This window comes from Tamandua tetradactyla, chromosome 17 (assembly GCF_023851605.1).
Source record: "Tamandua tetradactyla isolate mTamTet1 chromosome 17, mTamTet1.pri, whole genome shotgun sequence".
Taxonomy (NCBI): Eukaryota; Metazoa; Chordata; class Mammalia; order Pilosa; family Myrmecophagidae; genus Tamandua; species Tamandua tetradactyla.
This window is the reverse complement of record NC_135343.1, coordinates 30494440-30782221: the sequence shown is the minus strand read 5'-3', so window position 1 is coordinate 30782221 and position 287782 is coordinate 30494440. Positions and strand designations below refer to the sequence as shown.

The window sequence follows — 287782 nt, the reverse complement described above, 5'->3', positions numbered from 1 at the left end:
ACATCTGAATTCCAAAAAGACACAGAAACTATAGGGAAAAGAATGGAAAAATTTGAACAGGGGATCAGGGAACTCAAGGACAATATGAACCACACAAATATACGTGTTGTGGGTGTCCCAGAAGAAGAGAAGGGAAAAGGAGGAGAAAAACTAATGGTAGAAATTATCACTGAAAATTCCCCAACTCTTATGAAAGACCTAAAATTACAGATCCAAGAAGTGCAGCGCACCCCAAAGAGAATAGACCCAAATAGGCGTTCTCCAAGACACTTATTAGTTAGAATGTCAGAGGTCAAAGAGAAAGAGAGGATCTTGAAAGCAGCAAGAGAAAAACAATCCATCACATACAAGGGAAACCCAATAAGACTATGTGTAGATTTCTCAGCAGAAACCATGGAAGCTAGAAGACAGTGGGATGATATATTTAAATTACTAAAAGAGAAAAACTGCCAACCAAGACTCCTATATCCATCAAAATTGTCCTTCAAAAATGAGGGAGAAATTAAAACATTCTCAGACAAAAAGTCACTGAGAGAATTTGTGACCAAGAGACCAGCTCTGCAAGAAATACTAAAGGGAGCACTAGAGTCAGAACCGAGAAGACAGAAGAGAGAGGTATGGAGAAGAGTGTAGAAAGAAGGAAAGTCAGATATGATATATATAATACAAAAGGCAAAATGGTAGAGGAAAATATTATCCAAACAGTAATAACACAAAATGTTAATGGACTGAATTCCCCAATCAAAAGACATAGACTGGCAGAATGGATTAAAAAACAGGATCCTTCTATATGCTGTCTACAGGAAACACATCTTAGACCCAAAGATAAACATAGGTTGAAAGTGAAAGGTTGGGAAAAGATATTTCATGCAAATAACAACCAGAAAAGAGCAGGAGTGGCTATACTAATATCCAACAAGTTAGACTTCAAATGTAAAACAGTTAAAAGAGACAAAGAAGGACACTATCTACTAATAAAAGGAAAAATTAAACAAGAAGACATAACAATCACAAATATTTACGCACCGAACCAGAATGCCCCAAAATACGTGAGGAATACACTGCAAACACTGAAAAGGGAAATAGACTCATATACCATAATAGTTGGAGACTTCAATTCACCACTCTCATCAATGGACAGAACATCTAGACAGAGGACCAATAAAGAAATAGAGAATCTGAATATTACTATAAATGAGCTAGACTTAACAGACATTTATAGGACATTACATCCCACAACAGCAGGATACACCTTTTTCTCAAGTGCTCATGGATCATTCTCAAAGATAGACCATATGCTGGGTCACAAAGCAAGTCTTAACAAATTTAAAAAGACTGAAATCATACACAACACTTTTTCGGATCATAAAGGAATGAAGTTGGAAATCAATAATAGGCAGAGGGCCAGAAAATTCACAAATACGTGGAGGCTCAACAACACACTCTTGAACAACGAGTGGGTCGAAGAAATTGCAAGAGAAATTGGTAAATATCTCGAGGCGAATGAAAATGAAAACACAACATATCAAAACTTATGGGACGCAGCAAAGGCAGTGCTAAGAGGGAAATTTATTGCCCTAAATGCCTTTATCAGAAAGGAAGAAAAGGCAAAAATGCAGGAATTAACTGTCCACTTGGAAGAACTGGAGAAAGAACAGCAAACTAACCCCAAAGCAAGCAAAAAGAAAGGAATAACAAAGATTAGAGCAGAAATACATGAAACTGAAAACATGAAAACAATAGAGAAAATCAATAAGGCCAGAAGTTGGTTCTATGAGAAAATCAATAAGATTGATGGGCCCTTAGCAAGACTGACAAAAAGAAGAAGAGAGAGGATGCAAATAAATAAGATCAGAAATGGAAGAGGAGACATAACCACTGACCTCACAGAAATAAAGGAGGTAATAACAGGATATTATGAACAACTTAACGCTAATAAATATAACAATTTAGATGAAATGGACGGGTTCCTAGAAAGACATGAACAACCAACTTTGACTCAAGAAGAAATGGATGACGTCAACAAACCAATCACAAGTAAAGAAATTGAATTAGTCATTCAAAAGCTTCCTAAAAAGAAAAGTCCAGGACCAGACGGCTTCACATGTGAATTTTATCAAACATTCCAGGAAGAATTAGTACCCACTCTCCTCAAACTCTTCAAAAAAATCGAAGTGGAGGGAAAGCTACCTAATTCATTCTATGAAGCCAACATCACCCTCATACTAAAACCAGGCAAAGATATTACAAAAAAAGAAAACTACAGACTAATCTCTCTAATGAATATAGATGCAAAAATCCTCAATAAAATTCTAGCAAATCGAATCCAACAACACATTAAAAGAATTATACATCATGACCAAGTAGGATTCATCCCAGGTATGAAAGGATGGTTCAACATAAGAAAATCAATTAATGTAATACACCATATCAACAATCAAAGCAGAAAAATCACATGATCATCTCAATTGATGCAGAGAAGGCATTTGACAAGATTCAACATCCTTTCCTGTTGAAAACACTTCAAAAGATAGGAATACAAGGGAACTTCCTTAAAATGATAGAGGGAATATATGAAAAACCCACAGCTAATATCATCCTCAATGGGGAAAAATTGAAAACTTTCCCCCTAAGATCAGGAACAAGACAAGGATGTCCACTATCACCACTATTATTCAACATCGTGTTGGAGGTTCTAGGCAGAGCAATTAGACAAGAAAAAGAAATACAAGGCATCAAAATTGGAAAGGAAGAAGTAAAACTATCACTGTTTGCAGATGATATGATACTATACGTCGAAAACCCGGAAAAATCCACAACAAAACTAGAGCTAATAAATGAGTACAGCAAAGTAGCAGGTTACAAGATCAACATTAAAAAATCTGTAGCATTTCTATACACTAGTAATGAACAAGCTGAGGGGGAAATCAAGAAACGAATCCCATTTACAATTGCAACTAAAAGAATAAAATACCTAGGAATAAATTTAACTAAAGAGACAAAAAACCTATATAAAGAAAACTACAAAAAACTGTTAAAAGAAATCACAGAAGACCTAAATAGATGGAAGGGCATACCGTGTTCATGGATTGGAAGACTAAATATAGTTAAGATGTCAATCCTACCTAAATTGATTTACAGATTTAATGCAATACCAATCAAAATCCCAACAACTTATTTTTCAGAAATAGAAAAACCAATAAGCAAATTTATCTGGAAGGGCAGGGTGCCCGAATTGCTAAAAGTATCTTGAGGGAAAAAAACGAAGCTGGAGGTCTCACGCTGCCGGACTTTAAGGCATATTATGAAGCCATAGTGGTCAAAACAGCATGGTATTGGCATAAAGATAGATATATCGACCAATGGAATCGAATAGAGTGCTCAGATATAGACCCTCTCATCTATGGACATTTGATCTTTGATAAGGCAGTCAAGCCAACTCACCTGGGACAGAACAGTCTCTTCAATGAATGGTGCCTAGAGAACTGGATATCTATATACAAAAGAATGAAAGAAGACCCGTATCTCACACCCTATACAAAAGTTAACTCAAAATGGATCAAAGATCTAAACATTAGGTCTAAGGCCATAAAACAGTTAGAGGAAATGTAGGGAGATATCTTATGAAACTTACAATTGGAGGCGGTTTTATGGACCTTAAACCTAAAGCAAGAGCACTGAAGAAAGAAAGAAAGAAATGGGAGCTCCTCAAAATTAAACACTTTTGTGCATCAAAGAACTTCATCAAGAAAGTAGAAAGACAGCCTACACAATGGGAGACAATATTTGGAAACGACATATCAGATAAAGGTCTAGTATCCAGAATTTATAAAGAGATTGTCCAACTCAACAACAAAAAGACAGCCAACCCAATTACAAAATGGGAAAAAGAGTCGAACAGACACCTCTCAGAAGAAGAAATACAAATGGCCAAAAGGTACATGAAGAGATGCTCAATGTTCCTGGCCATTAGAGAAATGCAAATCAAAACCACAATGAGATATCATCTCACACCCACCAGAATGGCCATTATCAACAAAACAGAAAATGACAAGTGCTGGAGAGGATGTGGAGAAAGAGGCACACTTATGCACTGTTGGTGGGAATGTCAAATGGTACAACCACTGTGGAAGGCAGTTTGGCGGTTCCTCAAAAAACTGAATATAGAATTGCCATACGACCCAGCAATACCATTGCTAGGTATCTACTCAAAGGACTTAAGGGCAAAGACACAAACGGACATTTGCACACCAATGTTTATAGCAGCGTTATTTACAATTCAAAGAGATGGAAACAGCCAAAATGTCCATGAACAGACGAGTGGCTAAACAAACTGTGGTATATACATACGATGGAATATTATGCAGCTTTCAGACAGAATAAACTTATGAAGCATGTAATAACATGGATGGACCTAGAGAACATTATGCTGAGTGAGACTAGCCAAAAACTAAAGGACAAATACTGTATGGTCCCACTGATGTGAACGGACATTCGAGAATAAACTTGGAATATGTCATTGGTAACAGAGACCAGCAGGAGTTAGAAACAGGGTAAGATAATGGGTAATTGGAGCTGAAGGGATACAGACTGTGCAACAGGACTAGATACAAAAACTCAAAAATGGACAGCACAATAATACCTAATTGTAAAGTAATCACGTTAAAACACTGAATGAAGGTGCGTCTGAACTATAGGTTTTTTTTGTTTGTTTGTCTGTTTGTTTGTGTCTTTTTTTTTACTATTATTATTTTTATTTTTTTCCTCTATGTTAACATTCTATATCTTTTTCTGTTGTTTTGCTAGTTCTTTTCCTAAATCGATGCAAATGTACTAAGAAATGATGATCATGGATCTATGTGATGATGTTAAGAATTACTGATTGCATATGTAGAATGGAATGATTTCTAAATGTTGTGTTAATTTCTTTTTTTTTGTTTAATTAATTAAAAATAAATAAATAAATAAATAAACTTAAAAAAAAAAGCTTTCACATAAGATTTTGTTTGAAGAAAGGGATTTTCACCAAAAAGAAAAAAAAAAGGTTTGAAAATTTGTCTATACCAAAATCTATTTAGAGGAATGAAATATCTGCTATTGAAAATACAACACCAAAAACCTAGAGGAACACGGAATCCACTGGTAGCAATTATCTGGAATAAATAGAATTTTCAAAATCTAAATGCAGTAGAATAAAAACATAGGAAAGACCGAGAGGTGACTGCATAAAGATCTGAAGCTTTCCTTACATCAAAATAATCCAAAGTAAAAAGATAGTAGGAAGATATTTGTATCATATGTACATTTTCATGTGCTGGTCTTTGAATTTTTTAAAGAATTTATAAATGAATTAAACATACGAAGATCTTAATTTGAGTAAAGGGCAAACTATTTGCACAGTGATGTCTTACATGGAAAATTCTGATAAATAGCATGACAGTAAAGAGGTTGTCAATGAGAGGTTTTAGCCAGTTTTTACAAAATGGAAGGTGGGTGGAGGTTGGTGAGTGGTGAAAGAGAGAAGGGGGGTTACCACCTGACAACCTGCAGAGCAAGCAGAGTCATCTGCATGACAGAGTCCCCGAGAGGAGTCAGTCTTCGGAATGTCAGTGAGTGAGAGACATAGGGCTGGAAAGAAAGGGATTCATAGCGAGAATTCAGCCACTGTTCTCCACCCCCGTCTCATGTCCTCTTTCATACACATGACCATCCCTGGAAGTTAAGTGTTTATTGCCCAAGTTTAAAAAAACAAAACAGAGTTTCTTTTTCCAAAGAAAATGAATCATTTCTCTGGGGAGAATTGAGGAGTAAAATAAAGTTGCCCTATAGCAAAGCTTTCTTTTCGTGTTTTATGGTTTCCCAGGATGATGGCTGGCTTCTACCCTACTCACGCTAAAGCAAAAACATGCCAGTGGATAAGCTCAGCTAGGGTACAGAAAGCACACAGGTTTTTGTTTCGTTTTGCTTTGTTTTTATTGTCACATTCTTAAGTGTAAATAGATAAAAGTGGTTCACTTGGGTTAAGCAAAGCCTGACATATAAAAGAGAATGAACAAGGAATACAAACAGAAAGAAGTGACCATCGAAGGAAGGCAGAAATCAGGCTAAAGAAAATAAATTAAGAAAAAATAAACAAGCTCTAATTAATACCTCATGAATATTTCAGAAAATACTGTAACCATAAAGTATGAACAGGATGCTATTAAAAGTGGGAGCGTAAGCAGAGAAAAAGATCTTGTGGATGTTAAAATATGATGGCTATCAAAGACCTACCACTAGTAAACAAATATATGGGAAAGTGAATAGCTTCACTGTAAGCAAATGATGCAAATTAACACAAAATGCAATGTTTGTTTTACTATTAAATTGAAAAAAACAACAATGTAATTTAATAGAAGGGTGAAATAAAGGAGAATGAAATGAAACTCTGCTTGTGGTTTTATATATCTGTACAACTCTTTGGAGATAATTTGGCAATACGTATATAAAAAGAGGCATGAAAACATGTTTTGGCCTGGTAATCTTGTTTGGGGGAATCTGAATGGAAGATCTAAAGAAATTGTTTTAAATGTACAAACAACTAGGTACAAATATATTACCACAATTGTATTTAAAAGAACAAAATATTGCTCTTACATTACTGTTTTTCAGTGAGCTTTTGATAGACAGCATGCACCTCTGAAATACCCACAAAGAAGGACAGTAGATGCTGAAAATGTCTTCTGGAGACTACCCTTGCAGAGTCTATCACTGGAAGGGACAAGAGGAGAAGCCAAAGAAATTCACATCACATAGTCACTGGTTATATAGGTGATTCCCTAGAAGAAATATTACCTGGAATGAGTTTCGAAGGATGAGTAACAGCTAAATAGAGGAAAAGAAGTTGGAATAGTGTTTCAGTCCACGAAAGCATGAGCAAGTATAAAGAAGCTTATAATAGGGTGGAGTGCATGAAAAGTTATCAGCAATTTGGCATTCCTAATACTTACATCTGAAGCTGGGAGTGGTGGAAAAATGAGGCCTGGGAGATAGACAGTGAGATGGCATGCTAGGCTAAGGAGCTTTGACTTTAGATAATGAAGACTCATGGAAGTGTTTTTTCCTTTTTCTTTTTTTTCCTTTTTTTTGCATGGGCAGGTACCGGGAATCGAACCCTGGTCTCCAGCATGGCAGGTGAGTACTCTGCCTGCTGAGCCACTGTGGCCTGCCCCATGAAAGTGTTTTAAGCAGAGGAATGATGATTTCAAATTGTGTTTTGGATGTATCACCATTGCTCCAGATATGGTAGGAATGAATGGGGAATAGGGTAAGGCGTGAAGAAATGACTTCAGTTTAGGAAATATCGCATATATGCTCATTATAGGATATCTAAAGAGATATGACTGGTGTGTAGTTGGATATATAAATATAAAGGGGAGGGGATAGGTCAGGTCTGAAGGCACTTTTCTTGACATCATTAGCATTATAAATTGGAGTTAAAGTCATGAAAATTATAAGATTGCCACAAGAGCTTGTTGCACACTCACCCAAGAGTGTGTAAAAGAAAAAAGAAAAAAAAGACATGAGTAAAGAATGGAACTTCGCAAGGCACTTCTGGGAAAGAGACAAGCAAGGAGAAGAATCCATAAAGAATTGAAGGAATGGACAGAGGTGTGGGGCGGGGAATGAAATAACAGTAAAATGTCAACCATTGGAGTAGAGTTTCAGGAAAATGTCAACAGTATGAAATGGAGCAGGGCGAAACATTAAGATAGGGGCCAAAGCATGACCACTGGACTTGGTTACCTGAAAGTCATTGGTAATTTTTGCCTCAACACTAGTATCTGTATCACCTAATTGCAGAAAATTTGAGGAGTGTTAGAGACTAATAGGAGAAACAAGAGTTATCCCCACTTTAAAGGTAGCAGATTAAGCATTAACAGTAATAGCAGATTAGTATTTTAGAGAATACTAAAAGCAAGTAGGGGAGAGATGTGTGCGTGTGTTGGGGGGAATGTTATTCTTTGTTTTTTTAAGGCTAAGAGACACTTGAGCATATTTACAGGGTGAGAGAAACAAACCAGGAGAAAATAAAGCATGAAAATAACAAAAGAGAAGATACAATCTTAGAGTAGAGAGCAAGCCTTGATATCTAAAGCACAGAAAGTATGAAGCATGGGTCTTAAACAAGAGAAAGTAGACCTTAACCATTGAGATTTGAGAAAAGCAAGTTAGTATGACTGCAGGTAAGTAAACTAGAGATGGAGGTGTGGGTGGGTAATAAGCTGAGATCTCAAGACTCATAAACTTACTTTTCATGTGAAGTAGGAGGCAAACTCCTATTTGGGTAAGGAATTTGAAGAATATGGTGAAGATGTTGAAGGGTCACATAGTCCAAATGGAAAAGAGAGATGGTAAGGTGCAACTTAAGCATTGTAGTATGGCAGTGAGGTCCCAGGTGAGATTGAAAACCATGTGTATGCAATGGTGCTAATCAAAATGGCGCTGTGATTTTTCCCTGAATGGCCCTGGTCATGGGATGTACTCAGCATTCTAAGTGTAATAGCAGAAAAAGTGGCTTGTCAGATTGGCCCAGGGTGAGGAGTTCCTAAGTGGATATGCAAGAGGAATAGAGGTTGAGGAAGTTGGAGAGAGAATAGTTCAGGTTTTTAGCTGAGTAGTTTAGGCCAGGAAAATAAATTAGGCTACAAAAAGGTAAATAGATTAGGGAGAAATCATTAGAGCAAGGTACTTTTATTCTTTGATTTTTATAAAATTAAAGAACAGGTCTAGTGAGAATGGGCCTTCACTAATAGTTGGTTTAACTATTATTAAAAGGAAAAATAATTTGACTTTTTTTTTAAGTCCATCATCAATTATATGTTTAGAAGAGCCTTATGGTACTAGCACATCTGGAGATTTAAAACTACAATCATTTTCAGACGGTAGTAAGAAAGATAAATTAGTATCAAATAGAAAATAATTTATGGTAGAGAGATCTTTCTGAAGCTCATGAAATGTGTACCACTTTGTTATTTATTCAGGTCATTTTAAAAAGGCTTTCTAACAAATCCATTTTAATATTCATATACATTTCCATCTAGGTGTTAGAATTACTGTTAGTATCAAAGTAAGCATGAATAATTTTTAGCACACCTCAACAAAGACTTTTGGTTTACCCTAGGCCATATGTTAGTTTCAACCAAACGGATAGCTGGGAAAAGAGTGTACATGAGCATGTTAAAAAGTGAACCATTTCATGGCATCGGTCTGATAGGGAACTGTCTAAATTGACTTGGATGAATTTTTCACTTAGAATGATTTCAGGCTTCTTATTACTGACCAAGGAATAACTGAAGACTATGTGTTCATTTATTCATTCAACAAGCATAGCTTGAAATATCTACTGTATGCCTAATATTTTGCTAAAGTCTAGACCAAAGGTCCAGGACTTTCTTGGTTTTAGCACTGAAAGTCCACAGCCCAGGGGGTTGGACTAATATCTCTTAGTCCCAGACAAACCAGGACAATTCATTGCCCTAAAAAGATGAATTAGACGCAATACCTGGCCACAAGGAATTCAAAGTTAACCAATAACTGTAATATGATATAGTAATACAAATCTACAAGCCCTAATCCAACCCCCTTGGGGCCCAGATGTGTTTTGAAATTCAGAATTCTTCAGATTTTAGAAGCATAGTATTGTGCCTATGCCATATATTGGGTCAAACTGCTAGTGTGCTTTGGGGCAGTATTCCCCAAACCAAACCCATAACTATTTCTGCAGAGAACTTCATAGGTCAGGTTTTGCCCCCAAATAAATTTGCAACAGACACAGAAAGCCTTCTGGTTTCCAGATTTTTTTAGATTTTTTAATTGCAGATAATTGATTGTAATTCTGTAAAAACCACCACCACCACCACAACAAAAAAACTGGCCACAACTTGATAGAGGAGCAAAGCAAAACCGAAGGAGGAGCTCTGGAAAAGTTTCAGTAATTTTTGAAGGCGAGTGAGCATTTAGGGAGGCAGGTGAGGAGGCAACAGTGTTAAAACCACAGGAAATTTACCTGTCATCTTCTAAAAGTATTAATACATTTCATGGATTAATCCTGAATTGAGTTTTTCTTGGGTTTCCTTAGAAAACATTTAACAGGGTCTTCTAACAATGGAACAAGTTACACGTAATGATTTGGTATCAATATCCAGTCAAACCAATGCCCTATGGACCTGCTGAAAAAGACTATTAAAATATTAAAAGGATTCCTCCATTTAGGGGTAGAATGCTGAATGATAAATAAAAATCAGTGTCTAGATCATATACAGATATAGATTAATTAAAGCACTCAACACAAATATCAAAGTTTCTTGTGTAAGAAAATCTAAAGGTGCGTGTAGTACAAAAAACTTGTCAACCTTGAAGAAAGAACTTTTTCGGAGGAAAAAGTGCTTATCTGTCATTTTGTGTGCTAGCATTAGCATTTGCTAGTTCAAATCTAATAAAGCCCTCTCCATGAATGCACCATTAATAAAGTCTTCAAAATGGCTTCTCTCAACATTTTCTTTTTGATTTTTCATGATTTAATTAGAAACATCTTTTAAAAGGCTGGTTTTACTATGGTAGTATCACATCTGCATTTTCAGCAGTATGCTGTTTAATCACAATGGGTTATAAAGTGAAACTCTCAGTACTTATTGTAATATCTAGTAGAACCCATGCATTTTGTATTTTTAGTGTCCTGAGTCATCATCTTATATTTGTTCATCAACATTTTAACTGCCCCTATTTAAAAAATATAATTTGATAGTTAATTTTCTAAACCTGCTATTCTTTTATTTCTTTTCAAAGCGATGACATAGAACTTTGATATGCTTCATCCTGCACCTGAACCCTTTCTCCAAGTCAAAAGGCATTTCTCTTTTTTATCTTATATCATTTTTGTTTAGAGATTTTATGCGACAAAATTCTTCTAAAGTTTCATGACTATCAGCGAAAATGAATTAGCTATTTTATGCCACATCCTTGGATAGTTTTAGAATATAAGTAGTAGTATTGAAACTGATAGTGTGAGTTTATGGGTCTAAAAAAATGTAAGTATATACATATACACACAAATGTATATAAAGAAGTATTTATTGGTTTTTTGGGCAGCATAAAATTTTCTTTCAAGTCATTTTCAAAGGAACGATTTTCTTTTCTAACAAAGAATTCTCAATTTTTTTTTAAATACTCAAAGTATGGTTAAAAAAAAACTTTATAGATTAAGTGCTGGTTTGAGCATTTTCATTCACTATTACTTTCCTGGAATAGAATCAAAGAGTTACAAAATAGGTCACATACCTGCTGATGAAGAACTAGGGCTGTTTTCTCTCCCACCCTTTCTCTCTCTCAATTTACAGAGTAAAGGAGGGAGCAAGTTTCCAGATAAACATGTACTGCTAATTGTTGTATGCTCCCTTGATAGAGGTGCGAATTCTGAGCATCCTTGGCATCCCCTAGCACTGTTGCTTTCTCATGGACAACACTGATGCAGTCATAGCTTACAGCAGTGGGTTCTGGAGGACCGAGCCTTGGCTTCGGTCATGGTCCCACCACTTATTTGATGTGTGACTTTGGGCAATGTACTTGACCTTCTTTGATCCCGTACAATAGTTATAGTAACAGGTCACATGAATTAAATCCAATCCTACATTTAAAGCATTTAGAACAATGTCTGACATATAAAAAAGAATTCATTAAATTGTTAGTTACTGAGTTATTATTGTTTCTCAGTTTCATTTTCCTGGCAAGGTAAATTCTTTATTTATGTATTTAATTTAGTTGATTTACCCATCCAGCTCTCCTGTAAGAAGTTTTTTCATTAATTCATTCTTTAATTCAGCAAGAATTATTTGAGCGCTTGTATGTTTCAGGAACTGTGCCAGATTTTAGAGTCTTAAGAGTAAACGAGAGACACAGGACTCTCTTTTATGGCTTGAGAATCAAGCAGGAGCTGCCAACTAAGCAAGTAATTACAATACATTGTTATCAAGTGTTATGATGGGTGTGCCAGTGAGTGCTACAAAGTCAGAAGGGGTGTGGTGGTTTTGAACTATGCACCCAGGAATGACATGCTCTGAAACTTAATTCACTCCTGTGGGTGTGAACCCATTTTAAGTAGGACATTTTGATGAGGTTATTTCAGTTTAGGTGCAGCCAAACTAGATGAGGATGGGTCTTAATCCTGTTACTGGAGTCATATTAGCAGAATGGAATTCAGAAAGTGAGAGAGAAAACCATGGGAAGCAGGAGGCTGAAAGTAAGCAGAACCCAGTAAAGAAGGGAGAGGCCAGGAGAAGCTGCCACATGCATTGCCATATGATGGAGGAGTCCAGGACCAAGGCTGACCAGAAGCCAGCCCCTAATGCCAGCTTTCAGGAAGACACCACTGCCTTGATTGTGGCTTGATTTGAACATCTCCTAGAAATAGGAGGTATACCCTGCCCAGATTGGGGAATGTACCTAATGGGGAGTCCCAGCCAGGGGCAGTCACAGAAGCTTATTGGAGATGATGCTGCCTTACCACTGTCTTCCTAACTCCTAAAATTCACACTAACCCCCCTTCTTTCTAGGTGCTATAGGTTTACAAATTGGGTTTATTTGACCCCAAGGAAGGATGGGGTATCAAAAAGTGATATAATCTGGCAAGCATTCCATTTGATCCTGACTCATGTAGTCTGAGACACTTTGCAAAGACTCTTTAGGCAAAATGGACAAGTCAAGAACAGCAAAAGTGAACTACTGGAATAAAGGTCCAACACTGCTTCAGTATATCCAAATTGAAATAAATTGTTACATCATTCCAATAGCATATTCAAGAGGAAGGGTATTAATCCAGCTCATCACCTTATATTCAGAAGTACACATGAACCAAAGTATCCTATTTTAAATGATTTCCAGATAAAGAGATTCTATAGTATCCTGTGTTAAGGATAGCATTCTTTCTAATTATACCCCCACTCCTGTGCAAAATCAGATAGCTGTTCTGTTTCTCCACTATTTTGTATTCTGCATATTTTCTAACTTCAGTGGCCCCTTTAATTTTTTCTTTCAACTTCTTAGTTCCCTGTCTTATTGCATTCCTTTTCAAACTTCGTATTGGGAAAGTATGTGGAATACATTCTTATTAAACTAAGATAATATAAGGTCAAAGAATTACCCATCTGAAGGAACATCTGTATTTTAAGGTGAGAAGAGCCTTAAAGAAATTAAAATTAAACTTCAATTTAGAGAAGAGACAACTGGATTATGTGAAATTGATCTTTCTTTTTCTTAGAGAAGTTACAGGTTTACCAAAAATTAATGCATAAAATACAGAGTTCCCATATACTACTTTATAATTAACACCTTGCGTTAGTGTGGTGCATTTGTTATAATTGATGAAAGAACGTTTTTATAATTGTACTATTAATTATACTCCATGGGTTACTCTAAGGGTGGTTGTTGTTTATAGTCCTATGGATTAAAAAAAAATTTTATTCTAGTAACACATACACAAACCTAACATTTCCTCTTTTAACCGCATTCCACTATCTAATTCAGTGCTGTTAATTACGTTCACAATGTTGCACTACAATCATGACCATCCGTGCCCAAAACTTTTCCATTATCCCAAATAGAAAGTCTGTACAATTTTAATATTAGCTCCCCATTCCCTATCCCCACCCCAGCCCCTGCTAACCAATGTTCTAGTTTCTGAATCTATTCATTTGCTTATTCTAAGTATTTTAAATCAGTGAGATCATATAGTATTTGTTATTTATGTCTAGCTTATTTTATTCAATTTTATGTCTTCAAGGTTCACCCATGTTATCACATGTATCAGAATCTCATTCCTTTTTACTGCTGAATATTATTCCATTGCATGTATGTAACACATTTTGCTTAACCATTTATCAGTTGTTAGACATGTGAGTTTCTTCCATCTTCTGGTAATTGTGAATAATGGTGCTATAGATATCAGTGCACAAATAGCTCTTCAAATCAGTTTTCAATTCTTTAGGGTATATACCTAGGAGTAGGATTGCAGGGTGCCATAGTTTGAAACGGTTATGTACCCCAGAAAAGGCCATGCTCTTTTTTTTTTTTCTTTTTTGCATGGGCAGGCACCAGGATTCGAACTCAGGTCTCAAGCATGGCAGGCAAGAACTCTGCCATTGAGCCACTGTTTCACTGCCCAAGGACATGTTCTTTTAATCCATTCCTGTGGGTGCAGACCTATTGTGATGGGATCTTTTGATTAGGTTATTTCAGTTGAGATGTGACCCACCCCATTCAAGGTGGGTCTTATCCCCTTGTTGGAGTTCTTTATAAGAGGATAAAGGATACACAGAAAAAGACCAGAGAGCTCAGAGAAGCTGAGAGACAAGGACATACCCATAGAAACTGAGAGAGGAAGCCACTGGAGCCAGAAGCTAGAAGCAATGAAACTTGGGAGAGAAGGACCAGCAGACATTACCATGTGGCTTGCTATGTGACCGAGGAGCTTCAGATGCTGGTAGCCTGTCTTCAGAGACCAGGTATAATCCCGTTGATGCCTTGAATTGGACATTTTCATAGCCTAAGACCTATACATTGCAAAGTAATAAATCCCCATTGTAAAAGCCTGGTATATTGCATTTTGGCAGCTTTACCAAACCAGAACACTGAGTCATATAATAATTTTTTATTTAACTTTTTGAGAAACCACTAAACTCTTTTCCACAATGGTGATACAATTTTATATTCCCACCAACAATGAGTGAATTATTTCTCCACATCCTCTCCAACACTTGTAATTTTCCACGTTATTTAGTAGTAGCTGTTCTAATAGGTGCGTAGTGGTATCTCGTTGTTTGATTTGCATTTCCCTAATGGCCAATGATATTGAGCATTTTTTGTGTGTGCTTTTGAGCATTTGTATATCTTCTTTGAATAAATGTCTATTCAAATCTTTTGCCCATTTTTTTAATTGTCTTGCCCATTTCACCCTTTTTGTCTTTTTGTTGTTGAGTTACAGGATTTCTTTACATATTCTAGACATTAAACTCTTATTGAATATGTGGTTTCCAAAATTTTTCTCCCATTCTGAAGAATTTTCCTTTTTTTTTTTTTATGCTGTATGGCGGGGGGGTCACATTTCATTCTTTTTCCATTTGACTATCCTGTTATTGCAGCACCATTTGTTGAATTATTTTGTGGGGGGATGGGGAGAAAAGTGCATGGGCTGGGAATTGAACCCAACTCTCCCACATGGCAGACAAGAATTCTACAACTGAACTACCCTTGCACGCCATGATTTTACTTTTGTGATGCAGTCCTTTGATGTTCAAAAGTTTCTAATTTTGTTGAGGGCCCATTTATCAATTTTTTTTCTTCTGTTGCTTGTGCTTTTGGTGTAAAAATTAAGAAGCCAGGGGAAAGAATTAAGAAGCCATGCAGGACAGCCGGGCTTTATTCCCAGTCCATGCACTTCCCCAAAATGAACAAACAAGCAAAACAAACAAACAAATAAAAAATCAACAATTGGTGCTGCGGTAATGGGATACTCACATGAATAAAATAATACAATGTGACCCCAACATACAGCATACAAAAAAAAAATTAAAAAGTCATTTCCTAGTACAATGTCCTGAAGATATTTTTCTATGTTTTCTTTTAGGAGTTTTACAGTTCTAATATTTAAGTCTTTGATCCATTTTGAGTTGATTTTTGTATATGGTGTGAGGTAGGGGTCCACTTCCATTCTTTTGAATATGGCCATCCAGTTTTCCCAGCACCATTTGTAAAAGAAACTATTCTTTCTCAACTGAGTGAATTTGGCATCCTTGCCAAAAATCATTTGGCATAAATGCAAGGGTTCATTTTTTGAGCCCTCAATTTTATTCCATTTGTCTATATGTCTGTTCTTGTGCTAATATTACACTGTTTTGAAAACTGTGGCTTTGTATTAAGTTTGAAGATTCGGAAGTGTGAGTCCTCCAACGTCATTCTTCTTTTTCAAGATGACTTTGGCTATGCAGGGCCACTTAGCCTTCCATATAAATTTGATGATTGGCTTTTTCATCTCTGCAAAGAAAGCTATTGGGATTTTGATCGGGAGTGAATTGAATCAATACATTGCTTTTGGTAGAATTGACATCTTAACAATTTTTATTCTTCCAATCCATGATCAAAGAATATCCTTCCACTTATTTAGATCCTCTTTGATTTCTTTTAGCAATGTTCTGTAGTTTTCTGTGTACAATTCCCTTGTCCTTGGTTAGATGTATTCCTAGATACTTGATTCTTTTTGTTGCTATTGTAAGTGGAATTTTTTCTTGATTTCTTCAGATTGTTCATCACTAGTGTATAGAAACACTACTAATATTTGGGTGTTGATCTTTTATCCACCGTTTTTGGAATTTGTTTATTAGCTCTAATAGCTTTGTTGTAGGTTTCGGGGAATTTTCTATACATATTCATGCCATCTGCAGATAAAGTTTAATTTCTCCCTTTCCAATTTGGATGCCTTTTATTTCTTTTTCTTGCCTGATAACCATGGCTAGACCTTCCAGTACAATGTTGAATAACAGTGGGACAATAGGCCTCCTTATTTTAGTCCTGATATTAGAGGGAAAATTTTCAGTCTTTCACGGTTAAGTATGATGTTAGTTTTAGTTTTTCATATATGCCCTTTATTGTGTTGAGGAAGTTTCCTTCAACTCCTAATTTTATTGAGTGTTTTTATCAAGAAGAGGTGTTCGTTTCCTACATCAGTTGAGATGATCATGCAGTTTTTTCCTTTCATTCTGTTAATGTGATGTGTAACATTAATTGGTTTTCCTATGGTGAACCAGCCTTGCATACCTGGAATAAATCCTACTTAATTATAGTGTATATACTTTCAATGTGCTGTTGGATACACTTTGTTAGTTTTTGTTGAGGTATTCATGAAAGATATTTATCTATTATTTTTCATCTTTCTTGTGGTATCTTTATCTGGCTTTGATATTAGGTCAATTTTGGCCTCCTAGAATGAGTTAGGGAATGCTCCCTCCTCTTCAATTTTTTTGGTAGAATTTGAGCAGGACTGGTGTTAATTTTTCTTATAATGTAATGTTTTGTAAAGTTTCCCTCTAAGCCATCTGGTCCTGGGCTTTTTTGGGGGGGGGGGTTAGTTTTTAATTACTGATTAAATCTCTTTACTTTTTATTGGTTTCTTGGTATTCTAGTTTGCTAGCTGCCGGAATGCAATATACCAGAAACGAAATGGTTCTCAAAAAGGGGAATTTAATCATTTGCTAGTTTTCAGCTCCAAGGTTGAGAAAATGTCCCAATTAAAACAAGTCTACAGAAATGTCCAATCTAAGGCATCCAGGGAAAGACACCTTGGCTCAAGGAGGCCAATGAAGTTCAGGGTTTCTCCCTCAAGTGAGAAGGTACATGGCGAGTACATTCAGGGCTTCTCTCTCATCTGGAAGGGCACATGGTGAACACAGTGTCATCTGCTAGCTTCTTCTCCTGGCTTCCTGCTTCATGAACCTCCCCAGGAGACATTTTCCTTCTTCATCTCCAAAGGTTGCTGGCTAGTGGACTCTGCTCCTTGTAACTGTGTCGTTCTGCTCTGCTCTCTCTGAATCTCCTTCATTCTCCAAAATGTTTCCTCTTTTATAGGACTCCAGAAACTTATCAAGACACACCCAAATGGGTGGAGACATGTCATCCCCTAATCCAGTTTAACAACCACTCTTGATTAAATCACATCTCCAGGAAGATGATCTGATTAGAGTTTCAAACATATAGTATTGAATTAGGGATTATTCTGCCTTTATGAAATGGGATTTAGATTAAAACATGGCTTTTTTAGGGGAAATACATCCTTTCAAACCAGCACACTTAGGATCTCTTTTTTCTACTAGAGTCAGTTTAGGTAGTTTGTGTGTTTCTAGGAAGTTGTCCATTTCATGTAGGCTATTTAACTTGTTGGTGAACTGTTGTTCATAAGCATCCTCTTATAGTCCTTTTGTTTCTGTGGGGTTGGAGTAATGTCCCCCTCTTCATTTCTGTTATTTGTGATCTTTCTTTTTTTGTCTGTTGATCAAAAGATTTGTTAATTTTATTGATCTTTTCAAAGAACCAATTTTGGTTTTATTAATTCTCCCTATTGTTTTTAATATTCTATTTCATTTATTTCTGTTCTAGTCTTTATTATGTCCTTCTTTCTGTTCACTTTGGGTTTAGTTTGTTCTTTTTTCTAGATCCCACACTTTTAAAATCAGGACTCTGATTTGAGATCTTTTTTCTTTTTTAATGCAAACTTTTGGAGTTATGAATTTCCTTCAGAGCACTGTTTTACCTGCAACCCAGAAGTCTGGTATGTTATGTTTCACTTTCATTCACCTGAAGATTTTTTGAAATTTCTCTTGTGAATTTTTTCATTGACCATATGTTGTTTCAGAGTATATTGTTTAATTTTCTCATATTTGTGAATTTTCCATTTCTCCATCTATTATTGATTTCTGATTTCATCCTATTGTGGATAGAGAATACACATTGTTTGATTTCAATTTTTTTAACTTATCAAGACTTGTTTTTTTCACATAACCTATGACATATCCTAGAGAATAATTCATGTGCACTAGAGAAATGTGTATTCTGCTGCAATTGTGTGAAACGGTCTATATATATACTAGTCCTAGTTGGTTTAGAGTATTGTTCAAGTACTGTTTCCTTATTGATTTTCTGTCTAGTTGTTCTATCCATTATTCAGAAAGAGGTATTTAAGTCTCCTATTATTAGTATATAACTATTTACTTCTCCCTTTAAGTCTGTTAATATTTATTCTATATGTTTTGGGGCTCTGCTGTATGTAATGATCTCTATCAGTATACAATGACCTTTTTTGTCCCTTATAACAGTTTTTTGACTTAACGTTTATTTTAACTGATATTAGTATAGCAACGCCACCTGCCTTTTAATTAATACTTGCACGGTATATATTTCTTTCCATCCTTTTACCTTAACGTACTTATGTCTTTGAATTTAAGGAGAGTCTCTTATAAACAGCATATAGTTGGGTCTTTCTTTTTTTTTTTTTTTTTTATTCATTCTACCAATCTCTGCCTTTTGACTGGAGAGTTCAATCCACTAACTTTTTTTTTTCTTTTCTTTTTTGTATGCTGTATGGCAGGGGTCACATTTCATTCTTTTTTTCCATATGAGTATCCCTTTACTGTAGCACCATTTGTTGAATTTTTGTTTGGTTGGTTTTTTGTTTGTCTGTTTCCTTGTTTGTTTGTTTGGAAAGTGCAGGGGCCTGGAATCAAACTTAGGTCTCCTGCATGGCAGGTGAGAATTTTACCACTGAACTACCTTTGCACACCCCCCCCCCCCATTTACTTCTAAAGTAACTAATGATAATGCAGGACTTTCTTCTGTCATTTTGCTCTTTAGTCTTTGTAAGTCTTGTATTTTATTTATTTATTTATTTATTTTTTGCATGGGCAAGCACTGAGAATCAAACCTGGATCTCTGGCATGGCAGGGGAGAACTCTGCCACTGAGCCCACTGTACCGTTTTTTAACCATTAATTCTTCCTTTGAGTCCTACTTTCATATTTATTTAATTTATTGTGCATTGTACCATATTGAGTCCTTCCTTATTTCTTTCAGGATATATTTTTCATATATTTTCTTTGTGGTTACCATGGGTTAAATTTTAACATCCTAATATATATAATAATCATTTCTGATTTTATACCAACTTAACTTCAATAACATAGACACACCCTATTCCTATACCCTTCCACCACCACCACCACCACCACCATTTTTTGTACTTATTACAATTTATATCTTGGTACATTGTATGTCTCAAACAATATATTTATCATTAGTTTTTATGTGTTGGCATTTTAGTAACTGTGTGAAGCAAGAAGTGGAGTTACGTAACAAAAAATACAATGCAATAGGACTGACATTTATAAATAGCCATATGGTTAACTTTGTCAGAGGTCTTTATTTCTTTATGCCACTTTAATCCGCCATCTATCATCCTTTCCTTTCAGTCTAAAGAACACCCTTTAGCATTGCTTATAGGGCAACTCTATTGATAATGAGCCCCTTCAGCTTTTGTTTATCTTGGAATGCTTTAATCTTTCCCTCATTTTTGAAAGTCTCTCTGGACATAAAATTCTTCATTGGCAATTATTTTCTTTCAGTATTTTAAGTATTTCATCCTACTAGCTTTTTACCTCCATGGCTTCTGATAAGAGATCAGCACTCAATCTAATTGAGACCTCCTTGTACATAAAATGCTGCTTTTCTCTTGCAGCTTTCAGAACTCTCCCCTTCTCCTTGGCATTCTACAATTTGTGGTAGGATGTATTGGTTTGCTAAAACTACCATAATGCAATATACCAGAAATGGATTGGCTTTTACATTGGAGATTTATTAATTTAGAAATTTACTGTTCTAAGGCCATGAAAATGTCCAAATAAAGATATCAAGAGGAATATATCTTCTCTCCAGAAAGACTGCTGGCATCCAGGATTCCTTTGTAATGGGAAGGCACATGGCCATCATCTGCTGGTCCTTCACTCCTGGATTCTCTTGCTTTTAGCTGCTGATGTCAGTGGCTTTCTCTCTGAGCATCTGTGAATCCTCTCTTAGCATCTCTAAGCTCTCTCCAAATGTCTTTGCCTTTTATACTCTCATAAAGGACTTCAGTAAAGGATGAAGACCCACCATGAGTAGGTTGGGTCACATCTCAATTGAACCAAAGGTCCCACACATAACAGGTCTACAACTACAGGGATAGATTAAAAGAACATGACCTTTTCTGGGGTACATAACTTCAAAACAGCATAGAGGGCATATTTCTATTCAAGTTTATCCTGTTTGGTGTTCTCTGGGCTTCTTGGATTTGCATAATCACACATTTTGCTTGGGAAGTATTCTGTCATTATTTCTTTGAATATTCCTTCTGCCCCTTTTCATTCTGGGACTCCCACTGGAATATTTGATGATTCCCCACAGGACTCTTAGGCTGTTTTTGCTTTTTCTGATTCCTTTTTCTTTCAGCTCCTCAACTAGATTCATTTCAATTTTCTTATCTTTGAATTTGGTGATTCTTTTTTTCTGCCAAATCCAATATACTGTTGAAACCCTTCAGGGAATTTTTCATTTCAGTTACTATGGTCTTCAACTCCAGTTGTTCAGTTTGCTTCTGTTTTAAAATTTCTATCTCTTAATTAAAATTCTTATATGGTTCTTTCATTGTTTTTCTGATATCCTTTAATTCTTTCTCTGCATTTTTTCCCATATCCTTTATCAGAAAGGTCACTTTTTAAAAAGTCTTTTTCTGATATAACCATAGTCTCATCTTTTTCATTGATGTTTTTCTGGATTTTTATCCTCTTCCTTTTGATGGGCTACCATTTCTTGTTTCTTCCTTTTTGTCACATACTCTTGTGTTGCACATCGTATATTCAAAAATATTTAAGTATTTAAAAATATTTAAACATTTAATATACAATAAATATAAATATAATATATATATAAAATATAAAATATATAATATAAAATAAAACATTTAAAAATATTTAAAATTTAACTCTGGGATTTTAGTCCCTGAGCTGTTTCTTGAATTTATATTCTGCTAGTGATATGATGGAGATTTTCTTGAGTGCTGGGAGCTAACAAAACCAAACAAACCAAAGCAAAAAAACAAAAAACAAAAAACCCAACAACAACAACAAAAAACAACTTTCACAGTCTTTGCAAATTGGCTTTTCATTGGCTGGTGCTCTCCTTCAGAGTTCAGCCCTTCTATCAACAAGGTCAGCCCAAGGGCAAGGCAAAGTACACAGTCCTACCTGTGTTTTCAGAACCTCTGTCTTGGCCTGAGCTTGTGCTTGTAGTAGATTTAGGAGTTCCACTGTTAATAGGAATTTGAATGCCTCCTCTACTCCTTAAGGAACAAATCTTTCCCTGGTGATCCACCACAGGTCTTTAATTAGTAATACTTTACTCCAGGCTACCTGACTCAATTGTTCCTTATCTGCATTTTCTGTCCCAAGCTGCTTTGGCCTGGAGGGTAAATCCTGGGAGAGGAGAGCCAGCTAGAGAAGCATTTCAGGGATTCCCAAAGGGTGTACAATGCCCATCCTTGCCAGGATCTTCTCCTATGGCTCTTTGAAACTGCATTTTCTTGATTCAATACTTGTCCCATAAATGTAGTCCTTTAACTGTTTTCTGTAGTTTTGAGGAAGGGTACTGTCTTTTAAGACTCCTCTGTCACTTTTGCCTGATGCTGGTTGGAACAATGACTGCCCTCAGAGCTGGGCCCCCAGTGATGTGATGTAGCCAATCAAAAGCTAATCTGGAGTTTCTGGGCCAAGATGGCGGCTTAGCGATGTGGGCATTTTAGTTCGTATTCCAGAACAACTACTAAATAACCAGAAACAGTACAGGACAGCCCCTGGGGCCACATCAGTGACTGGACACACAGCGTACCCCAGTCTGGACCAGCTGGATCAGCTGCGAGCCCCCCCAGAATCATGAGTTCCCCAAGCCGTGGCGGTTGGTGCCCCTCCCCCCAGGTTGCTTCCCAGAGGAGAAAGGAAAGAGACTTTACCAGCAGCAGGGGCTGAGCCCAACCAAACACCAATTGTGGAATTAATTAACAAATTCTGACTACTAAAAACAGGCCCCCAGCTCAGGTGAACCTGGTCAAAGTGGAGGTCCCTGATTTTTGCCCTGGAGCCAAGGGGGCGGGGCTGACAAAAAAAAAAAAAGGAAGCAGAGGTTTTTGTGGCTGTGTTTCTACAAAGGCTTGACTGCCTTTGGATACAGCGGCAAAACTTCTCAGGCTGCAACTGCCCCAGGCACAGGCAGAAACAAGCTTGCTTGAGGGCTTGTTTGGAGCCTGTGCCTTCCCCAGGGGAGGGGTGAAGCCCAACTCAGGTGGAATCCCTCCCTCAAGGAGTTCAGACACCAGGGCTTGGTAATTTGAAGCCATTAAAACCAGCCTACAACCTCTCCTCTGTCTCCACCATGCCCCCAGCCAAAGTTAAATGTGCCACATCATCTTATGCTGGTGGGACCTGCAGGCACACAAGCACCACATACTGGGCAGGATAAGAAAAACAGAGCCCAGAGACTTCACAGGAAAGTCTGTCAACCTGCTGGTCTCACCCTCAGGGAAAACTGATGTAGGTGACTCTTTCCACCTGACAGGAGGCCAGTTTGGTCTGGGAAGATCTGGTTGAGGTCTATAATACCTATGTAGACCCTCCTAAGGGTGGGGGACAAAGGCACCATACAGGCAGGGAAAGAAACAAGAAAACAAGAACTGAAAAATTCTCCTCTTTTAAACAAAACCTAAGTTAGAGGTCCAGAAAAAGCTGAACTGAATGTCAAAGAACAGAGAGACAACAAATTTATCCAGCAAGAAAACCCTAGGTAAAAGAAGTGAAAGAAATCTCCAGAATAAACTAACTAAGGTAATTAAATGCCTAGATGCCAGCAAAAAATAACAAATCACACTAGGAAAATTAAAGATATGGCTCAGTCAAAGAAACAAACCAACAATTCAAATGAGATACAGGAGCTGAAACAATTAATTCAGGATATACGAAAGACATGGAAAACCTCATCAAAAGTCAAATCAATGAATTGAGAGAGGATATAAAGAAGGCAAGGAATGAACAAAAAGAAGAAATCGAAAGTCTGAAAAACAAATCACAGAACTTATGGGAATGAAAGGCACCATAGAAGAGATGAAAAAACAATGGAAATCTACAGTGGTAGATTTTGAGAGGCAGAACATAGGATTAGTGAACTGGAGGATGGAACTTCTGAAATCTGACAAGAAGAAGAAAATATAGGGAAAAATATGAGCACAGACTCAGGGAATTGAAGGACAATATGAAGTGCATGAATATACATGTTGTGGGTGTCACAGAAGGAGAAGAGAAGGGAAAAGGAGGAGAAAAACTAATGGAGGAAATTATCACTGAAAATTTCCCAACTCTTATGAAAGACTTAAAATTACAGATCCAAGAAGTGCAGCGCACCCCAAAGAGAATAGATCCAAATACATGTACTCCAAGATATTTACTAATCAGAATGTTGGAGGTCAAAGAGAAAGAGAGAATCTTGAAAGCAGCAACAGAAAAGCAATCCATCACATACAAGGGAAGACCAATAAGACTATGTGTAGATTTCTCAGCAGAAACCATGGATGCAAGAAGACAATGGGATGATATATTTAAATTATTAAAAGAGAAAAACTGCCAACCAAGAATTCTATATCCAGCAAAATTGTCCTTCAAAAATGAAGGAGAAATTAAAACATTTTTCAGACAAAAAAATCACTGAATTTGTGACCAAGAGACCAGCTCTGCAAGAAATACTAAAGGGAGCACTAGAGACAGATACGAAGGCAGAAGAGAGAGGTGTGGAGAAGAATGTAGAAAGGAAGACTATGAGTAAAAGTAAAAAGAAGGAAAATTAGAAAGACATATAAAAGCCAAAAGGCAAAATGGTAGAGGAGGTGTCTGCCCATGCAGTAATAACACTGAATGTTGATGGATTAAGCTTCCCAATTGGGGGACATGGACTGGCAGAATGGATTAGGGAACGAGACCCATCTATATGCTGTCTGTACTCAAAGGACATGAGGGCAAGGACACAAATGCACATTTGCACAACAATGTTTATAGCAGCATTATTTACAATTACCAAGAGATGGAAACAGCCAAAATGTCCATCAACAGATGGGTGGCTAAACAAACTGTGGTATATACATACGATGGAATAGTATGCAGCTGTAAGACAGAATAAAGTTATGAAGTATGTGACAACATGGATGGACCTTAAGGACATTATGCTGAGTGAGATTAGCCAGAAACAAAAGGACAAATATTGTATGGTCTCACTGATATGAACTGACATTAGTGAATAAGCTTGGAATATTTCCTTGGTAACAGAGACCATCAGGAGATAGAAATAGGGGAAGATATTGGGTAATTGGAGCTGAAGGGATACAGATTGTGCAACAGGACTGAATGTAAAAACTCAGAAATGGACAGCACAATACTACATAACTGTAATGTAATTATGCTAAAACACTGAATGAAGCTGAATGTGAGGATGATAGAGGGAGGAAGGCTGGGGGCACAAATGAAATCAGAAAGAAAGACAATAAAGATTGAGATGGTATAATCTAGGATTGCCTAGAGTGTATAATGACAGTGACTAAATGTACAAATTAAAAAAATGTTTTTGCATGAGGAAGAACAAAGGAATGTTGTGGAGAGCCGCCTCCCGGGTCTGGCCTAGTGGACACGCTGCGGCCTGCTCTAGAGTTCCCCCCGCCCATCGAGTGAGTCAAGATGGCGCCCGCGTCCTGTTTCCGCGTATGACGCACGCGCCCACCAACCCTATCTTCCAATCACCTCTGTATACGTGGCACTAACCTATTGGGTTTGGGCACAGTATATAAGAGGTTACCCGGACAGGGTGGGTGGAGACGACCCACAGGGAGCCGTACCTGACAGCTGCATAGAGGTTGTCCCCCCGCGGGATATTTCGCCCGCGCGGAATCTGCCTGAGAGTATGCAAGCTTGACTCCAGTAAAAGCCTGTGCTTACGACCGCCGTGTGTCTCGAACCCGTTTTTACCGCCCGAGTCGTTTTGTTTGTGCCCATCTCTCTCCCCCTGTCTCCCTCGCCGGCCGGGGACCTGACACCGAGCGAGACGGCGCCGGACAAGTGGTGGCCCGTACGGGGAACCTCCTTCTGCTGCCTCTCCCCGAGCTGGTGAGGACGTGCTTCTCGGGTTCGCGGCGGACCCTCCGCGCCTGATCAACGTGAGAGGGTAAGTGCTTCCTATTACGTGAGAGTTAAGGGCTGTGGGCGTTCAGGTAGCCCCAGTGAGTCGGGAGAGCTCCCCGATTGGTTAAGGTCCAGTGCCGACTGCAAGCATGGGGCAGTCAGGAAGTTCACCTTTATTACCCCCTTTAAAAACCCTTTTGAAGCAGCGGGGCATCTCGGTTAGGAAGAGTTCCCTCCTGCGGTTCCTTGAAGATGTTGCTACTTTTGCACCTTGGTTCGCCCACTCCGGGAGCCTCAGCCTGCCTTCTTGGCTGAAACTTGGTAATGACATAGAACGGGCGCGCCGGACGGGCCTTTGTATGGACCCGATCCTGGTCCCTATCTGGGAAACCGTCCGTGCTTGCCTTGAGGCAGAGTCTACTTCAGGCCTCAGTCCGTCTCCCGCCCTGCTACAGGCACGGCGCGCGCTCCAAGAAACTCAGTCAGTTTCGTCTGCGGACGGCTCCTGTAAGGGCAAGCCACAGGAGTCAAGTACTAGTTCAGACAGCTCTGACTCAGAGTCAGATGGCGATGAGACCAATAGGGCAGACGCGCCTCCGTTGATCGATTGGGAGGGGCCTCCTATCTCACCCACGCGACCTTCCGCCCTGCCAGCGTCTGCTGCTGCGCCCCCGGGGATGCAACAGTTTCTGGTGGACGGTTTAGGTGATTCCCCCAAAGGCCCTCCCCGAGGGCTCCCCCTGGTGGCCATACCGAGTAGGTGCACTGATCCTTTGCTAGACCCGAAACCCCCAGCGGGCTGGTCAGGGGAGGGGCAGTTACGGCCGTGCCCCCCGCCCGAGTGGAGCAGGCGCTCAGCAGCGCTACTCTGAAAAGAATAAACCCCAGTGAGCCTTTTGAAGCCTGCGTGCTGCCGACAGAGTTACAGCCCACGGCAGTGCTATGGCAGCAAGAACCATTACTCTGGGTTCACCCTGGAGTTTCCCCAAAAAAGGTCCTAGAGCACTATCCTACAGCTGTTGCAGATCTGGCCTTAGAATCAATTAAAAGGGCCATACAACATTTCGGCCAGCAACCTGAAAACCTCAGAGTACCTTACTCTTCCCAGCAACTTGAGATACTCACTGGGTGCATAGATCAATGGGCCATCCTCCGGTGTACATTTCTAGGAAGCATTAACAATCAATTCCCAAAAGCCCCCCTTTTGCAGTTTGTTACTCGACACCCAGTAATTTTTCCTAAAGTAACTTCGCCTAAGCCACTAGTGGGCGCCCCCACCGTATACACGGACGGCTCCAGCTCCGGTTCAGGAGCATACTATATGGAAGGGGACACTCCCAAAACAGTGCTCTTCCAACCACAAAAGCCTCAATGGGTAGAATTACAGGTCATCATTACAGTCCTGGAAAGTTTTTCCGAACCTTTAAATGTTGTCTCTGACTCTGCTTACGTCGTAAATTCTCTACAAATTTTAGAAACTGTGGGCATTATAAAATGTTCCTCCACAGTGAGCACATTCTTTCTCGAGCTTCAAGAGACAATACGTGCTAGACAACATCCCTTTTACACAACTCATATTAGGGCCCATACAGGCCTGCCTGGTCTCATGACACAAGGAAATCACATAGTAGATGTGGCCACTCGACAGCCACACGTCTTCCCCGCGCTGACACCATATCAGCAAGCCCGAGAGTTCCATGCCAAATTTCATATCAATGCAGGTACCCTAGCTAAGCGGTTTAGTATTCCGCGTGCAGCGGCTAGAGATATAGTCCGAGCCTGCAGGGATTGTGCAGAACAAAGAGCAGTCCCTTCGGTTGGAGTTAACCCTAAGGGCCTCATCCCAGGAGACATTTGGCAAATGGATGTCACTCATCATTCAGAGTATGGTAAAATTAAATACCTGCATGTGTCAGTAGACACATGTTCTCAGATATTATTTGCCTCTGCTGAGACAGGAGAAAAAGTCCACCAAGTCATTGCACACTGCCTTGCCGCTTGGGCAGCGTGGGGTAAGCCAAAAATATTAAAGACAGATAATGGACCTGCTTACACCAGTAGAACCTTCCAAAAACTTTGTGATAATATGGAAGTACAATTAAAACATGGCATCCCTTACAACCCTCCAGGACAAGGAGTCATTGAGAGAGCTCACAGGTCTCTCAAAGACTTACTAAAGAAACAGAAAGGGGGAATAGGTCACGGCCTGTCCCCAAAGGCTCAACTGTCTATAGCCTTGTTTACGTACAATTTTTTAAATGAAAATTCACAGGGAATGACACCTGCCCTTCAACACACCACCCCGAGTCCTCCGCATAGAGGTCTAGTCCGATGGAAGGATGTCCTGTCGGGACAATGGCAAGGCCCTGACCCAGTGCTCAGCTGGGCCAGAGGCTCTGTTTGTGTTTTTCCCCAGGAGCCAGGACGTCAACCAGTGTGGGTTCCAGAAAGACTGGTGAGAACCGTGACATCGCCCGAGGAGGCCAAGGAGCTGTTGCCCAAAAAACCAACAAGCCTTCAACCTGAACCATCAGATCAGGCCTCCAACTCTGCTGATGACGGCGGCGACTGACGAGATGGCAACGAAAACGCCGGTCACCCTTCGATTGTTTAGAAGGGGGACCAGTTTTAATAACCCCCGTTGCCTTCGACCTTTCCAAACTGGGCGAGACTGTACAAAGTCTGTGGAACCGAGTCACCTCTTGGTTCTCTTGGCCCAATTTGACTACTTGGATTCTCGTAGCGGTGGGACTATTAGTGGGATTAGTCACTGTTAAATGCTTGTTAGAACGCTTGTTCCAGACACAGCAGCAATTGCGTGTTACTACCATGTTGGCTATGTCACTCGCCCCTGGTGCTCCTGACAACGACCGCCCTGCTGCCCAGTCCCCCATTTCACCGTATGACCCGTCCCGGCCACTCAGGGCGGGACGCTCGAAAACAGGATCTGCTGCAAAGCCCATGGCCGTGTCCCGGGTGTAAAAGGCGGCACCAGAAGTCATAATTTTTGTCTAAAGGATGATCTCTACGGCGGAGTCACGGTCCTGGCCAGACTAGACTCCGGCCATTGCACAGAGACACCTAATGACGCTCTCGGCTCTGGTTGCCGCTCTCCTGCCCCCCTACATAACCCAGTTGCGAGGCGAAGCACTGCAGGGAGAGTCACGTGGTTTCCAGCTCACGGGCTCTCCGGTCTCTATATGAGGTGGCATTCTGGTTGGTGCCTAGCAAGCCTAGTCCAGACTCCCCAAAGCACCAAAACATGTAGTGGGCCACTCAGGCCCACGGGAGCACACTCATCAATGGAGACACTGGATCAAAATAAATAAAAAAAGGGGAGATGTGGAGAGCCGCCTCCCGGGTCTGGCCTAGTGGACACGCTGCGGCCTGCTCTAGAGTTCCCCCCGCCCATCGAGTGAGTCAAGATGGCGCCCGCGTCCTGTTTCCGCGTATGACGCACGCGCCCACCAACCCTATCTTCCAATCACCTCTGTATACGTGGCACTAACCTATTGGGTTTGGGCACAGTATATAAGAGGTTACCCGGACAGGGTGGGTGGAGACGACCCACAGGGAGCCGTACCTGACGGCCGCATAGAGGTTGTCCCCCCGCGGGATATTTCGCCCGCGCGGAATCTGCCTGAGAGTATGCAAGCTTGACTCCAGTAAAAGCCTGTGCTTATGACCGCCGTGTGTCTCGAACCCGTTTTTACCGCCCGAGTCGTTTTGTTTGTGCCCGTCTCTCTCCCCCTGTCTCCCTCGCCGGCCGGGGACCTGACACCGAGCGAGACGGCGCCGGACAGAATGTCATTACTGCAGGGTGCTGAAAATAGATGGTAATTAATATTTAAAAATTTCAACTTGTGTGTGAGACTAAAGCAAAAAATGTTTATTTGGTACAAAATTTATATTTTGACTGGTGCATTTTCTAATATAACTTATGTAGATAGTTTGGTTGAACAACGTAAGTACATGGAACCTTGGGTAGGACATGAGATTCTGTTGGTTTGTCCAGAGTGATGCCCCGATGTATCCCAGAGTGATTTGATCAGTGAGCAGAAAAGTATTTGCAAAGTCCCCTTTGGGGAATGGTGAGAACGGGGGGAAATTCCACCTCCCCAAGTTGAATTCTTGATATTCTCACAAGCAGTGTGGACAACCAAAGCTATAGGCTGAGCCCCCAGTCTTGGGGCTTAACCCCACAAAGGATAGGTCAGGCCTACTTAAAATTAGGCCTAAGAGTCACCCCCAAGAGAACCTCTTTTGTTGCTCAGATGTGGCCTCTCTCTCCAGCCAATACAACAAGCAAACTCACCACCCTCCCCCTGTCCACGTGGGACATGACTCCCAGGAGTGTGGACCTTCCTGGCAACGTGGGACAGAAATCCTAGAATGAGCTGAGACTCAGCATCAAGGGATTGAGAAAAACCCTAGAATGAACTGAGACCCAGCATCAAGGGATTGAGAAAACCCTCTCAACCAAAAGGGGGAAGAGTGAAATAAGACAAAGTGTCAATGGCTAAGAGATTCCAAATAGAGTCGAGAGGTTATCCTGGAGGTTATTCTTATGCATTAAGTAGATATCACCTTGTTATCCAAGAGGAAATGGAGAGGCTGGAGGGAACTGCCTGAAAATGTAGAGCTGTGTTCCAGTAGCCATGTTTCTTGAAGATGATTGAATAATGATACAGCTTTCACAGTGTGACTGTGTGATTGTGAAAACCTTGTGTCTGATGCTCCTCTTATATACCTTGTCAACAGATGAGTAGAACATATGGAATAAAAATAAATAATGGGGGGAACAAATGTTAAAATAAATTTAGTTTGAAATGCTAGTGATCAATGAAAGGGAGGGGTAAGGGGTATGGTATGTATAAATTTTTTTGGTCTGTTTTCATTTTATTTTTCTGTTGTCTTTTTCTTTTTCTGAATTGATGCAAATGTTCCTAGAAGTGATCATGATGATGAATATGCAACTATGTGTTGATATTGTGAATTACTGATTATATATGTAGAATGGAATGATCACATATTAAGAATGTTTGTGTTTTTTTTCTGTAATTTTAAAAAAAAAAATTTTTAATGAATAAAAAAAATTATATATAAAAAAAGAAGCTAATCTGACCACACACCCCTGCATCTTGGGTAACCAGGTCTTTGCATCCTACCCTCGAATCTGCAAGCTATACCAGGAGCCGGGACTAAAGACCTCACTGCTACCTGCTGTGAGTCTAGGGGGTGGATGAGAGCAACCATTACACAGAGAGTGAAATTCACCAGTATTTATCTCAATTTACCATCTCTTCTTCCAGTTCTTCCCTGAATGGTGTTCAGTAGCTATTAGACTCCCGAGTTTGAAAATAGTGGAGTCAGACAACTTCCTGCCTTCGATAGTGTTCTGGTGGTGGGACTGATTCCTGGAGGTTCCTATGCCACCATTTTCCCACATTCTTTCTCTGTAACTCTTTTTTTTTTAACTATCCTTTAAACTATACCACCCTATGTGGTATATAAGTGGCAGGCAAGGCTATTTTGGGGGGTGTTTATTGGGATAATTAATTCGTACTCCCCATTGCTATATGTGTGTTGTCCTAGCTGAATGTATAGCTCATGTACAGGAAATTCTATGCTGATCATTTCTGAGGTATGGGGGAGCAAAGTGGAATTGCCCACATTAGTTTTAAAAGCCAAATGTTACTCTTTATCCATGGCAGAATAATAATAATAATTGGCACCACTTAAATAGGGCCTTTCATCCTCAGACCTCAAGGCACTTCAACATTGTTACTTTGCATTATTTGAGTGAATTTCCTTTGGAAGACAGCACAAAATGAGAGACACATAATACATGGTTAGCTATGCTAATTTTGTTTTCTTTAACAAATGCAAAATAAATAGCTACTAAAAGCCAGATAATATCTTGAAGATAAACCCTTTCTAAAGTAGGCTCTTCTAAACAGATGCTCTTTGTTTTTATATCAGTGTAATTTTAAAAAATTTTATTCACACTCATAAATCCTGGACTTGATTAATTATACTAAATTTTTGGCTTCAGTTTCATCAGAGACACAGAAACAAGCAACTTGCTTGTACACAGAAAAATGACTTTAATGAACAGAAAAACTACAGCTTTCTAAAGCTTTGCTGCCTTCTAAATTTTATGAGTAAATTTTGTGGAAAACTGCAAATAGAGCATAATTATTTTTTAAAAAGGATCCTTTATTATTAGTCATCTAACTGTCATTGGTATACAAAGCACCCTGCTGTATAGACAAAGGACTGAAAAAAGTTACCTGTAGAGAGAGTTTTTGCTATTGAAAGAGTAAAAACTAAAGCAATGGGGTGAATTTTTGGTTCACAGACACAAATACCGAATGCTAAACCTGGCTGGGGGAAAATCACTTTCGCCTGATAACTGGATTACTTAGAACAAAAATAGAGAAAATTAAGAACTGAAGAGCAGAAAATTAAGGTGGAAAGCAATTTAAAGAGTAAGTAGATGATGTAGGCTTTCATTTTCTTCCCCCCCAGTGTCCAGCTAATTAAAATCACAAGCAAAATGAAAGAGTCTAAACTTGTAAATATCTTTAGCTAATGATTTTGTCTTTTTAATCATCTTCACATTCAAAAGTCTTCTTTTACTCATTTAGGGCCTTACAATAAAATGAAATTGTTTTTCCCCTGTAAAAATCCTCCTTTTAATTTCCCTTATCTGCTTCTCTTTGCATTACACATTCTCTAGTTCTTTTTTCTTCCTCTTTTTATGCCATAGTTTTTCAACTTTTTCTTTCACTTTGCATGTACTTTATAGAAGGCAAACAATGGGAAATAGCTTTGGAGTTTGTATTTTATTTTAAAGCTTAACAGCTGATCCAAATACAGCCCTTCTAGGCCTCCTCATATACACAAAGAATAATTATTCATTCTATAACGCATGCCTAATAAAATCACACTTTCAAAAATTAAGTTTATTTTCTTACTACAAATATCTCTTTATTGCCTTTACTACAGAAATATCCTTTATTTCCCAACTAAATTGGAGCTAAGGATGTTGCTGATCCATGAAAATTTTGCTTTATATCTTATTTAGAGATGTATGATGCTTCGAGTGCATGAGTGGTTCAGTAGTAGAATGCTTGCCTTCCTTCAGTAGTAGAAACCCAGAAAATAGACCCCCCCAAAAAATTTGTACATATATATATATATTATGCTTCAACCTGTCCTGGAATGAGTGGTTGGAGACCCAGGAAATTAAAAGGCACCCCGGAGCTCAACATCCATAATGGTGGAGCTCTTTTAAGTAACCAGATCTGAAGCCCATTGAGTGGGCACTGCCATCATGCTCTGTTGGAGAACTTGTTCCTGAACCTAGTGGCCAGGTTGGGCTTTACCCCACATCCCATCTCTTGTCTTGATCATCTTGGCTCTGGCTGATCAGGGGCTTCTTTATTTTTCTACTTGCTAGCCTTCAGATACAGTTTAGATCCTGGCTACTTAAAGTGTTGTCTTTGGGTTTTCACATCTCCTGGGAACTTACTGAAAAATACAAGAATCTCAGGTATTGCATCAGATGTACTGGATCAAAATCAGTACCTTAACAAAGTCCCCAGGTAATTGATGTGCATATACGATGTCAAGAAGAACTATTTGAAACAGTCACCTCTAGGTTCTCTAGATACTTAGCTCCTCGCTTTCTGCACCTCTGCACGTCCTCAACTCTTATCCCGTGAGTGGAGAACACATAATGTCTAACATAGAAAAGAGAGGGGATTAGGTTTCATGCGTTGTCAGCATAAGACCTGGCCTAGGATGTAGTTTCCCATGACCCTGGTCCCTTCCTATTAGTTGCTAGAATACCTAAGGCATCAGCCTGACTCAGTGGTGATGACGATAGGTAAACTAAGAGCCCTGTGTTAGTAGCAATGCTTGCCTCCTGGATAAGAAACGAGGCCTGTTATCCTCGAGACTAAGGATGAGGGCATGTATTTGGTGGGGGTGCTTTCAAAAACCAAAGATGGATGCTACCAGTAGGCAAAAATACCTCTGCATCATCTGTAACATTTAGCTCCACTGTCAGGAAATGGTTCATTCTGCTGGCAAGTGAGAAATCCAGCACTCTCACTCATTCGTCCATTCATATACATGTAGGCTGCCTGTATTAGTTAGGGTTCTCTAGAGAAACAGAATCAACAGGGAACACTTGCAAATATAAAATTTATAAAAGTGTCTCACGTGACCGCAGGAACGCAGAGTCCAAAATCCACAGGGCAGGCTGCGAAGCCGACGACTCAGATGGAGGGATGAACTCCACAGGAGAGGCTCACCCGCCAAAGCAGGAATGGAATCTGTCTCCTCTGAGTCCTCCTTAAAAGGCTTCCCATGATTAGATTTAGCATCACTAATTGCAGAAGACACTCCCCTTTGGCTGATTACAAATGGAATCAGCTGTGGATGCAGCTGATGTGATCATGATCTAATTCTATGAAATGTCCTCATTGCAACAGATAGATAGGCCAGTGCTTGCCCAATCAGATAAACAGATACCACAACTTGGCGTGTCCCTAACCATGACACTGCCACTAACTGGTTTTCATCCTACCACTCTGATAACTTCTTTTCAACATCTTTTGTTGACTTCTGGCCCTTGTTCCCTTACCCATTCTTGAAATATTTGCATTACTCGAGACAACCTCTTCTTTTCTTACTCTATTGTCTAGGCTCCTTTCTATGTTCATTCCAATGGCTTCAGTTATCATCTATATGTAGATTACTCTCACATTTATAACTCTAGCTAGACCCATATATCTACTGCCCATTGTGTATATCACTTAGATCTCAATCTTAACATGAAACAATACTGAACTCAGAATCTTCTATTTCAAACCAATTCTTTCCCTGGTGAGCTTAGTAAATAACTCAACTATGCATCCAATTGTGTCCCTCTTACCTCATGGTCAATTAATCAGCAAGTCCTGTTGATTATATTTTCCCCATGCCTATCTCCTCAATCCAGACATCACCCCGATTACGTCCATAGCCTACTAATTATTCTTTCCCTATCTGCTATGATGTATGAAAAGCATGACTTAAAACATAGCCTGGCATGAGATCTTGTTGGTTTGCACAGGTTAGTGTGATGCCCTGATACATCCCAGGGTAACTTGGGCAGAGAATAAAAAAGTATTTTCAAATTCCTCTTGGGAGACTGGGGAAAAGGAGGAAATATTAAACTTCCTCATCTGGGGAATTTCTGATATTCTCACAAGCAGCAGGGACAACCAATTCAATAGGCTGAGCCCTCGATCTTGGGGTTTGCTCCTATGAAACTTATTTCTGCAAAGGAGGAGCTAAGTCTATTTATGGTTATGCCTAAGGGTCATCCCTAGAGAACTTGTGTTGCTCAGATGTGGCTTCTCACTCTAAGCCAACTCAACAGGTGAACTCACTGCTCTCCCCCCGACATGGGACATGACTCTCAGAGGTGTAAATCTCCCTGACAACATGGGACAGGACTCCCATGGAGAAGCCAGGTGCCAGCATCATGGGATTGAGAAAGCCTTCTTGACCAAAAGGGCAAAGAGACAAATGAGACAAAATGAAGTTTCAGTGACTGAGAGATTTCAAACGGAGTTAAGAGGTTATCCTGGAGTTTATTTCTATGCATTATATAGATATCTCTTTTTAGTTTAGGGTATATTAGAGTTGCTAGAGGGAATTACCTGTAGACGGAAGAAACTGTTGAACTGTATTCCAGTAGCCTTGGTTCTTGAAGATGATTGTATAACTATATAGCTTGTACACTGTGACTATGTGATTATGAAAACCTTGTTTCTGATGCTCCCTTTATCCAGGGTATGAATAGGATAGATGAATAAAAAATAAGGATAAAAATAAATAAATAATAGGGGAAATGTAAGAGTAAAAAACAAGTGGGTAGATTGAAATACTAGTGGTCAATAAGAGGGAGGGGTAAGGGGTCTGTGTACTGGTTTGAAACTGTCATGTACCCCAGAAAAATCATGTTCTTTAACTGCCATTCAGTAGTGCTGTGTGGGATCTTTCTGATTGTTTCCATAGAGATGTGAACCACCTAATTGTGGGTGGTAAGTTTTGGTCAGGTGGTTTCCTTGGAGATGCATCTCCACCCATTCAAGTTGGGGTCGCTTACTGGAACCCTTTAAGAAGGAACCATTTTGGAAAAAGCTTTAGTGCAGACTGAGCCCACACAGCCAGACATCTTTGGAGATGCAGAAGGAAAACTTACCCTGGAAAACCTTATGAAATGAGGAGAAAGCTCGCAGATATTACTATGTGCCCTCCCAGCTGAGAGAGAAACCCTGAACTTCATTGGTTCTTTCTTTGGCGTTAAGGTATTTTTCTCTGAATGCTTTAGTTTGGACATTTCCATGGTCCTAGAACTGTAAACCTGCAACTTAATGAACTCCCTTTTTAAAAGCCATTCCATTTCTGGTATATTGCATTCCAGCAGCCTTAGCAAAGTAAAATAGTATGGGATTTATGAGTTTTTTCTTTTTTCTTTTTATTTCTTTTTCTGAAGTGATAGAGATGTTCTAAAAATGATCATGGTGATGAATGCACAGCTAGGTGATGATATTGTGAGCCATTGATTGCATGCTTTGGATGGACAGCATGTGTGTGACGATATCTCAATAAAAAATATTTTTTAAAAGAAACAAAAAACATAGACTGGGACAGCTCATTTAAAATTATTGCTGAAGATATCCAATGGCCCAGTTAGGAAGTTAGCAAAAGTAATTAGCCAATTAGCATCTTAACTGATCCCTATCCTTGTCCTGGACCCTGTATTGTCTATCTTACAGTCTCTGAACTTTATATACTAAGAAAGTTTATATACAACAGTCTGGGTGATTGCTTTTCTAAAAACCAGGATCTAATCAGGTTAGTTCCCTCCTTAACACCCCTCAGACTCTTCCTATCAGCCCTTGGGATCAAATTTTAAAATCCTTCCATTAATTTCAAGGCCTTCTGTAACCTGTCTCTTGTCTCCCACAGCAGCATCATTTTATTCCTGTCCACACTCCTGTTTTGCATACTCCAGTTCCTTGAAAGTACAGTACATCTTCCAACCTAGGGGCCTTCATATAATCTGGTACCCTGTACATATTTTCCTCTCCTCTTTTGCCTAAGTAACTCCTATCATTCCTTCAGATCTCAGATTATATAGTCATTTTCTGTGAGACTGTATATATTGTATCTCAGATGATATCAGGTCTATGCTTTCTTGTCAATGTCTACTTCTCCTCTATAGCCTGTAACAATTGTAAAATGATAGATCTACCTCTCCAGTTACATGGACCCTCCATCCTGGCAAGGACTGTATTGGTTCTTGCTTACGACTTTAGCTCCACATGGCTAGCACAGTGTCATATACACAGTATATTCTAATTTAATATTTCTGAATGAAGAAATGAATAAGTGGAGTATGTCAGATGTTGAGGATGCAAAATAAGTAGACATGATTCTATGCCAGGGTGATATGGCTTTAACTCATCAGTCGACTGACTGATCAGCAAATGTGATTTGGTTGCCACAATCAAACATCCTTTTCTTACTCCATTGCTCCTGTGAGCCACTCCTAAAGCTTTTGAATGCCGGAAGCTGGTGTAAATAATAGGGTAAGTGGCCAGAACCTGTTGGTGGGTTGTAAATGACAGACTCTGACATGTTGGATAACTTAATGAAGGAGGCCCCAGTATAGAAGGCCCAGATGTCAATACTCACTAAGATGATTTCATGACTAGTTATATCTGACTGATAAATGCCTTTTGTTCCATTCATCACCCTCAAGCTTCAACCTAGAAATGTCAGAATAGGGAATGTCTCAAACCTGAAAGTGAAAAAGCCATCAGCAGTGGTCACCTCCAGATAGCACCCTCCCCAAGAGTAAAAGCCTTGGTTAAATCAGTAACCACTGGACCCAATTGCTCTACCAAACTAACTTAGGTTTTTAAAATTCACATTTGTCTGGCTCTGGAGGCAGTTCATTTCATAGCCAGAACAATTTCTGGTTCAGCTGAAGTTTGGGGCAGGGCAGGATGGACCTGAGAATTTCTCTTATCACTCAGATTGAGTGGTTATGCAATCCATTCTGTTGAATATGCTCCTTAAATATGTTTGAAGTCCTAATATATTATCATTTGTAGGAAAATGTGATGCTCAGTATTATGTCACACATTTATTCATATTTTCCTGGGTAACTTTATCATTCTGACATTAATGAAAACTAAAGAAATTAAGGTAAAATTTGTATATGTAGATGTCCTAGTTTGCTAGCTGCCAGAATGTGATATACCAGAAACGGAATGACTTTTAAATAAGGGAGTTTATTAAGTTGCAAATTTACAGTTCAAAGGTCATGCAATTGTCCAAATTAAAGCAAATCTATAGAAATGTCCAATCTGAGGCATCCAGGGAAAGATCCCTTGGTTCTGATGATGTTCAGGGTTTCTCTCTCAACTGGAAAGGCACATTTGCTAGCTTTCTCTCCAGGCTTTTTGTTTCATGAAGCTCCCCCAGGGGTGTTTTCCTTCTTCATCTCCAAAGGTGTCTGGCTGTGTGGGCTCTCCTGGTTCTCCTGGTTCTCCCATGACTCTCTCGCAGCTCTGTCTCTCTTTCCAAATGCATCTTCTTTTAAAGGATTCCAGTAAACTGATCAAGACCCATCTACAATGGGTGGAGTCACATCTCCCTCTAATGAAAAGTTAATACCCACAATTGGGTGAGTCACATCTCTATGAGGATAATCTAATAGTTTCCAACCTATAGTACTGAATAAGGATTAAAAGAAACAGCTGCCTCCATGAGATGTATCAGAATTAAAACATGTCTTTTCTAGGGCACAAAATCCTTTCAAACCGGCACAGTAGAAATACATTTAACAAATATTTTTTTGCATTTCTATTATGTGCCGGGGATCTGGTATAAAATAATATGGAAAAAAATGTCCTCCTTTATGAATCTATACACTTTTGTGTGGATACAGGTAATAAGCAAAGCACACCAGTAGTGTTAATAGTTGATAAAAGGGAATAAGTCTAAAGGGAAAAAAAAAAACAAAGCAGATAAGGGATATAAAATATGGTAGCGGTGGGTTATAATTTTAGAGTTGTCAGAATGGTCGTATTTGAAAAGATGATGTTTGGGCAAATTGTTGAAGAAAGCGGGGGAGGATGGAGCCACGTGGGAAGGAAACGTTCCAGGCAGAGAACAGAACCATGCTTAGGCCTTGGGACTTCAGCATGCCTGGTGTGTTCAAAGTACAGCAAGGAGAGAAATGTGGTTGGTCCATTGAGGGAGGATAATAGTATAGGGATGGATTCAGGGAGGTGATCCCATAGGCCTTGTAGGTTATTGTAAGGACTTTGATTGAAAGGCGGAGCTTAAGGAGGAATTTGAGCAGCACAGTGATATGATCTGGCTTCTGTTTAAAAAGGATCTTATTAGGGCAGAGCAGTGGTGGCTCAACAGGCAGAATTCTTGCCTGCCATGCTGGAGATCCAGGTTCAATTGATGGAGACTGCAAAAAAAAAAAAAAAGATCTTATTAGCTTCTGTAGCTTCTGTGTTGGTATGTAGTGGGGCAAGGGAGGAAGCAGGGATCAGTGAGGAGGCTAGTTAGAGAACTACTTTTGCTAACTCCCTAACTAGGCCATTGCACAACTTCAGTGATAATCCGAAATGAGCTGTTTTAGGGCTATGAATTTCACGTGAACCTGGTAGAAATGCATTAAACATAAATTATATACATTCAACTTAATGAGTTTTCCATTTCTAGAAGTAGTAGAGTTTTCTTGTGGAACTTGAGAAATGTTAACAAGCAGTTCCTTGGTGGGCATAAATAGAGCACCTCTGGGTAAAAGTGCCTCATCATGTTTTATACATTATGGAGTGGCTCTCATAATCCTATTCATATAGTTTAGAAACCTGTAATATTCATTCATAAAATCATTTCACAGTTAATTCCTTAATTCTTTAATATTGCACAACATGGTTTTAGTTGTTCTAGGGGATAGAAAAAAAGTACATGTTCCCAACCATAACAAACATTTATAATATAGTTACTTTCATGATATATTAATTAATAAAGGATTAAGAATGACTTTTACATGGGAAATCAGACACTACCTACCATATCTTAACATATCACATTTTTATGATCTGATATCATCTACTTCCCTAAAGTTTTTTTTTGATGAATGAAAACTTTATTTTTTTACACTTTTAAAGCTGTTGAGCACCACTATTAATCTTCTTAAAGAAAATCCAATATCTCAGTTAAAAATTACGGTAACCATATTTGCTCATTAAATACTAACTACATTTTCTAAGACACAACTTCAAAAGATCCAGCATGCATGTTTAACTTAGGTACAATGGATTCAAGACCAGGTATGCATGTTACACGTATCAAGGCTAGATGACAAATTATCACAGTCATTATCATCATGTCATTGTCACCATCATCTTCATATTTTCTTTTCAATGTCTTTGATTCATTGGCAGTATTTTGTGTTAACACCATGTTAGTGGCAATTATGTTTTTGGACCCAATTAACAATGGATATAATCAGAACATTCTGAACTGCTAATGTTGCAGGAATGGACAATTTGAGAGCTGGAGACTGTGATGTGAGCATCTGCACTGTAAACCTTCAACCTGTGAGGGACACTGGAGCCCCTACTTTAGTTGAAACAGACTTAGTTTATGGGGTTGGTGAGCCTAGTGTGGGACTACTAGGTGTGCTGGTAACTGAACCCACACTTAACCCAGAGAACTGTTATTCTTCCTGCAGGAGTATATCCCTTTTTTTGTAAAGACTTACGTTTATAGTTAGGAGAAGTTAAGCAGTATCTACCAGGTAGCACTCTAGGACTTGAATATGGCTTGACCAATGGCAAAGGGGGTTGATTTCTTTGCCTTGCAATATCTAATTAAAAAGTCTCTCCGGGAAGGAGAGATAAAAGGTTGGTCAGCACAGCACCGGTCTACCAATCGCACATCATCTGCATCAACAGTAGCTTTGTTAACATGGCTTGAATAAATTTTTGCATCATCCAAAATTGTGGTCACATATTGGAAGGCAAACTCTAACATCTGATTTATAACTCTTGGCTCATGTTCAGCAATTGCCATACCCTTCAGGATGTGTGCCAGCATCTGTGCCTCTTTCGGCATGTTCTTGGAAGAAGTCATCTTGCCAGCCTCCCCTCCATGATATCTGGTGATCAGACTTCTTTAGCTAAATCACCCACATCAATATATTTCAGTTCTGATCTTGATGCAAGTCCATCGCCTAGTGTAGTTTTCCCAACCCCTGTGTACTTGTAAGCTGCATGTTTGGCTGTAACGTGGTCCTTACCACAAAGGCTGGGAGCGCCCAGACTTGAGATCCCCCCAGCATACTTCAAGTTTTATACTTAAAAGTTACTATAGGGTGGTATGACGGCCGCTCAATAGGCAGAGCTCTCACCTGCCATGCAGAACACCCAGGTTCAATTCCCGGTGCCTGCCTATGAAAACAAAACAAACAAAAATATTTACTATAATGAAATTGTGCTTCACCAAATCATCTCATCAGACTTCATGTCTAACAACCACATGTAACAGAAATTAACCTTAAGTATAGATATAGATTGCTCTAGCAAAACCAAAGACACAGCAGTTAAAGAGTATCGATGGCTAGTGAGATCAGAAATGCTCCTTGGTATATATTGTTAAAGGTTACATAAAAACAAACAAGGTCTATACTAATAACATAAAAGAGCAATCTGAAGCAATTAATCAGAATTTCTAGACTTAAAACTTAACACCCTAAAATACCTAAATTTGATTTTAAAAGTCAGTTTTAATAGAAGCCAAATAATGAAAATGTTTCTAAGCTTTGTCAAGGGCCTATATTTATAGGGCTCTGTGAATCTCATTTTAAAATTGGCTATGATAAAAATATCCCACAGTAAGTACCAAACCATGTTGTAAAAATCAACTGATATTCCACATACATATTTCACGTTTACATTTGTATTTCTTTGTAAGAAAGATCATGGCTTAACCTGAGTCTCAAAATTCCCAGCCTGATGCTTTGCCCCACTTATTTATAGACTTAAAGCACAAAGAGGTCAGAAGACTCATTTGTCTTGCCCAATCTTCTTATCAATTCAGTCTTCTCTATGCAACCCAGCACAAATGAGTAATCGTTCCACAGTGTAACTGGCCATGTAAATCATGTTAAATAATCTCTTTTAAAAATTATTACTTAAATGATCTTATTTGGATCTGGTTAGAACGGACCAGTTCCAAGAATGTTATATCATTTGCAGATTTGTATGTGTTACTGTAGAACAAGTCTTTTTAAATGTAGGGCTCAGAATCTTTGACACATCCCATAAGATGCATAAACCTAAAGCACATAGCATGTTTTCTGAGTGTTATTTAAAAAATAGAATTTATCAAGCCCTGCCAAAATCTTTTACAAATGGAGTGAAGTGTTTTTCCAGGGAAAATATTTTCTGTGATATTTCAAAGCAGCATTTGTCAAAATGAAATCTATTTGAACTCAAATGTTCAAAGTTAGTCAGAGGACCTGTGAAAAGTGCTAGTACTATGTTGGTTAATACTGCCAGTATTAAAAGAATATAACAATTTATGATGTAAAAACTATCCCATCAACTCCATAGATTAATTTAATGCTCTTCATTAACAATTTCAGTATTTTTCCAGGCAATTTTCAATTATAGATGAAGTCTCCTCTAAAAAATGATTACTATTACTCCTTCTCTGGTATAATCTTATATATTTTTCATGCTCTCCCACTGAATCTCAAATTAAATTAAAGCATTCTAGAAGCGTATTTTATTGGCTCCAGTACTTCCAGGTTTTAAAATTTACTGTCTTTTTCTCCTGACAAAAATGACATAGCAGTATGATTCAGTTCATGTTTTCAAAAAAAGAAAAACAAAATTAAAATTCAAACTTAATTTTCATCTCATTTTTTAGCATTTAAAAAAATTTTTGTATTGATATATATTATATATTCACACACCATGTAATCATCCAAAGTGTACAGTCAATGGTTCACAATATCATCTTATAGTTATGCGTTTATCATCATAATCGAAACTTTAGCATCACTTTTTTAACAGCAAGCAAATTGGTGACTGCACCTTGTCAGAGTACAAAAGAGACGATAGAGTATTTGTTACCAATTTTTAGTTTGGGTATGGAAACAGAATAAAAGCTCATGAAACAAGTGAAAAAAAAAACAGCTTTAGAGAAACATCAGCAATGCAAATTTCTGTAATTCAGTAATCTTACATACTACAAAGTTAAAGTGTAGATTAAGGGCGGATTAAGACCAAGATGTATTCATGGTAGATCTAAAAGAGAAACACTTTTTGGTGAAGATTTCTGGTCAAGGTTTTGAAAAAGTTGTGGTGTAATGGACAGATAGGGGCAGAGAGTACCAATCAGAAGAGAAGGGCAAAGACACTGAAAGGAGCAATTACAAAATGGGTTGAAAAAATACTAATGGCTAGTGCAGAGGTGGGTTGCAAGAGAATGCCACTTTTTGACTCATCCACCCCTCTAACCTTTAAATTCCTTTTCTTTTAGCCCATCACCTATCACTTCTTTGCCTTTTCAGCCTAGACTATGGAATGTAACCACTCTGTGGCCGGAGCGTTCAATGCTTTAGATGCATCCATCTTGCTTCACTGTCTCCAAGCCTAGCCAATTCCAGACATCTGAGGAACAAGCTTTATAACCAAGGCATATTTTGTTCACTAGTGAAGTGAACTCATTAAAAAGTGAACAAACTTGATTGTCTTTCTAATGTGACTCGCAGTCTTACTCTCACACAGCTTGTTCTCATGTCTTTTCATCAAAATCTTAACAACTTTCATGTGAAACTATTTTTTCTGTTCAAGTGTTTTGTGTTTTTTTAAAGTCACCAATTTTGGAAAATGGAAAATTTCTTCAGGGACAATAATGATTTCCCCCATTCCCTATACAACTTGCCCCTCAAACTCTGCTTCTTGTTACCACTTCTTTCAAACCCTCAAATTTGCATCTATTCAGCTTTTCTGTTCTTAAATTCAGAATGTTGAAGAAAAACTCATAAATATACACGTGGAACTACAACTCTATCATCTCTGGCTTCATCTGGCTTTTGTTATTTAGCAAAGGTTCTACATATCTCCTGTCTTTTGCAATTTTGTCTCTCTCTCTTTCCATTTTCTCCCTTATATTTGTCTTCTCAGATATCCTACCCCAAACCATTCTGTTGATGAGGTCATTTTTCAAATACTGAGCTGGAGGTTGACTCAGTTTACTTGATTATTTAGAGCCTCTTCTGTTATAGGGGTCTTCTGGTAAGTTTTTGATTGAGGCACAAACATTTCCAGGCTCTGGAAGTACTTAAAAGATACATACCACACACATACCCATTCTGTAAGCTTGCTTCTTATCAACCCTGCAATCTTGTTTCTTCTAAATCCTAATAATCCATCCTATTAGCCCCTGCTCAGAAATCAGTATATATCCTGCCCTCAGGCCAGCTCTTTTTCCATGAAAAATGGCTAAGATATAAAGCACAAGTTTTGCCCACTAAAGAAATTTCCATTCTTCATTTTCCTAAGAGTCAGCAGTCTTCTTCAGTTTGGTATAGGCATATTGTGTGGTGTCATCCTTAAATCGGGCTCAGATTTTCAAATATTCAGTCAGCTGCTCGTGGGAAACTCCCTCTAGGCTATAGATGTGAATTGAGGCAAGTGTGGCACTTTGGCCATCTAGGGATGTCAGACCAATTCAATTCTCTGCTATATACTCAACTCCCACTTGATAATCCAGTGTTACTGGGCACAACAAACTCTCTGGGTTGATTTGGATGACACACAATTCATTACCTTCAGCATGAGCCAAATGGACTCCCATTGTCAGACCGTCACCTCCAGAGCTAGCATGAAGTCAGAAACTTCTCCACAAAAAAATTAGCTATTGAAGAGGGCATGACCTTTGTCCAGACTTGGGGGTCCTTCTCTGTGATTCTTCTGTCTGGAGTTAGCAAGTCTCCATTCAGCATTCCAGTCTGCTACAAAAGGTTCAGGCATCATGAGACTGTCAGGTCAAAAGGACCAAGCGGCAGAGTTATTTTCACTGAAACCCTGAACCAGGTGTTAAGCTTTTTTTATCATGGACTTTCACACATAGATGAATAAATTTGGGGTCATCTTGTTAAAGGTCAAAGGAAGACATAGAAATATGTTGGGATGTGTTGCATCCCAAATTTAGATACCTATTTTGAAAGGATTAGCTTGGAATGTCACAGATCCTCAAACACCCAGGCTCTTTACTGCCATATCAGAGCTCTTTATTTTCACAGAATTTGACTGTGGCACATATGATTTACAAGGCATCTAGTATCCTCCCTACCTTCTGACCTTCATGTGCTATTAGTGTGATATTATGTGTATATTAGATCAAAGTGATGCCCTCTGTGATGGTTGGATGAGCAGAGTCTCAGCAACTGGACTGTAGCATAAAAAGCCAGAGAGTTGACATATTTCTGAGGCATGACAATAAAAATGTACTGGTATCACTGTCAATAAAGTCACACTTCTGGTGATACCTATAAACCAACATAGAAAAAAATATGTTTTGGCGAGATCAATAACCTATAGCGTTGTATTATGAACTACATTAATTTACTCTAATATGAAGAACAAAACTGCAATAGCAGCAACAATTGGAGTCTTAACTGATTTTCCCCATGTATTCCACTGTCATTCTCCAAGACCAATCAGATTGCAAGCACCAAACCAGCCTATTCAATTAATCACCAAAGCTGCATCTTGCAGGAGATGCTAACCTCTGCAACATCTCCATGTCGCGGTGTTCCTGTTTGTGCTGGGTTGAATTGTGTACCCAGCTTGGACATATTCTTGGTCTTGGTCCTCATTCTGGTGAGTATGAACCATTGTAAGTAAGATCTCTTCAAGATGGTACTTCAGTTAAAGTGTGGCCCAATTGAATCAGGTTGGGCTTTAAAGCAGATTGCTGGAGTCCTTTATAAGCAGAATGAAATTCAGACAGAGAGAGTGAGAGAGAGATAACCATAGGGAACACCCAGAAGCTGGAAGTCAATGGAACCTGGACGAGAAAACAGAAAACACTGCCATATGCATTGTCATATGGCAACAAAGCCAGGGAACCCCAAAGATTGCTGGCCGGCCAGAAGACACCCACCCCGGGAAAAAGCAAGCCTTCTAGTCTCTAAAACTGTGAGCCAGTAAATTCCTGTTGTTAAGCGAACTCATTTTATGGTATTTCTTTTAGCACCTAGAAAACACAAACACCATTCCTATTTTGGCATGGAAGGAGAGTGCCAAATGGTCTTCACATGGCACCTCCTAAAATAATAGCCTAACTTCATAAATCAGGGACATTATGTAGGGATTCTGCCAGTTTCCTTAATTACCCATTCCAACAATTCACTCAGGATCTGAGAAAAAGATCCCAAGATGGATTTGGGGATCCAACTGGGTCTACCATGAAATAAATGCAGGTTAAAAATTCCGTTTATCACCTGGGCCACTTAATAATCCCCAACTCTGACCAGCTGACTACAGTGGAATTACAGGTACCCAGGAATCAACGACAACTTCAAATATTTCCTGAGTTGAAGTATTTCCCTTGCCTCAGTGTACGAGTATTTAGGTCAATACTCGCCAGCCCCTTTAGGAAAGACATGGCAGAAGGCTGACGGTATGCCATGTAGTGTTACAGTAGGATCTTTCCTCAGACGTACTAGCCTCCCTTTCACTGGGGGATACTGGGTCTGTGAACCCCAAATTCTCTAGCATACTGGCTCTAGTAAGGCCTCTGTTCACCTGACCTATAATAGCTTTGGTTAAATAAATCAAGACACACCTTAATTGGCTGTCTGTCTGTTTCGTTCCTGGATACCCCATGATTAATTAATCACAGCCAGAGATTTCTGCTACTGAAGCTGCTCCTTGCTCCCCAGGTGTAGCATCTGGCTATTAAAACAATACCCACTTTGCTTCAGACTGTTAACAGCCGTCACCTGGGCCAGGGCTCAGCTGGCTTCTCACAGCCCCGCTGAGAGCAGGAATACCACTTTTGTTGTAGCTCCTTGCACAAGCATTCCCAGCCCAGAAAAAAGAGCCAGCAGGGCCCTTTTAAATATTTGGATATTTCCCTTTCTGCTCTATTTTTATTGGCAAATGAGAGGAGTATTCAGGGCCCTGGCAGGATATAGGGGTGAGACACATGATCCATTTAATCTACTTTCTTATCTCCCGAAGTCTTTAAATTCTTTCCTTTACATTGTGCCATGAACTTTCTGGCCTTTTATTTTACCAAGTGGGACCAACCGTGGGTTCTTGTTTGCTTTAGCAAACGCAGAAAACTGTTAAAACTATAGCCAACTGCCTGGGCTAAGCAACAAATGCAGCATATTCATCTCCAGAAAAAAAAATAAAATCTTAGATTTCCAATCCTGGCTGCACATTAAAATAATATGGGGCGTTTTAAAAAAGCCTAATACCTATTACACCCCCCACTCCCAGACATTTACATCAGAATCTCCGGGATGGACCAAGCATCTGTATTTTTTAAACCTGCCAGTGATTCTGTTGCATAGTGAGGTTTGAGAACCACTGCTACAGAAGCTCTCATTCGTTCCCAAAGTTTCTATTACCAGCTATATGTTAATAACATACATTTATAAATCCTTCTAAGCTCTGACTTCTGGGTTTTATCTGCAAAGAAAAAGAACAGCATTTCTCGCTTTGCTTCCTCTCCCTGATTTCCAAATATCTGGGGCACACAATCTAAAAGATGTAATAAAATATTTGCACACTTGCCACATGATAGAAGCTGTGCCAAGTACGGTGTAATAAACCAGTCCTGGTCTCTACTTTCTTTGTGCTTGTGTTTGGTTGCTTGTGGTGGTGTTTCTTAATCTTTCACACTGACATTTTGGGTCTGATAAGTCTTGGTTGTGGGAGGCTGTTTCGTGCATTGCAGACGTTTAGCAACATCTCTGGCCTCTACCCACTAGATGCCAGTACCATCCTTCTGCCAGTTGTGACAATTGAAACAACTCTAGACATTGCCCTTCTGGGGGGCAAAACTGCCCTGAGTTGAGAACTCTTAGCTTATTATCATCTCCTCATGAAGATTTTACAGGAAACTGCATTTTAACGTTATATATTAAGTATTTTATTTTTTCCTTCATGGATGTTTGCAGCCTTTTCAAGCCTCTACCAGTCCAGAAATCTCTTACTCAGAGCTTCTGCATATGCTTGTACAATTTGTTCAAGTTGGGATTCATGCAAGGTTTCATAGTGCTCTTGAGAACAATGTCTCCTTAAGTCCCTTTTAAACAGGAACAGGTCCCATCTCACCCACTTTTACAATTTCAGGTGTCATTTTTTGAAGAAATTGGAAAGGTTCTCCTATGGTATATTTTGCACTCTGGATTTGTCTGATTGTTTCTTCCTGATATCATTTAACTTGTTCCTCTTTCCCTGGTTTTCCTGTAATCTAGAAGTTATATCCAAAAGTTTCATTGTATTTGCATTCAATATTTGTACTGTACTTCAAATTGGGTCCCAAATTTAGCCATAGAAATGTTAGGTGGTAATAGTCTGATCCCTTCATTGTAAATTTGGTTATTTGACCTCTTGTGAAGATCTATTTCATCATAGTCTTCCATCTAATAGCTTAAGCATTTATTAATGATAATTGCCTTATTTCTTTAGGAGTTAAAAATGGTCATTTTCAGGAGGCTCTTTTTAACACAAAAGACATTTGATCTTTGATAAGGCAGTCAAGCCAACTCACCTGGGACAGAACAGTCTCTTCAATAAATGGTGCCTAGAGAACTGGATATCCATATGCAAAAGAATGAAAGAGGACCCGTATCTCATACCCTATACAAAAGTTAACTCAAAATGGATCAAAGATCTAAACATTCAGTCTAAGACCATAAAACAGTTAGAGGAAAATGTAGGGAAATATCTTATAAATCTTATAATTGGAGGTGGTTTTATAGACCTTACACCCAAAGCAAGAGCACTGAAGAAATAAACAAATAAATAAATGGGAACTCCTCAAAATTAAACACTTTTGTGCATCAAAGAACTTCATCAAGAAAGTAGAAAGACAGCCTACACAATGGGAGACAATATTTGGAAATGACATATCAGATAAAGGTCTACTATCCAGAATTTATAAAGAGATTGTTCAACTCAACAACAAAAAGACAGCCAATCCAATTACAAAATGGGAAAAAGACTTGAACAGACACTTCTCAGAAGAGGAAATACAAATGGCCAAAAGGCACATGAAGAGATGCTCAACATCCCCGGCCATTAGAGAAATGCAAATCAAAACCACAATGAGATATCATCTCACACCCACCAGAATGGCCATTATCAACAAAACAGAAAATGACAAGTGCTGGAGAGGATGTGGAGAAAGAGGCACACTTATCCACTGCTGGTGGGAATGTCAAATGGTGCAACTGCTATGGAAGGCAGTTTGGCGGTTCCTCAAAAAGCTGAATATAAAATTGCCATATGACCCAGCTAGGTATCTACTCAGAGGACATGAGGGCAAGGACATAAATGGACACTTGCACACCAATGTTTATAGCAGCATTATTTACAATTGCAAAGAGATGGAAACAGCCAAAATGTCCATCAACAGACGAGTGGCTAAACAAACTGTGGTATATACATATGATGGAATATTATGCAGCTTTAAGACAGAATAAACTTATGAAGTATAAAAAAAAAAGAAATTGAGGTGGCAAGGCGACATCTAATGCAGATATATGGAGTAGTTAGATATTCAAGTATGAAGGGTGGGGCTAGAAAAACAAATGTGAAAGTCATAAGCATATGACCGGTATTCCATCTCCACAGACTGGATAGAATCACTACGGGGGAGGGTAAAAGAGGAGAGAGTCCGAAGTGGGCACTGAGGTACCCTCAAACATTATAGCTAGATGGAGAAAAGGAGCTAGAAGAGCCCTCTCAAGCCCTCATTATCCTTTTCCTGGACTATGGGAGTTATGTCCTAATTGAACTCATTGCCTCTTGTTTTAACCCTTCTAATTCTCCCTCTACAGAGCTCTTGGAGAAAATTTTCTATAAGCTAAATCTATCACTCAGTTTCTAGATCTAAACCCTTTAATAGCTCTGCATTGCCATTAGGATAAAGTTCAAATGTCTACTGTGGCCATATGAGACTTGCTTGTGAGATGTTTCCCGCCTACCGGCTCAGTCTCACCTCATGCCATTACCCTTCCCTCTCCTGTAAGTACTTCCCAGCAGTTCCCTGAATATTATAAACTGACTTTCTGCTACTTTTATTAAGCTCCCTTTGTGGGAGAATTTGCTTCACTTGGTGAACACTTTATTCATGTTTTAGGACTGAACTAAATATGACAAAACACATTAAGCTTTCCCTTACCCCAGCCAGGTGGAATTGACCATATGCTTATTCTGTCCCCACTATCCTGTGTGTGTGCATGTGTGAAAATGTAACCTTAATGAACTGCTGGACAAACTGGTACAGATGTGATCACTTATTTTCTTTCCAATTAATTACCTAGAGTAGAGCGTAAATGCTATAATGGAAAACGATATTTCCCTTTTTGCTCCAACACCCAATTTTCCAAGGTACTGGGGGCTTACAAAGTCTAAAAAGGATAATCAGATGAATATTTAACTCTGTGATAGTTATTAAGACTGTTAAAAAAAAATCCCAGTTCTCCTTCTAAGCACTCAATAGGCATATACTTTCCTTTTCCTTTGAAGAGAGAAGTGACCATGTTACTTGCTTTGGCCAACGAAATGTAAAGCATATGATATGTCCCACTTCTTTATGGAAGCCTTACCAGCCAATACTTGATTTGTCCCTCCTCCCCTCTGCAGTGGTGTGGAAACCTATGTTGAAACACGCTCTTCCTCACCTGGGTCCCAATATGACTGCGAGGAGCATTTCAACCTATGTTGGAATGTAGCATGCGTAAGAAATGAACTTTTTCTTTTTTTAAATATTAAGTCACTGGAATTTTTTGTTAGCATGGCATAATCTAGCATGATGAACATAGAATCTGATAATTCTAGAGGGTAATAATTGTAACCAAACCTGGTTGCTGAAAAGTTTTACTGGACATCCTGATAGTGGAATGTTTCTTGGCACTTTTGACATTTTGGGATGGGTAACTATTTATATGGGAGGCCATCCTGTGCAATGTAGGATGTTTAGCAACACCCTGGTTTTGACCCAGTAGATATCAGTAGTACCATCCTCCCCAGTTGTGGCAACCAAACACGTCTCCAAGCATTTCCCAATGTCCCAGTTGAAACCACTGCTTTAGGGATGAATGTTTGCTAATGATACAACTCTACTTAGGCTGCTATAGATCTTTAGGAAAGAGAAATGCCACTCTGTGCTGCATTTTGCAAATGTGCCCTTTGATTGGGTTACCAGAGTTGCAGTTCTTAAGGTGTGAATATTGCAAAGCCACGAGGTTCCAAACAGCCTCCTGGCCATGCCACAAATATGGCATTAGAATGGGTTCAAATGTCCTCTCTTATGTTGTTGGAACTACTTCACTTTTTCTCTTTGGACATCTATACCATCTCAGAAGGGAAATGCTTACAGTTAAAGGATACAGTATCTCATGAGGAGGGGCAGTTCTCCAGGATTTCTTATCCCCTCCAGCTTTAAAAAATTTCAGAAGCTAAATTCTGCTGAGTATGGCTGGAAGGTTCCAAGCTCTCTTCCTTTCTCAACTCCCATTTACAGGGTAGAGCTTGTACCTTAAGCATAGAATGGCCCAAAATACTGGGGCTCTGATTACCCTCACCCAAGCTCATTTGTAGGGTGAAAGTCCCATTCTGGGATACACAAGCTGAAAAAGAAGATATATAAATAGCCAAAAAGTGTATGAAAAGATGCTCATAATCATTAGCCATCAGAGAAATGCAAATCATAACCACAAAATACCACTTCCCACCTATTAGGGTGACTATAATTAAAAAGAGGTACCATAACAGGTGTTGGGGAGAACTTGGAGAAATTAGCACTCTCTTACACTGCTGGTAAAAATGTGAAATGGTGTGGTATTTGGGAAAATAGTCCAGAAGTTCTTCAAAATGTTAAATATAGAGTTTCCCTATGTATTAGTTAGGGTTCTCTAGAGAAACAGAATCAACAGGGAACACTTGCAAATATAAAATTTATAAAAGTGTCTCATGTGACCACAGGAATGCAGAGTCCAAAATCCACAGGGCAGGCTGTAAAGCCGACGACTCCGATGCAGGGTCTGGATGAACTCCACAGGAGAGGCTCACCAGCCGAAGCAGGAATGGAACCTATCTCCTCTGAATCCTCCTTAAAAGGCTTCCCGTGATTAGATTAAGTATCACTCATTGTAGAAGACACTCCCCTTTGGCTGATTACAAATGCAATCAGCTGTGGATACAGCTGATGTGATCATGATCTAATTCTATGAAATGTCCTCATTGCAATAGACAGGCCAGCACTTGCCCAATCAGATAAACATGTACCACAACTTGGCCAAGTTGACACATGTCCCTAACCATGACACCCTATTACTTAGCTATTTTACTACTAGAGATATAACTAAGAGAAATGAAAATACAAAATTTTTACATAAAATCTTATTTATGAATATCACAGCAGCATTATATTCACAATGGTAAAAAAAAGTAGAAACAATTCAGATTTCCATCCACTGATTGATAGATAAACAAAATGGGGTAGGTCCATACATTGGAATAATATTGGGCAATCAGAATCGAAGTACTGATATATACTATGATGTGGATGAATCTTGAAAACATTATGCTAAGCGAAAGACGTCCATCAAAAAAAGACCACATATTGTATGATTCAGTTTATACGAAATGTCCAGAATTGGCAAATATAGAAAGACAGAAAGTAGATAAGTGGGTGCCTATTACTCTTAGACCATAGTAGCAGTCATCATGAACATATATTTATTCAAATATTACTTAATGATTTTTACAAGTTGGGTTTCCCACCAAACTGATTGAGAGAGGGAGAGTTTATCAGGAGGATATTTATTAGGGAGCTATCTGGGCATCAGCAACTCTGAGTGAAAAGAAATGGGTAGGATTGGTTGAGGGAGAAGATGGATTGTGATGTAGGCATATCAAGACTTTAGCTGATTACACAAGAAACTCTGAAGCTGGGGTAGCTGTTCAGAGTCATTTCCCATTGGGGGTAAGGGGATCAGGCCTTCATACCCCTGCATTACTAGTCATCAGATAAGGGCTGCCCTGGGGAAAGGATGCGACTATAGGCCAGGCCACCCACTCTTCAGCAGAGGGCAATTCTCAGAGAGTGCTGACAGCTGAGAGTTGTCAAAGGACAATTTTCTCCACAGTGAGGAAAGTCAGTCCTTCATGGAATGGAATTTGGTCCACATGGTACATCACCTACAACAATGATAAGAGTAAGTGGGGGGCTGGTAGTAATGGAATTAATTCGACCAAAAGATCTCCAATTTGGGTAATTCAGGTCAACTGTTTTGTCTCAGCTATCTAATTAAGAAAAAACCCACCCTTCTCCAATACAATGATTAAGATAATTTTAGCTATATCCATAATGGACAGTTTTCAAATAGAAAGATTTGATAGTCAGGATTATTGAAATAAGTTGTCAAAACTTCTAAATGTAACCATTGGTTCATTTTAGTTGATAAAAAAGAATTTCCTTTCATATAGGAAGTTCATTAGGAAGGTTTAGTTAGAGGAATTATTGATTACAGGTATATGTATATATTTATTAATAAGTTACTTTGATGTTAAAGCTTTGTACATTGCTGCAAAATAACCTCATTTAAAAACGTTAGAACAGCAAAATAACACCAGTTTCTAAATATTTTGATAATGAATCAAACACATCTGAGGCAAATGGAAAAATATTTGCTTATATCACAAGAGAAATTAGTTCACTTTTATTTTGGAGTCCTCCATTACATTTTTTAAAAGCAGTTTTTTTCAGATATATTCATATACCATACAATCCACTGAAAGGGTATACTAAATGACTTTTAGTATAATTACAGAGTTGTGTGTTCATTATCCCAATTGATTTTAGAACATTTTCATTTTTCCAAAAAGAAAAACCCCGTACTCCCAGCAGTGCTCTCTCAATCCCTCCATCCTTCCCCAGCTCCACACAACCACCAGTTTAATTCTCTCTATAGCTTTATTTATATTTATGTTCTATACAAATGAAATCATACCATATGTAGAACGTTTTGTATGATTTCTCTCACTTAGCATAATGTTTATTATTATTATGTCACTTAGCATAATGTTTATTATTATTTTAAGTAGAGAAGTTGTAGGTTTACATACAAGTCATATAAAAATACAACAGTCTCCTTATATCCCCCTATTGTTGACACTTTGCTTTACTGTACTACCTTTGCTGACAATTGATGAAAGAATATTAAAATATTATTGTTAATTTATAGTTCATAGTTTGCATTAAGTGTATTTTCCCCATATACCACCCTATTATTAACACCTCCTAATAGTGATGTACATTTGTTATAATTCATGAAAGAACATTCTTATATTTGTACTATTAGCCACAGTCATTGTCTACAACAGGGTTCACTGTGTTATTCAGTCCCATATTTTATCCTCTAGCTTTCCTTCTAGTAACATACACAACCCAAAACATTCACATGCATAGTTCAGCACTGTTAATTACAATCACGATAATGTACAACCATCCCCACTAGCCATTCCCAAACATTTATAATCAACATAATGAGAAATTCTGTACAGATTAAGCATCAGCTCCCCATTCTCCACCCCCATTCTATATCTTGGTAATCTTTATTCTAGATTCTAACTCTATGAGTTTTCTCATTAAAATTAATTCATATTAGTGAGATCATATAATTTTTGTCCTTTTGTGTCTGGCTTATTTCACTCAACATAATGTCTTCAAAGTTCATCCATGTTGTCACATGCATGAGGACTTTGTTCTTTCTTACAGTTGAATAATATTCCATCATATGTATATGCCACCTTTTGTTTGTCCATTCATCTTTACTTTTAATTGTGCGGTTGAACTCTTCTGTTTCTTCTGGAGTCAGTGTAGGGTATTCTTTTTATTTTGTAGGAATTTGTCCATTTCCTCTAAGTTGTTTAATTTATCGACATACATTTGTTCATAATATCTTCTTATGATACTTTTTATTTCTCTGGGGTCAGTAGTAGTGCCTCCCTATCTCATTTATGATTTTATGTATTTGCATTTTCCCTCTTTTTTTTCTTTATCAGCCTGGCTAATGGTTTGTCAATTATATTGATCTTCTCAAAGAACCAATTTTTGCTTTTTTAAAAAAATTCTCTCTATTGTTTTTAATTCTCAATTCCATTTATCTCTATTCTAATCTTCATTATTTCTTTCCTTCTGCTTGCTTTTGGGATTAGTTTGCTGTTCTTTTTCTAGTTCCTCCAGGTGTACAGTTAAGTCTTTGATTTTAGCTCTTTCTTCTTTTTTAATGTAGGCATTAAGGTCCTAAATTTTCCTCACAGTATTGCCTTCCCTGCTTCCCATAAATTTTGATATGTCATATTCTTGTTTCATTCATCTCCAGATGTTTACTGATTTATCCTGCAATTTCTTTTTTGACCCACTGATTGTTTAAGAGGATGTTGTTCGACCTCAATATGCTTGTGGATTTTCCAGTTCTCTGCTTGTTATTGCTTTTCAGCTTCATTCCATTATGGTCAGAGAAATTGCTTTGTATCATTTCAATCTTTTAAAATTTCTTGAGACTTGTGTTTTGACCCAACATGTTGTCTCTCCTGCGGAGTAATCCTTGAGCACCTGAGAAGAATGTACATCCTGCTATTTAGGGGTACAATGTTCTGTGTATGTCTGTTATTTCTATTCATTTATCATATTATTCAAGTTCTCTATTTCCTTATTGATCCTCTCTAGATTTATTGATGAAAGTGGTATATTGAAGTCTCCAACTCAGCATTGTAGACACATCTATTTCTTTCTTCAGCTTTACTAGTGTTTGCCCCATATATTTTGGGGCACCTTGGTTAGGTGCATAAATATTTATGATTGTTATTTCTTTTTGGGTGGATTGTCCCTTTTATAAATATGTAGAGTCCTTCTTTGTCTGTATGCTGATTTGAAGTTGCTATGTACCTTAGAAAAGGCCATGTTCTTTGAATTCATTCCTACGGATGCAGACATATTGTGGGTGGAACTTTTTTTTTTTTGACATGGGCAGGCATCAGGAATTAAACCTGGGCCTCTGGCATGGCAGGCAAGAACTCTGCCACTCTGCCACCATTGCCTGCCCTGTGGGTGGAACCTTTTGATAAGGTTATTTCAGTTTAGGTGTGACTCATCCAATTCAAATGGTGAGTCCATTATGAGAGGGGTCCTTTATGAGAGGATAAAAGATAGAGAAAACCTAGAGAACTCAGAGAGACATGCCCAGAAATGTTTTGAGAAAGTTTAGAGAGATAAAACCCAGAGATGTTTGGAGAGAGCTTAGAGAAAATGCTCCCCAGAGAAGCTGAGAGAGAGAAAAGCTCTGGATATGCTAAGAGAAGTTCCACAGAAGCTCAGAGAGGAGACCACTGGAATCAGGAGCTGAAAACAATGAATCCCTGGAGCACAGGACCAGCAGATGCTGCCAGATGCTTGCTATCTGACAGAGGAACCCCAGATACCAGCAGTCTTTCTCCAGAGAAGGTGTTCTGTTGATGTCTTAATTGGGACATTTTCATGGCCTTAGAATTGTATGTTTTTTAATTAATAAATCCCCATTTTAAAAGTACCTATTTCTGGTATATTGCATTCAAGCAGCTTTAGCAAACAGAACAGATTTTGTTACCAGAAGAGTGCGGTGCTGAAATGCAAAAACAAAAACAAAAAATGCTGGAGCAACTTTATAAATGGATAAGGGGAAGATTCTGGAAGAATTGTGAAGGATTTGCTAGAAAAGATCTAGTTTGCTTTGTAAAGACTGTTGATAGACATATGAATGTTGATGGAACTTCTGATGAGGCTATAGACAGAAATGATGAATGTGTCGTTGCAAACTGGAAGAAAGATGACCCTTATTTTAAACTGGCTTTTAATTTTTTCCTGTTGTCTAGGCATGTGATTATCTTGATGGGTTTACTCTGAAGGTCAGTTTCTCTCTCTTGCCTAGGGTTTTATTGTTGTTTGGCTTTGTGTTAAGGCTCTTCTTTGGCACTTGGCTCAATTTATTCTCGACATTTAGAATTGCCTATGTTAAACTGGTCATTATTTATTCAGCTCTTCATCTGACTGTTGCCCTGGTTATGCAGTACAATTTTTAAGATTAAACTATTTATGCAATTGTTTCACCCCCAGGAGAAAGCATCCTTTCCTCTGCTCCTTCTTCAGGAATCTTGATCTCTTCTGTTTGTTTTTGTTTTGCCACTATAATGTTTTGTTGTTGTTGTTGCCTCTAGCTGCTTTTGCCTGGATGGCAAATTCTTGGATGAGGATCATTCCAGAGATTTTTGCAAATCAGTATTTCCCAGCTAAAACAGGGCCAGGGACACTAGATATGGGTGCAGACCAATTCCAGAGAACCCTAGGGAGAGGGTCAGGAAAGATGCCAAGAACCTTTTTTGACACCTCCTGGAAACTGTACTTTCGTAGTCTGCTCAGCAGATGGCATTCGTCAACATACTCTTCCTCGTACCCCAAGGAGGCCCTGCATCTTTCCACCTTCACTGCCTTTCTCCAAGTCCGGTGTAGGGTTGAAACTATAGCCATGGTGGTCCCTGTGTAGGGCTATGGCTAAAACAGCGGTTCAGAGCCAGAACCCGAAGATCTAACCTCACTGATCCAAAGTCATGATCAGTATTCAGCCGCGACCCACTCTGTTTGTGGGGAGGAGGGCTTCCATATCCCTCTCTGTCCACAGCAGCCCATCAGGGAGTGGACCCCAGGTTGCGCCCCTCAAATGTGAGGGATGGTCGCCCCGGCAGCCAGAGCAGAGCACATTGCTCCCAGTTTATTACCCCAGTTTCTTAGTCTCCTCATCTTGCTCTTCCCTGCATCTGTATGGTACTCCCTGGGACTCTCGACCCCCAGAACAGTTGTTTCAGATGGTTTCTGCCTGTCCCCTAGCTGTTTTTGGAGGAGGAGTGAGTCCTGGAACTTCCTACACCACCATCTTCTCCCCAAAAGACAAAACTAGATTACTTTTGACAGAGAAATTGTTTAAAAACAAAACAACCAAGAAAAGTTTTTATTTTGTGCATGGAATATAACATATATTAAAAAGGCGATAAACTTCAAAGTACATTGCAACAAGTTGTTATAGAACAGATTTCAGAGTATGGCATGGTTTACTGTTTCACAATTTTAAGTTTTTCCTTCTAGCTGCTCCAAGACACTGAAGACTAAAAAGAAATATCAATATAATGATAGTTGATGTTCTTGGAGAGGCTGGTCCTTCTGTGTTACAGGAAGAAAAGTTTTTTTGAAGACTTCTTGAATTATGAAAGTAAGCTGACAGTTTAGTCCATTGAAATCATTCAGTGTGATTGCTCTTTAAAATATTTAAAAAATATATTTGGAGCATATTTTTTCCCCCAAAACTTAAAACTTTTAATTCTTGACAATTAAATTACCCTTTTTATTGCCTTTGTTTTACTTCCTTCTGAGATTTTTAAGTATTCAGAATTACTAACTTTAGAGATAAGAAAGAAGAAAGGGAGGAGCAAACTTATATATAATAAAATGTTACTGAAATGCAGTATGATTTTGTTACTAGCTGGTAGTATCAGGTATTCTCAAAAGTATTCAATTTTATTACTCCTAAATAAAAAGAGGCCAATCGTTCAGCAGAAAAAAAACTTTGATGAATAGATAAAATGATTTGCAATTGTTGAGCACAGGAGGGCTGTCTCGAATTTGTTGCGTGTGGATTCTTAATTTGCATAATATCTCCTATGTTTTATCATGGAAATAAATTGAAGAATGATAGTGGAGACTCAGAGCAGTGATCTTTAACCATTTTCACGTAAATATCCCCCAAATTAAAAAGTTTAATTACATGCATTTCTGTTGACATCTAAACATTTTCAATGTAAGTTTAAATAGCTCTAAAGAATAAAATTTTGGCATATTGTAAATATTTGACTTTTTTCAATAAAGCTATTACTTCACGATTTTAAATGTTCTGAAGGACTCTAAATACTATAACAATTTGACACTGTTTTAGAGGAATGAATGCTAGCTGTTAGTATAGCAAATGAATCCTCAAATTTCAGTGGCTTAATATGATGTTTATTTCTCCCCTTTATCAAGTCAATTGAAAGATATTTCATATTCTTGTTTTTTCTCCCTTGTGTCTCTATCTTTCCCTACAGCCCAAGAATCCTTTGATTTAAGCAGGTGGATAGGAAAAGAGAATGCCTGAGTCAAAAGAGAATATTTAATCATGTATAGAGAGTTTTTATCAGCCACCCTTGCTTCATTAGCCATAACCCCATCACTTGGCCACAAGAAACTGCAAAAGGGTTGGAAATGGGTTTAGCTATGGGCTCAAGAGAAAAAGGAAATGGGTTTGGGGAACACAAAACAGTCTGCATGTTAGTTTACCCTTTTGATCACCAAATATCCATTCTTTTCTCTATAGATGGCATACATACCTCATTCTCACAGTGGCCAATCCAAAATCTCATCTGTCACTTCATTGAGCTGAAATTCCAGTATCTCCCAGTGATACATGTCCTTCTGAACTCTAGTTTCCGCTCCTCTTCTCCCCCACTTCCCCCCCCCCCCGCCCGCTCACTCCCCCACCCACAGCCACAGAAGCAAAATCCAATGGTCCGGCAGTGGCAGGATAAAAATGATAAGCTTAAAAAATGATAAGCTTAGTCCTTTGGAAAAGGGAATAGTGGGGATACAGAGCTGTTACTGGTTCATAGCTATTGTAAAATTCTGCAAAGCAGACTTATAAGTAACTTACAATATTTTTGTTATTTTGAAATGAGTTTTTGTGTGTCTGTATAAAATCACTGAATTTTGAAATAAAATATATATAATAATTTCTAAGTGATATGCACCTACAGAAGAAAAGAGCTAATCCTCAACTGGAATTTAAGTTTTTACTTTATAATTTGAATATGAGCATTTGAGGATTTTTGGAATTCTCAGTTCGTCAAACTAAACCATAAAAACCTATGTGAAAATGTTTCGCCTCTACTCCTTTTTGCTTCTCATTCCATACTGAACATAAACTTCCTGTCCTGCTGCAGTGGTTAGTTCGTAATTTTATTACATCATTTCCTGAAAGCATTTATTGTCTAAATGATAGTGTAAAAGATTAAAGTATCTTCTCTATTGTTGATAAAATACTAATATGGCTAATATTGGTATACCACTTTAAATTTCACAAGTACATTCTTTTCTTTTAAAAAACTTTTTTTTATTAATTAAAAAAATTAACAAACAAAACATTTAGATATCATTCCATTCTACATATACAATCAGTAATTCTTAATATCATCACATAGTTGCATATTCATCATTTCTTAGTACATTTGCATCGATTTAGAAAAAGAAATAAAAAGACAACAGAAAAAGAATTAAATGTAACAGAAGAAAAAAAAGACTATATTACCATACCCCTTATCCCTCGCTTTCATTTACCACTAGCATTTCAAATTGAATTTATTTTAACATTTGTTCCGCCTATTATTTATTTTTATTCCATATGTTCTACTCTTCTGTTGATATAGTAGCTAAAAGGAGCATCAGACATAAGGTTTTCTCATTCACAGAGTCTCATTGTGAAAGGTATATCATTGTTCAATCATCATCAAGAAACATGGCTACTGGAACACAGCACTACATTTTCAGGCAATTCCCTCCAGCCTCTCCACTACATCTTGAACAACAAGGTGATATCTACTTAATGCGTAAGAATAACCTCCAGGATAACCTCTCGACTCTGTTTGGAATCTCTCAGCCATTGACACTTTGTCTCATTTTACTCTTCCCCCTTTTGGTAGAGAAGTTTCTCTCAATCCCTTGATGTTAATTCTCAGCTCATTCTAGGGTTTTTCTCAGTCCCTTGATGCTGAGTCTCAGCTCATTCCAGGATCTCTGTCCCATGTTGCCAGAAAGGTCCACACCCCTGGGAGTCATGTCCCACGCAGAGAGGGGTAGGGTGGTGAGACTGCTCATCATGTTGGCTGGAGAGAGGGGCCACATCTGAGCAACAAAAGAGGCTCTCTTGGGGGTGACTCTTAGGCCTAAATTTTAAGTAGACTTGACCTATCCTTGGTGGGGTTAAATTTCATGTGAACAAACCCCAAGCCTGGGGGCTCATTCTATAGCTTTGGCTGTCCACACTGCTTGTGAGAGAATCAAGAATTCAACTTGGGGAAGTTGAATTTCTCCCCACTCTCACCATCCCCCGAAGGGGGCTTGCAAATACTTTTCCAGTCACTGATCAAATCATTCTGGGATTCATCGGAGCATCACTCTGGACAAACCAACAAAATCTCATGTGCTACCTGAGATTTCAAGTACTTATGACATTCAATCAAACTATCTACATGAGTTATATTTGGAAATGCTCTAGTCAAAATCCAAATTTTGTAACAATAAACATTTTTTTGCTTTAGTCTCACACATAAGGTGACATTTTAAAGTATTAGTTATCATCTATTTTCAGCACCCTGCAATAATGACATTCCTTTGTTCTTCCTCATGCAAAAACATTTTTAAAATTTGTACATTGTACATTTCACTATTATTATACACTCAAAGGCATTTCTAGATTATACCATCTCGATCTTTAACATCTATCTTTCTTTCTGATTTCATTTATGTCCCCAGCCCTCCTCCCTCTATCATTCTTACATGCAGCTTCATTCAGTGCTTTAACATAATTACATTACAGTTAGGTAGTATTGTGCTGTCCATTTCTGAGTTTTTGTATCCAGTCCTGTTGCACAGTCTGTATCCCTTCAGCTCCAATTACCCACTATCTTACCCTATTTCTATCTCCTGATGGTCTCTGTTACCAACGACATATTCTAAGTTTATTCACTAATGTCCGTTCATATCAGTGAGACCATACAGTATTTGTCCTTTAGTTTTTGGCTAGTCTCACTCAGCATAATGTTCTCAAGGTCCATCCATGTTGTTACATACTTCATAAGTTTATTCTGTCTTAGAGCTGCATAATATTCCATCGTATGTATATACCAGTTTGTTTAGCCACTCGTCTGTTGATGGACATCTTGGCTGTTTTCATCTCCTTGCAATTGTAAATAATGCTGCTATAAACATTGGTGTGCAAATGTCCATTTGTGTCTTTGCCCTTAAGTCCTCTGAGTAGATACCTAGCAATGGTATTGCTGGGTCATATGGCAATTATATATTCATCTTTTTGAGGAACCGCCAAACTTCCTTCCACAGTGGTTGCACCATTTGACATTCCCACCAACAGTAAATAAGTGTGCCTCTTTCTCCACATCCTCTCCAGCACCTGTCATTTTCTGTTTTGCACAAGCACATTCTTATTAAATAGTAGCTCACTATGAATAATAATTTCAAATACATTTTTTTAAGATTTGACATTCAGATAATCCAAATTTAACTGTAATTAATTGTTTTTTAATTCATTCATTTCTCACAACTGCATTTTTAGAGTAGCAAAGGATCTGAAAGATCATTATTGCAGGGTGCTGAAAATAGATGATAACTAATACTTTAAAATGTCACCTTATGTGTGAGACTAAAGCAAAAAAATGTTTATTGTTACAAAATTTGGATTTTGACTAGAGCATTTCCTAATATAACTCATGTAGATAGTTTGATTGAATGTCATAAGTACTTGGAATCTCAGGTAGCACATGAGATTTTGTTGGTTTGTCCAGAGTGATGCCCCGATGAATCCCAGAATGATTTGATCAGTGACTGGAAAAGTATTTGAAAGCCCCCTTCGGGGGATGGTGAGAGTGGGGAGAAATTCAACTTCCCCAAGTTGAATTCTTGATACTCTCACAAGCAGTGTGGACAGCCAAAGTCACACTGGGGTTTGAACTCAAGTTTCTTGACTCTCTGTTTTCATTAAACTGTGCTTCTTCCAACTCGATAGATGATTTTATGTCTGACAGTATTTACATTTTAAAAAATCTTTGCTAATATCTTATATAAGTCGTGGTGTCATTAAGTCACTTGCTTTACATTAAAAAAAGAAGTATCCTTTTAAAATATTAGTTAATTATATAATTGCCTTCTCTTCATCTTGAATTGTTTTTCTCTTTTCATTTATCAGTATTTCACACGTATATTATTATTATTATTATTATTATTTGCATGGGCAGGCACCAGGAATCAAATCCAAGTCTCCAGTATGGGAGGCGGGAGCTCTGCCTGTTGAGCCGCAGTGGACCGCATATATATACTTTTAATATACTAATATTGTATACCTAAATATAACTTTAATGACTTTTAGGCTTTTATCATGTCACTATAATTTGACCATTTCCAACTTACTGCACATTATGTTTTCCTATTTCATAAACATATTTGAATTATTTTCTTGGGATAATATACTCCTTGAACCGGTACTCGCTAAAAAAAAATCATTTTTGTGGTTCCTGATTTACTAGATCGCCTTTAAAAGTATTTTACCAATTGCACATAATTATCAGTGATATGCAACTATATCTCTTTCTCCATGGACCTGCTAATAACAAGTTTTGTATCCATACGCTTTTGATGAATATGACAAAAAGTGTTGCAAAAGTTTTATAAAGAGGGCAGGCAATGGTGGTGCAGTGGCAGAGTTCTTGCCTGCCATGCCAAAGACACGGGTTCACTTCCCGGTGCGTGCCCATGTTGGGGGGGGGGTGGATATTTTATAAAGATACTTGAACGTTTTTGTTATTTTGAAATGACTATAAATGTATAAAAATCACTTCTGAATTTTGGAATGAATTTTAATTTATTTTTGCTAATTTAATTATTTATCAAGATTTAAAAATATCAGTTATTTTCACATTACAGATAATTTACGTGCTACTTTATGTACTCAACTTGTACGCAGATAGAAACAAATATTAAATAAAAATAATTGATTTATTATAATTTATATCTAACCAATTGATGCTGCATTCTTGTTTTCCCTAAGCACCCAGAACTCTGCGACAATTCTTATCAAATTTTAAGACTCTTCAACAAGTCCATTTTGAGGGCATTAAAGATTGGAGGAGGCATATCTCATTCGTCTTTGTTCAGTCTTTGACTTTTACCATGTTGTTTTACAAATAGTAGGGCTCACAAAATATTTGACGCATCAAATATGGATTGCATTATCAAATAATCCTATGCTAAATATTAGTAATTTTCTTTTTAAATCAATTCTAGAGTGTGAGAAGCGATGATTACCATACCCGCATCAGAAAAATTTGCAGGGAAGGTTATCAGAGGAAAATTACCTTAGGTCTATGACGACCATCAACAATCTTCCTTCAAGTTTTGCATTAGATATTTCTGAGTACAGTAGATTATAACTGAATTTGGTGTTGACTCGCCCTGAGTAACTTGTGTCTCTCAAATATAATACCTGATTAAACTTGGCAAGCCAAAGAAATGCAATATATTATATTGTATGTACTATACTGAATGCAGCCTATTATTATATATTACCATATAATATATTATTACGTACCCAATACTATATAATTCTGGATTCCGAGGGCATAAAGAAGAGCGACTGTAGAACTAGGCCAAGCGCTTTCAATGTAGAAGAGGAGTTGAGACAGGTTCAGGGTAGAAGTGGTACAACACCAGCGTTAAAAACCCATCTCACGCTGGTAGAAACGCAATCCCAAACTTGCAGCAATTTTTTTTTCTTTTTTAAATAAAATCAAGCAAAACATCGAAAGTGTCACTGGGACAATCAAGGCTGGAATGATGTTCAGAGAGACCCGTGAACCCGGTGGCAATTTTTCCTTCTGCTTGCAGTTGGGGTCGATGCTGCCTCCTGCTGGGCTCCGACCGCCCTGCAGGCCCTACATCTTCATTTCCGCCTGTGGAAACCTCGAGGCTCTTTGCCGCCAATGCCCGGGCGCCGGCGGCACTGCGCATGTGCCGGGCCCCAGCCGCGGTAAACTCCCGGCGGCTCTGCGCACCGCGAGCTATGGCCGCGACGGAAACGAGCCTGTTGCGCCAGTGTCCTCTGCTTCTGCCCCAGAACCGGGAGAAAACTGTGTATGAAGGATTCATTTCGGCTCAGGTACCCGCCCAGTTGTTGCTCTCTCGCCAGGAGAACCTTCCTATTGCGGTGCTGGTCTGCCTATGGAAGTCTGTGATGGGAGGGGTGAGGGGCCCGGACTGTGGAGATAGGGCAGCGCGCAATGGCTCATCCGATACTAGAGGTTTCGGAGCTGCTCGTGCTGTCGGGAACCTGCTCCTCATTGTCGCCTCAGTTCCTGGGCAGGGCACGCCTGGGAGGGAGCGTGGGGAGCGGCGCGAGCGCGGGCCTGCCGGCCACGCCCCTGCCTCCTCGCCCACTCCGGGCCACGCCCCCTTTCCTCTCGTCCCTCTTTGGGCCACGCCCCTGCCACCTCGCCCCTCTCCAATCCATGTCCCTGCCCCACGTCTCTCCTGGCCACGCCCCTGCCTCCTCACCCCTCTGCAGGCCACGCCCCTGCCCCACGTCTCTCCTGGCCACGCCCCTGCCTCCTAGCCCCTCTCGGGGCTACACCTCTGCCTCCTCTCCCTTCTTCGGGCCACGCTCCATTCCTCCCTATCCCTCTCGATTGCCTCAGTTTCTGCACCAGTTTTGCAAAGTTTGATGTGTTTCCATTCTATCACACCCACACCCCCCCCCCCCACACCGTACCCGAATGTAGGTGGCATTTCACAGGGGGTATCTGTCCTAAGTGTAGTCGTGTTTTCTTAGATGCTTTTGGAGGAAAACTTCATTTTGATGTTCTGTAAAGTCTCCTGTACCTGAGCACACTGAATTGTGATTCTAGGAAATCTTGACAGTAACAGAATTGATTTCCTTTGCTGCTTCTAAGTGGGCCCCTCTTTTGGTGTTTATTACACTCAATAACACAAGTATAGGGTTTTGAAGTTTGCAGAGCGTTTCCAGGTGCAGAATCTCATTTTATCCTCAGCACTTTGAATTAGGACGTCTAAAAAATCATTTCTGTTTTTATAGTTGAGGGAAACAAGGTACAGGAAGGTTGAGAGTTATTATCTTGTCCAAGATCGCATCAGAATCCCTTAAATTCAAGGCTGTCTGATTCCAGCCCTGAACTTGTGTCCTCTACATTCATTGCACTTTATGTTAGAATTTTGAGTATAGACTTTCCCTCTCTGATTATTGCATTCTCCGCTGCCTGGCCTCCCTCTCCATACTCTTTGAGAACAGGGGCCTATCGTAGGAAATACTCTTGTGTTTTGAAGTTTCCTCAAAACAAAATTTATCTCTCAAAAGTACTGCGTGAATTAGCAAATTCACTTACCAACGGGAACTTTTACTTGCCCCTAAGAATAGTAGAAGGTGTGGAATTAATCAGAATTAATCACTGATTAATTAGTGAAGACTTTATAGACTGTGCACTTGAGCGTCATTTGTCTTCGAATTCATTGTGAGCGTCACAGAAAATAGAGGTTTAAAAAGCATCATTGCTACATCTGGAATATAAAGTTAACCTATTTTTCACTTTCCCTTTGGAAGTGTGGGTTTTGAATTTCCTACTTGAAAAGAAGATTTGCTTTCAGACATTTTTTTTTATACTGTATGGCAGGGTTACATTTCATTCATTTTCCACATAAGTATCCTGTTATTGCAGTACAATTTGTTAAATTTTTGTTTGTTTTTTGTTTTTGGGAAGTGCATGGGCTCTGTGTTAAACCCCTGTCTCCTGCATGGCCGGCAAGAATTCTATCACTGAAGTACCTTTGTACCCCCCAGATAACATTTTTAAAAGTTGAAAATACGTTGCTTAAATGTACTTTTTCCAGAAATCATGTTGTAATTAATTGTAGGCACTTTAAGGACAGTTCTTGGTATCATCTGTCTTTATGTGTAACCATTAGAATTGAGATTATATGAAATTTTCTTTATGACCCTTATTGTAGCTGCAGTTCCAATTTTTGTCTGCCTTAAACAGTTTTTAAAATCGTAAACTCTTTATTTAACATTGCCGTGTTTGGTGGTGCTGATTTTGTGTAAACATTTTTTGTATATAATTTTAAACTATAAAAAAGGTTCAAGAATGTATGCAGTTTCACCAGTTTACATTTTACCCTATTTGATTTAGTCTTATTATATATGTGTGGAGGGGTGGGTTTATGCACACTTTTTTTTCTTGACCCATTTCACATTAAGACTCACACATAGTGCTCCTTTATCTCTAAATGCGTAAGCTTTTATTTCATAAGAGCAAAATACATACTCATACTAATAGTACAATGATCATAATCAGGAAATTTAACAATGATAACAATAGTGCTATTTAATCTGGAATCCATATTCAGATTTTTTTAATGGTGCAATTTAGTCCTTTGTACCCTCTCTCCCACCCCCTACCTCCCAACTCCCCTCTATCCCATGGAGAGATCCTACCTTGCAATCTGTTGTCTTGTTTCTTTAATCTGGGATAATTTCTCAGTCTATCCTTGTTTGTTATGAATTTGACATTTTTTAGGAGTAAAGACCAGTTTATTAGTAGAATGCCCCTCAATTTGAGTATTACTTTTGCTTCCTTACCATTCAAAATTGTAACCGAGAAATTAGGATTTAAGAAATGATTTTGATTACTGATCATTGTATAGATATTCCTTTTTGCTTTCTGGTTATATTCGAGTAGACAGAGGGAAATAACCTGAAATCTCTAAATTGTAATCTGGCTGTCTTGATCTCTGATAATGATTGTATAACCTTTATCTTTTGCCCCTGTGACTATAAAAACCTTGAGACTAACCTTCATTTGTATCTATTTATCCAGTGTTCCAATTTTGAAGTCTTGTAATCACTAATGACAACCCCCAGTGTTTATTAATGAAAGCTCTTGGTCAGTCCAGAACTAACCCACCCCAAGTCCAAAGTTGTCATGATAACTGAGACTGAATTTAACCAAAGTGGGCCTGCCTGTCATGCGAAATAGCTTAGACTTGAGCGTACAAGTCACCTGTACCTCATTATAATACTAAAAATCATACCCATCATTTTGTCACTTTCTTACAGAGGTTCTATGACTATATGTAATCAATCTGCTCATGCTCAATAATTAGAGCATCTCTGATTACATCATCTTGGGTCACTGTGCTCTTATGCTTTTTATAGACATATAAAGATATGTCTATCTTTTTCTGTAATAAAACTATCAGAATTGCTGCAGCTCGGGACCATCTGCTGTCCTGTCACATGCCTAGTAATAAACTTTTTCTCTCTTGGAAGCCCAGGTATTTCAGGAATTGGTCATTTGCGCACATTGGGCAAAAGAATCCACTGCCATTGTCTGATAACAGGTTTACATTTTTGGCAGGGATACCACAGAAATATTGTGTCCTTTTCAGGGCGCGTGAAGTCAACTGATCCCGTTATTGATGACGTTATCTTTGGTTCAGTGTCTAAGATGGCAACTACCAGATTTTCCTATAGTAATTCCTAAGTGCTTTTTGGGAGATGTCCTGAGGCATCAAACTTTCATCCCCCTCACTCCGGTTTTCACTTTGAATGACTCTTGCTTGCATCATTTATTGTCATGGTTGCCAAATGATGACTGTCTTAACTCAGTCACTTTTCTATATTTATTAATCTGCCCTTATATTATAAGAAGTCGCTTTCCCTGCTTTCTTAGTTATTTATTTCTACCAGAATGGACTCACGCATTTAAAAAAATATTTAATAGATTATAACCCATCACACCCATATTTATTTTGATGCTTAAATTTCCCCAGATTTGGCTAGTAGGAGCAACTTTTTCTTGGTAAAATGTTTTGTTTTGTTTTGTTTTTTATTCTGGATAAGTTCACAGAATAAAATTAGCCTGTATTGGGGTTGGGGGAGGGGCACAGACATCCTGGCTAGCCATGCCACGAAGGAAATAATTAACCGAAGGATCCATATATGCGCCATTTCCTAGAACCCAAACTGAAAAAATTCTGGTATTGCTTAAAGCCCTCAGCTGGGCCCTTTTCTCACATAGACCTGCCTAGAGAAGAGTGACTAAGGTTTCCACCTATCCCCTTTCCTATCCTGCTACCACAGTACTAATTAATACTTGCTTTCTTTAAGCCCTAAGACTCCCCAGGTGGTTCTAATGTGCAGCCAGGATTGAGACCCACATTTGAACCCTGCAGTCTGATGAGGGCTTCTCAAACTCGTGAGCAGATGAATCACCAGTGGATGTTGTTAAAATGTCGATTCTGTTTCCCTAGGTGTGGAGTGAACCCTGGACTCTGCATTTCCTTCTTTTTTCCTTTCCTGTTCCCAGGATTATCACATGAACACACTCAGTTTAGTATTTGGCCCATAGTAGGGAGTTGATTAAAGCTCCAAGAGCATCACTGTTCCCTTCTGATTACTAGGCAGAGCAGTCAGTGAAGCAGAGCTTTACTCTCTCCTGAATAATTATTTACAATGATTTTCCATTGTCCTCTTGGGTAGTGAGGTAAGTGTATTTCCGGCATTTTGAACACTTCATTGTAATTAGGCTCTTGTTCCAGATAAGCCCGCACCCTGTGGAACTGCCTCCTACTCAAGGAGTCCTATATTCCCATCCCCACTCCTGGCTCTTCAGTCTGACAATTAGGCAGCAGACCTTCTTAGAGGTGTGAAGCAGTGAGGTCTTTAGAATCAAGACACACCCACCCTTTAACCCTCCATCCCTTCCACCCTTCCACTCCTGCCACTACCAAGGGGGAGGAGGTTCTGCAGATCTTCTGAGAAAGGGAGTATTAAATATCAAAGGCAGGGACTAGACATATCACTCCATCTCTCCCTTTCTCTCTCTTTTAAAAAAAATTATTATTTTTACAATTTTTAAGCTTAAAAAATATTTTGCAAACATACTTCCCCTACTCTCCCCTCTCTCCCCCCAATCTCTAATGTGCAAATCTAGTCATCTAAGTGATATCAGTTAAGTTTTGTCCTTATGTACCTTGTTTATTTTACTTAACATGTGTTTTTGTGGATATTCCATGTTGCAGCATGTCTCATAACTTCATTCTTTCTTAGGGCTGAATAATATTTCTCTGTGTATGCACCTTATTTTGTTTATCCGTTCATTTGATGATGGACACCGGTTGTTTCCACTTTTTGGCTATTGTGAATAATGCTGCTATAAACATTGGTGTACAGATCTCTATTTGAGACTGATTTCATTCTCTTTGGTTATATACTTTGATGTGGAATTGCCAGGTCATATGGTAATTCTATATTTAGCTTTTTGAGAAACTGCAATATTGCTTTCCACTCTGGCTGCACCATTTTACATTTCTACCAAAAGTGCACAAAAGTTGAAAATTTTCAATATCCTTAACAATACTTATTTTCTCTTTTTAAAATAATAGCCATCCTTGTGGTGTGTGAAGTGATATCTCATTGTGGTTTTGATTTGCATTTCTCTAATGGCTGATGATTAGCATCTTTTCTTGCCTTTTTTTTGGTCATTTGTATGTTTTCTATGGACAGATGTCTATTCAAGTCCTTTCCCTACTTTTTAATTGGATTGTTTGTCTTTTTGTTGCATTGTAAACGTTTTTTAAATATGTTTGGATAAAGCTCTTTTCTGTTATATGGTTTGAAACTATTTTCTCCCTGTTCTATAGTTTTTTTTCATTCTTGATAATTCCCTTTGTACGAAGTTTATAATTTTGATGAAATCTATTGTTTTTTTTGTTGGCCCTACTTTTTTTTTTTTTTTTTTTTTTAAAGGAAAGACAGAGAGAAGGAAGGAAGGATAGAAGGAAGGAAGGAAGGAAGAAAGGGAAACATTTTTAAACATTTTCTTGTTTTATTGTATTCTGTTTCTCCGTTTTTGTTACATGGGCTGGGGCCGGGAATCGAACCGAGGTCCTCCGGCATAGCAGGCAAGCACTTTGCCCGCTGAGCCACCGCAGCCCGCCCTGTTGGCCCTACTTTTGATATCTAAGAATCCATTGCTGAATCCCCTGTCATGAAGATTTGTCCTGATGTTATCTCTATAGTTTTATCTCTTAAATTTGGATTTGATAAAGTTTTTTTTTAAATATTTTTATTGAGAAATCTCCACACACATACAATCCAACCATATTATACAATCAATGGCCCACAATATCTTTGCATAGTTGTGTATTGTTCACCATGATCATTTTTAGAACATTTGCATCACTCCAGAAAAGAAGATAAAAAGAAAAAAAAGAATTCATACCTCCCTCTCATTGACCAACAGTATTTCAACCTACCCAACTGTTACCATTTATCTCCCCCTATTATTTACTTTTGATAGTTTTTAAGGCTTTGAAGTTTCTTCTCATCACTGCTTTGAAAGTACACCATAGATGCTGACATGTAGTGTTTTATTGTCATTGTTTTTTTGGAAATTATGTGATTGCAATTTGGGGTTCGTCTGTCACCCAGGAGTTAATAGAAGGTTTTTAAAATTTTTTACAGTGGAAGGTCCTTTTTGCTTTTTATTTTGTTAATTTTTAGGTTATTGCATTATAATTAGAGTGTTGTGTATAAAGATTCTACTGTGAAATTTACTGATGCCTTTGTGCGTGTGTGACCTAATATATAATCAGTTTTTTGTGAATGTTCCATGTGTGATTAAAAAGAAAGTGTATTTTTAACTATTTCCTTTTGAGTGAACTTTGGTAGTTTGTGTCCTTTAGGATGTTTGTTCATTTCTTCTAGGTTTTTGAATTTATTGGCTTAAAGTTATTTATAATGTTCTGTTATTATCCTTTTAATGTCATTAAGGTCTGTAATGGCTATCTTTTGCTGTGTAACTGATTACTTCAATCTTTAGTGTCTTACAGCAGCATTTATTATATCACAGTTTCTGTAGAGCAGGAATTTGGGAGCCACTTAGCTGGGCAGTTCTAGATAAGCATCTCTCATGAATTTGTTGACCAAGCAGGAAGATTTACTTTCAGAATTGCTCATTCATGATTTAACTGCAGCCTTCAGTTTATTATTGACTCTTGCAAGAGTCCTCAGTTCCTCACCAGATGACCTCTCATAGGGCAACTTGAATGTCATCAGTAGTGGCAGTCAGCATCCCCTGAGTGAGTGGTCCCAGAGGAGGCAAGGAGAAGCCTGTGCAGAACCCTTTATCCCCTAGGCTCTGAACTCACATATTGTTATTTTTTGCTTTATTCTCTTTAATAGAAGCAAGTCTGTAAGTCCAGTCCATATGCAAAGAAGGAAGTTTAGGCACCACTTCTTAAAGGCAGAAGCATCATATAATTTAGAGATGTATTTTAAAGGCACCTCCTGCCCACATTCCTAATATTGGTAATTTTTGTCTTCTCTCTCTTTTTTTTCCTGATGCGTCTGGATAGAGGTTTATCAATTTTATTGCTCTTTTCAAAGAACCTGCTTTTGGTTTCCTTTTTCTGTTTTTTATTTCATGGCTTAATTCTCTATGAGACTTTTCTTCTTTTCTTGTATAGATGTTTAGTATTGTAAATTTCCCTCTAAACACTGCTTTAGTTATAACCTACAGGTTGTGGCATGCCGTATTTCCATTTCTAGTCACATCAGTATACCTTTTAGTTTCCTTTTTTAATTTCCTCTTTAACCCATGGTTTATTAGGAAATATTATATATTATTTCTAAATACTTTTAAAGGTGTTTTTCATTATTGACTTCTAATTTAATTTCATTTTGGTCATAGAGCATACTTTGTATAATATGAATTCTTCTAAATTTATTGGACTCGTTTTAATGGCTCAGAATATTGTGTCTCTTAGAAAATGTTCTCTTTATACTTTTATATGTGTTCTCCTGCCATTGGGTGGAGTCTTCTGTAAATGTTAGGTCCAGTTTCATAGTGCTGTTCAGGTTTCCATAAAAAGAGAGTGTTGAAATTTCTAACTGTAATTGTCGATTTTTCAGTTTTTACTTTCAGTTCTATTAGTTTTTGTTTCAAATATTTTCAAGTTCTGCTATTAGGTACAAAACCTTAAGGATTGTTAATGCACTCTTGATGAACTGACTCCTTCATCATTACAGTCTCCGCAGGTCAGTGGAGCTGCCCTTCCCCCCACCCCTCACCTTAAATCCAAATTTAAGTCAGTAACGAAAGCTTTTAGTCTCACACCTAGTTTATGCTTGGAGAACTGGCTTGTTTACACACACACACTGCTCTACTAGGAGGCAGTGCTGGTAGTGGTATTTCTAGTTTGTTGCCTTCAAAAGATATTTTTCCCTAGGTTTAGAATGTTAGATTGATTATTTTTTTCTTTTAGTACTTTATATATTTTTTTACTGCCTTGCATTATTTCCTGTGAAAATGTCTGTCTTTATCTTTGTTCCTCTGTGAACAGTGTGTCGTTTTTCCCTGGTGGCTTTAGCGTTGGTCTCCAGTCAGTTTGATTATGCTCTACCTCTGCGTAGTTTTCTTCATATTTCTTCTGCATGAGGTTTGTGGAGCTTCTTGGATCTGTGAGTTTATATTTTTATTAAATTTTTGGAAAAAGTCAGCCATTATTATTTTTGTTCTCCTTATCCTGCTCTTTCTTCTCTTTCTTTTCCTCCTTCTCTTTTGTGTTGGAAACTCCACATACATGCATATTAGGCCACTTTGAGTTGTCTTACAACTCAGTGATGGTCTGTTCTTTTGTTTCCTAATCATTCTGTTTTCTCTGTTTTATTTGGATATATTATTTTGCTGTGTCTTCAGGTACACCGATATCTTCTTTTGCAGGCTCTAATCTGCTGTTATTATCAGGTGTTATATTTTTTATCTCAGACTTGTTAAAAAATTTAGGTCTTTATATCTTTTGTGTCTCTAACATGTTCATGCTTTCCTCTATCTTCTTGAACATTTGAAATATAGTTGTATACATATATATGTATTATATATATATAGTTCTAATGTTTTTCATACTAGTTCTAGATATATATGTATACATAATTCTAAGGTTTTTCTTATTAGTTCTATCATCTGTGTCATTTTGCATCCATTTCTTTTGATTGATTTTTTTCCTTCATTGTGAGTCTTATTTTCCTGCTTTTTTATATGCCTGGTAATTTTTTGATTGGATGGCACACACTGTGTGTTTTATCTTGTTGGGTGCTTGTATCTTTTTATTCTTTTAAATATTCTTTGAACTTATTTTGAGCTGTAGTTAAATTACTTGAAACAATTTGCCATTTTCAAGGCTAGCTTTAACCTTTGTCAAGTAGTATTAGAGTAGGCTTTGGTCTAAGGCTACTTTGGCTTTACCACTGAATACTCTGATGGCTCTTATATTACAAGATTTTTCTTGAACTGACTGGTTGGAACATGAAGTATTCCCAGTCCTACGTGAGCTACAAGATTGTTTTGCATGCTCCATTCCTTTGGTTCTTTCCCTAACTTTGAGTGGTTTCTTCAGGTCTGTGCACAAATCAGTACTCAGATAAAGATTCTTTGTAAGGAACCCTGTGAAATTCTCTGGTATATCTCTGTAGTTCTCGCCTCTCCATGCAATTCTCACTTATTTGGTACTCTGAATTCTATATGCCTTGTCCTCCCTGTATTCTTATCTCAGTTGTCTGAACTGGGCTCTGGTTGGTTCCCCATCCCTGTCTTGAAGCCTCGAAACTCTCCTGGTGATAAGGCTGGACAATTATAGGACTGCTCTCGTTTTTTTCCTTCTTTCAATTATCACTGTCTTGCGTTGCCTATTTCATATATTTTGCCCAGTGTTTTAGTTGTTTAAGGTGTGAGGTGAAAATTCTGTTATTCCTTCATTGCTAGAAACAGAAGTTCCCCCCAAAATTGTATAGCATTGTTATTTTGTTTTTTTATCTTGTTTGAGAAGTCTGATGTCAACTTTATTCTCTTGACAATGTGTTATTTGATCTTTTATTTAGAGGTTCTGGACTTTTTCTGTATTTTAAAAAATTTGTTTACTAAGATGTATCTCAGAGTGGAAAATTGACTCATAATGATGAGTCAATTTTCTCATGTGTCCATTGTCACTTTCAGTATGTGGATTTCTATAAAGTGTTCTTGGATTAAAATTCTAAATGTTTTTTCTTTTCTACTATTTACTTTTCCTTTTCAGGGGTTCCAGTTATATGTATTTTGGATTTTCTTTGCTTGATTTTCATTTCAACTGCTTTTCTCTGATCATTTTTTTTCCTTTTTTTTTGCATTTGGTAATTTTTTTTGCTTCTTATTGAATTTGAATTTTTCTCTATTCTTTGGGCATCTCTTAATTTAGTCTTTCATTTGTAATATCATTTTGTCTCCCCTGAGTTCACTTAACTCATCACTCGCTCACATGCACATGTTCCGTCTCTCTCTCTTTCTCTCTCTCTCTGTGTTTGTTTTGTTTTTACAATTTCTGGTCTTAGTTTTTGAATTTCTGAATTTAGGTGCAAATGATATTAATGCAGTCTTATACGTTGTTTGTGCTTTGTGGTTTTTGCTCGTGTGGGGGATTGTTATTCCCTGAAATGTTTTGATTCGTGTTTTCTGTTTTCCTCTTATAGTAGCCTTACATTGATGAAGACAGTAATTTTGTATTTGTGAATGGTTTTGTGTTTTGTTGTAGTTTATAAAATACCTAGTTCTAGAACACCCTCTTCTGTCAGTGAAGCAAAATGCAGTTAATTTAATGGATGGCTTTTGGGGGAGTGCTGAGGGGAAGAGTTGTGTATTTTTTCTTTGCCGTGTAAGGTCCTAAATTTCTCATTCCTACTTCCTTTTCCTCCTAATGCCCAGTTTTTAAAGGATATTTCTAGCTACTTTTTACCATCTTGTACTCTATTTTAGATCCCTGGCTATTAAAACAAATACCATCCAATGAGTTGCCTAAACAACAGGAATTTATTTGGTTCACAATTTCAGAGGCTAGAAGGCTTGCTTCCTTCAGGGGTTAGTATCTTCTGATTGGCCCACAATCTTTGGGGTTCTTTGGCATTTCATCAGGTGGAAGTGCACATAGTGAGGTCTTCTTTTTCCTTTGGGTTCTGCTGACTTCTCGCTTTTGGCTGCTCTCTGTAGCTCCTTCCCTCCTTTCCTTTGCTTAAAAGGACTTCAGCCATATTGGATTAAGGCCCACCCTCTTTCTTTTTAGGCACACCTTAAATAATAGAATCTTCAAATGTCCTATTTACAAATAGGTTCACATCCATGGGACCAGGGGCTGGGACCTGAACATGTCTTTTATATGGGACGTGATTCAATCCCCAACATACCCCTAAAGCATTGCCTTTCCAAAACTTCCACCTTGACTTTTGTACTTACATTTAGTCCTGTTCCTGTAGTCAGTACTTTGATCTACCAAGACTCTTTATTATTATTATTTTTGAACCTAGTTCAATCCGCTCCTCTTTGCCATATGTTTTTTCTGTACTCCCTCGTTTGCTAAAAGGGTTTGCTGTGGGAGCCTCAGAATGAGCTCTACTAGATTTGTACAGGTAATTTGAAGTTTATAATGTCCTCTTTCTTCAGGTTTTGCTGAAGATATGAGATTTTTATGGTTTTGTTTGTTTGTAATGTTCATCTACATAGTTCTTCTGTAGGATGATTACGTTTAGGTACCTAATCAATGCCTGTTTCCTATAGGCTTTAAAAATCTGCTTATGAAAACTGTTAATATTTTTAATATATTTGACTACAGAAAGCTAATTTTGGACATTTTCTTGAATCAGAAATATTGTGGTTTATACATGGCATTTGACCTTTTAAAATGACTGGATTTTGCAAATAAAGGACATTGGAATTTTATTCTTCCAGCTAACAGCACAAACTTTGGCAGTAGGATAGTTTTTCATGTAAATTTTGAATTCTGGATTGTTCTTACATCTATGTGTGGTTTGTCTGTAAAGTTAGGTTAAAAGTTACTATATAATGCCTTCCAGTGCTTTAATGAAATAGTGAATTATTGTTACTTGACCTTTTGAAAAGGTCAGTAGTACATTTTGTTTCATTTTTTTTTAAAGGACATTTAAATGTAATGAAAGTCAGAACTGTAATATTACCATGAAAGTAAAGGTTATGGGGTACATTTAATTGTGTTCCTCTGTTTTTGAAACTGCTTTGAGGGAGATTGTGCTAAAATTTCACATGGTAATTGTTTTTCAAGAATTTTATTACTCTTTTTCATTTTATACTGTTGGAGTAAAAGATTATATTTCTGTTTATCTTTTTCTGCTTACCTTTGCTCAAATTTCATGTGTATTATCCTCTTTAAGGTACAAAGTTTAAACTGCTTACCCATTCAGTTTCTCAAGAAAGTAAAACTGAATGTGTTTCTCAGAGAACAGTCCTTTCTTTCCTTAGAAAGAATTTTGAATAGTATTTGTTATATTCAGATGTATACCTGGTGAATATTCACACTAATATAAGTGACTTAATATGTTAGTGATTTTTTATATATTAAAGGCTAATGAGTATGGGAGCATTAAATATGATCTAATATATGAAAATATTTCTCTGATGTTTGTTTAGATTATATAATTAAATATATTTTCATTTTAGAAAGAAAGGTGAAAATCTGAAGCCTTAGAATTTCTTCTATATATATGGACACCTGTTTCTAAAAGCAAAGTCCTACCTTAGAAAGTGTTTTAATTTCCCAGTAATTAAAAAGTTTCTGACAGACATTTTTGAGTTATTTTCTCTCAAATTCAATATTTTCTTGCTTGTATTTTAGCTAGTATAAAGATTTGAATATTTAAAGTTGATATCTGTTAAAAAATAAAGGAAGGAGTTGCCTTTTCTATGTATTCTATGTTTATTTTATTTCTTTTAACTTCAAGTGAGAGATGAAACTTCCAAGTTTGAATATACCTTTTCAATGTTTTCCACAGGGAAGAGACTTCCACCTTAAAATAGTGTTGCCCAAAGATTTACAACTGAAGAATGCAAGGTGATGTGATATTTGGTTATATATGTGTATTTGGTTTTATATATATATATTCATATATATATATGTTGGGCAGTCAGTCCCAGGACTATTTGCAAACATTTCTGATTCTTCCAGACCAATGTGGTACTGGTAAGTGATTTTCCCTGGTACAGAAGTGCTTTTTCCAATCGACAGATTAATTTTGTTCATTTAAAACAACAACTGTGTGCACTTCACTAACATGTTTAGCAGAATTATAAAGGGAGAATACAAAATATTAGAAGACTTTGTTTCCAACTTTTGATTGATGTTATTTATGTGTATATTCAATCTGTAGGAAGACCTACATTATTGATTCATTCCTGTTAGAAATTAGGGACCAGCATTGCATTGCATGAATACAGAATTCATTTTCATTGAGCAGATGTTAGTTGAAGACCTCCAGCTGTAATGTAGGCTCTTGACTATCTGGTTGAGAAGAAAAGTTAACTGATATTTATAGACCAGAAGGAGGTAGGTGATTCTGGGTGCTGTGAGTGTACAGAAGATTATCATTTAGTCAGTACTTGGGACGGGGTAGAAACAGGTGTGGAGAAGGTAAAACACATGGAGAGTTTTAAAGACAAGACTCTGATAGCAGAGCAAGCTTTTCAGTTTTACCGAATCCTTACCGAGTACTAGTCAGGGAATTCCAAGAGATGAGGCTAGAAAGTCAGGCAACTCCCAAACTCTCAATTCTACTCCTAAATATCTCTGAAATAGTATATTAGTTTCCTCTGACTCCTCTAACAAATTAATGCAAAATTGATGGCTTAAATCAACAGAAATTTACTCTCACAGTTCTGGAGGCCCTATGTCCAAAATCAAGGTTTAGCTGGGGCTATTCTACTTTTGGAAGTATCTCCCTCTGGGAGAGTCTTTTCTTGCCTCTTCCAGTGTCTGGTGGCTGGTAGCATTCATTGGCTTCCTTGGTTTGTGGCTATATTACTCTGGTCTCTATCTCCATCTTCATATTCCCTTCTCTCTGTGCGTCTACTCTGTGTGTCTGTTCCATAACTCCCTCTGTGTACCTTTCATAAGGATACATGTGATTCTTTTAAGGTGCATCTGGGTAATCTAGGATAAGTGCCTCCTCTCCAGAACCACTATTCACTCTTTTGCCATATAAGATAATATTTATAGGTTTGGAGACTGGGACGTGAGTGCTGCCATTCAGTGCACTACAGAGTAGAGCTATTTAGAGAGAGATATTTAGAAATAGAATTGAGAAGATATCGTGACTGATTAAAAGTGGAAAGCAAAGGGGAAAAGGAAGTTTCCAAGTTTCTGGCTCATATCACTAATCTAGGGTAAAGATGATGGATGCAAACATTGAAGGGAGATTGTTTTAAGACATATTAGGTGTGAACTATCAAGAAATGGCATTTTGTAGGAGTGGTGTATTGGTCTGGAACTCAGGTGTGAGGCTCGCAGTGTTACAGTAGGTATGGAATTTGGGGCCATGAGAATGGGTAGACTTTCCAGTGCCTGCATGTGAGGGGTGAAAAGGCAGTGACAGAACCTTGAGGACATACCATTGCTTAAAGGACTGATGAATAAAGAGTAAATTAGAAGATTAAGGATTGAATAGAAAAATGAGAGAAACATTTGGAGAGTTGTATATCTGAAACCAAATGAAAAGAGAGTATGAGGTTAACAGAGAAATCAAGTCAATATATATATATATATTTTATGATTCGTTTGGTGGAGTGGGAGAGCCAGATTGTGTTGGATTTTGAAGTGGGTTAATGGGTATAAGGAAAAAGAAGAGTAAACTTTGAAGAGAAGGAGTGGCCAGAGTGGGACCTGGGGTCAAGAAAGAGTTACAATGACATTGATTTTAAAAATGAGTGATACTTTGAGCACATTAATTTAAGGAAAAAAACTAGCAAAAAAAAATGCTTAAGGATACTGCAGTAAAGGAATGATTGATGAATTGAAGTAACCAAGTCAGTGACAAGGGATAGAAAGCACATTTGGAGAAGGATTTAGCCATGGAGGGTTGAATGAGCTCCTTTTCCACTATGGGAGAAGATAGAGATGGGCATGGGGGATAGCCAAGAGAGTGGAGGAAGCAATGATGGTTTGAAAAGTCCATGGTGGGAAAAACTGAAGGAGGGTTATCCTGCTTCTTGGTAAGTAAAAGTAATTCCTAGAAGAGTTACTTACCTGGCATTATTGAACTGAGTTGAATGAGTAGATTGATGAACATTTACTTATCACTACTTAGACAATTAAAAGTATGTATCCTTTTAGTTACATTGATCTGGAATTCAGAAAAGATTATATTGCTACATATGATTTTCAAATAAAAATTCCATATATTGTGAACAAAACTTGGTTTTATTTAACCCTACTTTTGGAAGAGAATAAAAAATAATGCTTAGGATATGCTAAAGTTAAAAAAGATTTGCTTTTTACATGTCATTTACAGATTGTAGTTATTTATATTTTGAAATAAATTTAGTATGGACAGTTTGAAGACAAGACTTTCAGCAGTATTGGTAGTAGAATTTTTAACTTGTCAGAATTATGTTTATGTCATTCCTTTATATGTATGTGCGTTTTTGTGTTAGCATACAAATAAGCTTTTTGCCTTTAAATTCTGAACAATAAACAAACAATTTTGTCCCATTAAAATTTTAGATTGCTGTGTAGTTGGCAGCTGAGAACAATACTTAATGGATACGACCAAGTAATACAACAGGTAAGTCCTTTGAAAGAGATAAAGATGGGCATGGGAGATAGCTTATGTTTTAAGTGAGGAAAAGAAATTACTAAATTTACTGTTTAAGAATGTTGTAATAAACTGTTATTAATAATTGCTGAGTTTTGTAGGGCTCGTCATTACCCATCAAATATTTTAAGCATCCATAATTATAGAAAATGTTTTCTGTGTCAGAATCCTCAACAGATCTCCAGGCAGCATTTGTGTTGAAACTGATTTCCATCCTTGGGACTTAGATTCTTCACATACATTCACTTTTATCCACATCCATCACTTTCTGAGTGATTTATTTGCTGAGTGAATAGTGGCAGTGGGAAAAATCCCAGTACCCATTTAAGAATTTAGGATATTCATGGCAGAAGTGGGATTGTAGCTCTGGATTGGCAACAGAAAAAGTGTGGTGGAAATCACTTAGGTTCCTGTATACTTACATAGTGACAGTGGATGTAAAGGCAACATAAGTGAGATAATAGTATTAACTTCATTATTTTTAACATTTAGGCTCCTCTACCTGAAAATTGCCTTTAAAAATTATAGGAACTTTGGAAGAGTATTATTACTGAAAAAACTGAAAATAGCAAAATGCTTCTCATAGAAAAATAAATGCTAATAGAACTGTATTTCTTTTGTGCCTTAGTCATGTGCCTCTTTTTCCTGATTTTCTGTATTTGTCTCTCTTAGAGTCAGGTTATTATCTATGATAATTGACAGTGACACTCAGTCTCCCATAAAGCATTACTGAGCCACAAAGAAATATAAGAGGTAAACTATTTGATTTATAGAACATAAGCTGTCATGACTGGCAGTATAATTACAGCAGTTTTTAACGGAGATGTTTAAATTATTACTCTCTGTCTTCCTTCCCTATCTTATGATGGCTATTTATATTTTATTTATTGGACAGATTAGTAAGTTTTTCAGGCTTTCTGGGCCTTAAGGTCTCTGTTGCAACTGCTGAACACTGCCTTTGTAGTGTGAAAGCAATCACCGACAATACATAAATGAATGGGCATAGCTGTGTTCCAATAAAACTTTATTTATTAAAACAAGTATTGGGCTGGATTTGGCCTGTGAACTGTAGTTTGCTGACACTTGATATAGTCTGTTACTCTCTTTAGTGAAAATTGTGTATAGTGGAAGAAAAAGTTGAAGATTTGGTCTATAAACGTGCCCTATATAAACTGTAAAGATGTGAATCATGTTTTTATGGGTTTCTGAAATACCTTAGATTCTTACTTTTCTCATCTAAAAAAAGCATACTAATTCACATACTGCCTTTGTTCAGAGCTGGTGAGATATTGGTGTAATGCAGAACTAGAAACACACTGAGAGCAATAAGGACAATGATGTAGAGTTCTAACTAAGAAAAAGACACTGTAAAACTCAAGGATTTTCATTGTTTTCTTTTATTCTATAGTTATTTTATTTTAAGGGTGAAGGATGTCAAGGAAGGGGAACCATAATTTTTAAATGTCCTTTTTTATTTTAGAAGGTATTCTTTTTTTTTTCCATTTTATTATAATAGTTTTTACTTTTTTGAAAGATAAATTCTGTTTGAATTAATATGGATAATTTTGCAAGGACGAAAATAACAATTGTAGGTTGTTTTAGTTTGCTGCCTGCTGGAGTGCAATATACCAGAAATGGAAGGGCTTTTAAAAAGGAAAATTTAATAAGTTGCTGGTTTACAGTTCTAAGGCCGAGATAATGTCCCAATTAAAACAAGTCTATAGAAATGTCCAATCAAAGGCATTCTGAAAGAAACATGTATGTATTAGGATGATATTGAGAAAAACATGGCTCCCTCCACGCCCATTTCCTTACTGCCCTCTCCCCATTCCTGCCATTAGACAGGGGACATCTGCTGCTTCAAGAAATGGGAACCCTGGAAACTAGAAAACAAAGGCATCAAATTCCTTTCCTTTAAAATAAAATAAAACAAATGAGAAACTGCAATTCAGTCTTAAGGGAAGAAGATTGGGTAGAGTAGCTCCCAAAGGTAGTGTTTTTCTCCCCTCCGAGAAAGAAGAGGTGGAAATGAAGTGAGATGGACAAGTGATGTCAGCCCAGGAAGGGGTTGTTACCCTGAGCAGCAGATTCCCAGAGAAGTTTAGGGCCCGTCAGGAGAGAGGAGCCTGGCGGTAGCCTCCTGCCATCCTGAGGACATGAGAATGGTGTGGAAGTGTGGGCTGCCAGGGCCAGGCAGGGCTAGAAGGTGCTCAGAGGAGTGTGGGAGGGAATTGGAATGTTCCAGGGGCTGAGGAAAGGAGTTAGCTGTGAGAACAGGAACAGTCAAACCTGAGGATGGGGAGTTGCATTGGCTGATGTTCACTGTGACCCCTGGGCCTGCAGTCAGAGAGCCTGTACCTTGGTAGACGCTGACCGTGAAGATTCGAGGAGTCTCATAAATGACGTCCCTGTTCATCATCCAAGTTGAGAAATATTTGGGAGATAGACACAGAGGTGGGACTGTTATAACCCAGGTCTCATCTTTGTGAATGAGAAAGGTTAGATTGGAGGAGGTCATTGGATTGGGAGGAAACAATGGGTCCATTCCTCCTGCCCCCCAGTGATGGACTCCCTCATTCATATACGGCACAGGTCACTTGCAGGAGGGGCTGAGCTGAATGGGCGCTTTCTGCATACAGAAAGAAAGGGGAAAGCTGAGAGGGCAGACCTAGGTCTTTCTCTTAGAGAAGTCAAAGAAGGAGAAGAAAAGGGGCTTGGACACCAGGGCCAGGCAAGGTGAACTCTTCCCTCTCGCCTGTCCAGGACCAGTTCCAAATGCTGCTTGAGGCTCTCTGAACCTCCAACTCCGCTTCTGGGGAAAGGAAGGGATGGGGAATATTGGATTGTTTGAGTTTTAACCTGAAATGCTGAGCTTACCCAGAATTGACTAAGATCACATTTTCTGCCTTTCCAGCAGAATGGGGTTTCAGATAGAATTTAACCTGAGTTGTAGTAAAAGACATAGGTAGACTTCAAGGTCAGGGAACAGACTCAAAATAGTCATTTATTGTTGATTAATAATTGTTCATTTACTGCTATAAGTACATATTTTAATTTTCCTGATATTTTTACATTTTAAAATTATGAAATATATATGCAGAAAAGTGATAGATTTCAAAGTACATTTTAACAAACAGTTAGAGAACATACTTCAAGATATGGTATGGATTATAGTTCCACAATTTCAGATGTTTCCTTCTAGCTGCTGTAATACACTAGAGACTAAAAAGAAATTTCAAAGTAATGATTCGGTAATCATACTCATTTGTTAAATCCTGTCTTCTCTGTTACAACTCCTCCCTCTCATATGATAATTCTCTTAAATCTTTAGGGATGTTTGTGCAATGACCATTCTAAGTTCTTCATTTAAGAAGGGGTGCCAACGTTATGGGGTAAGGGAGGGCAATTAGTTGATGTTGTTGGAGAGCCTGGTACCTTTGAGTTTCAGGGCATATCTGGCAGAGGAACAATCTGGAAGTTTTAGATTTCTGAAAAATAAACTCGTTGAAACTATTATAGAATCTCAGATAGAGCCCTGAGTATTCTGTAAGGTTTTCAGGAATACTGTTTTATCTGGGTTTGGCAAACTGTGGCAATTTGCAGTATCTAGCTGAAGCTTGCATTTAAGAGTAACCTCCGATTAGCTTCTCGACTCTATTTAATTTGCCTGATTTTTAAATCTTTAAAAAAAAAATCTTCTTCATATACTCCCGTCACTCTTTTACTTCTTTAGGAAATATTTTTATTTGTTTATTTTTATGATGTACTTTGTTTGGTTTGCTAGACTTTGGCAGTAAACAGTGCCGAGGAAGCAGAGAAGTTTGGGAGGTTTCACGTGACATTTTTATGCAGTTCAATGTATTTTATCAAAATAGATTTGAAGGCTGTAATTACTCTTTCAAAATGAAATTAGTAAGAATAATAGAAATATTGACCAATACTTTAATTCTTATACTTTTAGGTTGTGATGTAGTGTATAATAATTTTTTTCACATTCACATGGACCTGTGTTTTATTTCAATTTCAGTGAATGGAATATTCATTGAACAACTGAAATTAATTGGAAATGTTGTTTTAATCTAGCGATTGCAGCACTCTCCTGATTTAATGAGCTTTATGATGGAGCTGAAGATGGTTTTGGTAAGAAGTTTTCTTTTGATGCTATATTCTCTAAGTATTGATTATTTCTGTAGTTTCTTGAAAAATTAACATGATTAGAATTTAAAACCTCAACTCCCAGTCAGGTATTTATTTATTTACTTATTTTAGTTGTAGAGCATATTTCAGAGTTTGACCTGTTACAATTTCACAATTTTAGTTTTTTACTTCCAGCTGCTCTAAGATACTGGAGACTAAAAGAGACACCAATTTAATGATTCAGCAATCATACTCATTTGTCAAATCCTATCTTCTCTGTATGACTCTGCAATCACCTTTGATATTTCTGTCCCTCTCTTTAGGGGTGTTTGAGCTATGGCCCAGTCACTTAATTTTTAAATTTTATTTTGTGTTTATTTGTAGAAGGAACTTAGCTTGAACTGTATGAGGAACAGAACTGTGTGTAGGAACCAGTTTGATTATATCATAAACTGGGTAAACTTGACACCAGCGTTGAGCAGGTAGTGAAGAAATAAAATGTACACCTGGTCTGTCAAAGACTTATATCTAATGAGAGATTAGATAGTCACACTTAAAGACATAATAAGATGCATAAATAATTTTTTATATAGTTGTAAATTTCTGAAAAAACATTAGGTTTTATTACATGCATACAGTTATATGCAGTAGATTATTTTTTAATTATGAATAACTACTTGACTGTTAAGTTTCATTAAACTGTAGACATTCTGTTCTTTAAAAAATACATGCACACATAAAACTTTTTATTGGGTAAGTTTTCAGTAAAAGAAGAGGGAAGAGTACAGTGGGTCCATGACCTAACTTCAACATTTTACCAATCTAATTTCTTCCTCTAGTTTTTTTAGGGGAAAGGACTAGAGTATTTTAAAGGAGATCTTGGACATCTTATCCTATCCTTCATTAGTATGTCAGTGTGTATCTCTGAAGGCTAAGTGCTTTTTTTTTCTGTCTTTAAATACGCTATTATTACCCCATCAAAATTAATGTTAATACTTCAGAGCTGCTTTGATTCAAATCAGTATCCAAGCAAGGTTCCCACATTATATTTGGTTGCTATATCTCTTAAATTTTCATATTTATAACAGAATTTCTTCATCCCACATTTTTTTCTATACCATCCACTTGTTGAATAAACCATATTATATACTGTAACAGTTCCCACTTTCTAGGTTTGTTTTATTCCATCTTCATGCTATCTTTTAACATGTTTTCTACTCATATTATTCCTTATAATTGGTAATTAGGCTTAGAGTTTTCAACAGATTCAGGTTCATTTGTTCTGGTAAGATACTTGGTGCTCTGTTTTTCCTATTAGTGCATCAGGAGGCACATGCTCTTTTAGTAAAGTTACAATTGATTGATGAATGGGTTCACATGCATCCATTATAAAGTTCCCCATCAATTTGTTACCTACTGGTTTTAGCATCCAATGATGATTGTTACTTACATTCACTATTTCATTAGGGGTTACAAAATGGTGATTTGAAAAATTCTGTCATTTCTTCTGCGTTCATTAGCTTAAAATCTTCTATAAAGAACTTTCCCTCATTAATTATTTGGATGAGGTACAGTTCATACTGGAGAGGTAGGCTAAATGACAATACCATATTGATATTACTACTAACAACTGAAAGCAGTTTAATATTTCATTGTGATCCTTTTTGAGACATTTTTATCCTTAGCAGGAGCTATCATATGAGAACCTATTTGCTAGATTTAATGAGTCCTTTATTTAACCTTCATAGTAACTCTGTGAAGTAGGGCTTTGATAAAATTTGAGGGGGTCATAATAAAGAGACTAAACTTTTAAAAGTTTAATTTCTAATTAATTTATAAACCTACCTAATAAAGACTGTTAAAATTGATTATAAATTTTGTCAAAGGTCATAGAAAAGAACCTAGAAAAAAGGTGAGATGAAGAAGTGAAGCATATTTCAGTTTACATTTCTTTGAGATTGGAAAAAAGTTTGGAAAATGTCTTTTATCTTTTAATTATAATTTTATTAAGCTATGCAAATGTGAGGACTAAGAGAACCAGAGGAAAACTATATATGTTATGTGCCATTAAGCTTTTGTTAACCAAACTAACTTGATTTGGTTTTAAGTCATAGCTCCATTTATCATTTAATTTTGAAGAAATACGTAATAATTCAAAATTAAAATAAAATGTTGAGATTAATCTCTGATTCACAATAATCCATTTAGTACATTTGTTATCACAATTTTTGAGTAAGACCATGATACTGTATTTAACTTTCTTCTGAAAATTATGGAAACGGTGATTTTATTGCTCATTTAAGACAGTGTACCTAAAAATGTGCGGATTATTAGTTTATTTTTTGCATTATGTTGCTAACATAATTGCCAATGATGATACTGAGAATGATGCTCAAATTAAATCAGTAGTGATTTTACTTATTTAGGAAATTTTGTATATCCCCCAGAGAATTGCTTTATAATTACTTGGCATATAGTGGGAGTTCAGTAAATATTTAATAAATGAAAAATTATTTATATTTTAAAAGAACCCTTTGAGGTAGAATATTTTATCCCTTATTTAATGTGTCACCACTGAGGGCCTGAGGCTTCAAAACTAGGAAATATTAAAGACATGACTTAAAATCTCTGTTTGTAAAGCCTGTGCTCTTTCTTCTATGTGCTTTTGCCTCCTTATGCACCATGAAGAATGTGTTGCTTTTCCACCTTTATCCTTTTTGGTATTGTGGTTTTGGATTAGGAGTAACTTGTTTGACCCAAGATAGATGACAGATGTCACAAATATCATAAATATTTTTGTTATTATTCATATTCATTTTTAAAATTTATTTTTTAATTTTAGTTATAGAACAGATTTTAGAGCTTGGTATGGGTTACAATTAGAGAAGTTTAGGTATTTACTTCTAGCTGCTCCAAGACACTGGAGACTAAGAAAAATATCAATATAATTTTGTTAAATCCTAGCTTCTCTGTTATAACTCCACCTTCTCCTTTGATCTTTCTCTCCATCTTTAGGGGTATTTAGGCTATGTAAATTCTAACATTTTCATGTTGGAAAAGACTGTAGCTGTGATAAGGGGATGGAACTAGTTGATGTTCTAGAGAGGTTGACCCCTTTGGGTTTTAGGGCATCTCTGGCCTAGGAACCTAACTGGAGGTTGTGGGCATCTGGAAAGTAACCATAGTGCTTGGAACCTTTTAGAATCTGAACCCTGTGTGCTCTTTAGGGTTGGCAGGATGGTTTTAGTTGGGGTTCGACAAACCAGTGGCTGTGTCCAGCTGAATCTTACACAAAAGTAGTCTCCAGAGTAGCCTCTTGACTCTGTTTGAACTCTCTCAGCCATGAATACCTTATTTGTTATAATTCTCTTTCCCATTTTGGTCAGAAAGGCTTTGTCAATCCCATGGCGCCAGGGCCAGGCTCATCATCCCTGGGAGTCATTTCCCATGTTGCCAGGGAGTCTTTCACCCCTGGGTGTCATACCCCCTGTAGGGTAGAGGATAAATATTTCAGTTGCAGAGTTGGCTTAGAGCGGGAGAGGCCACATCTGAGCAACAAAAGAGGCTCTCTAGAAGTAACTCTTAGTCGTAACTATAGGTATGCTTTGCTTCTCTGCTACTTAAATAAGCTTCATAGGAGCAAGCCTCAAGACGGTGGGCTTGACCTATTGATTTAGGAGTCCCCAATGTTTGAGATAGTATTAGGAATTTCCCTAGTGGTAAGAATTAATAATTCTGTATTTTTTCTCATGTCCCTCGGGATTTGCCAATACTTTTTAATTATCTGCTCAGCATACTCTGGGATAAATCTGGGCATCACCATAAGCTACACAGCATTGCAAGCCCTCATTTCCATTCTGGGCAACCTGTGTTTGGGTTATTTAAATCTATCCATACAGATTGAGTTAGATTATATGCTATAGAAAATTTAGGTTCTAGACAAAATAAACCTCTCTTGCTTTGTCTCATAGAGCAGGTGAAGCTCTAAAATACAGACAGTCTTCCTTACCCCCATATTCTGATTTACCTTAGTCCTGACCCGATCAGCTTCATTCTTACTCCTTTTTGAAGCCTGATCTCTTCTTCATTTTCTTTAACAGTTGTATATGTGGCAATGCTGACTTTCAGAACTGCAGAACTACTACTCTGAGTCTTAGGTGTCACACAGCTACCCAAAGTTCCAGAGAGATCCCAGGTTATACGTATATAGCACAGCTGTTCCGTATCTACAAATAACAATTACTGCTCTGGTCTAAATGTGACTGCTATAAGAGCTTACAATCTAGGCCCCAGTTTTCTTATAATTATTTTCTAAATGAGACCATTCAGCATTTGCTGTTTTGTTTCTGGCTTATTTATTCATATTCATTTTTGCCTTCAATATTTGTGGATAGCAGTAATTAATATTTCTAAGTAAAAACAAAAACTTCAAAGAAAATACTATATAGCTGTTGTGTGTATAAGAAATATACTGACTCTATTTATTTAGTAACTAGTATAGTATAATCTTATGAGTAAGACTTTTTATGGATTACCAGGCTAATTTTAGATAGTGTTAAGTATTTTATAAAGGTTATGAAAAAAGCAGTATATTCCTTCCCTTCTAGGAACTTACACTCTAATTAAATCTGTATTAGCCTTCTGGGCTTTATGAATCTGCTTTCGCAGTTTTTTGTTTTTGTTATAAAGCAGTTTCAGAACTAGATGCAATGGTTTCAGTTAATGGTCTTGGTTTTGAAATGCTGTATTGTAAATCTGTTTTTCTAGTATCACCTCTATTTAATACTATCCTATCCTTGTTAAAAAAAAGAAAATATATAACAATCACTAATCGATTAAATATATACTTAAAGGAATAAAAATTTTAAACCTTTTGTTAGAGTTACATTTAGTAGAAGCATTTATAATTTTTAGACTCGTTCCCATTTGCTTTTGTTATCTGTTGTGGCTAATTTATCTTGATTTTATTTCTTTACTTTTTTATAATGCCTTTTGATAATTCAGACCATATGAACATCTAAGTAATTTATAGACCCATAAATATATATATATATATTTTTTGGCATAGACAGGTGCCGGGAATGGAACCTGGATCTCCAGCATGGCAGGAGAGAATTCTATTGTCACCGTTGCACTGCCCCACATGTGTTTTTATTTTCTAAATAAGACATTTGTCTAGGTTAGCAAACTTCAGAGTAGTTGATAATTTTCAGTCTCAACAATTCTTGCGGTGTTTATAGTGTAAAAAAAATGCAATTTTGGTTTTGTTTGGGGAACATAAATCATTAAAAAAATCATATTTTGGCCTACCAGGAAGAGCAACCATGATCTAGCCAGATGGATGGCAGATACATGGATTACCTAATTGAGGAGAGTGTAAGAGCCTATCCGAGACGTATTTATTCTGATAATTTGTTTGTGATGATGTTTCATAATGGCCTAAAATTATGTAAGTCTAGGTAATGTACTTGGAATGACGCCTTCTCTCTAAAGGTACATGTTTCTTTATCTGAATGTCATATCCTCAGTAATACAAAGAAGTGAGACTTTGAGAATGTTTTTTTTTTTTTTAATTATTTTTTGTTTTGTTATTTTTACTTTTTTTCATTTTTGGTAGACAAAATAGTCTAGGAGAATATTAAAATCTTAAGTTCTTTTCATGGTATAATAACTGATGTTTTGCATAATCTTCATGTCTCTTTCATGAGAGGGGTAATGAGTCAGCTAGATTTCCTAAAAAGGGAAGGGGACTTTAGTTAGGCCTAAAGAACATTATGAAACTGTGTTGTAATTGCATACTAACAATTCCTTGTCTAGCATTCCACAGCTGATTCAAGTCTTTTTTTTAAACAGGAAGTTGCCTTAAAGAATAAACAACAGCTATGTGTACCACCTCCTCCTCCCCAGTTCTACTCATGCCTTATTGAAGAGATAGGAACTCTTGGTTGGGATAAGTATGTTTATTTAAAAATGAGTTTTAGACATGCCTTTATTTTACACATTTCAATGTAATATGTTTCCAATTTAAGCATTTATCATTTATTTTTTATCTGTGTTTGGTAAGAAAGTATTTATTGTAATTAGGGTATCTGATTTTTATTGTCGCTATGAATTAGAGTTATCATCCGTAAATGAATGAATAACTAAACTATGAAAACAGGGATGTATCATCATTAACAAAATTGATCAACAAGGTAAAATCCTAAATATAATTTAGCAAAAGGTAACATTTTTATGTACACAGAAAAAATATTAGCATAATAGATATTTTTACTGAAGATGTAACGTTATTCATGTTTCAAAAGTAATACTTACACACTTATTGAAAGAATGAAACAATTGCAGTAGTTTTGGTGTGTATAGTTGCTTTTTATTATTATGCAGTCCACCTTTCTAAATATATATTTATGGCATTTTAAGTGCATTCATAATTTGGCTAGGAAATATTAGCATCTAGGGGTCAAAAGAATCATCTGGCTTTCTTTGGAAAGAATGATGCATAAAGAAACTTGAAAGAAATTCAATAGGTGGGCATGTAGGTTGTTACAATTTCATCTGTGTAACTCCTGGAAAAGTTTAGTGGTTTGGTTGATCTTTAGTTGCCAAGTTTAGCTCCCATCTTAGTGTGATTATTTTGAAAAATTATGTTGTTACTAGGTTTATTATATAAAAACTTTCTACTTTGAACTAAAGTAGCATCAAGAAAAAGCCAATTTAGTTCTTATCACTTCTTAACCACTGACAGTAATATTTTAGTATTCAGTTATTGTTTCAGCTTAGATCGTTCTATAACTAAGATAAATCAAAGGCTGACTTTTAGTTACTATGTGGAAAAAGTATGGAATTTGTCCCACCACTAAGTTTTCCTGAATGTGTTTAAAACATTTTAAAATTTCATTTGTATGTCACTTTTTAGCTATTTTCCATGAGTTGGTCTTTTGAGAGCTAACCTAAAAAGAAGCAGAAAATCAGATAGTCATTTAAAAGATGTAAAGGCACTTATCTCAAATGCAGGGTGTATATTCTTTAATGTTCTTTGTGCCATTTCCTGAATTGCTGAGTAAAAACTAGAGTATGGGCATAAACCATGAACATATTTTAGAATCTTCACTTATTTCCGTATAAGTTTGGTCCTAGAAGTGATACAAATGCAGTGTGGCTATTAGAGGAAGGAACAGGTTTCTCATCTTTGCCCATGCTGTCTCCTACTGCCCTTTTTTATTCCTTCATAGAACAATTCCTGCTGTTATCTGCAGATCTCTTTTGTCGCTTATCACTGGCCATCTTGAATTAATGGGCCATACCACTTTTGATGCCCTTCTGTGCAGAAGTGAATTGGCTATTCTTCCAGACACACACCTTAGTAAGACTTTTCAACTTTTTTAAGCACATCTTAACCTTACTGTTTTCCTGGTTAATAGTCCAAGTGTGTTAATCTGTAGTTAGGAGCCCGGAGTATTTATACTCTGGGCTCTTGCCAAAGAATACACCTTCAAATTTCAACTGTTAAACCCTTATAAAAGTCTTGATTGCAGGTAATAATATTTCAGTGATAGACTTCTTAAGGTCTATAGTCTAATTATTTTATGTATTTCCTTAATTTACCCTTGGATCATAGGACCACATTATTTTGGTCTCTCATGTAATAGCTCTTGTGGATGCTATGTTACTGACTTGTATAAAGGGATGTTATATGGAAGAGCCCTATAAAATTATTAGGAATTTTATGTTTAGGAAGTCTTCCGTTTTATGATACAGTATTGTTCCTATAAGAAGGCATGAAAGGGGGGTACAAAGGTTTTGAGTGGTAGAAATCTCGCCTGCCATACAGGAGACCCAGGTTCTTCAATTCCTGGCCCATGCACTTCCCAAACAGACAAACCAACACAAACAAGCAAACAAAAACAAACAAAATTCAACAAATGGTGCTGCAATAATGGGATACTCACATAGAAAAAGCATGAAATGTGACCCCTCCTTACAGCATATATATAAAAAAAGAGACATGAAATAAATTTTCTCCCATTTCAGATGTTGGAAAAGTCATCCTTCTCTTGAACAACCCGTTTTAATTTAATGGATAATGTGGTTCCCATAATTGAGTACTCTGTTTGACTTGACCTCTAGGAAACTTAGTGCCAAATTTTTGGCCAAGAGTTTACAGATATAGAACTCAACAGTTTGATGTGCTAATCTTACCCTGGCTTTTATTTTCCCTCTGATTTTCTCTTGTTCTATGTTTAGTTTTATTTTGAAAACTGCCTTAATTCTATAAACCCTTTGTAAATTGAGTGTATTAAAAATTAAATGATCAAATTGTCTTTGTTTTTTCATTCTCATGCAGCCTGGCTTTCATTTTGACATCCTCACTGAAGTTGTGTTCATGAGGATTACCCGTTATGTCCTTTTGATAAGCTCTGTGGTTTTTCTTCTTGACCTTTCTTAACTTTTTGTTTTCTGGAAGACTCTGTATAGTTTGCTGTTATTTTTTCCTTAAATGTTTAGAAGAATTCACAAGTGATGCTATCTGGGCCTAGAGGGTGTTTTTCTCTTCTGTTTTTTAAATACTGCTTTTCATTACAGATTGAATTTCTTTAATAGATACCGCTATTCACATTTTCTGTTTCCTCTTGTTTCAAGTTTGGCAAGATGGACTTTTGGTGAGACAGCTAATAAGTTTGAGAAAAACACTGTTTATTATTTCCTCCATTTTTTTTTTTAGCAATTACTTGTATTTTTATTTTATTTTCATAAAATGTTTAAAAAAAATTAGGTTGGTATTTACTTCCTAGGGCTAGTATGAGGACTGAATCAAATGGCACTCATGAAAATGCTCAGCAGATCCTGCACTCATTAAACAATAAACATTCCTTTATAATATGTTTAATACATACATACCCACATTTCTTACAAATAAAGTCTTGTATGATTTTTATCATATCCGTTTAAATGTGTGATATGATGTGCAGTATGCTAATTCCTTTCAGGACACATTTGTTCTTTCCTCTTCTGCTATCCTGCAGACAAACAAAATGGGTACCTAGATGAGCTGCACTGACAGGGTGCTAGGAAAAAAATTGCAGAGAAGTGTGATTTGACAGTCCATCTCAAGTAAAATAATGTGACTTTCTGTATCATCAATTTACTGATCAGTGCCTAGCAGAAGTAAGCATTGACATGTTACACTTTTATTACTGTCAGTTAAAAATTATTGTTGCATTTCCATTGCATATATTTGTGAATGTGTTTTTTTGACCTATGACTTAATTAGTACTACCACTTAATTTCTGAACAACTAGGGGGTATATGAAAATTTATGTTGAGGCATTGTCATGTCATTTTTGTATATAGAGTGTGAAATAGCATGAATATTTTGATCTGAGATGCTTAAGTGTTAACATCTTAGGGTTTAGAAGTTCGTTATGAATGTAGGAAGGGGAACTGATTTGGCTAGGGGAGAGGAAGAATTTTTATGGTTTTATTTCTGTTACATTGATATAGTTAGTTTGAGCTTGTTTTCTTAGTGGATCTGACATGGTTGGGAGAACTCTAGTATTGGAAATCAGTTGAAGGGTTGAGGATGCAAATGTGAGATTTTTTGAATCATTCATTGTTTTTCACCTAATGTTTACGCGTGCCTATAATGTAAGGCCCTGGGGAAACAGTGACAGCAAAACTTAAACTTAAGACTCCTTATGGAACTTATTTCTGGCAGAAGAGTCAGAATTTAAGTTGTCACAGAAATAATTATAACTGTGGTAAATGCAATAGAATATATTCAGAGGATTCCTTGAGAGCCGTTAGCAGCAAGTTAATAGAAATAATGTAAAAGCATATAAAAATTTAATGAAATAAATTTTTTTGGATAAATAGAAAATATTGACTTTTCCTTTGCATTATACCCATTGTTCTGATGTGGGAGAAAAATGAACAGATAAATAACTTGAATGTTAGATGAAAACCAAAAGTAAAGATATGAATGCCTCTCTTGTAGTACTCTTCACATAATAATCATCTGTCTCTGCCTTCGGCTAAGCTCTTTATCCATAAATGACAGGGACTGCCATTTATGAAGTTTCTGTTGTGTGCCATTAACTGTGCTAGCAACTTAATGCAGTTCTTATTTAATCCTCAGATTAAATGTCAAGATACATATTTTTATTCCTAAAGTTATATATAAAATAATACATATAAAACAAGGCTGGCTACTTAACACGACTCCCGCATTCTGTGGGAACGATACTTCTTGGAGTTGTATGTTAGAGAAGACGAATAAAATTACCCTGAGTATTTAGAGATAATCACACACTCAGGGTGAAACCTAGTAAAAACTATTTCACCATGGATAAAAGTTGCCATTTGCAAAATCAACCCATCTTTGAAAATAGTTTTGAAATCTATTATTTAGATTTGTCAATGATCCTAGTTTAATTATAGTAACTAGGATGGATGATTGACATAATATAGCTGCTGCTAATCATTTTTTAGTCTTTACAAATAAAGAATGTGTTAGTAGAAGAGAAGTTGCCTGCATGGTTTGTACTAAAAGAGGAGTGAAAGAAAATGATTTTGTCTGTAATTGTCAAATATTACCTGGTGAAGTAAGGAAATCGCTTATCAATCTTATTTTTGTGAAATAATTCCTAAATCAGTTCTGAAATACTGGTACGCTGATGAAGTTGGGTTTCAGACCCTACAGAAGTGAAGGTACGACCTGAACTGAGCTGTTCCATATTAGAATTGCTACCTAAACAGCCAGTTAAAATAGGTTTGAAAATGACACACGCAATCATTTACAGACAAATCGATTTAAATGGATTTTTAGGTCTTCATGATTTTTAGACCAGGTCGATATGTCTAAATTCTCCTTACACTCTAAATAATAATCTTATAGATTTGCCATTGTGGTAGTAAAATCTGGTAATAAAAGAAAAAGCTTTGTTTTAGGTCATGCAGACCTTGCTGGGTTTTTTAATTGCATGCTTGACATTTCTAGTCTGCTCTATAAGATCAGGCACTATAAAAATTAAGTTAGAAAAGAAAGATAAATATTTAAAATATGATGGAAATCTCTCTGTTTTTTCTTTATTCGCATACCTTTTTTTCATAAAGTGGCAATGAGAATTTGTAGCTGACCTTAAGTTTGATTGTTATTGTAGTAGTTTCTGTACTTATTTCAGCTTCCATAAAAACATTTTAAAACAACTTCTCTGAAGGTAATGTGAAGATGGTGTGACTGGATCACAGAGGTGAATGATGCAAAATGTATTGATAGGTTTCTGTTAGCTTTTTTTTTTTTTAATATTTTTATTGAGAAATGTCCACGTATGCCCTGTCCAACCATATTATGCAATCAGTGGCTCACACACAATACCATTGCCTAGTTTTATGTTCTTCATCATGATCATTTTTAGAATGTTTTGCATCACTCTAGAAAAAGAAATAAAAAGAAAAGAGAAGAACTCATACATTGCATACCCCCCTCTCATTGACCCATGGTATTTGAATCTATCCAATTTTTACCCTTTATCTCCCTCTATTATTTGTATATTTTTTTATCCTTATTATTTTTATTTTTTTACTCATCTGTTCGTACCCTGGATAAAAAGAGCGTCAGACACAAGGTTATCAAAATCATACCGTCACATTGAAAAAGTTATAGTTATACAGAATTTTTTAGGAATCAAGGCTACTAGAATCAAATTCAGCAGTTTCAGATACTTCCCTCTAGGCACTCTAGTACACCATAAATTAAAAAGGGATAATTGTATGATGCATAAGGGCAATTCCAGGATAACTTCTCGACTCTGAAACCTCTCAGCCACTGAGACTTTTTGTCTCATTTTTCTCTTCCCCTTTTTGGTCAAGAAGGCTTTCTCATTTCTGTGATGCCAGGGCCCGACTCATCCCCGGGAGTCCTATCCCACGTTGCCAGGGAGATTTACACCCCTGCGAGTCATGTCTCGTGTAGGGGGGAGGAGAGTGAGTTCATCTGCCAAGTTGGCTTAGAGAGAGAGGCCACATCTGAGCAACGAAAGAGGCTCTCCAGGGGAGACTCTTAGGCATAGTTATCAGTAGGCTTAGCCTCTCCTTTGCGGGAATAAGCTTCATAGGGGCGAGCCCCAAGATTGGAAGCTCAGCCTGTTGAATTGGTTGTCCCCACTGCTTACAAGAGTATCAGGAATTCCCCAGATGAGGAAATTTAATATTTCCTTCTTTCTCCTCAGTCTCCGAAGGGAACTTTACAAATACTTTTTTATTCTCTGCCCAAATTACTGTGGAATATATGGGGGCATCACACTAACTTGTGCAAACCAAGTAGATCTCACAAACCAGGTAGATCCTATTCAAGATTCCATATAATTATGGTGTTCAGGTAAACTGACCATACAAGTTAAATAATGTGCTACCAAAAATATAAATTTTGCACCAAATATCTCTCCTTTTGGTCTCACACAGAGGTTGAAGTTTGAAAATACAGGCCATATCATCCTTTACCCAGTATTCTGGTTTACCTTTGTCCTATCCAGATCAGCTTCATTCATATCTCTAGATGAAGTCTGATCACTTTTTTAAACAGTTGCTGAATGGGGTAATGTTGACTTTCATAGCTTCAGTGCTCTAACTCTAACTCTCAGGTATCACATAAATACTTGAAGTTTCAGGGAACGACCAGGTTATATACAAATAGCTTAGTATCTCAGAATTTACAAATAGCAGTTACAACTCCTAAATATATGTGACTGCCATAAAAGCTTACAATCTAGAACCCTTTACAGTAGGCCCCAATCTGATAACCCATGCTCTCAACTTCGGTTCTCTTGAGTTTGTATATTATAGTTAATCCATATGAATGAGCATGATAATATTTGTCTTTTTGTTTCTGACATTTTATTTAACATACTGTCCTTAAGTTTCATGGCTCACAACTTCATTCCTTCTTGTAGCTGCTCAGTAGTCTGTTGTATGGAAACACCACAGTTCCCCCCTCCATTCCTCAGTCACCTGCATTGTGAATCTCGAACACTGCCGCTATGAACGCCAGTTTGCAAATATCCATTTGAGTCCCTGCTTTCAATTCCTCCAGGTACATATCTAGCCCACCCCTAGCCTCCTGTAGAACCATCACACTGCCCTCCGGAGGGATTATACCTCTCAGCTTCCCTACCAACAGTGAATAGGTAGGTCTCTTTCTTCACATTTTCTCCAACACTTGTTTGTCTCTGCTCATTTTTAAACAATTTTATGTGCATATCATACAACCCAACCTAAGTGTATAGACATGTCTTTGCCACCATAATCTGTATGAAGACATTTCCTTTTTTATGCAGAGAATTCACACCCCTACCTCGTGGTCCCCTCCACCCCTAACTAACATTTAGTTTTGGCATAATGCCTTTGTTACATTCAGTGGAAGCATATTGCAATGTTGCTGTTGACTATAGACCTAGCTTGCATTGATTGTGCCTTTTCCTGTATGTTATCCATTTTCAGCCCCTTGCAATTTTGACATTTATTCTCCCTCATGCAAAATGTTATTTTGTGCATTTAAACACCACATTGTCTACTCTTGGCATTCCTGAGTTATACCGTCTCAGTCTTTATCCTCTACCTTTCCTGCTGGTTTCCTACTTTCCCCCATCCCTTCTCCCTCAATCATACATTCAGCTTCATTTAGCGTACTTATATTATTGTGCTACCATCAGGTGTTATTGTGCTATTTCTGAATTTTTACCATCAGTCCTGTTGCATGATCTGTATTCTTTCAGCACCACGTGCCCAATCTCCACCCTCTTTCTATTGCCTGATAACCTGTGTTCTTAATTTTAACTCTCAAAGTCCACTCATTAATATTAGTTCATATTAGTGAGACCATACAGTATTTGTCCTTTTGTTTCTGGCTGATTTCACTCAGCATAATGTCCTCAAGGTTCATCCACATTGTTACATGCTTCATGACTTTATTCTGTTTTATAGCTGCATAATATTCAATTGTATGTGTATACCACAGCTTGGTTAGTCACTCATCCATTGATGGACATTTGGGCTGTTTCCATCTTTTGGCAATTATAGATTGTGCTGCTTTAAATGGTGTGCAAATGTCCCTTTGTATCCTTAACTTCAGTTCCTCTAAATATATACCTAGTAATGGGATTGCTGGATCATATGGCAATTCTATATTTAGCTTCCTGAAGAACCACAAAACTGCCTTCCAGAGCAGTTGTACCATTTTACATTCCCACCAGTGGTGGATAAGTGTGCCTCTTTCTCTACATCCTCTCCAGCACTTGTTGTTTTCTCTTTTTTTTTTGATAATGGTCATTCTAGGAAATGTGAGATGATACCTCATTGTGGTTTTGATTTGCATTTCCCTAATAGCCGGTGAAGTTGAGCATCTTTTCCTGTGTCTTTTAGCCATTTGTAGTTCTGCTTCTGAAAAGTGTCTGTTCGTGTCTTTTGCCCATTTTTTGGTTTCTGTTAACTTCTGCTTGTAGTATACCCTATTAAAACAATAAGAATTAAGCAAAGTTGTTGGTGTTTAATTGGAATTTTCTGTTTTGTTTTACCAATGTCTGGGAGTGAAAAACTTTATAGGTAGGCTGATCATACACCACAGTTTGTCTAGGATAGTCCAAATTTGTGCCTTTTAGTCCCAGCCCCTTACGCTCTCAAGAGTGTCCCGGATTAGATGAAATGCTTTGTCGCCTTATCTATAGGATATGTTATATTTAGTTTAATAATCACATGTCCCTAGATAATTCAGAGAGTAAATGATTCTAACAGGGGAAATGATGTGATGCTTTGTTCCTTTATAGACAGTATATTACTTAACATTTAGAGTGCGTATGATTCAACTCCTTGGGATTTTAAAATTTGTCTTTGGGTAAGATTAACTGATTTTTACTCAATCTGATGTGATACTGATTATCAATATTAAGTTAGATTTTTGATTAAGTCATTATCTTGGTAAAATGGCAGCTGCTTAAATGGGGATATTTTCTGTAATTCATAATGCATTTCAAAGAAATGTAACATATTGACAAAAATAGAAATGCATGTTTATACTAAATGAATTCAAATAATTAGACCAGGGCTTCAATTTTGGCTTTATAACTGTGTGCCTTGGGCAAGTAAATTACCCTCTCTGAGCCACATTTTTTTCGGTTTTCAAGTAAAGGTAATAGTGTCTACTATAAGGATTAAATAGAAACATATGTTAGTGACTAATATAGTTCCTAACATATAGTAGGAAAACATTGTTAAGATGCTGGTTCACCGAACAATGTCAGCCTATATATAAGTTTTATATCATTTGGTGTTATGATTTAATTATAACCAATCATGATGATTTTTGTGGTTTAATACATATCGGAATGTAGGGGTTGACTATGGTTTTCATTCTAAGTTACCTTTATAAATATAACATTTTAAGTGCTTAATAGCCCCACATGACTGATGGCTACTGTGTTGGACAGCACAGGTGCAGAATACCTCCATCATTGCAGAAATTCTGTTGGTCAGTGTTGCTCTGAAGTATTGTTCTTGTCTGTATCACCTGTGCTGGCTCAAACTGCTCTATCCAAGTTCTAGTCCACAGGAAGAGAGAGCAAGAAAAAGAAGCAGAAACAGAGAAAGGGGGAGGCAGGCAAACGGCTCTGTTATAAAATGATCCAGAGATGCATATATCACTTCTGCCCACATTCCACTGGCCAAAATCTAGTGATGTGATGACACTTCACTGCAAGGACCACTGAGAGGAGTTGCTAGCTGGGTTGACTTGCAGCCTGCTAAATCTTTGTTTTGTGAGGAGTGGGATTGGAGGAAGGATTCTAATACTAAGAGGGAGAAGGTGAGAATGGATATTGCAGGACAATTGGTAATCCAGGTGATATATACTCAGGATTTTAATAATTACGATAAGGTTTCTCCCCTTCCCCCAAACACAATAGCAAAGACTCAACATGGGTAAAATACTTTTTAATTTTAAATGACTCTACTGGGAACAATCTAATATTATATATATATATTACTGTTTCATTTCATTTGAATTAATTCTTAAAGTTTAACAAAATTACCTAACAGCTGTTTGATTGAAAGGCAGTACTTTAAGCATAATGCTCCTTTTCTCTAATGTACTACCTCTGTATCCTGAACTTTCTCTAATCTTGATAATCTGTTTGTGTGTTTGCAACCAAAAGACTGGAGCGAGTCTGTCTTATTGAATTGTGATTTTGAACATTTTGACTATGAACAGCAGTGTACAGTATGAAAAGTACTACTAGTTGGGGATTTTTTCCTTTTTTTTCTCTCCCTCTTCTCTTATGTATACAGTCTCTTTCTCTCTTTGTAAGTATATATTCAATATAGTTGAATAAAAAGTATTTAGGGCTTATAAAAGCAACAGTCTCCAATCCTATTTTTGCAATACACACTTTGAAATGTTCATGTTTATAACTTCCTTACTTCTAAATATTATACATACATTCAATATTTCTCGATTTCTCAATTTTAGAAATTATTTGTTGATTATATACTATAATAGAAAGGATTTGGTTCATTTATACCACCTTTTCTCTCCCTTCAGTTATTCTTTTATTCTTCTATTAGTTAGCTTTAATATTTCTTAAACCTCTTTGTTGTTATTCCAATTAAAAATGGTGTTTCTAGACCTTCAAATTAGCAATTACAGATTTTAGTGTTATTCCTGTTTACACCTCTCAGTTTTTGGTTTTTACATTGCAATGGTCAGATATATTTACATTACTTTTTATAACTGTAATTAAGTCTTTTATGCTTTGCTTTTAGTTGGATTCTAAAAATTGTCAATTAGTAAACATAGTTTACATTTTTCTATGACCACATAAATGTTTCTCACTGAAAAGTTAATGAGAGAGCAATTATACTTTTTTTAAAACAGCTTTATTGTGTAAGATTCACTTTAAAATTTCCTCTTCACTTTTTGGTTTCCTGTATTTGCTGGTTTTTTTTTTGTTGTTGTTATTGTTCCTGTTTTCTTCAATTACCTTAATTTCCGTCAGCATATCAATCATACTCCCTGTTCTCCAGACTTTGCTTTGGCAGCCACTTCCCTTTTGGAATCCCCTTTCTCTCTCTAATGTGTTTCATCATCCAGTGTTGTTATGACCACTTGCCATCTTTCTGAAATTTGCTGAAAATTTTCTTTGGTTACTGCTATTCTTTCTTGTCCTTGTGCGGGTTTATACTTTTTAAAAATGCCTTTATTATTATTATTACTTTACTGAGAGAGGGTACAAATGCATGTGCTCAGCATAACATCTTGAATTTGAAGTGTGGATGTTTTCTGTCATATTTCCATTATTTGAACCTTAGAATCATATTGATAAAATGTGTGCTAAAAGAATAATGTTCTAATTTTGGGGGGGGAAAGGGTAATGAAATATTTATGGATTTGCTAAAAGAAATATTTAAAATATGCATAAACTTTGAATTTTTGTGTAAATTAAATTTTTTCTAGAGTATTACTTTTGCTTTCTAAGACCCTAGACTTTTTACAGATTATGATATAATTTTCATCAGTTGATGCAGATTGTTTTGTTTTACCTTTTATTCTATTATTGCCTGTTTATATCGTCTTCAGGATTAGATCAATTTTTAATTACAGCAGTGTTCTATGAGCTTCATTGTCCAGCATTTCTTGAAATTTACCCATTTTACCATTATACCTGGCTGGTGACTAGACTGGCATATACTGATATTAAAAATAAATGTTTGCTGGGTTGGGAGACTTATGTTAATTTTGAACTCCAATGGGTCTTACCATCAGTTTGGATGATAAGCTGTGCAGTACTCTTAGACTACTTTTTATCTTTACGGGAGAATGGTATTGTAAAAATGTCAACAAATATCCACATGCCCAATTCACTAGTAAATATACTGCTGAATTTGAACCTTTTTGGCAGTAGCTTATACTACTCGAGGGACCATATTTTTACAGAATGATATATTTCAAATGATTTTGGTTTCCATTCTAGAAAATTCATACATTTAAAACAACTTAGGGCCAAAAAAAAAACTGTGCTTATGCAATATGTTTAAAATATTAGTCCTCTTGAATACCTGCCCAGGGTGGCAGAAGCTATATATTGTGTGCACATATGTATATGTATTTGCACAGGCTGTACCTGTGCTTAGATAGCATTTTCCTTAGAGGATCAATTTGGGTATATGAACTTGTATCAGCCAGATTTTTGTACAGTAACATTGTTAATAATAAAGAAATTCATTGAGGATAAAAACAAATAAAGGAAACATAAAAAAGTCTCATGCTATATGAAACTACAGAAATGGATCTGCGAGTTTGACAGGAAGTTTAATGTGTACATAAGTAGAGGCTGACAGGAACATGCTGTGTGTGCCAAAGGTTCCAGTGATGGAAAACCGAAACATAGTGCTCACTGACCACAGCATGAGCCTTGACACACATTGTAAATAATCCAGAGATCTATGGCTGCATTAAGCACGAGGCTGGTGTATTAATGGCGGTAAATCTATAGCAGCAGAAATGGCTGGCATGCAGAAACTCCTCTGATTAATTTTTCTAATGGATTAATAGAAATGTAGCAAATATTTTCATTCATATCCTACCATCCCCAGTGTGATAATTTTTTGTTCTGTTCCACTCACCAGACTTGTGTATGTGGATACTTGCTTCAGTACCATTAAATTAAAAGCCGAAGATGCTTCTGGTAGAGAGCATCTAATCACTCTGAAGTTGAAAGCAAAGGTATGTGCTTTGTTAAACCATTGTTGTGGGCAGGAATACTCTGTGAAATGAACTCTGTGACTGCTGTCAATGCAAAGAAGTGTTTAGTTGCTTTTAAAAATACATGTTATGATGTTTTTAAAAATTGCTTTTTGAAAGAACCTCAGAGCATTTGTTTGCCAGGTTGCCAGAAACCTAGATATAATATCATGTCATTATTTAATCCAAATTTGATCGATACATAGATTTCATAACAAAGAAATATGACAGATCAGATTTGGCAGCCTCAGAGTACCATAAAATCATTTTTGGAACATGCTCTGTAGAAAAAAGTTGAAAACTTTCATTATCTCAAATATAGCTCTGCTGAGGCAAAGCCTTTTGCCTTCAACTCTTACTGAGAGTCACCCACGTTCTTACCTCTGATGCCCCCTCCCCCACCTCCCACATGCACACTTTCTGTTATCTGCTTGTTTTGGCTGAAGTGTTTGGATTTGTATTTTTTAACAATGTGAAGGTCATGCTCCGTTTATAGACCCCTTACAGCTTAGTGAGTGCCTATAGTTTTGTGCCTATAAAACCCACTAATTTTATAGGCACAAAACATGACTGTTTTGTTTTATTTTTTAGTCCTAGATTGTGAATTTTGAGTAATAAGTAAACTAAGCAAGATCAGCGTATTAAGCATTTACTTCGGAATCACTAGGGAAACATTAGAATTTGAAGAAAACCAGAACATCCAACTTTTTTTATTGTTCCTAGGGGTCATCAATCAACTCTGTTTCAGAAGATTGTAGTGATGAAACGATCAATTGTGTTTGTCCTTTTTAAAAATGTGCCTGGCATTTAAGCTTTCCACGAGAGAAAATTAATATATAAAGCTGTACTGGGTGACACAGAAAAGTTGATCTCTTACAGTGCCTCTATATCAGACAAGATGAGAAATGACTCATTCTCTCTTATACAAAATGTTTAGGTATAATTTTAAGAACCGTATGTGATAAGTGAAATAAAATTCAGTAGGACAGAAATCTTATTTATAAAATCAATTACATGGTTGTTTTCATTAAAATGAAAAGATTTTTATTTTCCTTTTTAGTTTTTAAATGTATACTCTTTTTAAGATTGAGAAGAAACTTACCTTTATCTTCTCCCAAAAAGGTCATATACTGCCAGTGGCAAAGATTCTGTCATTTCCTTCAAAGCTCTAATTGTTTTTATTTTGTACATTGAAAAAGTTACTTTGCTGCTATGAAGACCAGAATGAAAAGTTTTAAATACTCCTGTTCCTGTTTTTTTTTTAATAGCCTCATTCTTACAACCTCTTCAATTTATTAAGGAGATAATGCTATGTCTATATCGTCTCCAACTATAGTAGCAGCATTTTCTTATTAATCCAGGTTAATGTAATTTACTTCATTTATTGGTAGTATGGAGAGTGAGTATGTAGCCGCTAGTATGGTCCATTCTGTTTTCTTTTTCTGATACTTTTTCAAGGTAAATAAAGTGACAGTCTTAATATTTTTCTGGAGAATATTTTCAGGTGTCAAGTTTTGCAGCATCAGTACGTCTGAAGCACTATTATGGAGTCCCTGGCAAAACAGAAAATGGTCTGTTCAAATAGTGAGGGGTTTAGGGGAAAAATTCTTTTTGCGAAAGAAAAAAAAGGCAGGATTGAACTGAATGAATTTGATGTTGGTAAGCAGGATGACTTCCTACAATTTTTAATTTTCCATTTAATTTAGCTTTCATAGGCACCAACATGTTTGAGATGTGGTGATCTTTTTTAGTAATATTTGGGTCTTGGATTGTCAGTTAAAAGCAGTGACAGTTAAAACGGTGCATGGTAAGAATACATAATGTAAAATTCTCAATCCATACTAAGTTTTAAAGGGAAAGCTGATTTTGTTTTTTAAAAAAGGCCTAGTTTTGTAAATACACAGACCTTTCTTTTGATAATCTTTTGTGTATAGCTCAAGAAATACATTTTTAATTTTTATTCTGAGAAAACATACTCTTCCAATTCAACCACCCCCTCACATTCCTCAGAAACTCACAAGGAAAACAATACCAATTTTGACTTAATATCCCCTAATAAAGACACATATATAAATAAGAAATGTAATAAAGCAAAGTTAAACTTTCTGGCTTTTTATAGGTGTATTTTAATGCAATACTTAATTACAAAACATCCTGAACTCTATGAGATGGAATTATTATCTTTTTTTAGGAATGAAGTAGCCTAGGGCATCTTCACGTTTGGCCAAGATCAGAACTACTTGAAAAACAAATCCGGGGACACTTGTCTCTGACAGCTGTTTTTGTAATCTGCTACAGTTTGTTAATATTCATTTAGGGGACAACCTTACTTCTTAGATGGTCCAATTACAGAATAGGTTAAAATTTTCCTAAGAACAAAATACTATGCAGTCTAAAAAATTCTATATGTAAAAAATATATACTTAGTATTATATAACAATTAATTGTATTAATAAAATAAAATTAATACTTGTATATATAGTATTTGATTGGATGGATTGCTTCAAATGAGATTTGGAGAACTATCTTTTTTTTATTAATTAAAAAAATTAACAAAACATTTAGAAATCATTCCATTCTACATGTACAATCAGTAATTCTTAATATCATCACATAGTTGCATATTCATCATTTCTTAGTACATTTGCATCGATTTAGAAAAGAAATAAAAAGACAACAGAATAAGAATTAAAACGATAATAGAGAGAAAAAAAAACCTATACCTCACATGCAGCTTCATTCAATGTTTTAACATAATTGCATTACAATTGGGTAGTATTGTGCTGTCCATTTCTGAGTTTTTATATCCAGTCCTGTTGCACAGTCTGTATCCCTTCAGCTCCAATTACCCCTTCTCTTTTTTTTTTCTTTTTTTTTTTTTTTAATTAACGGAAAAAAAGAAATTAACCCAATATTTAGAAATCATACCATTCTACATATGCAATCAGTAATTCTTAACATCATCACATAGATGCATGATCATCGTTTCTTAGTACATTTGCATCGGTTTAGAAGAACTAGCAACACAACCGAATAAGATATAGAGTGTTAATATAGAGAAAAAAATAAAAGTAATAATAGTAAAAACAAAACAAAACAAAACAAAACAAAAACCTATAGCTCAGATGCAGCTTCATTCAGTGTTTTAACATGATTACTTTACAATTAGGTATTATTGTGCTGTCCATTTTTGAGTGAGAACTATCTTTTTAATTAAAAATAATTAAATACTGTATTTATTTTTCAATTAATATTTCTGTATGTGGAGCTTTTGTTGTCAGCAGTTAGGCTTCTAAAGTAAAAATTATGGCACTTAGTCACTGGTGGTTTTATATATATCTGTATAACTTTACTATTGAAAATTCTCTTAATTTTTATAGTTATTTTATAACATTATATTCAGTTATATACCTTGTAGTTCAGGGAAAGTTATGAAAATTAATCTGAAGGATGCTACTCCATATTTTAATAATTCTTGATAAATCATGTAGAAAAGTATAAATTTATGCTTTTTAGGTTCTATGCAATTATGCAAAGTTTATCATATTAACAAAATTGAGTCTACATGTGAATATAATTAAATGCATACTGTGTGTTCATTTAGCATTTAATAGATTTGCAGTAAGGCCACCCATATATAGATATTTCAGCTTTATTATATGCATTTTTATATGTGTACATCATTACACAGATATTAAATATATTTGAAGGATATCACCATCATAAAAATTATATAGAAAACTCATTTATGTGTGTGGGATCTTACTGTTTTTATTATGAACTGCTTTTTTTGTTTAATCATGGGCCACTTTGCATGTCCATACATGCATATGATTTACTGTACCAAGTCCTACTCAAATGTTAATCTTTATTTTAACATAATGAGGTTTGTATGCAATTAAATATTTATTTCCAAGGCCACAGATACTGCTTGGCGTATCTACTCCAACTACAGTAAACATTTCATTAACTAAATACTCTGTGTTGATTGATTATTCGTTTACATTAGAGAATTGATATTGTTCATTGTCAATGTCAGTGGGAGATAAATAGCAGCAACTCAAAGTGAACTAAATTTTCTATTTTTTCACCCATGGAGGCTTCAAGTATGCATTGTTATTTTTATAGAAACCTAACATTTTAGAGGAAAAGAGATTTTATAAGGCTTTTTAAAAAAAAAAAATTTATAATTCTTTTAGTTGAGTTTCTTCATTTTTATATATGAGACAGCCAGAGAAGTTAAATGACTTGACCAAGATCACACAAGTTAGTTAACAGAGCTGCAACTAGAGAAAGCCTGTATCTCTGACTTCATTTACTTTGAGATAATCACATTCCTGTAAAAATGGCATACAAATTGTTTTTCCAGTGATTACAGGAGCTGTGCTCTTATATTCATCTCATATATTGAATTGTCTGTAATAGAGCTCCTTCCCTTAATCTCAGCCTGACCTCCCTTCCTCACTCCCTTATTTTCTTCCTATTTATGTTTTCCAGAATTAGGGCATAATAATATTTTTGTATGATTGCTTGTATATTTGCCTTTGTGCCATCAGTACGGCATGCTACTGTTCATCAGGTGGATATTGACAAGTTTCTTTTCAACCAAGCAGTCATTATAGTTAAATGTTCATTCCTTTAAAAGCATTAACTTCAGATGGGCTGATGATTGTTAAATACATTAGGGATTATTTTTTTGTCCTCTATCACTTACCTAAGGAAATATTGAAAAATAGGAAGCTGAAAAAAAGTCAAAAATCTAAAACTTATTTAAAACATTTTGCCAAATGAAAGAAAGGTTTTTTCCTAACTTAATTTTATTTCAATGATTTTTCCTTTTTTTATGGGGAGAAAGGGTATTTTAAAATTACATGTTACTTGGATGAATCCCCAGATTGGATTTTAAGAAAATTATCTAGTATAATTTTCTAATAAGAAAACTGATTTTAGAAAAACTACCTTTTGTGTTTAACTTAGGAACTCAGTCTTTCCTCATGACTGTGTTAGAGATTTAACTTTTTAGAAAAAAAGCCCTTTTTTTGTATAACCAGTTGAAGAATTAATTTTCTATTTACCAACCCCTGGAAAGGTTTTTCTTAATTTAAAGTATTTTAAACTATTGCTCTTCCTTAAAAAGCCAGAGAACATTTCATTGTTTTTCTTTTATCTTTTTTTTTTTAATTTCCAAGTATATTTTAACAAGTGGTTATAGAACAGATTTTAAAGATTGGTGTGGGTTACAGTTCCACAATTTTTAAATTTTTCTTCTAGTTGCTCCAAGACGCTGTCATTGTTTCTTTTTATTTATCTTGCTAAAAGAAATTGCTTTAATATGAAAAATCTTCTTTTTAATTGATACTTGTATGTATTAATTTTTGTGCACTTAAAATTCTTTTAACAAATACTGCGTGTTTACAGGTGCCTGAGGCTAAGGAACTTTAAAACATCAACTGACTTGACTTCTTACTTTGATGATAAAGAAACTGAGATCCAGAGTGGTTTGCTCCTCAGATCACAACATTAGCAGCTGACCTGACATGACTTAGATCATTGTTTTTTATTTAACACTCCCTTCTTTGCCACCCCCAAAGCTTAGGTTGAATATTAATCAGTTCTCAACATCAACATCACTATAATAGTAGATTCAAAAAATATGTGTAGTACATTTGTATTTATATTGTTTTTCCTAATATATTCAGTTTTAAAACATAATTCATGTGAAATTGTCATACAGAGACAAAAATGACTTAATTGTATGCTTTTTCATAGTACCCTGCAGAAGCACCAGGTTGTTTTGTGGATTTTCCTGTTCCATTTTCAGTTTCTTGGACACCACAGGTGAATTTTTTCTTAACTAGTTAAAAAATATTGTCTAGTTACTTATTATAGCTTATAAAGTGATTCCTTTTTTTTCCCCAGTTTTCTTTAAGCATATATTTATAAACATGTTTTTTATAATGCTTTTTTCATATGTCCTAATAATTAGTGTTCATTTTCTCCCCTTTGAGTATGTATGCATGTGTGTGTGTATGTGTGTATATATATGTGCACACACACACACATTTATGCATATACACATATACATTAACCAGCCTGCAGGTCTCTATGCTTCATTTTAGTTTAACTTGTGAGGCTTTATTGACAGAAAGTTTCCTTTAAATTTAAATCTTAGAGAACTGTTTATAAAGCAGTGAGCAGTAAGTGGGCCATTGGGTGAAATTTTATATATTGTTAAAACTTTTAACACTGATGATGTAATTAATACCAGAGACTCTTTTTCAGAGGAGAATGAGCATGACTGAAAGTATAAATCCTGGAATTTCTACTCAGTTTTTACTGTTTAAAGTGTTTTTCATTCTTGAACTTAGATTATTTTCTTTTTTGAATGTGCTTTGGAACATTTATACTTTAGAGTTAAGAGTATAGGAGATTTCTATTCCTCCCAACTTAATTTCTCAGTATATTGATGATAAATAACAAGACTATGTATGTGTGTAGAAGTGCTTTGTAGCATTATATATATGGAAGGTGGTGTGATTATTGGTTCTATCATCAATATTGTGTGTGCATAACATTGAAAGCTGTGGCAGCATGGTGGTTACGTTCAAAGAACAGTCTGATTGGGCATGGGCCTTTTACCAACTAAATTGTGGCAGCTGATAGCAAAGTAGAGAGACTGTTTCTATTTTTATTCAAAGAGAAAAATATTTCCAGTGACATTTTACAAATATTCTCTCAGTAGAGGCTACCCATTTATTTGTTATGAAATTTTGATTAGGTTCCAGTAAAAATTTATGCTTACAGTTTTTTTAAATTACAAATACATAAGAATTTGGTAATTGTCTTGCATATGAACATAGTAAAAAGAAATTTTCTAACAGGATTTAACAGTCCTGTGAAGGTTTCAATATCATTTTAATCAAGTATATTTATTCAAAAATTGTTTTGTTGTTTTCTTCTTTATTAAAAAAAAAACAAAAATCCCCCTAGCAAAGATAAAGGAGAGGGAAAAGCCTGTGATTTGCTTTGATGTATGTTATAAATATATAAGAAATCTTGTGTTTTTTTTAGATAGAGTTGGAGTGATACATAAATTGTACACCTTTCTTAATTTTTGAATACATATTTTCTGTTTGGCTCTACATTTTACCTTTCTGTCTTAAGTGAGATCATGAGAAAATTTTGCACCTGAATTATATTACTCTCTCTAGATATGCTACCTCTAAATTCCACTTTAATATTTTTTGCAATTCCAAGGTTGATGAATATATTTTTGATATTTCTTATTGCCCTTTATGTAGATAGCTGTCAGCAACTTTCCCCCCAGACTTTATTCTATGAAAATGTTTGCATCTCCACACGAAGATTGTTTAGTACTTTATTCTGTCTTTTAACAAAAGTATTTTATAGCACTTTCTCTAATAGATGAGAAATTCTTTGAGGACAATTTCTTTTCTATTTAAAACCAGCTCGGTGCCTTATATAAGCATGGAAAAGTGTTTATGATGTTTCAAATTTTAGATTTAATTTTGGGTCATACCACAAGTTTTTGTTTTGTACTACCTCCAGGAAAACTTAGAATTAATTAGTGGTAACTGGAAGATTATAAATTCTTTTTTTAAATTATAGAACATATCGAATATTCTTAGCAAAGAACTGATAAAAAATTAAGACACTTTGTATCCATAACTCAGATTTGACAGATATTAATAGTTTACCGTATTTGTTTCAGCACTTTCTCTCTCTTAGAAATAAGATATTCTGGAAATAGTTAAGATTCCACCTCCTTTTCCCTCCCTTCCCTCCTCTTTACGTTCTTCTCTCCCTTTTTAGCGATAACCACGTTTTTGTTTGTTTGTTTGTTTTTCTTTAGTGATAACCACTTTTTAAAATTAGTGTGAATACTAGGATATTATCTATAGCTATCAGTCTATCTATCTGTAGCTACATATATATATATATATAATATATATTGCTACATTTATTTATACCATATTCTGTAACATTTGCAATCTAACTTTTTACACAACATTATTTCTGAGATTTATTCATGATATATGTCTGTCTAGTTCATTTATTTTAAATGTTTTATATTATTCCATTATGTGACTCAACCAGCCATTGCCCTCCTGATAAGGTTGTTAATAGTGCTGCATTGAACGTTGCTATTATGTTTCCTGATGCACTTGTATGAAATTTTTACTGTGGGTTATACCTAGAAGTGAGAATCCTGGATTGTAGAGAATGCACCACTTCAAGGTTACTAGACATTGCCATATTGCCTCCCCAAAATGTATAAATTTATACTCCTACCCAGCAATGCATAATAACTCCTACTTTCCCATATCCTTTCCACATTTTAGTTTGAACTTAATTCTTATCAAGAATTGATAAATTATCATTATTTTGCTCATAACCTTTGCTTTTAAAAAAATGTTTTCTTTCTTTCATTATAAGCGTCCGTTGTATATTTTGGACCTTAATTCTTTGTTGGTATATGGCATATAAGTATCCTCTCTCTGTGGCACATCTTTTAACTTTGTGTATGCTGTATTTTAGCATACAGAAGTTTAAGTTTTTGTATTTTTTCATATAGAAAGTTAACTTTCAGTGCAGTCACTTATTTGTGGTTTACGCTTTTTGTATCTCAAACAAGAAAACCTTCCATAGCTTGATCTGAAAAGATATCCTCCTATTGTTTGTTCTGAAATTTTACTCATTTTTCACATAAGTATAAGATAGGAATCTGCATTCACACTGCCCTATTTTATATAGGCTTATATAATTTGGATGCATCTTCTTTATCTCTGAAATTCTGGAGGTGATTTCACACTGTTTTCTTTTATACATACCATTAAAAATGTAGAAGTTTTTCAAAAAATATTTACCTGTTATTTTAGAGTCTAGCAATGCATTATAAGCCTTTGGTGATGCTGACAGGAGTATGAACTCTTGAGTCTTTTTGACGTAACAGTGTGGGCAATATTGGTTTAGGTTTTGAAAGTGAGACTCAATATCAGACTTCTTTACTGTATGTGATTCATTTTCGTTGGCTGGAAACAGCTCATGGAATTTTTTTTTAAACAAATTTTAAACAATCGTGTCTTAATCAACATAAACGTTAGTATCGTAGTCTAATAGTGAACTTGTATTTAAGAGACTGTGAATAGGCTTGCTATAATTGATTAAAAAATCGTCTTCTGCTTTTGTGCATTTCCTCTTTGGTGTCAGTGTTTCTGGACTTTAAACTTGGAAGATCTTTATTTTTCTTTCTTTTTGTAAAATAATAGATGTGGCTTTGTGGCATCCATATTAAAAATGGGTAATTTTCCTTATGGTCCCTGTCTTCCTGCTGAGTTGATAATGTTTTGATGTATTTTTCTTTTGCTCTGATGAGAGGTCTGCTGCTGCTGCTCTGACATATTCATTTGGATGAATAATTATAACTTGCACAATGTCAAGCTGAAGATGGTAGGGTTTTGTGCGTCATGACAAGCCTAGTAGCCAGTGCAGGTGTCTCACAGCATGATCAGCAACAGCCAGTGTATTCTGGCTCAGAGGAGACATTTAGAGTAGTAAGAAATCAGCACCAAGGGCAATGCTGCTACTACTGCTGCCGTGATATGTGCCAAAGAAACACAAAGTGCTTCTCAAAGACAAGTATCTCAAAGTCTCCTCTTTTCAGATATTTACTTTATTTGTATACCCAGTGAATTTTCTTTTATGGATTTTAACACAGAAGTAACAACTCATGATTGATCTTTATTTATTCTGCTTTATTTCAACATCACAAATGCTCCAAATTTTATCTTTAACAACCTTTTGACTTTTACATACACGTCATGGTTGTGAATATTGATGACTAATGAGGCCATAGAATGCCCTGATGCATTAGAATGCAGATTTTAAGTGCACTGATAATAATAATTATATACAAACGAAATCCATTCTGTCTAAGTTGCTGACCAACCAAATGGATGTTAAAATTGCAGTTTAACTTCTAAATGCACCATTAAGTGCAGACTTGGTGAAATATCCTGGCCATAGTGCTTGGAATTTTCAGATTTGGTACAATGCAGTAGACAGTGGTCTTTATATATTTGTTATCATGGAAATCTGATATTTTTGGAATTATGCCATAAATACAAGAAGAGGAAAACTAATGATAAAGCCTCTGGCTGATAATCTGATGGTGAATGAAGAATTTGTAATTAAAGAAAACAATCCTATTACATAGCAGGGAGCATGATCTATTAGTTAGAGCAGCAGACTAGCAGTTGGGTATCCTAGGTTTTGTTTACAGTTCAGCCATTGACTTAATTGTATAATTTCGAGTTAGTCACATGACTGCTCTTTGCCTTAGTTCATATGCAATGGAAATAATGAACTTTTTTGTTTCACAGAGATGTTGAGAAAAATAAATTTGATTTAAAACAACCACAGCGTCAGGGGAACAAAATTATCTATTCTGAGGATCTGGTGGAATGTATTTCCTTTTTGACCAATTGATTTTTCTTTCTGTTTTTCTCTTTGCTGTCATAGTTGAAGAACTTCATAGCACTGTTTTTTTTCCCTTCACTTTTGAATTGGGTAATTAAATTTGCTTTTGCCATGTTGATAATCTTGTTTTCACAATGGTATGGATCAAAAGACAGCAGAAGTTTCAAAACTTTATTTGTTGTTGAGATTATGTGATATAGCAGACAATGCTTGGGTGTTGAAGTTGGTTGATCTATTAGACTCAATCACCTGTTAAATGCCTTTCTTTTTTTATACTTTTTCAATAGCATATCATTTATTCCAAGTACCCTAATTGATTCTAAAAAAAGAGAGAGGGAGAAAATAAAAGGAAGCAAATAAAGAACATGTAAAATCACCTTTATACTTACATTTGGAATAAGCAAATAAAGAACATGTAAAATCACCTTTATACTTACATTTGGAATTGGGAGCTCACTGGACATAGTTTTGAAACATGCATGTCACTTAAAAAAAAAGTTTCACTTAAAAAATTTCACTGATAATGACCATGCAATTATTGTTTCAGATAAATCTAAAAATCATTTGGTTTTTAATTAAAATTGGATTTAAATGTGTTCATTATTTTAAGAATGGATATGTTCACAGTCTTGGAACTCTTTTTAATCTCTTAAAGTATTTAGGTCCCTCAATAAAGTAGCACTAATTTCTTAATCTACATGCTGCACATTTTTGTTGAATTCATTCTTAAGTATTATAATGTTTTGTTGCTGTTATGAATACAGCATTTTAAATTATATTTTCTAGTGTATCATTGGTGTATGGTCAAGCCATTAGTTTTTTTTTTTTTATTTTATTTTATTTTATTTTTTTTTTTATTAATTAAAAAAAGAATTAACAAAACAATTAGAAATCATTCCAATCTACATGTACAATCAGTAATTCTTAATAACATCACATAGTTGCATATTCATCATTTCTTAGTACATTTGCATCGATTTAGAAAAAGAAATAAAAAGACAACAGAATAAGAATTAAAACAATAATAGAAAGAAAAAAAAACAAAAACAAAAAGCCTATACCTCACATGCAGCTTCATTCAGTGTTTTAACATAATTGCATTACAATTGGGTAGTATTGTGCTGTCCATTTCTGAGTTTTTATATCCAGTCCCGTTGTACAGTCTGTATCCCTTCATCTCCAATTATCCCTTCTCTTTTTTTTTTTTTTTTAATTAACGGAAAAAAAGAAATTAACCCAACATTTAGAGATCATACCATTCTACACATGCAATCATTAATTCTTAACATCACATAGATGCATGATCATCATTTCTTAGTACATTTGCATTGGTTTAGAAGAACTAGCAACATAACCGAAAAAGATATAGAATGTTAATATAGAGAAAAAAATAAAAGTAATAATAGTAAAATCAAAACAAAACAAAACAAAAACCTATAGCTCAGATGCAGCTTCATTCAGTGTTTTAACATGATTACTTTACAATTAGGTATTATTGTGTTGTCCATTTTTGAGTTTTTGTATCTAGTCCTGTTGCACAGTCTGTATCCCTTCAGCTTCAATTACCCATTGTCTTACCCTGTTTCTAACTCCTGCTGAACTCTGTTACCAATGACATATTTCAAGTTTATTCTCGAATGTCCGTTCACATCAGTGGGACCATACAGTATTTGTCCTTTAGTTTTTGGCTGGATTCACTCAGCATAATATTCTCTAGGTCCATCCATGTTATTACATGGTTCATAAGTTTATCTTGTCTTAAAGCTGCATAATATTCCATCGTATGTATATACCACAGTTTGTTTAGCCACTCTTCTGTTGATGGAGATTTTGGCTGTTTCCATCTCTTTCCAATTGTAAATAATGCTGCTATAAACATTGGTGTGCAAATGTCTGTTTGTGTCTTTGCCCTTAAGTCCTTTGAGTAGATACCTAGCAATGGTATTGCTGGGTCGTATGGCAATTCTATATTCAACTTTTTGAGGAACCGCCAAACTGCCTTCCACAGTGGTTGCACCATTTGACATTCCCACCAACAGTGGATAAGTGTGCCTCTTTCTCCGCATCCTCTCCAGCACTTGTCATTTTCTGTTTTGTTGATAATGGCCATTCTGGTGGGTGTGAGATGATATCTCATTGTGGTTTTGATTTGCATTTCTCTAATGGCCAGGGACATTGAGCATCTCTTCATGTGCCTCTTGGCCATCCGTATTTCCTCTTCTGAGAGGTGTCTGTTCAAGTCTTTTTCCCATTTTGTAATTGGGTTGGCTGTCTTTTTGTTGTTGAGATGAACAATCTCTTTATAAATTCTGGATACTAGACCTTTATCTGATAAGCCATTAGTTTTTTGTTTTGTTTTAAATTTTATCAATGTTCATAAATTATGTATATGAACATAATTTGAAGAGTTAGTTTTACAGTTCTGTTTTGTTTTGTTTTAAGACAAAGGCATTTCCTAGCTCTCTCCTCATCTATTCATCTGTTTCTCCTTCCCCAGCAGCAATTACTTTTAACTGTTAGCTGATCCTTTTGGTATTATAATTTAATTTATATTATTACATTCTCTTGCATTTTTATTGCCTTTTGTTTGTTTTAGGCATTATCCATTGACTTTCCACTCTAGATAATGAGGAGTTTGACTTTTCTGCTCCTTGCTACCTCCCTTACATTTGTATGCTATCTTCCTGTTCTCCTCAAATAGTTATATTATAATTTTGATATCTATATTCAGTGTTAAATTATTTTGATCATGTATGTATCTGTGCAGAGATAAGCAATATAGTTAACTATGATTACTTTTCCTTTGTCTCCCAGGTTTTTGTTATTCTTAGAGTTAAAAATACCTTATTTTTTCATTTTCTTACTTTTCTGAAGAACTCAAAGGCACTTATTCAATCCCTAAGTCTCCATAGTTGTCTAAATCTTCTCTCAGTCATCTGCATCAGGCTTTTATCATCTTTATTTTCTGGGAAATTTCTTGAAGTTTAACAGTATTCTTATTGTTTTTTTTACTTCTGCTATCATGTTGATTTCTAAGTGTTTACTTCATAGATATCTTCTTTTGTCTCTAGAGAATTAATAATATGGTTTGTTTTTATTTTTAGTTTTTACCCCTCTGAATAGTTTCTGTTTGCTTGAGTTCTTTTTTCCCCTAGATTCATAACCCTCAGTCTACACATGATTAAAAGTCGGGTCCTAAAAGCTGTTTAGAAGCCCTGAGTGTGTTTGTGGGGATTTCAACTGTGGACTTCATTGTAGAGTAAACTGGTTAGGACATCTCTTGAGGAAGCCAGAATTTCAGTATCTTTGGATCTTTTTATTGATTGATTGAGTGGCCAGATTTCTTAGAGAAGATTCTTCCAACCTTCTGCCGCAGAACTTGGCTATTCACATCCTGGCAGCAGAATGGAGAAAGCAGCCAGTGTGCCCAGCATCAAACATAAATTCACTTTATTCTACTGTTTGTTTCTAGTATACTCAGGTACTCAGCTATACTTGAGGTCCCCCAATCAGATGGCCTTGTTTAAGCCTTTCCAAAGATTGAGCCTGCAGTCCAGGTGTGGAAATAGCATTTACCCAGTGGCATAAAATGAGGGTAGGGATCATAAATGTGTTTCTTGAGCAGCTTTCATCTCATCTTCCCTATTGTAGCCATGTACCTCTTTCTTCCTTTAGGGATTCTTATTACTGCCATTTCTGGGTATGAATCACATGATTTCTTGACTTTTTCCCATTGCCTGTTTAGGAATTAGCTTTGGGAAGTCTGCTGAGTCAGTTACACAGGCCTGTCCTTCCCCCCTATAATCTTCCCTCCCTCCTACCTTTCCTCTCCACTCTCTTTCTTCCTTCAAAGCGTTTTTATTATTGTATAGTACCTTTATAGGAAAGTACATAAAACATAAATGGACAGTTTAAAGAATTACTCTGAAGCTTTTACTCTTTAACTACCACCCTGATAAGAAAGAAACAAAACTAGAAGATTGTTAGCAAACCAGGAAGCCACCTGCAGGCTCTTTCCTGAACAAAATCCCTATGTTGACTTTTATGACAATTATTTATTCTTTTTCTTTATAATTTTACCACCTAAGTATTCATTTCTAAACCATATAGTTTAATTATGCCCAAGCATGTAATTTTTACTTTGTATCTGCTTTCTTTTCCTCCACATAAAGTTTTAAGATACATTCATACTACTTAATGAAGTTGTAGGTTGTTCTTTTTTGTTGCGTATTAGGTGAAATATGTCTTTTCACCTAAGTGAGATTGATGGATGAGACTTGCTTTGGGTTTCCCTGCCTGTACCAGTCAAGAAATTGGCTCAGGTTAAAAAGCGTAGGCAATAATAGGCCTATCCTCATTTTTTTTTTTTTTTTCTTCTCTCAGGTATCATAGTCTTGGACTGTTTGTCTGCAGTCTGGGAATTGTTTTTTATCCTGTTTTCTAATTTATGATAGAAGGTGTAGTAGGTTCAGATGTCAAGTTGGCCGGGTGATGGACCATTTGTTCTGTTGCTGTGGACTTAAATCATCAGGATGTGAAATTCATCTATGGCCAGTTACATCTGTGATCTGCTGGGGGAATGTCTTTTGCAATGAGTGATGTTTAATTTGATTAGCTGGAGGCTTAAAAGAGGGAGGTCAGAAGAGAGCTCAGCAGCTGAGCCCCAGTTGTTTAGAGATACAGAAAGAAATCACCCCAGGAAAAGCATTTGAACCCAGAAGCTGGGAGGGAAGGCCAGCAGATGTCACTGTGTGCCTTCCCATGTGACAGAAAACCTCAGATGAAAGCTAGCCTCCTTTCGTCTGAAAAATTGTATATTTCTCACAAAATAAATACTCTTTATAAAAGCCAAATCCATCTCTGGTGTATTGCATTCTGGCAGCCTTAGCAAACTGAAACAGAGAGAAATTTCTAATCGAGTTACTCCTTTATTTTTAGAAGTGGTTTTAATTTCTTTTTTTCCCCAATTACAAATGAGGTTGAGCATTAATTTATTAGCAATCTTGATAACCTTCTAGTGAAGTGCTTCTTCAAGTCTTTAAACTATTTTTCTTTCATATTTTCCTTTATGTAACTTTTTTATTGTTTTGCAAGTGTTCTTTACGTATGTTCTTTTGGCACTATGCATGCAAATATCTTCTCCCAGTTCGTGACTTGTTTTTTTGTATATGAAGTATATATTGCTGGAATCCGTTCCTTAATATTGTTTACTAGTTTTGCATCATAATCTTAAGAAGTGATCCCTTTGCTTTCCAGCTTCCAAATTTTCATTTTTGTCATCTCTCCTGTTTTCCTTGGTTTTATTTAAATTATGCCTTAAAGAAAAACAAAATCCTGTTATCATAGTTTTAGTGAGTAATTGGGAGGAAATGAAATTAAATGCATATATTTTATCCTCCTTCCTTACACTACTAGCTTTAATATATTTTGTAATTTTTATATAATTTTGATTGTGTAATTTTCACTTTATTTGAATTCTGATGTTTAAACTAGTTGTGAATATTGTTAATTTTTTTTCACAGTTTCCACCTGTGGGCTGATCGTTAACAATATTTAATTTCTAAATAAGTATATTAAGCATGAATGGGATTCTAGATTCCAAATGGCTAAAGAAATAAGTTCTCTCATTCATTTTCCTGCTGACATGTGTGGTTTGGGGGTATTAATGTGGAAAGTTCAGAGTTCTTTGGACATTCTTAGAAGTTAAATAGGATAAGAGGAAGAAGGAGAACAGACTCACAAGCGTCTATTAGGAAAGTTACAGCACACTTTTAGTGCTTTAGAGGTTAAAATTGTTTAACTATCATGATAATGTGACTTTTCTCTTAGTAAATAGTTTCCTTGAAAAAGTGCATAAACAGAAAAAGCAAGATATGACATTTTCAGTAGAAAGCAAGCATATTTCACAAACATTTTTTATCTACTTTTTGTGAAGCACTGAGCTGGATCCTGAGGATTTTGAGGTGAATTAGACAGATCTGTCACCCTAGAATAGGCTTTCAGTCTGATAAGAGAGGCACATAAAAGTATAATTTCGGTGAGTGATATAAACTGTTTTGATGAGGGGGAAAAGGGGCACATAATCTACCTGGTATGGTCAAAAAAGGTTTTATAGATTAGGTGTCACCTGAGCTGAAGGAGTCTCAGGGAATGAAAAGTTAGTCAGGTTTATGTGGAGAAATGGTATTTCAGGAAGGAAAACTGATGAGCCAAAGAATAGAGGCAAGAAATAGTGAGAAATAATATATGAGTTATATGTCATTTGGTTCTATATGACGAGAGGTAGTTAGAGGAGAACTTGGAGTTTTGGTAGAGTTAAGCAGTGTCGCTTATACTATTCTGATGAGCTTGGAGTTTACCCTCCGGGTGATGTCGTTTTAAGGCAGAATTTTATCATGATCAGGATTTTGTTTTAGAGCAGTGTTTCTTGAAGTGGTGTTTTTTTTGTTTGTTTGTTTGCTTTTTTTTGCCATTTATAGGTATAAGATGAAGAAGGGACTCTGATCTAATAAATTTATGGAACTCTAGATTTAAATTCTGCCATTTCTTGACTTAGAACTTCTCAGATCTCTTGAAATGCCTAGATGCGTGACTTCTTCCCACCCCCAGCCCCCGACTGCCCCCTCAGAGAACCTCTCAGGATCAGTCTTTAGTAAAAATGTTTTCAGAATGCTAAGTAGATCACTCTGGCAGTGTAAAGGAAATATTTAAAGTGAGGATGGCAAGAAACTGGTTGGGGGGCTGCTATCATGCTTATGATAGGTGTCTTTGCAGGAAGTAGTAGGGTCTGTTGTAAGCTAGTGGTGGCATGGCTGGAAGAGAGGGAATGTTTGGGAAATTCTCAGTGATATCGGTAGAACTTGGTGATTGATTGGGTTTGAGATCTCCTGGATTCTTCCATGATTTCTGATGTAAGTGCTGAGGTTTGCTTGAAATATCAAGTGGTATTAGAGAATGCAGGAGGTTGAGAGGCAAGTTCAGTTTGGAATTTGGGTTTGAGATGCCTGTGGTAAAATGTGTTCAATAGGCAGTTGGATTTGTAACTTTCAGCCCCAGATAGTCAGTTAATTGCTAGAAAAAGGAAGGTGATACTATAGCATCATACTTTTAGTTTGTTTCTAAATTATCAGAGTTGGTTTAAGTTTTGTAGAAGATTTGAAATCTTTTGCATCATGAGCACGTGAGATGAGATACTTTAGTGGAATGGTAAAATTCTTCCATGAATTTCAACCCAAAGACACCATTTATATGAATCAGGTTGATTATCAGATGTCTTCAATACCTTCTTAAGGTACGTTGAGCAATTTACCTGGCAATGTTAAGAAATCTGACTTTGTGGTAGGCTGCATAGTTAATTCTGCTGTACCACTGTAACAGTAAAAAGAGAACATAGAGTCTGAAGGTCTGGGTCAAATCCTGGCTTAGTGCATGATTTAGTGTAAATCATTTAACTTCATCTATAAAAAGGGGGAAGTAATACTTATGCCATAGACTATAGCTGAGGGTAATTTAAGATACTGTGTATGAAAGTCCTTTTGAGTTGTAAAGTGCTACGTGGAAATTCAAAGTGATGTAGGGAGTTAATGCAATTTATTAATTGGTGAGCTATTAAAATAGAGCTAATATGGAAAAAGAAATGGTATCTCTGTACAGTTACATTAACATGTATTTGGGATATATATGTACATGTACACACATAAAGCAAAAAATTGGTATTATATATGTACATTGAATGACAATTTATAGACAATATTTCCATCCATATGCAATCATTAAGAAATTTTCTGATATTCAAAAATGAAATTTAGATGATTAAGGATAAATAACTCTCAACCTTACCTGGCTATGTGGTTGTGATAGATGATTGTATAGATATGTTGTATCATAAATAACATAGATGAGAGATGTTGAGAGAAATGTTTAGTTTTAGAGTTTTGTTGCTTAATTTATCATTAAGACTGCTTCTGTTTGCTAAAGCTGCTGAAGCACAATATACTGGAAATGGATTAGATTTTATAAAGGGGATTTATTTAAGTTACAAGTTACAATTCTAAAGCCATGAAAATGTCCAAATTAGGGCATGTACAAGAGGATACCTTCTCTCAAGGCAGGCTGATCATGTTTGGGGTTTCTCTGTCACATGGGAAGGAGGCACATGGCGACATCTGCTATCCTCTCCCAGCTACTGGGTTCCAGTTCCAACAGCTCTCAGCTACTTCATCATCTCCAGACATCTGTGTCTTGGTTTCATCTCTGTGCCTTTCTGTGTTGACTCTCCAAGCATCTGTCTGCTCTCTTCAAAATGTCTCTTCTCTTAAAGGATTCCAGTAAGTGGAGTAAGACCCTCCTTGAGTGGGCAGGGTTACATCTCCGTGGAAACAACCTAATCAGAAGGTCCCATCCACAGTTATGTGGCTTGCATCTCCATGGAAACAGCCTAATCAAAAGGTCCCGAGAACAGTAAGTCAGCCCCCACAAGATTAGAAGAACATGGCTTTTCTGGGATATATAACAGTTTCAAATCAGCACGAGGACTTGTACTAGTACTCTATTATACCTTGGAGTAAATCAGTAAAATATTCTTACATAGGAAGTGACCCACGTAAAAGTAAATATATGCCTGTTTTCAAATGGCTCCTTAATGTTGTGATTTATTTTGTAGAATGCTTTTGAAGAAAAAAAAAAAGATTATTTTAGCTAATGTGAATGAGGAACAAATCCATTTCAACATGGATATAATTTCTTAACATTCTTTACCTCACAGCTTGTTCTAGTCACAGACCCCATCTGGTAAATTGATAAAGTATATCTATTTGTACTGTTTCTTTTTTTTTTGGCATGGGCAGGCCCTGGGAATCGAACTCAGGTCTCTGGCATGGCAGGCGAGAATCCTGCCACTGAGCACTGAGCCACCGTCACACCGCCCTGTTTTTTTTTTTTTGAATCCAAAGGCTAGTTGGAATGTGTAGGTGTTGATGTGCTTGTTTATGTGTATCGCATATATATTTTAACCTATCCTTTTGAAAATGACATGCCCATACTGAGAATAAAGATCCAGTAGGTTGAAGACAGAAATGATTAATCAGATATGAAAGGAGTGTTAGATTGAGTATGATCTACTAGAATTGCTGGGGCATATTAATGTTTCTAGCTAGGAAATATGCGTTTCCTTCTTTTTGCCCCTGTGCTGAAATAGAACTTGGATATTAGACGCCAAACCAATTCAGCAGAGAGATGTAGTGAAGCAAGCCAGAATATTGGAGTTGGTGCTTTATAAAAAAAGAAGCCACGGTTAGGTGTTTTAGAATTTTTGAGCCCTTGTGTTCTGACTCTTGTTTTAAGATTAACCACGGCAGCTACCAGCTACTGGTATGCTGTCCATCAGTCTTAACCTTGTCTAAACTGAAGATTTTGGGGACCATTTATTTCCTTATTTCTTTGTTTTTTTGTGTGTGTAAGTAATGAAAAATGAGATATAGCCAACCTTTTCTGGGAGATGGGGGTTGTTCTAGTTTGCTAGCTGCTGGAATGCAATATACTAGGAATGGAATGGCTTTTTAAAAGGGGAATTTAACAAGTTGCTAGTTTACAGTTGTAAGGCTAAGAAAATGTCCCAATTAAAACAAGTCTATAGAAGTGTCCAATCAAAGGCATCCAGAGAGAGATACCTTCGTTCAAGAAGGCCGATGAAGTTCAGGTTTTCTTTCTCAGGTAAAAAGCACATGGCAAACACAGTCAGGACTTCTCTCTCAGCTGGAAGGGCACATGGCGAACACGGCGCCATCTGCTAGCTTTCTCTCTTAGCTTCCTGTTTCATGAAGCTCCCCAGGAGGCATTTTCCTTCATCATCTCCAAAGGTCGCTGGGCTGCTTCGTGATGCCGCAGCATTCTCTGCTCTGTCTGAATCTCCAGCTTTCTCCAAAGTCTTTCCTCTTTTATAGTATTCCAGTACACTAATCAAGACCCACCCAAATGGGTGGAGACACATCTCTATCTAATCCAGTTTAACAACCACACTTGATTGAGTTATTATCTCCAGGGAGATGATCTAATTACAGATTCAAACATACAGTATTGAATAGGGATTATTCTGCCTTTACAAAATGGGATTTTGATTAAAACATGGCTTTTCTAGGGTACATAAACCAGCACAGGAGTGATACCTTTTTTCCTTGTGGGCCTAATTGGAAAAAAATGCTCGACTGTTTGTTTTTTGCTGATCGACTTGATTTAAAAAATTTTATGGTCTCGCATAAGGTAGCTAAGGACAAGACTGAAGTGCCTAGTTGTTTTCAACTTCCATTTGACAGAATTTTGGGTTTTTTTCCCCTTTCTTTTCTTCTTTAAAAACAAGTGTTACAACATCATTCTGTGGTGACTACATATGTAGTGACAATGTTTCATTTGGTTCTCTGGGAAAGTATCCTCTTCACATGAATTAAAAATACTGTAGTGAATCTTTAAATGAACAGTGGTCAGTTATAGTCAAAATAAACTAATTATAAAGGTAGTGATTAATTTTTATGTATTGCTTGACAAAGAACAGCATTTGATTAAATAGATTCAGTTGTAGATGTACCATAGACAGAGTTGACAACATTAATAAAACTTGCAAGTAACATCAAATGAATTGAATGTTTAGGAGATGATCACGTCTTTAAAGGTACAGGTTAGAAATACTGCAATTAATATTGCAATTAAATTTTTTAAAAAGCTTAATCTCTTGATAGTTCCTTATGCTGTTGAAACTTTTTGAATCCCCCAAAGATAAAGATAAAAATGATTATTAGAGGATTTATCTGCATGTATTATAGGAAAGTATAAAAAATCAAAATGGAAAGCAACTGTTGCAAGTACTAGAAAATTATGCTATTAATTTAAGTGTCATTAGAGCACAAAAGATCACATTCTGGGACTGTGTGAAAATTATTAAAATACTGGAAATAATAGTACTTAAGATGAAGATATTATGCTCTAAGATCTGGTTAAGTGACTGACATTATTATATCACTTCAGGTACTATAAAAGTAACAAAATGCTTTTAAAGATAATAAGCGTTACATTTTGAGATTGGCAGTGTTCACACTTGCCTGCTTAAGTGCTTTCCTAGGTTAACATAATTTAATAACATTTATGGAGGAGTAGCTATAACATCTTAGTTCACGTATATATCTTTTTCCTTCTTCCCTCTCTAATATATTTACATTACATATGTAGAAAAGTGATAAAATTTCATGCTGTAAGTAGTAGGTTCATGAACTGTTACTCTTCTGCCTCTATTGCCCTTACTGTAAGGAAAAAATGTTGCTGTTTTGTATTTTTCAGCTTCTAATTATTAAGAAAACTATAGCAAAGAAGCTACTGATATATCAGTCCAACACTGTCCAGATATTGGAATGAGTGTTTTTTTTTAACAGCTTTATTGTACAGTTGACATAAAATAAACTGAACATACCTAAAATGTACAGTTTGGTGAGTTTTAACATGTTTACACCTATGAAATCATCTCCACTATCAAGATAATGAATATTTCTATCACATCAAGTCTTCTCCTTCCTCCTTGTAAACGTTTTTAACTTGTCCCCGTGCCCTCTCCCTGCCCCTTGACCTCAGGCAACTGCCGTTCTCTTTTCTATCACTGTACATTATTTGCATTTTCTACAATTTGATATATAATTCTGTGCACTTTTCCTATTTTAGGATTCTTTTACTCAGCATTATTTTGAGATTCAGACAAGGAATAACAGTTCGTTGTTTTGTTTTTGAGTAGTACTCTATTATGTGATGTACCACAGATTATTTGTTGGTTTTTATCTTCATGGATACTTTTGGATGATGTCAGGATTTAGCTATTACAAATACGCTATGAACATTCTGTACAAGTCATTATGCAGACATAGGCTTTCATTTCTCTTGAGTAAATACCTAGGAGTTGAATGGTTACATCATATAGGTAGATGTTTTACTTTTTAAAAAACTGCCAAACTCTTCCAAAGTAGTTGCACCATTTTGCTTTCCCACCAGTAATCTGTGAGAGTTCCTCTACATCCTTGCTGATGTTGATGATAGTCTTTTTCATTTCAGCCATTTTAATAGGTATATAGTGAAACGGCATTGTGACTTTAATTTACTTTTCCTTGAAGACAAATATTTTGAGAATCTTTGTGTACACTTGTGTGTCATACATCTGTCTTTGAAGTGTCTACAATTTTTTGTTGCCTAAATAAATGGAGACCTAGACTGTGTTGTGACTTGGAGGAGTCAGTATTGCTGAGATATCATTTCTCTCCACACTGATCTAATAATGGGAGGACTGTAAGAGAAGAGCCACTCCATGGGATGAAACTATTCAGTTATTGAAGGAAAAGCTATTGCAAGCATGCTCCAGTATACCCCATTTTTTCCCACCTTTCTCTAACTTTTCAAGCTTTGCCCATCTTCCTCTCTTACCATGAGGCTCTGGCAATTAAAGAAATAAAATAACATGAGGTTGTGAGGTTAAGTATTTTTATTGATTTTGTGTATTTCTTCTTTGGGAAGTGATCTCTCCATCCCCCATTTTTCTATTTTTATTTACTTTTTCTTACTGATTCTTCAGTAATCCTTTATGTATTAAGGGCACCAATCCTTTGTCTAATGTAGTCCAAATATTTTCCCATTTGCCTTATAATTTTCCTTTGGCAAGTAAAGTATGTATATTATTTTAATCTCACTGATTTCAGTGTCTGAAAATTTATTACTCATCTTCTCTTTCCCTTGTATGAGCTGCTCTTGGAAAGTTGAAATTCAACCCATTCAAGTATTTGTTAATGTTATTTTCTCCTGAGCCTAAATCATCCACTGTGAATAGCATGCTAAAGGATATACAATATGTCTTTCAGATGTTCTAATTACTAAAGAATTAATTTCATTTATTAGGCTGTGAACTTCTCTAGTCAAGGACTATATGTCATAATAAGTAACTGCCAATTTTTAAGGACTTGCTAAAGAACTTACTTAGCATTTCATATATATTTTATCTTCCTTAAATCTTGTGAGGGATAAAACTGTTTCCATGTTTCAGAAGCTAAGCAAGATTATGTAATTTGTTCTGAATGATACAACTAGCTTTAAGTGGTGAAACTACAAATGGCAACTAAGATTTGACTGCAAAGTCTGATCTTTACCAACTTATTGCATTGCATCTCATGTTTTCTTGTACCACCAGTATCTAGTATTGAGTCTAACACCTAGTAAACAGATTATACATGTTTCCTGAAATTGAATTGTATTAAGACATAATTCAAGTTCAATTTTCTTAAATTGGAATGTTGTAAATGATAATAATTCTTCAATTTTGACCCAGATAGTTTCTTGAAGATGTTTACAAATTAACTATTATAGGTTGAAGATAAACATTTTCCCCATAAGTCTAATTCAACAAAATGGTTTTCATTTGTACAATTCATTGTATACCCCCCAAAATCCCAAAATTGATTACAAAAATAAAATATTACATTAAACATTAACAATGTAAAAATGGTCAAAATAAAGCTGGGTGTAAATGTTTTTATGGATGCCTTTCTTTTCTCCTACAAGCTGGACTGCCTGAATCTTCTAGAAATATGACTCTGGTAAAGTTTGGATTGTAATAAGCATAGATCTTCTTCACCAGTCCAAGAGCCTGTAAGCCAGGGATTCTCAATTTTGGCTGCAAATTAAATCACCTGGGAAACTCTTAAAAACCCCAGTGCTAAGGCTGCACCCCCAGATTAATTAGAAAAGAATGGCTAGGAGTAGGATCTAGGTATTTGTGGTTTTTTTGGTTTTGTTTTGTTTTGTTTTTAGGTTCCCCAGATGATTTCAGTGTTATTTGTATGATAGAGAAGGTTACAGGTACTGATAATATTTCTGTGATTTGTTATATCTACATCCATACTTTCACGTAGAAGTAGAGAAAATAAGATTTTTTTTTTAACCCGAGTTTGTGATTCCCTGGTTAAGAATATATGTCCCAGACATTTGAAAAATTGTAATTTGCATTTTCTTTAGAAAATCATATTCATGCTTTGTTTTGGAAAGGGTTTTAAATATACAGGTTTAAAGATTTATGTAAAAAGTGCAGTTATTGAATATTTAGAAAAGTAAAAGGGTTAATTAGCCTCTAACCTAATCCAGAAAAATTAACTTTGATTCACTTTCTCAGCCATAATAAATAGTCCACACATAATTTATATAATTTTAATTTTTTTGAGATTAGTTTTTACTAATATTTTATTATAAATTTTCAAGCATGCAAAAACATTGAAAATTCCCACATATCTACCACCTATGCTGTACAATTAACATTTACTATACCTGCTTTATCATGTATCTTTCTATTTATTCATCCCTCTATTTGTCAGTTTGCACATCTGATTTTTAGTGGTCGTTCAAACCAAGTTGCAGGTATTGGAACACTTCAGCTTGCATACCTTTAACTAGAGTTCAGTTCTTTTGATGTAAAATTTGGAAGCAATAGAATGCACAAATCCTTAGTGTATCTACCATTCAGTGAGTTCCAGTAAATGCATATACCTGTGCAATCCAAAGCCCGATCAAGATAAAGAACATTGCATTCATCCCAGAGAGGCTCCTCTCTCCCTTTCAAGTAAATCCACCCTGTTTTGATTTCTTCCACCGTAGCTTTGTTATATCTGTTTTAGACCTCATATGAACAGAAGCATACAGCATGAACTCATTTGTGTAAGGCTTATTTCACCCAATGTATTTTTTAAATTTAAGCCATGTTGTGATGTGCATGTATTGGTAATTTGTTCCTTTTTATTCTTAAGTAGTATTGCCTTGCATGAGTGCACTGGAGTTTGTTTATCCAGTCTCCTATTGATGGACATCTGGGCTGTTACAGTGCTTGGCTCTTACAAATATATTTGTACAGGTCTTTTCACGGACATGTCTTTTAATTTCTCTTGGTGTGGAATTGCTAGTTCATAAGGTATACGTTTATTTTTTTAAAGAGATTGCCAAATCTTTTCAAAAGCAGTTGTGCCATTTTTATGTTCCCAGCAACAGTATATGAGAGTTCATGTTGCTTTATGTCTTTGCCAACATTTTGTATTTTAATTTTAATGTTGCATTTTATTAGTGTTGGTGTTCTAACTTTAAAAATTTGATTCATTTTAAATTTTATTTTGCACACTGCAGTTGGCCAAAAAAAAATTAAAAAGAAAACTTAAAGTGGTACATTAAGTGAGATGTGAGACTGCTTATATTGCAAAATGATAATCTGACTTTTTATTTATGAAAGATTTTTTTAGAGAACTCCTCTCCCTGCCAAATACCTAATGAACTTTGATTTTAATTTTGGTGATCTTATAGAGTACTTCCTTGGCATTTATGGTGACTTATATAGAATATTTAATAGAATTATTAGCACTTAGAAATAATATTTTTTCCTATTTCAGTAGGGAAATATATTCAAAATAGGGATTTGTGAATGATTTAATAGACGAAAGAAAAAAGCAGTTGGAGAAAAGTTGTTAGTTTTTCTCATAACTTACTGATAATGTTAGTTTTAATATCTGCCTCCTTAGTTCACTGAAATTGCTAACAGAAATGTTTCTGTGTCCCTGTTGTCACCTTTTTGGCCTCTCTTTTTCTTATCTGGAAAGTAAAATTACTATTAAATGCATCTACGCTCAGATGGCTATCTAAACAAATGATAGTGCCTTGTAGAATTTGAAATTCACCTATTCTATAATTGCCAACTTCTAGTCCCAGGGTTGCTGTTTTTGGTGTTTTTTTATTTTGTTTTATTTTTTTTTATCATTTTCTTTCTTCTTTTTAAAGTGTATATTTTCCTGTTTCCTGTTTCAAATGCAGAGCTCAGATTTCAAGCAGAGCTATTTAGGATTTTACTTACAGTCAAACATAAGAGAAGTGGAAAATGTTTTTGTGGCTACTTATTATCAAATAAAAGATGCCATTGTGAAAACATTTCATCACCTTTTTTTGTTGAATTTATCTTGGCTATACAATGACATAGGTAATTATAGATTTAAAATATGCACATAAATACAGACATGGAGACAGGCAGAGACAAACAAACACATCATACACACACATACACGCTATTGTACTAATTCAGTGTACTGATTTAATTGTAGTGACAGGTGAGCTCTAGCTACTCAGGCATTTACTTTTCTGATTTCTGCATTTCTGGATGCTGGCACCAAAATTCATAAATAAGTATGATAAACCAGAAGGGAGCAGACATTCTTTCTTCAGTAATAAACAGCTGAAAGGCAGCTTAATACCTATAACATGCCTGTTAGCTTTTTTTTTTTTTTAATTAACGGAAAAAAAGAAATTAACCCAACATTTAGAAATCATACCATTCTACATATGCAATCAGTAATTCTTAACATCATCACATAGATGCATGATCATCGTTTCTTAGTACATTTGCATCAGTTTAGAAGAACTAGCAACACAACAGAAAAAGATATAGAATGTTAATATAGAGAAAAGAAACAAAAGTAATAATAATAGTAAAAAAAAAAAAAAAACCTATAGCTCAGATGCAGCTTCATTCAGTGTTTTAACATGATTACTTTACAATTAGGTATTATTGTGCTGTCCATTTTTGAGTTTTTGTATCTAGTCCTGTTGCACAGTCTGTATCCCTTCAGCTCCAATTACCCATTATCTTACCCTGTTTCTACCTCCTGCTGGACTCTGTTACCAATGACATATTCCAAGTTTATTCTCGAATGTCCGTTCACATCAGTGGGACCATACAGTATTTGTCCTTTAGTTTTAGGCTAGACTCACTCAGCATTATGTTCTCTAGGTTCATCCATGTTATTACATGCTTCATAAGTTTATCCTGTCTTAAAGCTGCATAATATTCCATCGTATGTATATACCACAGTTTGTTTAGCCACTCTTCTGTTGATGGACATTTTGGCTGTTTCCATCTTTTTGCAATTGTAAATAATGCTGCTATAAACATTGGTGTGCAAATGTCCGTTTGTGTCTTTGCCCTTAAGTCCTTTGAGTAGATACCCAGCAATGGTATTGCTGGGTCGTATGGCAATTCTATATTCATCTTTTTGAGGAACCGCCAAACTGCCTTCCACAGTGGTTGCACCATTTGACATTCCCACCAACAGTGGATAAGTGTGCCTCTTTCTCTGCATCCTCTCCAGCACTTGTCATTTTCTGTTTTGTTGATAATGGCCATTCTGGTGGGTGTGAGATGATATCTCATTGTGGTTTTGATTTGCATTTCTCTAATGGCCAGGGACATTGAGCATCTCTTCGTGTGCCTTTTGGCCATTTGTATTTCCTCTTCTGGTAGGTGTCTGTTCGAGTCTTTTTCCCATTTTGTAATTGGGTTGGCTGTCTTTTTGTTGTTGAGTTGAACAATCTCTTTATAAATTCTGGATACTAGACCTTTATCTGATATGTCATTTCCAAATATTGTCTCCCATTGTGTAGGCTGTCTTTCTACTTTCTTGATGAAGTTCTTTGATGCACAAAAGTATTTAATTTTGAGGAGCTCCCATTTATTTATTTCCTTCTTCAGTGCTGTTGCTTTAGGTTTAAGATCCATAAAACCGCCTCCAATTGTAAGTTTCATAAGATATCTCCCAACATTTTCCTCTAACTGTTTTATGGTCTTAGACCTAATGTTTAGATCTTTGATCCATTTTGAGTTAACTTTTGTATAGGGTGTGAGATATGGGTCTTCTTTCATTCTTTTGCATATGGATATCCAGTTCTCTAGGCACCATTTATTGAAGAGACTGTTCTGTCCCAGGTGAGTTAGCTTGACTGCCTTATCAAAGATCAAATGTCCATAGATGAGAGGGTCTATATCTGAGCACTCTATTCGATTCCATTGGTCGATATATCTATCTTTATGCCAATACCATGCTGTTTTGACCACTGTGGCTTCATAATATGCCTTAAAGTCCGGCAGCGCGAGACCTCCAGCTTCGTTTTTTTTCCTCAAGATGTTTTTAGCAATTCGGGGCACCCTGCCCTTCCAGATAAATTTGCTTATTAGTTTTTCTATTTCTGAAAAATAAGTTGTTGGGATTTTGATTGGTATTGCATTGAATCTGTAAATCAATTTAGGTAGGATTGACATCTTAATTATATTTAGTCTTCCAATCCATGAACACGGTATGCCCTTCCATCTATTTAGGTCTTCTGTGATTTCTTTTAACAGTTTTTTGTAGTTTTCTTTATATAGGTTTTTTGTCTCTTTAGTTAAATTTCTCCTAGGTATTTTATTCTTTTAGTTGCAATTGTAAATGGGATTCGTTTCTTGATTTCCCCCTCAGCTTGTTCATTACTAGTGTATAGAAATGCTGCAGGTTTTTGAATGTTGATCTTGTAACCTGCTACTTTGCTGCACTCATTTATTAGCTCTAGTAGTTTTGTTGTGGATTTTTCCGGGTTTTCGACGTATAGTATCATATCATCTGCAAACAGTGATAGTTTTACTTCTTCCTTTCCAATTTTGATGCCTTGTATTTCTTTTTCTTGTCTAATTGCTCTGGCTAGAACCTCCAACACAATGTTGAGTAATAGTGGTGATAGTGGACATCCTTGTCTTGTTCCTGATCTTAGGGGGAAAGTTTTCGATTTTTCCCCATTGAGGATGATATTAGCTGTGGGTTTTTCATATATTCCCTCTATCATTTTAAGGAAGTTCCCTTGTATTCCTATCTTTTGAAGTGTTTTCAACAGGAAAGGATGTTGAATCTTGTCAAATGCCTTCTCTGCATCAATTGAGATGATCATGTGATTTTTCTGCTTTGATTTGTTGATATGGTGTATTACATTAATTGATTTTCTTATGTTGAACCATCCTTGCATACCTGGGATGAATCCTACTTGGTCCTGATGTATAATTCTTTTAATGTGTTGTTGGATATGATTTGCTAGAATTTTGTTGAGGATTTTTGCATCTATATTCATTAGAGAGATTGACCTGTAGTTTTGTTTTTTTGTAATATCTTTGCCTGGTTTTGGTATGAGGGTGATGTTGGCTTCATAGAATGAATTAGGTAGCTTTCCCTCCACTTCGATTTTTTTGAAGAGTTTGAGGAAAGTTGGTACTAATTCTTTCTGGAATGTTTGATAGAATTCACATGTGAAGCCGTCTGGTCCTGGACTTTTCTTTTCAGGAAGCTTTTGAATGACTGATTCAATTTCTTTACTTGTGATTGGTTTGTTGAGGTCATCTATTTCTTCTTGAGTCAAAGTTGGTTGTTCATGTCTTTCCAGGAACCCGTCCATTTCATCTAAATTGTTGTATTTATTAGCGTAAAGTTGTTCATAGTATCCTGTTATTACCTCCTTTATTTCTGTGAGGTCAGTGGTTATGTCTCCTCTTCCATTTCTGATCTTATTTATTTGCATCCTCTCTCTTCTTCTTTTTATCAATCTTGCTAAGGGCCCATCAATCTTATTGATTTTCTCATAGAACCAACTTCTTGTCTTATTGATTTTCTCTATTGTTTTCATGTTTTCAATTTAATTTATTTCTGCTCTAATCTTTGTTATTTTTTCCTTTTGCTTGCTTTGGGGTTAGTTTGTTGTTCTTTCTCCAGTTCTTCCAAGTGGACAGTTAATTCCTGCATTTTTGCCTTTTCTTCTTTTCTGATATAGGCATTTAGGGCAATAAATTTCCCTCTTAGCACTGCCTTTGCTGCGTCCCGTAAGTTTTGATATGTTGTGTTTTCGTTTTCATTCACCTTGAGGTATTTACTAGTTTCTCTTGCAATTTCTTCTTTGACCCACTCATTGTTTAAGAGTGTGTTGTTGAGCCTCCACGTATTTGTGAATTTTCTGGCCCTCCGTCTATTATTGATTTCCAACTTCATTACTTTATGATCTGAGAAAGTGTTGTGTATGATTTCAATCTTTTTAAATTTGTTAAGACTTGCTTTGTGACCCAGCATATGGTCTATCTTTGAGAATGATCCATGAGCACTTGAGAAAAAGGTGCATCCTGCTGTTTTGGGATGTAATGTCCTATAAATGTCTGTTAAGTCTAGCTTATTTATAGTTATATTCAGATTCTCTATTTCTTTATTGATCCTCTGTCTAGATGTTCTGTCCATTGATGAGAGTGGTGAATTGGAGTCTCCAACTATTATGGTATATGTGTCTATTTCCCTTTTCAGTGTTTGCAGTGTATTCCTCACGTATTTTGGGGCATTCTGGTTCGGTGTGTAAATATTTGTGATTGTTATGTCTTCTTGTTTAATTGTTCTTTTCTTAGTAGATAGTGTCCTTCTTTGTCTCTTTTAACTGTTTTACATTTGAAATCTAATTTGTTGGATATTAGTATAGCTACTCCTGCTCTTTTCTGGTTGTTATTTGCATGAAATATCTTTTCCCAACATTTCACTTTCAACCTATGTTTATCTTTGGGTCTAAGATGTGTTTCCTGTAGACAGCATATAGAAGGGTCCTGTTTTTTAATCCATTCTGCCAGTCTATGTCTTTTGATTGGAGAATTCAGTCCATTAACATTTAGAGTTATTACTGTTTGGATAATATTTTCCTCTACCATTTTGCCTTTTGTATTATATATATCATATCTGATTTTCCTTCTTTCTACACTCTTCTCCATACCTCTCTCTTCTGTCTTTTTGTATCTGACTCTAGTGCTCCCTTTAGTATTTCTTGCAGAGCTGGTCTCTTGGTCACAAATTCTCTCAGTGACTTTTTATCTGAGAATGTTTTAATTTCTCCCTCATTTTTGAAGGACAATTTTGCTGGATATAGGAGTCTTGGTTGGCAGTTTTTCTCTTTTAGTAATTTAAATATATCATCCCACTGTCTTCTAGCTTCCATGGTTTCTGCTGAGAAATCTACACATAGTCTTATTGGGTTTCCCTTGTATGTGATGGGTTGTTTTTCTCTTGCTGATTTCAAGATCCTCTCTTTCTCTTTGACCTCTGACATTCTAACTAGTAAGTGTCTTGGAGAATGCCTATTTGGGTCTATTCTCTTTGGGGTGCGCTGCACTTCTTGGATCTGTAATTTTAGGTCTTTCATAAGAGTTGGGAAATTTTCAGTGATAATTTCTTCCATTAGTTTTTCTCCTCCTTTTCCCTTCTCTTCTCCTTCTGGGACACCCACAACACGTATATTGTGCGGTTCATATTGTCCTTGAGTTCCCTGATACCCTGTTCAAATTTTTCCATTCTTTTCCCGATAGTTTCTGTTTCTTTTTGGAATTCAGATGTTCCATTCTCCAGATCACTAATTCTATCTTCTGTCTCTTTAAATCTATCATTGTAGGTATCCATTGTTTTTTCCATCTTTTCTACTTTATCCTTCACTTCCATAACCTCTGTGATTTGTTTTTTCAGTTTTTCTATTTCTTCTTTTTGTTCAGCCCATGTCTTCTTCATGTCCTCCCTCAATTTATCGATTTCGTTTTTGAAGAGGTTTTCCATTTCTGTTCGTATATTCAGCATTAGTTGTCTCAGCTCCTGTATCTCATTTGAACTATTGGTTTGTTCCTTTGACTGGGCCATATTTTCAATTTTCTGAGCGTGATCCATTATCTTCTGCTGGTGTCTGGGCATTTAGTCAGATTTCCCTGGGAGTTGGACCCAACAGGTTGAAAGATTTTTCTGTGAAATCTCTGGGTTCTGTTTTTCTTATCCTGCCCAGTAGGTGGCACTCGTGGCACACGTTTGTCTGCGGGTCCCACCAGTAAAAGGTGCTGTGGGTCCTTTAACTTTGGAAAACTCTCGCCGTGGGGGAGGTTCGCCAGCCGAAGCGGTTTGGAAGAGTGCCAGCCGGCCCGGGGGTCTGAACGCGGGAAGGGTCGCCGGCCACCGCAGCCCGGGAGAGCGCCCGTCTGAATTTCCTAGTCGGCCAGGGGCGCCAAGCGTGGCGGGAGGGTGCCAGCCGCTGCAGCCCGGGAGAGTGCACCGTTCCCAGCCGGACCGGGGAGTCACGTGTTTGGAAGGGACCCCCCCCCGGTCACCATTCTCCGCAGTCTGAGGATTTCCGATCCAATTCTCTCAGTTGATCTGGGGGGCCTCGCGTGGTGGGGGCGCCAGTCGCCACGGCTTGAGGGGACCGCCTGCCCAATTCTGCCAGCTGGCCCGGGAAGGAGGAAGGGAGAGACTCCGGCCGCTTGCCACCCCGCCCGGGAAAGCCCGCGCCCCTCGGCGATCTCACCGGAGCTGGTTCTCCCAGACAGTCAGCCATTCCAGGATGGGGTACGCTGTCTTTTTTATCTCTGTCGTGGCTCCGGGAGCTGTTCTGTATCGTTTCTACTCCCCTAGTAGTTGTTCTGGAGGAGGAAAGGTGAGGGTGGCAAGGCTGTCGATGACGGTGGCGGAGAAGCCGGTGAAGGCGGAAGAGGGCATGGTGGTGGTTGGAGAGCTGCCGCAGCAGGAGGCGAAAGGGAAGGATAAGATGGCGGATGGAGCGCCGCTGGAGCAGAAGGGGAAAGAGAAGGGCAAGATGGCGGCGGGAGCACCGCCTGCGGAGAAAGAGGAAGAGGAGGGCTGGATGGCAGCAGGAGCGCTGCCGGCGGAGAAAGAGGAAGAGGAGGGCTGGATGGCGGCGGGAGCGCCGCCGGCGGAGAAAGAGGAAGAGTGCCTGTTAGCTTTTGATTATGAGTAGTTGTGTGCATTCACACAGGCATTGAGCTGTAGTTCCTACTCTTACTTTTTTTCTGGGTGTAAAGATGTTCAGAAGAGTTGAAACCATTCATCCAGTTATAAAGTGATGAAATAGAAAAGCTTCTCCTTGAGTACATAGGGCTCTTTCTTTTCATCTCATTCGGGGTGTGTCATATTCTTGCTTTGTTAGTGTGTATCATTTATTTCAGATGAATATATTTCTAGTGTTTTCAGTGACTTTTTGTGTTTTGCTTGTATGAAACAAAAGTAAATCTATCTTTACACTGTTTTCGTTTTGATTGCTTTTTATATAAAACTATTTAGTAAATTAGTTGTATCTTTAAACAGTTTATTTTATGAGGAATACTGACTTTGTGTAAAAGTTCAAATGTAAATTGATATTTAAAATCTGTGGTGGCTCTACTCTTTTCATTTAGAGAAAATGTATTTAAGGTAATTCCCATAAAGAATTAATGTCTGAAATATTGAGTTATGAGAGTGGTTAAAAGTTAAATGTGGAAAGAAATCTTGTTTTTAAGTTCAGTTTGAATTCGTAAAAACAAGTATAACCTTTTTCATACTCCTTGCCCAATGAGGTGTGCACAGTTATTTATTAATATTTAAAGATGAAGTAGCAATCAGATTACAGCTAGCACTGCCTTTAACTTATTAACTGCATCAAAAGCGAAATTAGACAATTTTCCTACTTAGGATTGTATAGACACTGTGCTCAGTATGTATTAGATAGATTAAATACGTTAATAAAGTTGTGCATGCCTATCATCTTTATTAGTAATTACTATTCCTTATGTGTAGTACTGTCTGCATCACCATAAAAACAAATACGGTTTTAAAAAAGCCGTTCTTCCTCAGTACGGTGCATGGTGACAGAGTAGAATCCTGTTAATGCTAATCGAGGTGAAGTGATGTGAAGTAGGGAGAGTTGACTCTTGTTTATTGGAGTCAGTTTCTAGCTGAAATTAAATAGAGCTTACAGTTCTAAATTGAGTTGTATTTTAAGTGAAAGGTTATCTGCTGTTGGTAGAGTGCCATATAACTTATTCAGCTTTCATCTTTTCACAGAGCTCCTTAATAAGCATTCATAGTCAGTTTTTGGCAGCATTAGAATCACTGAAGGCATTCTGGGATGCTATGGATGAAATTGATGAGAAAACTTGGGTACTTGAGCCAGAAAAACCTTCACGGAGTGCAACAGCACGCAGAATTGCATTAGGTAAAGAAAAAAGGCTTAAATTTTTCTTTCAGGTGTTTGACTTTATTTTTTATTACTTAAGAAAATGAATCTAAAGATGATAGTAAGACTATTAGAGAAGGCTTCTTTCTATGGCGCTATTAAAACTTTTTGTAATGAACTGTGATTTACTTCTACTTATTTAAATGTAAACATTTCTGGTGAAAAAGGGCAAGTCCTGAGGTGTTTCATTATAAAAGGTGATGATTCTATGAAAGTAGCATTTAGAGACAGTGTTTAATTAGATTTTAATTAGCACAGGAACAGTGGAGCACGTTATTCACAATTATGTTACTTAGGACATATCCCCCCAAAACTAAGAAATAATGAAATCATCTATGAAACTAGACAAGATGGGTGTGAACAAATTTGGGAATATATTCTTAGAAAAATGTAGCAGATAAACTGAGTGATCATGCCACTGGAAAATCTACAGAAAACACAAGATAAGAGTTGAATATATTTTAAATAATTTTCTTTACCATAAATATATGATCTGAATGAATAAGATATGGTATAATGATAAAAATCATCCCTGCCATGTAACCATGTTCTCTTGATAATACAATGATACATTGAATCAATTTTAGAGTTTAACTTGTCTGTAGTCTGAGATCACATTAAATACCACATGGTTATTGGTTAGCTGGTATATGATACCCATTTATCCCTCCTTTTTTTCCTAGCCCATATAGTACGTTAAGGATATTTTGAAATTCTGATGTGAATCAGATCCAATTTACCCAGCAATTTTTATAGTTTCTATCCAGGCATAATAGTTTTTCTTGGGGGGGGAAGTGACATGTTATTAAGAGAAGGAAGTATAATTGTACAGCAGTTCCACAAATAGTATTGTTACTTTCCTAGTTTGAAAAAGTCTATCAGTATTTAATTTGCAACAGTTAATAAAATTATGGTATATTTGGGAACAAGTAGATATTAAGAATGAAAATATTTCCTTCAAAGAAATATAGCAATTTATTTTCATGTCCCCATCAAAAGAATTAATCTTAAGTTATAATTAAATATGTTTTAGTCCATTTCTTGTTGTTCACAATAAATGGCCTTGTTTTTGTTCTCGCTCCCTTCTATTTATGTCTTTAGTACTTTTTTTTTCCTTCACTCCTTGATTTGCCTGTTTGAGTCAGATTTTCAGCAAATAAATTGAAAGATGAGTTAATATAGTTATTGTTGAATGAACATATTTTCTAGAGCTGTTAGTAGAAAGGCTTATATGGAATTTGTATTCATGGTAAAGAATGTGTAAACAAATGAGATTAGAGGATAACTTTTTTGTGTTTTTACTTTTCACATTCAGTGTCTTAATAGTGATTTTTTTTTTACTAGATTGCCTCTTTTGCCAGATGTGTAATAATTCTATTTATTTTGTTGCTGACCTTAGCAAAAAGCTTGTCCTATGGTGTACAGATTTCTTGAGATGTTTTTACCTTAAAATGAAAATTAAACTGATCTTAAATATATTATGTACCTTCAAAAAATTATAATAAAATTTCTGAGATTCATACTGTGCTACAGTGAAAGTTTATAAAAAGAAGCTGGCCTTAAATTGGGAAATGTGTTATTTTAGTTATTAAATGCCCAATGTCCATTTTAATATGAATTGAATTCTTTTTTTAGCTTTATAAGAAAACTTTCACAGGGAATGAAAGAATTCAGTATATTTATAAAATGATTGTAGACCTTCCTAAAACACGAAATTCAAAATGTGTTTATTTTTTACCAGTTAATAGTATTTGTAGTCTTATGATTGGCCACAATTGTATGGATTATAAACTGTTTCAAGATAGATATGGAAAGTTATTTAAATCATTACCTATTAAAAATGGTAATTTGCTGTGAAAGTTTTCATATGAGAGACCTGTAAATCACTCCATAGAAAAGTTTTATTTAAACTTTACTATATTTACTTTTGACCAGAATTCCAGATTTTCTTTCATTCTAGGGAACAATGTTTCGATAAATATAGAGGTAGACCCCAGGCATCCCACTATGCTTCCTGAGTGCTGCTTTCTTGGAGCTGACCATGGTATGAGATCTCAGATTTAAATGTTTTTAAAAGAATCCTAAAAGCTTTATGAACCAATATTATTCTAAAATATTAACGTGTTAATAGTAGTTATTTTAAATGAAATGTCTCATCATTCTGAACTGTATACTTTTGTGTTTTAAATATATAAATATATATATTTAAAATATATATGATTTGGATTTTGTAACCAAATAGTTAAGAAGCAAATCCTGTGCCAAATTCTGTGGCTTTACAAAATGGGAGAAGCAAACCCTAAATTATTAATTTTTTTTTGCTTTGTTTTGTTAACATCTGAAGTGGTAAAACCCCTGGGAATTAAGCTAAGCAAGAATATACATCTGTGGTAAGTATCTTGGCAGTGTACTTGTTACTTTTCTGTGAGTTTACAAATCTAATAGCAAAAATACTTTATTTTTTTTTAATGTTTTCAGGGATCCAGAAAACAGTCTGTTCCAAAACTTGAAAGATGTTTTAGAAACTGATTTTCCTGCTCGTGCTATCCTGGAGAAGTCTGTAAGTTGTTGGAGCAGAGCTTTCATGTTCCCAGTAGTGCTGTGTAATTAAAGTGAAATGCGCTTCTTTTCGGCACCAGAGAAGAATGAGTCAGAAAGGGGACAGGATTGGTGGAGCATAATAACACAGATTTCTGAACCGCAAGCAATAGGTGCATCAAGGAATTTAACTTTTGATTGATAGTTATAAAGTAGACTTTCTCCATTGTCTTCACAACAGTAAAGTAATTGACAAGCATCTTTATTAGTAAAAGAGAGGGGAAAGGTCCAGAGTAGCTGATGAGGTGTTTCAACTTTTTGTACTATCTCCTTACGGATAACTGAAATAAAATTCTAATTAGCTTGATATGTTTTTGAAGGATGGCAGTCCTGTTTTTCAAAATTGAACAGATATCACTACATTGCAAGTACATTAAACTTAGAGTTGATTTTTGACACAATTGCTATAGTGTAGACTAAAACTAGTGAGGATGTTTAGGCCTTTTTCTTGTAGTTGAAGAATTTTTAAGTTAAATAGTGATGTGATTGTATTCCCTAAACAAGATTTATATAATTATAAAATCTATGTTCATAAAAATTTTGTAATGTTTGTACTATACTATTTATTCTTCCTTAGCTTAAACACAAACACTTACAAATATTTTCTTTTGAAGGATTTCACTATGGATTGTGGAATTTGCTATGCATATCAACTTGATGGTGCAATTCCTGATCAAGTATGTGATAATCCCCAATGTGGACAACCTTTCCATCAACTATGCTTATATGAGGTAAAAATTAAATAAATTAAAAATAACATCAGCAAGTTTTGTTCAGCTAACAGTTAATATCGGACATATCATATTTGAAATGCACAGAATCTCAAAATCTATTTAATAAGTAGTGATCATCTCTTCTGCCATTAACCACGTTTATAGATCTATTCCAGATGCTCATGTGCTTCATTTATTCATCACAGTTATTAATGAGTGAAGAAAAGTCTTAAAGTTTAGTACCCAATAAGGGGGAAAGGTACACTGAGCACACCCATGGACCTAGCTTATTGACACATAAACTAAACTCATGGCATATTGGAATCTTTTAGTAAATACTTCATGTAACCACAGAACATAATAAGTCTCTGCACTCATTTTAGTGGAGGTGGTAGCGGTGATAAGGAGAAAGGGAGTTAGCACTCAGAGAGTGTCTGCTACTTTTCAGGCTAAATTATAGAATAAATGCAATAATCCTGCTTTTGATACTGAGAATGCTTTTTGTGATCTGAACATCACACAGCACTCTCAGGCATAGGCATTTCGTTTACTCTATTTGAAGCCTATTTTGTGTCCTGTCTTTAGTCCTTTGCTCTCTGTAGCACTCATCATAGGGTATGGGTGATAATATGGTTAACTGTATGTGGATCAATACATGAAACACATTGCATTTCCACAGTGTTTTCAGAGTCATCTGTAATATCACCTATTTACTGTTGTGATTAGTTAGAGGTAGCAACTGCTGCTGTCTGACTTTAACAGTGAGGAACTTAGCTACTGCAACAAATATTAACTTACTTTATATAAAAATCAAAATATCAGGTGCAATTACAGAGTTTGGAGAGAGCATGTACTTTTTTTGTAATAATGCATATGCAGTTTTTTTAAACACTGCCTCATGCTTGCAATTAATAGATTGAAATTCAACCCACTTTTTATCAATTAAGGAAAAGACCAAAATTAAGAACTAAATTTTCAAAGGGCATGGTATTTATAAATTTGAAGGGGTTCTTAATTTGTGATTATGGCTATGTTAACCCCATGGAATATTATGTATTACTTTTGTGTATGTCATTTTGGTGTAGAGAAGCAACTTTCATCAAGTTCTTAAAGGTCCCATCATTTTGTTATAAATGGTCTAGACTTCAGATCCCATGCTGATTTGCCCTTCTTATCTAGCATATTAATTAATAGTCTGGTATTGGCTCAGGAAATATAACTCTTATTTTTTGCAAAACATAAGGTAAATCTTCAGGATTAAAAGTATAACACATTAAAAAATTAGAATATTTGATTTACTATAATCATGTTACACTGCTCCCTGTCATTATAGAATCTTTTTTTTTTTTTTTTTTTAAATCTTCAGTGGTTGCGAGGACTACTGACTAGTAGACAGAGTTTTAACATTGTCTTTGGTGAATGTCCATACTGTAGTAAGGTAAGAAAATTATTAATCACATTTCATAAAATAATGCCTAGCTTTTTAAGTATGATCAATATCTATATAGCATATCAGTTTGTCTAAAATTTTTAAAAACATCTGTTACTCCTATAAATTTCCTTATCAGTAACATTTTAATTTTCAGATTTCCTTTCTCATCAAAGAAAGTTTAGCCGCTTTTCTAGGTTTCCTAAGTGAGATGAAACTTCAGCAAAGTATTTTTTCAGGCTATTACATGTTACCATTTCCATTGTAAGGACGTTTTATTTTTAGGGTATCCACAAAATTTTGTTAAAATGTATTCTCTCTTTTTATAAGCCAATTACCTTGAAAATCTCTGGGAAGAAACCCTGAAACAAGATCGTAACATTTCTGTGAAGAATTGGAAACTTTAAAATGTACCAAAAGGATTTTATTCATCTTCAGAGAAAATACAGAGCGAGAAATACTAACATCAAAAGAAAAAATATGATTAAACTGTAACAGTACACATCTGCCTTTGTCTCTTCACTCAGAGTAAACTGGGAAATTGTAGGCCAAAGTCCACCAAAGCTTTCTAAGTCTGTGACGCTCATTCTGATTGTGGAGGTATCAGTTGTATACCAAGATGGAGATTCTGACTTGTTGAAGGTATCTGGACTGGTAAAATCTTGATGGTGTTCATCAAATGAATTTGGGAGTTGTATACAGCTGAATTTTTGTGGAGAACTTTTTATTTCGTTGAAAAATTCTTGAGGCTCATGATGTATTTGTCTTCTCCTTGTGCTTTCCTATGGAAAAATACATATATATAGTTTGTTAGTTATCCAGGTATTTATTATGTGTACTTTATAAGAATGCTCTGAAAATCAAGGTTTTGTGCACATGTTTTTCTGAGAAGTTATTTTTTAGGGAAAGATCTTGGATATTAGAGTTTATAGAATATTGACATCCAACAATGTTTTTTTTAAACTACATTAGCTAGGCCATCTCTTAAATAATTTATAAAAGTATAAAATTTTAAAGGAAGAAAAGGATTTATGCCCCCAGATGAATTTTAAAAAGTGATCCTTTAAGTTTATTTAACTTTACATTATGCACATACATCAAAGATCCATTCTTCTATCTAAAAATAGTGTAGAATATTAAAAGTGAATTTTCTTGGCAAGAAAAAAAACTGGGTTTAATCTTAAAGGAGTAAGTTATTCGTATTTGGGAACCTTTTGGTTAATTAATATAATGATTCTCAATCTTCTGCATGCCTTGGTAACTCAAAAATTATTTCTCCTGCTATACTGGCTAAAGGGTAAGGCTATACAGAGTCAGGTGAACAGCCCCAAAGGAGAACATTACGGCATACCTTTTGGATAGCGGTAGCTTTCTGTACAGGTGGCTACAACCACTAAAGTAGACATTGACGTAAAACCAAAACACATTAGCTGTTGGTTATAAGAAAGTTTTAGGAAGTGTTTCAAAGTTTTCAGTATCATTACTTTGGCCTCGTAAGCCTCAAGAGTCAGTTTCTTTTGCTCACCATTGAAGTGGCTGAAAGTCAAGATTTGTTCTATTTCTGCTTCACCTTGGTGGCCTTGCCTTGCCCGCTCTTTGTACCATTTTACAAGTAAATTAAAAGAGAAACTTACAAAGAGAAACTTACAAAACAAGACAAAAGACTTCAATCTTCGTTCCCCTGATGCAGTGCCATTGTTCAGAATAGCCACCTCTAAATAGCCATCCACCCTGCCCCCCTGTTCAGGATCCAGAGTTTTAGAAAGTCAGAAATGATTTCTAAAACAAAAGAGATGTTTCACAGGCTCTTTAAGCTTTCCTTATTGAAAGAATTAGATAACTAACTTTAAAATACTCTTTAAAACCTGAGAGTTAATAATGCAATTTTCCTAAAGGTTTGTTAGCTTTATAACTAAAAGGAAAGTAAGTGGGCCCTGCAAGCATTTTTTCTTCCATAAAGAAAAAGAAATGTGCCATCAAACGGTATATTTTTAAAGGCTAAGAACCACTGGTTAGCTAACTTAAACAGCATTTAAATATTACTTGACTGAAGTGTTAGGTGGAAATGGAGAATAGTAGTTGTTACTTAAAATTTGAAGATACAGCTGCCTACTGTGTAACTTACACACCTAGACTCTGTCTGTGCAACAAATGATAACTATAGGAAGACCCTTATCAAAGGACTTTACTAGTTTGTCTAGGTGGAAAATCTGATTTAAAAAAGAGAGTCTAGCTGCCTTTTATAACTTGTATGGGACACAGCCACCCTTATTTGCTTATATATTATTAAAAGTTGCTTTTGTACTACCCTGGCAGAGTTTAGTAGTTGTGACAGACTGTACGGACCATAAACCTAAAATATTTACTATTTGTTATTTTAAGTAAAAGTTTGTTGGTCTGTGGCATTGTTTTTCAAACATCAGAAGGCATTTTGAGATCTTGTTAAAATGTTAATCTCACTCAAGAAATGTGGGTGAGACCAGATATTCTGTGTTTCTAAGAAGTTCCAAGTGATATCAGTACCACCAAAATCTGCAGATCTCACTTTGGGTAAATAGGGCTTAAAGAAGATGCAATAATCTATTCTGTTAGTGATTCTCAACCTGGGGTCATTTTGCCCATCAGGAGACATTTAGCAATTTTTATAGGCAATTTGGGTTGGCACAGCTGGGAAGGTACTGCTGGCATCTAATGGGTAAAGGCGAGGGGATGCTGCTAAGCATCCTACCATACACAGGGCAACCCCCTACAACAAAGAACGATCTGACCCAATGCGCCACTAGTGCTGCTGTTGAGAGACCCTGCAGTAGAGTGCTTTTTAACCTTGAAATCACATTAGCATCAACTGGGAAACTTTTAAAAATATCAATGCCACTTCCAGTTCTGGCCATGAGTAATTGGTTTCACACTCCTGCCATAAAAATCTACAAAGTAAAAGAATAAAACTGGACAGAATACGTAAAGCAATTGTTGTAATCAATACCAAAAACAGTCAAGGTTGTGATAGATACTTAAGGAAAGGAAAGCAACCCAGGTCACAGATCAGCCAGAATTTAGGATTAAGTTTGCTCTAGGACCAGTCCCCAAAAAACCCAAATAGAAGAATCCACACCATGATCAGATTGAACCACCAGTAAACTACCTACCTGTTAGAAAAAAAACTCAAAACTTTTTAAGGGAATACAATAAAAAGCCAGACTCTCAAAAACAAAGCATCTAAAATATTAAGCGCACAATACAAATTTATTACATAGGAGAATCAAGACAATGTGATAACTCATAAGAAGGAGAAAAAAAGAGTCATTAGAAACAGACTCAGAAATGACTCAGATAGTGGAATTAGCATAAGGACTCTAAAACATACCTAGGAAGATGGCGTTGTGGAGTGAACTGAATTTACTTCTGCTCCGTGGGACAAGATAGGGGACAGGGAGAGAATGTCTGGGACTGTGGTCCCAGGGTGTGAGAAATCAAAGAGGGTTTCCACAGAATTTTCAGGAGGAGAATGGGTTGGGTTGACTGCGATCCCCACCAAGGGCAGGCTACAGTGTACATGGAGGTGAGACTGGAGAGAACTGACTGTACCTCCACTCCAGCCTGTCCCAGCTACTGGCTAAGGAAACTTCCCCGAGCAGCTCAGCAACCAACAGTGCCTGTGGGGAGCCCAGAGGTGGGCCTCACTGTCCACCGGGTGCCGGAAGCAGGAATAGCCATCCCAGTGGCTGTGGTATGAGGCAGATTTGCTGGTTCCCTGGGCGGTGGTCAGCACATCAGGGACCAGCTGTCTTGCCTCCATGGGCTGGAAGCAGCCCCCCACCATACACACCATCTTCCAGCAGTTGCAGTCCAGGATGGGTGTGCCTAAGAGAGGGATGCCTCAGAAGTGTCACCTGCTGGTGACAAGTGTTAAGTGCAGGCAGGCAAACTCCCTATCTGCCTAGGGGTTCTCCCCCCTTTTTTCAATGTATTTTTTCTATAGGTATATTTTTATTGGTACTACTATTTTTTAACTTTAATTTTTACATATTTACTCTTCATTATTTATATATATATAAATAATATAAATAATAAAGAGTAAACTATATATATATATAGTTTTATTTTTATTTTTTAAAATTTTCTCTCCCTTCTGTGGGAACCAGTCAGAATTTATTCCCAATATATCTTGGAGTGTCTCCTCCTAACTTTGGGGCCTACTAACTGTTGAGGTGTTTTTTGGTCTCAAATTTTACTGTATTTTTATCTTTTTATTATCTTTTTTCCTGTCTTTTTTTGGGGAGGTATATTGACCACGAGTTGAGCCTGCCTCTCCCGCATGACAGACAGAAGTTCTGCCACTGAAGTACCCATGTACCCCATACATGAGATCCGGGCCTTGGTTTGGCAAGGTATAACTGACAAACCAAGTTTAAAGGGAACCTTCAATGCAAAACCAAGTAAATACAAAACTTTAGACCAGTGAAGGAAACCAGTTTGCAAAATAACTTTATTAAGATAATTAAATACCCCAATCACAATAGAAAATCACAAAGCACCCTATTCCTCCCACTAATTACAACTAAAGACTGGGCTTTTTAAAACAACTAAGAGAACATTCTGAAATTTAAAGAAAAGAAGGCAGCCTGGCTAGAGGCTGCTAGGATCTGAGTGATGACCTAGCCATAATTCCAAATGCCCCCCCCCCCCCCTTCAGACTTTTCTTTTATGCCTCCCATATAACCTGGCCTGGGCTATAAAGCTGTCTATAATCTGGAAACATCAGTGTGCACAGACCAAAAAATAAGGCCCAAGAAAAGCCTGCTTCTCTAACAAAGGGCCAAGGAGAGCAGCTCTACAGACAGACAGAACCTTCCTGACTATATCTCAGCTTTACCAGGTGAGAAGTGAGAGGGGTGCAGCTTTTTTCGTGATGTGGGCAGAAGTGGCACCTCTCTTACTCCTCCTCACCACCAGACCCTGGAGACTGCAGAAGAGCCCTGTCGACCATCTACATCCTGCATTAAGCAAACATTAGCAAAGAGACAGCAACCCTCTACTTCCCCATCCGGTGCAGAAAACTGGGAAGGAGTCCTGTTGACCAGCCCTGCCATATGTTAAGCAAACAACAAGCAGAGGTACCTCACACCCTTCCAACTAGAAAACCCCACTTTCAGTAATCAACAGAACTACTAAGCAGAAAAATGAACAAAAGTATAGAAAAAATGAATAACACAGTAAGTAAATGACATCTAATATATAGAATACTGTACCCAAAATGGGGGATTACATGTTCTTTTCAAATGCAGCTGTAACCTTCTCCAAGAGCAACCATATCCTGGGTCTTAAACCTTATTTAACAAATTTAAAACAATGGAAATTATATGAAGTTCTCAAGTCCTAATATAATTAAAGTAGAAATCAGTAACAGAAAGATAAAAAATCTTCCAACACTTGGAAACTAACAGACTTCTAAATAACCAAAGAAGGCCCAAGGGAAGGTATTAAAATATGTGGAAGGTATTAAAATATGTTAAACTGAATGAAATGAAAACACAACATATCAAAATTTATGGGATGTAGTTAAAATAGGACTTAGCAGGGTATTTATGCATTCAATGCTTATATGGAAAAAGAAGTATTCAAATAATTAGCCTAAGCTACTGCAACAAGAAAAAGAAGAGGAAAATAAATCCAGTTTAACCCGAAGGAAGGAATTAGTAGGAAAATATCCAAACACTTGAAAATTTAACAACCTACTTCTGGATGGGTCAAAGAAAAGTTTCAAGAGAAATTAAAACTAGACTATGCTGAATGAAAATGAAAACATGATATGTCAAAATATATGCAATAAAACTAATGTACTTACAAAGAAATTTTTAATATTAAATTCTTATATTAGAAAAGTCTCAAATTAATAATCTAAGTTTGTCCCTCAAGAAACTAGAAAAAGGGTAATATAAATCGAAAGTAAGGAGAAAGAAATAAAAATAAGAGCAGAAATCAATGAATTGACAATAGAAAAGCTGAGAAAAACCAATCACACAAAAGGCTGAGTTCTGTTAAAAGACCAATAAAATTAATGAGCCTCTAGCAAGACTGACAAAAGAAAAAAGAGAAAACACAAACCAACAATATCAGGAATGAAAAGAATATATATGTTTTTATGGTCCCCAAAGACATTTAAATAAGGGAGTACTATGAGCAATTCTATATACATAAATTTGACAACTTGGATGAAATAGACACATTCTTAGATAGCACAGATTACCAAAAGTAAAAGTGACAGAGATCAGTGGTGGGCAAACTGTGGCCCATGGGCCATATTTAGAATTCCATCCGGTTTTGTACAACTTAACCAGTTAAGAATTGTATGGCTGGACAAAATCAAATATGGTGTAATACCTGAAAATTATATGAAACTCAGTGCCATAGGTAAATTATGTGTTTTTTTTTTTAGATAGAGTTTTATTTATCTCAGCCCTACACATTGTTCACATATTATGCTACAGTACAGAGGTAAACAGTAGTGACATGCCTGCAAACCTGGGTATTTAATATCTGGCTGTATGCAGAAAAGTTTGCCCACTCCTGAAACAGATAATCTGAATTGTTTTATTAAAGAAATTGACTCCATAGTATAAAAACCTTCTGAAAAAGATATGCCCAAGCCAGATTAATCATTGGTGAATTCTACCAATTCTATTACAGAAATTAGAAAAAGAAAGGAGACTTCTCAACATTTTATTAGGCTAGCATTACCCTGATAGCAAAACCAGAAAAAAGATAGTAGGAAAGAAGAAAATTACAGACCAATAGCACTTATGAAAACAAATGCAAAAATCCTCAACAAAGTACTTGCAAATTGAATTCAGCAATATGGTTAAAAACAAAAACACCATGACCAAGTGGGGTTGATTCAAGGAATGCCCGACTAGTTTAATATTCAAAAGTCAGTCAATGTCAAAAAAAAAAAAAAATTAGTCAGTGCCATCCACCACATTAATAGCCTAAAAAAAAAAAATGCCACATGATCATATCAATTGATGCAGAAAGAACATTTGAAAATTTCAACACCCATTCATGATAAAAACTCTCAGTACACTAGAAATAACAGGGAGCTTCCCCAACTTGATAAATAACATCTACAAAACACCTACAAGCTAACACACACTAAATGGTGAAAGGCTGAATGCCTTTCCCCTAAGATCAAGAACTATGCAAGGATATATGATCTCACCACTCCTATTAAATGTAGTACTGAAAGTCCTAAAGTCAGTGCAATAAAGCAAAGAAAGGAACTAGAATAAACACATATTAGAATAAATGAGGCTGTGCCTATTTGCAGATGGCATTATTGTCTAAGCAGAAAATCCCAAGGGGTCTACCAAAAAAAACTCTAGAAAATAAATGAATTTTGCACACTGCAAGAAACAAGGTCAACACATAAAATATTTATATACCTTCAATTTACAGTCAGAAACGAAAATTAAAAGTTATTTTGAAAATGAAATAATCATAAATCCAACAAAGACATGTACAAGATCCTGCAAACTTCAAAACAGCAATGAAAGGACAGACATAAATGTAGATACTGTGTTCATGATTTGAAAGAAAGAGATATGTAATAGAATAGACATGTCAGTCCTAATCAAATTATTTACAGTTTTAATACATTCCCTATGAAAATCCAACAAGGATTTTTTTTTTCCGGTGTGGACACAACATTTATTTAGCAAGGCAGAAAAACTAGAGCAGATAAAACAATTTTGAAAAAGAATAAATTTGGAATAGTCACTATCCAATTTTATGATACTTATGGCTTACAGTAATCTAGACTGTGTGTTATTAATGGAAAGATAGACAAAAAGATCAATGGAACAGAATGGAGTCCAAAATTAGACCCACATAAACACAGGCCATTGACTTTTTTTTTTTTTGGCAATCGACTTTATTTTATAAAGGTACAAAAGCAATTAAATGAAGAAGGAATCTTTTTTTAACAAGTGGTATTGCAAAAAGTGGTTACGTGTGGATAAAAGATCGAATCAACTTTAAAACCTCATACCTCATACTATCATTAACTCAAAATTATCACCAAGTTACACGTAAAATGTAAAAATGTAAAACCTGGCAAAAGAGAGCATAGGAGAAAAGCTTTTTGACCTTAAATTAGGTGACGAGTTCTTAGACTTGACACCAAAACCTTAACAGAAAAAGAAAAACAAACTGGATGGCAAGTAAGCCCATTAAATGATGTTCAAAATTGCAACTCACTAGGGAAATGCAAATTAAAGCCACAATGAGATACCACTACATACCTACTAAAATGCCTAAAGTAAAGAAATATTGAGTGCTAGAGAAGCTCTAGGATATTTCCGCTAGAGAGAGAAGGCTTATGTTTATACTAAAACCTGCTTATGAGAGTTTATGGTAGAATTATCTGTAATAGCTAAAAACTGGAAATAACCCTAATGTTCTTCAACAGTACATCCATCCTTCAGAATACCACTCAGCAAGAAAAGGGAAAGAACTACTGATACATGTACAACCTGGATGGGCATGCAAGGGCATTGTGAAAAACAAAAGCCAATTTCAAAAGATTAGATTAGATATTATAGTTTTCAATTTTTATGATATTCTTGAAATGACAAACTTATAATTAGGCAGAACAGATCAAAAAAGAAAATCCAGAGTCTTGGATCGGGAGAGGGTGTCACTATAAAAGAGTAGCATGGGGGAGTTACTTTGTGATGACGGAACAATTCTGCATGCTGACTGTGGTGGTGATTACACAAATCTAATGACACTTTGCAGGTACATACCCATCCAAAAAAACGCATTAAAAACTGGTGATACCTGAATAAGATGTATATTTTAAAGCAGTGTTCAAATGTCAGTTTCCTGGTTTTGATAACTATATATGGTTAGGTAAGATGTTCTTATTGGGGGAAGCTGGACGAAGGGTACATGGGGACTCGTTATTTCTGCAACTTCTACGTGAGTTTATAATTACTTCAAAATAAAATGTTACAGAAATTACAGAAATAAAATATAGTTGCAGCTGTCCTCACCGTCAAAACAACATCAACAACAAAAAGGTGAAATAAAGGCACTTTAGATGAAAAGTGAGAATGAGCCTCCAAGAGGTCTACCCCACAATAAATGTTAAAGGAATTTCTTGCGGTTGAAAGAAAATAATACCAGATGTAAATGCAGATTATCAAAGGAATGATAAATGTCAATAACAGTAAATATGATGGTATAAATACTTTTTTCTTTTTCATTTTTCATTTGCTTTGGTAAAAAAATTACTCTTCATAGCAACAATGATTACGCACTGAGGAATTTATTACATATATAAAAAGTAGAATATGACAACAGCACAAAGGATGGAGGGAGGGAAGGGCAAGTATACTGCTGTAAGGATTTTTACATTACATGTGAAATGATATATTATTAAGTCAAGGCAGATTGTGATATAAGTTAAAGGTACACTATAATTGCTACAACTGTGCTGTCCACTAAGGGAGCCATTAGCTATGTGATCTGGAAATATGGCTAGTTCAAACTAGGATTTGCTGTAAGTGTAAAATACACATATGATTTTGAAGGCCTTATATGAAATAATGTAAAATATCTCATTAAAATTTTTGATATTCATTTACAATATTTTAGACATTGTTTTAATTAAAGCATGTTATTAAAATAAGTTTCACATGTTTCTTCTTTTTAGTGTGGCTACTAGAAGATTTAAAATTACATATGTGGCTTGCTTTACATTTCTATTAGACAGAGGTGCACTACTAACAGAAATTGGAGAACTTTTTCTGCAAAATGCGAAATAGAACATTTTTTAGGTTTTTGTAGGCTATATGATCACTGCTACAACTACTCAACTCTGCAATTATACAGCAGAGTTGAGTAGCTGTTCTAGTTTGCTAGCTGCCAGAATATAATACACCAGAAATAGAATGGCTTTTAAAAAGGGGAATTTAGTAAGTTGCTAGTTAACAGTTCTAAGGCCGAGAAAATGTCCCAATTAGAACAAGTCAATAGAAATGTCCAATCAAAGGTATCCATCCAGGGAAAGATACCTTGGTTCAAGAAGGCCGATGAAGTTCAGGGTTTCTCTCTCAAGTGAGAAGGCACATGGGGAACACAGTCAGGGCTTCTCTCTCGGCTGGAAGGACACATGGCGAACACGGCATCCTCTGCTAGCTTTCTCTCCTGGCTTCCAGTTTCATGAAGCTCCCCGGGAGGCGTTTTCCTTCTTCATCTCCAAAGGTCTCTGGACTCTCTGCTTCGTGGTACTGCACCATTCTCTGCTCTCTCTGAATCTCCCATTCTCCAAAACGTTTCCTCTTTTACAGGACTCCAATAAACCATCCAGTCAAGACCCACCCAAATGGGTGAAGACATGTCACCTAATCCAGTTTAACAACCACTCTTAACTAAATCACATCATCCAGGGAGATGATCTAATTACAGTTTCAAATACACAGTATTGAATAGGGATTATTCTGCCTTTATGAAATGGGATTTTGATTAACACATGGCTTTTCTAGGAGGCATACATCCTTTTAAACCAGCACATTAGCCACAGACAATATGTAAGAGAATGAATATGGCTATGTTCCAATAAAACTTTATTTACAAAGTAGGTGGCTGGCCAGATTTGGTCTACAGGCCATAGTTTGCTGATACCTGCTCTGGAGCAAACATTAAAACAATAAGAACAAGAATAACCAGGAATCGAAGAGGTATAGTTTAAAAAGCCAAGAAAATAGAGAAAAATTTTAATTAATCCAAAAGAAAGCAAGATAGACGTAAAACAATGATGAAAAACAAATGGGGTCACACACACATAAAAAAAAGCGAACTGCAAGATAGAAGATTTAAACCCAACTATGCCAATAATTACATTAAATAGAAATGGACCAATTAAAGGAAGGGCTTTTCAGAGTGAATAAAAAAAAGCAATTAACAACTATATGCTGTTTACAAAAAATACACAAATGGATTAAAAGTAAAAAGATGGGAAAAGATATACCACGTAAATGGTAATTTTAGGAAGGCTGGAGTAGTTACAATAAAATCAGACAAAGTAGATTTCATGACAATGAGTATTACCAGAGGTAAAAAGGATATTTTATGATGATAAATAAGGCAGCTCACCAAGAAGAGCTAAACCCTAAAACTATATGAACCTAACAACAGAATGTCAAAATCTATGAAGCAAAACCTTATAGAAGGCAGCAATAGACAAATCCACAATTACAACTGGAGATTTTAACACTTCTTTTGTTAACTAAAAAAACAAGAGGACAAAATAAAGCAGTAAATATAAAGAAGATCAGAACCACACTAACAATTTAACCTGACTGACATTTATAGAACAATATATCCCAACTGCAGAGTATATATATTTTTTACAAATCCACATGGAACATACACCATGCTAAGCCTTGCACTGGGCCATAAAACAAGTTTCAATGAATTTCAGAGAACTGAAATAATGCAGGATATGTTCTGATGATAACAGAATTAAGTTAGAAATCAGTAACAAATGGATATCCAGAAAATCTCACAAAACATCTAGGTATTAAATAGCATACTTTTAAATGGTCTGTGGGTCAGAGACAAGGAAAATTAGAAAAATTTAACTAAATGATAAAAATACAACATACAAAAATTTGTGAAATATAGCTAAAGCACTGCTTATAAATTTATATACTTTGAACAGCATATTTTAGGAAAGAAAAAATGTTTAAATTCAACGATTTAAAATTCTACTTTATTAAGCCTGAAATAGAATAAATTAAATTTAAAATAAATAGAAGGAAAGAATTGATAGAGTAGATATCAGGGAATTAGAAAACAGGTAAACAGTAGATTAAAATAAAAACTGGTTTTTTGAAAAGATCAATAGAAATGATAAACTCCTAAGTCAGACTAGCAAGGAAGAACAAAGAAACCAAAAGTTACAATTTTCAGGAATAAAAGAAGGGCCATAATACAATATTTGAGATGTTAAAAAGATAATAAAAGTATAATCATGAAAAGCTTAGTACTGATAAATTCAACAACTTAGATGAGGTTGACAAATTCTCTCAAAGATACAAATTTTTTAATGAGCACTAAATCTGCTATAAGAAATAAACAAAATTTTTAAAAAATGTTCTACAACAAAATTACAGGCCCAGTTTCCCTCCTAAATTTTATCTCAGATTTAAGAAAGACATATTTTACAAAAACATACTTAGAAAATAGAGGGAACACTTCTGTCATGGTTAGGTTCATGTGTCAACTTGACCAACCAAGTGGCTGTTTGGTTGGGCAAGTGCTGGCCTGTCTGTCGCTATGAGGACATTTCATAGAATTAGATCATGATCACAATACCTGCATCCACAGCTGATTCCATTTGTAATCAGCCAAGGGGAGTGTCTTCTTTAATGAGTGATACTTAATCTAATCACGGGAAGCCTTCTAAGGAGGATTCAGAAGAGACAGGCTCTCTTCCTGCTTCGGCTGGCAAGCCTCTCCTGTGGAATTCATCCAGACCCTCCATCGGAGTCGTCGGCTTCACAGCCTGCCCTGCGGATTTTGGACTCTATGTTCCCATGGTTACGTGAGACACTTTTATATACTTTATATTTACGAATATTTCCTGTTGATTCTGTTTCTCTAGAGAACCCTAACTAATACAACTTCCAATTCATATAATGAGGTCTACGGACCCTGAGAACAGAACTGAACAAGGATGTTACAAGGAAAGAAAATTTTAGACCAGTATCTCTAGTCAATACAGATATAAAAATCCCCAACAGAATAGCAAATTGGATTCAGCAAGGTAATACCATCATGACTAAGTAGGGTTTAGCACAGAAATTAAATGATTTAATATTTAAAAATCAATGTAGGGAAGTGTGAGGGTAGTTCAGTGGTAGAATTCTCACCTGCCATGCGCAAGACCCAGGTTCGATTCCCGGCCCATGCACTTTTCCCAAAAAACAAACAAGCAAACAAAACAAGCAAAAATTCAACAAATGGTACTGCAATAATGGGATACTCACATGGAAAAAGAATGAAATATGACCTCACCATACAGCATGCAAAAACAAACAAAAAAAAACCAGTGGAATTCATTGTATATTGATGGTCATGATCATGGATGATCGTGGCTTTTCCAGCAAAGCAGGAAAGCTGTATGGTCATTCAGCAGATCCCAGGAAGAATTTAATAACCATTCAAGATTTAGGTTTTTTTTTTTCCCACAACTACAAATAGAAGGAAATTTCCTCAACCCCATAAAGAGCAGTTAGGAAAAACCTACAGCTAACATCATACTTAATATGGTGAAAGAATGAGTGCTTTCTCCCTAAGGTCAGGAGCAACTCAGTGCTGTACTACAGGTCCTGGCAGGTACACGAAGGCAAGGAGAAAGTAAATAAATAAATGAAAGCCACATGTGTTGGAAAGGAAGAAGAAAGACTGTCTCTAACATGACTGACTATGTAGAAAATCCAAGGAATCTACAGAAAAAACCCAGAAATATAAATTAATTTAGGAAGGTCACAGGACACAAGGTCAATATACAAAATAAACTGTATTTCTATATGTCAGCAACAAAACAAAATGATATGAATTTTTTTTAAACATAGCATTTATAATGGGCTCAAAACCTTTAAAAATATTTAGAGAAAATTGTAATGGAAGATGTACAAGAGGTCTACTCTGAAAAATACAAAAACATATTAGTGAGAAATTAAAGACAACCTATATGATTTTAAAGAAACACCTGGTTCATAGCATTGGAGGACTTAATGTTGGTAGGTAGGTATCAGTTCTTGCCAAACTTATGTCCCAATCAAAATCCCACTGTGCTGTTTTTGGGAAACTAACAAGGTGGTTCTTGAATTTTATGGGAGGGGGCCAGGACTAAATGGCCTAGACATGAATTGAAAGAGAAGAAAAGGGTTAAAGAATTTGTTACTATCTGATTTCAGGACTTGCTGTAAAGCCACAGTAATTGATTCATAGTGGTATTAGTGAAAGGATATACAAATAGATCAATGGAAGAGAACAGATTCCAGAAAGAGACCCACACATACATGGTCAGTTGACTTTTGAAAAGACTGCAAAGAAATTCACGTGGGAAAAGGAAAATCTTTTCAACTGATGGTTTGGGGACAACTGGTTACCCTTATGGAAAAGATTAAATCTCAACACCTACCTACACCAAACACAGAAATTAATTTGAGATGGCGCAGAGACTTAAACTTGGAAGCTAAAAGTATAAACGTCTTAAAAGAAAATATCTTTGTGACAGTGAGGTAGGCAAAGGTTTCTTTACAGAGAAAATAACACAGAAAAAAATTATATATTGAACTTCAATTAAAAGTTAATAAAATATTCAAATCTCTTCTTCATTGAAGACATTGTTAAGTAAATAAACAGGCCATAGGAAAGAAGAGGATATCCACAATACATTTATCTGGCAGGAGTCTTGAATGTAAAATATATAGAGAACTTCTACAACTCAACAATAACGACAAACATCCAGATTCAAAATGGGCAATACAACTGAAGAGACACTTCATACAAGATATACGAATGGACAGTAAGCATGCAAAAAAGCTCCCAACATTATTAGTTATCAGGGAAATGATAAAAAGAACCACACGAGATACTAACATGCAGTCATTAGAATGGCTAAACATTTAAAAATTGACACCAAAGGTTGAGAAGGATATGGCATGGCTAGAACTCTCAGCTATTACTGGTGAGATTACAGCAGTCCAGTCACTTTTGAGAACTATTTGTTACCTTCTTATAAATTACAAAATTCATCTGCCCTATGACTCAGAAGTTCCACTTCACAGGAGAAATGAAAATGTACTCATTGAGGAACTGGGCCAGAATGTTCATAGCAATTATATTCTTGAGGATGAGAAGCCAGGGTCAGCCTAGGTGTCCTTTAATTGAAGAAAGATAAGCAAATTGTGATGTGGGTCTACAATGGAGTGCTACTCAGCAATGAAAAGGAACAAAATATTGACACATACAAAAGTATGAATAAATCTTTTTTATTTATACTCATAAAAACTCATATATCTTCTGAGCGAAAGAAGCCAGAAATAAAAAATTCCATACCATATAACTACATGCATGTGAAGTTACAGAAGAGATGAAATTAGTAGTTTCCTCTGGGAGAAAAGACTGACTGGGACAGGGAACAGTGTACTTTCTGGAGTGATAAAAACTACACATACACATCCCACTGCTACCCCAGACCAAGTGAATCAATTTCTTTGCTTGGAAGCTGGGCATACAGCAGATCATTCTGATGCACAATAATGGTTGAGAAAGAATGCTAAAAAAATCTCCAAATTTTGTCACCAATCAATTAATTTTATAAATAGGAACTATGAAATGTGTTCATTTGCAGTAGGTTCCTTTACATAAATTTAAAAATAACAAAGTAAATAATGCTACTATTGTTTTATACCAGAATACATGTAACAGATTCCTATCAATGCTAAAAAAAAGCATTTATTTCTCTGGATAAACTTGTGTATGCTTGTCTGGTAGGATGAGAAATGCCTAACTGGTATGCTTCAATTTTTGTCTTTGCTGTCAAAAAGTTTGGAAACAATATTGTGCTCAGTATAGTGACTGACACCTCAACTGTCTAATATACCACCAATTTTTCTTGTGGTGGGGGTGGGGGTTGGGTAGAAGACCGGGTAATTAAATTATCCTGTTTCATATTATGAACCATCTTAAATTATTTGAGAAAATTTAAGGGTATAAAATGTGGCCACTTGGAAAAAAATTGTTGTTTTTCACTACAGATATAAATACACTGTATGCTTCGTTTTGTCAAAAAAGGAAAGATTTTTGCTATTGCTTGAGTGAGTCACCTGCTAAAGGTGAGTCACCATCCAACCAAATGATAGAATGATGTATATAATAGTATCGTTTTAAAATACAACCATATTTTTTTTTCCTTTTTGAAAAATGGTACACTTTATTAAATATAACATCAAACATTTCTGCATCTCTAGCTTTCTTTAATATTCTGCACATTTTTTAGGACGATGTTAAAGGTTTTTAAATGGTGATTTCAGTTTAAGTAGAAAAGGTGCCCTTTGAAACCTAGGTGGTCTGATGAATTAAAAATCAGTAGGATACCAGAAGACAGTCTCCCAACCACTTCTATTTATTCATTCCACTGGCTTTCTGTAAATGACATCATTGTTAAGTCATGCTGCATCATGTAATATGTTGTGTTTTTTTAAACATAACATACAAACATGAACATTGTTACCATACAATTATTCCATTCTTAGTATATAATCAGTAACTCACAATTTCATCACATAGTTGCATATCCATCACCATGATCATTTCTTAGAACATTTGCATCAATTCAGAAAAATAAAAAGGAAAAAAACTCATACATACCATAACCCTTGCCCCTCCCTCTCACTGACTACTAGTATTTCCATCTACCTAATATATTTTAGCCATTGTTTCCCCCATTTTTTTGTCTATACCTCTTACCACTCCCTTTCATTGTTCACTAGTACTTCAATCTACTAAATTTATTTTAACATTTGTTCCCATTATTTATTTATTTTTAATGCATATGTTTTACTCATCTGTCCATATGGGAGATAAAAGGAGCATCAGACACAAGGTTTTCACAATCACACAGTCACACTGCAAAAGCTATATCATTATATAATCATCTTTAAGAAACATGGCTACTGGAACACAGCTCTACATTTTCAGGTACTTCCCTCCAGCCTCTCCAATATACTTAACTAAAAAGGTGGTATCTATATAATGTGTAAGAATAACCTCCAGGATAACCTCTTGACTCTGTTTGAAATCTCTCAGCCATTGACACTTTATTTTGTCTCAGTTCTCTCTTCCCCCTTTTGTTCAAGAAGGTTTTCTCAATCCCTTGATGCTGAGTCCCAGCTCATTCTAGGATTTCTGTCCCACGCTGCCAGGAAGGTCCACATCCCTGGGAGTCATGTCCCACGAAGAGAGGGGGAAGGCATTGAGTTTGCTTGTCATGTTGGCTGAGAGAAAGAGAGGCCACATCTGAGCAACAAAAGAGGTTTTCTGGGGGTGACTCTTAGCACCTAATTTTAAGTAGGCTAAGCCTATTCTTTCTGGGGATAAGTTTCATATGAACAAACCCCAAGATTGAGGGCTCAGCCTACTGCTTTGGTTGACCCACTGCCTGTGAGAATATCAGGAATTCTCCACATGGGGAAGTTGAATTTTCCCTTTCTCACCATTCCCCCAAGGGGAGTTTGCAAATATTTTTTTATTCACTATTCAAATCATTTTGGGATTTATTGGGGCATCACTCTGGACAGACCTACAAAATCTCATGCCCTATTCAAGGTTCCATGTACTTACGGTGTTCAAGTAAACTGTCCACATAAGTTATATTAGGAAATGCACTACTCAAAATATAAATTTTGTACCAAATAAACATTTTTTGCTTTAGTCTCATATGTAAGTTAAAGTTTTAAAATATGAATTACCATCTATTTTCAACACCCTGCAATAATGACATTCCTTTGTTCTTCCTCATGCAAAAACATTTTTTAATTTGTACATTTAGTCACTGTCATTGTACACTCTAGGCATTCCTAGATTATGCCATCTCAGTCTTTATCGTCTATCTTTCCTTCTGATAAAATACAACCATATTGACAGGGTATACTTTACTTATATTAGATTATAAGGGTTAGACTTGAGAAACCAATGTAAAAATATAGAATATTTTTAGAGTCCCTAATGGATCATAGATGGCATAAAAATTTTAAGTGTACTTCATTACCTTCTTGGGATAAAGAAAGAAAGTAGGTCTTGACACAAATGTGCTCACAACCATCCTGTTTCTATGATGTGTTGGCTGCCTTGATTTTATCATTTGAGTAGGATATTTTCTGTCCCTTCTCATTTAACAAAACATACAACCTCGACCCTTAAGAGAAAATGAAATGTCTCTATTCTCACAGGGCATATTCTAATGTAACATTAAGGAAAATAAAAACTCTCACCTGAGCTGTTTCATTGTTAATCAATCCAGCCAGCTTCTCTCTTTGTACTTGTCTCCTTGTTGCACAGGACTCAGTACTTCTCTCACTGTGGCCTTTTATCTCTAACCTATTTTGCATCTGATTGACTTGCTTTGCTGCAGCCTTTTGTGACTCAACCTGCTGATACAGAGTAAGTCATTATACACAATGAAAACTTTTGACACTTGCAAACAAAATAACCATAGATAATATAAACAAAATATAGTAGTGGAAAGATCCACACCCTTTCTCATCATCAGGACAAGACCAAATTAAAATTACTATTGTTGCTATGGACTCTTCAGAAATTATCTCTAACGATAACATACTTATTGAATATAGCATTTTTACAGAAAACCTGTCACATTTTATATCTATACATGATTTATTATTAACCTTTGCTGGGAGTGGATTCAGTATAACTTTGTAGTTTAAATTCTTATTAATTAAAATCTTAGTTTTCTATCATGGATGTGAATCTAATTAACGTGGAAGTAATAAAAGGAGCTTATGATGCAGCTTACTTTTTTATGCAGGTAATTTAACTTCTGAGCAAGATGAATAATATAGTTCGTCATCTAACACTGTATACCAGGAACAGGGGTTAAGTTCTAGAACAAACCTGCTATCTCTAAGGTTTCTGTTTTGTACCATGGAGATTTCTGGGTGATGACTGACTCTCAGTAACCTTAAAGTAGGCACAGAAATAGAAATGTGGATTCTACAATACAGGTAGAAGATGGAAAGCTACAGTGAAGTTCCTTATGTACAGTATTTATATAGCAGCTTAATGTTTACAGCAGCTGAAAATGCTATTACCTTTTTTCATGGGTTAAATGGGAGACAGAAGATAGGAACAGCAAAAGAGGAAATAATGGAGTAGCCAGTGCCAAAACAGAGAATGAATTACATTGGCTGGATAAGCAGAATTTAATTTGTGGTCTCTGAATTTTAAGCTTGTATTGCCAAGTATGTTCACTTCTTCCTCCCCTTTAAAATATTCTGGTGTTTTGCAGCTAGTTCTAAGTTGTCACAACACCATTCTATGTCCCTCCTCTTCCTGGGATCCCACTTCAACAAATGATGGCAAAGCAAATGTCTTTCAGTAACCTGCAAATTGGAAATACTTCCCAATCACTCTGAAGTTCTTTATTTCTACCACTCAACCCTCCCAAAACAACAGGGGAAATTCACCTGTAACCGCCTCACAAGTTACACTTCCACTGAAGTCATGTTGGTAATAAATGCGTATCATACCACCATAGGGTGAAACAAAGGGTTCCCCAAGGCTGGTGCACAGTTTTGATCCTATTAAAAAGCGTCTTACCAATCATTGTGAAAATATGTTCTATAAACATAAAAGATTAGTTGAGATATTCATTGATTTTTTTCTAAGTGCAAAGCTAGGCATTTCAGGTTTAGCAGTTTTTGCCATGGGAGCCTCTGATGTTTAAGCAGAAAACTCAGCATAATGCGTTCAGTCCTTTTTGAGGCTTCCTGGAAGAGATGATGCCTCCAAAATATGTTGTCAGTTGGCTGTACTGTTAGGTTGAGCTGCCATAGGCATTTCTAGTTAATGAACAAAAAGTTATCTAGTTTATGGCAAATTTCTATTTCAAGGGAAACTTTTAAAGTGGTTAAGTAAATGTGAAGTGGGATGATTAAGTTTAACTCAATTGTGAACAGAGTGAAATGTTCTCTTTCTCAGTGATGTAAAGAAAATACTGTGGGCATCCCAGATAATCAAATAGAAGGATACTATTCAAATGTGAGTCATTTTTAAGAAAGTAGCTATTGAAAAGAAGTTCTTTCTATTTAGTTTTTCATTGTTACTTCATGCTGTTCTATAAAACCAAGAATACCTTTTGGTCTTTTAAAAGTCAATAATGTGCTTATAATTCAGATTGTATATTCTATTTTTTATATGCAGAAAATAAATAAGAAGATCAAGATCACAGAATTAGCTTGAGAATTAAAGTTGAGGAAAGAATTTTGTAAATGGTTAAGCACTATACACAGATCATTACTAGCAATAATAATATATTCATTCATCCATGGATTTGCTGTGGAAACCTCAGATTCAGTGTGAATGGAGGAACGGACATTTACGTTTTACTTGAATACTTTAGCTTGGCTTTCAGCCACTCGTCTGCCCAGCTAGCATGAAGGAAGGCCGGGTGGCTCATTACACCAAGTGTCTGTGCTACTTCCATAGAGATTCAGGCAGTATAATAAAGAAGGGGGTGTTGATAAATTGCTGTGAGGATCTGGCTCTTGAAGAAGAGAACTTATTCAAGGGTTGAACTGGAACCTTCGATAATCCTGGTTTTCTAACCTGACTATAGCACTCTCATCTGGGAATTCTGGAGCTTTAACTCACCACCAAATATTCGTACTAAAATATGGTCTCCCTCAATTTCGGCCATTGAATCAATGGTACAGACTGTAGTAGCCTTCATGATACATTCTTTAATGTGACAGTTTTACCTCAGGAGCCTCCAGAACTACCAGGGAGTGATTTCAGCTATATATACCAGCATTTTGATTAAGGCAAATACAAAAAGATTTGGAAAAATTATCATTGTCTCTGTACTGACAAAACTTAATTCTAATTTACCTCTGAGGACTTCAAGAGGAAGGCTCAGTTTACAGGGAACAGTTTATGCTGGCTAGTAAAATCCAACATTGGAAAAACACCTAATTTTTCTTTTTCAAAACGAGGCAGATTTGCTGAGATTCTTATAGTGACATGCGATTTCATAACATCTAATCAGAACATTTTTGTTAAGAATACTAAATTTTAAAGGCATGCCACTAATACTGAGGGAAATAGCATTTATAAATAACTCATAACTTTTTTCCCTTTGAATACCAAATCACAGAAACATTTTATTTTTATCTGTGTACATTTTCTGGTTCCATGGCTTCTTTTAAAGTATAATTGTCCAAAAAAGTTTAAGTCCAAGGTTCATTCACTGCTCTGCCTCAACCAAGTAATCCATGAATAGAACAATAAGAAATGCTTATATTAACAGGTATTCTGCTTGTGCTTTAAAAAGAAAAATTGGGGATCATGTGATTGATATTCATTCTGCCCTTTAAATAATTTCTGCTATGGTAGCTATGTATTGTAGAAACCATCATTCAGGGAAATTAAAGGAAAATTTAACTTTTCTTTTGGGCTTTTTGTTTTGTTTTATCAATAATATATAATGTGTAAACTTTAAAATTAAAAATATAAGGTATAGCCACATATAGTAAACCTATATTTTATACTCTCATGAAATATATTGACATGCTTAAAATACTAAGGCAATAAAGTCATTATTGTATAAATACTGATCTGCTCAAATAGATTCCAAATCATCTCTTGCCTAAATGTCCAGGCTGATCATATCGTTAACAGAAATTAGAGTAAGAATATGTATTATTCTTAAGTGTTTTCTTTTTACTCGTAATCAAAGTACATTAATCTAAGAGAGGGAACAGAATATTTTTAATGGCAGCTCAGCGGAAAAATTTTTATGTCTATTCTATGCATATAAAAATGGTTTCACCACCGACGCCCTTAGAATTTGATGAAACTGAAAATTGTGTTGGATAATAATTAGAATTTTATATCAGAGAATATAGCTATCGTTTTTTAAAATGGCTTTTTTATATTTCAATTAAGTTTATGAAATTGAAAAACTACGGAAAAAAGAAAAATTCACTTAAATTAGTATAGATTAAGTGGTGACCATTTTTGCAAGTGAAATACTATGTCAAGGAAATGGCTCTTTTGTTTTGTTGCAAAAGTGATAAAAACACAAAAGTCAATAAAACTGTTAAAGTAAGTCTCAGTAATTACCAAGATCAAAATCCAGTGGCTTTTTATTAAACATGAACTTTTGTTCTGCCTTCTGCAATACGTAAATAGTGCTGACAATTGGTTTGTGAGACACTTGCTACAATAAAATGTAATTGTATCATGAGAGAAAGGTGACAATCAGGAGATCATGGAAAAATTACATATTCTCACTGGTAGTTAATTAGCCATGCAAAACCTCCTCAAACAGATATTCTCTTCTATTAGGAATGATTACTATGCAGGCCTACAGATGTCAATACTACAGTCATTCAAATACTTCTTTCCCTACTAATTGAAGGTTGTAAAGCTCTGGTGCCAAGGTTTTGCTTCCAAAGAGCTAATTTATGACTAGAAGGATATTTTATGTCTTCAGTTGCAGCAGCTACAAAATTCAGCAAATCAGAACCATCTGTGCACTGATACTTGACTCACCATTCATCTAGCAGCCTATCAGTCACGTTAGTTTGCATCCTGCATTCTTGGCTCATGAACACTTGTGATGATCCAAAGTTCATAAGAAGTATTAAAAATGAATGGCATCCTGACCCCTGCCGCCTTATTATACACGTATCAGAATAAAGCCCTCCCCCCACCTTTTGCTGCATATGGATAGCGTCAAAGAAGAAATAGACATTTAGCTGCCTGTCCCCATATATTGCTAACAGCAGTTTCAAGTTTTCCCTACCCTCTTACAAAATGTTTTAAGTCCTAATTCTTCTATATCGTTTCAAATTCTAATTCGATGTTTTTAAGTAGGTATGAGTCAGTTGGATGATGGCAGAGTAAAGAAAGAGGTATAAGTAAAAAAAAATGATCACCTGTTTCTTTTAAATCAGTTTTTTTCTATGGATTGAAATATCAACACATACAAAGAATCTAATTAAGTACAAAAATATAACTATCACCACCAAATTGTGGTCAAATTGATAGACCAAACAAAGAGCAGTAACTAAAGAGAATCTGAAGAAAAGAAGTTAATGAAGGATCTCACAAAGTCAGAATAGCCTTTAATCTTGCCCTAGTCATATCTTTCTACATCAGTGACTGCTTTATTTCTTTAATAGTACATGGTAGGCCACAGGTGCTACTTTTTTTCTCTAGGCTAAAATAGGTCAAAACAACTTTCAACAAACTTCCTCCTGGAGGGCTGAGATCACATACTTTTGAGTTAAGGGAAATAGGATTTAAACATAATTAGCAAGAAACTAGGTTGTCAGACTTATTTTGAGATTAAAACAACTTTCATTTGGTAGAAAAGTTTCATAAAAGCTAATTCACAGGATCCCAGGGACTACTTTACTTACCTTTTGATTGTGTGGAGAATGCATGTTTATGCTGTGTCCACTAGCTGAAAATTCCAGTGGTCCTAAAGGTATTCCACCTGGGTTCAGAATTTTCTTGAGCATCTGATAATCTGGTTTTTCATCATATGCTAAACTATGAGCACATGTCAAGAATTGGGCTATTTCACCTGTGAAGTATTAATTTTTTTCATGTCATTAGTAATTGGCAAGAGATATAAAGACTCCAAAAACTTCAAAATTTTTATTATAAAGAGAAATACATACACACACATGCACACACCCTGAAAAAACTAGGAATAAACAATTCAATGAAAAGCATTTTTCAATAACATTTTAAAAAATGAATAAAACTGAGTAACTTACACAGGCTTGGCAAGATGCAACCAGTAGTTTTTTTTTGTTTGTTTTTATTTAAATATCTTTGTCAAGGTGTTTACAGTTTACTAATCTTACAGAAGAAAGCAAGCTTTAATAATTATAATTAGTAATTCTGATTTTGGGATATAACTACTAAGAACTATATGAATAATATAATGGACCAGAAATGCTTCATACATTTTTTTTATGTTGAACCTGTAGCTTCAGCTAAGAATACTCTTACTATTAACCTCCTTACTCCTAAAGAAAATAAAAATCACTGCAAATTTTAATTAGGGCTTTTACTTTGGGGTTATAACAGCACATTTAGAAATGACCTTAAATGCCATGTTGTTAGTCATGACTGGCTTTAGAATGAGCCAGACTTCCCTCGGGGCCTCATCCCTGGCCAGGCCAGGGCGCTCCCCGTGTGTTCTTCCTGACCACAGAGCGGGGGAGGGGGAGCTGCCCCCTCTCAGTTTCTTCTCTAATATAAAGTCCTGCTTCCCTAGAACTAGAGTTATCTCCCTCTCTCCCCTCAAAAAGTACAAGTAGAACTAGTAACCACAAGTTACCAACACAGCTGCATTTAAATTTATGTGGCCCCCCTTTCTGTTTCAGGTGGAGGTTCAATCTAAAATTGGAATATAAATTGGGTGATAATATTTGACACTATTTAAAAACTGGGAAGTTTTCATTTGTCCAGAGAGATGTTTAGACACTTTTCAAACTAGTTTTTACAAGCATATCCCCTTCATAATCTTATTACCAACGCAAACACAAGTACTTTTTGCTTTCTCACTAAGGTGTCTGTATCCCTTGATGGGAAAATCTGGGAAGGTGCATGGGTTGGCCGGAGTAACTCCCTAATCTTTCACTTCCCTTCCAGGCTTATCTCCATTCAAGTGGGGACTTGTAGAGGCACTATTTTCTACTCCTTCTGGGAAAAATTTCCAGAAGGAATGGTCAGCATCCTTTTCTTCCTATTAAAGTCAGAGAGTGATGATTTTTAAACGAGAGCTATTTTCTGGAAACATGAAGCTAACTAATGTGGCAAAATGAGAACTCTTGACTTTTTTTTTTCTTCTTTTGATACCATGGCAATTTTGCAACCTACTTTTTCTCTCTAATTTATGAGATATAACAAATTCCATTATCCAGCTTTTGATCAACTAAATCTCTTAAATAGCAAGTGCTACTGTTTCATCATCAAATTGAAAACCTATGTTTCTAGGGGCCCTTTGGCAGCATCCAAATCCTGACGGCGCAATTAAAAAAAAAAGGATTATATTACAGTCTACTATTTTAATACAAAGATTGGTAACCCAAGTTTGATATATTTGATAATTCTATTATCCAAACTATCCTAAATGGAGAAGAGAGACAAGTATATTGAGGTCACTGTTACTTGGTAATGGAAGACTGCTGGCACTTCACCAATTGATAGCAGCAGTGCTGCGATGCTTTCATGGGTCTGGGTTCTGGAAAAATGAGGTAACAGTGAAGTAGGAGAGGGAGAAAAAGAAAAAAGCCACCTCCAGTATAAATTCATTATGATAAACCTGAAGCTTAGACTATTGTGAATTAGTACTGGCTTAAATGTTAGGCTTTCAAGATCTGGATTTATTATGTTAAGTATATTTTCAAATTTACTAGCATATTTCCAGAGTCATAAAACAAAATGGTTTGAGTAGTATGAAATAATGATATTCTTGAATCATCTGCCTTTTACACTAGTGAAATATCAGGTATCATTTCAAGAAATATAATTTTTTTTATTATTATTCCAGGAGTTGTACATGCAAGCTGCAAACATTTTGGCTGTTTTACTTCATAAAAAGTCTTGACAAAAAGAGCTTTTGTAAATCAGTTCCTTTAATTTTCATGCTTGTACTACTCACTCTAAGTACAACCTCCTAATTTAAAAGACCTTCATGTAATAGTAAAGCTTAATATTAATTTTTGACATTTCGTGCTTTAGAAATAGACATCTGCATTTTATAAAGTAAAAGCATAGACTCAAAGAAACTGCTTGTACTGGAAAAAAAAAAAAGGAACTTGACATTCCTCCCATCTAAATTTCTTATATGGGTCAAATCTTCTAAACTTATCCCTAGCAGTGGAAGTAGCAAGACTATACACAGGCCCACAAACATTTATCTTGTACAACTCAGGGCACCTGGGCTTTCATTTCTAATCACAAACTAAGCAGTTATTTTTTTTGCAGGAAGGACAAAAAAACTGGCAACTCCCCATCCCTCATTCCTACTGTCCTGCTGAGTAAAACATAAACTATATGACTTCATAAAAAGGCCAATAATACAAGTAGCCAAAAAGGAACACTGGCATTTTGACCAAGTTATTCAGTGCAGTTACAAAAACAAAACCTTCATCTTCCAGCCCATCACCCTAAATGAGAATGTTCTCCGATATTCCTTTGATCATCCTCTATGAGAAGAAAATGCACTTCCAGAAAGTGGGACGCAGAAGACTCACAGTGGGACAGACTTACAGAACTTGGAATTGGAGGTAGAAAAATAGAACTGATTAATTTCCATTTCATTTCCTACAGAAATGAAAATTAGGGTTTCTGGTCAAAGAAGGACTGCAAATATAAGTTCAAGGTGACTAATTCCGCTTTTCAACTCTTAGATGGAAATCATGATCTTATTTGATGTCAGCCAGGGTTCATGTTTACTGTCAGAAGTCAGTTAAGGTTAACTCTGAGCCAGTTCAATATCAGGGAGAATAAGATTCATTCTCCTTATCTGTCTGCAAAAAAGCAAGCCTAAGAGCAGGAGCTAGCTCTTTTCTATAAGACAATGTAACTCAGTTGTCAAATTAGTGCATACACAAATGATAAGAACTCTGACAATTCTGAGCTATTTTATACTGACAATACTGTCAATTAAAAAATCCCCCAGACTTCTATACTAACTTGAAAGAGAAAACAATTTAATGAAATATAACATTAAATCCCAAAGTCACAGGTCTTTGCCAATCCAAAAAAATTTTGTTGGCTGTTCAGTTAGAAAAATAACCTAGTATCTAAACAGTATTCAAATGTTTAATGATTTGCATTTATAATTAAAAGTAATCTTTCCTTAGATCACCTCTATCTTCTGTCAATAACATACAAAGAAACAAAAACAGAAAGTGTTAACTCTAGAAAAACCAGATACAGTTGATTAAACCTGTCCATGACTCTCAAAATATGTATCGATAAAAAATGCAATCAGCAAGGTCTAGAACACTGCCTAAATATTTTCTTTCAGGGTTCTTATGTCCTAGTATCAAAGAGGATCTAAATATTCTGTTCTTCAGCAATGTATCTATAAATAATGGTTACAAAGTTCCACCCAACCTGGTGGGATTGGGGGTCTATGGGTTAAGCAAAAGCTACAAAACGAGTCACAAGAGCAGTGAACTACAAATCATATGGGAGAAGGAAGAAGGTATTTGACTTACAGCAACTGCTTCCAGATGGAGCCCATTTAAACACTGACTCAGGGAGTTCATCCAACAAACTAAAATGAAATAGTAAACACACATTGAATTTGTTGTAAATCCAGTGATGCACTGTTTTTATTAGAAAACAAAACTCTAATTCTATATTAGTAGGTCACCAAAACCCTGACTCTCAATGCTTCTTTTCTCCCTGTAATGGGTAAGAGAGTATAACGGAGAGTCCTCCATTCTCAAAGACCAATTTTATATCAATCAGTTGGTAGCTAAACAATGTAGCATTATGGTATAAATGTTTAATTCAAATTTTGAGCATGCAGAAATGCAGAAGTAGGGATATCTGTTGTGACTGTTTTCTTAAAAACATTAAAATTCAGAGGTGAATGTCAGCCAGGATGTGATAAGACCCTCCAGGATGTTGTTTCATCACAGAATCTTTGAAAAACAAGCAAAACCTAGCAGAGTCACTGTCTTCAAAATTCCAGAAAACAGGTAAAGAGCTGTAGTAACTGGGTAAGTGCTGAACCAAGAAAATACAGTTTTAAAAACGGCAAGAGAAGCTCATGGCATCCTCGTTGGGCCCTTCCCCACCCACTCCCTTTGCAGTTTCCACTGGAGGTCCCTGATCTTTTTCTGGAGGAAGCAAAGTAACCCCTATATGCATACTGGGGTGCTCATACATTGGTGTCACTCCATCGAGTGGCAGCCTGGAAAACTGAACTGGGAAATTAGTTTCTGGTTCACTCTCCTAGAACTTGCTCTGCAGCTTGTGGACAGATGTAGCAGTGTAAGAGACAATTAGGTCAAAGTGGCCTGAGTCAAAGGAATAGCACATTAAGACTTAAAATGTGGTCTCTGGGTGGGATGGATGGGTACAGGAGGCATTCTTAAGGCCAGGAGAACAGGTCTAAGACAAGACGCAGGCTCAGAAAAGGTAGACTCTTGAAATTTACTTTTGCCTTGGGCTGATCATCTTGACAAAGAGGGCTACAATCTGAAGAACACCAGCCATCACAGAGCCAGGCTTCAAGGACTGTGAAAGATATTACTGCATTGATTTGTTTGTTTTTCTTAACTACTGGCACTCTAGGAAATTTCTGTTATAAATTGGTTGGACACAAACTAAAGAGATAGCTCAGGGGGTAAATCCAAACGTTAACACATTCAAATATTAATTGACAGCGTGCAACAAAGACGACAAGACAGACAAAGAAGAGGGAATGATGACCAATACAAAGGAGCAAAATAAAAATTCAGAAGCCAACCTAAAGAATACCAGACTTTGGACATACTGGTCAAGGGATTTTTAAAAAATGATCTTCAATATGTTCAAGGAGATAAATGAACTCATGGACAAACAACTAAAAGGTATCAAGGAAATGATGAATGAGCAATATGAGGATCTCAATAAAAAGCAGACATTCTAAAAAGGAAGGAAACAGAAATAGTTTAGTTGAAGACCACAATAACTGATATGAAAAATTTCCCAGAGAGTTTCAAAAGGAAACTGGAGTTAGCAGAACAAACAATCAGTGACCTAGAAGGTAAAACAACTGAAATGATTCAGGCTGAGGAAAGAAAGTAAAAAGATTGAAAAAAAATTAACAAAGCCTACAACCTGTGAGGCATGATTAAGCATTCTAATGTGTTTATTATGGGACCCCCAGAAGGAGAAAAAAAAAAAAAGCAGTAGAAGGAATATGAAAATTCAAATAAACAATAGCAGAAAACTTCCCAAAGTTAACAAAATACATGAATATACACATTCAAGAAGCCTAATGAACCTAAAGCAGGATAAACTTGAAGAGGACTGTGCCCAGACACACAGAAGTCAAACTGTTACATGCCGAGGACAAAAAGAGAGCTCTGAAAGCTGTAAGAGAAAAGCAACGTGTTATGCCCAAGGGAGTCCCAATAAGATTAAGTATGGATTTCTTATCACAGAGGCAAGAAGGCAGTGGGATGACGTATTTAAAGTGCTGAAAGAAAATAATTGCCAGCTAAAAATTTTATGTCCAGAGAGACGATCTTTCAAGAAGGAGAAAGAGATTAAGATATTTCCAGAAGCTGAAGGACTCTGCTGAAGGACTCTGTAACCACTAGACCTGCTTGAGAAGCAATGCTAAAAGGGCATTCTTCAGACTGAAAGGAAAGAACACCAGACAGTGTACTGAAGTGACACAGTAATAAAGACCCAGGTAAAGGCAATCATATGGATAACTATAAATGCCAGTACTACTGTACTGGATTTTTTTTGGTATGTAACTCTACTTTTCGCTTCTTACAGGTTCTAAAACGCAAATGCATAAAAAAGTAATGAAAAATCTATGGCTTTGGACATAAAATGAATTAAGATATAACTTGTAAAAAATACAACAGAAAGGTAGGGGGTAGGAGTATGGAAAACAGTATTTGTGTATGCTACTGATGTGAATTTGGTATCAAATTTAATGTGATTGTTATAGATTTGGGATCTTACACTTAAACTCCATGGGAACCATAAAAATATCTGAAAAACATATATAGAGGGAAATGAGGAGGAACTCAAAATGGCACACTACCAAAAATCAAATAAATATAAAGGTAGGCAATAACAGAAGAAACGAGGACACAAAAGGAGTAAGACTTAAAAGATTAAATAGCAAAATGTCAGAAGAAAGAGATGAATTATCAGTAGTGGCTTTAAATGTAAACAGATTAAAATCTCCACTCAAAAGGCAAAGATTGGCAGAAGGGATAAAAAACATTACCCAACTATATCCTGTTTACCAGACACACCCTTAATTCAAAGACACAAGTAGGTTGAAAGTGAAAGGATGGAAAAAAAGATGTCAAGCAAACGGTACCAAAAGAGAACTGGGATAGTTATACTAATATCAGATAAAATCGAATTTAAGTTGAAAACTTATGAGGGATGAAGAAAGTCAATATATACTGATAGAGGGGTCAATTCAACAAGAAGATATAATAATTATAAAAATATATGCATCTAATTGCAAAGCCTCAAAAATTATGAAGCAAATATTAACATTTCAAAAGGAGAAATAAAATGGTTCTGCCCAACAGTATAAGACATGAATAATATCAGTTTCAATATTGGCTAGAACTAGACAGAAAAGCAATATGGAAACAGAAGCCTTGAATTATATTATAAATCAATTAGAACTACATACATAAAGAACATTCACCCAATAGCAGCAGTGTACGCATTCTTCTCTAGTGCACAACGGTCATTCTCTAGGATAGTCCATATGTTAGGTTGCAAAACAAGTCTCAATAAATTTAAAAATAATAAAATAATGGAATGTATCTTGTCTGTTCACAGCAAAATGAACCTGAAAGTCAATAATAGGGAGAATTGGAAAATTCACAAATATGTGGAAATTAAACAACACTTTTAAACAGCGAATGGCTCAAAGAAGAAATCTAAAGGGAAATTAGGTAGTATCTCGAGGCCAATGAAAATGAAAATACACTATATCAAAACTTACAGGATGCAACAAAGGCAGTGTTCAAAGGGAAATTTATAGCACTAAATGTTTGCATAAAAAAAAAAGCAAAAAACCAGAAGTTAGCAAAAACTAGAAGAGCAGGGAAAAAGGAGAGACACTGTCAGATAGTATGAAGCAGATATCCAAGCCAAGGAACCCCAGGACTGCAGCAAGCCAGCACTAGAGCACTATCTTTTGAGGAGAAAATTTGGTCTTGCCAACATCTTGATTTTGGACTTGGAGCCTCAGAACCTAGAACAGTTCTGGAAAGATGGTGGAATGAAGACAGGCAGAACTCACTCCTCCACCATAAAACAACTAGAGGCAGGCAGAAATTCTCCAAAAGGAGTTCCAGGGGTTGGGGGACCAGAGAAGGACCTCTGCAATATATAAGAAAGAGGTGGATTAAAAGTGGAGAAACTAGGTCTCAGAAACAGGGGTGAATGTTCTCAACTGCATTCACCTCTGAGGCCTCGGACTGTGCACTGGCTGGACTAGGGAGGCCTAAATCAGCACACTCCTACTTCAGCTGCAGCTAGGGGAGTCAACTCTGTCAGTCCCACAGCCTGGAGTCTTTCCATGCAGGAGCCCAGGAGCCAGCAGATTCATTAGCTCCACATACAGAGCCCCTGTTGCGGTGCCCAGTGCCCAACCCCATCCCTGAGGAAGAGAGGGGGACACAAAGCAGTGCTGATGTGACAGATGGCTGGCTAGGGAAACCTCTGGGACACACAGCCTTGATACTTTCTGCATGGGGGACCAGGGTACCCAGGTGAGAGGCCAGTGAGGGAGGGAGCTGCACTGCGATGCCAGGTGCCCTTCCTCAACCCTCGAGGCCGGAGTGGAGGGTGTGTCCACTGGCCTGGGTTTTGCTGGCCAGTAGAAACAGCTCACCCCTTAGCTGGCTGCTGGCTGGTGAAGTTGCACTTCTCAGTCCAGCAGCATGGAGTCTTTCCACACAGGAGTCTGGAAACTACCAGATCCACTGTACCCACAACCAAAGTCTTTGCTGCAGTACACAGTGCCTAGCCCCTACCCCAAAGCCAATGGCTTCTAGCATGCCTGGACCTGGGAGAGACAGAGAGGCTCCGTGCCTCAGGAAAAGAGAATTAGAAAAGTAGATTAGTCCTGAGCTAACAGTTGGTGGGAGAGGGTGACACTCCAGGGACTGCAACCTTGACGAGACTTTCACCTGGTCTGGATCCAACCCAGCAAGCTGCTGCAGTCAGGGAGAGGCAGGGTTATAGGGAATAGGTGGTCCAAGAGTGCCATCTGCTGAGAAGACTGGGAAAGTACAATGAAACAAGCTACTTTTCTGCTCACTTCTAACAGCCTTCTGAAAGCAGCTGAGTCCCCTGCATTAGACCCTAGCGCTGGTTTGGCTGTGAATTACTGACAAACCAGGTGCCAGAGGAGGCCTTCAATGCAAACTCAAAATCAACAAAATCTTAGATAAGCAAGGGAAACCAACTTTCAAAATAATCTTATCATGACAATTAGATGCCAAGAAACCAACAAAAAATCACAAGGCACATGAAGATATGGCCAAGCCAAATGATCAAATTAAAAAGTCAGAGAAGACACAGAATTCAGAATGAAAAAAATTGTTCAAACAAATCTACTAAATAACTTCAGTGAGATGGTTATACAGATTAAGGATATCAAGAAGATACTAGTGGAGCATGAAGAACTAGAATAAATAGATCTTACAGAAATGAAAGATACTGTAGGTGAAATTAAAAATATACTAGAGGAAAACAACAGCAGATCTGAAGAGGCAGAAGAAAGAATAAGTGAACTAGAAGACAGAAAACCAAATTAGAACACATAAAAGAACAAATGCAAAAAAAATGGAAAAATTTGAATTGGATCTCAGGGAAGTGATTGACAACACCAAGTGTACAAATAGAAGAATCATGGGTGTCCCAGAAGGAGAACAGTAAAGGCCATGAAGATTATCTGAGGAGATAACGAGAAAAATTTCCAACCATTATAAGAGACATAAATATGCAAACCATAGATACCCAACATATTCCAGAGAATAAATCCAAACAGAGCCACTCCAAACCACATACTAACTAGACTACCCAATACTGATGAGGAAAGAGTCCTGAAAGAGCAAGAGAAAAGTGATCCCCCACATACAAGGGAAGCCACGTAAGACTAAGCACTGACTATTCACTGGGCATCATGGAGATGAGAAGGCAGTGGGTACAACAGATTAAAGATTCTGAAAGGGAAAAACTGCTAGCCAAGAATTTTTTACCCAGCAAAGCTGCCCTTCAAAAGTAAGGGAGAGTTTAAAATATTCACAGATAAAGACATACTGAGAGAATCTGTAACAAGAGTCCTGCCTTGCCAAGAAATACTAAAGAGAGTTGTGCTGACTGAAAAAATATATATACATATATGGGAGAGAGAGACTTGGAGACTATAGGAATGATGATTATCAGTAAAGGTAACTAAAAGGATAAAAAGAAGGAAAAATATGAGATCTGACAAATAAAAGCCAAGGGATAAAATGGTTGAAGTAAGGGCAGCTTTCACAATAACTCTAAATGTTAATGGATTAAATTCCCCAATTCAAAAAAGACACAAAGATACAGACAGGTTAAATGTCAAAGGACAGAAAAAGATATTACACACAAGCAATAATCAAACAAAAGCTGAAGTAGCTATACTAATATCAGATAAAATAGACTTTAAATGCAAAAGTGTTATAAGACTTGATCAAAAGGGGGAAAAGAAGTATAACTAATAAAGAATCAGTGGCAGAGAGAGCTAAAATAGTCGAGAGGCTACTCTGGAGGTCGCTCTTATGCAAGCTTCAGTTAGACATTGCTACCTATCATAACCTGCCAAACCCCAACCAAAACCATTCCAGCCAACTCTAAAGAAAGCCTAGAGCAATATATAAGATTCCACAAGTGTTTCATGCACTAGAGAAACTTTCCAGAAACCTACAACCCCAGATGGGTCCCTGGTCCAGATAAGTCCTAAAACCTAGAGGGCCCAGCCTCTCCAGAACATCAGGTAGTTCCATCTCCCTACCTCATATTAGTGACAGACCCTTCCAATATGAAAAATTAAGGATTGCCATATCCCAGACACTCCTAAAGAGAGGGATGGAAAGAGATGATGGTGGATTTATACAGTGAAGATAGGATTTAACAAATGAATATGAATGCTGAATCATTATACTGATATCTCTTTTAGTCCCCAGTATCTTAAAGCAGCTAGAAGTAAAAACCTAAAATTGTGGAATTGTAATCCATGTCAAACTCTGAAATATGTTCTACAACTAATTGTGGTGCTTTGCTTTTTTGTATATATGTTATTTTTCACCAAAAAAAGGGAAAAAGTCAATTGTGATGATAAAAAAATATTTAAACCTTCTAGCCTCCTATATTCTGGAGCAGCTAGAAGGAAAAATCTGAGGGGATGGTATGGTAGCCCATGACAAACTCTGGGATCTGTCCTGTAACTACTTGTTGAAGAGTACTTTGAAAACTACTGCTTTTTTATTTCTTTGCTTTGTATATATGTTATACTATACAATAAAAAAGTTAAAAAAAGTGTTGTAAGATAAAAAGAAAGACACTATATATTAATAAAAGGGGCAATTTACCAAGAAAAAAATAACAATCATAAATATTTATGCACCTAATCAATGTGCACCAAAGTACTTGAGGCAAGTACTGGTAAAACTAAAGGAAGTAATAGATATTTCTACAATAATAGTGTGAGACTTCAATGTACCACTCTCTTCAATAGGAAGAACATCTAAACAGGGATCAATTAGGAAACAGAGAACCTAAATAATTTGATAAATGAATTAGGCCTAACATATATAGATCAGTACACCCCAAAACAGTAGAATATGCATTCTTCTCAAATGCTCATGGAATATTCTCCAGGATAGAATATATGCTGGGGTACAAAACAGCTCTTAATACATTTAAAAAGACTGAAATTATTCAAAGCACTTTCTTTGATCACAATGGAATGAAGCTGAAAATTAATAACCACCAGAGAATCACAATATTCACAAACATATGGAGGTTAAACAACAAAGTCTTAAACAATTAGAGGGTCAAAGAAGATTGCGAAAGAAGTCAGTAATATCTTCAGATGAATGAAAACAAGAATACAGTATATCAAAACTTATGGGATGCAATGAAGATGGTGCTGAGAGGTAAATTTATAGCCCTAAATGCCTGCATTAAAAAGGAAGAACAAGCTAAAACCAAAGGGTTAGCAGAACAATGAAGAAACTAGAGAAAGAGCAGCAAACTAGTCCCAAAGCAAGCAGAAGAAATAAAGAGTAAAGTGGAAATAAACGAGATGGAGAACAAAGAAAATAATAGAGAGAATTGGTTCTTTGAGGAGATCAATAACATCGACAAATCCTTAGCTAGGCTGACAAAATAAGAGAGAAGATGCAAATAAATAAAATCAGAAATGAGAGAGGGATCATTATCATCAACTCCAAAGAAATAAAAAAGATCATAAGAGGATACTATGAACAACTGTATGCCAACAAACTGGACAACTTAGATGAAATAGATGATTTCTCAGAAACACAAGAACAAACTATTCTAACTCGAGAAGAACTAGAAGCCTTCAACAAACTAATCACAAATAAAGAGATTGATTCTGTCATCAAAAATCTGCCTACAAAGGAAAGTCCCTGGACTTTTGGCTACAAAGATGAATTTTACCAAATCTTCCAAGAAGAATTGACACCATTCCTGCTCAAACTCTTCCAAAAAAACTGTAGAAGAGGGAACAAGACCTTACTCATTCTATGAAGTAAATTCACTCTAATACCAAACCTGATAAAGAAACTATAAGAAAGGAAAACTATAGACAAGTCTACCTTATGAATATAGACGCAAAAATCCTCAATAAAATATTTGCAAGTCGAATCCAACAACACAGTGAAAGAAAAACATACCACAACCAAATGGGTTTCATTCCTGTTATGCATGGGTGGTTCAGTACAAGAAGATCAATTAATGTAATACAAAACATTAATGAATTGAAAGGGAAAAATCACATGATCATCTCAGTTGACGCTGAAAAGGCACTTAACAAAATCCAGCATCCTTTCTTCATAAAAACACTTCCTAAAGTAGGAATCTAAGGAAACTTCCTCAATTTACTAAAGGGTATATATGAAAAACCCACCACTAAAATCACCCTCAAAGGTGAGAGACTGAAAGCCTTTCCTCTAAGATCAGGAATGAGACAAGGATACACACCATTACCATTGTTATTCAACAGTGTGCTAGAAGTTCTAACTGGAACAATTAAGGCAAGAAAGAGAAATAAAATTGGAAAGGAAGAAGTAAAACTTTCATTATTTAGAGATGATATGATCCTATATGTGGAAAATCCTGAAAAAACTACCACAAAGCTATGTGAGGTAATAAATTAAGTCAACAAAATGGTGGGATATAAGATTTTAAAAAATCAGTCCTGTTTCTACCCAACAGAAATGAACTGAGGAGCTAAATGAAAAAATTCCATTCATAATAGCAACTAAAAGAATCAAGTATCTAGGAATGAACATAACCAAGGCTATAAAGAACCTAAACAAAGAAAACTACAAAATTTTGCTAAAAGAAATCAGAGAAGACCTAAACAGATGGAAAGACAATCCAATCTGTGTTTATGGATAGAAAGGCTATATATCACTAAGATATCAATTCTATCCAAACTGATCTCCAGATCCAATGCAGTCCTAATCAAAATTCGAACAACCTACTTTGGAGTGTTGGAAAAGTTTGATATCAAATGTACCTGGGAGGGAAAGAGGCCTTGAGTACCTAAAAATCATCTCAAAAAAGAATGAACTGGGAGGACTAACACTTTCTGATTGTACAGCTTAGCATAAAGCCACAGTGGCCTATACAGCATGGTACTGACATAAAGACAGAAATCTTGATCAATGGAATTGAATTGAGAGTTCAGAAATAGACCCTTGTCAACTGATTTTTGAAAAGGCCCCCAAAACCACTGAACTGGGACAGAAAAGTTTCTCCAATAAACAGTGCTGGGAGAACTGGATATCCATATCCAAAGAAACCCCTACCTCATATCCTATACAAAAATTAGCTCAAAATGGATCAAAGCCAAATATAAGAGTGAGTATCATAAAACTTCAAGATGAAAATATAAGGAAACATCCTCAAGCCAGAGTGACAGAAGGTAGCTTCTTAGACCTTAAACCCAAAGCACAAGCAATGAAAGAAAAAAAAAAAAAAAAACAAATAAATGGGAACTCCTCAAGATTGAATACTTGCACATTTCAAAAGACTTTGTCAAAACGGTGAAAAGGCAACCAACTCAATGGGAGAAAATATTTGTTAACCACAAATCTGATAAGGGTTTGATAGCAAATATATATAAAGAAATTCTACAACTCAACAATAAAAGGACAAACAACCCAATTATAAGATGGGCAAAAGACATAAATAGACATTTCTCCAAAAAAGGAAATACAAACGGCTAAAAAATAAATGAAAGGTGTTCATTTTCAGTAGCTATTAGGGAATGCAAACCAAAACTACAAATGAGATATCATCTCACATCTATAAGAATGGCCACTATTAAACAAATAAGAAACTACAAGTGTTACAGAGGATGTGGAGAAATTAAAAACTTATTCACTGCCAGGTGAATGGAAAATGCTATAGATGCTGTGGAGGATGGCATGGCAGTTCCTCAGGAAGCTCAGTAAAGAGCTGCCTTATGACTTGGCAACCATGCTATTTGAGATATACCTGGTGATTAAATATCATTAAGATGCCAATTCTATGCAAAATGATTTTAGATTCAACACAATCACAATAAAAATTTCAACAGCAGACTTTGCAGAAATGGGAAAGTCAACCATTATATTTATATAGAAGGCCTCAAAAAGCCTAAACCATCTTCAAAGAACAAAACTGGAGAACTCACATTTTCCTATTTTAAAACTTATTACAACATACAGGAATAAAAAAGCATGGTACTGGCACAAAGATAGGCATATAGACCAATGGAATCAAATTAAGAGTTCAGAAATAAACTCTCACATCAGTGACCAAATGATTTTTCACAAGGGTGCCAAGTCCTCTCAATGGGGAAAGAATGGTCTCTTCAACAAATGCTGCTGAGAAAATTGGATGTCCATATGCTAAAGAAAGAAGGTGGACCCTTACCTCACATCATATACAACAATTAACTCAAAATGGATCAAAGACCCACATATGAGGACAAAAACTATAAAACTCCTAGAAATAAACATAGGGAAGCATCTTTAGGACCTTCTGTTAGGCAATGGTGTCTGTTTTGTTTACACCAAAAACACGAGAAACAAAAGAAGCAACAGGTAAATGGGAACTCATCAAAATTAAAACTTCTGTGCATCGAAGGACTTTATCATGAAAGTAAAAAGACAACCTTCAGAACGGGAGAAAATATTTGGAAACTACATATTGAGAAAGGTTTAATATCTAGACTATATAAAGAAATCCTACAACTCAACAAAAAGACACACACCTACTTAGAAAAATGGGCACAAGACTTGAAAAGACATTTCTCCAAAGATGCACAAATGGCCAAATAAGCACATGAAAAGACACTGAACATTCAGTAACCATGAGGGAAATGCACATCCTAACCACAAGATGTCATTTCACATCAAGTAGAATGGCCACAATAAAATGTAAAGTAAGTGTTGGAAATGATGTGGAGAAGTAGGGACACTTGTTTATTGTTGGTGGAAATGTAAAATGGCGCAGCTGCTGTGAAAGACAGTTTGACAGTTCCTCAGAAAGTTAAGTATAACCAGGCAATCTGAGACCTAGTATACCCAGAAGAATTGAAAGCAAGGACTCGAACAGATATTTGCACACTGATATTCATAATGGCATTACTCACAACTGCTAAAAGATGGAAGCAACAACCCAAGTTATCAACAGATGAATTTATAAACAAAGTATGGTATATACACACAATGGAATATAATTCTGTTGTAAAAAGGAATGGAGTTCTCATATGTGAGACAACATGGATAAACCCTGAAGACATCATGTTGAGTAATATAATTCAGACACAAAAAGTCAAATATTATATGATCTCACTGATATGAAATAATCAGAATAAGCTTATTCATAGGGTTAGAAGCTAGAATATAGTTACCAGGGCTGGGGAAGGAGAAAGGAATGGGAAGTTAATGCTCAATTGGTACAGTTTCTGTTTGGAATGATGGAAAAGTTTTGGTAATGGATGGTAGTCATGATAGCACAATATTGTGAATGTAATTAATACCACTGAATTATATATTTGAATGTAGTTAAAAGAAGACATTTTAGGTTGTATATATGCTACTAGAATAAAACTGGAAAAAATATGTACAACTGAACACAGTGAACGCTATTGAGAATTATGACTGTAATTAATAGTATAATTATAATATTGTTCATGAATTGTAAAAAAGGTACCATACTATTACAAAGTATTAATAATAGGGAAAACTGTGTGTGATGGGGGTACGTTATATGGGAACTCTGTATTTTCTGTGTGATAATTCTGTAAACCTAAAATTTCTCTAATTATAAAAATTAATAGGAACAATAAATAAATCTGAAAGATGGTTCTATTAAAAGATCAGTAATAGATAAAATCAGATTCAGTAAAAAATTAGAGAAAGCTAAAATACACAAGATTTAGAATGAAAAAGAAGCACAACCTCAAACCCAAAAGATTAAAAAAATAATGCACACATCTGGCAAGAAGTTTAAAAGTGAAGGAACTGGACAGTTCATTACCAAAATAAAAAGAGATAGAAAATTTAAACAAATTTCCCACTAAGAGATTAAAAAGAGAAGTTCATCACTGTCAATTCATGACAGTTTCTCCTAACTCTTAAGGAACAAATCATTAAAGTGCTATTTGAATTAACTATCCAATTAATTTATATTTAAATAAATGATAAATTAATATACAAATAATGTATAATATATTATATTATATTTAATTTTTATATAAATATAATTGTTTATATTATATATAAATTATCTATTGAATATATAAATAACATATATTAAATAAATAATAAATAGATATTAAATAAATATCCATTAAGTATAACATGTCTTCAGGTAAGATGTTAAATTCTTTTGTAAATAAAGTGAAACTAAAGTGTCAAAAAACAAAAATCATAGGTGAAAACGTATATTTGGATTTTTAGGATATTCTTACTCAGGTACTACATTGGAGAGAGGCTAGTTATTTAAATATTGAAATTGGTGGTATTTTAACTTATAATGAAGTGGGTTAACAAAAATATTTAAAAGCAAAGCAAAAACCAACCAAACAAAAAGCCAATATTATAACATTTTACAATGTTTAAGATTGAACTGGAACAATTTTAAAGATGCTTCAGGCACAAATACATAAACATTCAACAAAAATTATTGATATGTGATTCACAAACTCAGGTACATGCAGAATTGCAACAATAAGTGTTTCAATCTAATATCCTCCTATCTCCATAAAATAAAGGTCATATGACAGATAAAATATTATGAATGAACATACAAATATGCCCTTATAGGGAATCTTAGTGTTATGCCTTCTATGACAAATTGAGCAAATTATGACCATATACTATAAGAACTGTGAAAATGTCTACAGTTATCTGAACTATGAATTTCATAATATGAAATTAGCTTACTGATCTATAGGTTTAGATTATTAATCAAGTAAAAATGAAGATGTTAATACTCGTAAGAGTTCTCAAAATGCAAATGGAGGTTATCCTTGACTTATTAGTGTTAAAAAATTCCTTTATTTTACATGGTGTCCTATTATTCTACATCAATATACATATGTAGATGGATTCACTGTAGTTATCCATATATGTACTAAAATAAATCATATCTGGTAAGCCTTTTTAAAGGAAGATATACATGCAATTATTGGAATAAAAATGCTAGTCTTTTAAATAGAAATACATTATTAAAATTAGGTAAACTAAGTTGAAAAATTGGATGCCAAGATTATTTATATTTGCCCATTGCTGTGCATTGAGTCAACTCATATTCTGAAAAATGTCAGGTACCTGAGAGTTAATATGGACATATCAATCACTGCAGCCAATAACTCATTAGATGGTTCTAATAGTGACTTACATAAATGTGTTAGTTTGGGGTAGGGGATTAGGATGGTCAAGATTCCAAGTGGAGATGTATCATGTATATATCAGTCTTTACAGTGTAACCTGCATTATTCTGAATCTGCAGGCTAACGTTTCTCTGTTGAGAACTGATGCCATACTGAATCTGAAGATTGATTTCTATGGATCACTTCTGTTGTGAACACTTCTGTTGTGACTGGCCCTGCTTAACTGCCTTTTTCAATTGTGATATTGTATCTGTGGAGGACTACTGTTGAACATATCTTAGTGTATGTAATGAAAAACTGGCTAGTCTGTATTCATGCAATTGAGATTTTCTCAGGTCTGATCAGTCAGAATAATAAAATAGTAACACTGTTTATAGTCCAACTTAATCCTCATGCTAACAGATTCTAGCAGATAAAAATTGAATGTGGAATATTAAAAATGTTTATGTGGCTGCAAGATTATCTCATATAAATACTTCATGTAAAAGTTTTATTTGTTCCTTCCTCAAGAAACAAAACCTACTCCCTCCAAAACACAGGATTAAGAAAGAGTATACCACTCTTGGAAAACATAAGCCCTATTTGTCCCATTTCACACTGTTGCTTTGCACAATTAATATCAATCATACCAAGCTCAGACCTCTATATACTTGTACAATGCTAGTTTGAAAATATTCTTCCTTGAAAATACTACCACCTAAAATCTAAGATTTCAAAAACACGATGTAAAGGAACAACTTCAGTTTATATTTTGCATAACTCATGTACACATGATTTCATAGGTGTTACCTTAATGGATTTTATGTCTGTTAGCTAGTTTTGGTTATCTGTGTGCATGTGTGTTTAGCACTATTTTTAATTTAAAGAAACTTGCTTTGGTTTTCATGTTGGTTGAATGGCAATTTTCTCTGGAATATCAGCTTCCTTTAATGCATCCCTTCAAACCTGTTCCAGAAAATTTTGGAGTACTTGAAAAATTGTACTTTGTTTTAGCAGCCTGGACAGCCACAGGGTCCTTCAGGTTCTGTTCCCAGGGCAGTTTCCCACACAACCACCGCAGCATGCAGTAGCCAAGGATTTCAAGGTCACTCCGTCTGGACAGGGCTATAGAAGTAAGCATTAAGAGAGAAACATGAGGGATAAGGAAGTGCTTGAGAAATAGAGAAATCTTTGAGTGAACTACTGTTGATGAAATATGAAAAAGCCAAATGGGCAAAGTGTTTTGTTTGTTCAGCTGGAGTAAAACTTAAAACGTCCAAGTATTTGGCCCCAGTCCACAGACAGGCAGTGACTTGTTGCTGTTGAAAGTAAGGGTCAGTTTCCTCACCTCCTCCAACTTCATCCTTCCTTAGTCTGGCCTGTCACATGAACTTGATCCCCATGGCCTCTGACATGATCCAGACAACCCATAACCCAGCACCAACACTTTCTCAAAGAGCCAAGCAGTAAAACAAAGAAATAAATGTCTGCAGCTAAATTGCTAACACATGTTGCAGGAAGTCCATGGGTTCTGCATTGGTCATGCAGAGACCCTTTGAGTGCAGACTAAACATTGATGGCCTTTCCTGTTCTATACACACTAGTAGCACATGAAGCTGGAAGAATATGACAAAACTGCCATCTAGTGTGCAGTATTAAAAAACAGGTCTGTCTTAAGATTTTCCAATTCCATGAAAGTACAAGACAAAATATGCCTACCGTTTTGGGTACACAGAAAATTTTACAAATATTATTTTCAGGTAAAGTATATATTCTTAGTTCCAAATCCTAAATAGGAAATAAAAAGGTGAGACAATGGTATGTGTATGGGAGTGGTGTGGGGGAATGGGCAATAGATTTTGAAGTCAAGCAATAGAGGCTTTTGGAATTTAATATGATTGTTTTTCGTTAAAAAATAGAGCAAGAGGGAGGATGCACAGGTAGTTCAATAGTTAGAATGCCCCCCCCCTTTCATGCAGGACACTGGGGTTCAATTCCCGGGCCATGCACCTCCCCCCCAAAAAAACCAGCAAGAGGGCAGTGTGGCAGTGGCTCAGTGGCCATGCTGGAGAACTGGGTGCCTCAATAACATTTTCAGGCTACCCAAAATTCCATTTTTAAAAACTAATAAATGCCAGCAGGCTCATTTCATCATAATTTTATGTTTTTAAAGTGCCCTGTTTCAGATAACAGATAATGAAACCTAAGAAACATGTCAAATATAACTGATACTTAATAATAGTTCACTTAAATAATAATTAAACATTTATTTTAATTATTAATGTTTTAGAAGATGGATAATGAAACTTAAGAACCATGCCAATTGTAACTGGTACTTATTAACAGTTCACTTAAATAATATCCAGAGAATAAATGCATCATTTTCATAACCATTCCAAATTATTATCAAACAATGGGCTGGTATTTGCATTTCTACTGTTACTTGCATGGGATATATAATCTCCTAAATGCAATATGTGGTTACTAAACGTGCTATAAACAGGTACCCTATTTCATTATCTTTCATTAAATAAACTCTGAAAAGTCACTCAGGAAACTTAGTTTTTTTATTTAAAAAGTCATCTACTAAGAGCAATGCTGCCAACACATCATAACTACTTTGGTTACTACACATAAGTTATCATAAAAGCAGAAGGCAAGATTCGCTCTACACATACTCTATCTTCACTGCTGTTAGAGTATTGGATTATTAAAGGCCCTTCAATCTAACAGACTGCTACAGTCCCGTGGGTGCCGTTTACTTTCTGCACAGGCTTCAACAGGACCTAATGCAAGACTTGGCTCTCATATCAAAATAAAAACACAATCTCTACCACACTGTTCTGTAGCAATTTCTTCAGTAATAAATCTCCCATTAATAATGGAGTGGTTCCATTTGTATATATGTGTTTACAAGTCCCTTTTCCATTATGGCAATTCTTGATTACCACCACTTAAAAAAATTCACATCTTCTAATTTTCAAAAAATGTCTGGCACCTGTTCAGATGACACAGCCTACACACAAGAAGCCTTTGAGGAAAAACAATCAGAACTAAAACGAATGAACCTTCCCAGCCATTCCCACTGCCACCCGACCCCCCCAAACACATACTCTCCAACTGAGGGATTAATTGATATGAAACTGTAAGTAATGACAAGTCATTTAGATTTCTGAAGTCAATCTTCCATAAACTGGTCTTCATTTGAAATAGCCCTTTGAGAGTTTACTTTACTTCATGATTATAGTTTCGTCTTATCTAATTAAAATATAATATTACATTTTCAATCTTTTACTTATTTCTTTTACTGTACATATACATGAATAACTATGGCTAGGTAAATACTTTTTACCACTTTTTCCACTAAGTTCTACAAATAAATGTAAAGTTAAAAAAAAAATCCTATAGTCGCTCTTTTTTCCCACAATTAAACAATGAGATATAAGTGTTAATATTCTGAGTACATACCTCTCTCACTAGAATTCCCTCCCAGGGAAACAAATGTAAAAGTTTATTTGCTTTCATGAAGTTAAAGTCTTAAACTATACCAATAATTAGGTCTTATTTCTATTATTATACCCAGAAAGATAATTATAATACTTGTTAAATTAATTAAAAATAAATATTCTAGATGACAGTATTAGAATATGTGTGTATGTTGTATAATTACAACAAAGGACAGAGCATACTTAAAGGACTATTAATATCTAAATACGTAAAAATATATATTTTTTTAATTTAAAAGCTCTTCTTTCACTATGTGATCTTCAAATTCTTTTCTTGTTTCACACAGGCAGGCACCGGGAACTGAACCCAGGTCTCCGGCATGACAGGTGAGAATTCTGCCACTGAGACACCGTCACACTGCCCTTCAAATTCAGTTTAAAACACGCTAAATGGAAAGAGCCCTAGATTGGGAATCCATAGACTAGGGATCCAGTTCTAGCCCTGCCACTAGCTATTTCCTCTCTAGCCCTAAGGAAATCAATGATGCTGGGCAGTATATTTCTCTTTAATGCATTTTCACTCATTATGGATTGTTTTATTTCTTTCTGAGTCATATGTTACATATTTTATTTTAATAATAAGGGTCCTCAGTTGCATTTGGTAATTAATATAATCGTTAACAGATTTTTTTCATAGAGATTTGCCTGGAAAAAAACAAACTTTTACTTATGGTTACTTGGAAATGTAGCAAGATTTAGTTATTAATAAAATTTTTCCTTGTACGTCTCCAAAATTACTTTCTAAATTTAGCATCTAATATTTATTTTGCTTACGCATATAGAGCAATTACGGTGCTCTCGATTGTTCAACATTTCAGAATTTATTAGGTATTGCTAAGAGTAACATCAAGAAAAAACATAGGCGCAGGTGGGGACCTGAATTCTGTTTCACTAGAAAGCAGATTCCAGGGACGGGGACACCATTAGAACACATAATTAAGATTAAAACAATTGCTACAATTTGTGGAGATGCTACCGTGCTAGGCACTCTACTTTGCTTTTATACTATCTCATTTAATCATCCAAACAACCATATAAGTAAGTATTATTAACCATGTTCACAAATAAGAAAATAAAGGCTCAGAGAGGCTACAAAGCTTCCTCAGTATCACAGAGCACAAACTGACAGAGCTCAGCACTGAAACCCGTCTGTCAGAATCCAAAGCCATATCCAATCTAATTATAATTATTTGCTGCCACATTAATTTTACCACCATTCAAACAACATTACATACACTATTTCTATTAATTAGGGAAGTATTTGAAGTATTTTAACTTAAAACACAAAAAGATATACTGACACAAAGGTTGTTATTTTGGCAAAAAATAAGTGGCAGATTCTGAGTTCTAAGCTGTATAACTAACAAAAATTTTTGTTCAATTATTCTTTTGTGAAAATATTTTTTCAAACCACTTCATTCTAATGAAGAGGGATCTTTTGTAAAACAGTTATTTATAGTGTTAAATGGTCCTTCAAAGCTAGTATAAGAACAACAGAGAAGTTATCTTGGAGGACTGGTCCATATTCTAAATACAACTTGGAATAAATTTATCTGGGCCCAATTCAACAAATGGAACGAAAGGGGTATGGGGAAAAAAAAGAAAACTGTAAGTGTAAATGCCAAGATAGTTCTGATTATTTGCCTGAAGTATTTTCTGTTTACTTTAATTTTTATTTAGGCCAACATTAGGAGTGTGAAGAAAAAATAGGATTTGGTAAAAAATAATATAATAGATTGGAAAAATTTTGCCTCAGGGTTTAAATGCTCAAAATATTAGCTTATGTCTTCAGAAATGACAATAAGAAAGCAAGAAATATCTGAATAAGATGCTTACTTGATGCAGTCAAGTTCTATCTGTAGAACAAATTTAGAGCTTATTCTTATTTTCTAAGTGACCTATATAATTCAATATTTTGTCAGTTTGGATGTGTAAAGAGCTGGAAAAATGTATGGTGACCACAATTTACTGCAATTTCAAAAAGGATATTAGGAAAACATAATGTGGTTTTGTCATATTTTAAATAAAATATTAGGTCCAGGGGCCTTGTCTATTTTTTAAGTATCTTTGAAATTCTAAGTCCCAGTTTTTGCTGCTGTTATTATTTTGGGAAACACTCCTGTGTGAGACTTAGGGCAACTTACTCAACAGAGCCAAGCTATTTCACATTTTGGTGAACTGTGTTTTTAACCCATCTAAATAGTTCAATTAAAAAGCCATGACAGGGCAGGCCACTGTGGCTGAGCAGGCAGAGTTCTCGCCTGCCATGCTGGAGACCGGGGTTCGATTCCCTGTGCCTGTCCATGCAAAGAAAAACAAAACAAAGAGCCATGACATCTGTCAGGACGTTAGAAGTCATGTCAAATGTAAAAATTGGGTATATGTCATATAGAAAGAATAGTGTCTTAATTATTTATCTCTACATGAACCAAGAACTAGTTGTAGTAGTGAAATTTACCTAAAAGAAGAAACCAACAGCATGTTTTTCTGACACAAACAAATCCAACAGATTTGTGTTATACCTTACCACAATCAGAAAATATTTTACCACAATTAGAAAATGGGTTCCTTTTTTTTAAAATTACTGCTTAAAAAGCTATGTATTGTGTAACCATGTCATCTTTCCAAGTTCGTTAACGTATATTTTTATAAATTGGAGTACTGGATTAGAGTGAAATTAAACCATGCAAGAGACAATGTACACCATAACAACTGGCAAAAATTTGAAAAGTATGTAATATATTTCTTTTCTTAATACTACATATATAAACGTATGGACATTTAAAATGCAATTTAGATATAATATTTTATGATCATCAATGATGCCAAATTAAAATAGGTATTATACATTCAATACACAGGTCTAAAGTATTTAAAAAAGCTCAATATGTTAAATGCAGTATATCTCCAGAGAAATTAGGTATTGACTGCATGCCTCAGTGAGTAGAAAAATCTACAAAAATCCATACCACACATCGATCCAACTATTGCTTTTTAACATTACTAAGAATGTAACAAATATTAAAATAGTATATTTTAAATTCTCTTCAATTATCAGGAACAAGCCCAAAATGTGTCAATGTTTATACATGCTAGTTTTTATGAAGAATAAAAAATTAAATATAGAAAAAAACCCAACATATAGTACTTAAATTTTATACTAAATGAAGCACTTCAGCCACTTAGAAGATATCTTTAGGACACACAAGATAATTGAGTTTAGAAGAATAACTGCAATTTTTAAAAAACATAGAGACAGATACAGATGTATGATAGTTCTAGTAATAAGTAACTATCCATTAACATCTATGTCTATCTCTATGCATATTTTTTAGTTTGTAATAATATCTCTTCATATTTCTTAGCTTGTAATGACACGTTACTAGCCAAATGTTTTTTTTCTCTCTCTCAACACCTCTCTCTTTTACATAGGTGGAACTAGAAGACACTGAGGTGAAAGGCTGATTGGCACCTTTGTTATAAAAAATCCAATTACTCCATAGTAAAAAGAAATTTAGTTTTAGTTTCTGAATAACCACTACAAAACCTGGCAAAAAACAGATGGTCTGATCAGGTTAACAGTCTCTGTTGAGGGGCTAACTAAAGGCAGTTTTACACTGGAGCCTGGACATCTCCTTCAGACTGTCTGGACACAGGAACAGCTGACACACAACAAATGCCTGGAAGACTAGAGGCTCTATGTCCTACTGATAACTTTTTTTTGCTCTGTATGCTTCCTTTGCATTATCTTTCTTTGTATTGATGTGATCTCTCAGCTGGACTGGTAGAAAAGATTTTTCTGAGATTAAACTACATACTGACCGTACTGAAAGTAAACACATGTATATTTATGACTCTGACCTTCTGCATTTATCTACAGAATTTATAGCCCTGTTTATTCTGGTTTCTAGATATGGCCAAATGATTATTTCTAATAAAATCCTAAATTAAAATGTTTTGTATTGGAAAATTCAATGTGAAACATTAGGAATGAACAATATTCAAACATTTAAGGATCTCAGACCCACATTTATGTATGAGACTAAGGCTGCTTACTAAACTGTTGGCATATATGTGTGTATGTATGAATGCATGTGAATGTGTGTTTATATGTGTATGTATGCATGCATATATATATAACATTTATATATATATACATGTGTTTGTGTATGTATATATATTCCTAGATGCACACAATTAAATAAATCTTAATTTAAATGCACTAAGAGGTATATTATTTTATAGGAATCTTATGTGAAAAATGAATATTCACTCCACCATATAAACTTTCAGCAAATACAAAAAAAATTTAATGTAGGCTCTCCCTGAATAGTCCTCTCAAGTAAGATTATATCATCTTTCTGTGATGAACTTTAGGTCAGTCTTTCCCCCCCCCTAAACCTAGCACGGTGAAATCATTCAACTCACCAACATATTATTTAGGGAGGGAAAAATTTAAATGGGCTACAAAATAAAAATTTGCTCAACTCTTTCATGAAGATAGGCCAATGAAAACAGAGCCCTACAATGGAGTAAGTGAAGAGGCCTTTCAAAATTATCACAGTCAAAACAATGATCAGGCCAGCATATAAACACATTTTTCTTAGTTATTTTAATAGTCAAAATTTGACTGGATTAGTGTTGGAGATATCAGTTGAAATATGGGGTCCAACCATAAGTTAGTTTTGTTACTAACATAACCAAAACAATACTTAAGAATCTGTATGATGAGTTTCTAGTTTTCCACGATCAAAAAAGTACTTTCAGGTTTCTGAAAATTCTATTATACCAATAAATCTGGCAAAGGTGGAGAATGAAATTCACTGAGAACGAAAGAACTTTAAATAGAAAGAAAACACTGTCATAGAGCATTTGATTCTTATGTTTTAATTTAATTAAAGCCATGCCTCATTTATATCATTAAATGCTCATTGATAAGATTTATTAACAATGTAATGGTGAAAATTAGACAATATTACTAAATTGGGGGGTGGGGGATGGAATATTACTTTTCTAACCAAACTAGACTTGAAAAAAATGTAGCAGTTCCTTTCACTCCAATCAGGAGCATAAAGCTAATTTTCACTTCAGAAAATTTAACCAATGATTCTTCCTAGAAGGAAGAAGATGTACAACCGACAGACTTGTCTCACTTTTTGTTGGCCTACCTTAAACTAGTGTGGGTTTTAATTGCTCTGGAAAATGATCAAGACCCTCTACATTACATGGTCAATGGTCCTTTTAATAGAAAAGGCAATAATATACAGTTGTCTGTGCCAACTAAAACTCGTTAGAAAGTATTGGTTTAGTGTAACAGTTCAACAACCATTAACAAGTGCAAATGTCTAACAGCTTTTAGTAAAAACGTGGTCCTTCCAAAGCTGCTTAAAAAATCTTTGTTCTGTTTAGCATATTTGAAAATATTTTAAAACAAAGTTTACAAAGAATATAATTTTGAAAGCAAAAGTTTTTCAATGATCACCATTTTTTTCACTAGCATAACATAAGAATTGACTTTTTGTCTTGCTGACAGAGCAACTAAGAAACTACAGTTGCATTGACCATATTGATTGTGAACAAAGCAACTATCAGTGGGACTCTGCCATATATTTTCAATATTGACCTCCTACTTCCTTTTCCATGGCTTTCTGGGTCGGCTATCGAATTTGGACTGCAGTGTAATAAACAGCTAAGGTTTAATTAATGGTAAATGAATACAAGACATAGGTTATGACTTTAACTAATTAGGGAATTGTTGAATTAAGTCTGCCTTGGAATGTAAGGCAGCGCAATCAATATCCAATAAAAGGACTATGTATGTAATTTACCTGCAAATGTGTTTCCAATACCATCAAAGTGAGTTTAAATAAGTAAGATATATGAAAGGTGACTAGGAGAGATTTCCACAAGTTAACACTTTAGAGTTTCAGAAAAGATTTCCTTATTGTTGAGAGATGGTATCTTCTAATGCTCTGATAAGAACGCAATGAAAAACAGCAATAATTTTTCACCTGTGCACTTTTGCCAAATCTGCTGATATTCACTACAGCACAAAAATACAAAGTTGCTGACCTGCAACTTTACCTATACAAACTAGTAATTTACTGGCCAAGATGAGCATCAGATTTTGATTACTTTACACCCTTCTTGCTCCCTTCTCACTTAAAACCATAATTTGTATCTCCTTCCACTATCAGAAATATTCACTGGCAAAAGAGAAATTCACTACTTTTGATAAAAATCTCACCAATAATCTCCCACTCTTCAAACTAACCATACAAAGGTCATTTTATACAGTCTTTATTACTCTTCTCTAATCATTCTTCTGAAATAAAAATTAAGAAAAAAAGAAAAGAAAAAAAGAAACTCACCGACTCCCTTATGAGCATCCACACTGGTAAACTCTATTGTCCCATTATGGCCTTTTCTAGGATTTTCTTGATACACTTTGTGGTTCCCATTGGGACAATATCTGTAGGAAAGTCCATAATCTGCAAGATAAACCTGGAAGATGTGAACAGACAAATGAACGATGCTTTTGCCCTCTGAAAAATAAACTTTTTAATTAGGTCTTAAGAAACATATAAGGTAAGGACAGCGACAGATCTGCATTTTATTAAACCAAATGGTGCCTCAAGATAAAAAATCTACAACTGGGGGCCATAACAACTAACCTTCTAAGTTAAATCCTTACTTCATTACAGGCATTTCTTATTTCTGGTTGGACTAAGATTTTGAGTCTTTTTATTTTTCTTCTAAGTTCCCTTCCCTCCAGGTGGGCATCTAGACATCATAAACCACATTATGTCTTTTTAATCTGTATTCACACAGCTTATGAGACTCTGCTTTTCCTTATAACCTCTCTTTCCAACATAAAACTGTTTCAAGCAGGGAGAGGAGATGAAAGCAAACATTCCAAAAACATAAACCTGATGTTACAGTAGTGTCCATTAACAGGAAGTATAAAAATAGTGAATAGACTGAGAAAAGCAATGACTCAAAAAAAAAAAAAGGACAAAACCACCATTACAGTGTCTGTATTTAAGAATGGAGCATCGATGCAGGACTTCCGGCCTTGCAGACCAATCCATACCACCGCTGTTATCTCTGTAAGGCAGTCAGAATTGCAAGAATTTTGTCCCCAACAGAATACAGATTATTAAAAGTCAAAAGGTGATTCAAGTGAATTTTTCTCAGATTACTTTGGAGAGAGAAAGAAGTGGGGGTGGGGACGTTTCAGCCGGAGCATACACTGAATGGAGAACTGTTTTGACTAGACATTTATTTTGACAGGCAGTCAGAAAATAGCAGTTCCCAACTATTTGTTACCATGCCCACCCTCCACCTCCACCCCAAAGGAAAGCAGTTTCAACTTTTAAAAAGTATGGTTAAGCATATTTTTCATTAAAATTTAAGGGTTTAAGCAACACTCCATGAAGGAGCTTTATTCCACCAGGGTATTGCAATGTAACTTCCATTTCATAATTTAATAACTATTTTTAAAAATTCAGTATTTAAATTTTAGTGTAAGTTTTTTTTATTTTAGAATAGCTTAAGTAGGAAATATTTTGCATCTCAAAATGTAAACAGCACAGAGTTTTTTCATTTGCTGGAGAACATAGCTTGCGAGAGTCTCTGAAACATGACGTTTTTGGTTGGTCTTTCTCTCCTGCAAGAGGCTGTTTCTCCAAGTGCTAGAGAAAATGTAGAGAAAGAGATGTACCTATTCACTGTTGGCAGGAAAGCTGAGAGGTGCAGCCCCTCTGGAGGGCTGCGTGGTGGTTCCACAGGAGGCTAGGGGTGGGGTTGCCATATGCTCCTGAAACCCCGCTGCTAGCTATATGCCTTGAGAAACCGAGAGTGGGGACATTACAGACATTTGTACACTGGTGATTATGGCGGCAGTGTTCACGATTCCCAGTGGAGGGGACCTAAGGGGACACTGACTAAGGAGAGGAAGGAGGAACTGTGATGTATACATACAAAGGACTACTGAGCAGTTGCAGGAAGGAATGAAATTGAGAGGCATGCAACTAGGTGAATGAACCTTGAAGACAGTATATTGAATGAAATGTCAGAAACAAAAAGACAAATGCTATCATGTCTCACTCGTATGGACAAACTATTACAAACAAACTCAGAGAATTAAAGTTGAGAGCATGGGTTACCAGATTGGGGTCTATTATAAAGAAAGGGTCTTAGATTATAAGTTCTTATAGCAGTCACATCTATTCTGGACCTGTAACTGCTATTTCTAAATTCTGAGATACTGAGCTATTTGTATATAACCTGGTACAAAATTTGTATTTTGGGTAACGTATTATCTAATTTAACTTGTATGGTGAGCTTATTCGAACGCTGTAATTACATGGAATCTTGAATAGGGCATGGGAGCTTGTTGGTTTGTGCAGATTAGTGTGATGCCCTGACACAACCCAGAGTAATTTAGGAAAGAACAAAAAAGTATTTGCAAAGTCCCCTTGGGGGACTGGGGAGAAAAAAAGGAAATATTAAACTTCCTCAACTGGGGAATTCCTGATATTCTCACAAGCAGTAGGAACAACCAGTTCAATAGGCTGAGCTCTCGATCTTGGGGTTTGCCCCTATGAAACTTATTCCTGCAAAGGAGATGCTCAGCCTACCTAGCTTAGTCTAAGAGTCACCAATCTTTTCTGTTGCTCAGATGTGGCCTCTCTCTAAGCCAACTTGGTAGGTGAACTCATTGCCCTTCCCCCCTATGTGGGACATGACTCCCAGGGGTGTAAATCTCCTTGACAATGTGGGACAGGACTCCTGGGATGAGCTGGGGTCGGGCATCATGGGATTGAGAAAGCCTTCTTGACCAAAAGGCAGAAGAAAGAAATGAGACAAAATAAAGTTTCAGTGTCTGAGAGATTTCAAACAGAGTTGAGAGGTTATTCTTATGCATTATATAGATATCCCTTTTTAGTTTATGGTGTTTTGAAGTATCTAGAGGAAAGTACCTGGAACATAAACTGCATTCCAGTAGCCTTGATTCTTGAAGATGATTATTTAACTGTATTTTACAATATCACTGTGTGATTGTGAAAACCTTGTATCTGATGTTCCTTTTATCCAGGATATGAACAGATGAGTAAAAAATAAGGACAATAAATATTTGAACAATAGGGGAGATAAGGGATAAAAAAATTGAGTAGACTGAAGTACCTAGTGGTCAATGAGAGGAAGAGGTAAGGGGTATGGAATGCGTGGGTTTTTTCTTTTATTTCCTTTTCTGGAGTGATGTAAATGTTCTAAACATGACTGTGGTGATATTGTGAGCCACTAATTGAATACTTTGGATGGACTGTATGTGTGTGAAGAGATCTCAATAAAAATATATATTTTAAATGCTGTTTCTCAACATGGCCTCAAAAGTAACTGATCTCTCTGCCCTAAGTAACTAGACTTCACAATCAGATGGATAACCAGGTACCTTGTTCTCACTGTTTCTGAAGTATTTTTGTCCTTATTTGAGAATTAAATGGATTGACTCTAAATATCCCACAAAATGTAAATATTAATGATAATTCAGCAAACTGAATATTTTAAACACACTTCAGCAGTTTACTATTTTAAAACATAACTACCAAGAAGCTTTTCATGAGATCAACAGCCAAAAACATAAGACCTAAAATCTATGGCGAGGCTACTATGTACTAGGTAGCAAGCTGAGGGCTTTACATTTATTGACCCATGTCATCCTCTTAATAATACTATGAGGTAGGTACCATTATCTCTTAAGATACTCCTAAGTTTTACTCCCAAGGAAACTGAACCTTAGTGATTTAAGTGATATGTGAAGTAAAACCGACCCAGTATTCTATCACAATTCCAATTCCAGAACATTCACCCTCAATCTCTAATTTATGGGCCTCAGTGTTGTACTGGGTATTCAAAGTCTTAAGGGCACTGCTGTATTTATGCTTAATGTAAGACACAAAACTAATAAGTGAGTTAAGAAGATGTGCATTAACTGTTTGCAGACTCTTAGCTAATGAATATTTCAGACCTAAAAGTGATTTAAAACATGCATGCCTACAGCCTCAAGAAGTATGTCCTCCAACAAAGAAATCACCATTTCTCAATGTATTAGCCAACCAATCAGAAATGCCCTTGGCGATCTTAATAGAGAGTTAAGGGTAGGATACAACTAGTCATGGAAAGTTACTGATACTTTCTTGCTATTTCCGTAGCAAATTGAACAACTGTTCATTCTTCCTCTATGTTGGAGATTGGATTATGTTTCTCTACAAAAGAGATGTTCAGGTCCCAACCTCTGGTACCATGGATGCAAACCCATTTGTAAATAGGACCTCTGAAGATGTTATTAAGGTGTGCCCAAAGGGAATGAGAGTACGCCTTAGTCCAATAGGGCTGAGCTCCTTATAAACAAAGGAATTTAGACATGGAAAGTGTTCTAGTTTGCTAGCTGCCAGAATGCAACACTCCAGAGACCTATTGGCTTTTAACAAAAGAGAATTTATTTTGCTAGTTCTTCAGAGGAAAGGCAACTAACTTTCAACTGAGGTTCTTTCTTATGTGGGAAGGCACAGGGTGATCTCTGCTAGCCTTCTCTCCAGGCCTCTGGGTTCCAACAACTTTCCCCGTGGTGATTTCTTTCTGTATCTCCAAAGGCCTGGTCTGAGCTGTGAGTGCTGAGATGAGGTATGCTGAGCTGCTTGGGCTGTGCTACATTGAGCTCTCTCATTTAAGCACCGGCCAATTAAATCAAACATCATTCATTGCAGCAGGCACGCCTCTTAGCTGACTGCAGATGTAATGAGCAACAAATGAGGTTCGCATACCACTGGGTCATGTCCATAGCAACAGAACTAGGTACTTTCACCTGGCTAAGCTGACAATCAAATCTAACTACCACAGAAAGGAAACCATGGGAGAAAGAGAAAACTGGAAGTCAATGGAATCCAGAAGAGAAAGAAATGGCTGCCATGTGCACTGTCATGTGACAGAAAAGCTAAAGACTAAAATCACTGCAGCCAGCCTCAGATTGCACAGTCTTCAGAAACAAAGCATCACCATGCAGACACATCAATTTTGGACTTCTCCTAACCTCACAATTGGAAGCCAATAAATTCCCATTGTTTAAACCAAGCCAATGTGTGGTATTTGTTTTAGCAGCCAGGAAACTAATATACCATACACACATATATATATTCAGTTTGGGTTTTATCTACTAGTTCAGCTTAGTTATTTGTACAAATTTTAAAGAATCCGACAAGACAAATTCTCTAAAACTCTCATGAAACTTTTACCAAGCATCTATCAATATGTTTAAAAACACAGATTTGGGGGCAAACCTGAAAATATCTAGGAGTACCGCCTCAGGTGGGTAAATATTTGATGTAAGAAGAAATGAAGTCCATAATCTCTCCCAAGTAATCAAAATGCTGACAAATTAATTTGACTCAAATTCAGTCAAAGTGAGAATTTCTCCTAATTTATCTTAACAGTGGCAGGTAATTCTAGAATTTTGTTAGAACAATTTAAGGAAAGAAAAAAAAGGTGGGAAAATGTTGTCACACCTGTAAGTGGTGAAAAAGAACTAACAATTATGGAGGTCCTATTATGTGATAATCATTGGGCAGAGTAGCTTTCACAAATTACATAATTAAATCCAGACAACTATCCATCAGGTAGCATTGGTCTCATTTTACATATAAGGAAGCTGAGCATCCCAATAGTTACATAACTTGCCCAAGTAGCCAAGCCAGCGAAGGTTGGAAGCAAGATTCAAACCCGAGCCAGTCTGAATTCAAGTTCATTCTTTCTCTCTTTTTAAAAGACAATATAGACTTTGGGGTTCTGTCTATTTTTGAAATTTTATGAAAGTCAAAAAGAAGTTTAAGTACACTCAATCTACAGCAGGAGTCACAGTCATCTGTTTTCGTACGCCCTTAAGCTAAGAATGCTTTTTATACTTTTATAGGATTGTTTAAAAAAACAAAAGAATATACAACAGAGGCCCATATGTGACCCACAGAGTTTTCATTAAAGCCTAAAATATTTACTATGTTACCCTTTGCTGAAAAAAGTTTACCAATCCTTAATCTAGAGTAAAAATTGGTATCAGCTAACTTTTTATCTTATCTATTTCTCTCTGTATATCAAACATAAATATTTAATATTTTTCACTTTGTTATAAACATGTAAAATATCCCTGGTTTTAGGTAAGCATGTTAAGATCAGTTAGGGGATGATTATTTGCATTATAATTAGACTAACAATAGGAATAGGAATAGCTAGCTCCTAATGTATTTTAAATGATATTCTTTTTATGCAACTTTTCTGAACATGGAAGCCATTTCTTTTCTCCACAAGTATGAGGGACAGCCGTCATTCCTGCTTCCCTTCACTTCTATGCATCTGGCTTTCATGTCCCGAGCTCTTTCTATTACCCTATACAGTCTCTCACATCTCCACATGGTACTCTTTTTGCAACTTTTCTTACTTATGGATTATATTTCTTCATAACTGAGTGAGGTAGGCAGGGAAGATGTATGCCATTATCCACACTCAACAGATGAAGAACATGATACACACAAGTAATGCAAATCACTCAACATCCTTTCAGTATGTCCAGCTGCTACAAGACTTTTAATTTTAAGGAATTTTTCAGCCCTCTCTTCTCCCTCACCTCCCAACCCCACCCCCTGCTCCCTCTCAACCCCCCAAAAAACCACCTAACCTGAATTAATGCTTTCATGAACACCTTGGAATTTGAACATTTTATTATTATTAAAGGTAGTATAACAGCCACTGAGGTGTAATACCATCCATAAGGAATTAAAGAATTGCCCATCTACCTGTGAGGACATCAATAGTCTGCCACTGCTGTCCACCACAGCATGCCAGCCAAGGGCACATTCTTTCGGGACAGCCCTGGCCAATGAATGAGTATGGCAAGGATATTGTCTACCCAATTTGAGACACCTCTAATGTGCAATATTTGCTCTGGAGCTCCCCAATGTGTTGGCTGGGATTGTGTTACATCTGCATCATAGTCTGAATCTCTCCCTGCATAATTCTGCTTCCACCCCTCTTATTCTCCCCACCTCCCCCCAGTAAAACCCACACACTTCTAATAATGTCTCGGCATCTGCATTCCTGAGAACCTGAATTGTCACAGATGGTCTAAACAAATGAAGATGAAAAACGCATTAGTCTTTGGATAACCATGAAAGACCAATGTCCTTCCTACACTAATCAGGCCTATCTCCAAAAGCAACTTCTTATTTACCTATCCAGGTTTACATCCCTATATGCCATTCTCAAATGGCACATTTAGTTAAACCTTTCCTTCCAATCTCCTCAACTTGCCATGCTTGAAGGCTCTTACATTGCTTTATATTTTTAGGTGGACAGTTGAAACTAACAATTAAAGAGCACCCTATGATAATTTTTTGTTGTGGAGATTTGCATTGGAAGGGCACTTATTTTCAACCAGCTCTCCTCCAGGGACACACCAAGTGTTTCTTTTTTCCTACCATAACTCCTGGCCCAGACCCCCCACTTATATTTGAATCTAGTCTAGTATGCAGAGACCCTTTAACTGCAAGGCAACTTATTGGGCTTTTACATGAATCCATATAGGTCTACTATTTAACAACATGCAAGGATATTTAGCTTGTATTTATGCTTTGCCTCCACATTTAGAGGCTTTAAGCTTCTAGAGGATGAGGGGCCAAGATAACATTCTCTATAACATTTCTGTATCCAAGACAGCACCTACTCCAAGACCCCCTGCACAGCAAGTTTAACTAAATTTTATTAATTTAGCTTGATAGTCATAATTGGACAAATTGAACTAAATTAATTTTAACAGGTACCCGAGTTGAAGCATAAGATGAAAGTATCAAGTATCTCATATTTTAGAAAAGGAATGTATATTCCTTGAATACCTATTACACAAGAGCATTAAGTGCTTTACAGAAGTCAAAACATTTAATCCTCACAAGCCTAAGAGGAAATTATTTTCAGTCCTGCTTGTGGATGAGAAAATAGGGTAAGTAACGTCAGCAACTCCGTGTAAAATAAATGAACTTCTAGTAATAATTAAAGCTAGGATTTGAACCAAAATCAGTCTGACCAGAAGGCTGAGTTACCTCTGTATGTGGGGAAATGACAGAAGTACACCTACAGGTGAAGTGTTAACATGTCCTCCAACAAAACTACAACAGTCTGTGGAATTTTAGAGCAAGGGAAGGCTACTTCTCATTGAAAGACAAAGAGAAAGAAATATTTGAGTTGGGCCCTGAAAAATATCTAAGATCTCCACAGACAGAGACAGGGAAGAAGAAACAACAGAGAAGGGAAAACAGAGCATAGGTCATTGTGTATTGGGAAGGCAGAGGACATTAGAAAAGAAACACAAGCCAGAAAAACAAGCATCAGCGTACAGAGCGCTTTGAAAATGATGCTCAGAAGCTGGAACTCATTTTTTTTTTTTTTTTTTTTACGTAACCAAGTTTTTTTGGCAAAGAATACTGCCAATGCTTGGAGCATCATACAGGAGAAAATGAAGAGTCCATTTAGGAGAACATATCAATAACCCAGGTAAGAGGCAATGGGAGGTTGAACTAGGGTGCTGGTGAACAAGGGACAGCAGCATTTAGAAAACTAAAACACTTATTAACACTTTGCATTAATGCAGTAACTTTGCTACAGTTGATGAAAACAGTACTATTAAAATTACACTACTATAGTCCACAGTTTACATTAGGAGTCACTGTTTTTGATGTATAGTCCTATGTCGTTGCTGTTTTAAATTTTATTCTAGTACTGTTTCAGTTTGCTAATGCTGCCAGAATGCATTATACCAGAAATGGATTGCCTTTCACAAAGGGGATTTATTAGGTTACAAATATACAGTTCTAAGCCATGAAAATGTCCAAATTAAGGCACCAAGAAGATGACACCTTCACTCAAAAAAGGCTAATCATGTCCCGGGTTTCTCTGTCACATGGGAAGGCACATGCCATTGTCTGCTGGTCCTTTGCTCCCACATTCCACTGCTTTTAGCTCCTGGTTCAGCGGTCTTCTCTCTGAGAATCTGTCTGTCTCCAAGCTTCAAATTCCTCAGCTTCCTGTATCAGTTCTTTTAAAGGACTCAAGTAAGTGAATTAAGACATCTTGAATAGTTGGATTATACTTACATGGGAACAACCTAATCAAAAAATGCCCCCCAAAGTAAGTCTGTCCCCACAAGATTGGATTAATAGAACATGACTTTTGTAGTGAACATAAGAATTTCAAACCAGTACAAGTACCATAAATACAACTTTAATCCACATTCTAGTAAAAAATTCAGTGGAGCTAACTGCATTCACAATGTTGTGCTGCCATCACCACCAACTATTACCAAAATTTTTCCACCATCCCAAACAGAAATTTTGTATCAATTATGCATTAATTCCCCATTCTCTATCCCCACCACAGCCCCTGGTAACTGGTATTCTAGTTTCCGACTTTGCTTATTCTATCGTTTCATATCACTGAGATCATACAATGTTTGGCTTGGTTCACTCAATGTGTATCTTCAGGGCTCATCCATGTTGTTTCATATATCAGAACTCCATTCCTTTTCCTGGCTGAGTAATATTCCGTTGTGTGTAGCCACTACATTTTTCTGATCCATTTATCTGTGGATGGGCACTTGGGTTGTTTCCATCTTTCAGCTGCCATGAACATCAGTGTGCAATTATTTGTTTTTGAGTCCCTGCTTTCAATTCTTTGGGTATACACCTAGAAGTGGGATTCCCTCATGATATAGTAATTCTATAGTTAATTTTCTGAGGAACTGCCAAACTCTTTTCTACCATGACTCACCATTTTATATTTCTACCAACAATGAACAAGTGTCCCTATTTCTCTACATCTGTCCCAACACTTCTTATTTTACATTTTCTAAATAGTGGCCATTCTAGTTGGTGTGAAATGGTATCTTGTGGTTTTGATTTGCATTTCCCTAATGGTTAATAAATGCTGAACATCTCATGTGCTTATTTGGCGATTTGTACATCTTCTTTGGAGAAATGTCTATTCAAGCTTTGCCCATTTTTAAATTGGGTTGCATCTTTTTGTTGTCAAATTGTGGGACTTTTTCATATAGTCTGGATATTAAACCCTTATCAACATGTAGTTTCCAAATATTCTCCCCCATTCTGTAGGATGTTTTTTTACTTTCATGATGAAGTCCTTGGATGCATACAAGTTTTTAATTTTGTCAAGGTCTCATTTTTCTATCGATTCTTTTGTTGCTCATATGTTTGAAGTTAACAAAAACAGACCTCACTGCCTAAGACAAGGTCCTAAAGAAGCTTGCCTACCTCTATTCTAGGAGTTTTATAGTTTTTGTCCTCAGATGTGGGCCTTAGATCCATTTTGAATTAATTGTTAAATATGGTGTGAGGTAAGGGTCTACCTTCATCCTTTGGCCATACGGATATCCAGTTTTCTGAACAAATTTGTTGGAGAGACCATTCTTTCCCCACTGAGTGGACTTGGCACCCTGTGAAAACTTAGTTGGCCACAGATGTAAGGGTTTATTTCTGAACCCTCAGTTTGATTCCATTGGTCTATATGTCTATCCTTGTGCCAGTACCATGCTGTTTTGACCACTGTAGCTTTGTAATAAGGTTTAAAGTCAGAAACACGAGTTCTCTGAATTTGTTCTTCTTTTTCAAGATGGTTTAGGTTATGTGGGAACCCTCCTACCCTTCCATATAAATTTGATGATGGGCTTTTACATTTTTACAAAGATTGCTGTTGAATTTTTTATCGGGATTGCGTTGAATCCATAAACTGCTTTGAGTAGAATTGACATCTTAACGATACTTTAATCTTCCAATCCATGGGCACAGAATGTCCTTCCATTTTTATTGGTCTTATTTGATTTCTTTCAGCAATATTTTGTAGTTTCCCATGTTTAAGTCCTATACATCCTTGGTTAAATCTATCTGATTCTTTTAGTTGCTACTGTACATGGAATTTTTTTAAATTTTCTCCTCAGATTACTAGTGCATAGAAAAATTACTGATATTTATATGTTGCTCTTATACTCTGCCACTTCACTGAATTTGCTTATTAGTTCTAGGAGCTTCGAAGTGGATTTTTCAGTATATTCTCTATATGGGACCATGCCATCTGCAAATAGGGAAAGCTTTACTTCTTTTCTGTTTTGGATACCTTTTAGTTTTTTTCTTCCCTAACTGCTCTAACCAGAACTTCCAGAACAGTGGTAACACATAACAGTGGTGACAGGAGGCACCCTTGTCTTGTTTCTGATCTCACAGGGGAAGTTTTCAGCCTTTCACCACTGAGTATGCTGTTTGCAGTAGATCTTTCATAGATCTCCTTTATACTGTTGAGGCATGGAGTACTTTATTTTTCCTTAATCTCCCTACCTAGTTTGTCAATAATTAATGCTACACATGGGTACATGTGCGTTACTATAATTCAGCTCATGCAAAATAATACAACTTAAAACAGATGCTAGCTTACTTTCCAAACATGATGTTTACTGGAAAAAATGCAGATATATTTTTCAAAAATACTGTTTGACCTTGTTATCGCTTAATGAGCTATAGAAAGTCTGCAATCTCTGTTTTCTGATGAAAATAACATGCTTTTATAATAATAATCTGCGTTATATAGTGGATTTTCCACTCCCAGATCTCATCACTACCTACTCATATTTCAGAACTGGAATTTTATCCTTTCTTTTTCTTTATATTTAATATTCATGGAGATTGAGAGAATTAACAATATATCCATTAGATTATCAGATGAAAAAACAGCAAAAAAAGTTGTGCCTCTTATCAATATCATTTCACTCCATCTACTGTTTCATCAACCCCAAGACTATTTCTCACTTAAATGAGGCTATAAGTTCAAATATCAAAAGAACACAGTGAGGTATATTTAGCGGTATTCTAAATGATATTAGCATTTTGACCACACGATCTGCTTTTCCATTCCAACCTGGTTCTTTTGGCAAAATGTGAAAGCCTATTTGATCAGACAGGATTATGACCTAACATGCTGTCCTGACTTCTGGGAGAAATTCTCTTAATAGTTCATAGGCTAAGCACTTGCTTCTTTATAATAAATGCTTCCACCTAGAAAAGAGAACTTTCCAATAACAGTCTCCTTCCAATTTGTCCTTGTTAACACACATTTTAAAGAATTACATAAAAGAACCTACAACACTCTCTAATTTCCTTTCTGATGTTAAGGCACACAACTTTTACTGTCCTTTAATGAAATAAATAAGCAATGGAAGAGACTAATCTAACATTCAATTTATGGTCGTCCTCTCTGTCCATATCAAATCTGATTCGAATCAAGACTCTTCAATATGTCAATAGCACTATGGGAGTTTGCTATATCTGTGTACAGCAAAAATTCACAAAATGTTAACTGATATAATTTGGTTGTGATTTCTATAATATTATAAAAAGTTCACCACATTTAGGCTATGTCTTCATTAAAGCATAGCAGTCTACCACTGGAAATCGTCTTCCTTCTACCCCTACATTCTACACTAACTGCAAATTCTATTGATTTATAAGGCAGCATTTGAGGTTGACAAGAATGGCAAAAGTGCCATTCTTACATTCATAATCCCTTGGGGTTTCAAGGTTTTAACAGCCTCTCAATAGGGTACCTCTTAATCCTTCCAGTTTACAACACAGCTTGATGAATGATTCAGAATTCAGGAATAGCACTTTCCCATACTAACTGGAAAAAATACCTACACAAATTCCTTTGCCAATCAGGATGATCAAATATGTTGATTACATTTCTTTGGTCTCTGGCCTTCAATAATAGAAATAATGTTGCCAGTGGGACTTAATAGGCACTCAATAAACATGTATTGATTGTAAACAATTATTCAATAGCAATTTTTCAAAAGCATTAACTCTTTTGGGAACTATACCCTAGGTGATTTGTTAAATGGGTCATCTGACAGCTACAGAGTAGATACATTATTAAAATGTGAAAAGTTTTCCCTTATCATAAAATTAGGCCCTTAATATTCTATTCTTTTTAACTAGAGGTTGCCTGTTAACAAACTATACACCTGGGGAGAACTATACCTACAAAGTTCAATTTATTAATAATCAACATCCAAACAGAGTATATTATTTATTTCATAATTCTAAAGACTTTTTAAAGAGTAAAAATAGGATAAGATGTACTTCTGATTTTGTTACAAGCATAACAATAATAAAGAAATATTATTTTCTAGCTATTACTTACTACTAAAAATAGGCCCCCAGCTCAGGTGAACCTGGTCAAAGTGGAGGTTGCTCATTTTTGTCCCGGCACCAAGTGGGCAGGGTTGACAGAAAAAGAAACAGGTTTTTTGGATGTGTTTCTACAAAGGTTTCACAGCCTTGGGATACAGCGGCAGGACTTCTCAGGCTGCAACTGCCCCAGGCATAGGCAGAAACAAGCTCCTTTCAGGGCTTGTCTCGAGCCTGTGCCTTCCCCAGGGGAAGGGTGAAGTCCAAATTCAGGTGGAATCCCTTCCTTAAGGAATTCAGACACCAGGGCTTGGTAATTTGAAGCCATTAAAACCATCCTACAACCTCTCCTCTGTCTCCACCACGCCACCAGCAGGGAGAGTCTGCCAAGGTTAAAGGTACCACATCATCTTACGCTGGTGGGACCTGCAGCCAGATAAGCACCTCATACTGGGCAGGATAAGAAAAACAGAGCCCAGAGACTTCACAGGAAAGTCTTTCAACCTGCTGGGTCTCACCCTCAGGGAAAACTGATGTAGGTGACTCTTTCCACCTGACAGGAGGCCAGTTTGGTCTGGGAAAATCTGGCTGGGGTCTACAATATCGAAGCAGACCCTCCTAAGGGTGGGGGGAAAAAGGCACCATAAAGGCAGGGCAAGAAACAAGAAAACAAGAACTGAAAAATTCTCCTCTGTTAAACAAAACCTGAGCTAGAGGTCCAGAAAAAGCTGAACTGAATGTCAAAGAACAGACAAACAACAAATTCATCCAGCAAGAAAACCGAAGGTAAAAGAAGTGAAAACAATCTCCAGAATAAACTAGTTAAGCTAATTAAATGCCTAGATGCCAGCAAAAAATAACACATCACACTAGGAAAATTGAAGATATGGCCCAGCCAAAGGAACAAACTAACAGTTCAAATGAGATACAGGAGTTGAAACAATTAATTCAGAATATACAAACAGACATGGAAAACCTCATCAAAAATCAAATCAGTGAATTGAGGGAGGATATAAAGAAGGCAAGGAATGAACAAAAAGAAGAAATTGAAAGTCTGAGAAAACAAATCAAAGAATTTATGGGAATGAAAGGCACAGCAGAAGAGATGAAAAAAACAATGGAAACCTACCATGTTAGATTTTGAGAGGCAGAAGATAGGATTAGTGAACTAGAGGAAAGAACATCTGAAATCCAACAAGCAAAAGAAAATATAGGGAAAAAATGGAAAAATATGAGCAGGGACTCAGGGAACTGAATGACAACATGAAGCACGTGAATAGATGTGTGGTGGGTGTCCTGGAAGGAGAAGACAAGGGAAAAGGAGGAAAAAGCTAATGGAGGAAATTATCACTGAAAGTTTCTCAACTCTTACAAAACACTTAAAATTACAGATCCAAGAAGTGCAGCATAACCCAAACAGAATACATCCAAATAGATGTACTCCAAGACACTTACTAATCGGAATGTCAGAGGTCAAAGAGAAAGAGAGAATCTTGAAAGCAGCAAGAGAAAAGCAATCCATCACATACAAGGGAAGACCAATAAGGCTATGTGTAGATTTCTCAGCAGAAACCATGGAGGCAAGAACACAGTGGGATGATATATTTAAATTTAAAAGAGATAAACTGCCAACCAAGAATTCTATATCCAGCAAAATGGTCCTTCAAAAATGAGGGAGAAATTAAAACATATTCGGACAAAAAAATCACTGAGAGAATTTGTGAGCAAGAGACCAGCTCTGCAAGAAATACTAAAGGGAGCACTAGAGACAGATATGAAAAGAGAGAAGAGAGGGGTGTGGAGAAGAGTGTAGAAAGGAAAACTATGAGTAAAGAGAAAAGAAGGAAAATTAGATATGACATATAAAATCCAAAAGGCAAAATGGCAGAAGAAAGTATTACCCATACGTAATAATGCTAAATGTTAATGGATTAAACTCCCCAATCAAAAGACACAGATTGGCAGAATGGATTAAAAAACAGGACCCAGCTATATGCTGTCTACAGGAAACACATCTCAGACATAAGGATAAACATAGGCTGAAAGTGCAATGTTGGGAAAATGTATTTCATGCAAATAACAATCAGAAAAGAGCAGGAGTAGCTATACTAATATCCAACAAATTAGACTTCAAATGTAAAACAGTTAAAAGAGACAAAGAAGGATACTATGTATTAATAAAAGGAACAATTCAGCAAGAAGACATAACAATCAAAAATATTTATACACCGAGCAAGAATGCTCCAAAATAAATACGGCAAACACTAAAAACACTGAAAAGAGAAATAGACACATCTACCATGATAGTTGGAGACTTCAATTCACCACTCTCATCAATGGACAGAACATCTAGACAGAGAATCAATAAAGAAACACAGAATTTGAATATTACAATAAATGAGCTAGACTTAACAGACATTTATAGAACATTACAACCCACAACAGCAGGATACATCTTTTCCTCAAGTTTTCATGGATCATTCTCAAGGACAGACCATATGTTGGGTCACAAAGAAAGTCTCAATAAATTTTAAAAGATTGAAATCATACAAAACACTTTCTCAGATTATAAAATAATGAAGCTGGAAATCAATAATAGGGAGAGTGCCAGAAAATTCACAAATATGTGAAGGCTCAACAACACACTCTTAAACAGCCAGTGGGTCAAGGAAGAAATTACAAGAGAAATCAGTAAATATCTAGAGGCAAATGAAAATGAAAACACAACATATCGAAACTTACGGGACTCAGCAAAGGCAGTGCTAAGAGGGAAATTTATTGCCCTAAATGTCTATATCAAAAAACAAGAAAGGGCAAAAATCAAGGAATTAACTGTTCACTTGGAAGAAGCTGAGAAAGAACAGCAAACTAACCCCAAAGCAAGCAAAAGGAAAGAAATGATGAAGATTAGAGCAGAAAGAAATGAAATAGAGAACATGAAAACAATTGAGAAAATCAACAAAAATTAGAAGCTGGTTTTACGAGAAAATCATTAAGATTGATGGACCCTTAGCAAGACTGACAAAAAGAAGAAGAGAGAGGATGCAAATAAATAAGATCAGAAATGGAAGAGGAGATATAACCACTGACCCCACAGAAATAAAGTAAGTAATGACAGGATACTATGAACAACTTTATGCTAATAAATACAACAACGTAGATGAAATGGACAACTTCCTAGAAAGGCATGAACAACCAACTTTGACTCGAGAAGAAACAGATGACCACAACAAACCAATTACAAGTAAAGAAATTGAATTAGTCATTAAGAAGTTTCCCAAAAAGAAAATTTCAGGACCAGATGGCTTCACATGTGAATTCTACCAAACGTTACAGAAAGAATTAGTACCAATCCTGCTCAAACTCTTCAAAAAAATTGAAGAGGAGGGAAAGCTACCTAACTCACTCTACGAAGCCAACATCACCCTCATACCAAAGCCAGACAAAGATATTACAAAAAAAGAAAACTACAGACCAATCTCTCTAATGAATATAGATGCAAAAATCCTCAACAAAATTTTAGCAAATAGAATCCAGCAACACATTAAAAGATTATACATCATCACCAAGTAGGATTCATCCCAGGTATGCAAGGATGGTTCAACATAAGAAAATCAATTAATGTAATACACCATAATCAACAAATCAAAGCAGAAAGGCTACATGATCATCTCGATTGATGTAGAAAAGGCATTTGACAAAATTCAACATCCTTTCCTGTTGAAAACACTTCAAAGGATAGGAATACAAGGGAACTTCCTCAAAATGATAAAGGGAATATATAAAAAACCCACAGCTAACATCATCCTCAATGGAGAAAAACTGAAAACTTTCCACCAAAGATCAGGAACAAGACAAGGATGTCCACTATCACCACTGTTATTCAACATTGTGTTGGAAGTTCTATCCAGAGCAATTAGACAAGAAAAAGAAATACAAGGCATCAAAATTGGAAAGGAAGAAGTAAAACTCTCACTGTTTGCAGATGATATGATACTATATGTTGAAAACCCCCAAAAATCCACAACAAAACTACTAGAGCTAATAAATGAGTACAGCAGAGTGGCAGGTTACAAGATCAACACTCAAAAATCTGTAGTGTTTCTATACACAAGTAATGAACAATCTGAGGGGGAAATCAAGAAAAAAATTCCATTTATAATTACAACCAAAAGAATAAAATATTTAGGAATAAATTTAACTAAAGAGACAAAAGACCTATACAAAGAAAATTACATGAAATTGTTAAAAGAAATCAGAGAAGACCTAAATAGATGGAAGGGCATATCGTGTTCATGGACTGGAAGACTAAATATAGTTAAGATGTCAATTCTTCCTAAATTGATTTACAGATTCAATGTAATACCAATTAAAATCCAAAAAACTTACTTTTCAGAAATAGAAAAACCAATAACCAAATTTATCTGGAAGGGCAGGGTGCCCTGAATAGCTAAAAGTATCCTGAGAAAAAAAAATGAAGTCGGAGGTCTCATACTACCTGACTTTAAGTATTATGAAGCTATAGTGATCAAAACAGCATGGTACTGCCATAAAGACAGATATATTAACCAATGGAATCGAATTGAGTGTTCAGATATAGACCCTCTCATCTATGGAAAATGATCGAAAGAACAGTCTCTTCAATAAATGGTGACTAGAGAACTGGATATCTACATGCAAAAGAATGAAAGAGGACCCATATCTCACACACTATACGAAAGTTAACTCAAAATGGATCAAAGACCTAAACATTAGATCTAAGACCATAAAACTGCTAGAAGAAAATGTAGGGAAATATCTCATAAATCTTATACTTGGAGGCGGTTTTCTAGACTTTATACCCAAAGCAAGAGCATTGAAGAAATAAATAGATGGGAATTCCTCAAAATTGAACACTTTTGTGCATCAAAGAACTTCGTCAAGAAAGTAAAAAGACAGCCTACACAATGGGAGACAATATTTGGAAACGACATATCAGATAAAGGTCTAGTATCCAGAATTTATAAAGTGATTGTTCAACTCAACAACAAAAAGACAGCCAACCCAATTACAAAATGGGCAAAAGATTTGAACAGACACTTCTCAGAAGAGGAAATACAAATGGCCAAAAGGCACACGAAGAGATGCTCAACTTCCCTGGCTATTAGAGAAATGCAAACCACAATGAGATATCATCTCAAACCCACCAGAAAGGCCATTATCAATAAAACAGAAAATGACAAGTGCTGGAGAGAATTTGGAGAAAGAGGCACACTTATCCACCGTTGGTGGGAATGTCAATTGGTACAACCGCTGTGGAAGGCAGTTTGCCAATTCCTCAAAAAAACTAAATATAGAACTGTCATATGACCCAGCAATACCACTGCCTCAGAGGACATGAGGGCAAGGACACAAATGGACATTTGCACATCAATGTTTACAGCGTCATTATTTACAATTGTGAAGAGATGGAAACAGCCAAAAAGTTCATCAACAGATGAGTGGCTAAACAAACTGTGGCATGTACATACGATGGAATATTATGCAGCTGTAAGACAGAATAAAGTTATGACATATGTTAACAACATGGATGGACCTTAAGGACATTATGCTGAGTGAGATTAGCCAGAAACAAAAGGACAAATACTGTATGGTCTCACTGATATAAACTGACATTAGTGAATAAACTTGGAGAATTTCATTGGTAACAGAGACCATCAGGGGATAGAAATAGGGTAAGATATTGGGGTAACTGGAGCTGAAGGGATACAGATTGTGCAACAGGACTGAATGTAAAAACTCAGAAATGGACAGCACAATACTACCTAACTAATACAATTATGTTAAAACACTGAATGAAGCTAAATGTGAGGATAGAGGGAGGAGGGCTGGGGGCACAAATGAAATCAGAAAGAAAGATAGATGATAAAGATTGAGATGGTATAATCTAGGATTGCCTAGAGTGTATAATGACAGTGACTAAATGTACAAATTTTAAAAATGTTTTTGCATGAGGAAGAACAAAGGAATGTCATTACTGCAGGGTGCAGAAAAAAGATGGTAATTAATATTTTAAAATTTCAACTTATGTGTGAGACTAAAGAAAAAGATGTTTATTTGGTACAAAATTTATATTTTGACCAGTGCATTTCCTACTATAATTTATGTAGACAGCTTGATTGAACACCATAAGTACATTGAACCTTGAACAGGACATGAGATTTTGTTGGTTTGTCCAGAGAGATGATCCCAGAGTGCTTTGAACAGTGAATAAAAAAGTATTTGCAAAGTCCCCTTCAGGGAATGGTGAGAATGGGGGAAAATTCAACTTCCCCAACTTGAATTCTTGATATTCTCACAAGCAGTGTGGACAATCAAAGCTATAGGCTGAGCCCCCAGTCTTGGGGCTTGTTCATATGAAACTTAACCCCACAAAGGATAGATCAAGCCTACTTAAAATTAGGCCTAAGAGTCACTCTCAGAGAACTCTTTTGTTGCTCAGATGTGGCCTCTCTCTCCAGCCAACACAACAAGCCAACTCACCATTCTTCCCGTGTCTACGTGGAACATGACTCCCAGGGGCGTGGACCTTCCTGGCAACGTGGGACAGAAATCCTAGAATGAGCTGAGACTCAGCATCAAGGGATTGAGAAAAACCTTAGAGTGAGCTGAGCCTCAGTATCAAGGGATTGAGAAAAACTTCTCGACTAAAAGGGGGAAGAGTGAAATGAGACAAAGTGTCAATGGCTCTGTTTGGAAACAGAGTCGAGAGGTTATCTTGGAGGTTATTCTTATGCATTAAGTAGATATCACCTTGTTATTCAAGATGTAATGGAGAGGCTGGAGGGAACTGCCTGAAAATGTAGAGCTGTGTTGCTGTAGCCATGTTTCTTGAAGATGATTGTATAATGATATAGCTTTTACAATGTGACTGTGTGATTGTGAAAACTTTGTGTCCAATGTTCCTTTTATCTACCTTGTCAACAGACGAGTAGAATTCATGGAATAAAAATAAATAATAGGGGGAACAAATGTTAAAATAAATTTAGTTTGAAATGTTAGTGATCAATGAAAGGGAGGGATAAGGGGTATGGTAAGTATAAATTTTTTTTTTCTGTTTTCATTTTATTTCTTTTTCTGAATAGATGCAAATGTTCCAAGAAATGATCATGATGATGAATGTGCAAATATGTGATGATATTGAGAATTACTGATTATATATGTAGAACGGAATGATCAAAATAGGAATGTTTGCAATTGTTTGGTGTTTTTTGGTACTTAAAAGAATAAAATAATTTAAAAAAAGCAAATGTCTCTTGAGATAGTAGCTACATCTCTCAACAGCAACTTAAGAAATGTACAGATGACTTTACTGTACCTGACTGTTCTCTGTTCTACCTGGTTGGCTTTACCTCTTACTCCTGAACACTGATGGACTAATTAATTCATGTATGCATTTAATCATTCAATTATTTATGGGTCACTCATAGCCTATTTATATTGTGCTTATTATACGCCAGGACGTGCCAGCTGGTGGACATATATCAGTGAGAATAAAACATAATCCCTATTTATAAACTACAAGCTTGTACTGATGTACGTATAACTGAAAAAACCCACGCTCTCTGGGTTCTGTTCCAGTAGTTTCCTAAGTCAAATTTGTAGACAACAACCAGTTCTACTTCAGGCGGTAGAGGCTTTGAGACTAAAAGGAATCAAAGAGATCCCTGATCTAGGCTACTGGATTTATAGAAAGGGAAGCTGTGACACAGAGACATCTACAGAAATAGGTGATAAAAGAAGGAAAAAAGGGAGCAGGTGTAATTAGAAAGAAAACCAATTATCTGTATACCTATTTTTCTCATGAATTTTAGAATAAAGAAGGAAGAAAGCAGAAGAAATAAAACTGTGCCTGATATTAAGGCACAAAGCTATTGCTTTGACTTAGCAGCTAGCCTGGGGCAAAAAAAAAAAATCATAGAGCACGGTGGGGCCAAGGGATCGAACAATCAGGGTACTACAGATACTAAGGAGAGGTGAGAAATATGGCAGCAAGACTGGTCCTCATACTCTGAGCAATGAATGAAGTATTTCCTGAAGGGTTACTATGTAAGGATCAGTAACCTACCTGCAGTGAGGAATACAAAACGAGGAAGAAAAGTATACCTATCTAAAAGCCTCGAGGAGTTCACTCTAATTCATAATGCAAGACAAGTTGGGGGTTGAGTGCTCATGTGTTGAAAACAGACATTAGGTATTACAGGAAACCAGAAAAGCAGCAGATCAGTAAGATCAGAATCATCAAGACTTTATCTTAAGAACAGAGATGTAGGGTGGGCCACAGTGGCTCAGCAGACCCGGGTTTGATTCCCGGTGCCTGATCATGGTAAAAAAAAACAAAACAAACAAACAAAAAAAAACAGAGGTGTAGGCTGGTCCTTGAAAAAATGGATGCCACTGATGCTTCTGATCAGCCAAAGGGCCATCTTTCAGAGGCAAGAAAACATACATACTACTGGAATAAAAAGATACAGTAATAAAAAAACACAGTTAAACAGGGATACTCAAAACCAAAAACACCACTCAGTATCATTTTTGGTAGCACCATTATAAACAATGAAATGGAAACATACACTCACTTTCCAAATACTAGATCAGCATTCATAATCTAAACTTTCCAGTAATAAATCTTATAACACCATATTATATTTCAATATCAGTAATACTTCAAATAGAATTTAGAAAACTAAAGTTATATAGTCTAAGAAAATTATATCTATCTACCTATTAGGGAACCACAAGTTTAGAAACATTATTTTGTTTAAAAAATTTAGCATAATGTCTAACATACAGTTAATTTTCAACAAAAATTGTTGAGAAATTAATTTATAAGGTTTTCTCTAAAGATGTGTCTCTTCTGAAGTGTCTTAAATATAATTTAAATATTAGTTTTAATTTTAATAAATTCTTTTTATCAAATTCCTAAATTTTCTTTCCTTAACTTTTGCTGAATGCAATATTGTCATTGAAGCATTTTTCTTTCATCTTTTGTCTAAAATTTAAAAAAAGTTTAAATCTTATTAAAATGGGGGTGACATGAAGTACATTAGAAACCCCAAAGTTTTTTTTTTTAATGAAATTTTCCACAGGTAGAGCTGGGAATTTTTTTCTTCAATAAAAATGTTCAAAATGAAGAAAGGATGAGGGTAACATGAGTACATTTGAATCTTAAAAATTCTAAATTGGAGAAGCATTACAGGGATTACAAGAAATAACCAAAATGCAATTAAGATATAGAAAAAAGATAAGAAGAAACAAAACAGCCTATGAGCTATTCAATCTCTGAATAAGGCTGATTGACTTTCAGTAAATCATTGTTTTATACCAGTATGAAAAGTATTTTGGAAAAATTTTCCCTAAAAGCCAATAAAAATGAAAATGGCCCAGAACATCAACTGTGCCTCAATGACTATCTAGAGCATTATCCCATTATCATATTTATTAGGACTCGCTCCATTCTACCTTAAGGAAGATTGCTGTTGTCCTTTTACAGTTCCTCTTTTGACACTATTTTCCAATTCTACCCATTCTCTAATTCTAATCCTCATAACTCTAGCGCTCTGACATAGGATGTATAAATGCTCATTTTTTCTTGCCATTTTCTCTTGCCTAAACCATTCAAAATGTCATCCCTCTCTAATTCTGAATCTTTTTTCCCCACTTATTTTTTTTTCCAGTTAAATATCCTTTTGCTGAGTTTTCTTTCTCCCTAGTTTTAATCACAATATAAATGAAGGGAGAACTAATATTTAAAACTATAATCTAAGAAAAATTTCAGAAAATAAAAGACCCAATCTTCATCCCAAAAGTTCTACAGATACCTGGAAAAATTGACGTTCGATAATCTACTCTAAGACATATTCTTGTAAAATAGGAAAAAATCCTAAAGACAGTATGAATAAAAGGACAAATAATATGCAATAGTAAAAGAATTAGACTAATAGTAGACTTCTCAAAAGCAGCTTGCAAAACAAGGTAATAACAGAACAGCAATTATCAAGATATCCAAGAAAAAAGTCTGAACTAAATATTTTAAATCCATCTAAGCTATCTTTCACATGAGTGCTATTCACAAAATTTTAAACAAGCAAGGGAATCATGTTCCCATAGGCCTTTCTTAAGCAATCTACTAGAAGATGAGCTTCATCTAATCAACGATAACTGGGTGACTGGAGCAAAAAGACTGAAGGATGAGTATTTAATATAGTTAATCATATCAAAGACTAAAACAAGGCAGGGAATGAAGGAAGAAAAAGAATGTACAAAATGATACACGTTCTGACAATATAAATTGATGGAACAAAAAAAGGCAAAAACAGTAAGGGAAAAAAATAGGCTCACTGATAGAGAATAAGTAAATAGTCTGAAATCAAAGAATATCATAAAAAACTATCAGACTAGTAGTAAGAGGTTAAATAAGGAAAAAATGGGTTAAAAGAATCTTAAGATATAAGTACCAAGATAACCACTAGAACAAAAAATTCAAACTTTTCTAAATATCAACAACAGAACACTCGAAGAATAAAAAATAGAAGAAAACATATAAGGAAACAAAGCAAATATAAGTAATAAAAATCTATTTAGCACATAACAGCAGTGATCTTTATAAAACAAACTACAGGAATATCAAGAATACAGACAGAAACATACTAAAAATAGGAGACTTTTAAACATGACACAGTATAAAACAGATCAAGTGACAAATAATAAATAACATGAACAACATAATCAATAAGTTAGTTCTGAGGACTACATACTGAACTTTAGACCCTAAACGTAGAGAATATTTTTCTCTCAGACACATGTGGAAGACTGATTGAAACTGATCATATTTCAAGTCTGATAAATTATCAGTATTTCAAAGAGTAAAACAATAAAAATTAATAATCTCATATCATAATAAACGTAGACATAAATAAGATTTTTAAAGGCCTTTCCACAGGAAATTTTAAAACCAACTGTGCCAGTTTGAAGGGGTTATGTGCCCTAGAAAAGTCATGTTTTAATCCTGATCCATCTCGTGGAGGTAGCTGCTGCTTCTAATTCCTATTCAGCACTATACGGTGGAAACTTGATTAGATTATCTCCATGAAGTGGTGACTCACCCAATTGTGGGTATTAACATTTGATTAGATGGAGATGTGACTCCACCCATTCCAAGGGGGTCTTGATTAGTTTACTGGAATCCTTTTAAAAAGCGAACCATTTTGGAAAAACCTAGAGGGCCACGAGAGAGCCACAAAAGCCCACATAGCCACACACCTTTGGAGATGAAGAAGGAAAACATCCTCGGGGGAACTTTATGAAACAAGAAGCCTGGAGAGAAACCTAGCAGATGCTGCCATGTTTGCCATATGCCTTTTCAGTTGAGAGAGAAACCCTGAATGTCATCAGCTTTCTTGAATCAAGGTATATTCCCCTGGATGCCTTAGATTGGACGTTTCTATAGACTTGCTTTAATTTGGACATTTTCACAGGCTTAGAACTGTAAACTTGCAACTTAATAAATTCCCCTTTTTAAAAAGCCATTCTGTTTCTGGTATATTACATTCTGGCAGCTAGCAAACTAGAACACTTACTGAACAAACTTTTTAATGAAAAAAACTTCAACCTTTTTAAATATTAAAGATAACAAAAATAATACAGATCAAAATCTTTAAGGTATAGGTTTTAAAGCAATCACCAAAGGAAATTCATAGACTGATACATTTTTCCAATTAAGAACTGAAAGCATTAAAATACAAGAATTAGATTCCAAACTGAAATGACATAATAAAGGCAAAAGTAGATACTAAATAGAATATCAGTATACTTCATGAATAAATCAAATCCAAGTTTGTTGGAAAAAAATACCAAATGGGCAAGCTTCTAGTTACCTTCATAAATAAAAAAGGTTTAAAACAAAAAAATAACTAGAAGGAAACAATTACACCAAAGATTAGAGGGTCCCAATGCACAGAATTTGTTCTGAAACATAGAAAATGAAGGAAAACCTCCAGATTTATTTTATGAAGCAAGTATAATGTTGATATCTATGTCTGATAATGATAATGCAAAAACAAAAAATTTCAGACTAACACTGCATATGAACAATATGAAAATACTAATAAAATATGAATGAATATACAATACTATATCAAATAAATATTACATGATAACAAAGTAGGATTTATCCCTGAAAAGTAAGGTTGGTTCAATATTAGGAAGCCCATCAATATATCCCATCATTTTAATAGATGAGAGAGGAGACAGAGGAGTATTTACAAGGATGTAGAACAAGCATTTGACAAAATTAACACCCATTTCTTAAAAACAAAACAATAAAAATTCAAGAACATAGGAAGTGATGGTTATTTCCTTAACATGTCTACAAATACACACACAGACACACATACTGACACACACATAGTATCACAGAAACACACAGGTATCCGTCCTTAAAGTCAGCATCTCATTTAATGGACTAATTCTTCAGGCATTTTCAGTAAGGTAAGGAGGAGGCAAGGATATTCACTACCTTCACATATTGTTGTACTGGATATATCAGACAAGGCAATAAACAAGACCAATCAATTACAAATATAAAGTTGGAAAAGAAGGAAACTATTACTGTTTGCATATAATTTGACAGGCTCCTAGGAAAACCCTAGAGAATCAATTGTATGGCTACCTTAAACAACAAAGGAATTCAGTAAAATTATAGCACATAAAGTAAACATACAGAACCCAACAGCTTTCATTTACACAAATAATAATCAATACATAATGATTATTGAAAATAACAATGAAAATATTTTCAATGATTAATGAAAATAAACACACAATGGACAACATAAACAAAAAAGTATAATATTTAGGAATAAATATAACAAGAAATGTATAAAACTAAGATGAGGAAAGTTTAGATATACTCCTGAAGACACAGATACAAAACTAAAGAAATAAAAAAATCCCTTGTTGTTAAATAGAACACCTATACATCATAAAGATGTCAGTTATCCCCAAATTAATTTTAAAATTTAACAAAATCTCAATGAAAATGTCAACAGCATTTTAAAAATGAAGCTAGACAAAAGCTAGAAAAATATGAATAGCTAAGATAACATTGAAAAAAGAAAAGCTGCAAGGGACTGCTAACACTGCCACCTGTTAAAATATACTACAAAGTCTCAGTATTTAATGTACCAGTATGGACTGGTACATAAATGGTCAGATTTCTGGAATACAATAGACAATACAGAAATGAACCTAAGTATGTACTGAAATTTAGTGTATGATAAAAGGGTTACCTAATACCATTGAGGTAAAAGACTGTTTCTTTAAATGAATAATGTTGGAACAAGAAAACTATTTAGGAAAAGAAAAATGGATCCATATATCCCATTACTCCAAAGAATAAATTATGAGTAAGAGACTTAAATGCAAAATGAAAGCATACAATAAAATTCCTGCATAACCAATGTGTAAGTAACAATTTCTACCAATGACACAAATCCATAAATAAAAAGATAAATTCAACCATATTTTTAAAAAACAAAACTTCTGCAAGGCAATAATATACCACAAGCATAGTCAAAGGACAAAAGGCAAAAATATTTGCAAATTATTTCACAGATCAAGAGCTAATATAACCCACATCTAAAGAACGCTTCAAAATTGAGGAAATACGACTAAAAACATGACTTAAGAATATTTAACCATGAACAGACAGTTCACTAAAGAAAGTTATTCAAAAATGGCCCTACTGTTTTTGGCTATAGACTAACAGAATAGGAGGGCTAAATCTTCATTCCCACTGTAAATTATTAGGAAACTGGATAAAATACAGGAAACAATTGTGTTTGGGTATTTCAGGCAGCACAAAACTATAATCCTTGAAAAAAGAGACAAAGATTAGGTGTGCCTACAAGTGTTCTGACTTTCTGCCTGTTGGCAATTCCGACCCCCAGAGAAGGAATGGAAATCCTAAGCAGTATACAGCAGATACAGAGCTTGGAGCTCAGGCAGGCTCTACTAACCTGAAACTGCAGAGGGAAGTCTGGAAGAAGAGAATTACATAGAAAGAGAGCTCCAGATATTTTTATAGGGATCTCCTTGATATATAGGATACAGGATAAAAGATGTACCAAAGAACCAGTTGGGAGTAGGGAACTGAAGGATTCCCATAGACTGGGAGATACTCACATTCCAACTAGCCAGGATCCCGCTGATTACATGGGAAATCCAGTAGAAATCACAGGAAATTCTCAGCATAGAGGTAGGGTAAACCATCTCCAGAGTACAGATTATTATAGAACTATTTTAACAATTCTTAAAAATATGCTGATCCACAAGTAACTTTACTGGTTACCAAACAAGCAGGGCGTATGTTAAAAGAAGGCAGCGGAGCTGGGGCAAGATGACAGCACAGAGAGGTGTGAGATTTAAATCTGCCCTTTGTGGCAGCTAGTAAATAGCCAGGAACAGTCCAGAACCACTGTTTGGAGAACTTCTGTGACCAGAAACACACTGTATACCAGCGTAGAATGGGTGGAAGGGCTGAGATCACAGCAGGAACTGTAAGAAAATTCTTCACGCTGTGGAGGCTGGTGCCCTCCCCACACTGGCATAGCAGCCTCTCTACCAGGAGCAAGGGAAAGGGAGTTCAACCAAGCTCTAACAGCAGATTTGATAAACAAATTCAGACTCCTGAATATAAGCTCCAAGCACAGACAAAACTACAAGAAAAACTCGAAAGAAACTGGGAGGTCGCTCCACAGCACTGAGAAGGTGGGACTGATAAAAAAGACAGAGGCTTTCAGAGTTGACTGAGCTCAGAATACTGGAAAAGGGCTGTACTCCAAGAAAAGGGGCACAAAGAGCCAGAATCAACTCTGGCAAACCTGGGGCACTAGGAATCAGCTCTGAAAAGGATATCTTTTTTCCTTCTCCTTTTCATTTTTTTTTGAAACTTTTTAGCAACCATTAAAGAAAGTGGCAGGCATTCTCAGTTTCCAACACTGCCCTAACAAAGGGTGGAATTAAGGAATGACTGAGAGACAAAGTAACTAATCAGATGAAGGAGATAGTTCTCTAAAGGGTGTACCTTCCCCAAGAAAAAGGGGTGGGATGGGGGCAGGGACTAGTACAAGTGGCGGCTTTCATTCAGAGAATTTAGACCTCAGGACTGGGATATCAACTTGCAAAACACAGAGACCAGCCTGTCTCAAACAAGTTTCTGGCAGGGGGGAAAAGGGGACTGGCGGAGAAACCTGTAACCTTTCCAGCTCACAGAGGACTGAACAGCAGCTCCACCACCCACCTAAAAAAAGTATGTGTGTGGGGGGTTGGGCGGGGCGAAGGCCCAGCACAGGCAGTGTCTGTCATTTAGAGAATTCAAACTCCAGGAGCTGGAAAACAGAGACAGCTTAAGTCCACCTTCAGCCTGAGTCTGTCTCAATCATGCACCTGCAGGGACAGGGTCTGTTTGAAGTAAAGGCACAGCAACACTTTACATTAGTTAGGAGCAGCAGGCTGACATGTGCCATCTGCTGGGCAGGACAGGAAAAACACAGAATTAAGAGTCTTCACAGGAAAGACTGGCACCCTACTGGGTCTCATCTCCAGGGGACCTTGAACCGATCATAGCCTCTTCATGAGTCCTGGGCCTGTCTTGTCTGATTGGGGTCAATCCTATATGGGCAGACCCAACAGCCAGAGCCAGACTTCCAGTTAAAAATGGCTATAGGTAACAAAAGGAGAGTTAAAAACACATAGAGGCAAAATACAAAACAAACAAAAGAAACAGCAGATCAACATTCCTTGATAAGGAAGAGGGAAGAGAGTTTTTTTTTTTTCTGGGGGTGAAACAAATGTGCACATGAAAAAAGGGCAACCTAAAAAAACTTCCATATAGGCAGGCAAGAAACAGTAAAACAAGAGCTGACAAATTCTGATAGTTAACAGCAGATCTGCTAGGCATCTAGAATGAACTGAACCAAATTTCAAAGAACAAATGGGGCAAAGTCAACAACAAGAAATCCTTAAACAAAAGAGAGAGCATGACCTCCAGAAAATCAAGAAAATCAGATGCCTGGATATCACAAAACATTACAAGTCATACTAGGAAGCACAAAGATATGTTCTAGACAAAGGAACAAATTAACACCTCAAATGAGATACAGGAGTTGAAGCAACTAATTAAAGATGTTCAAACAAATCTTCTAAATCAATTCAACAAGTTGAAGGAAAATGTGGCAAAAGAGATAAGGGATATAAAGAAGATGCTAGGTGATCATACAGAAGAACTCAAAAGCTTGCAAAAAACATATAGCAGACTTTATGGGAATGAAAAGCACAACAGAATAGATGAAAAACACAATGGAGATATACAACAGTAGATCTGAAGAGGCAGAAAAAAATAGTGAACTAGAGGAAAGGATATCTGAAATCTTCCATGCAAAAGAACAGATAGGGACAAGAATGGAAAAATATGAACAGGGTTTCAGGGAAAGGAATGACAACATGAAGTGCATGAATATATGTGTTATGGGTGTCTGGTTCTACTTTGCTACCTGCCAGAATGCAATATACCAGAAACAGAATGGCTTTTAAAAAGGGGAATTTAATAAATTGCTAGTTTACAGTTCTAAGGCCGAGAAAATGTCCCAATTAAAACAAGTCTATAGAAATGTCCAACCTAAGGCATCCAGGGAAAGATACCTTGGTTCAAGAAGGCCAATGAAATTCAGGGTTTCTCTCTCAAGTGGAACGGTACATGGTAAACATAGTCAGAGTTTCTATCTCATCTGGAAAGGCACATGGTGAACCCAGTCAGGGTTCCTCTCTCATCTGGAAGGGCACATGGCGAACACGGCATCATCTGCTAGCTTCTTCTGGCTTCCTGTTTCATGAACTCCCTGGGAGGCATTTTCCTTCTTCATCTCCAAAGGTGACTGACTGGTGGACTCGGCTTCTTGTGGCTATGTCATTCTGCTCTGCTCTCTCTGAATCTCTCTCATTCTCCAAAATGTTTCCTCTTTTATAGGACTCCAGAAACTAATGAAGACCCACCCAAATGGGTGGAGACACATCTCCCCTAATCCAGTTTAACAACCACTCTTGATTGGGTTACATCTCCAGGGAGATGATCTAATTACAGATTCAAACATACAGTATTGAATAGTAATTATTCTGCCTTTAAGAAATGGGATTTTGATTAAAACACGGCTTTTCTAGGGGACATACATCTTTTCAAATCAGCAGTGTCCCAGAAGGAAAAGAAAAGGGGAAAGGGAGAGAAAGAATAATGGTGTAAATAATCACTGAAAACTTCTGAACTTTTATGAAAGACATACAATTACACATCTTAAGAAGCACAGTATACCATAAATGGAACAGATCTAAATAGACATACTCCAAGACTTTCACTAAGTAGATTGTCAAATGTCAAAGACAGAGAATTTTAAAAAGCAAGAGAAAAGCGATCCATCACATACAAGGGAAGCTTGATAAGACTATGTGCGTATTTCTCAGTAGAAACCATGGAGGTGATTTAAGGCAGTAGCATAATATATTTAATATACTGAAAGAGAAAAACTGCCAACCAAGAATTCTATATCCAGAATAACTGACCTTCAAGAATGAGGAAGAGTTTAAAAATATTTAAAGAGAGTTTGTAAACAAGAGACCTTCTCCACAAGAAATATTTAAAGTGAGCACTACAGACAAACAGGAAAACATAGGAGAAAAAAGGTTTGTAGTACACTCATTTAACCTGTCTGAGCAGATTATTTAAACAATATAATAACATGGAACCTGGAACAGGGAAAAAGATTTTACTATTCTGTACAGGTTAATGTAATACCCCAATATATTCCTGAGTAGCTGGGGCAGAAAACAAAAAGCATTTGCAAAGTCCCCTGGAGGAAATGGGGGAAAATGTAGAACTACTGAACATCTCTATCTGGCGAGTTCCTGATACTCTCTTAAGCATCAGACACTTCCAATTTAATAAACTAAGCCCTTATCTTGAGGTTTGCTCTTACAAAACTTATTTCTGCAGTGGCAAAACTTATAATTATGTCTAAGAAATACTCCCAGAGAATCTTTTTCTTGCTCAGATGTACCTCCCTCCCTAAGCCAACTCAGCAGTGAGCTCGCTGCCCACTGCGGGACATGACTCCCAGGGCTATAAGTCTCCCTGGCAATGTGGAGCGTGACTCATAGGGATGAGCCAGGCTCTGGCATCATGTGATTGACAATGCCTTCTTGACCAAAAGGAGAAAAAGAAATTAAACAAATTAAAGTTTCAGTGGCTAAGAGATTTCAAATACAGTCAAGAGGTCATTCTGGAGGTTACGATTATATAAGCGTTAGCCAGATATTGCAAATTGCTATAGAATACCAAGCCCCAACCAACAGTATTCCCCAAAACCATAAAGAATATCCTGGGCTCTATCTAAGACTTTATAAAAGTTCTTAATAGGTTTATTATTTCAGAAACAAAAATAAACAATATGGAGAATCCAGATTGTTCCTATGTCAGATAAGCCTTGAAACCAAGTTTCTCCAAGAACATCAACTGGTTTCATTCCTCTACACATAAGGTCAATGACTCTTTTCAGCAAGACATCTGGTCACTGCTCAGATATCCCTGAGGATTAACAGAATGAACAAACGAGAGAGAGGTGGTGTAACAGATACTCGGATTTAACAAATGACTATGTCTACTGAATCATTATATAGAAATTTCTTTTTGGTTTTTAGTGTATTAGAATAGCTAGAAGGAAATACCTGAAAGAAGCTGGAGGAGGGAAAAAAATAATTGTACCTACAGAGGAAGAAGGCTAAGAATTACAGCAGACTTGTTGCCAGAAACCATACGTGGTAGGCAGAATCACGGTTCCCCAAACAAAATAAAATTCCTCAATGTATATAATGCAACAATGAAATGTGAAAATACATAAGGCAAAAAATTGATAAATGGAAAGAAACAGACAACTCTGCTATTATAGTTGGAGACTTCAACACCCCCATTTGGTAAATGAAAGCTCAAGCAGGCAGAAAATTAATAAGGATATAGTTGACCTGAACAGCAATATCCTTCAAACTGATGTAACTGACATCTAGAGAATACTCCATCCAACAAGAGCAGACTACACACTTTTTTCAAACTTGCACGGAACATTCACCAAGTAACACAAATTCTGAGCCATAAAACACATCTTAATTAATTTAAAAGAGTAGAAATCATACTAAATATGTTCTCAGAACAAGTGAATTAAACTAGAAATCAATAACATAAAAATAGCTAAAATTTCTCCAGAGAGCTGGAAATTTAAATGTACACTCCCAAATAACATATGAGTCAATGAAAAATATTCTGAACAAATAAAAATGAAACACTATTTATCAAAATTTGTAGGTTACAGCAAAAGTAGTGCTTAAAGAGAAATTTATATATATATATATATAAATATATTTCCACCAGATGAAGATGAAGAAAAAAGAAACAAGAACAATTTAAGCCTAAAACAAGCAAAAGAAAAGAAATACTAAGAATTAGAGTAGAAATCAATCAAATTGAAAACAGTAAAACAAGAGAGCCTATCAATGGAACCAAAGCTGGTTCTTTGAAAAGATGAAAAAAATTGATAAATCCCTAGCCAGGCTAACCATGAAAATAAAAAGAAGATACAAATTACTAATAACAAAATTGAAAGAAGGTTCATCATTACTGATCCCACAGACATCAAATGGATTATAAAAGAATATTACAAACAACTCTACACACTTGAATTTTATAATCTGGATGAACTGGATCCAGTTAATAAAACTTATAAAACGTGGAAAAATTCATTAAAAGACACAAACTACAAAAACCTACACAGGAGAAATAGATAACATGAATATCTTTATTCTGTTAAAGAAATTGAATCGATAATTAAAAACCTCTCAAAACAGAAAGTATCAAGCCCCAGTGATTTCACTGATGAATTCCACCAATATCTACAGAAGAAGTGATATCAATTATCCACAATTTCTCCCCAAAATAGGTGAGGAAACACCTCTTAACTAACTCAATAAGGCCAGAATTATTCTAATATCAAAATCAAATAAACATACTACAAGAAAGGAAAACAACACAGAAGAATAATTTATAAACGCAGATGCAAAAATCCTCAACAAAACATTAGCAAACTGAGTTGAAAACTGCAATGCATAAGGAGCATCATATACCACAATCTAGAGGAATTATATTCCAGATATACAAGGCTGGTTCAAAATTTTAAAAAAATCAAAGTTATCTACCACATGAACAGACTAAGAAAAATCATATGATTATATGGATCATTGCATAAAAGCATTTAACAAAATTCAACACCCATTTATGATTTTAAAAAAACTCAGCAAACTAGGAATAGAAGGGAACTTAGCCAACTTGATAAAGAACATCTACAACAAGCCTACAGCTAGCATCCTACTTAAAAATGAGAAAGTGAATGCTTTCCACCTACTACTGAGGTGGAAAAGAAATCCACTTACCTCCCTATTCAATACTGTATTAAAAGACATAGCTAGTGAAATATGACATGAAAAGAAAATAAAGGTATACAAATTGGAAAGGAAGAAATAAAATGGTCTCTAATCACAGATGACAGGATTGTCTATGTAAAAAATTCCAAAGAATCGTCAAAAATCCTTCCTGGAACAAATAAAGCAGTACATCAAAATTGTAATATTTAAGGTTACTATACAAAAATCAATTGCTTTCCTAAATACCAGCAATGAAAAACTGGAATTTGAAACTCAAAACACAATACCATTTATAATCATACCCTCAAAAATGAAAAGCTTAAGTAAAAATCTATAAGGGGAAAACATTAAAAAAAAAAACTGATAAAAAAATAAGAGAAAATCTTAAAAAAAAAGGGAGAGATATTGCATGTTCATAGACTGGGAGACTCAGTATTATTATGATACCAATTCTTTCCAACATATATATGAATTCAACACAATCTTCATCAAACTCTCAGGAAGTAATTTTATAGATAACAAACAGATTCTAAAGTGTACAGGGAAAGGCAAAAGACCTAGAACAACCAACACAACACTAAAGAACAAAGTTAGAAGACTAACACTGGAGGATTTAAGATGTACAGTAAGACCACAGCTTCAAGACAGCTTGATAGTGGCAAAAAAAAGGAAACACAAGAGATGAATGAAACAGAACAGTGAGCCCAAATATAGCCCCATATAAATATAGTCAAGTGAGCAAAGGAGCAAAGGTAATTCAATAAAAGAAGATCTTTTCAGTAATTGGTGCTAAACAACTGGACATACATGAGCTCAATGAACCTGATCCTAGACTTATGCCTAAGACCTTACATCTTATGCAAAATTTAATTCAAAATGTATTAAAGACAAAAATGTAAAGTTATACAACTTCTTAAAGAAACCATAAGAGAAAATCTACATGACTTTGGGTTTCGTGATGAATTTTGAAATACCACACCATTACCATGATCCATAAAAGAAAAATTGATAAAAAGGACTTCACTAAAACTTAAAACTTCTGTCCTACAAAAGACACTGTTATAAGAATGAGACCATAGTCTAGGGGGAAATATTTGCAAAGCACATGCCTAACAAAGGACTTATATCCAAACTCTAAAAACTCTAAAAAACTCAACAATAAGAAAACAACTCAAGTTAAAAATGGACAAATGATCTGGATATACATCCCACCAAAGAAGATATAGAGATGGCAAATATGCATATCAAAAGATGTTCAATACTGGGTGGGCAATGGTGGCAGAATTCTCGCTTGTCATGCCAGAGACTCGGGTTCGATTCCCAGAGCCTGCCCAGGTCAAAGAAAATGTGGCAGTTAGATTTAGTTGTCAACTTGGCCAGGTGAAGGCACCTAGTTCTGTTGCTGTGGACATGAGCCACATGAACCTCATCTGCTGCTAATTACATCTGCAGTCGGCTAGGAGGCAGGCCTGCTGCAATGAATGATGTTTGACTTAACTGGCTGGTGCTTAAATGAGAGAGCTCAACGTAGCGCAGCCTGAGCAGTTCAGCATACCTCATCTCAGCACTTGTAGCTCAGCCCAGGCCTTTGGAGGTACAAAAAGGAATCACCCCAGGGAAAGACCTTGGAACCCAGAGGCCTGGAGAGAAGGCCAGCAGAGACCATCCTGTGCCTTCCCATGTAAGAAAGAACCTCAGTGGAAAGTTAGATGCCTTCCCTCTGAAGAACTAACAAAATAAATCTCCTTTCATTAAAACCCAATCCATCTCTGGTGTGTTGCATTCTGACAGCTAGCAAACTAGAACAGAAAATAAAAAAAAGATGTTCAATATCAACTATCATTAGGGAATTGGAAATTAAAAAAAAAAAAAGCTACTACTATGCACCAATTAAATGGGCTAAAATCCAAAATTCTGGCACTGATAAGAATGCGGAACTCTCATTCACTGCTGGGGAGAATGGAAATGGTATGGCCACTTTCAAAAACAGTTCACCATTTTCTTACACAGCTAAATATAGTCTTACCATTCAACCTAGCAATTACAATCCTGTTTACTCAAATGGTTGAAATTTTATGTCAACAGAAAAACCTGCATGCAAATGTTTATAGTACCTTAATTTATAAATGCTACAAACTAGGCAAAACCATGATGTCCTTCTATAGGGAATGGATAAACTGTGGTATACGCTATAGTGGAGTATAATTTAGTAATAAAAACAAATGAGTTATCACACTAGTTTTAGTTTTCTAGGCTGCTCAAACAAATACCATGAAAAGATTGGGTTAAACAATGGGAATCTATTAGCTCATAGTTTTGGGCTGGGAATAATCCACATCAAGGTATCATCAAACCAATGCTTTCTTCCCAAAGAAAGTTGTTCTGGGGCTGGCTGCTGTTGATCCTTAGCTCCTCTGTCAAATGGCAAGGCACTTAGCAGCATCTCCTGGTCTCACCCTTCTCTCTGGGGTTTCATCAATGTCCAGCCTCATTCCTCCTGTGGCATTCTCTCTGTCTGAATTTCATTCTGCTTTATAAAGGACTCCAGTAATAGGATTAGACCCATGCTGAGTGAGGTGGGATAAACTGTAACTGAACTACCCTCATCAAAAGATCCTACTTTTAATGGATTTACACCCACAGGGATGGATTGGATTTAAGAACATGTTTTTTGGGGGGTATATATAGCTTCAAACTACCACACTACTCTATCCTTAGAGTAGACTATATTTCCCCACTCCTTAAGTGTGAGCAGTGAATAGTGACTTCCTCCATTTCAAAGAGGACCGTATGAAAAAGGAGGGAAAAGAGAGTAAATAAACAGTCAAGAAACTGTCAAACTACTACTTCAAGCCATGTGATCAACGTTAACAACAACAGTTGTTGATGTTAGTCATGTTGATAGTATATAAAGGCATACCTCATTTTATCGCACTCTGCTTTACTGTACTTTGAAGATATTACACTTACAAATTGAAGGCTGGTGGCAACCCTTCGTCGACCAAGTCTATCAGTGCCATTTTTCCAAAAGCATGTGCTCACTTAGTGTGTCTATCACATTTTAATTAAGGTACGCACATTTTCAGACATAATGCTATTGCACATTTAATGCTATTGCACATTTAATAAACTAAAATATAGTGTAAGCACTGATTTTTATGGGCACTGAGAAACCATAAAATTTGTGTGACTCACTTTATTGTAATATTCACTCTACTGAGTGGATTAGAACCAAACTCACAATATCTCTGAGTTATGCCTGTACTCTTCATATGATGTGATAAGAATGGCACATTACCTCTGTGCTTTCATTCCACAATACATTATCCCAGTATAATCATGAAGAAAACATAAAACATGACAATTGAGGGATATTCTACAAAATATCTAATAAGTATCCACAAGACTGTCAGGGTCATCAAAGACCAGGAAAGTCTGAAAAACATATCATAACTAAGAGAAGTCTAACAAGACATGACCACTAAATGCAATCTGATATGCTCGATGGGCTACTGGAAAAGACAAAGAACATTAGGAAAAAACTGAGGAAATCTGAATAGAGTATGGGGTTTAGCTAATAAGCAATGTACTGATATTGGTTCACTAAAAGTATCATACGTACCAAAAGTACAAATGTACCATACTAATGCAAGCTATCAATAATAGTGGGAACTGTATGTGGGAATATGCAAACTTCTCATACCACTTTCGGAATAATTTTGTAAATCTAAAACTGTTCTAAAATAAAGTTTACTGAAAAAATGACTAAAGGTTATGAAAGCGATAAACCCATACATCCAAGAAGCTCCACAAACTCTAAACAAATTACACACACACACACACACACACACACACACGGAACATCCTAATGAAATTGCTAAAAATCAGTGATAAAGAGAAAAACTTAAACACAGCCAAGGAAATAAAAGAGATATCTTGTAGAAAACAAATACAAGAATGACAGCAGACATCCTGTCAAAAACTACACAGGTAAGAAGACAATGTCACTGACATCTATGCAGTATTGACAAGAAAAAAAATCCTAACCCTAAGTTTTTGGTAATCTTAAACTCAATCATAAATAATCATTTTAAATTTAAATAGTCTACACATATTTTTAATCAAAATGGAAAAAATAGAAGTACTGACTGCACATGGTCTCTAAGAAATTTACCTTAAACAAAAATAGATAAAAATAAAAGGAATGGGAGAGATATGTCATGCAACACTAATCAAAAGTAAGCTGTATGACTTGGAATATGTCATTGGTAACAGAGTTCAGCAGGAGTTAGAAACAGGGTAAGATAATGGGTAATTGGAGCTGATGGGATACAGACTGTGCAATAGGACTAGATACAAAAACTCAAAAATGGACAGCACAATAATACCTAATTGTAAAGTAATCATGTTAAAACACTGAATGAAGCTGCATCCGAGCAAAAAAAAAAAAAAAAAAAAAGTAAGCTGTATGGTTATACTAATATCCGCCAAAGTAGAAAAAATATTACCTGAGATAAACAGGGACATTTTATTACGGTAAATGAGACAATTCATAAGGAAGACATAAAAATCCTAAACATACATACATACATATATATATATATATATATACACCCAAAACACATGAAGCAAAAAACAAAAAAAAGGTAAAAAAAGACAAATCCACAATTACAACTGGAAGTTTCCATACTCTTCTCTGCAGAATTACAGAGAATTTCAACAACACAATCAGTTTGATCTAACTGACACTTATATAACATTCTACCTCAAAACACTAGACTATGTATTCTTCCCAAAGGCTTATGAAATATTCAGCAAGTTAGCTCATAAGTTTGGACATTAAATAAATCTCAACATATATGCAAGTACAGAGTATGCCTCTGATTTAACTTCTCTTCTTTCAAAAGAGAATTAAATCAGAGATCAATAACAGATAGTTGAAAACTCGCAAACATTTGGAAATTAAACAACATACTTCCAAATAACCCAAGGGTCAAAGAAAACAAGTTATAATGTAAATGAGAAATTGTTTGAACCTAATAGATATGAAAACAAAAGAAATAAAAATGAGTCGTTGAAAAGATCACTCTTCTCCCAGTGAATTACCTTGGTACCTAATCAGAAGACTCAATATTATTAAAAGGTCAATTCATTCAAATTTATCTCAACATAATACCAATCAATACCCCAAGAGGCCTTTTAAAAAAACAGATATCGACGTTTGATTAAAAAAAAATTATATATGGAATTGCAAAGCAGCCAGGATAGTCAAAACATTTTCTGAAAAAAGAAGTTGCAAGCCACACTGCGCTGGTTTGAAAGTCTTGTGTGCCACAGAAAAGCTATGTCCTCTAATCCTGACTCAATACTACTGGGTAGAAATCTCTGTTTAGATTATTTCCACAGAGACCGCCCTACTCAATTGTGGGTGTGACCCTTGATTAGATTGTTTCCATGGAGATGTGACATACCCAACTGTGGGTGGGGCCTTTTGATTAGGTGTAGGTTTGACTCTGTCCATTCAGGTTGGCCTCGATTAGAGTACTGGAGTTCTTTAAAAGGGGAAACATGTGGAGAAAGCTCAGAGCTGACACAGCCAACAGAGAAGGTCATATTTCTGGAGATAAAGAAAACACCCCTACAGAGGCTGTCTGAAATCAGAAGCCAAAGACCCCAGCAGATACCACATGCCTTCCCAGCTGACAGAAGAGTTCTGGCACTATTGGCCTTTCTTGAGTCGAGGTATCTTTCTCTGCATGTCTTAGTTGGGACATTTTTATGGACTTAAAACAGCAAACTTGTAACTTATTAAATTCCCTTTTTAAAGCAGTTCTATTTCTGGTATATTGCAACCCGGCAGCTTTAGCAAACCAAAACATATGCATTACCTTACTTGAAGGTTATGAACTTACAATAATTAAGACTATGTTTCATTGGCATAAAGATAGACAGGTAGATAAATGGAACAAAAGTGAATCCATAAATAAACCCGCACATATATTGACAAAGTTGCTGTAATGGTTTGGAAAAACATGTTCTTAAAGTTAATCCTTTCCGGAAAAACATGTTCTTAAAGTTAATCCTTTCCTGAGTGTGTGAACCCATTGTAACTAGGACCTTATGGTAAGACAACTTCAGTTAAGGTGTGTCCCACCTCAATTAGGATAGGTCTTAATCCTATTCCTGGAGTCCTTTTGAAGTGGAATGAATTCAGACAGAGAAAGAGAAAGCCAGAGAAGCAAGAAGCTCAAAGCAACAAAATCCAGAAGGGAGGTACTAGGAGATACTGCCATGTGCTTTGACATGCAACAGAAAAGCAAATATCACCAGCAGCTAGTCTTTGGGAAGAAACAATCACCCTGACGATGATTGTATTGGACATTTCCCCAGCCTCAAACCATGAGTGAATAAATTCTCATAGTTTAAGCTGAGAATTTATGAATGGCTGAGCCATTTCATGGTATTTGCGTAAGCATCCTAGAAAACTTAAACAGGTGCCAAATAATTTGTTAGGAAAAGGATATTCTTTTTAATATATGTTGCTGGAACAACTAGAAACAAATATGCCTAAAAATGAACCTGGACTTTAACCTTGCACCAAACACAAATATTCACTTTGAACAGTTCACAGATCTAAATGTAAGAATTGATAAAACTTGGGGGTTCCAAGATGGCGGCTTAGTAAGGTACGTGCGTCTTAGTTTCTCCTCCTCCAAAGCAACTACTAGGTGAACTGAAACAGTGCAGAACAGCTCCCGGGGCTACCGCAGGGAATGGACAAACAGCGTACCCGAGTCTGGACTGTCTAGTCTGACTGCGAGACTCGGCTGCGGTGAGATCCCCGAGTGGCGCGCGATTTCCCGAGCAGCGACAGCTGCGGCGGTCGGAGCTACTCCCTCCCTCCTTTCCGGGCCGGCTGAGAGCCGGAGAGACAAGTTTCCCAAGCCGAGGCGGCCGGCGCCCCTCTTTTGCGGGCGGCTTCGAGTCTCGGCTTCGAGTCCGCGGCTACAAGTCTCGGATCAGAGGGCTATCCAAGCCGCGGTGCCCCACCCCCGCGGGTGGCTTCCTGGTCCGGTGGGGAATTCCCCAGGCCGCGGCGGCCGGTGACCGACGCGCCCCCCCGCGGGCAGCTTCCTGGTCCGGTGGGGAATTCTCCAGGCCGTGGCGGCTGGTGACCGACGCCCCTCCCCCGCGGGCGACTTCCTGGTCCGGTGGCGAATTCCCCGGGCCCGCTGCGGCCAGTGACCAGACACAGGGTCCCCTCAAGCCGCGGCGGCTGAGGCCCCCCACAAGCGGCCCCTGAACCAACGGAGAGAATTGGATCGGAAATCCCCAGGCTGCGGAGATCAGTGACGGGGGGATCCATTCCAAACACTTGAGACAAACGTGTGCCACGAGCGCCACCTACTGGGCAGGATAAGAAAAACAGAACCCAGGGATTTCACAGAAAAATCTTACAACCTTGTTGGGTCTGACACCCAGGGAAATCTGACTAAATGCCCAGACGCCAGCATCAGAAGATAACTGCCCACACTCAGAAGATTGAGAATATGGCCCAGTCAAAGGAACAAACCAATAGTTCAAATGAGATACAAGAGCTGAGACAACTAATGCTGAATATACGAACAGAAATGGAAAACCTCTTCAAAAATGAAATCGATAAATTGAGGGAGGACATGAAGAGGACATGGGCTGAACATAAAGAAGAAATAGAAAAACTGAAAAAACAAATCACAGAACTTATGGAAGTGAAGGATAAAGCAGAAAAGATGGAAAAAACAATGGATACCTACAATGATAGATTTAAAGAGACAGAAGATAGAATTAGTGATTTGGAGGATGGAACATCTGAATTCCAAAAAGAAACAGAATCTATCGGGAAAAGAATGGAAAAATTTGAACAGGGTATCAGGGAACTCAAGGACAATATGAAACGCACAAATATACGTGTTGTGGGTGTCCCAGAAGGAGAAGAGAAGGGAAAAGGAGGAGAAAAACTAATGGAAGAAATTATCACTGAAAATTTCCCAACTCTTATGAAAGACCTAAAATTACAGATCCAAGAAGTGCAGCGCACCCCAAAGAGATTAGACCCAAACAGGTGTTCTCCAAGACACTTACTAGTTAGAATGTCAGAGGTCAAAGAGAAAGAGAGGATCTTGAAAGCAGCAAGAGAAAAACAATCCATCACATACAAGGGAAACCCAATAAGACTATGTGTAGATTTCTCAGCAGAAACCATGGAAGCTAGAAGACAGTGGGATGATATATTTAAATTACTAAAAGAGAAAAACTGCCAACCAAGACTCCTATATCCAGCAAAATTGTCCTTCAAAAATGAGGGAGAAATTAAAACATTCTCAGACAGAAAGTCACTGAGAGAATTTGTGACCAAGACCAGCTCTGCAAGAAATACTAAAGGGAGCACTAGAGTCAGATACAAAAAGACAGAAGAGAGAGGTATGGAGAAGAGTGTAGAAAGAAGGAAAATCAGATATGATATATATAATACAAAAGGCAAAATGTTAGAGGAAAATATGATCCAAACAGTAATAACACTAAATGTCAATGGACTGAATTCCCCAATCAAAAGACATAGATTGGCAGAATGGATTAAAAAACAGGATCCTTCTATATGCTGTCTACAGGAAACACATCTTAGACCCAAAGATAAACAAAGGTTGAAAGTGAAAGGTTGGGAAAAGATATTTCATGCAAATAACAACCAGAAAAGAGCAGGAGTGGCTATAATAATATCCAACAAATTAGACTTCAAATGTAAAACAGTTAAAAGAGACAAAGAAGGACACTATATACTAATAAAAGGAACAATTAAACAAGAAGACATAACAATCATAAATATTTACGCACCGAACGAGAATGCCCCAAAATACATGAGGAATACACTGCAAACACTGAAAAGGGAAATAGACTCATATACCATAATAGTTGGAGACTTCAATTCACCACTCTCATCAATGGACAGAACATCTAGACAGAGGATCAATAAAGAAATAGAGAATCTGAATATTACTATAAATGAGCTAGATTTAACAGACATTTATAGGACATTACATCCCACAACAGCAGGATACACCTTTCTCTCAAGTGCTCATGGATCATTCTCAAAGACAGACCATATGCTGGGTCACAAAGCAAGTCTTAACAAATTTAAAAAGATTGAAATCATACACAACACTTTCTCGGATCATAAAGGAATGAAGTTGGAAATCAATAATAGGCAGAGTGCCAGAAAATTCACAAATACGTGGAGGCTCAACAACACACTCCTAAACAACGAGTGGGTCAAAGAAGAAATTGCTAGAGAAATTAGCAAATACCTCGAGGCGAATGAAAATGAAAACACAACATATCAAAACTTATGGGATGCAGCAAAGGCAGTGCTAAGAGGGAAATTTATTGCCCTAAATGCCTATATCAGAAAAGAAGAAAAGGCAAAAATGCAGGAATTAACTATCCATTTGGAAGAACTGGAGAAAGAACAGCAAACTAATCCCAAAGCAAGCCAAAGGAAAGAAATAACAAAGATTAGAGCAGAAATAAATGAAATTGAAAACATGAAAACAATAGAGAAAATCAATAAGGCCAGAAGTTGGTTCTATGAGAAAATCAATAAGACTGATGGGCCCTTAGCAAGACTGACAAAAAGAAGAAGAGAGAAGATGCAAATAAATAAGATCAGAAATGGAAAAGGAGACATAACTACTGACCTCACAGAAATAAAGGCCGTAATAACAGGATACTATGAACAACTTTACGCTAATAAATACAACAATTTAGAGGAAATGGACAGGTTCCTGGAAAGACATGAACAACCAACTTTGACTCAAGAAGACATAGATGACCTCAACAAACCAATCACAAGTAAAGAAATTGAATCAGTCATTCAAAAGCTTCCTAAAAAGAAAAGTCCAGGACCAGACGGCTTCACATCTGAATTCTATCAAACATTCCAGAAAGAATTAGTACCAACTCTCCTCAAACTCTTCAAAAAAATCAAAGCGGAGGGAAAACTACCTAATTCATTCTATGAAGCCAACATCACCCTCATACCAAAACCAGGCAAAGATATTACAAAAAAAGAAAACTACAGGCCAATCTCTCTAATGAATATAGATGCAAAAATCCTCAATAAAATTCTAGCAAATCATATCCAACAACACATTAAAAGAATTATACATCATGACCAAGTAGGATTCATCCCAGGTATGCAAGGACGGTTCAACATAAGAAAATCAATTAATGTAATACACCATATCAACAAATCAAAGCAGAAAAATCACATGATCATCTCAATTAATGCAGAGAAGGCATTTGACAAGATTCAACATCCTTTCCTGTTGAAAACACTTCAAAGGATAGGAATACAAGGGAACTTCCTTAAAATGATAGAGGGAATATATGAAAAACCCACAGCTAATATCATCCTCAATGGGGAAAAATTGAAAACTTTCCCCCTAAGATCAGGAACAAGACAAGGATGTCCACTATCACCACTATTATTCAACATTGTGTTGGAGGTTCTAGCCAGAGCAATTAGACAAGAAAAAGAAATACAAGGCATCAAAATTGGAAAGGAAGAAGTAAAACTATCACTGTTTGCAGATGATATGATACTATACGTCGAAAACCCGGAAAAATCCACAACAAAACTACTAGAGCTAATAAATGAGTACAGCAAAGTAGCAGGTTACAAGATCAACATTCAAAAATCTGTAGCATTTCTATACACTAGCAATGAACAAGCAGAGGGGGAAATCAAGAAACGAATCCCATTTACAATTGCAACTAAAAGAATAAAATACCTAGGAATAAATTTAACTAAAGAGACAAAAAACCTACATAAAGAAAACTACAAAAAACTGCTAAAGGAAATCACAGAAGACCTAAATAGATGGAAGGGCATACCGTGTTCATGGATTGGAAGACTAAATATAGTTAAGATGTCAATCCTACCTAAATTGATTTACAGATTCAATGCAATACCAATCAAAATACCAACAACTTATTTTTCAGAAATAGAAAAACCAATAAGCAAATTTATCTGGAAGGGCAGGGTGCCCCGAATTGCTAAAAACATCTTGAGGAAAAAAACGAAGCTGGAGGTCTCGCACTGCCTGACTTTAAGGCATATTATGAAGCCACAGTGGTCAAAACAGCATGGTATTGGCATAAAGATAGATATATCGACCAATGGAATCGAATACAGTGCTCAGATATAGACCCTCTCATCTATGGACATTTGATCTTTGATAAGGCAGTCAAGCCAACTCACCTGGGACAGAACAGTCTCTTCAATAAATGGTGCCTAGAGAACTGGATATCCATATGCAAAAGAATGAAAGAGGACCCGTATCTCACACCCTATACAAAAGTTAACTCAAAATGGATCAAAGATCTAAACATTAGGTCTAAGACCATAAAACAGTTAGAGGAAAATGTAGGGAGATATCTTATGAAACTTACAATTGGAGGCAGTTTTATGGACCTTAAACCTAAAGCAAGAGCACTGAAGAAGGAAATAAATAAATGGGAACTCCTCAAAATTGAACACTTTTGTGCATCAAAGAACTTCATCAAGAAAGTAGAAAGACAGCCTACACAATGGGAATCAATATTTGGAAACGACATATCAGATAAAGGTCTAGTATCCAGAATTTATAATGAGATTGTTCAACTCAACAACAAAAAGACAGCCAACCCAATTACAAAATGGGAAAAAGACTTGAATAGACACCTCTCAGAGGAGGAAATACAAATGGCCAAAAGGCACATGAAGAGATGCTCAATGTCCCTGGCCATTAGAGAAATGCAAATCAAAACCACAATGAGATATCATCTCACACCCACCAGAATGGCCATTATCAACAAAACAGAAAATGACAAGTGCTGGAGAGGATGCGGTGAAAGAGGCACACTTATCCACTGTTGGTGGGAGTGTCAAATGGTGCAACCACTGTGGAATGCAGTTTGGTGGTTCCTCAAAAAGCTGAATATAGAACTGCCATACGACCCAGCAATACCATTGCTGGGAATCTACTCAAAGGAATTAAGGGCAAAAACTCAAACAGACATTTGCACACCAATGTTTATAGCAGCGTTATTTACAATTGCAAAGAGATGGAAACAGCCAAAATGTCCATCAACAGACGAGTGGCTAAACAAACTGTGGTATATACATACGATGGAATATTATGCAGCTTTAAGGCAGGATAAACTTATGAAGCATGTAATAACATGGATGGACCTAGAGAACATTATGCTGAGTGAGTCTAGCCAAAAACTAAAAGACAAATACTGTATGGTCCCAATGATGTGAATCGACACTCGAGAATAAACTTGGAATATGTCATTGGTAACAGAGTTCAGCAGGAGTTAGAAACAGGGTAAGATAATGGGTAATTGGAGCTGATGGAATACAGACTGTGCAATAGGACTAGATACAAAAACTCAAAAATGGACACCACAATAATACCTAATTGTAAAGTAATCATGTTAAAACACTGAATGAAGCTGTACCCGAGCTATAGGTTTTTGTTTTGTTTTGTTTTCTTTGTTTTGTTCTTATTATTACTTTTATTTTTTTCTCTATATTAACATTCTATATCTTTTTCTGTTATATTGCTAGTTCTTCTAAACCGATGCAAATGTACTAAGAAACGATGATCATGCATCTATGTGATGATGTTAAGAATTACTGATTGCATATATAGAATGGTATGATTTCTAAAAAAAAAAAAAAAAAATGGACAGCACAATACTACCTAATTGTAATGTAATTATGTTAAAACACTGAATGAAGCTGCATCTGAGCTATAGGTTTTTTTTCTTATATATTTTTTATTTTTTATTTTTATTTTTTCTCTATATTACCATTTTATTTCTTTTTCTGTTGTCTTGCTATTTCTTTTTCTAAATCGATGCATATGTACTAAGAAATGATGATCATACATCTATGTGATGATATTAAGAATTACTGATTGCATATATAGAATGGAATGATTTCTAAATGTTGTGTTAGTTTATTTTTTTCAATTAATAAAAAAAAAAAAAGAATTGATAAAACTTGAAGAAAGATTATGAGAAAACACTGTGACCCTGGCTTAGAACACAGAGTACACATCATAAAAGAAATTAGACTATGTTGAAATTCCTTAGCTGCTAAAGCAAATACCATGAATGAGTTAAACAACAGGACTTTATGAGTCATGGTTCTAAGGCTAGAAGTAAAAAATCAAGGCATCAGCAGGAGATGCTTCCTCCCAGAAGTTTGCAACACTCTGGGATTGGCTGCCAGTGATCCTTGGTCCTTGGCTTTTCTGTTGCATGGTGTTCTAGTTGCTAGCTGCCAGAATGCAATATACCAGGAACAGAATGGCTTTTAAAAAGAAGAATTTAATAAGTTACAAGTTTACAGTTCGAAGGCCGAGAAAATGTTCCAATTAAAACAAGTCTATAGAAATGTCCAATCTAGGGCATCGAAGGAAAGATACCTCAAGAAGGCCAATGAAGTTCAGGGTTTTTCTCTCAAGGGAGAAGGCACACAGCAAATAGTCAGGGCTTGTCTCTCATCTGGAAAGACAATGTGGCAAACACAGTGTCATCTGCTAGCTTTCTCTCCTGGATTCCTGTTTTATGAAGCTCTCCAGGAGGCGTTTTTCCTTCTTCATCTCCAAAGGTCGCTGGCTGGTGGACTCTCTGCTTCTTGTGGCTATGTCATTCTCTGCTCTCTCTGAATCTCTCCCTTTCTCCGAAATGTTTCCTCTTTTATAGGATTCCAATAAACTAATCAAGACCCAACTGGAATGAGGGAGACACATCTCTACCTAATCCAACTTAACAACCACTCTTGATTGAGTCACATTTCCAGGCAGTTGATCTAATCAAAGTTTCAAGCATACAGTACTGAATAGGAATTAGAAGAAATGGCTGCCTTTACAAAATGGGATTAAAACATGGCTTTTCTAAGAGTACATATGTCCTTTCAAACCAGCACACATGGCAATATACATGGTGGAGTCTTCTCCTTTCTTTTCCAGGTTCCAGCTGTTCCCTGTAGTTTCTCTCTGCCTGACTTTCACTCTGCTTATGAAGGACTTTAGTAATCTTGATTAAAGCCCATCCTGATTCAGTTGGGCCACACCTTAATTGAAGTAACCTCATCAAAAGGGCCTATTTGCGATGAATTCACACAACAGGAATGGATTAGGATTAAGAAAATGCTTTTCTGGGTACATAACTCTAAGATACCACGAACTTCATTAAAATTTTAAATGTCTGCTCTTTGAAAGACATTGAGAAAAGAATTAAAAGGTAAGTTAAAGATGAAGAAAATAACTGCAAAATAAATACTGACAAATGACTCCTACCCTCAAAATATACAGATCACTTACAATTCAGTAAGAGAACCCAATAGAAAAATGGGCAAAAATTTGCACATACATCTCCAAAGAAGATATATGAGTGGCAAATAAACCCATGAAAAATGCTAAATATTATCAGTCATTAGAGATGACTATTTCAAATTAAAACCACTAAATTTGACTATAAACATTATAATGGCTATTATGTAAAAGACTGAGTATTGGTAAGATGTGGAGCAAATGGAATTAGTACACACTGCATGTAGGAAAATATAACGGTAAAACCGTAAGAGTTGTCAGTTTCTTTTAAATTTAAGCATATACTTACCATATGACCCAGAAATTCTACTCTTAGTTAACTGTCAAAAGAAGAAATGAAAACATACGCCCAGCCAAAAACCTGTATGAATGCTTCTAGCAACTTTACTCATAACTGCCCCAGACTGGAAACAACATAAGGGTCCATAAACAGTAGAACAAATTATACTAGTATTCAATGGGAATACTACCCAGCAATATAAAGGAATGAATTACTTTATATGATTCTCAAAAACATTACACTAAGTGAAAGAAGTCAGACACAAAACAGTCTAAACTCTATAATTTGCAGTTATATGCCATTTCTGATAATTTTTTGAAATTTCATCTCATTGTCAGGGCTAGGGGTAGAAAAAGGAAATTAAGTGCAAAGGAGAATGGAAGAACTTTTGGGGATAACAGAAATGTTTTATATCTTGAAGGTGCTGGTGGTTACACATACATGTGCCAAAACACATCAAACTGTACAATGAAAAGGGCAAATTTTACTGTTTGTAAAACTGTAAATAAATTATAATTTATAAATATAAAACTGATCTTTAAAAAGTATGCAGATTTTTAAAGGTCTTATTTCCTAATTGACCTTCCATTTACTTAATTTACACTTCCAATGACACTCCTTGAATGCCTGCACCATCATCAGTCTTACCTGGGTTGTTTTTTTTTTTGACATGCTTTTCCAACATGATAAGGTTTTTTTGTGTGTTTGTTTTTTTAATGGTGCTTCATGTTCTGATACGTGCATCTTTTGGTTCCTAGGGAAGGTGAACTTTTATCACGTGATACTAGAACAGTCAGTCATATTTCTTCTTCTCTGATCTCCCTGTTCAATCATTTTAATAATTGTTTTAATAAAGTGTTTGGAGTGTTTCTTACTAATTTTTTAGAGCCTATTATTTATAAGACATCAACTATTTCTCAAATATTTGTCTTAAATATATTTCCCAGTTTATTTGCCTTTTTTTTCCAACATAAGCAATGTCTTAAAATTTTAAATCATCTTTTTCCCTTTACAATTTCTTCGCTGCATTTTTATTTAGAAATTTCCTTCTCCATGCAGATTAGTTAAGTATTTAATTTTTTTCCCTAATTTTTATAGACTCAAATTTTTAACTCTTTAAACCTGTGCTAATAAAGTAGCTTCTACCCACATTTGGTTATTTAAATTTAAATTCACTGAAAATTAAACTGAATTATAAATTCAATTCCTCAGTCACACTGGTCAAATTACAAATGCTAAATAGCTACCTGTGGCTAGTATCTATAATAGTGGACAGGCAAATACAGAGCATTTCTGTCATCGCAGAAAGTTCTATTGGAAATGCTAATAGATTGGATTGGCTGGACAATAGGAGAGGAGGAACTAATGCGACAGGATTCAATTTTGCGTTTTTCTGCATAATCCTTTTGTTCTCCCACTGGATGTAGATGGTTCCTCTGTTCATCTACATTTGCTAAGAAGTTCAAATTCCTGCTCACCCTCTTTTTAATGATGTGCCTAGTAACAACTTATTTAACCATTATGATTCTCAATTTCTTCATCCTTATTACTCATTAGTTTAATACAAAGAAGAAATTAGATAAATAAGTAAGACAGATTACAATATTCATCACACAAGCCCTCATTTGTAAACTCTTCTGAGTTTGTGCTTTGAATGTCTCGCTGAAGAATTTTAACAAAAGCAAAGCTTAATATTTAATTACCCGATCTGGATTTCTGTAACCCAAAAGTAGATTTGCTGCTTTTATATCACCATGAATATATTCATTTTCATGTATATATTCTAGCACATCCAGCTGTGAAAAGAAACAGATAATATAAGGTTATACCACTGTCTATTAAGAACTCATGATCACTTGAACATTTTGAATGCACAATAAAAATGTACTTGTTTCATATTAACAACGACAAAGTAATGTACTTCACAATTACACATTAATTGCCTGATGCTAAATTAATCCCATCTATTGGTCATTTATTGTGGAAAAAAGTTGATAAAATGATCCTCAAATTGCAAGTTTTTTTGTGTGTGCATGCGTGTGTATGCATGGCACAGGAATTGAACCCAGGTCTCTTGCATGAAAGGCAAGCATTCTACCACTGAACCACTCGTGCACCCACAAATTGCAAGTGTTTTAACTGAACCTCTAACAAAAGGGAACCTGAATTCAATAACACCTAAGCTCCTGACAGCCCTGTGGCCAAATTACACTGTGAAAAGAAGAAAAAGAAAGAATGAAGTTAAAGAGATCTACAGTAAAATAATTATACAGCCCACTCAGCTACTCTTCAGCCATGCTATAATTATAAGTCAAGACCTGGGGACCCCAGAACAAAATACCACGTTCATGAACACAGGGAAAGACATTCTACTTCTGTACAGGGAAAGAAAACTCCTTAGCTTCATTTTTGATGCCCTTGAGTTGGTTTTTTTTGCATGATACATAACAGTGATCAATAGATATTTGTTGGCTGGAGAGAAGGATGAATAGATAAATTAATGAGCTCTATATACCACATCTCAAACTGCCCCAAGTAGTTTCATTTTATTTATAATGGAAAAAATAAAGTGAGATTAAGGCAAACCAAACTGAAACCAGATAAGACAAATACATGGCATAAATAAAATGCATGCATAGGTGCTATTAAGATTTCATTGCTTCTTACTGGGCACAACTAAGAATGCCACTATCCCAAACTCATAGCAAAAATTTTATAGCATCCCTATATCATATATTTAATACGGAAAATAATATATTTTGCCTTGTTACAGATATGACTGACAAAAGAGAGCTTACGCTTACAGCAATGTAAACTTCTGCTATGTAAAGAAAGCTGTGAGGGGAAAAAAAAGTCTGTAAAACCAATACCTAATTAAGACTGCGGTGCCACACACAGCACATTCTGTCACTCAGACAGTCCACTACTATTCACTGCACTAAAATAAGCTCTACTCTCAATAACTGGCTATCCTAGGGCAATAATCCATCAAACCTGAATAATTCCACAAAGGGTAAAGATTTGTGTATTGTAACAAGTAAATAATCTGAAAACAGAGTACGTGAATTAAGCCATGCCTTACCATTCGGATACCTAGCTGCAGGACAGTTGACTTTTTAAAAGTGCCATTCTGGTCTGAGATCTTCTGTAAATCTATTCCTAGTCTTTCCATTACCATAAATCTGTAACTATAAAAAAGAGGCATCAAAAAGAGATCTTACTGAGATAGGAATGCTTGATACTGTCTATTAATGAATTTGACACAAGGAAAACTACTCTCAAGCTAACAACCAAGTATGATGCAATCTGAACGGCTAGAGAATGCCTGTACATTAATAACACTGATGTTTCGCAGAAAGATAATACTAAGTATTTATTTTGTGTTATTTTTATAACAGAAGAGATGGCTGTGCTGAACCAATCGCGGTATCTTACATCATGAAAAGAGAATAGACTTCTTAAATTAGATAAGCCTGTATTTAATATATTTTGATTGCATTCCCTCTTTCCATATGACCTTGAACTACTTACCCACAGAAAATTTTTATTTGTCTCTAACCTTATAAAATCATATCTGTTTTCACTATACATTCATTGACCTTTATTTTATATACATGCATGAATGTTATCATAACATACATGCCTTTTTAAAATGTAATTTTTTCTTTTCTGTTTGGTGCCCACACCCCAATCCTTTTTATTTCTGCCCTTCACCTACATACCCACATCAGCCCCCATTCTAGATCTATTTTTGTATATATACATACAAACAGCACACTTATACATATAAGAACTTTTTAGTCTGCTTTACAAAAATGTGACCTTATTATATGTACTTTTCTGCGTCTTACTTTTTTTAGTAGTATCTCACTGAAATCCTTCCAAGTCAACTGGTACAGCACTAATTGATTATTTTAATGAGCTAAAGAATACTGCATAATGTGAATGTACCATAATTTATTCAGTCATTCAGTCTCTTTTTGACAACCCTTTTATTTGTTTCAAGACTGTTGTTTATTTTATTTTTATTTATGGTTTTTATCTCTAAAGATAAAATAGTATCCTCTAAGTCCATTTTCTAATCTATGAAATAAGTTGAAAGGACAAAATGAAATAGTTTATCTGAAAATCCCTGCTACAAAATGGGTGCCTTACAAATTACAGTTTTTCCTCTTTTTTCACTATTTATGAATTTATATAAGATGGCAAGTCATATTTCAAAGTTTAAAAAACTCACAAATTTTTTATTGCTCCACCCTTCAAGAAAGGGAGCTTAATTAGCTCCCCTCTCTTAAGTGTGGGGCAGATTTAACGACTTGCTTCTAGAAAAAAGAATACAGAAGTGCTATCACTTCCAAGATGAGATTACGAAAACACTGAGTTTCTTCACTCTCTATTGCATTCTTCTGGGCAAAGCCAGATGCCCTACCTTTAGGACACTCAGGAAGCCTATGGAGAAACCCACAGGGTGACAAACTGAGGCCTGCAAGCAATCACATGACTAAGTTTAGATGCGGGTCTTCTAAGGCCTGCCAACAGCCAGATGAATGAGCTCGGAAGCAGATCCTTTCTCTATTGAGCCTTGAGGTGGTTTTGCCTAGTAGACAGCTAACTACATCTTTTATGAGAGATCCTGAGCCAGAAGCATCCAGATAAGACACTCTCAGATTCTTGATTGGCAGAAACTGAGAGAATAATATGTACCTGATATTTTAAGCCCCTATATTTCAGGTAATTTGTTATGCTAACAATAGATAGCTACTACACAGCACATAAGGAATAGTTACAGCGCAATATTTGATTATGATAAAATTCCATTTTACCTTCTTCCCTCGAATGCAGTCAGACCAGATCCATAAAACAGAGGAATTCCTAAATAGTCAAGTTGCTTGAGTGCTATCCACCTTTTGACTACAAAGACAAAGTTAACAAGAAAAACAGTCCATATTATTTAGAAAACTATTTCTTACTTTTGCATAGAAGCTAGGGCTTAAAATCAAATACTTCTATCTAAAGGCTTCACCATAATTAACACAAAACGGGTACAGACATTTTTAAAGTGAATCAAACTGTAGCAAAAATAAATGTCAAAACTGTACATAATACTTTGGGACCACATTTACAAATGTTTCCATCAAGAAAAACATTTTATTCCCTTAAATGCTAGCTAAACTTCCAAATATAACATATGTTAACTACCAAAGAATCAGTAGAGAGATGAATTTTTCTTCCCTTTTCCCTCAAAATCTAAAGCCATGGTAGTCTGAAAAATAGAAATTGGGCAGAAAAATCATCTTACTCTGAAACTATGTTACAGAGAAACTGTTTTGATTAAAATTAGTTTTAAAAGATCAAATCCACTTAAATAATGAACTGGCTTATTTAATTGTCTTACTTTTTTACCATATATGTTTACTGTTTAAGACAGCTCTACCGATAAACAATCAAATTTAATGGATTCTATTTATCACTGTGACACAGTTTAAGCGGTTAGGAAAAATACAGTCTTATGTTTATAAGGATTTATTAAGGAAAACAAAGTTAATTATTGATGCCAGAAACATCATTCTTTTCCCTAAACATGACACGAGGACCTTCACTATAACACAGTCATTACTCATATCAATCTCTTTAGTGTTTACTTAGCCCATCTAGATCATATAAAATGCTTTTATTCTTCTCAGTGTAGGCTCATATTATTTCATATTTAAATCCTCTATCTTGCTATTACTTGCATGTGATATTCAGCTCAAATTTATTTCCCAATCTTCAAGTTTCTAACATTTCTAACTTATTTTCTTGAACTTAATGTCTAATCACCTTTCTAAGATTATTACTTTTGTTGATACATCTAATGCCCATTACATGCATTTTCCTTAAATCCTTCCGAACAAAACAGATTACTCTAAGGAAATACTTTCACTCTACTATTTTTTCAGGCCTAGATAATTCTTCATTGCTTAGGTTAACAACCCAACATTTTATGTTAAGTAGCAGAAACAACTATTACTTAAAATATGTAACCCATTATGTATGCCATATCGAGATTTGTTCAACACTTGTCTTGCTTTTAAATGTCACAGTAGATAATTGTATCATTTTACAATAAAATTTCTTGAGAAGAATTTTCCAGAAGGCCAAAAAGACCAAAATATTAACACACATTTTAACAATCAAAGGATAGTAGAAGTTGCTTGCTTTGTTAATTTTACTTACTACAGTCTTTTTTTGCAGCTCTCTGATAAAATTTAAGTTCTGAAAACAATGGGCCATTTTCTTGATATTCCTATGAAAGAAAAGAATAATTTTACTAGGAAAGAAACAATTATAAACATGGAATCGGGATTTCAACTGGGAAAATATGAATATAAATAATTAATATGTAATAGTACTTGAATCCTTTTTAGTAAAACAAAAGCAACAAATTTTCACTAAAATTCTCAGTAAAGCACTAAATAAACCTGAAGGATCTCAATTTTAAATTTGAATGTCAATTTTAAACTTGATATCTTGCAATAGCGATCTTTATATAGTCTGACACATGAAACTAGTCTTTTTGTGGAAAGCACTTACCAAAAGCACATGTATGTACACTCACACGTGCAGACAAACACAGTGTGGCAAAATGTACATGAGGATGAAAAACCAAAAACTACTCTGGTAGTTCACTCAAACATGACACCTTTACTAAGTGTCTACAGCACTGCATTTCATTGTACCAGGCATAGGGGACTCAAATGTATAAATAAAAGTTTAGCCCTACCTTTAAAGACCTTTCTATCTAGAGTTAGATAGATAGATAGATAGGTAGATAGACAGATAGATAGACTGATAGATGATAGATAGATAGATGGATGACATATAAGATAATAAGATAGAAGGATGACAGATGCCAATACAGAACAAAGACTCATTCAATTTAATAGCATTACTTTAGTGAGGAGTAAATAATTATAAAAATTAAGATAACAATTTTCCAAAGTAAAATTAATATAAAAGGAAAGAAAAAAGTAAAAAATATGTGAAATGCAAATTTACAAGTAGTACTTACCACTTTTATTACATGGCTTGCATCTTTATCAGGTTTATTTATGGGAAAAGCTGCAAGAAAAAAAAATACAGTGGGGAAAAAAAAATAATTGCTTCCGATGACTGAATACCTAGTAGATTCCAGACACTTAGCTAAGCACTTCACACGTATTTATACATTTAAGCTTCACAATGGTCTCTTACCACTGGCATCATCTCCATCTTACATAAAATGTTAGATGTGGCTAAAGTTTAGAGAAGTTGAATAATTCACTAAGAAGTGGCAGATTAAGTACTGAAACGCAAATCCATATGACATCACAGATAACACTTTTACAATAAACTGTATTCAAATATTTAAACACAGAACCCAACATACAACAATATTAACTACATGGATCTAAAATGAAGAAGAAAATATTTTCTAGATAAACGTCATTAATCTCAAGAGATGATATATAGTACAATCCACCTTTCTAAATTACAATCTATAATTAAAATCTGATACATTTTGAGTAGGGAATTCTATAAATATTCCTGGGAGACCTCTACAATAAACCAGGTTAAATGAGAATAAAGTCTTATAAATTCATTTTCTGAAGTTACCAACTATCATTTCTTCATAAACTATAGGTTCAACTCAATATCGTTATTACCTTACTATATTTTAATTATTTTCCATTTGCATTTATGATGAGTAATCCAACTTTTAAAAATTCCAGTATTCAAATATTTTAGAACAAATTAATCCTTCCCTCTATATTATCCAAATTATTAAAATATTACTGTTTTCAATTGCAATAAGAGAAGTTTGTATGCATATCTATTTGTATTGTGAAAGTCTAGAATTTTGTCATTCATTTATTCTCTTCATTCATTCATTTACTCCTTCATTCATTCAACTAGCCACTATTTATCAAGAGGCTAGAATATGCCAGGCACTGTGTTAAATGTTAGCTAAGACAATGTTTTAAGGGAATAGAAGGGGGAGCGGGGAACAGGCAGAACTAGTATTGAATATAACCAAAAATTGGGCCTTCGATTGAGAACAAGATCAAATTCTTCAGGTACAGTTTCAGTTTACTTACCAAATGCTTCTGTCCTCTTTTCATTACCAAATGTTTAACCTTTTCTTTCTCCTATCAACTGCTCTCTTTTCTCCATTATTTCACATCTTAGATGTGAAAAGTACATTACAGATTTACTCAAGTATATAAATCCTATTTTATGATTGAGCCAACTGTTGCAGAATTTTCTTAACCATTTCCCCAATTTTGAGGTTTGCAATTTGAAGAAATTAAAATGATCAATTCAAGCTGATATTATATACAAATTGTGAACCAGATGTCTTCATAGCAGCAAAGAAACTAAACTATATTTATATCAATTAAAATTTCCTTTCCATCTTTACTCATGTAAAGACATCTCATTTTTCACCCAGGCAGCAGTAGTAGTTCCAAAGGCACTGCAGAAGAATGGACTGTCCAGATATATTATAGAGGAAACCTGAATAAAATATTTAAAGGGAAGTATATAAAGGGAAGGAGTCCTGGAACTCCTATGGAAGAAGGGGTGAAATAAGACTTTCTTTTCACTGTATGGCAAGCAACTTTTACTAGTATGGTGCCTGAGACTGGGGAGAAACAGCCCAGCCCCCTTCAAATGATATTTTAGAGCCACAGGAATCCCAGAGACAAAGCACTATTAAAGATGAAAATAAAAATAAATTAAAATGCCTGATTATATCAATTTTTTTCAGATTTTAACATCTCTGAAATCTGAATGTATCTTATCACCGATGACATCTTAGAATTGTCATGAGGTAGTCATCACTGCCTGTACATTCACAAACTTAGTCTAGGTGCTCAATTGCCTTACTCCAATAGAGTGATGTGCATTAATCATAGTATTATATGCTAAGTTTAAATGTTATTTACAATTATTTTCCAATGAAAAGAAAATTTATTATATGTGTAGAATAATTAATTAGCTAACCAGTTAAAACAGTAGTGTAGCACAAATTTGATATTAGTCGAAAAAAATGTTCATTAAGAAATGACCACAACTCCGTGTTTTCTTGGAAAGGAACAAAAGAGTATTCTATGAGTTCCAAGAAAGAGAGATACCCACAGATGAAACCATCTTACATTTTGTTACTGATAAATAGGCAAAAGGAATACCTATTACATACCAAACAAAACAACTTAAGGTACGAAAAAATTCCTAATACCTTAAAATAGATAAAAGAAATTTCAAAGAAATGAAAGACTGGCATGACTAAACAATAAGTTAAGATACTGTTAAGGTATCACGTCATAGTTTAATGGGCAGAATTACAGATGAAGTTGGCCCTACATGAACATAAAAGGAATAATCCAAAGGAAAATGAAACTATAATGAATTTTTAAGCATCTGCTATGCTAACATGGCCTCAACATATGTACATAAAACACTGATACATCTTATAGTCAGTGACATCTTATGTTTGATAAAAATATCAGCAATTGAAATAAATTCAGCTAAAGAAACAGTATAAAATATATATATATTATATACATATATACATATACATATACCATCTTAAGAGACACACCTTAGAACCTAGAAATGCAGAGAAACTGAAAAAATAGAAAATGAATTTAAAAAACAAAAATTAGACAAAAGAAGGCTGGAACACGTATTTTCAAAATAAAATGTTCAATGAAAGAAGAATTATTAAATATAAAGTCAGATTAACATCATCATAAAAGGAATGATTCCCTCAGAGGAATACTGCAATTATGAACTTGACGGTATATAATAATGTAGTCTGCAAATTTATAAATCATAACCTAGTAGAAATAAAAGAAAAATTTGACAGAGCAACAAAAATAGTGGAATATTTTAATACATATCCATAAAGTAAAGGCAAGCAGACAAAAAAACAGATTGAATTGAAACTAATAGATTGAAACAACACAATATAACAGTTTTACGTAACAGATAGACAAAAATTACTAACAAAACAAAGAGCATACCTTTTCAAAACTATATTAAAAAAATGTGTTTTTTTTTTTGTTAAGTGCCCATATTCTAGTCCAGAAAGCAAGCTCAACAAACATCAAAGAATGAACATTAAGACCATGTTTGCTGACCATAAATGTATGATTCCTAGGGCAAAAAAATATCACAAATAAAATTAACTAATAGTTAAGAAGCAAACAATGAAAATATTACACATCAAAACAAGTGAGGATGCAGTTAAAGAGCTTATTCATTACTTTTTTCTCCCTATTAGAACCTTAAGCGCCACAAAGATAGAAATATTTTGTTTAATTTGGGTGTGTTCCAAGCACCTAGAATAGGACCTCCAAGGCATTCATTAAATATTAAGAGAATAAATTAATGAATGAAAGTGGTAGCTGGAGGAAATTTATAGCATTAAATATTTATATTTTAAGAACACAGAAAAATGAGTTAGCTATGTACCCAATTAATAAATTGCACAAATAAAGTTATGAACAGAAAGTAATGAAAAGACAAACAAACAAATGGATTGGTGGCTGAAAGGGCCTAAAAGGAAATCTTCAAGTATAAACAGGCACTCATTTCATGGTTTCTAACTACCATTTTCCAATAAAAAGAAACCAGGCTCTTTGCAAAAATGGCTGATTCCTGGGCCTGGACAAAGAAATTATAAGACAAACAATAAAATAGATGGTAATGCAATTTAACCTATGGAAAAAATAAATATCCATGGTCCATGACTATATAAATAACTGAATAAATTTTTAAAATGGGAGAGATGGGACATTCTTCCTTGCAGTTGAATTCTAATGTAGAGGAATGACAGGATTGTAAAATGAGTGGGTAAACAGATAATGAGAAATAAGACATTTGCATACTCTCAACAAATCTCCTCACAAGACACTTATCCATCACAAATAGACAAACAGTAAATTTATGGTAGAATAACCTAAAAGATAACCACCTTTATTAGACAAGTGATCAAAGTTAACATCACCAGTAATGAGGCATCGTAACATCATACACCTCTTGATAAAGTTCACTGGGAAGAGCACAAAATCAGTTCTGCAATAATCCTGTTAAAGAATATATAATATTAATCTAATCATGAGAAAATAAACCCAAATTGAGGGACATTTTACAAAATAACTGGCTAGTCCTCTTCAAAACTGCCAAAAGCATAAAAGACAAACTAAACAACTGTTCCAGATTAAAGGAGATTAAAAGAGATAACAAAATATATGATGTCATCCTGTATTTAGAGCAGAAAAATTAGTAGGACAACTGGCAGAAAAAAAAATGAATAAGGTCTAAAAGATTAATGTACCAATTTTAATTTCTTGGTATTGATAATTGTACTATGATTTTATATGATGCTACCAGTTGGGGAAGTTGAGTGAAGGACATACAGGAACTCTTTTTGCAAACTATAAATCTGAAATTAAAAGGTTAAAAAAGAAAAATAAATTTAAAAATTTAATAGACAAAATAAGTGATAATCAAAAAAGCTTGTTTTTTGGGAAAAAAGGTGATAAAATATACAAGCTTTTGGCAAAATAGTTAAATTACAAAAAAGAGAGCAAAACCATCGATTCAGGAGGGATTTTGAAAAAGAAAAGCTAATACCACAAACATAATCATGCAATAAATTTGTAAACTTAGGAGGGTTAGGTAAGTTCCCAGAAAAAAAATAAAACCAAAACTCAATAGAAATATAATCATTAAAGAAATAGATATGAGAGAGTAAACACACAGACAGGACCCTGTCTCTCCCACTGAATGCAGTTATAAAATCTAGACAGAAACAACGGAGCAGCTAAAGGTTAGAATTCAAACTACCACTAAACCTGTAGTGATTTTTCTTCAATTTTCATCTCTAGTAACCCTGATCTAAATTCAAAGTAGCCCAAAACCCAGAAGATGGCATTAGTGCAGACAAAAAAAAAGCCCCAGGAGCATCCCCCTAGTTAAGGTTGGTGAGTGGGAAATGGGTCTCCTGACATTGAGAGATAGTGTGGAAAATGCCCTTTCTTTTTTTTTTCTCCTGCTCCCAAACATCTGCAATTCAATTGAGCAGCAGCACCAGCAGGGACCTAAAACTATGAAGACCCTTCCTGTCTAAACAGATGAGCTGCAATCCCAAGTGCATAGGTGAACCTGCTCCTTTTTTCCTCTGTCTTCCCTCCACTGGTCCTAGACAGAGATACATAGCAGGAGGGTGGTAAATAACGACCCAGTTCTCTGGTCAGAGAACTAGAAAAGGAAAGGCCTAGAGAACCAGAAAGTAGAAGAGAGATCATGAAGAGAGAAGAGCTTGGGAAAGCCAGTACTGAAGGTTGTTTATAAACTTCTAGGCTCACTCCTAACTTGCATATATGTGAATGTGGCCACTAAACAGCATAAATACTTTGGAAAGTCAACTCTAGGACACTGGGTAGAGCATACGCGGGAAAGACATGAATAGCACTTTGGCTACTGAAAACTGATCTGACATTGTACCCACAAATCACCAGAGGCTGCTGAGAACTCCAGGCCCAGAAGACCACCTGCTAAAACAAAAATACTGATATCCTCAAAATGCTCCAGTAAGGCAAGCACTTTTGTAACAATTTGTAGCAAACACAGGGCGTCAGTGTACCAGATGTAGTGAAGTAAGAATGCTGTGCTGTAAAAGCATCTTATGAAAATTCCGGTTGATATTTCCCAAGTTTTATGTGGCTATAATACAATGGCCACAAAATTTAGTGACTCTCCCAATAAGAAAAAAAAGAAAAAAGAAAATCAATGCACAGACACATTATAATTAAAGTGTTGAAAACTAAAAATAAACAAACAAAAATCTTGAAAGGAACAAGAGAAAAACAACACATTATCTAAAGGGGAGCAATCACTCACATGACTGCAGATTTCTCATCAGAAATGATGACAAGAGAATATTGGCACAACTTTTTTGAAATGTTAAATAAAAAGAAATGTCACTCCAGAATTCTACGTCCAGCAAAAAATATTCTTTAGGAATGAAGGCTAAATAAATGCATTCTGAGGTGAAGAAAAACCAAGAGAATCCATAGCCAGCATACCTACTCAATAAGACTTGTTAAAGGAAGATCTTCAGAAAGAAGGGGAAATCATACAAGAAGGAAACAGACTATCAGGAACAAAAAGAGAGGAAAAAAAGGTATCTGGGAAAGTATGTTCTTTCTAGACTCTTTCAGAGTTCTTCAAAATGTGTTGTCATTTGAAAGCAAAAATTAAAACATGAACTGATGACATTTTTAGTGAATTCATATGTAATATATGTCTCAAAACTAATGGGATGCAGTCAAAGCAGGGCTTTGCGAGAAATTTATAGCAGTAAATGCTTGTATTACAACAGAAGAACAGTTTAAGTAAATAAATTTTCAGCTAAAGGAAACAGAAAGAGGGCAAACTAAACCCAAAGCAAGCAGAAGAAACGAATACAGTAAAGACCAGAATTCAATGAAACTGAAAACAGAAAAATAATCAAGAAAAATCAATGAAACCAAAAGCTGTTTCTCTTTGAAATGGTCAATAAAACTGATAAACTTCTAGTAAGACTGCTTGAGAGAGAGAGAGATTAAAATGACCAATATCAGTAATGAAAAGGGATAGGACTTTAGAACATAGAGATATTAAAAGTATAATAAAGGGGATATTATAAACAACACTATACACACAAATTTGAAAACTTAAATGAAACTGAGCAATTCCTTTTAAAAAATGAAACTACAAATACGCACCTAAGATGAAAAAGATAACCAGGCTATTTCTACAACTATTAAAGGAAGTAAATTCATGGTAAAAAGAAAGCCTAACAAAACAAACTCTTCTGACAAAGAGATCTGTAGGCCCAGATGGTTTCACTGGAGAATTCTGCAAAACACTTAAATAAGATCAATTCTTCACATTCACTTCCAGAAAGCAGAAAAGAAAGCAATACTTCACAACCACTTAATGAGGCCAGCATTACCCTCATACCAAAACTGGACAAAAGCAGTAAAAAACAAAGGAAGAAAACTGTAGGCCATAGTCCTTGTGAACATAGACGTAAAAATCAACAAAAAACAAATCAAATGCAGTAAAATATAAAAAGAACACACCATGACCAAGTAAGCTTGATTCAAGGACTGCAAGAATTACTCAATAGTTGAAAATCAACGCACCCCACCATATTAAGAGTTACAGAAGAAAAATACCTGACCATATGAATTTATGTAAAAAGAAAAACAGCATGTGTAAAATTTAACACCCATCCTTGGCAAAAATGCTCAGTACACTAGGACTAGAGGGGAGCTTTCTCAATTTGATAAAGGACTAGAAGGGAGCTTTCTCAACTTGATAAAGAACATTTATAAAAAAAACTATAGCTGCAAAATGGTGAAAGACGGAAGGCTTCTCCCCTAAAATCAGAAACAAGTCAAGAATATCGTCTCACCATTACTGTTCAGTAAAGTACTGGCGCTCTAAATCAGCACAGTAAGAAAAAGAAATTAAGAGACATACAGATTGGAAATGAAGAAATAAAACAGACCCTATTGCAGATGATGTGATTATAAAGAATATTCCCAAAAATCAACCAAAAAAAAAAAAAATCCTGGAACTAATAAGTGAATTTTCCAGGATCATGGGATACAGGGTCAACGTACAGAAGTCAATAATATTTCTATATGTTAATAACATACAGTTGGAAGCCAAAATTTAAAAAGCAGTAAGATTCTCAATAACTTCAAGAAAACAAAAACTTATACAGGATCAATATGCTAAATACTACAAACACTGACGAAAGAAATCAAAGACTTAAAGAAATAGAGATACACTGTATTCGTGGATTAAAAGATTCAAAATAGTAAAACTGTGAATTTTCTCCAAATGTATCTGTAGATTTAACGAAATACCAAAAAAATTAAAAGGATTTTTTCTGTAAATAAAGATAAACTGATTATAAAATCTATCTAGAAAGCCAAAGAAATTATAAAAGCTAAAAGTATTGTGAAAAAGAACAATAAGGCAGAAGTAACCACACAATCCAATTTAAAGATTTATACTATAAAGCTAGAGTAATTAAAAGAGCAAGGTACTGGGGTAGGGATAGACACACAGATCAATGGGATGCAAAGTATAGACCACTAATTTTTTTTTTTGATGAAAATGCAAAAGTATTCACTAGAGAAAGAGCATTTTCAACAAAACATGTTGGAGCAATTTGACATCCATATGCAAAAAAAAAAAAGAACCTCAACCTAAAACTCACACCTCATTCAAAAACTAATCAATTCAACATGCATCTTAGATTAAAACTATAAAATTTTCTAGGAGAAAATTTCTATGACCTTCGGTCTGGTGACAAGTTCTTAGACATAACACCCAATCAAATCCATTTAAAAAAATGAATTTCATCAACATTAATTAAGATTACGTTCTGTGACATTGTTAAAAGCTAAAAACTCATCAAGAAAAATATTTTCAGATAATATATCTGACGAAGGACTTCTACCCAGAACATATAAAGAACTCTTAAAAATCAATAGTAAGAAAAACCAATCAGAAAATAAGCAAAAAAAAAAAAAACAGACTACCAAAGAGAATGTATAAACGGCAAATCAGCCCATGAAATAATGGACGAAAAACTTCAATACTCCACTAAAGAAGATATCGAAGATACAGATAGCAAAACAGCTCATGAAGATGTTCAACATCATTCGCCACTGGGGAAATGGAAATTAAAATCATGCTGAGACACCACTACCCACTTATTAGAATAGCTCAAGTGAAAAATACTGACAATACCAAGTGCTGGAAGACTATGGAAGAAGTGGACCTTTACACACTGCTGATGAGAATGTTAAATGGTACAGCCTCTCAGGAAAACAATTTGGCAAGGTTTTTTTTTTTTTAACTTTTTGTTGTTGTTGTTGTTAAACATAAACTTAGGAATACCATTCTTACGTATTTTCCCTAAATTAAAAAAAAACACACATTCACACAAAAATCTGTACACAAATGTTCATACAGCTGTTTATTATCAGCAAATAACGGAAACAATTCAAATGTCCTTCAACAGCAGAATAAACAAACTCTGGTACATCCATACAATAGAATACTACTCTGCAATTAAAAAAAGAAGAAATGAAACACTTATACGTATAACTTGTATGGATATCAATGGCATTATCCTGAGTAAAAAATAGCCACATTCAATAGGTTACATACTGTGATTCCATTTATAGTAATCCTGCACATTCTTAGACAGACAAAACTATAGTGGATAGAAAACAAACCAATGGTTGCCAGTGTTTAGAGGTAGGGGGAGACTGTAACAATGAAGGGATGGCATGAGGAAGATTTTAGGTGATGGAACTAATCTGTATCTTAATTGCGGTGGTGGTCATTACATAAAATGCGCACACACAGAACGTTAATTTTTTTATTAATTTTTAAAATATTTTAAAAAGATATGATTCACAAGCATAATACAAAGTAGAATATGCTTAGTGCCAAGATAGAGGCAAAAAGGCAAAAGTATCGTAGAAAATAAATACACAAAGACTTGGGAGAAGATGCAAAAAAAGAGAACCATAAATTTCAAAGTGAAGGTAGACTTCAAATATCAGGTAATGAGAAAAACAAAGCAAGAAAGATGAAGCTATTATTTACATCCATTGACAGATTCCAACATCATAAAAATCGTTTTTTTAAAAATATTTATTAAATCACTACACACATATTTTTTAAATGGGTTCTTACACATTGTATTTTCTAAATGGGTTCTTGTACAGGTTAAAAAAAAATAGTTTATTCTCTGTAACGATGTTAAATCCCCCTCCAAATTATTTATTGCATATCCAACTTTGTAGCTTATTAATCATTGTAGCACAATGAGGTATCTTCAAACTCTTTTGGTAATGGAATGTATCCTGGATGCATGGGTGGGGGGATCAGAGATGGTTCCCCTAACTATATAGTACTTGGGTTCCAGACAAACCAGAGTGAAGACCTACTAATTACTAATTTGTCATTGTTTGTATTATCTTCAGTTATGTAATAAGTTCTTATTAAATGTCTTGCTAGAATTTTCTTATCTCATTTTTAAGGATAAAAATGAACAGCAGCATTTGGTTCAAATAAAATTCTATCATTTTTTCACTTTGCTTTATTAACCTTTTACTATTATATAATGCCCTCGCTTAGCATACTTAATGATTTCTACTACAGAATCTTAAAAAAATATACATAACCACCTACTTCCTGCTTCACTCTTTACTTATATGTATGTGAAAAACCTTGAAGGTTTAGTGTCTTTATGTCTTAAATTTTAAGTACTTCCCTTTTGGCAACAGACTATGGGATTTTTGTCTACAATTTTCTTTAACACAAGGATTCAGACTGCTCATGTAATAACATTATTTACTACATTAGTTATTACATTAACAACTCTGTTTCAAGCCAACACACTATACATTTATATTGTTATTGTTCTTCTTAGCTCTCCTTTACCAATCACTTACTGGTTGTGGTACACATTATATTTTATTTCATTTTATAGCAGATTACCCCTCTCTATCTATTTTTCAAACATTTTTAACACAGCTAAACTCTAATTCAGCTGTGTTCATTATTTTTATTAACTAAATGTATTTTGAGCTTGCTTGAAAGGTTGAAATGTAAATTTTCAGTTTAACCTTTATTGTCCAAAGCATAATTCATTACTTTAATATAGAAATATGAATTCCATTACACAATTCTGTTTATAGTTTCCATTTGTTATTAACAAGAATTTTTATTAAACTGGCTTTACTTCATATGATCAAATCTTTTCTTAATATTTTAATTCATTTATCTCTTTTAAGTATCTTTCAATCATATACTCTCAAATCTATTTGTATCTCTGTAATAATGTTATGAAGTGATTTGAGGTTTCCTGAGACCTCAAATGTTTCTTTCTTTGCCCTAAAAGATATTCAGTTTGTTCAAGTAGTACACTCTAATGACAGCCATATCATGAAGTCTTCTTATTTTTCAAAGCCTAAGGAATAAGGACTGAAATAGTTCTTGATCTTCCTTTTCTAAATTATATTGTACATTCTGCATTTTAGGTTTAAAAACCTAACATGTAAGAATCTTTAGTTCCACTCCTGCTTTTTTTGAAACACTTTCTAATATTCATAATAAAATTAAGTTTCAAATAAGGGAACTTTTCTTATGTTCTGCATGATGGTCTCTTTTTTTGTAGGTCTTTACCATTTCATGTGACATTCTTACTATTCAAAAATATACTATATATATAACAGAACCGGTAATTTTTCTTCTTGATTATCATTTTATGTAATTTTTTTCTGTGACTTAGATTTGCTCTACCTGCTTATAAGTAGTACAACTAATTCTTTGCTCAGCTACATCTTCCTTCCCTAAAGCCTCTATCCATGATCCAGTATCATTAGAGCATTTATATGTTTATGAATTTTTTTTCAGTATCTCACAGATTTGGGGGTCAGAGGGAACTAAAATAAAAACAATAAAACCTTATTTTTGTAGCGATCCTCATATTACATTCAATCTAGATTCAAACTATTAAGTTCAAAACATTTATATTTGTTCAAGTCTATGTAGTTTTTTTTCTTCCCCTTTTCCTCGCATAACAACATGTGCCCATTGGATATACAGCTATGCTTTGTTTTCTTTTCACTTTTTTTGATGTGTAACATGTTGGGATTTTCTAGTGTGTTTTACTACTTTTCATTCTAGTATTCTCCTAATACTTTGTAAGATAGGCTTACATAACTAATACTCCATTCTAAATTGTAACACTCACAGCTGACACTGGATATCTAAGTTAGAAATTTAATACTTGATCTTTAAACAGACACAAGATCAGGTATAATGAATAGCTTTTCTTCATATTCTCCAGAAATTTAAATTAATAATGCCAAATCACTGTTTAAGTGCTCAATAACCTAAATTTTAATTTGATAATTTATATTTTGTTTATTCTTTTCCTGACTAAATAAATACGCCAAAGGAAAAAACAGTCTAGCATAAAAACTAGTATTGAATGATCTAATAAATATCTCTTCTCCAATAAAAACATTTCAGAATTTACCTCTATATGAAATGCTGTCACATTTTTTCATAAAATCATTTATAGGTGTATAATAAATCCCTAACACTATATAACAATATACTGAAATAAGTGAATCATTTTCCAAAAACTAGAATTTAATTATAAATTAATATTTTAGTATTTGGTATTTGAAACAAATTCTATAAGAGAACATATTCTTTATCAAGACTCTACTTGTCCAAGTTTTTAATTTGTTTTACTCTAAGACATAGTTTTTAAAACAGTGCTTCTAAAAAAACATCCATTGAAAAAGCAAGGGCAAGAATAATTCAGTATTTAGGCACACTGTTTCCACATGATGTCTATTAAAAACATAGCATAGGGATTTAGAAGAGACCTTTTTGGGGGAGGGGGGGTGCATGGTCCGGGAATCAAACGCAGGTCTCCCGCATAGAAGGCGAGCATTCTACCACTAAAAGAAGAGGCCTCTTTTGATTTTCCTGTTGTTTTTTTAGACTTTAGATATGTAAAGTCCCTATAAACTAGAAAAATTCATTTTTAAAAAATAATAAAAATCTATCAAATCTTTCTCTTCACATTTCTTTTTATCCCACAAAAAATACTGTTGGATCTAATGCACAGTACATTTTTTACCGTATTTCTTCCAGTTTGTAACATTAGGTTTACTATAAATATCAGATGTTCTTTCAAGATTTGGTGATCTTAATATTAAAAACGTATCATTGATGCTCTATACCTCAAGTTGTCAATCAGAATGGGAAATGACACCATTTTTAGCACCACATCATCACTAACAGATTTCTTAAATTAGCCCCCGATATCATCAATTGCATACTTCATCCTTAGTTTCAAAATGAGCATGTCATAAGCATGTCATTTGCTACTATTTTCTCTGGCTAGCAACAAATTCAAAATGTTCTTTGACAAGGGGCATCAATAAGTAGAGCAAAATGTCTTGGCTTCAAATGCAGGTGGAGACAATTACTAAAACTGGGGCCTGAAGACAAACTGTTCAACCTCTTAGGCCTAACATCTTTCCCTCTAGGTTGGGAGGTTTGAATGAAATGCATGTAAAGTCCTTTACACAGAGCATGGCACACACTGTGTGAAAGATTTTAGTAGTTGATGATGAAAATGGTTTTCTTTGAGGCAGTACTGAGATGCCACAGCTACTTTTGACACATTCACTACTCTTTACTAGACCCTCTCTTTCATTCTTTTTTATTTTTCAATGTTCTGTGCTTATGGCCTCCTCAATAGTGCTTTAGCGATATTACCTCTCAGAGTTTCATTAGGTGGCACTAAACACCAAATGGAAGCTGTGTTCTCCACGCACCTCCTTCACAAATGAGCTTCCAATCGCTCTTCCTTGAAATAAATTTGCAGGAAGCTGTCTTTTCACTCCTCACTAAGCATAGGAGAGAAAAATGGCCAGTATCTCTGGAGAATAATTAACCAAAGACAGTTTGTTTCATCTTCATGATAAAATACAGCATCCCTATTAAAAGACAAATTCATCATTCCCAAAAGTTAAATAGAATGACATTTTTAAAGTAATTCCAGCTGATTAAATTTAGGGTTCTGAAAAAAGTTTCAATTCACGAATATACTCTGAATATTTCATTTGATGTAAAATGTATAAATGTTCATTTAACTTTGCCTTGCCTCTCAGAGCTCTATCCTGAGCTAGTCAAACAAGCGATCTCAAGCATGCTGGGCTCAATAATACTTCCTCTCATATTTAAATACACTTTTTCACTTGGATTGCAAATTAAGGATGGTCTCCTGCACACTGACATATTTTCAATGATTAATTTTGCAAACCGTGTTGATTTTTCCAACAGTCTTGCCTCTGTGTATGTCAACTCTGGCCTTCTTTTCTTGCTTCTTTGCAGCATTGCTGTCGCTTTGAAGCCACTGTCTGCCTGATATGAAAAATGCACATAAACCCTCATGACTAATTACCTAGATGGAAATTTCCCAATTTCAAATATAAAATGCATAAGCTCAGAAACCATAGCAAAAGCTTATGTCCAAACCCCTTAACGAAACCTTTCACAGACTTGGATTAAAAGAAATACAATAATTCATTTTCTGTTAAAGTTATGTTTACATTCTTTGAAAAGCTGACTTCTTATGTATATTATATGCCCATAAATCAATTCATTTAACCGTAAATGCCATCCTTTTCCCCACAGAAGTTCGTACTTGCTATTAGATCTACTTCAGTGAAATGCTACTCGGCAGAACTGTTTCATTCTAAACACAAAACTGTTTAGTATTAACACAATGTCCATTTTTTGAACCTGCCTATAGTGTGTTCTAGCAGAATAGACTTTTCCCGATAAAGTCTACAATTTGTGGATCAAGTATATGGCCTCTTGTATTTTAAAAAGAGAATGAATAGATATTTCTATCCAGTCAATACCCCCATATGCAAAACAATGCCTCCAAATCCAGCAGTACAGTGGTTTACATACAAACACATATTACAGCAGATAGAACATGAAATTCAATCTTATTCTACCTACTTATTGGGAATTTTTTTTCACAACATACTAGTTCTAGAGTTAATTTAACAAATAATTTTTTAAAAACTACAGTATGCAGGGCCATGTTTGAAGCACTCTGAGAGACTGCCTGTAAGGAGTTAAAATTCTAGTGGGGGGGGTGGATATGATACAGTAATCAAATAAAACAATGGGATCAGCTCTGCTATAGAACTCTATGGGAACAAAGAAAGAAAGGATGTGGATACTTTCGGCTTACCTCTTTAGCATGTTAGAACTGGCTTACCAGCAACCATTTACTTTCATAACCAATCCTGGCAACAGATCATCCTAGCTTCCAGTTTACCAAGTCTAGGTACCCTGCCCTGTTTGTGCTAGCCTTTTTGTAAGGCCTACTCTGTAAGGCCAACTGTGCCTTTAGTTGTGGTCCATCTCATGCAGTTACCAAGTACAGAAAATGCATCACATGCCATCACACTACTCTTTTGGGAAGCCTGCAATGACCACCAGTACACCAACTGGTTAGTCTAATCCTGGTTATGAAATGTTAATTGCTTGAAAATGATGTTTCAGAGTGGGAAGATAAAAGGAGGAGACGCTACTTTCCAGTAGCCACATTAGCTACTCTTTAGAAATGGCTATAATACCTAAGCATAGCAGGTTGGATTAAGGTCTGCAACTGAGCCAAAGCTTAGAATTTCATTGCCTTTGTTGGCTCGTGTCACTTCTTTAATTAATGTCACTTTCTCTGGTTTAATATCAGAACAAGTGACAAGAGTGCTTCTGGATGAATTGTGTTTTCTGAGGACTGTATGGCATACTCTCCTGCAGTCTGACAGAGGGATGTGCCAGTTTTACTTGGCAGTTACAATGCACCAGCTTTAGTTTTAGTAGTTTAATTTGTGGCAGTTATATGTTTTGAATACGCTGAAGTATTCACAATGGTCTCATGGAATCTGTTGCATAGATAAAGTTTACACAGTGGAAAAGAAAAAGCAATGGCTATAAGATGATTAGGAAAAGCTTCTCTTGGCCACAGCTGGTCTTACAGGCTTTCCTGTTAATTTAAGAGCATTTAGGGGATGTGATCAAAGTGATCAGAAGGAATGATGCCCTCTTTGTTTCAGCTCAGCTCTGCAGTACATGTGAGATGATCATAAGGAATATGATGTTTAGAACTCAATTGTATGCAAAATCCATTATTCAGAAGCTAAGTTTATATACATGATAGACATTCAACGAAACAAACGTAAGAATAGGAAGCTTTGTTACTTATGCATTAAATTGGTCCTAAAATTTTAGCAAACTAAGGTTTTATTTACATAAAATTCAGAAGAACATCATCTAGACTGAGAAGAAAGAACTAAACTTTTTTCCTTTTGTTTCTTAAAGATCTTTTTGTTTCAGGCTGAAGTACTCTAAAGTTTTTTATTCAGAGTTTTTCTTTCATCTCCTTTACACACTTTTATGAGGCCTCATCAGCTCACAGTGAAAAGAGCTGCCACCTAGGAGTTCTTCCAAACTTTGCCTGCCCTTTCTAAATTTAGGGTTCTTTACTGCAGCAGGTTGAAGATCTGGCTTTGACTGCACCTGGCTCTGTTGGAGAACAGAAATATTCATCTCCACTGAATGCATGCTGCTTAAGTGCTGAAGGCACTTGCAGGAGAGTATCTCTCACTGGAAACTTCATTACAATACTTTCTCTTCCCCACGCGAAGTAGTAATTCTCATTCACCAAAGACAGAGTTTTGCCTGACACAGCCACAGGAACGCTTGTTTGACTTTCAAAATTAATCAGCCTCTAAGCTAGAGTAGAAATGGCATGTCCTTTAACCTTAAGCACAAAAAAAAACACTCAAAAGACTGCAGTTTTTACATCCCTGGATAGGAGTTTGGGCCCCTGATACTTAAACTTGATGCACATACTGGGTTTCTGGCATGCTTTTGCCCATACCCATCTGCTAGCCTGGCAGTGTGCCCATTCAGAAGGTGTGATGCCAGTTTCAATAGGGCATAGGTGCCAATCAAAGATGGGTTTGGAGGGGCAGCATGCAGAACGCAGCAAAAGTCAGCTCTTCTGCCAGAAGATCCTCCTGTTATCATATAATGCCAATGAAGGGCCACATGCTTCATTGCTTGGGATCACATTGCATCTGTAGATGTTTCTGGCCTTCAATGGAATCTTTTTACTCAATCTTTCTATGGAATCTTTTTCCTGAAGTATTACTTGATTGGAGATTTTAAAGAAAAGATAAGTCTACCTAGGAAACTGGAAACAATAGAAGTCTTCAACATTTGTCTTAAAACAATTGCTGAGTTTGCTGCCATTTCTCCTAAAATACTCTTTCACATAGACTACTACTATCAGTGTTTGGGAAAAGCTCAATCCAAATAATAGATTTAGGAGGACAAACATTCTGAAGAAGCACTGATTACAAAATTAGGCCTCTCAGCAATATAATACCCAAAAGCAACTTTGTATCATTGTTATGTGTGGGCGATAGACAAATTATGACCATCCAAATGGCTAATTTCTGGTGAACTTCATTTGAGCTTTTAATCAAATTTCTTCTATTTTATAAACTTACACATTACTTACTGCGTCTTAAAGAAGGACCATCCCTCCTACTATTTATTCCTCTTATTCCCCGTCTCAAGAAAAACCTAAAACACTTCAGAAGCAGAAGTATATCCATATTTCATAAGGAAGCCAGAAGCTCTCAAAAGCTGAGAATTCTTTTATCATGTAACAGAGGTGAGCTCATTTCATGAAGTTATCCTATAGCAATAGGTTTTAAATAAAAAAATCTTGACCACTGTAAATAGTTACAGCATAGTAACAAGTTCAGTGGAAGAGACACAGCATATAAATGCACTGAAGAACGGAGTAGTTCATAAACCTTCCCTTAAGGCAAGAGTTTAAGAGTAATGTTGAAAATGAGGAATTATAATATAAAATGTTAAAAATATCAGAAATTTAAAAAATGAAAAATACAAACAAAGGTTACCCTTTGTACATATTCTCCCTTTTCACAGAAACCTTCTTAAAAGAAACTTTAATAGAAACTTTCTTAAATATTCAGATTTTTCAACAGAGGTAGATAAACACTGTGATCTCTTTTAAAAACTCAAAATGAATAACCTATGTGCAGTGGTCCACACAAAATTGAAAGGTATCTTCTAAGGACTTTTATTTCTTGTTTACAGATCCAATAATTGTATGAAAATCCAAAATTCCAAGTGATTTCTTGCACTTTTGAGTCTACTTGACTTAATGTGTACACCTTCATTTGAGAACTAACCATGTATACTATACTTTCTAGTACAAATTATCTTTATTTTCTTTTTTAATTCCTTCTCTTCAACTCCACAGTATCATCTGCAAAATTTCCCAGAAACTATGAGAGTGGTAACATAATTTTTATTGTTAACTGCTTATCTAAAAGCCTTCTCTATAAGGCACTTTCAAAGTAATGCTTAATACTTCAATGTGTAATGAATCAATATGTATTCTAATACTCTACTTTGTTGCTATTATTATCATTGGGCTCTTTTGAAGATTACTCAGTCTATCTGAAAAACTGATCCATTACAGCTAACTCAAAAAAATAAAATCAGGCAAATAACTTTTTCTATTTCTTCATAAACAGAAATCTGTTTTCTTATCAGTAAAACAAAGGAGTTAAGCTTTGATAATTTCTAAAAATCCTAGCTAACTCTCCCACCAAAAAAAGAGGGAGTTTCCTTCTTCTAAAGTATAAAATTAGGTTAATTTGAGAGCGTGACCCACAAAATTTATGACAGTTACCTGGATGAAGTCTAAACATGTAATCTCTATCTAAGGATAAATGATGATATCTAAAGGGCTCTACCATAGTTAATTATTTGATTTACTATCAATAAAAGATGCAGCGATTCTTTTAGATGACATGATACTAATTACATTGTCTCAACTTTCCATTGTGGCTAAGGGTACTCATCTGGAGGATTACAGGCTGGAGCTAAGGGTGTCATTTATAATGATGAAAGGGCCCCAAAAAAACTGGCTGGAGTGGGATAAGTATCCCACTTTGGCACTGATCTCTCAGGCAAATAACAGAGTATTTCCTCTGTGTTGGATTCTGCAAAGATGTTAAATGGTCATCTCTATACCAAACAAAACTTCCACAGAAAAATTATTTCTATTTTTATTTATATTATTATCCTTCAAAGAAATCTGAATAAAATATATCTTATAATTTGGCCTTTCAGGATTATAATCAATTTATGAAACCCAACATCTTTGAAACCTAAAGCAAGATATAGCTAAGATGAGAACGCTTCATCATGCCATCACAGCCACTACAGTAAATTTTAGGGGAAATAATAGAGGTTGGTAAGTAAAATGTAGTAACATCTACTGACATCCTTATATGCTCTTAGTTTTACCATAATAGAAGCTAAATCTACACAATCCATCACAATCTCTTCAACAGATGTCTGTCATCATCCTAACCTCCTGTGGCACCAGATACACCGAACCTAGAATTCAACTATCACTGAGGATGGGAAATTTTTAATTAATTAATTAAATTGTACAGAGTGCTTACCAAGTTCAATGTGTTTTAAAGACATAATCTCATTCAATCACTGCAACTTTCATTGGTCCAATACACAGAGACTTAACTCCAAATGTTAAATAACTAACTGAAGGGCAAACAGTTTGTAAGCAGCTTAATCAGGCCATGATTCAAAGCAGTTTTACCTAACAATAAAATCCATGCTTTTATTTAGGATTCTCTCCTACTTTGCTCTATACCTAGCATTAAAGCAGAACTCAAAAACCTCAGCTCTTGTTCCTTCTCTGGAGTTTTAGAAACTTTTTCATTTATTTGATACCAAAAGACAGCAATTTTTCTCTTCCCCTAAACCACTTTCCTTTCTTCCTTTTTTGCCCTCTCTTTTCTATGCAAAGAGCCTTGACTTTGTTCTCACATGCATACTTTTCTTTTCCCTCCTATAACTATTTGTATTACAAGCACATTATTTCTCCAAGTCAACAGCAAATATCTGTTGCTTCCTACGAAATGGAGCTGTTATGACCCTAAGGAGTGTTAAAGTAAAAACGAGAGAGAGAAAGGGACAACAAATACCAAACTTCTCTGCCTCTTCCCCTTTGCTCCTTATTACAGAAAGACCGTGACTATTGATTTCAAAGGTAGAGAATAGTCATATATGCACAATGAATCAAACATAACTGCTAATTTCTTCTCAGCCTTAGGCAACATATACTGATGAACTGTCTGCCAAAGCAGTGTATCTGAAATTTAAATGATTATAGATATAATATTGACATTTATAACTCAACCATCAGAAAAATAAAAGTATAAGTGATAAAAAGTATAAGTGATATTCAAGACTACAGCTAAGTCCCATCAGAAATAGTGTATTCAACTCCATAACTCAGACCAAGTCAGGGCAGTATACCAGAGATCTTCACTGTTTGCTACAAAAGACAATTCACTAATTCAAAGTCTCAACCAAATCTTATTCAAAAGGGAATTATCCTATCTGTGGACTCCAAATACTTTCATGGTTTTTATCTTCACTAATTCAGTATCTACTAAAAGACAGCAACTATGGTAGCTACTAATCACATGTGGCAAATGAGCCCTTGAAACACGGCTTGATACACACTGGGTTTTGAAGACTGTACGGGGAAAGAAAAGGAAAGTAAAACATTTCACTTTTATACTGATAATGTTGAAATGATAATAATTATTGATATATTAGATTAAATAATATATATTATTAAAATATATTTCACCCGTTTCTTTTTAGATTTTTTAATGCGGCTACCAGGAAATTTTAGGTTACAAACGTGGTTCGCATTCCATTTCTACTAGAAAGTGCTGCCTATGCCACTCAATCTAGCACTTAGAACCACGGCATTTTCCAAGAAAGTTCAAAACCTTTAAATGGGGAAACACACAAATTTTTATTTTGATCTTGTCTTCCCAAGTAGATTGGATGCCAAGGTGATTAATAAACAGTTGCTTACTGACAAATGAGTCACTCATTTGTTCAAAACCATAGTCTTAATTTTATCAGAAGAGAAGCTATATCCTTCACAATCCATGGAATAAATCTGTTTGAAATGTTCAATAGAGAACCCAAGATTCCGCCAATGGAGGTCTTTTAACAAACCTCATAATCTCCTACAGAACAAGATATCATGAATCAATGTTTAAGAGAATCTGTTCTTGAGGAAAAAATTCTTTCAAATCACTAGTATATTTTTATTTTATTAATTAAATCCCATCACCTAATGGATAACCTACCGCACCCCCCTTTCATTTCACCACGGATTTAAGGTAGCCAGGAATGATCCTTTTAACCTGCAGTGTAAAAAAAGTACATTGGGTTTTCTCAGTCAATTCTCAACTATCTGTACCAAAGAGCACAGAAACTGATTTGACTATTTTCTCAACTATCCCCGGGATGGCGTATAACAAGTAGCACTCTAGACACACAGAAAGGAAGTTAATTCATTCCAAACATTCAGAGCATTAAGACTTAATTCTCTAAGTGAGTTTAGTTAAAAAAAAAACTAGGCCCATGCATTACTTAAATATTCATGATTAAGAATCGCAAGTGGAAAGTAGTTATATTTATACAGTTGCAATTTGTGAACAATGCTTCCAGGAAAACAAACTCTCAAAAAAGAGCATTAAGGTTTTACCTGATAGATTGTGTAATTATGCTCTGAAAAGATTTCTAGGAATCAGTCAGAAAAACATGGAGAACAAGGAGTGAGGTCACATATATCTTGACCCAGATATTTTACTAAGCATTAACTGCCTTCTGTTATTTAATTAAATACACTTAGGAATTTTCCTTTACTTCAAAGCTTCAGGTTTTAAAACATTATTACATAAACACAATTACAATCACATATATAAGAATACTTGGTAATTTTCTGGTTCTACTTACCTAAATAAATCAACCCAAATCCTCCAGAGCCAATCATTTTGCCCAGCATCCATTGTTTTCCCTCTGTATCATCCAGAACCATGCCTTCTGGAAGTGCGACGGGAAGTTTATATTTCTCCCTTCTTTTCTGTGGCATCACTTCTGTTGGCAAAAGGGATGGGATAAGTGATTAAACACAAAAACAAACAAAAAAAGTGCTTTAGAGTTAAAACACATTTTCCAAAGTGTCGTCTATGGTGCACTTTTTCCAGATTAGGGTTCTGAGGTCAATTCAGCTGGGGAAAGCCTACACTTTGTATTCCAATTAAAGCTCACCATCATTGCAGTACTGAAAGCTAAAAAGTACTGATATTAAAAAAACAAAATAAAAATAAGACCTGCTGAGTTTCACTTAAGCCAACATTCCCTAGGTTTATTTAGGGAGTCTATAGTACATTTTAACAGTGCAAAATACACTGAGAAACAATGAGCTAGCCATATCCAACGACAGAGAAAATAAATCTCATATACATGCAAATATTCCTTTCTCTTAAAATGCTAAGAATCGGAGGTCAGAAGATCTCACTCACTAGGATTGGGAAGACCTGTGCAATGGCAATGCACGTCACCCCTAAGCAAAGTATGTAACACCGAGCAGGTATTCCATAAGTATTTGTTAAATGAGGGAGCAATATTCATGGATGAATAAGTTAGAAGAGTAATAGGTCACTGAGCAGTTCTAGGGCTGGTAGATTACTCTCTCACCTTCTTGTCTTTTCTCTCACTTCTTTCCCTGCCTATTCTCATCAAAGTGAAAGTTGCCCTGCCTTACAGAGTATTACTGGACTTTCAACAAAAAGAGTACTCTACATAGCACAGCCATATACTTTTAATCAATTAATTGCACCTAGGCTAGTGAATTTCACTACGTGGGATTTTAAGGAGGAAGAGTTCTTCAGGAGAAAAAAAACCACTAGCATATATGATAAAACTAATTTAAATGTGAAGGTAGCTTGGATGCTGTATTTCTAAAGACCGTATATATTCCAATATTTGTGATATAGATTTAATTCTAATATAATTTATTAAATACTATTGTCTACATAATATATAAAAGATGTACTACACAAAAACATAATTAATCTAATATGATACATTTAACGTAAAGTTCTCTTTGTATAATTGTCCCATCTTCCCCATGAAAAAGTTTCTCTGCCATTTGATCCCCCCTACTTTTATTCAGTGCCCAGCTATCTTTTACTCAACAACAGCAGCATCCCAGGTGCAGCTAAGGAACACACAGCCAAAGTTCTTAACAATATTCACCCGTCCTCCTCCTGATAGGAACGCAATAAAACCTAGGAGTACAGATGGTGAGCCATGGTTGGGGGGGTATAATAAAGTAAGATAAGTTTTGGAGGAGTTCATCTCGAATACTGGTGTCTTACATACATTTGTCGATTTAAAACCTAGTCTTTAAAGAACGTTAGTGGCGCCCGAGTTTGAGACCTGAAAAGAGATCCCGCCTCTACAATGCACGTCCCGGTGTGGACCCCCAGTTCATTTCCCCAGGGGCAGCCTCCTCTCAAGGCCAGGCACTGAGCCCAGTGTCTCTTCTGCTTCTGGGTTTCTTATTTCCCGGAACTGTGATGAAGAGCGCTAGACACGAGCTTCCGGGGCCATACCGGTACCCAGAGACCTTAACTGGGGCAAGGGCTGGGCTCCGGGCGGGCCTAGGCCACTGACCCCGGGGCCTCCGCGGAACCCCGGCCCCAGCCCGCCCTGCCCGGCCCCTCCTCGGCGGCCGCCGGACCGGCGGGCCTGCTGGGACCCGAACCACCACGCCCGCGGGCGTCGCAGGACCAACTCCCAGCCCGAAGCCCTCTCCCGGCCCGCGAAGAGGGAAACGCCACCCGCTCCCGGAATAACTTCCCCGGCCGCTCGCGTTCTTCACCCGACCCGCGCAGGGAAACCTAAGGAAACAGCCGCGGGAGCAGCGACACCTGCAGGGCTGGAACTCGAGAGTGGCCAGGCGGCCTGGGTCCTCGCTCGGACGGCTGCTAGGCCAGGGCCCGGCGCTTGGCGAGGGGTGGGCGGAGGAGCCGGGAGCCGGGCGTGGACATGCCCGAGCCCCGCCCCGCCCCGCCCCGCCCCGCACAACCCCAGGACGCGCGAAGATTGACCAATCCCGCGGGGAGGCGGGGCCCGGCCCGGGCGCCCACCCCATGAGGAAGCCGGAGAAACTTTCCTGTCGGCGGGGGCCGTGGCTCGCCTGCCCACTCGGAGCCTCGGACGGGCTGCAGCTGGCGCTTTTCTGTCAGCCCGGGGCGGGGCAGAAGAGAAGCGGGAGTGGCCGGTCCAAATCGGGAATGGGATGCTGTTATCGCCATCCACCCCGCCGCACCCAGAGAGGTTGGAGGATGAGTCATCACATCAGTCAGGAGTGGAACGACCACGTGCATTTGTGTGGCACGAATTTTAGGTCCTCTGCACCATTACTTGAGTAACAGAAGCTTCCGAATAATTTGGTACTGACCGAGCACTTGAGGCAACGAGTCACGCTTACCGCACCCACTGGAGAGTGAGGAGTGGCAGAAGTAGCAGGGCCTTTGAGAACCAGGAGCTAGTAATGCCATTTATCATTTGGATAATCTTGGGGCGGGGGGGGGGGGGGGGGGGGGAATGCAATAACTTTACAAAACTTTGCTTTTTTTGTCTTCAAAATGGAAATAGCCTTATGAGGATTAAGTGAGAGAAAGATATTAAGCAGTTTCTTAACACAATGATAAGGATTTAGAAAGCTTTAAAATATTTTAGACTTCACAAATAGAAAACTATTAAATGATACACCAGTATCCTACTTAGGAAGAGTTGGTAATCTCTTGAGATGCAAATAGGGAAAGGAAAATCAGAGTCCTTTTATGACTTTGATGGCATAAGGAGTTAGGACTTCCTGCCCCTATCGCCAAAATAAAAGATTGCATGAGAAGACATTATAAACAAAAAAAGAGGAAAAGAAAAAGCATTAGATGCTTGGTGTGGATATAGATGCGTTTTAAAGAACTTAGACCATATTTAGAATAGTTTTGCTCTTTAAAGTAGTCCGTTACTAACCCAGCAATGCCCATTCTTATTCCCAAAGGTATAGATGCAGTAGATGCTATTGGTTGCCTGTCCATGTTGGCGTTCTTCGATTCCAAATCTGTTCAGTGACCTCAGGTCACATTCTTCAGGGAAAATGCAGTTCCAGCTCTAGCCAAATACATCCTGTGTATTAGTCAATCCCATCTAAACAACCTTCAGAATATATCCAGAATCCACCATTTTCACTACTCCTGCTACTAACATCCTGGTCCAAGCTACATGTCTTGCCTGGATAATTGCAGTACCCTCCTGAATGTTATCGCTCTATCCACTCGATGCCAGTAATACCCTCCAACCCCAATGTTTACAGACATTGCCAAATTTTGTCACAGTTGTGCCTGATTGAGAACACATACAATGGTCTACATGTTCTGCGACACCCTCGTCCCCATATCCTATTACTCTCAGTGGTCCCCTCGCTGTTCTCAACAAGAACAAGACTTTTCCTTTTCCCTAAACTGCCCTTCAATCTTGTATCTAGAAGGTCAACTCTATCACTTTCTTGAGGTCATTATTTTAAAGTCAGCTTTTCAGTGAGAACTTCTGACCACCCAATCTCATTTTCAACCTACCCCACAGTAATTCATATCCCCCTTTCCCTTTTTTCTACCGTAGGAGTCACTACCACATAACAATATATTATAAATTTACTTATTTGTTTTGTCTGTTGTTTATCTTTTCCAGCAAATTGTATGCCCATGAGGCCAGGCAACATTTTTTTGCCTATTTTGGTCATTACTGTGTCTCAAACCCTTAGAATGGAGCTTGTGCTGGTTTGAAACTGTTGTGTACCCCAGGAAAGCCATGTTCTTTAATCCTGATTCAATATCGTTTAGAGTGTTGTTTCCATGGAGATCTGGCCCACCCAGTTGGGGGTAGGAACTTTTGGTTAAGTGGTTTCCATGGTTTCCAATGTGTCTCCACCCATTCAAGGTGGTTTGTTTACTAGAGTCCTTTAAGAGGGAACCATTTTGGAAGAAGCTTAGTGCTGCATCTCACAGACAGAGATGTTTGGAGATGCAGAAAGAAAATGCCCTTGGGGAAGCTGTTTGAAACCAGAAGCCAAAGGACCAGCAGAGTCCATCCATGTGCCTTCACAGAGCAGCCTGTCTTGTGTCAAGGTAACTTTATCTGGATGCCTTAGTTTAGACATTTTTATGGCCTTGGAATTATAAATGTGTAACTTAATGAGGCCCCTTTTTAAAAGCCAACCTGTTTCTGGTATATTGCATTTCCAGTAGCACTGACAAATTAAAACAGCTGATTCACCATTTTTGTTGTTGTTATTGAATGAATGAATGAATGAATTATGGTGGTTCCATTCCCCTTTACGAATGCCAACTCTTAACTCATAGCCCTCATTAAAATTAACTTAAGATTAATCATACACCTAAATCTAAGAGCTAAAACTATAACATTTTTGGTAGAAAAGTTAGAAGAAAATCCTTGTGGTCTTCGGTAAAGATTTCTTAGAAAGTAACACCAAAAAGAAGGAACTTAAAAGACAGTATTGATTAATTAACTTCACCAAAACTAAAACCTTTTGTTCTTCAAATACTACTGGTAAAATGCCAAGTGCCAGCAAAAATGTGGAGTTACTGGAACTCTCTTTCATTGTTGTTGGGAATCCAAAATGGTACTCCCATTTTGGAAAACCAGTAGACTATTCTTATAAAGTTAAACATATACTTAACATATGACCAATAATCCCATTACAAGGTATTTACCTACGAGAAGTGTAAAACTATGTCTACACAAAGACTTCTATATGAATGTTTATAGCAGCTTCATTTATAAAAGCCCCAAACTGGAATAACCCAAGTGCCCATCAACTAGTGAATGAATAAACAGCATGGTTTATCTCTCGTACAATGTAATAAATGGAATACCACTTGGCAAAAAAAGAAAAAACTACTGACACAGGGACAACCTGGATGAATCTCAAAAGCATGATACTGTGGGAAAGAAAGAAGACAGCAAAGAATACATGCTGTGTGACTCCTGTTATATGATAGTGCCAGGAATTAGGTTGGGGAATGGAATGATGCAAAGGAAGGCATAGAACTTTTTGGAATATGGAAATGTTCAGTATCTTGATTACGGTGGCGATTACATACTAATCAAAACTCATAAAACTGTACACTGAAAATTGATGGCTTTTATTACAATTGATGGATTTATAAACTGTTTTGTTTTGTTTTGTTTTTTGCATGGGCAGGCACCCGGAACCGAACCCAGATCTCTGGCATGGCAGGCAAGAACTCTGCCACTGAGCCACTGTGGTCCGCCTAAACTGTTTTAAAAGAAAAGAATGGCAGAACAAACTAATGAGAATAACCTAAATCTTTGGATCCATTACTGAACTACTAATTCAACTAACCCTGGAGTCACCATACTTTTCACATTCATGCAGGAGATGTTAAATGTTGTTATTGTTTAAGCCACTTGGCAATGATTTTTCTGCTTCTTGGAGCCAAACTCTTCCTGACAGATAAAATAAATTTCATGTTTCGTAAGTGCCAATGAATTTAAAATGAGTAAATTTGTACTAAATAGAAATGGGAACAGAAGTGCAGGTAAATCTATATTGAAAATGTTTTTTAAGTGTTGGGATTTAAGGCAGAATTTTATGATTCAGAGCATATTGCTGTGTGTATGTTTCAAGATGAAAGCTGACAGAATATAGAAATACAAATGTTGGAACTTCTGAATGAACATGATGAGAAACAAGAAATATAAAAGAATCTAGATATGAAAGCACTGATCTGAGTCATCAGAAAAAAATAGGAAAAACAAGGTTTTCACACACTTTTGATAAATTTTACAATGCATGATTGACCACAAACAGGCACAAAAAAGACTTACTTTCTTGGCTGTAGGCCAACTTGTAGGTATGGCTTGGAGTCTGCTTTTCAAAGAACCAGGTGCTGTAGAATATTTGCACTGGTTCAAAGAAAAAAGAAAAACTAACCATTTAGTGAGGACACTTTACAAGGCCAAGATCATTTCAAATCAAAGTGTTCAAGTGTTAAAGACAAAACATTTAGAAAAATCCAACCTTTTTAATTTTATATGAGGAAGGGAGATCACTTCAGTAGAAATGTCTTGCCTGACAAAGAAGAGCAACTTTTTGCTTTAGAAAAATCAGGAGGCCATTGCACCTGTAAACCTGCAATGCCTGGAAAGCTAAATTGCTAATGACAGAAATAACAGTAGTTATTCAGTTAAAAAGAGTCTCAAATCTGTCAGATATACAGTTAGACCACATATGCATATGCTTTGCATTCTTTACATAGGCCATTGCACTGTATTCATCTACTAGAGATACTTCTTGATTGTCCATATAAATGAAGGGCAAGAATACAAAAATAATTTAAACTGTCATCTCTTGATATGTAAACAAGCTCAACAAACTCTTTTCCAGGGATCACAATAAATATAGTAAAGTCCTGCTGCCCAGTAATTTGGATGTAAATGTGCATCCAGTGATCTCTTGGACATAATTGGTAAAATGTAACATTTGGCTAGCCAAAAGTCATGTTAGTCCCACGCTGTCTGTTCTGCAAATAGAAGCATCATAAAAATTTATAAGATTATATTTATATTTTATATCATCTTTCTTCCCAATAACATACCTCCGATAAAATTTTTTTAAAGCTGAAAATGTAGGAAGAGGAGTTTTTGAGAAGTGTGTGTTCTGTAAGACTAGAGTTGAGGTGTTTAGAGGAGAGGTAAGAAACAGTCTTCCCATTTGTCATATGTCATGCTTTTAAGTTTTCTGGAAAAGGATGCTTTATTCCCCCAATATTCCTGTCCCTTACCAAGTGCTACCTCAGATGTGCTTCTAAATAACCCTGTCCTTTTCTTCCCCCTGCTATAGGAGATATCCACTGTTTGATGTCCACTGTTGAGTCACTGACCGCCTGAGAAGCTAGGTGGACTGCACCTGCTGTCACTTGCCTTCTAGAAAGCTCCATCCCTGATACTCCGTAGCCTATGAGGCGTCAAACTGCACAGGTGTTCTCTGGAGCCCTCAAACCACTCAAGCCAAGCTGTGGTCCACATAGAAGAAGCAAGGGCTCCTTTACCCTTTTGAGTTAAAATATGTATCAAAGACCAATGCTTTATTCCTTTTACCTCAGGGGCTAACAGAATGTTTTAGTGTAACCAGTTTATTCAGGTTTTCTTCAAACTCTCACCCTTGAATTCGGGGCTTAAATATGGAGTGGTCTAGAGGCAGACCCCACATAGTGTTCGGATGGTTTGCTCCTTTGGTCATCTGCAAAGTTACGAGACAAAAACCCATCTTCTGGCATCCCCTTTTGTTACAGTGAGTTCTCGCCATGTCTGGAGGCTTCTTGTTCTCCCAGGCAAGTAAACTCGAGATATAAATGAATCTAGACATGAGCAGAAATGTAGACTCAAGCTGGGACCCACCCAATTATCAAATTTCTTAAGGTATGCCCATTTTTAAGTCTATTTATTATAAAATGCACATTATAATAAATAATTGAGAACATGCCAAAAAAAAAAATACAAAGAGGGAGGGAAAACTGGCCATAGAAAAATAATCCAAAGATAATCTGTTAACATTAAAGTGCACTTCTTTTCGGTGTTTTTATTCTTTCCATAAAACGATTTAAGTCATCCGTTTTCCATCGTTGTGTCCATAATGTATGTATATATTTTTATTCTGCTCTTTTCAATTATTGGTATAACAAGTTCATTTTTTTTTCCCCCTCTCCAGTTGTGCTCCTCCCACCACCAATTAGTTCTCAAGTCCTGAGTCTTTAAAATGCCTATGAAGATAAAGAGTTCCGGGAAGAAGGGGAGGGAATCTGAGGAAGCCAGCAAATTTATATCGAATTAAAGGAGAAGATGAGAGAGAGAAAATAATAGGTCAAGAAGACAGAAGAAACAGAAAAAACAACAGATCAATCCTACTGGGTTTAGGCAAGACTTTTAGGGAGAAAGAAGAGAGGAAGAAGAGGGATATTTTTTGGAGAGCAGCTCCCTAAGACTTTTAGGGAGATAACTGGAACTGAGAGATAGAGAAGAACCTTTTTAAGGCTTGTAGGTGTCACACTTTTGGCAGTGTGCTCAGGAAGTGCAGTAAAAGACCCACATTGCTTTCAATTATCTTTGGCCACAAAAGAATTGTTTCTTGGAATGGGATCCTTTGCTGAGCCTGTTTCCAAATGAGGGCTCAAGATGACCAAGATTATGCAGATTACATAGAGAGAAATAAGGATTTTTAAAAATTGTTTTATTTCTGTATAATTGGGACAATACTGAACTTGCTGTTCCATATTTAGATTTTTTATCAATTAACAGTTCCTTGGCTTCCCTAACCTGCATCAGTACATAATTATTTTACCACATTATATTTTTAAATGTTTTCTAGTGTTCCATGACACGGATGTATCATAATTTTAACCATTTATCTTTACATAGATATTTAATTATTTTCAATTTTATAACAATTCATCCTGAAAGCAGGGATTTTTATCTGTATTATTTCACTAGTACCTAGATTACTTCCTGGCATTAAGCAGGCAATCAAATATATATATTTTTTCAATGAATACTTGCTATACTGCATATTATTTCCAATCAGATGGCAAATTATTTTGCTGTTTTCATTTTGCTGATTACCAGTGAGGTTGAATAAATTCTCATTTGTTTATATGGCTTTTTACAATTAATTTTTGATCCATAGTTTTACTCATTTTTCTATTCAGTCGTTTGATCTTTTTCAAAAAACAGTTACTTTATTGTCAAAAGGGGAATGAAAAACCTTAAATTATAGGGGTATGTAAAGTTTAAATGAGGAAAGGGTCATGTGATGGTTAATTCTATATGTAAACTTAGCTAGGCCATAGTACCCAGTTATTTAATCAAATACTAATCCAGACGCCGCAGTGCAGGTATTTTGTAGATGTGATTATTAACACCCACAATTAGTTGACTCTTGGTAAGAGCAGTTACCCTCAGTAATGTGGGTGGACCTCATCCCATCAGTTGAAAGCCTTAAGACCAAAAACTGAGGTTTTCCAGGGGAGAAGAAATTCTGCCTTAAGACGGCAGCATAAATTCTTGCCTGAGTTCCAGCCTGCCAGCCTGTCCTACAGGTTTCAGTATATTATATGCTAAAAATTATATGTGGGTTGTGTTTCACATTATATGTGGGTGCTAAAGAACCTAGCATAGACAATACCCGTCAGATATTAGTGTCCTTCCACAATTTCCTTAATCCTGGGAATACTCTTGAGTAGGAAGTAATTGGCCCATTTGTTTTAAAATACTCAGTCCAATAATAGGGAGCATGGTCTCTGAGTTTCCACAAATGATTTTTCTTCTTTAATTTTTCTATTGTCCATAAGCAAATAATTATTGAATAAGATTATAAATCACTGTTTTTTCCCCAAGAGATAAGCAGTCAGATTCTAATAGGGTCTTTCAGTTTTTAATAGTACATTTAAGCACTTCTCCATTCATTCTTTTTAAAAAATTTTGTTGGCTATTTTCACATTATTATTCATTCTGTGTATGCATATATTAATTTCATCTGTATGAACATAGAAAGGATTATGGAAGATACTCACCATCCTGATAATGATTACCTTGAGTTATTCCAGTATGGGATAGGAAGGGTGCAGTAAACTCACATTTTATTTTAGACCTCTGAAATGTTTTACTTACTGCAATAAAGAAAATCCATGTCACCTCTATACGGTGAAATTCATGGTATGCCCACCACTACCTTCTCGCTATATTTGTGTTTACAAAAGGTCACAAGGAAAGACAATTAGGCACCAAGTAGAATGTAGGTACTTTATAGTTTAAAGCAATATGTATTCCTTTTGTTCCATATAAAGGGACCAAATATTACAGTAAACATACTCCCTTTTCTTAGTAGAAAAGGAACTCATTCTTATATTCTACTCCCTGTTAAGCAACCAGATTAGGTGAGAAAAAAAAATCATATAATTGGGACTACACAATGAAGCAATTGGATAAAATTAATCATATATTATGTTGGTCTACATTCTTGGAAAGAAACTACATTTTATTTAGCTGTCTTGGGCATAATAGGAAAAAAATCTCTCTTGTTTAAGGAAGTTTAAAATGATACTTAACGCCATTTTTATGAAGTCATTCTAGTGGCTAACAACTATAATTGGTATTGGAAATTCTTCCTTCTAACTTGAATTCCCCAGTGATACAGTGCAAAAGAACAACACTATTTTGAGGACAGTGTTCTTTTATACAATAATCTAATTATATATTTGAATATTATCCACACCTTAGTGTTTCATGTTTTCACACATACATGGTTGGGTTTCATCTGATGTCACTTGAATCCACTTATGAAATGGAGGAATTCTAGCATTCTTTCAAACTGTATGCAGCTTTTTTTGTTAAGTTATGGAGAGGAAGACTGCAAAAATCCTCTTTCCTAGAAGTGACGTTCTAAATGCCGCACTGATTTGCTAGGGATGATAAACATTCAAATGGCACTCTGTTGGAGTGAATCAACACTGTGAAGGATTCATGACAGTGCTAATTCATTTCACAAAGGTACTCAATCAACTATGAAATCCAAATGTTACTAGGGTCTTGAAATCTTCTTCTGAAGCTACCTGACCAATTACATGTTATATAGATGCTCTTGAGTTTCTAACATACATAATATTTTCCTGAAATGCAATCCTTACACATAATAAAAATAAACTGACAAATAGGCAACATCTAGCATGAGAGTAAGGGTTCTAGGGGGACACTTATCTGGTAAAGAAACGTGAAATTTCTGGGTAAGATCCTGAGAAGGGGCCAGGATTATTATCTCCCTACTCCCAAATTACCATTGAGATACCCAATGTAATATTTGTAAGAGAAGGGGGGTGGAGGAAAAAGTGCTCATTAGCACCAGAAAGTAAAGATGTGTATGACCATATGCAAGACACTTTGAGACATTTGTGTTAAATATAGTACAAGTAGAATTGTATTTAAGGAAGCCATGGTGTACCCATGTCAAACCCCCTTCTCTAGAAGAACAACGTGCCCATAACTTATTAGAGAAAACACTGACTGATCACTACCCTCCAGCCCTTGAAATCTGGAGTATTAGGGATAAAGATGAAACCCAGGCATGGTATCATCAGGAACACAACTTCACCATGGGTCAGAAACATTTGGACCATACCCTTGGCACTGCAGGGCCTCATGGAACAATGAGCTGGAACCATGGAAGCTTGTTCCTTGCACCAAAAGAGAATAGGGCTCTTGCAGTTCGTGGTTTTTGTTGTTTTGTTTTGTGTCTAATTCAGGTGGCCATACAAGATATACAAGACCTGAGACAAACAAAAATAACTTTCCTTAAGGTAAGAATGATTTCCCAAGGCCACTACATCTTAAAACTCATCATATAAATTTGCCCTTGTAGCTGAAAAGAAAAATACTGGTTTACCTGGCATCAGGAGTTTTTACTGGTAAGGTGTCTAAGGGGTGGCAACATAACTGATCATCAGGAGATACTGCTCTTTTGTTAGGCAACAAAATTTAAGGAATCATTTTATTTCACAAAGACAATGGGCCTAGTCTGGAAAGGGGAGATTGAGATAAAGAGCTAAGACTACTGTGGGTGATATTAATAATGCCAAATTCTGTTAGCAGAGTGGTTTGTTTTCTTCTCATGTGGCCTAGAGACAAGGGGATCTGTGATGAGGTTCCCTAGGGCCAGGCTAGGCCAAGGAGAGGGAATCTATGAATGCCCTACTGTGATGGGGTATGAATGATGGAAATGATTTAAAGTAGCATCAGTTTTCAAGGTTTTGTTTATGGCATTACGATTACCTAATGATACATTTAGTTTAAGGGCTTGAGTTTCTAAACTGGAACTTGAGGTTTACAAGGGTAGAGATATTTCATTTTTCTACTGATTTATGACACCCATTTAGAACGTAGTATGTAAGTTGCTCAATAGATATTCTTGAATGATTGAATGAATGAAGCTAAACAGAAACAGCAATCTGGTGTCAGCCACTTTTAGCCCTGCTTGGAGGAGTGAATGGCAAAGGTGGTGTCCATGCTGTGAGGCTAAGATGAATTAAGGGAGTTGAATGTAGGTGAGATGGAATGGCCAGAAATCACCACAGAGAAGCAGAAACTGCAATTCAGATTCATTCACTCACCAATGGGTAAGATTGACTCTGGGTAGAATGTAAGAAAATGTAAAGTCTCCGTTTTCTTAAAGCTTAAGCCTTGTGGAGGAGACGGGCATTAAATAATCATTAATATAATCACTGGGAAAACGTACAGGGTTCTATGTGAAGTTATAACAGGAGGAGCTAATTTCAATTGACAGGCCAAGCCATGGGAAACCTCTGAGGAAATGACATCTAATTGAGAACTTGAAGAATGAGGAGTTCTTAGGAGGCAGAGGGGAAAGGAAGAACATTGCATGGTGAAAGAATATATGCAAAAGTCCTGATGGGGGAAAGAATTTTGTATGTTTTAATATGGCAAAAAGCACTGGTGAGAGATGATGATAAAAGATGATCCTTGAGAGATAGAGGACAGACAGATTATGCTGAAGCCTGCGTATAGGGTAGAAGACTATTTCCTTTTTTCCTGAGTGAAATGAGGAGCCCTTGAAAACTCTGAACAAGGGAATGCATGGTGCTATCTACATTTTAAGATTATTTTAGCTGTTGAGTAGAGAATGATTCCTAGTGAGAGGTGGCAAGTGGCCATTAAAATTTGTAAGCACTACCCCGGAATCCTTAGAAATATTACAGAAGCAACTAGATTACCTGCACTCACATTGGATGGTTGTTTCAGTTATTTTGTTTCTGTGCAGGGGAAAAAATGATTCCAGAAACCTTGAAATTTGAAGACATCAGAGTTGCACTCTTACATTATAAATTTTTCCTTTTATCACCTAATCTAAACAGGATGGGTTCTCATAGGAACTCCTATCAGGCTAACAGAACAATCTCCATTTCTATTTGGCCTAAAAGAAGAAGAATGCATAGATAGCTATCTATGGATGACCAAACTGAAAAAAATTACCATACTTAAGAAAAATTCCTATAATTTAAACTATTTTCCTTCTTTTGAAGAAATCATATTTATAAAAATAAGTTTACTACAATAAACAGAAGACCATTCTAGGAAAATTTTTAATTTTATGAACAATAAAATTAAAGAGGACATTTTTACCTATGAAACTAAAGAAAACATGCATATTACTTTCCTGTTGCCAGTACAGCAAATTACCATAAACTTAGTGGGTTAAACAACATATATTTACTCTCTCAGAGTTCTGGAGCTAGAAATCCTAAAATTGAGATGTTGGGAGGGCTGACCGCCTTCTAAAGGCTCTAGGGGAGAAATGGTTTCCTTATCCTCCCAACTTCTTGTTTTCTGCGTTCCTTGGCTGGTGGCCCTACCTTCCATCTTCAAAACCAGCAGGTTAGCATTCCAACCTCTCTTTTTGACTTTCATTTTCTCTCCTCCCTCCCTCTTATAAGGACCCTTGTGATTACATTGGATTCACCCAAATAATCCAGGATAATTTCCCCCATCTCAAGATCTTTAATGCAATCACATCTGCAAAGTCCCTTTTGCCATGTGAGGTAACATAGTCACAGGTTCTAAGGATTAGGATATGAAGGGAAAATTGCTCTGTAGAAATCAGAATGAATTTGAATTTCATGGAGTTGTCCAGGAATGAGAGGGGAAGAAGCAAGCAAGAAAGAGGAAAACAGATTAAACAGATTAATCCATGCAGAAGCTGGATTCCGCATGGGCCACCGTGGAGACACTTTGCTTATGTGGTGGACAAAGAATTATTTAAAACCAGTAATGTCCATTTTTCTGCTCAAAGTTGTTTGGGTTATATAATTTCAACTCCTTTTATACCTTCCCTCCAATTTTCATTTTATTTGATTGAAGGTATAACTTGAAGCAGCCATGTTCCACATCTGAGCAGCTGTGAATCAAATCAAAGAGGGCACACAAAGAAGCTGTAGTCCAGAGGTAGCCATGGGATCCCAAGCTCCTGAAAATGCAGAGGAATTTTAGGAAGGAGTCTTGAGTCAATTTTACCTATACCATGAGAGACTGAGAAACATCTAACATTCAGGTTGCATATGAATTAGGAAAATTACAGTTAGAAGATACCGGCGGTAAACATTAATGATCTGAAATGTAAATAATTATTTTAAAAATCATTAAGATATATTTTAAAGTTTTCTTCGTTTGACCCCTCAATTGCCATCTTATTTAAACCAATTACTCTGAGGGGAGGGGAGGAGTCATCAACCATATGCTTGGCTTTAACACACAAAAAAATACAACTCCTCCAATCTCTACTCGCTTCTGAAGAATTCCAGGACACCATTCTCCCTGGGCTTTTTGCAGCCTACTGGCTTCATGCCTCCATTCTATCTCTACACCTGGGTGAAGACACTGGATCTCTTTCAAATTCTTCTACTCCTAAGGCTTTACATGCAATATATGTTTGGAGGGCTACAAAATTTGTATCCACAGATGCAATAAACCACCACAAACTTCGTGGCATTAAATAACAGCTGTGGTATTATTCTATGCATTAGGAGCCTGTAAAGGACACAGTGTGATGACTTTTTTCTGATTCATAATGTCTACTTATTCTAATAGCAGCTCACCTTTTCTATAGAAATCATCCAATCGGCATCCTTTCTCTGGCACACTGAACCAACCCTGATTCATACCAAAATTAAGCATTCCAAAATAGAAGGGCATCTTTACTCCAGCTTGAGGATTCATTTTGTCTCAGAAAAAAGGCCTGGGTCACAGTTCTTGGATGTCTATGAGACCTAAGGTAGAAGGTAAGATAAACAAGGGATTATGAATGAGCAGAATTCACAAAATAGCCCTGAACAACAAATGTAAGGTAAGAGATGATTCACTTAGATATGACTGAAACATAACAAATATTTTAATGAAAAGTTAGCCTATGATGCTATTCCTTTTTCTGGCTCTTCAGTTTGGGCTGACTCTAAAATTGTCTTTTGAATTCTTAAGAAGTCAAGTGAAAGAAGGAAATCACTGTCTCAGTTGTGGCAATTATAATGACTTAGCATGTATTAAGTTATTAATACACACCAGGCCCTGTTTTAATTGCTTCATGGGTGTTATCATTTAGTAGTTAGAAAAGAAAAGTAAGATATGCATTATTACACTCCCTGTTTTACAGTGAATGAAGCTGAGGCTCTGAGTAGTTTAGTTACTTGCCTAAGATCACACACCTTGGAAGCAGCAGGGGCAGATGTAAACTGAGGCAGTCTAGTGGCAGAACATGTGCTCCTCACCATTCTACTATATTGAGTACAATGTTCAATATAACGTAGGATTAAGGACAAGAAAGAGAGGACGTGTGACGTGTCTGCTGCCCAGAGGAGAAGCCCCTCCTGTCTTTCTGCCTTCATTTTATATACCAGCGCCCTTGCAGGGAAAGAAAGGGTCATCATCAACCATACATTTGGTGTCTACCTCAAGTTATTTTCTTCAGATTTGAATCTCTTTAGGTAATCCTGAGCTCCAGAAATTATTGATTTTTCCCATAAAATTTCAGTCACATAAACTAATTCAATCTAGCACCCTCAGCAGGCATAATTACTTGAATGTTCTGTGGTACTTGTAGAACTTAGAATTCCAGGAGTCAGATCTTTATGAAAGCAACCAAGCCTCGGAGTGAAAGGTCCTTAGGGTGTTTGGCCTTTATCCCATGGGGAATAGATTTGCTTCAAATGGATCTGTGGTTGGACAGCTTAGGAATCAAGATGGACAGACCCAGTTTTAGAAGAGCAAACAATTCCAAAATGAAATGTCAGAAGGCCATGATTCTCCTTTCTACCAAAAATAAACGTAAAAGCCTTAAAGCCAATGGAAGTATCTAGTCAATGGACTGGTTGTTGAGTGTTACAAATATACTGAATTTAGATTCCCACTACCAATTGGGATTTCACTGTAAGTATTTTAATTCTTCTGATCAAATGACAAAAATGTGTTCTATGGATTCCTGATATATCCTGTTTTCTAAGCCTGTCATTTCAACCTCTAAATTGGAAATATCTGCCACTGAACCCCTAAGCCATTCACCAATGTGAATGGCATTCAACAAACCTGAAATCTGCTTACACTGACAATTCCAGGCTAAATGTATGTTTATTGCAGGAACTGCTCTTCTGTCTCCCCATCTCTGAACTCTTCCAGAGACAAAAATGTTTCCTACCTGCTAGTTATCTGTTTATCATTAAAACTCAGCTGCGACATTACAGACTTTTTTTTTCATTTCCCCACTAAACCTCCACATTTCCACAGTTTGGTTGTTTAAATCAACCTGAGCATGACAACAACTCCCGAGGCTTCTATCCCAGTTCTGTAAGGATGTTCAGGTGTTGTCACCAGCAGACCCAGCTTGGCAGGTCTGATTGTGCTAATCCTTTCTTAGAGCCCTAAAGCAGAAATCTTTGGCTTTTAAAGTTTAACTTTGGCTGTTATCTAAACAAGAAGTCAGGAAAATAAAATGAAAGAAGCAGTGAGCTTTGGGGCTCTTCCCAATTTCCTTTTCAACATGATGATTGTCCTAATTGCAGGCAGCTTTATTTTAATTTGTAGTTGGTAACTTCTAGGTACCTGGGAAGAGGGCAGGCTTTGAAAATGTATATTTACTCTTTAAAATATGACCTTTCAGTTACTTACCAAAAACAAACTTTTGTTCCCCTCTTCCTCTCCCTCTCCCCCTGACACTGCCCTGTGGTATGTGAACTTCTAAACCTTTAACCTCGTTTTGTGATGCCATCAGAAAATTTCTCAAGGACAGTATGATTTTTACATTTGCTGTTTCCCAGTCCTTGTTTTTAAATATCTGCCTTGTTGCGTAAAACACTACACAAGGTTTACATCAAAACAATATCTAAACAGCATCAACAATAAGACATTCACATTTTCCCACTTCCGATTCTGGGCAGACTGTTAATTATGGTCGAGCGCTGTGGCTCTCCATGCTTACTGGATTCTCAGACTATTTCTGGTGGTTTCTCAGAACTTTTCAAGTAATTACTTTTGGGTATCAAGGGACTTACAACAACCAAAGAGCATGTTACTCATCTCAGTCATTGTCTGGGTATGCTGACACCCATTCTAAAGGTACTGACACTATTTCGTGCGCCTGGCCTCATGATGGAGATCACATAATTGCAATAATTAAGAAATTCACCTCAGGATATTATCCAAATGACCCACCCAAACCCAAGTCCATATGGTTTGAAATAGCTAATGAGTCAGTTAATGTGCTATGTCCAGAAGTAATGTGTATTCAATATGGATAGCGTGAAGGTATAATTTACCAATATTCTGACTGA

The 287782-nt window shown here is 35.9% G+C and overlaps 2 protein-coding genes, 1 long non-coding RNA gene and 1 pseudogene across 10 annotated transcripts; 2 read left to right on the top strand and 2 right to left on the bottom strand.

The window, feature by feature from the left end:
• Positions 1–40235: 40235 nt before the first annotated feature.
• Positions 40236–45736, bottom strand: LOC143661126 (transcription initiation factor TFIID subunit 9-like; annotated as a pseudogene).
• A 19338-nt stretch (positions 45737–65074) lies between these two features.
• Positions 65075–143680, top strand: FANCL (FA complementation group L). Its single transcript, XM_077134286.1, has 14 exons — positions 65075–65240; positions 77982–78040; positions 80705–80765; positions 84879–84935; positions 90786–90886; positions 103602–103698; positions 109486–109554; positions 137952–138102; positions 140084–140167; positions 140468–140513; positions 140602–140683; positions 141336–141452; positions 142801–142872; positions 143194–143680. Exons 1-14 carry the CDS (start codon positions 65091–65093, stop codon positions 143227–143229), a joined length of 1182 nt encoding a protein of 393 aa, XP_076990401.1. The 5' UTR covers positions 65075–65090; the 3' UTR covers positions 143230–143680.
• VRK2 (VRK serine/threonine kinase 2) lies at positions 143266–272501 on the bottom strand. Of its 8 annotated transcripts, none has more exons than XM_077134280.1 (13): positions 272408–272501; positions 270246–270386; positions 248680–248729; positions 247845–247914; positions 246452–246539; positions 244711–244816; positions 243332–243424; positions 193449–193581; positions 184576–184696; positions 169929–169987; positions 166104–166270; positions 160932–161090; positions 143266–143645 (listed from the first exon to the last, which is right to left on the bottom strand). In XM_077134280.1, exons 2-13 carry the CDS (start codon positions 270379–270381, stop codon positions 143298–143300), a joined length of 1530 nt encoding a protein of 509 aa, XP_076990395.1. In that variant the 5' UTR covers positions 270382–270386; positions 272408–272501; the 3' UTR covers positions 143266–143297. The 8 variants fall into 8 exon arrangements, with proteins under 8 accessions (XP_076990395.1, XP_076990393.1, XP_076990398.1 ...); XM_077134278.1 differs by lacking the exon at positions 272408–272501 and adding an exon at positions 272228–272356; XM_077134283.1 differs by lacking the exon at positions 272408–272501 and adding an exon at positions 272228–272356 and having other exon boundaries at positions 160932–161087.
• A 334-nt stretch (positions 272502–272835) lies between these two features.
• On the top strand, positions 272836–277603 carry LOC143660855 (uncharacterized). Its single transcript, XR_013164285.1, has 3 exons — positions 272836–272850; positions 275587–275880; positions 277249–277603. It is a non-coding gene; the product is annotated as an uncharacterized LOC143660855 (long non-coding RNA).
• The last annotated feature ends 10179 nt before the right edge of the window (positions 277604–287782 follow it).

Bases quoted from the DNA above. Each gene is read 5' to 3' on its own strand.
- VRK2 (XM_077134280.1), bottom strand. From the start codon at position 270,381: ATGCCACAGAAAAGAAGGGAGAAATATAAACTTCCCGTCGCACTTCCA. The intron at 244,817-246,451 runs GTAAAATGGAAT...TCTTTTTTATAG, and splicing joins ACTGCATTCGAGGGAAGAAG to TTACAGATTTATGGTAATGG. The intron at 184,697-193,448 runs GTGAGTTTCTTT...TTACTTCTATAG, and splicing joins GGATGCTCATAAGGGAGTCG to CCCTGTCCAGACGGAGTGAC.
- FANCL (XM_077134286.1), top strand. From the start codon at position 65,091: ATGTGCCGGGCCCCAGCCGCGGTAAACTCCCGGCGGCTCTGCGCACCG. The intron at 78,041-80,704 runs GTGATGTGATAT...TTAAAATTTTAG, and splicing joins TTACAACTGAAGAATGCAAG to ATTGCTGTGTAGTTGGCAGC. The intron at 140,514-140,601 runs GTAAGTATCTTG...TAATGTTTTCAG, and splicing joins AGCAAGAATATACATCTGTG to GGATCCAGAAAACAGTCTGT.